The 262678-nt window shown below is 49.3% G+C and overlaps 5 protein-coding genes across 5 annotated transcripts; all 5 read left to right on the top strand.

Annotated features, from left to right (window-relative positions):
• The first annotated feature begins 59743 nt into the window (after positions 1-59743).
• GRIK4 (glutamate ionotropic receptor kainate type subunit 4) lies at positions 59744-155034 on the top strand. Its single transcript, XM_010215193.2, has 19 exons — positions 59744-59857; positions 100428-100592; positions 106184-106281; positions 108539-108704; positions 112504-112682; positions 115082-115135; positions 122526-122687; positions 125668-125820; positions 127039-127143; positions 133588-133695; positions 134709-134912; positions 140873-140986; positions 146538-146647; positions 147261-147434; positions 147704-147869; positions 149743-149968; positions 151377-151505; positions 153719-153837; positions 154360-155034. The coding sequence occupies exons 1-19, from the start codon at positions 59776-59778 to the stop codon at positions 154723-154725; spliced, it is 2880 nt and encodes a 959-aa protein (XP_010213495.2). The 5' UTR covers positions 59744-59775; the 3' UTR covers positions 154726-155034.
• Positions 155035-169307: 14273 nt separating this feature from the next.
• On the top strand, positions 169308-181312 carry TBCEL (tubulin folding cofactor E like). The gene is made up of 7 exons (XM_010215192.2): positions 169308-169455; positions 171661-171800; positions 173622-173803; positions 174747-175003; positions 176081-176207; positions 176598-176714; positions 180343-181312. The coding sequence occupies exons 1-7, from the start codon at positions 169323-169325 to the stop codon at positions 180659-180661; spliced, it is 1275 nt and encodes a 424-aa protein (XP_010213494.1). The 5' UTR covers positions 169308-169322; the 3' UTR covers positions 180662-181312.
• Positions 181313-185314: 4002 nt separating this feature from the next.
• On the top strand, positions 185315-206744 carry TECTA (tectorin alpha). Its single transcript, XM_088520592.1, has 24 exons — positions 185315-185846; positions 187344-187408; positions 188970-189103; positions 189885-190169; positions 191989-192126; positions 192326-192491; positions 194334-194746; positions 194956-195526; positions 196057-196649; positions 197233-197806; positions 198601-199211; positions 199554-200115; positions 200488-200687; positions 201489-201872; positions 202130-202416; positions 202520-202800; positions 202994-203104; positions 203472-203674; positions 203992-204155; positions 204265-204513; positions 205075-205237; positions 205618-205705; positions 206270-206386; positions 206544-206744. Exons 2-24 carry the CDS (start codon positions 187345-187347, stop codon positions 206642-206644), a joined length of 6459 nt encoding a protein of 2152 aa, XP_088376718.1. The 5' UTR covers positions 185315-185846; position 187344; the 3' UTR covers positions 206645-206744.
• Positions 206745-216939: 10195 nt separating this feature from the next.
• On the top strand, positions 216940-220041 carry SC5D (sterol-C5-desaturase). Its single transcript, XM_010215204.2, has 4 exons — positions 216940-217167; positions 218011-218143; positions 218704-218804; positions 219586-220041. The coding sequence occupies exons 1-4, from the start codon at positions 216958-216960 to the stop codon at positions 220024-220026; spliced, it is 885 nt and encodes a 294-aa protein (XP_010213506.2). The 5' UTR covers positions 216940-216957; the 3' UTR covers positions 220027-220041.
• A 7846-nt stretch (positions 220042-227887) lies between these two features.
• Positions 227888-262459, top strand: SORL1 (sortilin related receptor 1). Its single transcript, XM_088520591.1, has 48 exons — positions 227888-228079; positions 236339-236455; positions 236963-237088; positions 237217-237378; positions 237600-237667; positions 238419-238599; positions 240173-240274; positions 240764-240933; positions 241146-241338; positions 241423-241540; positions 241908-241981; positions 243379-243467; positions 243589-243767; positions 244167-244353; positions 245279-245407; positions 245628-245713; positions 246638-246810; positions 247261-247392; positions 247516-247607; positions 247918-248164; positions 248335-248473; positions 248745-248918; positions 249036-249149; positions 249675-249797; positions 249880-249999; positions 251079-251204; positions 251350-251457; positions 251767-251898; positions 252199-252330; positions 252698-252832; positions 252918-253073; positions 253474-253623; positions 254054-254182; positions 254442-254568; positions 255121-255290; positions 255578-255690; positions 256057-256161; positions 256706-256778; positions 257961-258043; positions 258302-258398; positions 258502-258686; positions 258900-259019; positions 259106-259270; positions 259406-259580; positions 260068-260174; positions 260823-261015; positions 261306-261518; positions 261797-262459. The coding sequence occupies exons 1-48, from the start codon at positions 227918-227920 to the stop codon at positions 261862-261864; spliced, it is 6519 nt and encodes a 2172-aa protein (XP_088376717.1). The 5' UTR covers positions 227888-227917; the 3' UTR covers positions 261865-262459.
• Positions 262460-262678: the final 219 nt, after the last annotated feature.

Raw genomic sequence — 262678 nt, 5'->3', positions numbered from 1 at the left:
TCACCTTCAGCCACATGGTTCCTTTGGTTGTAAATACCTAGACTTCAGGAAGCCCCAAAGCTAAAATGCTGCCTCATGCTGCTTTTGCCTGATCCTGCCAGAAAGAGAACTGGTTTGTAGCCAGACTTGGTGTTTAATCCCCCTTTTCTCTTACAGAAGAAGGCTGTTGTTCTTCCACCCCATAGCTCCCCTGGTCAGTTGGCATGATGCCTGTCTGGGACTACACACTCCAGAAACAGGAGCAGTTGTTTTGACCTTAGGTGTCCTAAAGCTTTCCAGCAGTTTCCATGGCTGACTGAGTTTTCAAGGGTGTGCTTAAAGACCAGCACAGACAGAAGCTGTGAAGGCCTGGTTGCTTAGTGCTCTTCCCTTGTGATTGAAGGCAAAGTCCCTGAATCTTTGGTTTTCTCTGCCTTGTGTAATTCCTTAGCGTCATGGTGAGCAGCATCCTGCACAAGAAGTGTGCAGCTGGTCTGGTGGGCCTTGTGGGAACAATCTGGGTACGCTGCTTCCAACACTGCTAGCTTTGTATAAGTATTTTGGAGCATCATCTGCCACTGTGTAGCCACAGTGAAATACCTGGGGAGGTTTTGTGTTTCCATGTCATCTGCCCTTTACATTTCTGCCTCGAGAGCTACTGAAGTGGAGGACTTTGCCTGCCATCTCCTAATGCTACTTTGGACGAAATGCAGTAGGAGGTGAGATGCAGTTCTGACCCTGTCACCTCTCAAGATGTGTAAGAGGAAACATTTTGATGGCGGAGAAACCTTCAGGGTGGATGAAATGTCTCCAGTGAAGGAGACTGCAGAAAGCTTTAGGGCATGTTGGAGAAGGAGACAGTTTTTTGGGGGAATACAAAATGGTACACCGTTCTGTGTCCTGTTTGGATTTTGTTTCATCTGGTCTTCTCATGCTACATTGATCATTCTCACAAATAGGGCATTAGTCTTCTCTAGAAAAATAGATGCTGGGCGCAGGGATTCTTTGTTTTCTGAGTGTGGTAACCTGAAATAACAGGGGATTCCTTTTTGCTTCCTTGCACATGTACTGCATGTACATGCCTTACTGTGTAGAAGGAGCTGGAACTCAAATGCACTTTTCAGGATTCTCACTTCTTGTTTCTCTTCAAACCATGAGATTACCCTACTTTAAATTCCAGTTTCCAGTGCAAGGGACTCAATTTGTTCCTGGCTGCTGATTGTACATTCCTTTATTCAAACTGGACAGCAGAATAGGACACTGATCTCTGGTTGGTTTGTTCCTGCTTCCTCCTCCCTCCCCCAGCCATTTATTTTTTCCAGTCTAAATGCCCAAGGGTTTTTATTTGGGGAGCAAGGATATATTATAGCAACCATACTTTTATATTCTTCTGAGAAGTGCTTGCTCCTCTGCTGTTATGTGGTCTCATGCATGGACCAGAAGGAGGAGGGCTGGGTATTTTTCTGGAAAGGGGCGTTTTCTTTTGCCTGTAGGAGGGGAGAAAAGCAAATAGCAAAACAGTGTTGGATCACTCTGATGGCTTGGTCATGCCTTGTCTGCAAAGAGCAGAGATTTCTTTAAGATCTTATAGACGAGATCAGAAGAAAGGTTGAAGAATGTAAACCTAAAGAGCCAAGAGGCTTGGATAGTTTTGGTAAGTTTTCAGATAGCACTATGCCTATTCACATTGTTTCCATAAAACTCAGATGTTCTGATTTGCAGATGCTGTCCTGGTTATTAGAAGAGGAGTCTGTTGCCTCTGCAGGTGACCCTTGATTATAATTTCAGTGCTTGATGGTATCTGATATTTTGTTCCTCTGTTCCCCAAAATTTCCCTCTCCTTCCCCCAAAGGTGCCAACTGACAAGCAGATGTACTGCAAAAGGGATACTGCAGCCAAAACACTGCTGTTTTATTTTGAATTAAGTCTTTTGGAGCTCTCTTCATACTAAAATATTTTTATTTTCTTTGTACAACATACAATCATGTACTCTTAACAGAGATTTACTTTAAAGAGAAGAAAAAAAATCTGGAAGTATTCTTTAAAAAATACACAAAAATCTTTATTAATAATCCTGTATTTTTACTGATCATGTTTGAATGTCTAAAAAGACTTTATTGTTCTAATTATCCAGATGTATGTTTGTAAAATAGCTCTTTTATGACTTAGCTGATAAGGTTGTATGTTTCTGGAATTAAATATTGGTCACTTAAAAAATCTGTTTCAGGATCTGGGAAATAGAAAATCTAAGCGTTTCAAATATCATTAAATAAGCTTAAAGGAAAAAAAGTTTTGTCTGCTGGGTTTTTTGAGGGGGGATGTTTTGTTTTAATTGCCTACAGCATTTGGCAGGACAAACTGTTCCAGAAGGAAAACTTGATGGGCAGAGATCTGCCCTATCTTTCCTTTGGTACTAACGGTACAAATGACTGTTCAGAATCTGCTGATGCTGTTGCAAATGTGGAAATGTTTTTCTCACAATTAATGCAGGTTTGTAACACAGTTCTTATTGATTAGTAGCTCTTCCTCGAAAAAATGGAGAGCGAGTGAGAGAGACTCCAGCCGGCGGCAGCGGAGATGCCTTGTTGTATGCTGAGCTCCGCGTGGCCTCAGCCTGTGCATCAGTGGGGCGAAATGTGTGACGTTGCCTCATGTTGCTGTAGTGAGAGACGATGCTTTCGTTGCCTCGTCGAGGTGAAACAGTTCAGGAGATTCAAACACCAAATCTTTCCCCTCCTGTTGTGCTGTCTCCTGCTAGTCTTGGGGAAGGAAGTGTTCAGGCTGAGTGAGTAACTTGTAGTTGGTGAGTTCGTTTATCTCAGCCTGTTCATATGCATTTGTTTGCACTGTGTTTGCGCAGGAGGATGTTTCTGGACTCAGCAGTCTCGCTGCTGAGGGAGCTTTTTCCATCAGTGTATCTCATTTTACAGGTCTTCTCCAAATGTGTGTGCCCAAGATCATCATCGGAGAAAAGGAAAACATCCACAGAAAAGAAGTCTACTGAATCTCAAAAAAATATAATCATATGTTTAAAAATTATGATATCTAAAGCGATGTGTCCAGACTTTCAGAGATGTTAAAGCTTGTTGGTTACGGTGCGTTAGTGAGTATCTAGTCTTTTTCTGAAGTCAAGGGTGCTTCCTTAAAGTGTTAAATAGCATTCCAGCTCAGTAAGTAATCAGTGTTTCTGTCCCTGTCATGTGCTCGACTTGTGCTCTGCTTCTGTGTGTCAGTGTTAGTCAGTTTTACAGCAGTCTTATTTGAGGGCTATAATCTAAGGGGAGTGTATTTGTTTATGTGGATAATATAGGAAGGAGTATCATGCTAAGCTAGGGCAAAAGACAATTCAAGAAATCTAAATGCTGTTCTCTACAGCACAACAGTGCTTGTCTGGGAAAAGAGCTGCCTTTTCATCTGTAGCATTTATTTCCTTCCCATATGTCATCTTTATTTTACTTGCAAGGAAGGACATGGAGGTGGAATTTTTCCATTTCTCGTTCTTCGTATGACTAATGAATTTAATGAGCACTTAAAAAACTCCAAGGTAGCTCTTAATGCTCTGGCCCCTCTGATCACACTGGACAATTCAATCAGTGAGTCTCACTTTGTTTCAAGTCACTTCTGTGTTCCTGTGCACCTGTGGTTTACTCGCTGGAAAGGTTGCCTTTTAGTTTATAATTTGGCAGTTGTAAACCCAACCAAAAACATCATGCAATGTAGTTAAATTAGTTCCTTTTATTAATTCTTAAGACTACACTTAAAAAAAAAATCCAACTGTTTCGACAGTATGAACTGTCAGATGTGGCCTTTCAGCATGATGTTATAGCTTTGGGTCTTGCAAATATTCATTAGTGAGTCTTGCTGGTTAATTTTGCTCATGAAGCATAACAGCAAGCTTTTGCTGTTCAACTAAAAGGTTGCAGCTTTATATCTTGCAAATTCCTTTGGGCTTAAATGATATCTTGCTTTTGTTCTATAAAGTGCATCTTCTTTCTTGTGCATGTCTTTTGGGTATAAGGCATTCGGTTTCTTCCAGCTAGTTCTTCTTGAGACAGACTTGTGTAGAGCATTCACAAAGACAGGGAATATGTGTGAAATGATGTGTATAGTAAAACAAGACAATCATTTTTTAGCTTTCTAGGCTTTACGCTGTTTTACCAACTTAGAGCTTCTACAAGTTGGAGCTTCCATCCAATGCTTGACAGCCCTTGTCTCCTTCTTATCAGATATGGGATAGCGTACTTAAGCAGCCAGTCACATAGCAGAGGTTTTATTTTACTGCTCTGTGTATCTATGCGTGGGAGCACTCAAAGCTTTTCATTTCCATCCATTTATGGTTCTTTTTCGCCTCTGCTATGATCAAATAGAAATTTGAAAGAGAAGCAAAATTGAAACTTGCTGTTGGGGGAACTTGCAAATTTTTTAATAGGGAACATCTGTGTGAAGAGTTTTATTCCAGGGTTTCTGTTTTGGTGTACTATCTGCAGAGGATGCTTGACACACATCCCTATCATTTAGTGATGCTCCTATCTTTACCTTTTGAGTGTTCTGGTAAGTGATATATTCATATTTCTGATAATTGAGTTGATAAAAGAGATATGAATAAGAAACAAGCATTGAAGCAGAAAATAAACAAACAGAAACTAATTCTGGTATTTTTTTCCAAATGTTTAGACTTCTTCCTCTCTCTCCCCTAGCCTCTCTCTCTCCCTCCCTCCACCCACACATACACACACTATCTTTTTTTTTCTTCTTCAGCATGTACAGGGCTCCTTGAGAGATTACTTTATTATAATTGGTAATCTGAGCTTTATTATGCTTCCCTAATGATGCTGTTCATGTTTTGCCCATTTAAATGTTATTTTATATCTTCTCTTTACTGCACTCCTGTAAATAAATGCTTCAAAATGAACAGCTCAGGTTTTGCTTTATCTTCTCCTGCCCCTTAATCCCACCAAGGGGTGGGAGAGAGCTGTATTGCATCTTTTAGGGCTCTTCTGAGTTCAAGATCTTGGAATTAATCTTTATTTGCAGCCTGTCTTAGCCAGGAAAGGACAACACAGGAGAGGATTCCAAGAGTCTTATTTCACATGAGCATATGTCATTTCTGGGTTATGTTATCAGAAGTCTTCTGATCAGGTGGCTCCCAGGAGCCCTGGAGGGCTTGGTAACATCTGTCTCTCAGTATATTTAATGTGGTAATGCCTCAAAGTTTCAGTCAGAGCCAGAGATTTCGCTGTGCTGCGTACTTTACAAGAGCAATTTCTAGGATAGAGAGCTTGGAGTCCAAATAAGCTTGCACTGATGTTGAGGTGCAGACAGTGCTGGGACTGCTTATAGATGACCCTCTCTTTATAACAATTAACAAAAATGAATGGATTGGAGATTTTAGTTGTTTTCTTCCTTTAAAATATTTAGGAAGGTTGGACTAAAGCAGAAGTTGGCTAGTCTGTGGCATGTGTTGTTTGCCAGTTGGTCTGATTATTGTGAGAGTGAATATATCACCAGAGGAACAGATCCAGCCAGGGTCCAGCTCACAGAAATGAAAAGCTTGGATGTGTCCACCTGAAGTGCGATCCAACATTTAGATGGTAAGTGCCTGAGTGTAAGGGTACAATATGGTACTGGCATCTAGTGTACATCTGTGGCAACATGTCAGCTTGATGAGCCTTAAACTTTATAGACTTCTGTGATTTGTAAAGGAGGGCTGTGGTTGCTTCTGAAACAGGTTCAGACAGGCAGAGCTTTTGAGGGGACTGCACGCTCTGCCCTGGAGAGCTCCGGGCAGCGCGGCCCGCGAAGTGAGCGACCTGACCGAGTAGGGAATGAGCAAACGGGCACCGCTACCGTGCGGGCGCCTCCCAGCCCTCCCGCGCAGGCCAAGGTGGGTTTCTAGCCTCACTGGCCGACTTGGCCACCTCTAAAGTGGCCCTGGTGGAAGGGTGTCTCGCACAGCCCCTACCCGAGCTGGCTCTGCAGCCCTTCCTCTGCACGGTGTGTTCCAAGGTGTGTGCTCCGTGTTCCTCTGCAAGGCCCCCAGTGCCCCGCTGAGGCCCACGAGCAGCTCTGCTCCCTTCCTCCTCACCAGATGGGAGTTTGCAGCTGCAACTCATCAGCTGGGCTTTTGGCAGAATCAAACACCCTACATCTCTCTGCTGCTTTCTTGAACTGGTTTGTTTGTTTCCAGATGTCTGTAGCGCTTACTCATCGTGAAGTATTTTCCCTGATCAGTATTTTAACCTTCCTGTTGGTATTTACTCAGTGCTGCTGAATAAACTGCATTAAGTGGAACTCCATGGATGGAAGAGTAAATCTGCATTTCTGTCTGCTCTCCAGAGGTTTTGCGATAATTTATATTATCTGAGGTTATTGTTATGCTGGGATATTAACGAGCATGTTTTCCTTCCTCCTGTCTCTTGAAGCCTCTATTCAGATCCCACGTCTGGTGCTAAAACAATATACTCGGTTCGGAATTAGCATGAAGAGGAGAAAGCCTTGTGCTCCCCTCTTGCCAGCCCTAGTTTGAAAGAAAACTTTCTCTTTAGTTGTGTAGAGATGTATTTGCCTCAGTCCTGCCTGTCTTTCCTTGGCCTTTGTGATGAGGAGATTGAACTTCACTCTGTGAGTCTTTGTTTCATTTTTAAATCTTTTTGGATGTGTCCCCTCCTCCTACTTCTCCCCTCCTCTTAGAAAACTCTGAAGTCTAATTAGACAGCTCTTAGCAGAAGAGAGATCCCCTCCCTTTTGTTCCAGCAGTTCTGGTGTTGCTTACTATTCAACACAGGAAGCTGATTTAAGAACTGCCTGTTCCCTGTTCTGTTTGCATGCCCTTTACCTAGAGTTTCACCTCCAAATATTGAATTTTTTTTTCTTTTTGCAACTTCCATCCTGGAAGAAGCAAGTTCACAATGTTTTGAAAGCTTCTCTGTCCCATTCATCATCATCATTTTCCAGGATGCATGTGGCAGAAGGCAAATGGCCTCAATTGTATCTAATATCGAAGTCATTTTTTTTCTCCCCACAATTTCTTTATTCAGCTATAATAAAAGTATCCCTGTCACTACTGAGCTATAGCTCATCTGTCTACTACATGGTGGGCTCTGCATCTGGTCTGGAGCTGACCAGCAAAAAGCTTATAGGAGGTAGAATAGTAGCAATCCACTTGAAAACAACAACAAAGAAAAGATTCGGTGTTTCTTTCGTGCTGCTGCCGTCTTTGCAAATAGCAGCTGAGGCCACCTGGCTTTGCAGTGACTGTGGGTGTCCTTAAGTCACACACTGGTGCACTCCACGGTGCAGACGAGGACCCTCGAAAGCAGATGCTCACAGCTCAACTGGGGAATGGGAGAGAAAAAGGGAGCTCAGTATTCCGGAATGCTGTTCCCTTGCAGGTTTCATAAATGGAAGGAAATTGGATATTCAAGGACCAAGGTAATGGGTCTCAGGGGAGGTGACAGTCCAGTGCTGCAGTTTTCTGCATCCACGGCAAAGAGGTGATGAAGGCAATGCTCCTCCCTTGTTTGGAAGGCAGATCCATCACTGTCAGAGTCCTGAATGCTTAAATCAGTGTCTCCTCTTCCTCGGGCCATGTCCTTAGTCCCTGGTTCACCCTGTTGATTAGATCTTTGAAGTCAGTTTACGTTCTTCATTAGTCCCTTTTCTTAATTATTTCTCACTTAAAAGGTTGATAAAACTTTGTCTTTCACCACGCTTCAAGGAAAGGTTGTATGGGCTTTGGGTTTTTTTTTTCTTTTGCCTTGCTTTAAGTGATTGCTTTTTCTTTGGTGACTCAGTGAAATGTGTGCAGAAGAAAACACCCTTTGATGGCAGTAATTACAAAGACGCGAACACCAAAAAGGAAGGGCTCTAAGATCCAAATTAAGATGAACATTTTGCTCATAATCAGTCCAATATTTATTATTGCCTGAAGAGGGTAGGTCTGGTTGGTAAAGTACAGGCCTGGTCCTGGGCTGAGCAGGTTCGGTGGTCCAGGCTGGACCCCGTTCGCCCAGCAAGGGCACACACAGCAAAAAGCCCTGGAGCCGACTGTGCCTCGGGGGGTTGTACAACACAGCGAGCGTGGAGCAGCCGCCTCCAACTGCACGGTGAGATTCCCCCCCTCCAACTTCCCCCCAGGGTCACAGATGCTCTTTCTGACTTTGGCTCTTTTAAGTTCACACACATTTTCTTTTGCGTAAAAGAGAAAGAAAACAAACTGTTCCACAAAATGTTCCTTATTTATCTAACTCCTACTAACTTACTTGAGCCATGTAAGAATATATATATATATATATATATATATATAATTAGATTTTTTTTTAATGTAAGAAGGTACTTAACTCTGCTAACAAGTTCCTCAAAGCTGTTCTTATCTAAAAAAATATCTAATTTGGATATGTTCTATCACCAAAAGAAAGTTGTTATGTACCCTGGAGAAAAAAATCTGGCATGTGTATAATAGATTTATTTCTTATATTTCAATCAAATGAGAAATCTTGCCTTTTGTAATGTCTTTTATCCCTAGAAATTTCTCAGTTCTTCATGCATTTGACTGACTCTTTTTACCGTAGTACTGTTATTTACTCGGCTGCTGAAATATAGCCACCTATGAAGATAAATGTAGCAGTTGTTTAAATGATTCACAACTCAACTGCATGTCAATTTAAGATTAGAGCCCCTCTTTGTGCAATGAAGAGAGAAAGGGTAATTTAATTGCTGAGATATATTATATGCGACGGGATTACTGATGGTGGCTTCCCCCCACGTTTGGATTCATAGGCGCTGGGTTGGTGCACGGAGCAAAGGCTGCCAAGCGCTTTTTGTGGGGCAGGCTGATGCACGTGCAGCACCGCGGGCCCCCGTGCACCCTGCGGGACGCAGCGAGGAGAGCGGCTGCGAGGGAGCAGGTTTGGGGTGCAGGGAGCCGGGCCCACAGGTGCCACTCCTGCTGCAAGGTCTCCTTTTGCACGGTGGAATTGGTGATGGATCTGTGGCTCTTTCGCGTCTTTCTGTGCCCACAGTTGTAAATGGATCTTTGGATTCGTATTTTCACAATAACAATAGTTCCTTCCCCAAACAGGATTTTCTAGGTCATGCAATACCCTTGCTTTTGCAAGGCGAGAGTGTCAGAAAACCTCATTTATAAAATGACCAAACTCTATTTTAAACGAGCTGGCTGGCTTTGCTCCCTGTCTCTCCACACACGCTCATGCTTTTTATCAGAAGGCAGCTTCAAAAACATCTCTTTTATGGTTAGAATCCTTTTTTATATCCAAACCAAACCAAATTTATTTGCAGGCAGCTTCTCGCCCATTAGTTCTCTCACAGAATTATCTCAAGCACAAAGATCCAAAAAGGTTTTAAATAAAATGCAACAGCCTCAGAAATGGGGGAGAGCAAAAGGAAACAGAAATAATTGGAATCCAGCTATCTTTGCTGGACGTGAGGAGTGAGACTAGCAGCAGAAGAGCCGGGGAGGAGGAGGAGAGAAGGGAAGGGGAGGAAGGCTCAGCCCCGCATGGGTGGCCGTCCTTGGGGCACTGCTCTCTGCCCACCAGCTCCCTGCCTGCTCTAAGCTCACAGAGGGTCCCTGACTTTCATGATGTGACGCTGATTTGTACTGTTGCAGAAGATGGCTCGGGGACAATTGTGAGGCAAAAGCCTCCCGCTAACTTTGCAGGTCTGAAGTTCCCCTTGAGGAGTAACACACCATGACTGCAGCTCCGATAACTGAAGGCCTTTGGCTGCGCGGAGGCACGTCTATGCCGTGCAGGAGGTGTGCGCGAGGCGAGCGGTGAGTGTTTCCAAGCAAACCCCTCCAAGGGCAGCAGTGGCAGGGGGCGAGCGAGGGGTGACGCGCGTTTGCCCGCGAGGAGCACGGGAAGGAGCCCCGCTGGCCGCGGCTGCCGGCAGCTCGTGGTCACAGGTTAGACTGTGCTCGCCCTGCACTGGCAGAGCTGAGCGGGGGCCCGGGCCGTGCCGAATCGAGGGCCCTGGCGAGATGTATGAGCATAAATGAAAAGCAAAGGCGGCACAGGCGGAGGGAGATGCGCCTCTATCCTGGGCATCACAGCTGCTTGGAGCAGCCTGTTGGGCAGGGTCGCTGCTGCAGAGGCACAGGGGTCTGTCACAGGGCAGCTGACTTGTCCTGAGGGAAATACGTGTAAGAGGAATGAGCTCAAAGCATCCCCTGCCTGTTACCTATGTATCTTATGAGTAATTTGTACCTGAGGCAGAGGTGTGGGTTTTCTTTTTTTTCTCCCTGTGAAGTTGATTCTTTTCTTCCTGCTTATTTCTTTTCAGCAGGAGGGAAGATGAATTTCTCACAAAGAGCAGTTCATTGCTTTTAATGCAAGAGTCCAGTTAATTGATGGTTTAAAAGCTTTGCTTTTCTTGCTATTAAAATCAAACATGCTGCAAAGCAAAACTGCAGCGTAACCTGCAGAAGGCTGGAACATTGCAGCCTCCCAGGACATAGCATTGGGCACCAGCCCCACCTGGGCTGCCTTTCTCTTCCTTGAGCCATAGGACAGGTCCTGTTTGCCCCGCTCCTGTCCCTTTGGCAGCAGCCCTAGGTGCTGTCTCTTGAGCATGGTGCTGGTGGGGGAGTGAGGAGGAGATGGACGTTTAATAAGCAGATTCTAGGAAAAAGGCAGCCCAGCCTGTGCAGGGCAGAGGGCGAGGAGGTGCAGGGAGAGGCAGGGCCCCCGCTCGCAGCAGGGGGTCCCCAGGCAGCTGATGAGGCCGGTGTTTGTCAGGGGGTCGCAGCCTCTGCGTCCCTCCCAGGAGCGCTCAGACTGGCCTCGGGGATGCCCGTGCCCTTGGGCAGCAGCCGCTGCTGCCCCCTGCCCTCCCTGCTCTCCATCCCGCCCTCCTCCGCTCCCTCCACGCCCTTCTCCATCCCCAGACCCTTTCCCTCTCCCTGCCTCCCTCCATCCCTCCTTCCTCCCGCTCCCGCGGTGCCCTGTCCTCCCTCCCTCCATCCCCGACTCCTGCCATCCCTGACCCGTCTCCAGCCCTTCCTCCACCCCTCCCTGGGCTCCCCTCCTCCCTCCTCCGTGCCTGGCAGCCGCGGGCCCCCCCGCCCCTCGCAGTTCCGCCGCTCGCCGCCGGGGACCGCAGCCGCCGCCGCCGCTGCCGGAGCGGGGCCGGGGCCGGAGCGGAGCGGAGCCGCCGCGGGCAGAGCCGCGCAGCGCAGGTAGGAGCCGCCGCGGGCACCGGGGCAGGGGCGGCCGCTGCACGGGCCGGCCTCGGGGATGGGGGCGCCCGCGCAGGCTGCGGCGCCCCGCGCCCGGCACCCGCAGGGCCCGGAGCGTCCCGGGACTGCGGAGCCGCCGGGGCCGGGGGCGGCTGCAGCCCCGCGAGGCCGGGATGGGCCCCAGCTCCCTCTCCGGGGAGCCCCGAGCTCGCAGAAGGACTTTGATGCCCGCCGCGGTGGCGGCTCCGCTATGGCCGCGCCGCTGGTTCAGGGGAGGCAGAGTTGAGGAATGGGCGAAGTTCAAAATGTGTCTGCACGGGGGGTTCAGTCTGGGCACAACTCCCGCGGATTGCCTGGAAGCAATTCCCGGCGCGTGAAAGCGTGCAGTAGGCATCCATGCAGCAATGAGGAGCGGAGCTGCTTGGAATGGATGCTCCCTATCCGCTGGCGCGTTGCTATATGCAGAGCCTGGTGACGGCAGCTGGCAGTGAGGGAAAGGCTTGTTTATAGCTATTTTCTCAGTGTTCAGAGGGGAAAGAAAAGGTTAGTTGTTGGGAAGCTGTTTCAGTGGAGTTCTGCTTGCGCGGGGTTGGTTCTGCAATGCAAGCAGCCCTTGGTGTACGTGCAGGAGCACGGCTTTGGTTCTAGCACAGACTCCTCTTCAATGAACAAGCAACATGAACTGGGGGGAGAGGGGACAGACTGTGTGTACAAACCTCTTCCTAGGCCCCAACTTTAGTCTTGGTCATTTGTGCATGGACTCCAGTGTGCCCTCTGGTTCCGCTTGTTCCATGCAAGGGCTGTTCACCTGCTGCCACTTAGTGCATTCCTCCCTTTCCCAGGTGGGGGCAAGGAGGTGGCAGTGTGCGAGCTTGGAAGTTAACCCAGGACACCTGTGGCACTCCAGCCAGGTTGCTGCCATTCCCCCAATTAGTCTCTGTGTGGAGGGGCCGCTTTGTCCCTGGAGGAGACAGAGCTGTGCCCTGCCCGTGACACCACAGCAGGCAGCTCTGCTCGCTGCCGCATCCAGAGGGATGCTCCTCCTGGAGCCCGCGCGCCGGCAGGGAGCACTGCCTGCGTCCTGCCAAAGCGAGGCAGTCCTGCCTCCCAGCAGGCATCCAGCAGCCGCGTCCTGGCCGCGTGCAACCGCTGCGGCTACGCGAAAGCAGCGCCTGGCCGAGGAGGCAGCGCCTGCTGCCGCTGGGATCGAGCGTCCCCGCGGGGTCCCTCGCGCTCCTCCGGAGCTGCTGGTAGCACCTGCCGGCGGGAGCAGCTCCTGGCCGCCGGGACCTGCGCGCGCTCGCAGGTAGGAGGGGGATGTTAACTCTGCTCCATGTTTTGCTGTCAGGGCTTGGTTTATTCCTCCTTTCACGTACCGGCAGAAGCGTGTGCTTTGAAAGCAGCCTGCAGCAAGGCTGTCATGGTGCCAAGGCATTTTTAAAGTGTATCTATGCAATTCTGCATAAGTGTTAGTGCATATTAGGCTGTGTATTTGAAAGGAGCCATCTGCGTAGAGCAGTAGATGCGGAGAGGCTGAGCCTCTCCTCTAGGGTTTCTGTGTCGGAGCAGGGCCTGCCCAGCAAAGCTGGCATGGGGAAAGTTGCTGTGTGTGGCTGTTGTCAGCGTGCGGTTGTTTCTCCCCCCACAGCTGGCAGCAATAACACCCTGGTGAGGACCTGCACCTGGGAGGGACAGGAGGGCTTTGCACTGCCAGCACGGTGTGCTCCCTTCTCGAAACAGCCATTTCTCTTAATCCTTTGCAGGTGGGCTCCTCGGGGGCACCCGGCTGCTGGGGGGGAGCAGGGTGGGAGAAGGGGAGCGCGGAGCCGGGGGCAGCAGGTGCTGAGGCTGCATGAAGGGCCTCTGCCCGGCGACGAGACAGCTGGGAAAGATGAGCTCTGAACGAGCCCTTGGAGCTGTGTGCAGCTCTGGGCAGCACCAGGGCTGCTGCCTGCATGTCTCCTGCTGGAGGTTCCCTCTGCCAGCGTCCGTGTGAGGAAAAGGAGCCAGGGAGTCATGTGGGCTGGCAAGGGCCTGAACACCGAGGTGCTGGAGAGCACGGAGCAGTGGCTGGGCGAGTGGCAAGGGATGCAGGGGAGGAGCAGCATGGCAGGTATGTGCAGAGCGATCTCGAGACCGCCGTGTAATCCCGAAGCCGAGCGTCAGGAAACCCCATCTCCACCTTGGATGTAGACCCTGTGCTGGAAATCGGTTCGCTGTAGGAGTTGTTATGGGAAAGGCTTTGCCTGCTACACAGGAGTTCTGTTTTAGATTCCCCTTTCCCTAGGAGAAACACTGTTTGGGAGCGTTGGATAAGGCCAGAGGAGACCAGGAGAGGGCTCAGGCCCCTTGCTGCAAGCGAAGCTGTGTATGTTCACGGGATGCACGTGCAGGATGGGTGGTGAGGAGTGCAAGGTGGCAGAAGTGATCCAGGTCCAGAAAATGCAGGCGGAGGAGAGCTCGCTAGTGCAAGCAGCTTCCCTTTCCTTGAGGTGCTCTGAGCGTAGGTGTGTGTTCAGCCCGGACTAAGGCTGTGCTGGCGTGAGCGTCGTGGCCTTTTCGAGGCTTGCTGACGTGGCTGCGAGGCGTCTATTGATCCTCATCGACTGAGGGAGCTGTTCTTCATGTGCAGCGCTTGTTGGGGTCAGGTTTCATTTACTGCTGAGTTTTCAGGCAGGCAGAAGGCGAGACGAAAGTCTCTGCCAGTCTTCTCGGGAATCTTGTTCTGCTCTGGGCAAGAGATCTCCAAGGCGCACAGGGCAAGGCAGGGGTGTCTGTTATGTACAGAGCCCGTTGCTGTGCTGGAAGAGGAGCAGTGCACTGAAATTGTGGTGTAGCAAGGTGGGAGTAATTGGAAGGCTGTCTCCTGGGCTTGATGGGAAGGGCACTAAGTGGGCTGTTAGTGACCCTATGAAGAAGGGCTTCCATGTAAACTGAAAACTTGGTGCTCATCACGGAGGAAAAGATTCTTTTGTACAGAGAGATGACTAGGGGTCCTATCATCGGGTCACTTCAGTGCTGGGGAGACGACTTTTCTGGTTCATCTGACTGTGCTGTTGTGGGTCCTCCAACAAGGAAAGTGGGGGACTTGGAGAGAGAAAATAAAATGCAAAACATATGAGAAGGTAGGGAGCTGTTCTGCGGACCTCCGTAATATTTAAAAGTTGTGTTTGGAGTCACTTCTGTGACTGCCTAGCCAGAGGCCCTTAGTTCTCACTCAAATATTCCTCCAGGTCTCACCTGGGAGACAAAAAGGCCTGTATGGAAGGGATGGGTGTGCAGCAGGGAAACCTGCTCGTGATGCTGCTGCTTGGAAGGTTAATAAAATGGGAGCCAAAACTGTACTGGTGGACCTAATTTATTTGGGCTTTTCATAAAGCCTTTCATTAGATCCCTCCACGAGATACTGTTGCAGGAAGTAAATAACGGTGCACAGGCAATATACAGCTGCAGGGTGAGGGGCAGAGCCTGAGGCGGGCTCACCTAGTTAAGTGGTAGTAAATAGACCCGTGATGCCAAGCTGACGGGAGCGCGGATACGCAATGATGCGAGGGCTTCTCACGTCAAGGCCAGCGTTATTTATTATCTCTGATGGTCTGGAGGTGGAAACGGATCAGGCTGCCTAACAGCCGCCGGAGCATCGCTCCTGCTCATGGGAACACGAATGGGAAGAAACCCAAGCAAATCTTTTTTCTTTTTTTTTCTTTTTTCCCAAGGATTCGGTTAGGCAGTGCATCTATGGGATGCCCCTAGGAGAAGATAGAGGGGTGTAAAGGGATGCGGACGGGTAGCTTTGCCTCCCATGTGGGCACGCTGTGGGTAAAGGGGAGCCCCGGGGGATGCTCTGCTCCCACGAGAAGGACCCTCATGGAGCTGAGCTCCGTGTGAGCGTGTCCTGACCGTGTGGCATCCAGCTGGATTTCCCGCTTCCAGCGTGGGCTGCGAGGGACCCGGCTGAGCCAGCCCCTTGGCTGAGCTCCCCCTCTGCCATTTGCTGGGGCCTTCCCGAGGATTTTCCCAGGAGTTAAATATGACATTAATTAATTATCAGGGAAGGAGATGTAAAGATATAAGCTGTCTGCGTACGTGGGTGATTTCCTATCCAGATCTGCATCACTTCTTACTCAGAGACTTGGGAAGTGTTTACAGTGCGGGGAGGAGAGTGAGTTATTAAGTGCTGAAGTGCATCTGGTGAAGAGGCTGCGGTCTCACTGTGCTGGGAAAGGCTGTTGGGATCCGTGTTTCTGCTTGATTGCAAATCCCAGAACCAGGTCTCCGCCAGGTGACAGGGCAAGAATATTTATTCTGACCATCCTTTGCATGGCAGCAGCTGCATGAAGCAATATCCAGGCAGCGTCTCCGCTGAGCACCCGGTGAGCTATCCAGCACAAGGGGATTTTCATCTCTGCCGAGATCTGCTGGCTTCAAAGTCTGCAGAATTTATTTGCATCCTTCATGAGGGAGCGAGCCTGGTGTATATCTTCCTCCTCACTCTCTCGGATCCTACCCCCCTTCCCCAACTGCTTTTGGGTTTGTTTATATGGTTAGCTCAGCATCAGCACAACGATTTGGAAATAAAGCAGCGGAGCTTCATCTTGCACTCATTGCATATGCATAGATTGGTGAGAGAGCTCACACTGGTGATGCTAAGCTGGGTGGGAGTTAATGGAAATGCATCGGTGACCTTATAAAACCTGCATCGGGAGGGTTAATAATGAGTCTGCAAAAGCCTGCCCCAGGCGCACCCAAGTCATTTGAGGTCGTAGATCCTCTGAGCACAAAGTGATGATAGTACTAATTTCCCAGCCATTTGGGCTCTTGCTCAGCTCCATAAGGCTTTTTTTTTTTTTTTTTTCAAGACATTTTTTCCCCTCTGGTACCACCGTGTGGGGTGTACGGGAGGAGGCGGATGGTGGCAGGCAGCGTGCAGCACCGGCTGCCCTGCGTCTCCTCCCTGGGGAGAGTCGCCGTGGGTCCCCGCCGCGGCTCCAGCGAAGCGCTTGGCGTCACAATGTTGCAGATGGAGCCGTGATCGCACCTCAGCTGTTCGGGCAGAGAGCCGGCGCCTTCCGCGCCATCACGGGTCTGCACCCTGGTCTCCCCTTCCTACACGGACATCTGAGTCTGCTATCAAAGACAGTCTGGGCCCGATCGTGCGGGGAGGCATCGCTAAAAATGCATGCAACGTTTTCTTTTCAGCCTTAATGCTTTTTTTTTTTTTTTTTTAACTTTTTGCTGAAAGCCAGAGAGTTTTTGATTCAATGACAGAAGTTGACATTTTTCTGAGGAACGCCTTGCGTTTTGGTGCTGAGGGTTTTTTATAGCTCGCTGGCCCGCTCGAAGGCAGAGGGATTGCAAGGCTACTTGTCACTGATGTTTAAATCCGTAGTGGGATTCGCGCTGCGCATTGGCCTTGTGCTTTTCCTTTGCAGGCAATGATGAAGCAGCAGCAAATTGCTGTGTCTGATAGACTTGAACCTAATGCAGCCTGTCTAGGGTGAAGTGGCCCAGCTGGGAAACGCAGGGAGCCGCTGGCAGAGCGTGGCTGAGTGCTGGTTCAGTCTAGTGCTGCTAGTGTGCAGCTGGGTGAAACCTTGCTGATTTGCACACATGCCAGATTGACATTTTTTCACCCAAAGTAGGTTGATCAAGATATATTTTCCTCCATCTTTACTCCTTATTTACCCACATCCTTTTCTTGTTTTGTCTCTGCTTGTGTTGTTCCTCCTCATGTGTGATATGGCAACTCCTGGTGTTAGAAACGTAGTATGTGCACATGGACAGCTTTGAAAGCAGGCTATCACATCTCTTTTAGACTGAAAAATGTTTGGGGCAGAGACTGTGTTAATGTTCATGGAGCATCTGGTCCTCTCCAGGTCCAATTCATCACTGTCTTGCAGTTTGCATTATTGCTCACACCAAGGGAAAGTGGGTGTGAAGCTGGAATAATAATGTTTCACACTTGCTTTACAGTGGTTTTGATATCCAACAGCATGCTAACCTATCAGAAAAGACATAAAGACATCAAGTAGTTGGAAGCTGAACACATACTCGGTTTAGAATTAACACGCAAATCTTTCTCAGTAAGGGTAATTAAGGACTATGCTTGATTCTCTATCAATGGCAAATATAGAATGGAGACTGGATTTTTTTTTCCCTAGCTTAGAGGTTCAAATCATTATACAGAAATTAATGGGTGAGAATCTCTGTTAGGCAGCAGCAAAGATGGCTGCAATGGTTCCCCCAGCTTTAATCCTCTCTGATGCTGCAAAAATCTTCAGAGCGTAGCTCTGGCATCACTGGGCAGCAGCGACATGTCCGTGAGTTTGCAGAGACCTGCGTAATCTCTGTAGTGTAATATGCCCTGCTCGTATATGCAGACGTGATGGAGATGCCATTCACAGGACTACAGATGTCAACCATGTGGCTTCTTTTCATGAACCCTAATAGCATAACTGTAGGGAGAACATAATGCTGCTGGGTGTATGTGAGGCTGGAGTCTGGGTTTCATGTTTGGGATTGGGCTTTCTGGTATTAAGGTTGCAGAACTTCACCGAGGTCTTTAAGGGGCCTGGCTTGCAGTGAGTCGGGCTGGGGTGCCATTTGTTCTGTTCCTGACGAGTGTTAAACAAGATTTATGTCTCCTCAGTCACTATTTAGTTATTGAAGAACATCACAGCCAACACAAATGCAAACAAAACTGTCTGGATTTTTGTTTATGCAACAGATCATTAGAAAGTCTGTAGGAAAAAATGCTTTGGTCTGTTAGATAATTAATCTGCATTTTAAGAATTGTCTAAAGACATATTTTCAAGATAGTCCATTGAGCTGCTGCTTATTCAGTCAATAATGCCTATATTTAATAGTCCCTAAGAATGTATTTCCATAATGTACTGCAAACAGTTGAGAAATCTGCATCTTTTTCTATCTTAAGATGTCAGTGCTTGCCCATTTTCTATGACAAATTTTTCCTGATGCTTGGTGAAAAATCCAGGCTTGTTAGCTTCCAACTGGTAGGGCTAAGAATAGGGAGAGAGGAGCCTTCTTAGAGCAACCCCCCGGTCCGCATCCCCTCAGACGCTGAAGGAGTTGGCAGTTTTCATCCAGTGTCGCTTGCTGGGGTGCACAAGATTGGCAGCAGTGCCCAAAAGGCACCCAAAATGTGTGGAGAGGGTGGGCTCAGCTGGTTCACAGAGAGCTCGGCCCATGGTCCCGCCAGCATCGGAGAGGCAGGAGCATGTCTCGGGAAGGAGGATCAAAGGTACGACTCGAGTCGCGTCTCAGCCAGCACTGTGCTATAGGCGTGACGGTCGGAAGCGGTGTGAAGAGCTGTAATCCCTGTGTAGCGTGTTTATTCTGGCAGGAGCCTCAAGCGCGGATGTACTGACACCGCTTGGCTTTGACGGATGGAGCTGGCGCTGCCGTGGTAGCTCTGCGCGTGCCCTGCGGCCGCGCGGGAGAGCCCTGCTCGTACGCGCCCTCCTGGCAGCTGGGGACTTCAGCTCGTGGCTCCGGCTCTGTTCTCGGCGTTGCCGCAGCGTCACGGGTTACCTCAGCTCAGCTGAGCGGGGTAACAGCCACCCCTGCTCCGGGTGGGAATGGGGGTTGAGTTGGGTCGAGCAAGCTTGTGTTTACAGTGGGAAAAGGGCAAAAGTACAAGACAGCTCTTGTCGCGGGGCTGGCATGTGATGACTTACTAATCCACCTGAGCCAGAGCAGGGAGTGAAACCCAGAGCTGGAGAAAGGAGCCCCTGGGAGGCACCGCGTCAAGGTGAGGAGCTGGAGTTTAATATCATTACCTTATCAATAACTGTCCGGTCTTGGGCTGTGTTGTGAATTCTCAGGAGTGTTAATGCTATCTTTGGCTGTCTAAGTGAAGAAATAATGAATATGAGCAGGAAGAGCGTTGTGTGCAGTTGTGCTATCTATGCCTTAAAAATGATCTTAGTAGACTGGCAAGAGATAAGGGAAGAGCTACAAGGATGATTTGAGGTCTGTAAAGCCTGCTGGAGAAGGGAGTGGCTGAAGCTCCATCTGTTTCTTGTAGCAAAGAGGAATTTGAAGGGTGACTTGGTTATTATCTGTGAGTATTTAGCAAGGGGTGAAGACTTCTGCTAGCTAGCTAGAGGTACAGAGGCAAAATACGGTTCTTTGGCTGGAAGCTCGAGCTAAATAAATTCAGATGAAGAAGAAAGGCCTGTGTTTTGTTGTTGTACGGGTTTATATTTAAGCACAGGAGCAAATTACACAGGGCATGACCTAAAGCAGCTCTTCAAGATATACCATTTCAAGTGCAAACTGTGGAGGCTTAGTAAAGGAGAACCCAGCATGAGTCAACAGCAAGTAAAACAAGGATATCAAAATGGTCATTGATTGTTGTCCTTCAAATCTATCAATTTCATTTTAATCTCTTTTTTTTGAGAGACTGCAAAATCTACCACAGTGTTGGGCTGCTATAGAGAGAAGATAGGGTTGTTATCAGCTGAGCCCATCTCTACGTCTGAACAGTCGTTCTTGCTGAGACTTTGTTTTCTGAGGATTTATCCTGTGTCTAAACAACAATGAAAAAAATCCCACGTTCTCAGTGTGATTAGGACAGAAACAGGTAGAATGAACTTGTCCAAAACCAGACCTATTTTTAGCAGGATGTTACAGCTGGGATATGAAGGGCTTTGGCTATAATCACTACCTATGGGTGTTGAAAATAAATAGTGATGAAGATTTGTCACTGTAGGGCACTTGGGACAAATAACCTTCCTGTGTAAAGGAGAAATGAATTTCAGCAGGGACCTTTCACCCTTACATCACCTATCTTAACTCCCTTTTCTCCCATCAGAGATGCTCTATGTTCTTCTCTGTAAGTTTTGTCATTTAAATCCCTACTGTGCTGGGTTAGAAACTCTGCAGTTGATGTCCCATTCAAATGTCAGTTGATGTCAGTAAATATCAGTGGCCCAGAGGGTGCTGTTAAATGGAGATGACTGGCTGCAGACGTTTTAGTTATGAATGCTATTGCTATGCTTCGTGACCACAAGATGTGCCTCAAAGAGGAGGCTAAAGACAGGGCATCTCATGATAATGTTTATAGGTGTTCTCTAAACTGTTGGTCTAGGACTCTATTGTAGCACGTTACTACTTCTCCGTCCTGTGTAGGAAAACTTGCAAGATGGCCAATGTGCTTCATTTTCTCATTCTTTTTCAACTCTTTGACTTGGTTTGTTGCAGAATCAAAAGGAATTTCTTTTCAGATGATGGCATTTAATTTTTTTTCTTTTCTCTCCATGTTTGGTGTTGGTGGACTGAAGAAAATTAAATTAGGACTGTATCAGCATGAGGGAAAGAATACCATTTGCAAAAACACATTTTGCTTAAGTTAGTAATATTGTAACTGTTAATTGAGTGTTCATTGATTGCCTGTCACTACCTTGATGTAATCTATTATTCTCATTTCAAGTGGATGGCCTACCACTGATTAAATAGTATAGCGGCTCTTGCAACACTTCACTGTCTTGACTATTCATTTTTTCTTCCCCAATGACTCCATTTTACTAGCTGTGCCATTAGCATCATCTCCTGCTCTTTGAAGTGATCTCCGCCTGTGCCATGCTCGTTCTCTCCCAAATACCTTTAATGCATCTAATACTTCAGGGTTTTTAAGTGGCCTGAGACAAGAACTTAACCAGCAGATGCATTTGAACTCAGTCCAAGAGCTGTTGTCTAGGTGGATTTAGGGTGCGAGTTTCCTCAGGAATTGCTTTATTTGTTAGAGGTTCTTTGTTGCAGAGGGTTCAATTATGGAACTGAATAGTGTTTTATGGGAATGAGGGAAAAGGAAAAACAAAAGCTAGTGTCATCCCAACAGCTCTTTTATGGAGTCTTTCACCTAAATGACTGAGCAGGCAGGTAATTGTGGGCGAGTCGCACAGGCTAACGGGTCGGTAGCAATGAGAATGTATGTGAGCTCGTGTAATGCTTTTTGCTGGAGGCTTGTCAGTACCTTTTCTAACACTTCATGAAAGCTCTTCAGGCTCCCCGAGGGCAACATGTGCATTCCTGTATGGAAAGATGGATGCCCAGAGTGAGCGCAGAGGCGAGCGGCAGCAAACCCGGGGCAGCGGCTGGGCCAGGCTCTTGCATGCGAGGGAGCTGGGGTGTCTGGATGCACAGGGCCCAGTGCCACATGTCCTACCATGGCTTCTGACCGTGAGAAGAGCAGCTTCCAGTAAGTCCCTTCACTACCCCTTTTCTTCACTCTTCTGGATCCATTGCATGGTCTGCTGTGCCCCAAATAATTACCTTTTCCTCAAAGAACACGACTTGTGGCACAACGTCCAGATGCCTGAAGTTTTGTGAATCCAATTATTTCTTCTGTCCTAAATTTTGCAGGAAATCTTAGATTTGCAGGGGGCTTTCCTGAAGCAATTGGCTAGTCTTCAAAATCTTTTTGCTGTGTTTAGTGGACTCAGGCATTTTTGAAAGATTGATTAACCTTTTGTGAGAGATTATGGTTTAACATTCATATAAGAAGGAAGGGGAATTAATATCCTTCCTACCATGCTGAGTATGTTTAAACTCCTGCTTTCAGCTTGTCTGACTTGGAATAGCTTCTAACTAGTACAAATGATAGAACAATTTATTTTGGGTGATGAGTTATGAGAATATTGCTCGTACGCCCAGAACACGACGTTTTCAATCACATCATCATTGCATTGGTAAGAAAAGAAAAAAAAGGTTTTAGTTTCTTGGCATGTTTATCCTTTGGAGGCTGAGTCAATTATATTGTATAAGAATTTACTCCATAGCTCTTAAGTCTCTGGATTATTGTTGTCAAGAGGAATATCCTATCAGGCTTACTCCTGCTGTTGCAAAGTTCAGGGGAGAGGAGAGGACAGCACAAGCTAAGAGCGTATTTGTAGGTGGCGTTCAGGAAGGTGACTTAAGGGTGTTGGTAAAAGGTACAAGCAAAGAGTAAAAAGAAAATCTGAGCCTTATTTGCAGACACAGATGTTAAAACAGTGGAGCTGATATGCTCTGTTTTCTTGCCTAAATGCAGCTTTTAGAGCTGTCACATATGCCACATAGAGCTACTACCCCTCCCTTGTTCTTTCTTGGTATGGGAACATTTGGAAGGGATTCCCAAGGTAATGGAGAGTTTGTGTCTATGCAGGTGTGTGTTTGCCAGGCCAGGAAATCCACTATTTCTAGGGCAGGATGTATTACAGGCCTTGGGATGACATATTCACAATTTACTTATACAGATGGAGTTGCTGAGCTATACATGCTGGGGTGCCTTTGTCACTGGATGTTCTGCTTGTTCCCAGCACGCCTGGTGACCTATACTGGGTCATTTAATGCAAACACCATTGGAGTTTTGGGTTCAGCAATTGCCTCGGTCACAAGCACAGGCTCTGAACAGCTTGGAAAGGTCATAACTTAACACTTGTGTTGGGGACATTTTTGGTTTTGCTGCTGAGTTGGTGCCGTGATTTTCACCTTTCTCTGCCTCTTTCTTGCAAAGCTTTGTCTTCCTCCCTGAAAAGCTCAGCAGATGACCTGGGGTCTGTTATGCCGTCTGTTTGGGCCGAGTGCCCGTGTCCCAGCTCGCTGAGCTGATGCTTTCTTGGCATCAGGTGTTTTCAGAAATCAGTCAAGCTTGGGAATGCTCCTGGGGAGGGAGGACCATTTCTCTTACTTCCAAGAGTGATGTTTCATTCCATATTCAAAGAACAGTATTTATGCATTTGTAAAGGATTTTCTTCTGTGCAAGATTTTTGGTCTTTATGGTCTTATGTCATCCCTCCCTAACACTGAAAAATCTGGGATGTGGAATCGGATATCTTCAGATGGGCCCTTGTTCTTTTGAGATAATTATTAATAGAAATTTCAAATCAAACTCCTATTTTTAAAAGAAGGTGCTAGTAAACTGAGCGAAGTGACTTTTTTCTGGTAGATGAAGGAAGCCATGAACCTGGATGTTGCCACTAAGATAACTAGCTTTTGATTTTTAATGCACTGCACATTTTTGTTCACTTCTTTTGCTGGATTCCCCTACTGAACTTTGCCTTGTGGGTGGAACAGAAGTTAGCCTTGTTAGAGCAGCTGAAACCTCTAATTACTGGAGAGACAGATGCGAGTGGATGAGAAGCATTTTTAGCCAGCTGCTAGGTGTGTGCTGCCTTCCTTTCCCTCCTTGCAGAAGTGTGTGCTTTAAACAGCAAGGAGGGTGTAAGCGTGGCTTGATTAGTGTTTGTGTATTATTGGTCTAGTCTAGCACGATGAGATGTGCTTGTGCACGGGTATTGGCATGTCACACGCTTGCTCCTATCCAAGGGCCTTCAGAGCTGTTTTGCATTTGCTGCATTGTTGTTTTGCATCTGAAATGAAGTAACAAGGAATATTTTAAGATGCACAGAGTAACATGGAGCCGCCGGGAGCAGTTAGTCAATGAGTGTGAGAAGACACCAGCCCTAATGATGACAGAGGAAAGTTGTTTATGGGATATGGGAGCAAAAGGCAGGGAACAAATGGATACAGCCTGCAGAGGCACAGGACGGAATTCATCAGGGGAGCAGGGCTAGCAAATAATTGCATATGCAGTTGTTAATGTCTTAGGTGATTAGTTAGGGCTTGCTGTCCCATCCTTCTTGGACAAAAGTGCCTGTGTGGGAAGGAAAAAGAAGGTTGCATGAACTAAAGGGAGATAAAGAAGCAGCACAAAGGGCGAAACAGCATTATAGAGTCGTCTGCAAGGATGAAAAAGAGGAGAGTAGTATTGTAATGGAGGCATCTATCTGGATTCCAGCTATCTGCAGTCAGGCGGTTACTGGCTAGGTGTTCAGTGTGTGTGAGAGGAAAAACAAGCCTCCTGCACACAAAATGGGGAGGAAGTTTGGCTGTCTTTTTTTCCTCTCAGTATATACAGATGCTGAGCTTTGAGGGATCCCTTGGCCCTTACAGTGCTGGGCAGAGGGCTGCACTCTTCAATCCACTGAGGTTCAATGGGAGGCAGCAGGACTGATTGATGTGAGAAGAGCTTTGAGATGCTGTCTGGAAGGCCTGCTGCCTCGTGTGTGCCCCAGCAAGCCGCTGGGAGCTTCCCCGTCCTTAAAGTGTGCAAATACCAGCGATGGTTGTTGGGAGGCTATTGCAAATGAGTGCGGTAGTGAGTTGTTCAGAAGCAGAAAGGCTCTCCAGCAATTCTGCTTCAGCAGCAGGTGTGATGGTGCCTGTCTTACTGGCGTTATTCGAGGAGCTTTTTTGCTCCTCATTTGCTTGCTGCCCAGCACTGCCAATCCCTGCCGTCTATTGCGCTGTTTAAAGCGAGCTCGCGTTGCCTGACCCTGGCTGGTGGTTGCTAGGTCCCGGATAGCTGGCGCTGCACCACTTCCCTCTCGTTCTGGTTTCCCAAGGCCGCAAGCCAGTGTTCCGGAGCTGGGAGATAAAGGTTGCACTCCCTACACCCACGTTTTCAGCACAGAGGCAGCGCTTTTGACTGGTATTCCTCTGGAAGTCACTAATTACATCATCTGAAATGGAAGCTGCTTGAATATGGAGGCATAACTTCTGTGTGGCCAATGTGTATGGAAAAATCAGGCCAGTGCCTTTAGACAGTGGCTGTTTCCAGCTGTTCCAGTTTTGGTTGCCAGTTTGAGGGTTTAATACACAGAGATCCTATTCGTGCTGTTGCATTAGCTGTGCTGTATGCATAGGCTAGGATGGCAATACAGGGGCAGCAAATTTCAGAGCTGGACTTGCAAAGGGTGGTTTGAATAAGGCGGCCTATCAATCCTATTCGGTATTGTTTGATTTATTAAAGCATGGGAACCTGCCGCCATCTCAGTGCTCAGCACGTGCCCACAGAAATCAAAGTGAAGCAATCTCGCAGACAGGGAATGAACTCTCCTCAAGAGCATGAATTGCAGCAAGAAAAATTGAGGCTGGACATCAGGAAACATTTTTGAACAGTAAAAAGAGTGAAGCACTAAAATAGATCGCTAAGGGAGTTTGCAGAGTATCTGTCACTGGAGATTATAAAGCAAAGATTAGACAAATGGCTAGGAAGCATTGATCTTTTTGGTTAGGCAGGTGGACTAACAGACCTCTTCATTTACTCCTGTTTTCAATGATTCTTTCATCAGCATCAGTGTAGCCATAATTGCCCCCTTGTTGGCGCCAGGCAGCAGGTGTATTTTTCCCCTTTGCGAGGGTTTTTGCGAGGCTGGACAAGCTGTTGGCACACTGTTTCTGTGGTATGTAGCTCCCTGAACTGCATCAGAGGGTCTAATCAGCACGCTGAAGTGTAAGTCAGAGCAGCATTCCCACCAGCAGGTCACCTGGAAGATGTTTCCTGGCACTCCTGTAGGGTAAGGAAAAGCACATGAACAGATACTAAAGTTACACTCAGCATTCTGCTCTGTCAGAGATTTTCTAGTAACCTTGGGCAAGTCATATTAATCTCCTGAGCCATAGCCAAACACAAAGCAACAGAGACATCCAAGTTGGGAACCCAGAATGAGTTATGTTGCTGTACAGTCAGTGGATGAGCAAGATGAGTAAAGGGAAAGAGGTCTGGGTTGTATCCTGTGATTCCTGAGGACAAAAGCAGGACCAAGCTCACAGTAATAAACCATTTTTACTACACCTGAACACCTCTGTACTTGGCCTGGCACACTGGAAGCAGTTCTGCTCCCTGTGGCGTGCAGTCTTTTCTTTCAGGCAGGTTTTATGTAAATTGGGAAGGGCATTGTATGAAAAGTTATACCTCAAGACATTGGGGGTCTCAAGAAGGAGAGAAAAAGTACATTTGGAAAATTAAATAATTCCGTCAAGAGTGTGATAAATCTTTTGCTGTTTAGGAAAGTGAGAAATTAAAATTGCAAAGCAGGCAGCGAGGGAGCAAGACAGCATGCATGGCAGGGTTGGCTGGGTCTCCTGGCTTCGCAGCGAGGCTGTGCGAGGAAATCAGCAGAGAGACAGAGCTTGTTCATATTCAAAGACGTCAAGAAGCCATGGTATGGCAACGCTGTGGTCTTGGTTTGCATGTATAGGATAACTGCAGGCTCTTCCTATGCAATGCTAAGCCTGCTTGTGTCTGTAGTTATTTGATTTATTTATGAGTGTTTTTCCCTAGTGTTTGTAGTGCTATGATACAAGAGTGCTGAGAAGACTGGGGGGCATAGACATGTGTGCGTTACTGTCTGTTTTAATCTAGATCTCTGCAAAGCTAAGCTGCAGAGCGAGGTGCGGAGTCGACTGACGATGGAAATCCAATTTACAAATACATGAGCGCAGGGAGAGGCAAAGAAGAGGAACGGATGGGCTGTGCAGATTTGCCAAGCACTGGAAGGGACCGTAGTGTTCAAGGAATGGATGGGTGTGGGATAACTTGTCCTGCCTCTGAAAGGAAAATCACGGGGTGTTTTATTTGGTCCAGAGGGATGGCGCACTGCGTCGTAGAGGGCTGTGCCAGCGTTCCCAATGCATGAAGTGTGGGTGACGTTCTCCCTGTGCAAGGAAACTGCCTGTCGAGCGGGTCCCCAGGGCGGGCGCTGGTGCATGTTGTTTCGTGGACTGAGCGTCACCCTCCCCTGCAGCCCAATCCTGGCAGCTCCAGGGCCTCCGTTACTCCGGCAACTCCGGGCGCGCAGACAGCCCCGGCAGCTGGAGTCAGCTCCTTGTTCCCGGGAAAAATGCTCCCATTGAGGAGCTGAGCCCGGCTCCCGCTGCACCGCGCTGGCGGCCCTGCGTGCGCTTCCCGGGGACGCGACGCTCCGCTCGGCTCTGCCCTCCTTCCGCCGGGACGAAGCAGGCGCTGCCTCTCCCGTCTGCAAGCTCAAAGGGGTGACGAAGGCGCTGGGGATGTGCCGCTGCTGCGGGAGGGCAGGAGCTGCTCGGAATGATAATTGGGTCTTTTTTTGTTGTTGTTTTTTAAGAAGCTAACAGGCTACTGCACAAAGTAATTAACTGGACAGATGGATGCAGCAGAATTTGTAAATGTTGACAACAACAACAACAAAGCATTTTTTTCTTTTATTTTTTGATTAAAGGGCTTGTGTCAGCAGAAGGGCTCCAAGTTGGGACTGGCTTTCAGGGAAGCAGCTGGAATAAAGGAGAAATTAAAATATAAAAATAATCTTAATAGCTGCCTGTGATGCAGGTTTCTTGTGCTGGCTACAAGTTTTGCCAAAGAGGTGGAAGGGAGAGGGAACAAGCCACCACTTCAGTATGCTTCATTGCTTGCATATATGTTTACCTTGTCTGTGCAGAACATCCCCTTGCTTGTGCCTTGAAGGGGTGGTTTCCCACATGTGATCTAAACCAAAATGTGGAGAGCATGGCCATAGGTAAGAAGCTCCTTAGGCATAGGTAGGCAGCTCTGCCAGACTTGCTTGCACTTGCTTGCTTGCACTCGGGACCATGCTGCGCTGTGCAATGAGTCTGTCCTAAAATGAGAGGAGAACAACAGTGCTACTCATAGCAGCTTACGGCTCAGCGCTGCTCTTGGTTGGTCCAGCAAGGCTCGGGGGATGTAGAGCAGCTCTCCTAGACAGAACCTCTAGGTTAAATATTGTAAATGCACTGAAAGAAGCTTGCTGAAAATGTGTCCCTGCGCATACAGATGGCAAGCAGTGTTTCAGCTTTACTGACAGCTCCCGCGCATGTTTGTGCCTTCCAGCACTTGTTGCCCTGACCCTGGTCCTAACCCTTCTGGGTCTCTGCAGATGGAGAAGGCATGTCTGGATGCCCCAGGGAAACTCCGTCCCCGAGCTCCGACGGCATGTCACCGGGATGCCCGTTCCCTTCGTTTTCAGCAGCACGGATGGGTGCCCTCATTAGGGCTGGAGTAGCGTGGGTTGGAGCACGGGGTTGTGGCACTGCTGGAATAAGCACAAAGCTGCTGCAGAGATACTGGTGCCGTGCAAAAACATCTCCCTTATTAGCGACCGAATTTCGCTCTCTCTTTAATTAGCAGGCGGGAATCAGGATGAACTGTAACAACTGCGGGAGCGAGGGGATGCGAGGAGAGGAACTGATAAAAGGCGCCTTTGTATTAGTGTGGCAAATTTTATTAGAGCAAGAGGGTGAGTGAAACATGACAGGCGAGTGGTGCGTGGTGCCTCCTGCATTTGTAATGACCCCTTCTCCAGCTGGAGCATCCATCCTCTGGCTGCCAAGGGAACGCCGGTGTTGAGCGGGTCAAATACGGTCAGGAGGGCAGGGAGCCCCAGTGGGGAGGACCTCCCCTGTACCGGGCCTGGCTAATCAAGTTAGAGCTGATTTATAGGGCTGTGATTAGAGCTTTTAATAGCTTGATTATAGCAGCACCTTTCCTACTGTCTGTGCTTCTGGTTTCCGTTTTCTCTCCCTCGTAGAGATACCCTGCTGTTCCCAGGAGCTAATAATTTGCTGCTGAAGGTGGATTGGTTTAATTAATTGCTCTGAGAATGGTTGGTTCAAAAAAAGAAGATGCATTGGAAAAGTCTTTCAGTGTTTTTTTTTGTTTGTTTGTTTCAGAAAAAGGTTCTGTGCCTTCCCCTCTCAGAAAGAAGAAGCAAGAAATTGTTTAAGTTTTGGATCTAGCAGTCTGAATTAATGCTGAAGGTTTGTTCTGTTATTTTTTGGTTTTGTTTGATTATGTTTCCTTCCCTGCTCTAGGTGGGACTGTAGGACATTATTCTGACCTTATTTCTTGGTTTCTTCTTCCTTTTGCTTCACCTGTTGTTCGCGATGAGGATGTGTTGGCCTGATGCCACGGCGATGGCACCTCACGCACAGAAGGGCAGTGCAAGTGGATGTAGCATCCCCTTGCTCTCCTGTGTCAGGGATTTGGCCTGGATTTGGTGGACAGGTGGGGCTGGGGACAGGCAGCTGGAGCGTGGTCCTCCCCTCGTCTGCCTGGAGTCCCGGTGAGCAGTGACTTGGCCTTTTTCCACTTAGCACAACACCAGCCTGAGGACCTGGATGCTACCCCATATCCTTGAATCCAAAGTCACCAGATCAGGCACCAAAGAGGCGGTGGGAGAAGCAAAGCTGAGAAGAGCAAGGATTGTGTCATGGGGGTGACTTGAAAAAGGTGAAAATCCTGCTGATGCATAGCAGCAGCAAGGTATAATTCTCCTTCAGATCAGGTTAATCTGTTTTTAGCCCACTCATGGGCTGCCAGGCTTCACAACAGGCAAAGGAAGCAAAATCTTGAAGTCCTTTCCAGCCATTGTAGCTGTAAAACTGACTTTACAACAAACTACTTGTTGTGGATGAATTGTCTCCAATTAGACTAACTGCTTGTGCTCCTTTTATAGGAAAAGCCTCCAGTCATTTCTGAGTGGCTTTATTGTCAAAGTGGGATGATGTAAACAGGTAGGGCCTGTGTGTCTGAAGGGGCTTTCGCAGGCAGGGGGATCACTGGGCGTGCAGCCCTTGTGCTGCATCCCGTGGAGTTGTGGGGTCTGTGCCAACATGTTTGGGTCGCTGATTAGTAAGATTAAAACGAGAGGAAAAAAAAAAAAGTTTGACTTGAATGTAACAGCTCTGCTACAAGCTGGTTTAGTTCATTATGGCTGGGTAATTAGCAGGCAGGCTCTTATATCAGCTGGAGCTCAGAGGCGCGAGGCGGAGCGGGGCCAGGGAGCCAGCCTTGGTGCGCAGCGGGGCCGGAGCGCGCGCGAAGCTCCCGCGTTGGTGCGCGGGGAGACGCGGTGACGGGTGCAGCCCGCGCCTGGGGCACGGCCTCGCTCCTGGTGATGCTGGCATGAACTGGGGCCGGGCCTGGAGGAGAAGGAAGCATCTGCCCAGGCTCAGTTCCAGAGCGCCTGGATCCAGGGACTCCAGGTTACCTGGCAGGGAGAGTGCTGGGCCTGGAGGAGGAAAGCGGTGCTAAGTGTACGGAAATGCAAGTGTTTATAGCTCCCTAGAATTGTTTTGCATTGCACTGGGCTCTCTTCTTGCATTTCTGCAGCCTTTGTCACTAAGCAATAGATATCAAGGAGTGGAAATACCCTGAGGGGGATGTGGGAAATAAGTGACAGAATCAGGGATGAACTGAGCCTGCCCATTGAATCCTTTCCTGGCTGAAAATGCAGAATGTTAGGTAGCCTGGTAGCAAGACAGGTCAGCCAGGGCATCAGCTTTGAGGCAGAGCAGGGGGGTTCTGAGCAGTGTTATTGCAGGAATATTCCTCAGGCCATTAAGTGGAAGGAAAAGCAATAAAATTTTATTTGTAAAATATATGGATAGTATAATCAGTGGGAGCATTAGCTCTTATTAACTAGCTAGTCTACTGATAGACTAGCTGTCCCAGACTGGAGGCATTTCTAGGGCACAGCAACAATGGCACGGGCGGGAAAGGCTGCTCTGGGCACTGCTGCTTGATTTGGCTTTTAGCCCCTATTTACCTGACAAATATATATATGGCTGTGATGCTGCAATCCCATCGGTGTGGATAGGATCCCCTTGGGCCTCTCCCCAGTGTTGACCTGGCTCTAGGGCACATGTGACACCAAGGAACCAGGATTGTCCCATCTCCTCCCTCCTTTCTGTGGGCTTGAGTAAACATGTGAGAGTTGGAGGAGGATTGCAGAATGGCAAAAATATGTGCATGGGAAAACGGCTGCTGTTTTGGAGGCGAAAAACAAAAGCCGTGTTCTTCCTTCTCACTGCCTCTTTTCCCTTCTGCTCTTTTTTTCTTGTGTGTTTTTTTTTTCTTTAGTAAGAGCTCTTTTCTGTAAGTAAGCTGTAATAAAGGAGAGCAAAAGCTGTGAAGGTTACTTAAGGAGTTTGTGGGGGAAACTGCAAACTTCCTGGCGGGGGGAGGATTGCAAATACAAAAAAAAAAAAATATTTTTTTTGGAAGAGGGCCATTCTTTTGACAAAACCTGTTTGAGGAGTGCTCTCCAGTCGAGGCTGCAATGCGTTTGGCCTGGGTCCTGTGCAGTCGCAGCTCGTTATTCCTGAGGCGCGGGTCCCTCCTCATCCGAACGGCCGCGCGCAGGGCTGGCTCCCAGCGTGTCGTGTCTCTGTCCCGCGGCAGCGGGGAGGCTGCTCTCCTCTCCCGGCCCCGGCACATCCCATGTGGGAGCCATGGGCAGGAGGAACCGCTGTGCAGTTTTCCCCGTGGGGATGCAGGGATGCTGCCGAAAGGCCGCTGTCCTGCTGCACCGTGGGGCACCTGTCCTCTCCTGCGGGACGTGGTTCATCCCCCAAACCAGGTGATGGGCTGATTGGTCTGCAGCACCTGCTGTTTATTCTCCCTGCAGTGGACGGGAGCGTTTTGCCCATGTTTGTGGGCGCGGGTAACCGCAGTGCAGTGCCGGGACGGCTCTGTTGGCTTGCTGGCTTTGGCTCTGCTCCTCCCCGAGCACCTGCCTTTCCCCCAAATTTATCTTCACACCTCCTCCTGCCGCTGCTGTCCCTGCCAGATCATCTCCACATTCAGAGTGGGCGTCCCTTGACTTCTTTGGAGCTATTGCCTTGAAGACTCCTGTCCCACCTGATTTGGGGTGGGGACAAGGCTGCTGCCGCTCTGTGAGCCTGGTAGAGCTGGACTCCAGATGTCCCTTTGCCATCCCTTCTCTCTGTGACCTTGGGAAAACAGGTCCAATGCCAGTCAAGGCAGTGCTTGGGCATGTGGTTAACTGCCAATTTGTGCTTAAGTCCTATCGATTTCAAGATAAGGCCTTTCTTTATCTCAACCTGCTGTGTGTTATCACCACACCATCCAGGGAAGCTAATGGCACTTTTTGTTTTCTGCCTTTGAGGCCTTAATGCCTTCAATGGCTCTCTTGGAAGCTCTGGTCGTGAATATGAGGGGAGTAGTTAGACTGGTTTTCTAACTGAGGCAAAGCCATTTGCATTTCACCCAGGGATCATGATGATTGCGTTAGAGATGGGCATCTCTCCGTGAGAACTGTGACCATGTGATAGGGGTAGCAGGGTACTTCATCCATCGGTGCCTGCACTTTCCACCCCGGTGTTGTGCTTGCTCCCTTCCTCGCCCCTTCAGCCCAGGGGGGACAGTGTGGCAGCTGCTGGAGTCGTTGTCCTCTGCTCTGGCTTCTGCAGCAGTGCTAATGAAGCCAACATTGAAGGACGAGTTGGCTGCACTTCTGCATCCCCCGGAAGCAGAGCCAGGTTCTCCTGAGCCCAATGGGCTTGCACGGAACTCTCAGGATCTTTATGACTAACAGCAGGTAAAAAAGAAGACCCACAACGCCCCAGCTCCAGTGAGAGCTTACAGGGCTGGCAGTTAAGGTAGACACAGAGAGAGTGATGTGCTTTTAACAGAGGAAGCCGGGCTCATTTGATCACAGTAAGCTGCCAACAGGAATGCTTTCTGAACCATCCTATTTTTCTGACTACTACTACCTTTTAAGCAAAGCTGGCAGGGAGAGTCTGAATAGCGAGGTCTGGAAAGTTTGTATCCTGATTCACCAAGTCAGGGTGGCTGCGTCTGCAGCCCTACACTCATCAAGTCAATGCAGGATGTAGTTTGAGATGATTATGAGGGATCTTCATGAAAAACACAGGCCTAGGTTATCCTAACAGGGAGGTAGAAAAGATGGCACTTGCACAGCAAGGCTGCCGGCAGCAACTTTGCATCTCCAGACTGCCCTTTCCAACTGGGGAGGAGGGAAAATTACCATCTTGTCTGCTAGGATGAAAAGAAAACAAAGTATGAATGGTCATAATTTAGTGGGCTCCCGGGTAAATTTGTATTTCATTCTGATTATTGACTCCATTTCCTAATTGTGGCAATAAAAAGGAAGAGTCCATCTTGTAAATGCAAACGGTATTGCTGATTGTTATTTAATTAGTTGATTCCAGTGGTCGAGGGGTGAGCGTGGAATTACAATTGCAGCTCGTATTATTTCACTGAGATTGCAGAATTAATTAGGAAGACAATGGGATTCTTGATTGTTGATGTCTTAAGAACTCATGACAATAACTTTCAGACTGAAGCAGCAACCGAGGGCCACGATGGCTTTTCCTCCTGACACCCGGAGCAGCGCAGTGAGACGCGAGGGGACAATGTCCCTCTATGGTGGCTCTTTGCTCCTGCTCCATGCTCCTCGGGAGGGGAAGCTCTGGAGAGGCTGTTGGCGGGGAAGTTTCCGACAGGAGAGCAGAGCAGCTCTGCAGCCATCTGTGCAGGTGTGCTTGGAATAGCAATGTCCCCCTGGGCTCGGCATCAGGCGCCGCAGCAGAGCCTGTCGGCGGAGTGACACGAGAGAAGAAGTCCTCGGAGGAGGCGGCGTCCGCCTCTTGCTCACCAGCGTGCAGTGCTTGTCCTCCCTTCGTGAGATCTCCCCTCTCCCCCGTGGCCATGCCGGATCCTGGGATCCTGGGCAGGGAAACCAGCGCAGGAGGTGGCTGCTGCCATGGACAGTGCTGATGCAGGAGGTGACCTGGCTGCTTGCTACTCGTCATGGGGTGGCCTCCTCTGAGCCAGCTGGCTCCTCCATGCTCAGCCAGGCTCGCAGGTTGTGTGCTATGGGACACTTTTGTGCACTGGCAAAGTGGTTGCACGGCTTGCCCGAGGGCTAGCATCCGCAGAGTCTTGCTTATGGCATCTGGAGACCAAGCTTCACCTGACAAGCTGAGTCCAGACAGGAAGAAATCCCTTCCCTGCTTTTGATGTGCAAGCTTTCCTCTATGATGAGCAGGAAAATGGTGTGGATGCATCATTGAAGCGAAGCCATCAGGAAGGACAAGGTAATTTAAAACCAAGCTTCAGTTACTGATGTAGGTTAATTCCTAAGTATCATGAAAAAATAGCCCCTGGTATTCATTGTCGCACACTATAATTGGAGCTGAGAGTAGATATTTATGTGGCTTATCAGACTTTCTACAGAGTTTTAAGTGTAAAAGCATAAATGAATAGAAAGTTATAAATTCTTGTGCTTCAGGATATGACCTAACTTCTGCTTAATGAGAGTCTAGAAGAAACTTATCCTCAGGACAAGCTGACTCTCCTGTCTTGACACTTTCTTCTGAAGAATTGAGAGCTGGCTGCAGTCGAGACCAAAGGGACACCAGTGTGACCCGAGGGGGCTGCGTCTGTGCTGAGCAGTCGTGTGTTTTGCTAATGACCTATGTTCCCTCTGCCCCAGGAGCCGCTGCGTGCCGCAGCATCCCGCCGTGATGGCTCTGTGCAGCTCTTGACCTGAGCAGCATTAGCCTGCCCCGCTCTCGCTGCTGTTGGTTCAGGATGGCTTGCATGCCTGTGAGAATAGAGCCGACAGAGCAAGGTCTTGCCCTGTGTCCCTGTCATCACGACATGCTGGCTGAGGACACCGGCTGGAGGGAAAGTCCATTTGCCCAAGTGACCCTGCAAAAATATCTCCCAGGGTGAAGAACAGAAGGCTTTAAAAACTTGGCAATTTGCAAATGTGACCGTGAAAGTGATGGGCAGAAGGCATTGAGGTTTCTCTCTGAAAATGTTTGCTTTATTGTTTTTTCTTCTCTCTTTTTTGTGATTTTATTGAAAATGTGTTTCATATAATGGCCTTTCAGCTGGTTTATTGTGATGTGGCTTTTATTCTAGCTGACTGAGTATTTGTGGGGATATTACTGCTTTGCAATAGAGGAAACCACAAAACAGGTTTGCTTGAAATACGTAGAGGCGGGGAGTTGTTATATTAAAGCAATCATCTTTCCTGACCAAACTTGGCTTCCTCTTTCATGGGTACTCTGCAGAGAGTTGTTCCTTTTTTCATGTATGCCTTTTTATTGTCAGGATTAATTTTTCAGAGAGGTCTTCGTAAGGTGAGTGTTATCTAACCTTCCATTTTAGAGGCATGAAGCTAGATTTTCTCGCCTTCCCCCAACCAGCAGCAGGAGAGGGGGGGAGACTCTTGGGGGTGCACAAGCAGAGCCACGGGGAGCTTGGTGCAAGGTTGTAGCAAAGAAAGGAAGAGAAAAATAATGTGATTTCCTTCCCCCTCTTCCTTTTTTCCCTCTGTTTTTTGATGTTGGGATGCTTGAAGTGCTGTTTGCTTGGATCAGTAGAAAAGGCTTGTGGCATCAGTTTCTTCTCTCTACCCAAAGTCATTCTGGAGTGCAGAGCTGCTTGAAAAATCCTCTTTTTGTAGTCTAGTGTTGTCTTTTCCTCTGTCCCTTTTTCATTTCTCATCCTGTTTTCTCCCTGTAGCTTCTCCTCGTCCCTGACAAACATCTCCCCTTTCTCCCTGAAAGCACCTTCTCTCTTGCCATTGACTGATTTTCGTCTTCAGGCCCCAGAACATCTTTAACCTCTATTCCCCCAGGGACAAGGAAAATGTATTTTTTCTTTTTGCTAGCAGCAGTTGCGCTTGGTGGGGATGGCAGGGGGTTGAAGGACAGTTTTGCTCTGGATATGGCTACCAGGGGATCTTCGGGATATCATGGTCTGTCTTGGTACATTTCCCTTTTTCTCCTCTTTCCTCCGGGGCTTTGTCCACTGCAGAAGACAGCGCAGCCACACTCTGTTCCCGGAGTGCAGGAGGCCAGGAGAAGGAGACATTGATATGACAGGGGCACGGGTGAGATCAGACTTGGTGCACGTTGGTGGTCATGAGTCTACCAGCCAGGAGGTGTGAGATCAAGAAGCCTCAAGGGAGAATGAGATAAATTGGAGAGATGAAGAAAAGAGCAGCAAGGAGGATGAAAAACACAGGGAAGGGGAAATGACACCCAGTGATCTGGCAAGGAGCCAGAGAGCAGTGTTCCGCACAAGGGGAAACTGGCAGGTAATTTACAGCCTTCAGAAGAGGAAAGGGAAATGAAAAGGGGGGAAAAATCTTCTTTGTTTGTTGTTGAAAAGAAATTTATTTGCAATGAATTAGTTGAATTGCGTCTCACCAGTCCCCTGATGACATGAATCTCCAAAAGCCAGTGATAAGGAAGAGAATCTTGCTTGATGTGGGACTGTGTGGCACCTTCCCGGCTCTGGGAGTCTTGGTCCAGGAGCTCTTACCCAGCACCTGGGAATATGCTAGGCTGGACAAGGGTGATGGAGGAAATACAAGAGCTGAAGCTGAGTCCTGGCCAAAGGGCTGCTTGGGGTTAGCTCTTCCAAGCAGACCTTAGGATGCGCTGGTGATTCAGCTTGCTTTAGGCTAGAATTGGCCTTGCGTGAGCTTTGGGAATCTGGGAATAACATAAAGGACGTGTCCGGATAGTTTGTTCACTGCCTGATCAGTCGCTGTCTGCTTTGACAGGAATATAGATGCAATGGTTCTTTTTCACTCTGTCTGAAATTGCTCTGTAATAACAATAGGACCAGCAGAGGCATTTTTATTGATTAAGCAATTGAGGCTATTTGTCTTTACAAAATCAAAAATAGAGAGGTGTCTTTTGCTTCCTATGTATACATGGTACACATTTATTATGGGCAGCAGTCTCTGTAATCAAGCTGATGCTTATGATGGACTGGTTTATAATAGTGGATTGAGATGGCATAATCGGAACACTGTAGATGTGCTGGCTAGCAAGGGTTGCAGTGGAGGCAGCCTGTGAGGACAGGGTGAGAGCCCTGGAGCTGCCTTTTGATCCAAGGGCAGAGCTACTTCTGGGACGCCTGAGCCTGTTCTTTCTCCCTGCCATGTGCCTGTGCTTTCTAAGATGTTCGATCGAAGACCATTTCAGCTATTGGAAATCTTGTAGAGGCATCTGTTGCTTGACCCTTACAGCTCTCCAAGGTTTGGATGTCTGTGTAGAGCAAGATCGTCCCCAATACGCTCTTTCTTTGGCACATGAAATGTTCTTGTTCTGTGATTCTCTATGCCCTCCTCCTTGTTTTGGCTGAATTGGTTTCTAGGTGATATTCCTGTTGTGCCAGGCTCAGGGCAGCCACATATTGCCCTGCCTATTTGCACTACTTCTACTGTAATGAGGGGCTTGGAAGTTATCTCTGAATGCATTTGTTCTTACAGATTTTCTTTTGTTTTATTTTAAGGTGAAACATGAGTCTTTGTTTTTGGAAAGCAAAAATGTAGAGAGGAGCATTTCTCTGCAAGCAGAAACATGTTTGTGAGGGAGCTTGAATGCCTGGGGCACATACAGACTTTCTGAGGACAGTCGCCGAGTGTGGGTTTTGTAACCTTTTCCAGCTGTCACATATGAGAACTCTCTTACACTGTTGTGTCTGACTGAAGCCCTAGCTTTGGGTGGTGAAAGGGGCTTATTTTGACAGGTCTATGTTGTTTTGGCAATAGCCAGGCTCCCTCAGGGGTCTGCATTTCCCTTGGGTTTCCTAGGCAGGAAAAACAACCCAAGGAGGGACCTTACATTACCAAGAGTGGGTGGTCTGTTTAAGCGAGGCAGCTTGAGTTTGACTGAATTATTAAGAGATCACTTAAATACCAACACTTGGTGCTGAGCTGCTTTTTTCTACTACTTCAGGGCTTGGTATAAAACCTCTTTGGTTATTTGGCCGACTGAGACTGATGTGCTGTATCCATGGTATTGTGTTTGTCCAGAACTGGAAGCTTTGGCACAGAGATTGGAGAGGAACTAGTTCAGCACGAAATGCCTTTGTAGGGGTGTTTGTTTATACTGTACCTTAAGTGCACAGTATGTCTGCGTATGCTGCGGGTACCTTCCTCTCCAAGAAGTGGCGTGTTTGGCTGAAGACACTGTGTGCTACATAGATATGCATTGCTCTGTTCTCTTGGGTGATGAGTTGAAGGAATATTGGATGTTAGCCCAGAAAAGGACCTGAAGAGAAGCACGGTCCCCTGTAATTACAGATACCTTTCTTGAATGCTCCCTTTGGTAAAACTTAGCAAGCTGTATCTTAAATGTACTCCTGCTTCTTCCCTTGGTAGTTCTTGTGAAGGATGGTCCTTGCTGCTCTAATGGGTGGGAACATCTTCAGGATATCAGCCTAAATTAATTTAGAACTTGCTTAGCCCCATTAGTTTTTGTGCCAATATTATCCCTGGGCAGAAATAGTCGTGAAGAGGAGCTGTCCACTGAGCAGATCTTGGTTTGTAATGGTGCAGAAATGTCTGTGATTGCAGCAAGTGCTTGTGAGCTGACCTCACTGGGTTTTGCTTGAGATGCCCTTTCAGGAGGATGAGGTGAAGCCCATAATGCCTGTACCTTGCCACTGTCCAGAGCGCTTCTTCAGAATAACTTGGCAAACTTGGCCAAGTTAAAATGATAGTGAGGATAAGCAAACAGAACCAATATTGTTCATCAGAAATAAGACGTTCTTTTGTGGCAAGTGTCTTTCTGACGTGGCAAGCTCCTCGGCGTGGGTGAGCAGAGGCAGAATTGGCCTAGTGTGCTTCATGCATCCGGCTGCTGCCGTTGACCGCGACTGCTCACACCCCTTCCGTGCTTGCTGCCTTCCTGCAGCAACGCTCTAGGCTTTGCGAGGTCGCCTTTGCTTCATTTCAGAGTCTCCTTTCCTCCTGGCCTTGCTACGTCTGCCTTAATTGTGTGCTGCAACAGATATACATGGTAAAATAAATGAACTTTTTACAGCAAAAGAGGAAAAAAGAATTAAGACAGATGATCCCTCAGCAACAGCTGTTTGGAGAAAGAATCCTGCAGAAACTGTTCCCTTCACTAATTAGAAATCTGCTTTCCTTTTAGCAAGGAAAACGTCTGCGTTCTTGACTCCTGTTCTTGCTTCTAATTACTTCTTGATGAAATGAACAAAGACACCGTTTTTCATAGGCTTTACTTAGAGTTTCTGAGGCAGAGAATGGTCGATGGAAATGTCTTCTGGAGATGGCAAGCAAGAAAAGAGAATGAAATAAAGATGTGTTGGATGCAGCTACTGGCATTTGCATTTGAGTAAAAAGGGGTACATTTATTCCAGTGGGTGCTGCGTGAGCATTGGGTTAGAAGCAGTAATGGAGCTGACTTGTGGGACCTTCTGGTTCTTGAGGAAGAGGATGATGTCCTTTAGTGAAGACAAATGTGGGATGCAGCATCCCAGGTGGTGACACACACATTGACAGATCAGAGAGAGCGGAATAGATCCATCTAGTACTGCAAAACCAAGAGGCAATCAATCCTCTCCCTCCCCCAGATTAAAGCATTGTAGGTCAGCAGTTTCTCGGTGTGATTTTAGAAGTCTAAAACTGCTTTGGTTGTCAGAATAGCTGTATCCTGTGGGGGAAGATGAGTGAACCTGGGCGGAGGAGCAGCGGTATTGGAGAGCAGGGCATGGAGGAGGTCTGTGGATGCCGTCGGGCTTGCAGGGGGTTTACCTAAGGTGGGAAGTGTGCAAGGAGAGTTAGAGCGGTTGCGGAGAGGAGCCCGTTGCCGATGGTGGGTGGCAGCGAAGCGAAGGTGCGGCGCTTCTGCAAAACAAGAGCTGTGGGAGCGCGAGGCAGGTGAGTCATCCCGCGGGCACACGGAGCCGGAGCGCCGTGCCGTCCCGGAGGCTGCCGTGTCTTGGGATGTTCCCCTGCAGCCTCCTACCTGCAGAAGGGAGCAAGGGGAGGTGAGTCCTGGTGCCCTGATGTCCTCCTCTGCTGGTCCTCGCTTCCAGTGAGAAACGATTGCCTGGAGCATCCCCGGGGCTGGGCGCGCAGCGGCTGAAGCGCGCGGGCTGCTTGCACGCGTTGAGCCGGACTTAGCAAGTTCATCTCTCAGCAAGCTTAGGAAAACAGAGAGGTAGGGCTAAAATCCTAGGAAGGAGTAAATGTGCTGTTGGAGCCTCTTGTAAATAGCGTCCTTTGAAGGTTTGCACCTAAGTAGGGGTCTTGAAGTTACATTTTGCCGTTTAATTACAGGGGCTGTAACAGGGTCAGCTGGAGGGATGCCTCGTCCCCCTCTCTGGTGAGCAAGGAGCACCGCGTGGGATGGACCCACAGTGCTGCCCGTTTGGGTAAAGCCTCTTGGTCTCGTCTTTCTTGCCTCTTCAGCAGCAGTTAGTTTGTAATGCGGTAAAGAAGCAATTCAATTAGTCTGGGCAGTGAATTTCAAGGTAAGTGTTGGAAGCACCCTTGCTTGAAGTACCAATGTTTTTCTTTTTCTGCCCACTCTTTGCAGCAGCTGCATGAGCGGTGCAAGTAATGAAGCCTGGTTTTCTATGCGTTTTCTTCCTCATGGTTGGATTCATTGATATCTAAATAAGTGCAAACTTTGACTGAATGCCCCAACCGTGGAAGAAGCTTTGGAAAAAATTGTGTGGTGATCAAGGATGCCGCGAGGCTGCCTGTTGTCTGTCAGCAGCCTATTTTTATGCGACTTGAAGCATTTGGGAGCGCTGGCTCTGTCAGATTTGGCTGCGGTTGGCTAGCAGGTTTGAACACGGTGGTGGGAGGCTGACAGGCAGCTGGTCAGCGGAGCCGCTTTGCGTAGGAAAGCGGACTGGAAGCGTAGGTGGTAAAGAAGGAATTGAAGATAAATGCATAAAAGCTTTAAGCTAAGGGGAATTTCCGGACTAGACGTACCTTTAATATGACCCTGCTGGAAATGGGGAAGCCATTTGTTCTCTTGCATTTCTGAATTCTGAGAGGAGAAAGGAGGTTTGGGGAGAGTTTGGGATATTTTATTTTTTTATATCACTTGGGAATTGGTTAGTTCTAGAACAGCGTGAATAAACACATCCGTTAACGTGGTGACAAACAGGACATGGCACACAGGATGGGCGAGCGTGCTACTTAAATTAGAACTGCTCATTAACCATGGCCAGTGCATGCGATTTAAATGTGTCAGTTCTTGTTTTCGCTGAGTACCATAGTGCAGTTACCAGCATGTTATTTAAATGGCATATTTAAATGGCACACAGGATATTAAAAAATGATCCGTTTTTCCACTGTAGATAAAATCTCCCCAAAATCACATTACCTTCTCGGTGTTAGTCATTTTCAGGAGTGTGCTTAAGCAAAAGCAGTAATGAAAAGTGTGTGTGTGTGTGTATTTTCATGCTAAGAAGTGTGAGTGAAATATGTATTTCCTCTCACATGCAGAAGGATGCTGAAGCGCTGCAGCATGCTGGACCTGCCGCTCGCCCAGCCAGCCCTACAGCTGATGAAATGGTGCTGATCTTCTCCACCTTTGATGTTTACCATCAAAATGGAGAACAAAACCAGCATATGTGAATGAAGTAACAAATAACAAGTGGCAAGTTGATAACTGTTAACTCAGATATCCAATTAATACAAGTGGTTAAATGCAGCGATGGTGGTGGTCTCCTTTGTGTAGAGGTTTGCCTCAAGCCTTCAGTGAAGTCTTGAAGAGAATAGCTGTGGAGAAGGGACGTTTTCAGAAATTAACAGTGACTTTCAAGCAGAACAGGTGATTAATGAGAACTTACTGCTCTTGATAGATAAATAAGGCATCTCTGCTGTTCCTGTGAGGGATGCTATACTTTCTTTTCTGCTAAATGATTCAGCTGCTCAAACTTGTCTGTGAACAAGTGGAGGTAAAGAGGAGAGAGAAAAGGGAAGAAGCGGCCCCTCTCAGCATGATTTATTGTCTGACTCCTTTATAAGAAAGTTTTCCATGTTGGAAAATGTTAAAAGCATCCTTATATTCAATATCACATTTTGATACATTTCATGCCTCATTTGCTACTGGAGTCAAGGGCAGCTTCACGTTTTTCGTGGCACAAGGCCCAGATTGGTCTATTTATTTATTTTTAATCACTATTTCTTTACCTATATCAATTTGGATTAAATCTTGGCAACCATAGCAACCTATTCCACTGGGTGGTTTCAGCTCTTGAGACTGTGGGAACATTTTGGCTTGGCTCATTCCCCATGGGATGCTATGCTGTAACCATCTATAAAGGATTGTGGTTAGTAGATGGACAAGAAACAGTTTTGTGCTGAGCATTAGACTGAGACAGGCAGCCCTGTCCATCATTGGCAGTGTCACTTTTAAACAAGAGGCTATTTTGTTTAACAGCTCGCATGATATAATGAGGGGGATTAAGTGGAATTTGCTGCCACAGTTAAGGGGAAGATGCACATAACTCCAGTTAATTAGAAAGGGATCAGTATTTGTCTTTGCCTTGATCTGTGTGGGAGGTTTTGGCTATTGCTGCCCACGCTGGGGCGCAGCAGCCGAACCCGGTTGCTTTCTGTATCCAGTCGCCAGCGCTGGCAGTGGCTCCGCTTCTGAGTGCAGGGAGGGAAGGCAGCTTGGGAGATGCTAATGGCAGCGGCGCGTCTCGGTAACCACAACTTGAGCTTGATTGAATTTCCGCTGCCTGCCCTTGGGTGCATCGTCCTCAGTTCCTGCGTTAAGCCTTGGAGCTTCTCTGGGATTTCTTTAACAATTGGCCCCTGGGTTGAGTGTTGGAGCATCTGTGTTGACTTTTCAGCAGAGCTCAGCTCTCAGATACGAACTTGCCCTGGATCTATTCCACTTGCTTTCACTAAGGCATCTAGTCTCCTCAAGTCAATGTAGAGGAATTGATATAGAGGAATCGATATCAAGAGCCTGCGTTCCCTCTGGAGGTGCTATCTCGACTGTGAGTCATCCTGATGGGGTCAGAATGTCTGACTGCCTCTTGACATTTTTTTTCTTTTTTTTTGTGCTTATGATCAAGGTGACTTCACATCACTCAATCTCACAAACACAGAGCCATCTGCAAAAGAAAAGAAAAAAAAGAAAAAAATTGAGCTCAAGATGCTCTGCCTAGAAGACACACGTTTTTGAACAGTGAGATTAATTAGAAACTATAATATGTCCCGTAAGGCTTGTGGTCAATTGTCCATGAATGGCAACTTTGCAGGGTGATTGCACGCTTTTTCTGAAAGGCGTGCTTTAGCGGAAACTGGAATGGTTTCAAGAAGGCCCCCGGCCTGCTTTTTTTGGGAAGGTGGCCTGGACGATTGCCAGAATCCATGCTGATCTTTAAGTGGGAGCTGGTTTAGCAAGAGTTCAGCATGAGTATGTTTTTCCATAAGCTCTTTTGAGCTGCTCCAGCTCTGCTGCCAAAGCTGAGTTCTTGCAAAGACGAAGAGGAGATCTTGAGGAGTTTGATGCAATGAGAAATTTTGCACCTAACCTACTGCTGTCATTACCCTCTTAGGTATGAGGGGAACACAGGGGTGGTCAGCACCTAGACATGAAATCCTCTCAAGTTTCAGTGATAATATCTAATGGACCTAATGGACGGACACTTAGTTGCCTTTAGAGAGACACAGGCACCAAGGGATGGCACCCTACATGAGCAAATTTGCACCTTCAGTCCATTGGCAAAAGTGTGTGAAAGATGAGGGCTCAGCTGACGGGAATGGATATGCTGTCAGGCTTGCGTTCCCTCCGCAGAAGAGCTTGCATCTGCTGGAGAGCTGCTAAAACTTGGGATCAGAAAAACATCAAAGCCCTTGTTTTTAAATCAAAGCATCAATAGGAATCAGAGACCTTATTAGTTCAAGAGCTCTTAGAAATCCCACCAAGTGCTTATTTGCCTTTTTAAATGTTAGTTACCCTTAGAAAATCTGGCCCAACATACTTGAATAATGCCTGAAAATGGAACTTGCACTTCTACATTGCCAGGTTGCCTGAAAACATTACTCAGGCCTCGGGTTTTTCTGATAGCCATATCAATTAAAAGCCTTTCTGCATCCTGGAGTCAGCAGATCCTTATGTGCGGCAGGAGTGCAGGATTTTACCCAGGCTGGCTTTTATGATTCCCATGCTCTACGAATGAAACTAAATTTAGTGAGGGAACCTGCCTTTCTTCCTCTCCTTCCCATACAGCAAACTAATTGAAAACAACATGAATGTTAATGATGCATTTCGCATTTGGAAGTTAGATGGGTGATTAATACATTGTACATAGTATATTAACGTGTTCTCAGGGGCATAATGAAGACAAAATATGCTCTCTGCGATGAGGTTGTTTGTTTCGCGGTGTGTTTCCTGGGTTGCGTGGTCCCTTTTTGTGTCAAAACGCAAGCTTTCCAGTCCGTGGGGCTTTGTTTCAAAGCATAATTTTAAATCAATCAATAATCTTTTATGTCTTACTCCCCTTTTCCCTTCCCCTTTGGGTTGTAACGTAATGCACAAAATGAATGGAGAGGTGAGGAAGGTAGAGGGAAGAAAAAGCGAAGGTGATGTGACAGGTTCCTGCGCTTGCAGCTGCCTCCTTTAATGTTAGTTGGAAATGATCAGTTATTGGGCAGAAGGCTAATAAAAGGCAACCTGTTAGAGCCGAGGGAATGCTTTTTGTCCTGCTCTGCTCCTTGACCGATGGCTGTCTGCAATATCCCCGTAACGCTTTTTTAATTACGGTGATAAATTGCTCTTGTGAAGTCTCTGGCGTGGCTGGGGGCTGAGGCTATTGATTAATCTGCGCAGCGGTCGGATGCATCGTGTGCATCCATGTGACAAGCAGAGATGGGTCCTCTCCGCCGCCCGTAGATGCCACGCGGCAGCCGAGTGGCAGCTGGTGCCTCGGCACGTGCCACCCTTGCGAGCCCCTGTCTTTGAGGGCACCTTTCCTTCCAGCATGAGCTGCAACTCAGGTGCTGCTGCGAGCAAGGGAGTTTGGCCCTTGGCATCATACTCTGATGGTCCTGGCTCTTTGCCCATGCAACCTCCAAACCCCTTGGCTTCCAGGAGGGCTATAATGAGGGCAGGGCTCTCTTGGCAGCCCTGGTCATGGGCCAGTGAGGCTGCCTTGGGGACAGCAGGGACCGGTGGCACTGAGGCTGGTGCCTAGTGCCTGACTGCCACCCGGCTGCTTGCAGCCTTGGTGAAGATCCTGGCCAGGCTGGGGGCTAGCAGCGATATCCAGCTCATGCTGCAGTATGGAAGTTGCACCTTTCCATGGTTTTGTTGCAGCTCTTTGAGTTGGCATGTAATGTTTTACCAGGAAAGTTTGGTTCTTGGAGGCCTGCTCTTTTAACGCAAGATCTGCTTTCCTTTTTCAGATTGGAGCAAGTCTACAATGTGTGTTTGTGGAAAAAACTTGCATGTAACTTAGGTGCAATGGTCAGAAAGCAGAAGGGAAACTGTGATTTTTAGCGTGACTGTTCAGCAACATTAGTTTACGCATTTCAGCTCCGGTCCTCTGTGATGGGAAGGCAAATGATTTCTTTTGTAATAAGGTACGTGTCTTATTCAGTGCCTAGGTGCACTGGCAAGGAAGCGTAGCATCTGTTGAACTTGTTGTAAATCTGCAGAGTCAGTAAACTTGCTATATCCTGAGAGTCTCTTAAGCCCACTGGGCTCAGAAGGCAGGACATGTTTGTGTGCTAAGGCTTAAGTATCAGTCATCACTAGAGAAGCCCGTGGCTCCACAACCTCCTGCTGGATCAAAATCTTAGTGTCAGCTGAGAGCCGAAGCTGTCCCCGAAATCTCTTGCTGTCTTGCAGCAGGCCCTTGGAGCACAGCCCCGCCACCTGCGCAGCTTCCTGCAGCTGCAGCTTAAGAGCAGACATAGACGGTGTCAAGCACTACCTTTGGCCTCGCTGCCGCCCAAGGACCACTCATGGTGATGAGCAACCGCGTGTCGGTGTCGCTCCGACTACTGGCGCTAATGAGCTCTGGGAAACGATGGTTTAGCGAGATCCGGTGCTTCAGTTAGAGCACTGTTGTCGTAGGTGGAAGCGTGTGGTTGTGAGTGATTATGCAACTCGCCCCAGGAAGGAGAATCACCGAAGGTATAACACATCTATAATTAAGCACGACGAATGGCTAATAAAAACCACACTTTTAAGTGCCATTCTTAGCCACATCTGAATTATTTTTCTTTTTTTTCATGATTATTTTTTGATGAATGAAAATTAAAATCCAAGAGTGGGTAAAATGTTCCAATGACAATGGCTGAGTTTCTCCAGGCCACAGGCAGCCTTTATTAATAGCATTTGGCACTGCTATTTGCAGTGGTTTGGCTCTAAAGAACCCCAATTCTATGCCGTTTTTAAAGAGGTGAGGGGGAGGAATCAACCCATAGTAATTATCACTTGGAAAGTTCAGTATTTATCGACTTTATGAAGGATGATGAATGAAAAAGTGCTTTATTAATTAAAACATGTAAAATGCCTTTATATATATTTATCAGAACTAGAAAAATTTATCCTGTCCTGGCAACTCCCAGCTCACATTTTCTCCCTCTAGGCCATGCATTTGGGTGCAATCAGCTTCATCTTTCTCTGTTTTCTCTGGGATGGTAATAGACTCAAACGAAGTCCCTTGTGCATCTTGATGGCTTCCTCTACCTGGTTTGCTTGTCTCTATCTCCCCACTTCAGCAGCATTATCCTGTGGCTGCATATATGATTTTAACCTCGTGTGGCTTGGTTGTTTCCCAAAATGACTTGATGCTTTGGATCTAATTACTCTTTCCATACTAATGCAGCCAAAGAGATACCACTATGGATTGTAATAGCCCCATATGGGAAGCTCTCTGTTCTATGGTTCTGAGGAAAACCATAACATCTTTCAGGATTGTATAATAAAATAATTTTATCCTTCTCCTGTAATTACCAAAGCTAGCTGTGGTAGGAGGCAGGATTTACTGCCCCTCTTCTCTAGCAAGCAGGGCTGTTCCACTGACCTTCTGCTTCAGCAAACTTGTGAACCTGGACATAAATCTGTAGCTGCTGCTTCTCCCTTTGCGAACTTAGTGATCTCACTGCTGCCTTGTGTGCTCTCGTCTCTGTTGCATGTCTGCCTGTCTCTGGTAGGGAATGTTTCCCATTTTATTCAGGAATAAGCAGTGGAAATGGAGGCAGTGAGTTACCGTGAGGGGAGGGAACAGGATGGTTGCAGAGCTAAAAATGAATTTCTGGAATCCCAATTCAATAGAGCAAGTGATCGCACAGTGTGTGTTATCTTTCGCAGCCTCACTACCAGGCGCAAACATGCACCCACCCACACAGTCGTAATCTCAGTTACTGTGTCAGACATTGCTGATGGGTGAACCCTGAAAAACTCGGTAAGGCAATTTTAGAGGAATTGCCAAAATTTCCCTGTTAGTGTAAGAACGCCTGCCCCTTGGTCTAGGTAGCTAAGATGGGAATCCTTGGAGAGGCATCTATTACTTCTAGATGCTGATTTCCATGGAAATTAATTCCTCTTAGATTATTTAGCTAGGGTTTCATCACTTCCTGTCTGGTACAAAGCTTAAAAAGGGAATGAAACCATTAAATTTATTTTTCCCATAGGCATACAGAAACCTGAGCCCTGTTTTGATGAGACATCTAGTGCAGGAAAGGTGAGATTAGATGTCATCTGTTTCTGGCACAAAGTGAGCCATCATTAGCTGCAGGAGCATCAGGTACTGCTGCGCCCAGTCATGCCTCAGTGCATGGAAAACACCTCAGCTCTTCCTGGGCTTCTAAAGGGACGGAATACAGAGATCTGAACTGAAAACTTGTTTGTCAGCTGTTTTTCATAACGTTGTCCATGCTTTTTCGGGTAGGAGGCATGTTTCAGGCCTTGTGGTATTAGCCAGTGATCTCAGTTCAATGTTTGTCGACCGCAGGCTCCATGTGTGATTCTGGTTAAATCACTTCATCTCTCTGAGTCTTGGCTTCCCTTCTGCGACGTGAAGATCACAGTACTGAGGGGCTATGAGGGGGGTGAGCGTGCAAATTGGGGCTGCAAAAGGGCCTTGAGTTTGTTGCCTTTCTGCTCTTGCTGGTGGGAAGTATCTGGTTTATTTGGACTTGGCTGTTTGGACATATCTGCGGAAACTCCCCTGGAAACACCAGCAAACCTGCTGTGTGATAGCAAGGACCGTGGAGTAGCAAGGACCATGCACACCCATGCCCATAGTGGGCTCTGCCAAGCGTTGCACTCTAGTCACACGCGACAGAAATGAATTGTAGGTGCAGGGGATGACTAAACAGCTTAGTTATCACATCGTTAATTACCTCCATCCCGGCACCGTTCTGGACACTGTGTGGAGGCAGAACAGTGACCTGAGGCTACCAGGCTGTGTCGTGCATCCCGAGCCATCATCAGGAGAATTATTGGAGTCCCTTGGACTGGTAAATCACTTGGGGTTTGCTGCTGTTTGGTGTGAGGCAGAGCGCAGCGGCAGGAGAAGTTTGCCTCGCACCACCCAGTCGGTATTTGCAGTGAACTATTGGCACTTCCAGCTGAGGAATGGTTTGCATGTGTCCTGCCCTGCTGTGGAGGGGAATAGGAATGGCTGATCTGACCTGACTGCAGGATAAAAAGTTCTGTGAAAGCCAAGGGAGATGAGAATGTTGTTAAAACTTAGTATCTTGTCATTTTACTAAATGTCAGTCTTTTCTGTAAGTGCTGCCTAGAAGCTTAAGGCACCAAATGTTAAAGGCAGTGTCTTCCAGTTACAGCAGTGCTTAGGGAGGCCTGGGCTCTATTTCTGGTTCTCCTTCTAACCTCACTTGGCTCTAAGGACCAGGGCTTCTTGGTTTAGGTGACAGTAACTTGGCATATGGGGATAAGGATTTCATCTGAAACCTCAGAGTACTGTTTTATTTAAAATAAATGACAAAGTCCAACTAGGCAGAAGATGGGGGTGTAGGTTGAATGCAGTGAGGTTTGAAGAGGGATGGATATTCCAATGCAACTAGAAAAACACTCTTCCAGCCTTGCAGTTCTGGGCTATTCCTGGCCAAAGTTAATGATGATGCATGAGTCTTCCAGAAATCTCTTCCTCCTGAGACCTCCAAGCACATCACTGAAGAGATCTGTAACAGTACTCTCACTAAGAGCAGGTGGTAAAATTAGGGCATTAAGAGAAAAAGTAGCTTAGGCATGCAGCAGAACTGGGGATAAAACTTGGGTGTCCTTGAACTTAGTCTCATGCTTTACCTTGTGGAATACATTGCCCTTTTCAGCTCTCAGAGTTTGCTGGTGTTTTGATCTTCAAGTGGAGCTCAGCAAGTTCATGCTCCTTGTTCTGGCATGCTGACTTCCTTGCCTGCCAGTTTTGGTAAGACCCTATAAAGAGTTTCTAACCCCATCTCCAGCATCTGCTGTGTGCTTACAGTGATAAAATCAAACACGAGTTGATGTTCAGCTTCTCCCTTCTGCTGAGCAGCTGCTGCAAATACCACATGGCAGTGCTTTAACTCTCATAAATCGCTCGCCAAGCTTGGGCAGAGCTTCACCAACGAGGCTACAGCATCAGAGACCCAAATTTGTGTCCCCGCTGCAAGCGTGCTGCCAACCGCACTAGTGCACGTCACCGCCTCGGCAGACTCATCTCCAGTAGCAGTGCATCCTCATCTGCTGTTGTCCTCATCTTCCTCCTGATTCCCGGGTGCAGTTTAGAGGTGCTGGCTTTGCTCCTGCAGCTCCTTCCTTGTCCAGGAAGCGTTGCACCTCTGGTCTGTGCTGCAGTGCGTGGTCAGAGTGGGCTCCCTCTTTGCACCATGGTGCTTGACAGCAGAGCGCGCACCGTCCGGAGGTGCTAGCATGCAGCACACAGATGGCCTGAACAGTCTGGGGAGCAGACACTTCTCATTTGTGTAAAGGCAAATAGGCTTTGGAACGACTAAACTGCTACAGCAATAAGGACGTGGGTTTTTTTTTTTTTTCCCCCTGGTTTGTTCTTAGTCTTGGCTTTGTCACTTGCAGCTAGATACTGTGGTGCACACAAGGATGCCCTGTGTGGTTGCACTGGCCTCTTAACTAGTCAAAATACAAAACTGTGGCTGCTTGGCTAGAAACCCCCACAGGCTGGACTGTTTTAGGGTACTTTGGCCTGGCTTAGAAGGGAGTCACGGGTTGGGAAGGATCCAGTGTTTGGGTTTCTTGGGAATTCTGAGGCTTCCCTGCCCAATCACGGGCTCTGAGCGAGCTTCCCATGTGATGCGGGGAAGTTGTGGTGCTGGCAATCACTGCTGCAGCAGCGAGCAGCCGAGACGATGCTGCAGTGTCCAGGATTCCAGGCAGGCTAAAATCAAATTAAAGTTTCCCAGCATGATAATTTTAGGAGGGAAGGAAAAAGAGATGAGGGAAGAGCAGGGGGCAAAAACCCTCCACAACAACAACAAAAAAGCGCCCCCACAGAGTTCATCTCGTGGATGGAGTTACATTAAGCAAATGGAAATTAAACGCTTTTCATAGAGCGATCTTCAGTATAATTTGATGGAAGACTTTAATTATTTCAAAGTGCCTGTGAAAAGAAGCTTTAGAAGATTTTTTGAAGGGAGAGGCTCTCATAAAAATACATATCTTTGTCTTTACAAGCCTTTGGAGCTGCTGTTGGCCTGGAAGGCTGCTGTCAGGAGGAGGAAGGAGGCTGAATGCGCTGGGTGGGGAGGAGGAAGGTGATGAAGAAAGCGCTGAGACTTCAGTGCTGCCTTGATCAGCCTTGGCAAGGCATGTGGGACGGGGAAGGCTCCTGGACAGCTTGCTAGGATGATGTGGATGTCTCAGAGTTTCAGGCAATAGAGTTGGAAAGAGCATCCTCTCCTTTGCGCCCTGGGGAGATGGTCCAGTGCAGCTGTAATGCTGAAGTTGTCACCCGTCCAATTTCCGCCTGGACAGCACAGGAATTAATGGGTCTTCGTCGAGTCTCCAGGTGGACATAAATTCAAATATCTGGAGACAGGCGCTCTTTGCTGTGGACTTTGATGCTCTCCCTTTGCCTCCATCCTGCTCTCTTTGAAGGAAGGGGGTCTCTGTGCGCGCTGTGCTCTCCGCGCCTTCCCTCTCCCAGCCTCGCCGTGCTGAGGCTGTGGGAAGCCCTGCATGCTGCAGGGTGCTGTGCTGAGCTTGCACCGCTCATGGGCTGAACGTTGTGAGCACATCAGGATAAATGTCCGCACTAGCCAGCTACAGAAATTAACTCTGTTGGGTTTTTCTGAGGAGGCTCAAATGATTGCAGACTGTGTAGTGTCCTTGAGAGGCAAAAGCAAGATTCATCTGAAGGGGCCTGGTGTCTGCTCAGCCCCTAACGAGCAGCTCTGGAGATGCTGTCAGGCCAGGTCCTGCAGGATGGTTTATCTGTGGCCATGCAGAGGCCACAGCTAATCCAGCACCTCATTAATAGCCAATTATGCACTGTTTACTCAGGGAATAGGTATATATTTTTTTCATGGGTATGTCCAACACTTTCTGCGCTGGTTGTTCCTGGCTGTATTTCCTCCTAAGTGCTTAGTGAAGGACAAGGAGATGGCTGAAAGGTGGGTGTAAAATAGCCCTCCTGGCTCAAGAGCCCATGTGGCAGAGTGGCTTGGGTGGCATCATTGAACGAGTGCAGGTGGCTTCCAAAGTGACGTCTTGGTGGCAGGAGCTGTTTGTACAATGAGAAGCGCCCGAGGGCATAGCAGTTGTTTCTACCTTTTAATTTAAGGGTCTATTTGCACGTGCCAGGCTACCCTCATTTTGATTATAACGGCATTTGTGCTTGGGGGTCATCATTCCGCTCCGGTCCCGTGAGCGAAGGGCGTGAGATCAGTAAACTGTAACAGGAGCTTTTTCACGTCTTGGGGGCATAGCTGCAATTGCTGCACGAAGGGGCAGTAATGCCAGAGCAGCCCCTACTCTTCCTTCCCTCTGCGACTTGGGTGTTTCATCTTAGTAACACTATAGCCCTGTGCCTCTAATTGGGTGCGCTTTAGTGTTTAACTTTAATCAAACATATAAGTTTCTTGAAATCTTTTTTTTTGTGCTGCTTAGGCTACAAGCAAGATTAAAAGCTTCTGTCATGCAAATTAATTCCTTTTAAATACAACATCAGTTACCAGTTTGGACTTTGGTTCTGCTCCCTTCTGCAAGTCTATGTATTTCCTACTCGCGTATTTCAGCAACTTGCTCATTTTTTTCTGGTTGCCATGTTCAGTGTTCTTGTTGCATGTGCATCCATCTGCTAGCTCCAGAGTTTTCCTTGTGTAGCCTTTAGTCTTGCAGCTTTCCTTGCTCTCCGGTGCTGAGTTCTCTCCTACGCTCCTGCTCCGTGTGCTCTCAAGCCCATTGCACCTGTGCTTTACTGTGCTTGTTCTTAACTTACCATATTTCCTGTCTGCCAGCTCCTTTCCAGTGCACGTGCTTACTGTCTGCCCAATGTGTGCCTGCAAAATCCTGCTCCGTTGAAATACACGCACCGAGCAGGCCTTGCAGGCGTGACCCCTTGACTACCTTGAAGTACAGGCGATTAGAGCTTGTCTCTGTTAAAAATGTCCTTTGGACAGTGGCTGGCAGATTAATCTATTTCATTTAGAGTTTCGGCAGCTGTGAAAAGAAACACAACTAGCTTTTTGGCCATAAACCATGTATTGCAGGTTGATTTGGTAGAAGCTTCTTTGTTTTCATCCTCCCACCTTGCTCCCTCTGAACCTGCCAGAGCTTTAAGTGAAATAAATAGATTAATCTTCTCTCCATAGCCCAGAGATCAGTTTGACACATTTAAGAATGTGTTTTTTTTTTTTTCTCCCCTCCTCTAGACTCCTGGTTTGCTCACAGATCCAATTCATATTTTAAGACTTTCTTCGTGTGTAAAGAAACTCAGGGGGTAGCAGCAATTCTTTGCTAACAGCAAACACGGGTTAGTGGTTGTTGGATTCTTTTCTTTTGAGAGAGCTGAAAATTTCCCATCAAAGCATTTTTGATAAAAATGAAAAATTTTGGAAAAATATCTTCTGTGAAAAAGTACGAACATCTCCTTCAAAGAAAAAGGTGGTATTTTGCAAGACAGCCTGTCTTCAAGGAGGTTCATTTTCAATTGCTGCAAGCCAAGCAGCTGAAAGTAGGTTTCCGAAAGTGTGTATGTGCTTACAAAAACAGAGCTCTTTGGCAGAACAGGAAAAATAACCAGTTTTAAGGAGGAGGGAAAATGTTTTCTTGCGCAGCTCTACTTTTCTGCTGTTAAAGGATATATACTGAGCACAAGAAGATCTTGCGGAAAGGCCTTCTTGAAGCAGTTCATTCTGAACACAGCCGTTGGCACATTAAAGCTGAGGTCATGCTATTTTTTTATATTTATTATTGATATTTTATTTTTGATATGCACTTGCAGCACCGCTTGGTGGTAGATAGCCAAGTGAGCTTGAAGATACGCAGGTTGGGTGTCATCCAGGTGCTTGAGTCGTGCAGGAGATGGCACCAGGGCTGCTCTTGCACTTGCTCTAACCCTTCAGCCATGGCTTACTCTTGGCTCTTCTTGTTCCTGTGTGCATAAACCCAAGAGAAAGCGGAATTTGGGCTGAATTTTGTGCTCTGTTGCCTACTTTCTAGGAATGGCTTATGTGTTTCTTGGACTCGGGGCTGTATTTACCCTGCAGCGACAGGATCTTCTTTGCCTCGCGTTGCTCATGTTTGCCGAGGGATAGCAGGGTGCAGAAGGATGTTTTCTGCAGAACAGCTGATGCCTGCGGTTTCCAATCCTCGCTTGTCCCTGGTTAAACACGTTTGTGTATCTGTTCTGTCAGGTTTGTTCTGTACAGGGACAAAGCTGAGATTTCAAAGCATTTGTGTTTATTTACTTTTTAATGTGAAACAGAGCTGTTGGTTTCAAGGCTTTCTCCTTTTTCTGGTACAGCTCCTTATGAAACTATGAAACCAAGGCTTTGATTGGTCTTATTTATTCAGGATCCCACAAGCCTCTCTGCTAGAAGAGAGCTGTGGAGCAATCAAGATCCCGCTCATTTGGGCATTTCCCCTAAAGAGAGCAGATCGTGCTGCCTCTTTCTAAGCACTCGTGTGCACTTGGCTGCCCTCTCCCCTCTGTGGGTGGGTGAGTGCAAGGGTAAATGCAAGTTTTGCCTTGTGGAGTGGCTAGGGTTGGTCTGCCAAGCAAGTGCGGGGTTATGTTGGATAGGGAAGCCCTGCTGCCTCATGCTGGATGAGCAGCTTTTGTGTCATTTTTCTTGAGTTGACCGAGAAAAGGATGGAGTCAAACCTGGTCAGAAACTTTATCCATGATAGACAGCTGTCAGCTTTGTAATTACAGTTATGAGCATGCTTAAAATGGTTAGAAATTTGAGGTGACCTCAAAACTTGCAGTGCTTTAAATCCAAGGACTGTGCTGGGGTTGGGCACTGCAGGTGCCAATGGTGCTATATTCCTAGGCGTTCCCTCTCAGCAGCCCTGTGGCTTTGTCCAGCCTCCCCATCTATTGCTGCAGTGTTTGGATGCTTCCTCGATCCCTACCATGTTTGGATGGGTGCGTATTGCTTTTATCCCTAAGCAAAGATAGGAAAAGTTGATCAGGCTTTGCTAATGCTAGGAAGGATCGAGAAGGGCAAGATGAGAAGCAGAACGTGGTATTGTGGGGGAAAGAATGTGAAAGAAAATAATCCAGGGGATTGGGAAATGTCAGGAATACATTTGTCCTTCTGCCTCGCTGCCTCCAGAACTCTTCTTCTCCTTGAAGTTTCTTGCTGCTTTTTCTGGAAGTCACGAAAGGAGGAGAATAAAAAAAAAAAAAAACCCTAAAGAAGAGAGATAACACAGCAAGGAGAAGGAAAAAAAACCCATTTTATGTATCGGCTGAGCAGGTATTTATCTCTAATATCACCTTCCCTTGAATATCACCTACTTCAGCAGCAGCTGAATGACACTTGCCGGAGCGGTGTCTCCGCGGTGGTGTGATGGAAAGGCAGAGGTCCTTTCATCCCCTGGCACCTGGGGAAGCAAGATACCATTGGCCTGTCTCTCACCTTGAATGAATTGGTTCCTGGGAAGCCAGAGTGCAAATACTGCGAGGACAAAGCGAGGAGAGGGAAGGCTTGGTGCCTGAAAGCTAAGCAGCTCTTCAGCGCCGAAGAAATCTGAAAGGAGACATAGTTTTAAAGGAACATAGAAATTGCTAGACTGGAACAGAACTGTGCTTCATATTGTTAAATATCCTTTTTTTAGTGCTAGCTGCTTCAAGAAACAGTGTAAGGAGGTTTGCCCCAAGGGATGATTCCGCCAGCCCTCAAATGCTGGGAGTTAGCCAGTGCCCTGCAGCGTGAAGGGTTTACATGTCATCTGAAGTCTTTTCTTTTCTTTTCTTTTCTTTTCTTTTTCTTTTCCCCTTTTCAGGCTTATTATTGTAATTCTAGCTATTCATTCCCTTTATAAATGCCTGAGCCTTCTCTCAATCTTACTGAGGTTTTGACTGCAACAATACCTTGTGGTAATGATTTACCCATGCTAATTATGCATTTTGCAGAGGAAAACATATTGTTGGTAGCTTTAAATGGAGTGATTTTTCAGTTTAATTGAACTTGCATCTCTGTATGCCTGGGGCAGGCTTGCAGTGCGGTTCCTCCCCCTGAAACACTCAGGCATTTTCTCAAACCCAGCAACAGTCACCTGTTGAAATGTTTTTCGGGTTCTTTCCCTCTTGTCAGCTCCATTTAGCTTTGGGTTTCTGTGCAGATGAAGTTTTGTAAAGGGAAATCGCTCTCTTTGCCTGTCTGAAGAATGAAGAAGGCTCTGTTAAGTTGTTTGTTGATATTCCCTGACAGTTTTTCTGAATTCCTCGCTGTTCTGCAGCTGTTAAATTTGTTGCCTCAGCTGTGAGGATTACTCTAGCTTTGCTTGAGCTGCATTTTCTCACCATTCATCAGGCTTCTGGTGATGCACGGAAAGATCCATCAACACCAAAGCCTCCTCCAAACTGGCATTTGGTAAAAGGCTGCCTCTCCTGATTGCTTGGGTAAAACTCAAGTTACCGACAGTTTTAAAGAGCATTTCTGCAGGGAACAGGTGGTAAACTGAGCCCTCGCAAGGTAGGTTTATCTTTGGACCTGTGAACAGAAACAGTCATGCACGTGGTTTCCCTGGGTGTCCTTGGCAGCCTGGGGAGAAGGGAGAGGAGAGAGATGGCTGGTGTGCAGGGATATCTGCACTGTTGATGTGGCAGAAGTGGCTTATTCTCTGGTTTAATATTTTGTTCTCCCTTTTGGCTTTTGCTGTGATGAGAAGGAATTTTCCTCTAAAGACCTCAGAATATCAGGAAGATGTGGCAATAGCAGAGAAGGGTACTATCTCACACAGTCATTAAAAATGCATAAGTCATTTCAGAAGCAAGTTGCTTCCTCTGAGAAGCAAGTACTCGGTACTTCTGACTAGTATTTAGACACTTTTATCTTCAGAGAAACTCAAAACTATTCCATATAGTCCAGATTTATTTTATTCTCCTAGATTTTCAGAACTAAACAAGAAAAAAGGGTGTAATAGATGGAAAAATGCATCCTTCTCCTGTGCAGAGAGAAGCCAGTGTCCAGCCTGTCATACCCCAGCTGGTACTTGCATCGCTCCGTGCACCACCCTGAGACACCCGTGAAATGTTTTTGCCAGCTTCTCACACTTTTTGGGTGGCAGCAGATACACACTGCTTTAAAAACAGCTGTCTGCCTGACAGGATTGCTTGCTGCCTTAGCAAGTCTCCAATGTAATAAAAAGAAATCATTAATGCAAGAGGTATAAACCTGCCAGCTGACAAGAGTCCTCATGCTTTGGGTGGAAACTTGAGTCAAGGAAGTTTGTTTGATTTATTTCCAGCAAGCCATGGTGAGGGTGAATAAAGACAAGTCTTCTTCACAGGAACACGGATTAGATTAGTGCAGCAAGTTGCTAAATATCCTTTCTCTTTAATGCCTTTTTTTTTTCTTGACTTCCAAGGCTTTTGTCTTTGTGCTGCTTAAAAGAAGAATGCTGTCTTCCTTTCCTCCACTTGCTGCATTTGTCTGCGTTGGGGTAGTGCCCCAGTAATACCTGGAATTGATTAGTGAAGCTTGGTAGAAAATATTTTAGAAACGGGCAATCCCAAGGTGCATTTCTGTTGCTGACAGCTGTTCCTTGGGTTCATGCTCAAGACTTGACGCGCTGCGAAGCGGTCCCTAGCTGTGGGTAATGTGTTAGGTGAGCGTAGCATCCCTCTGTGCTTCATGTTCTAGGTAATTACAGCCCTGCCGCTCGCATAGCAGAGCCCAGCAGGTGCCCTGTATTTATTATTTAGCTTTGCTATTAACTCTAGGCTGCTGATGCAAAGACAGCCACTTCCCTGGGAGTCTTGTGCTTCGTCTCCATGCCAAACCAGGCTGCAAACAGAGAAGGTCTATCCCGCAGAGCTGGACACGGCGTGGCTCTTTTCCCGTTCTTGGTTCAGGTGGATGGCTGGAGTGTGTGCAGGCAGCTGGGCCCTCCTGTGCTGCTGATCTTCTCGAGGTATAAAACAAGCCACTCCTGGAGGGGGTGGTGATTCCTGGGTGTTTCCTCAGAGAGGGCAGGGATGTTAACTTCAGTATCCCTTCAAGGGCCAGAGAGACATTTTCCTCTGCTGCATTGGTTGCATCCCCCCTTCTTTCACTGTTTCCTCCATGTGTTTCCTTCTCTCCTTCACTCTCGTTTTGCTTTAGAAATGCTGACAAGCCTGATTTTTTTTTTTTTTTTTTACCTTGGGACTGAGTCATAGCCCAGCGTGCTGCTGTTCCCTAGGTCCTGCTGTGCCAGGGGACGGAGCAGCGGGGAGCACCGGGCGAGGGATGGGGCTGCGCGTTGCAGAGGGCAGCGTGGGAGCATCCAAGGTCTTCGACACTTTCCGGTGCGGATCCCTTTGGATGAGCTGCTCTGTTTGCAGGCAGGCAGCTGGAGCGGCAGAGCTGGCAGCCTGCAGCAGTGAGAACAGCAGGGATGAGCAGAGGCCAGTTCTGTGCTGCGGCTCAGCAAACGAGCTTGGAGCCTCCTCTCTCCCAGGCTGCCTTGCTCAGACAGGAGAGGGCAGTGGAGGAAGATTTCAGATGCTTTGCTGGTACTGGCAAGGATTAGCAACCACATCTGCAAGCTGGGGAGCCCTTTTCTCCACCCCCCTCCTTTTTTTTTTGCATTGCAAATGTTGCAACTGAGGGAGCAATGCTAGGTGTGGCACTTAAGGGAGGACAGTAAAAGGGAGTCCTAGGAGAGGCTCAGCCCCTCTGGAGTCTGTAGGAGATTCTCCTTTCTGCCCTGGCTCTGTTGGGAAGTGCTTTGGGAGGGTGCATGTGTGTGAGAGTGATTTTGGTGTTGAGAGTGGCAGTTTCACTGCTCTGGCTGTAATACCAGTATGAGTCAATTTGACTTCATCCTGCTGTTTTGTCAATAACTTGGAAAGTTTTGAAATAACTGCTTCAAAGTGCTCAAATGATATGTTGCTCCACAGCCTAATGTTGCTGCCAACACTTCTGAGTAACCAATTTGCCATATGGATAACCTTTTAGGGCTCTTCCTCCATTGCTTCCTTCCTACATTGCTCAGTAACACCCCTCATCGAAAGAAAGAAAATTGTAATCGTATTTCTTGGAGGTAGCTAATGGTTTCTGGGTGGTTTTTGGCAGGTTTTGCCTTGTGAAATGCCCAAGGACTCAACTCGTGGAATCAGGACACTGTGCCGGCTTCTGACTGATGTTCAAACCTGGGGTCCCTTGACTTTCCTTTTCCAAAACTGAGGAAACTGGGACTTGGAAATCAAAGCTGATGAGGTCAGTTTCCAGGTAACACTGTGAGCTAGACAGGAATCAGTCGGCAGAGTGGAGCTATGGGGAGGGTAGCTGGACCCATAGGCGATGTCATGTGCCGAGCCTGTGTTTCAGTTGTATCTATGGCCAGGTCACTGCATCTCTGTTCCATTCTGTGTCTGCAAAAAGAGGATAACTCCTCTAGGGAGCGCGGAGGTGAGATTGTGGAAGTCTGTGTGTGTTCTAAAAATATCTGAATTGAAAAATTGCAGGTTAAAAAAAAATGCCTTTCTCAGAAAAAAACTCCTCTTAATTTCAAAGGCAGATTAAAGATATACCTGTGTCAGGACTTCAATATTTGGCCCATGAATTAGACAAATAGAATAGTGTGAGAACATTTGCCAGTAAAGAAGGGATAGATAAGGTAATAGATGAAATACTCCAAGTCAGCATTTAAGGACATTACTGCCTGTGGAGATAATTTTATCAATGTGAGGGACAACCATTTCTCCTATAATGTAATATCTCCTCTCTCTGTAGCTGTTTACATGGTATTTGTTAAAAACTTGTTTTACTGCTTTGAAGAATCTGTTGTGAGATCACCAATGCCAATTTCTGTAATAAGGATAGGTTTGTGGATCCTTCTCCCACCGCCCCCCATTTTAATGGAGTTAAAAGATAGAGCAGTGAGTATGGGATTTAGGTTGCCTGTCAGGGGAGAAAGAAATGGACCTACTCTTGGTTTTATCCTGCATTGTCTTGTATGTGAAAGAGAAGAAAGAGGGTCACTGTCATTGGGGCTGGAGCAATACAAAGTTGCTCTCTAGTTTGGTGGCCCAAGTCACTCCCTTTCTCTGACTTCCATTCCTTAAATTATGGCTGATTTTGACCTATCCTAGAACTAGTACTCAGCATCATATTTCAAGATGCAGGATGCTTTAAATGAAAAAGAAAAGAGAGAAATTAAATAGATATGACTCAATATTGATTTCCACTTTTTTTTTTTTTTTTTTTTTTTTTTTTTTTTTGTGGAAGAGCTAAAAATGCCAAGATGAAATATTTGGACTTTTCCTTGGGTTTCTTCCCATTTTTTGTTAGAAGCTCTTTGCCCAGTTTGACTCCAATTCCTGAATAATTCATAGTCTGTAAATAGCTTCCTCCTCCTCCTTTGGTAAATAGACGCTTTGTCCCAAGCGCTTGGCAAGCTCCAAGCCGTGTCATTCTGCTGAGTCGCTGGTTGGAGAGCCGGGGTGCTCACGCTGCTGTGTCTTCCTCTCCGCAGAGTTATGTCATGCCCAGACCACCGAAGGGCTCCATGAGGATTTATAGAAGATGCCCCGTGTCTTGGCGCCTCTGGTGCTCCTTCTGCTGTGGCTAATGAAGAGTGCTGCCAGCCCCCATTCCCTGAGGATCGGTGAGTACCTGACCGCTATGGTGTGGACGTGTTAGGACAAGGACAGTGAAGCCCTGGGGTTGTTGGACACCTTGGGCTGATGGCATGTCCCTGCTCGGGTGCTGTTGATTCACTCGCTGAGTTATGTTTTGTCCCACCGGTGTTTGTTGAAACGTTCTCACCTTCATCTTGAGGCAAAAGTCAAGGGTTTGGTGACTGCCTCAGATTTAGCTCTTCTCTAAGGACGTGATCGTATTCCAGGGATGTAAATGAAATGCGGTTTATGGTGACTGTATATATTTGCATTGATTTTATGGTGATAATGTTACCTGATGGGAAGCTTTTTCTGTATAAATTTGAAGTGATAGCTACTGCTGGAGGAGGCACCGGGGAATGAAACTAAGCCCCCCTATGCCCCATCCCCCTTGATGCTCCCGTAAGCTCCACACAATAGGAAATGATTTTTCTGCCACAAATTTGTTTGTCCTCATGCTGATGAGCAAGGAGTATTTGAGCCCCAGCTGAACATAGTTTAGGAGTGCCACAGAAACATTAGTAACTTCAAAATGCTCCATTTGTAAGAAATTTCTGTGCCTTCAGCCTCCTCTGGGCTTTATTAAAAAGAGTTTAAGAAGAGACACCGTCATCCTTGCTTGCTGCCTGTGTGGATTAGGGACAAGAAATGCATCCAGATGCCTCATAATGAAACCTGCTTCATAGTAGTGACACCTTGCTCTGCTGTTTAGAAAGGAAACTGCTTTTCATGCCTGCTCTCTCTGGAGCTACTAGCTGTTTTTAACTGTTTGTTGCAGATAAGCTAATCTTCTCCTGCCCCCATCTGCAACTTTCATAGGTGATATTCAAAGTGAAATTACTTCTCCCCTTGGCTAGTGCAGATTGGTGCAGCTCGGAAATATAGCAAGAGAGGGTCAATGCTGGCAGCAGTATGGGGAGGGTGGCCGGGTATTTTATATCCCGACATCTCTGATTGATGGGCAGCACTTGTGCTGCATACTCCTCAGCAACGCAGGCTGCATTTCACGTTGATGGACAGGTCCTCCACTGGAGCTGACCGAAGGGAATGGAGGGATGTTTTCTACCTGCTATCTGCTACTCGGTACAAGGAGGTCTTGACGCCTCACGGGGGTCTTAGGGTCTATCCGTAATAGAAGTGAAGTGGGTCAATAAATAGACATAGCTGAAGGAAATGCCTCTAGGGATTCAGGACCTGACAAATGCCGCCCAGAACTCATCCTAAAGCAAGAATTTCCTGAGGAAGGGAAAGCTCAGGTGGATATGTTTGTACATAAGGACTGCTGCTGCTGTACTTATGGTGAGGGAGCGAACTGCCATGCAAATGGAGTTTGAGGCAGATAGGCAAAGAGCTGAGGAGGGATTTGGGGGTTGATTTTGTTTCTTGAAGACACAGTTTTATTTTAACAATATATTCAGCAAAAAAGTTCATAAAAATAAAGTGCAAAATAAAAGAAGAAAAAAATATTACCAGCATCCCTGAAATCATTCCCAAATGCATACTTATGGCAAGGCAAGGAGATACAGTATCTAGCAACATAAATCAATGTACTGTGTAGGGAAGGAAAACAAGGCCGCATGAACACGTGAACATTCAAAGAAAATGCTAGCTAACATTTAAAATAACTCTGAAAGCCATCCAGTAATGGACCACTCAAATGCACGGTTTTATGATTAATAATGTGGGGTGAATAGAGGTAAGGCCGTGCCCTTGCTCCTCGTCACTAGCCAGGAGAGAGAACTTGGTGTCGCGAGGGGCTTCGCGGCTGGAAGGAGACGGTGGCGCTGAGTCAGCGGGACGTGGCTTGGCTGTTAAACCAAGCATGGAGCGGCCCCGCTGCTGCTCTCTGGGGTTTGCAGTGGATCTTGGCCCCAGAACCTTTCAGTGGAGCTCTAGGCAGCAGACTGCTTCATCTCTGAGCGTGCAGTGACAGAAAGAGCAGTGTTGTTTCGCTAGCCTGAAGGGGACCCGCTGCACATTGCATTGCTGTGAGCTTTAGCAACATTGTGCAAACTGTGGTCAGAATATAGGCTATGGGGCGGCCTTCGCTGCTCCTCTGGCATGAACACGAGCACTTTGTAGGCCAGCATATGCTCGGGCATGTTACTGTACTATTCCTCTGCAGGGTACTCAGGAAAGACCGCTGTCCAATGTTTTTTCTCATCTTTGAAGTCTATATATTCCTCTCTAATCCTATCCTGGAGAAAATCTTCTAGTTCTCATTGTTCTACAGATCTTTGTGGGGTGGAAATATTGGAGGTCACTCACTGACATTTGCTATGTTTTATTCCAGATCACTTCTCTCTTTTTTTTTTTTTTTTTTTTTCTGTCACCTCAGTGAGATACTTTCTCCTTAGATGCTTAAAAATTGATTGTGGTGGGGGAATGAAGAAACGGGCAGGACTGGACATGTTCTTAGGTGTTTCCGGGAGATGCATAAAGAAATGCTTAGAGATATCCTGTAGCCGTTGAAAAAGCCAATGCAAAATCATCCTGGAAACAAAACCCAATAGCTGGTGCTTGCCCAAGATGGGTAAGTGTCTGCCCCCACATTCTGGTCTTGTGGAGCTTAAACTGCCTGTAAAGTAATTCCAGGTTTGTTTTTTTGTTTGTTCACTCATGCTCAATAAATTGTCAGGAAATTCACTCGAGTTATTTACAGAGTTATTTACTCGGTCTTATAGAGCCAGCCTGTCAGAGCCCTAAATTGGTATTCTCTTGCTAGATTCATTGGGTGTGCTAACAGCTCGTTTAAAATTCATATAGAAGTCAGAGTTGTAGTTTATTCATGACGTTATCCAAAGTAGCAGTAGGCTCAGTATTGCTGACATACGACCTACCGACAAACTCCTCTTGCAAGGCCCCCTTCAGCCAGTGCTGCTGTGATGCCCTGATGAGCTCCAAGCAGGAAAATACTCTCCTGAGTCTCACGTGGTGATGCTGTTGCCGGAAAACCTTTCTGCTTGTAAATATGGCTAAAGTGTAACAGAAGCAAAGCTGCAGGCAGGGGCTTAGTTGCCTGCTCTTGTCTGGCCGGTTGTCCTGGGTATTGCAGGCTTTAGGTCCTGCTGGTTTGGGAGAGGGCAGAGCAAATTCCTCTTAGTCCCAAGGGGAGCAGACCGGCAAGGGAGAGCCGAGCTGGAAACGAAGCAGGTCACTGTCACACATGCGTTTAGCTGGCTTCTCCTTGTGTGCACCTAAATGTTTTTAAGGCGTTAAACATAGTTCTTCTGCGTTGGCTGCAGCTACGTGCAACGCGCACAGTGCCCTCCGTGCGCGCTTGGCAGGGCAGCAGCAGCGCTAGTCAGATGTGCCCTATGAAACCCTGTCATGTTTGCGCTGCTGTATTTCTAATACCACTAAACGGGATTGCAAGTGGCTGCTGTGGCTGAGGAGGGGATTGTTGCAGAATTTGTTGCACTTCAATGTGGATAAATGCCTTGCACGTGTATTTTGGGGTCTCAGTCCTGAGGCGCCCAAGGTAGATGCTTGCCCACATGGGCGCTGTGGCTCCCTTCAGGGTGTCTGTCTCTTGCAGTATGAGAATATGGGAATATTCCACAGGAATGTGACTCACCAGCAGTCTTGGTCCTTGGAGATGGGAAGTGCTACTAAACGACCACATTACCATTTCTTCATCTGCTTGATTCATACCTTGCTGGGCTCCTTTGACTACTTGCATGTAGAGTTTGACCTTTATTGATTTTGTATATATTTTTCTGAGAGGGTTCATATTTCATTCAGGGCTTTCCTAGAATCTGAAGAAAGAGAGAATTGTGTGGGATGATGATGAGGAGATGTATCAATGTATCTGTTGATACTTGCCTTAATAAATATGCCTGATTAAAATGTTATAAATGTTTCATTTCCCCCAGTATTAAAAAGGCCCAGTTAAATTCATTAAGGTATAGTAGATTCATGGTTATTTGTCATTTGCTACTGAAGACTGGTGAGAGGTAGAGAAAAAATACAATATTCACATATTAACTATTTGTCCTTTTAATTTTGTTTTCATTATTCTTCTAGGAGAGTGATATTTTATCTATGTTTCTTTCATTATGTGCATAAATCCTCATTTAAAGAAAAAAGCACCCGTAAAGATGTCATTCCCTTTCAGCAGTCCATTTTCTATCATTTTTTTCCTTCAGAAATCAGATGAAGGATAGCTTTCTGGAACACTTTCAGTGGTGGTGTCTATTTAAGCATTTATAGAGTGGTTTTAGGCGAGCACCCGGTCCTACTGGATGTCAGCATTCCCTAAGGGGTCTCCTTAGGTATTGCTGTCCTTCCTTCACGTCCTAGAAGTATCCCTGTTTCTGTGCCTTGTCCTGCTTTTGCTTTGGACATCTAGTTTTAGACATCCAGTTTGATATGTTGGTTGAAGACAGTGCCAAGGAGTGAGGGATGGGTGGTTTCCTTCAGTATGGAGATGACCGTGTTGAGTTGCGCATGGCCAGAGCTCAGAAATGCCTGAGACGCTTGTGTCTCCACTTGTGTGCATGGATCTCATAGAAGAAGGATGGGCTTGGGGTGAAGGAGGGTGACCTGGCACGAGTGATGCTGGCATCCTGGGGTTATCTCTAGACTGTGATTTTTTGCCAAGCAAAATGTAATGAATGCCTCATCTGCAGCTAAAAAATCTAGCACTGTGATAATATGAATAATAAATAATAAGGAGATTTATATCCCAGATCAACGCTACAGAGCATGAAAACGAAAAAAGGTTTAGCTTCAGTGAGACAGACAATCTTTGTGTGTCTTGCACCTCTGTGGCATGTTTCCTCTTCCCTTCTTCTCCAGCAGACTGTTATCTATTGATCTGTTCATGTTCAGCAATATCTGAGACTTTATACCTGAGGCAGGCTAATGCCATCGTACATACCCAAAGGCCTCCAGCTTTGTTTTGATTCATCGTGTGTGTATATATATGTATGTATATCCATGTGTGTGTATGTGTACATACACACGCAGACGCACAAACATATGTATATTAGCTGTCTATTTGTGTGTGTAGAGCATCTGGATTGGAAAGCCAGCTGGTAGTTATGGGAAACAGCCGAGTGGCACGTGTTGCAAATCAGCACAGACCTCTGTTTTTTCTTTTTTTTTTTTTCTTTCATTGGCATGTTTAATGAAACTATTTGTTAAGCAGAACTGGTGAAAGTCCAGTGCAAGTCCTACTGCAGCCTATAATGCCCCGTGCCATGGTGCATTTGGCTCTCGTGCAGGTTGGGAATCTGCCTCTGTCTTGCTGTAGATGCTAATTCATCAGGAAGTGGAGGTTGAAGGAGAGGAGCCAGGGAAGGAGGAGCACATCACTGAAAATGTCCTAGGATCTCTCAGAGTCGCAGTTCAGTGCAATCGGGGCAGCAGCTGAGGCTGGGCACAAGTACGGGCAAACAGAGGTTTGCTTCTGCAGTCTGATTTCTGCTCCTGGATGTTAAGGGTTTCTAAGCCAAGGATCAAGATCTGAGAGTCATGAAATCCCAGCTGATTGTTTTATATCTGTATATCATTGTTACCCCTGGAGAGTGCTTCACATATTTACTAGCTCAGACATTTTTAATGCGTCCTTTTTCCTTTCTTAGAGTGAAAACTAGTCTTAGCAAGAGCTATTCTGTCACTTTTTTCATTTTTTTTCACATATATATATGTATGTGTGTCTGTATGGAAAGATCAATTACATGAATGAAAGATGTCTACTTTTCTGCCTAAACAGCTGCCAAAATTAATTCCAACTTCCAGCCAAGCTCAGTGAAGCTGGAATTTCTGCTGAAAGCTCCAGTGCGGCGTGAGATAGACTTGTGCATTAGTCTGTATTACAGATTACTGCTGCCCAGCCCCTTGCCCTTGGCTCTCCCTGTGGCCAGCTGAGGAAGCATGGATTTCACACGCTTGGTGGGGAGCTTCACTTCCCTGCAGGATAAGCCCGAATTAAATATCCTCAAGCGACCCTTGTGGGAGTGAGAACCATCACCCTGCAAAGCAGTGCTCACTTGGTGGAAAGCATCTGTCTTGGCAGCCCAGAGCACCTATAATCTTGGTGCCAGCATCAGCAATGTTTTGAGCTTTATATTTGTTCTTCCCTGTGGACCAATTAACTGGGTTTTAGAGCAGGACCTGAACTGAGCAGGAGATTTCTTGGATGTGGGCAGGAGTTTGGCTGAGTTATAATATTGGAATGAGCATGCGAGGGAGGCAAGCTTTTGGTCCAAACAGCCAGCTCTAGCATGGGAGCACAGAGGGTAGTTATAAGGTTGACAACAGAGCACAGGGCACCTCTGGAAACTTCACTGAAGGGCATGATTACTTGCTTTTAGGGAGCTGCATATCTGTAATGGCTGTGATGTGGCTTTTAAGGCTGTTTTCAGAAAGTGAGATGGAGGTTAAGGCAGCAGCCCGAGTTCCTGAAGGTGAGCTGAGATAAAGCTGAAGTCGCTACCTATGAGCTACAGCAGCCCTTCCGAGAAGGGAAGCTGCAGGGTGGCAGATGAGAGGAGGAGGAGCAAAGTGAAGCAGCTCCAACCTCAAATGATCTGCTGGAGCAGAGCTTAGTACCCCTGCTGTGTGCGTAAGGTGGGGTGTCTTTCTGCTTGCAGCTTTATGCCTCGTGCACTGAGGTTTATTTCCGCGTCTCCTGCTCCGGAGCTCTTGGCACACTCGCTCCTCCATGCACCTGGAGATGCAGCCTGCAAGCATGAGGACCAGTGCTGCAGGATGCACCAGCTGTGGGAGTGCTCCGGAGAGCATAGGGCACTGTGGGCCACTTGGGCAACCTTCCTGGAAAAGATGCTTAGGACCTGGGAGGAATTTTATCCCTCTGCAGCTAATTGCTGGTGTCTTGGTTTAAAACACACAGCCCCTTATAGGGCTAAAAGCCCAGACTGGCCTGGCTTGGATTCAGCAGCTCTAGCTCTTGTTCCTCATGTGGATTGAACCTACAGCAAGTGAAAAAGCCCCCATGCTGGCGAGGGTGAAGGAGAGGCTTTCTGGGGGAGGCATGGTGGGTTTTGCTAGGGATGCTGCTCACAAATCCCTCCAGCTGCTGAAGTGCTTGGAGAGACTAAAGGGTCTTGACGCCAACGATGGCTGTGTCGATTCTTGTCGAAGCCAATTTGGGAGCTGGAAAGTGCTAAAAGAATTGATTGCTAAATGGAAATAAGTCTACTTGGTTGAGATGGAATAGGGTTTAAGTGAGTGAAATTATCTGCAGATTACCCTTGTTGAGCACTGCCTTATTTAATAAACTGAGTTTTAATCTGCTGCAGGGATTTGTGGAGGAAGACCTTGGCCCATGGGGTGGATGTGCACATGACGTAGGGAAGGGACCACAAGGCTGGGCACAGAGCAGTGGGCAGTGAGCAGGTTGTCCATGACATGTGATGGCTGGAAGAAGGTGATACGAGAGAAGAAACCTCACAGTGTGTAGAAGGAGGGCATGCAAGCGCAAGAAGTCTTGGGGGCTGCCGTTGTGTTACGGTGAAATGATCTAGCAATTGCTAATGGGTACTGAGCAGACCCATTGCATAAGAGCAAGCAGGTTCTCTCAGCTAACTTTAGTTGGCCACCTGACTAAATGCAGATGTTACCTGTCACCTTGCATGTGTTTCTGACCCATCTCTCTTTAGTGATAATCATGAAAGCACAACTGCTCCAGATGCTTCTGAAATTGTCCGCAGAAGGAAGGACCAAATATTCCTGTTGGGCAGTCTGCCCGCAGTGCGATCTGTATCTGAGCCAGACAGCTTGCAGCAAGCAGGTTGGGCAAATGGTTTACAAGGCAGCATCTGACCCTGCAAGATACAAAAGGCTAAAGCACAAGGAAAGATGGGCTTTGTTCCTCTCATTTGTGTAACCGGTTTTGAGGTTTCAGAATCCCTCCTGCTCTGTATTTGGGGAAATTCAAGAGCCGACAAACTGTTTTTGCACAACTTAAAGTGAAGGAGGCTGATGTTATTTGTCTAGCATTTCCCAGAGGGTTGCTATCCAGTCACTTTAGTAGTTCATGGGTAACCTGATGTCTATAAATGCTGAAAGGATATTATGATTAACAGTGCTGCTGAGCTACCTTTAGAATAGGGAAATAGGCCCATCTACAATCTCATGCATTTGTTTCTGCAAAACTTGTGTTCAGGGAGTATAAGTTAGATTTGGGATAGCAGGAAAGAGGCAGAGAAGGGTCCTTGTTTGCTCATATATTTGCAAGTGCATCTTCCCGGGGTGTGGGGGAATTGCTGCTCATTAACCTACTTGTAACTTTGTGCAGAAATCACTGGAATTGATCTCTATGTGCTGTGTTCTCTGGAATTAATCCTGGTTTCATATCATAAAGGTGGAGGGGGGCAGACCAGAGTGAAGACCTGAGATTTTCCCTAAAACTGCAGCCCATGTGAGCCTAGGACTCCCATCATCATCTTGCCAAGCCCAAGGGGTAATGAAGCCTGAAAAATAGTAATGTGGTGTCTGCTTGGGTTTGGCTGTGGATCTCCACAGTACATCTGAATGCACCCACCTTGTACCAAATCTGATGCAGAGACATCTAATGTTATCATGGCAGAAGGCACTAATTGTATTTAACTCCTGCCTTCACCCCGCAGGGCTGTTTTGCCAGTCGTGTTCAGCTGCCCCACACCTCTTCCCTTGTACTGGCGGCAGAAGTCAATTTTGTCATTTGGCTTCTGCACTTCAGAACATTTTGTTCCGTATTCCTTGCACAGGAGATAGCTTGGCAGTGGCAGATCTCTAGCATTTATTATCTGCTGTGTTTGTATCCGTTTCAGTGGCATGTAGAATTTTTTGGCATGCTTTTTTTCGCTGGAGGGCCCTGGTACAGTGGAAAGAAGTACTTGAGCTTCCAGGCATGCTCAGAAATACCACAATCTTAGTGATCACACAGAACAAAGCAAAGAGGAATTTTAAAAATCTGTGGCATCGAAAAGTCTTGCAAAACTTGTGCAAATGCCTATGCAATAGCCTGTGCAAGTGCCACGCAATAGCCGCCCCAGGTGCCTCCGCAAGCACTTGTGCAGTTTCGTTGCAGATGCTGGTGTTGAGCCTCCTGGGGATATGTGAGTGGATGCGGTGTCCGCTTGGCAGCCCCCAGCAGGGCTTGTCTCAAAGTCCCCGATGTGATGAGCCCTGTGTGGGTGACGCTGGGGAACAGCTGCCTCCAGGGTGTCGCTGGCAGCAGTGTGCTTGTCAAGCTTGCCATGACTGCCTGAGGATCCCGAGCAGTTCGGCTGGAAGGCAGAGTCATTAAATCGTGGATAAACAGGATAAACAGGCAGCCCAATGTGTTGTGGTCTGTGCCCCCGCAGGGCTGGCCTTGGGTAGCTGGCAGCAGACAGGTGCTCATGGTACCCTTCTCCCATCAGCAACTGAGGACAGGGGGCTGAGTGCTTGGGTTTTGGAGCAGAAAGCTTGTTTTATCTAATGGCTGTGACCGAAAAACCTGCCTTTAAATCCCATGGAGCATCTCATTAGCAAAGAATGATGCCTCGGGCAAGTGGAGCCATAGAAAAGTAATCTTTACTAAGCACCCTCAGTGGTCAGAGTTGCTTGATGAGCTCCAGAGTTTTATTTGCAAGCAGCTTGGGTTGTTTTAGCAGGAAAGCACTTTGAACTCCTTCCCTTCCCGGTCTCTAGGTTACAGTTTTCTATTTCTGTGTGGGTTTTTTTTTTTTTTTTGCCTTTTTTTTTTTGTTGTTTGTTTTTTTCAGTGCCCACAGCTCTGCAAATAATCCTGGTGAAACAGTTGACACTGGGAACAAAATGAGTGGAAGAGCTGTGGTGTGCATGGGTCAGGAACATGCACGCAGGCTTAGAAAAAGGGATATAATATACCCCGAGTGCATCACAAGGCGTCCTGAATGGGATAGAGGCAGGAGCGTTTCCATGGGGAATGGTGCACGCAATCCACAAATCACTATGGGAACATCTGTGGTGGAAAGTTATGTCTCTGAATGCTTCAGTGACGCTTATTTGGGATGGGAAGAGCAGCAGTTCCTCTTGGGGCCCTCCTTTCCAGGCTGGCATCTGCAGCAGCAACGTGGCAGGGTCTCTCTGAACATTACAAGCTCTCCACAGTTGACAGGAAATGAACCATAAGCTGTAAGCACAAAGGCTAGTGAAAAAAAAAAAAAGAAATCTAAAGCAGCATCTTGCCAGTTGCTTTACTTTTAGCTGGGTAGCATGATGGGGAAAGTGAAAACGGCTCAGAAAAATGAAGTGAGACATTGGGTGTGAGCACAAGGTGCTGAATGCTTCAGCTGCCTCGCTAACCCCGATAGTTGTTTGAAGCTCTGCTGCTGCACTGTGGTTTGTGTGATATTTATAGACTGACGTTGAGCCAACCCCAGCCTCACCCTTTGGCTTGAGTGATATAAGGACATCTCAAGTTAAATCCAGGAAGAGGAAGGGAGAGTGGACAATTCATCTGCGGTCACTGCACTTTGCTTTATGAAAAGGAAATGAGATGAAGGCAGGAGACTCAAAGTTTGTGTACGTCTTTCTTGTCAAGCGTGCGAAGCTGACACAGCGATGGAGTCATTATGGGCTTGTGTAAATACAGACTCTTTGCTATTTTTTTTTCCTGTAACATGACTCATTTACTTGATAGCCTGTAATAGCTCTGGAGGAGCAGTCACTGTTTATCAAGTAATAGTTTCTCGGTCATCTCGGCCAACTCCAGCATTCATGGTGCATAGCAGCATTTTTCAGGTCAGAGTAGATGCCTCTGCAAAGCGTATAGCAGCAAGGAGGAGTCAGTAAGCCTCTAACGCAATGGTCAGCTGAAAGATGCTTTAATTTCCCCACACTTGGGACTTTTAGGCAGAAGGTGTTCTCCATGGTGGTCTAGGCAGACATGCATTCCCAGGGGCAGCTTAGAGCTGGTTGTGCTCCTTCCTACTGCCTTTGCTCCTTCTCATCTGCTTTTAATGGCAAACAGCCATCAAACAGTGCATATCTCCTGCCGGGGGTTCATTGTCCTAGAACTATCTGTTTTACTGCAAGGAAATGGAAAACAGTTTTCAGGAGTGCTTAACAGTATAGAGGGTCTTAAAGCAGAAGTTGGTGGTGCTAAGCACACCTTGGAAACGCATATCCTGACGCTTAGGGAATCAGCTAACCTCAAAGAGATTTTGTAGTTTGGTTTAGAAAAGCACTGGGTTTGAGAGTTTTCTCTCCTGTGACTGAAATACAACCGCCTTTAGTATGAAGCACGGTTGATTTTTCAACATGAAAAGGTAGAGCAGGAACAAAAATAGTAATAGTAATAAAACCTTGTGCTTTGAACTCCAGAAAAAATGCAAGAAAGAGCATGTGAGTGACTAACGCTGCAAGCCCTTTGAAATGCAGTCATTCAGTGAATACAGCCACACGCTTTTGTTAAATGTCCTGTCTCTCCTCTTCCCTCGCCCCCATCTCCTGCATGGAAGCAGTCCAGCACCATTCATGCTTGCAGGGCCCGATGCGGCTCGCTGTGCCGAGCTGCCGGAGCCACCTCCAGCACCTGCCAGGAGCAGTGCACCAGGTTAACGTCTGCTTGCATTTTTGTCCAGCCTTCTCAAGGGCCAGCAGAGAAATCGGTGCCCAGATGTGCATGCAGGGGGTGATGTACCTGTTCGCCCTCCGCTTTGGCAGGTTACTGCAGCCTTGCAGGGCTAAAGCTTGCTGCTGGGCTGGGAGAGCAGGAGCTGCTGGCAAACATGCTAGTTCTCAGTATTTCACTTTGGAAATTCAGAATATCATTGCTGCTCAGTTGGTTTTATAAATCTCTCTACTTGAACCGAATTAAGCCTGGGAGAAGTGCCACTGACTTCCTGAGCAGAAGTTTGTAATCCCCAGAAATGTCCTTCTCAGTTTTGAAGTGAACTTGAAACAAATTTTGTTCTAGGTGCAGAAATGGAAAACCTGGAGAAACTGAAGTTCAGGCATGGGTTTTTTTCTTTTCCTCCCTTCCATTTCTGGTTCTGGCAGTAGATTTCGGCCAAGTGCATACTTGGACTTTGAGGCGTTTAGGCTGTCAGTAAAATATAATTATTTTTAGAAAAAATATCAAACTTGAGCTTTCCATCTTAAGAAAATATCCCCCTAAGCAATATATGTGAATGTTTCAAGCTGAGAATCTGGTGGTGTGAGAAATAACTTTTTTCTGCTTCTGGTCAGGAAATTGAATGGGAAGATCAAGGGAACTTCTTGCTGAACAGAAGAATCTGTGTCTTGGAAAGCAGCAGGGTCTGACACCTGAGAAAATGACACTGGAACAGTGTACAGGGTTCCGCTGCTGCCCTGATGTTGTGTTTTGCACATAGAGGCATGTCACATTCTCTAGGTTTCAGCTTCCCCAACTAACATATTCGCTGACCTAGAGCGGGACGTAGCTGGTAATTATTTCTTTGTGCTGTCCGACTGAGAAGGAGCTTCCTTAGCCGAGCCAGAAAGGGCGATTAGTGGAGGAAGCTGCTTTTGTCTCCCCTGTCAGATTGTCTGTGTTTTGGCAGGAACGGGTGGGTGGGACTGGATATATATGTATTATTCTCTGAACCCCTTTGTTGCTTTAAATCTATAATAGGGAGAAGGAACAATAGCAAAATCCCTCAGTCTATAGCACTCGGGTCTTGCAAGGAAACCCAAAGGCGATGTCTGTAGCGCTCGGATCTTGTAGGGAACCCGAAAGCTGATGTATATGTTCTGTTTTGGCAGCTTAGGGGGCTGGGAGCTGATTGTGCTTAGCTAAGGCAGATGAGTAAACCAGTCTTCACTCAGCAAAGCGTTAATGCTTTGAATGATTTGACCAGGACTGAAGCACACAGTTTGCTGAATTCCACTCCTTTTCCCTCAAACTGCTCCTCACAGTTAGTCTCATCCTGTTCTGCACTGTACTTTTGCAAGAGCTGGAGGGTCCTGAGCATCCTGCAGGAGGCCAAAACAGGGATCTTTAATCTAAGCTTGTGATTGTGGTGATTAAATCCTTCTGCAATGGTGCCCCTCTCTCAGGAGCTCTTCCCTTGGGGAATTTCAAGTCCCCAGTCACATTTCCTCCTAATGCTAAAGTGTTGTATATTAAATTAAGACTCTCTTAAGGGTTGGAGGTCTGTAAATCCCTTGATATTGATAGCACTGGAGTCTCCAGGTAATATGCAGTAGCTCTGCTTTACTGCCTGGTGCCTTTTTGATCCTCTTAGGGCTTGGGTAGGAATGGAGCCTGAGTGGCTGGAAGCAATGGAGTAGGGTGAAAGCATTTTATCTTGTTTGAGAGGAGATGGCTCTTAAAGCCTGTATGCATGGCTTGTATCCAAAGCTGGCATGGCAGAGAGTGAGCTGGATTGACCCGCCGGCTGTGGGCACCTTGGCAGTCTTGTCAGCGGCGGCTTGGAATGTCTCGTGTTTTCAGATGGGCTTTTGCTTTAGCTGAAGAGGGCAGGAACCTGCTGCTCGCTGTTGCTCCAGAGGTGTGCAGTGAGGCACTGAAAGCAGCACTGCTCTCCAAGCTCTAATCCCTCCCCTCTGCTGCCGCCAGGTACTTGGCGGCAAATAAATATTTTGCTCACAACTCATTGGAGGTGGCACCTAACCAGATGTGCTCTCACTTGGAATGGCAGGAGATTTATTTGGTTGTCCATTTATAGCTTATTATTTTTTTCCATCTCCCCCCCCACCTTAATAATAGTTTACTATCCACCAGAGTACACATTTTCTTCTGATTAAGTGCCATTTAGCCGTTGGCTGCTTGCTCATTTTACTTTTATAGACACATTTGCAGCAGCGCAGACAGAGGCAGTAGCGCCTAGGAGCAAGGGTAAGGAGAATGAAGAGTAGCAACAGCTTGATTGGATTGGATTTTAATAAAGTTTCCAACTAAGCTGCGTCACAACTGCTGCTTGCAGGGGAGCTGATAGGGGTGCTGCGCGTGCACGCAACATCCGACCTTGCTGTGAGATGGGCAGCAGAGGCTGCTTGGAGCATCCAGCTGGAGTCTAGAGATGAGATCCTTGACCATGAGGGGCATTTGAATTCTGCATAGCTGGGAGCTAGTCTTCTCTGGGGTGAAGAGCGATTTCCCAGCTTTCAGCAGCTGCTAATTAGTTGCAGATGATGAGATAATTTATAAAAATTAAGAGCGATTTTCTTCATTGTGCTAATATCGCTTGGCAATAAAACTGCTCTTTTAAAAGGGTGACTTTTCTCTAATGTAGGGATCAAGGCTAAAAATATATGTGTGTATATCTAGAGAGAGAGAGGGGGAGAGAAAGCGCTTCTTAACCACACATGAAGAGGTATTTCAGAAGTTCATCTGAACCATAAGACTGAATTCAAATTGAAATGCAAATTTCTGTGTTGCTTAGAGCACTGTTTGGAAAAAATGTTTGATCATGTCACCTTGGTGGCAGGGCAATAGAAAAATATTCTCCAGCCTGCTGTGGAAGGAGGCTTTAGCAAGGAGCAGACAGCTTGCATTACGTGGGGATTTTGGCAGTGAATCAGCAAAGCAAAGGTCGCTTTTCTCCCCCTTCCCCAGGAGTGACAGTGACTCATTGCCAATTCCTAGCATCATGCAGGAACAGTGTCTCACAGAGAGCAGAGCGGAGAGTTGTAAGAGAAATGTTTTGTCTCCTGTGTAGAGTGCCTGGGGGAAACAGCAAATACATGAGAGAAGGTAAGATGCAGAAGCAGAGCAGTAGGAAAAGGCTCCGGCGCTGTGGGCTCGTTACCCCAGGACTTCCCAGCACTTGAGCATGTCCAACTCATCTTCCACTCTTGGAGAGAGCAGAGGCCAAGCAGATGCATGAAGGTGTTATGGTGCAGCGGTGGGATTCCTTCCTATGCCCTGTCACTGCTGCTGCAATCTCAGCTCTTCCTCAGCTTCAGGTGTTTTTGGCCCCTTTGGCTGAGCTGAGCCCGAGCATGTGAGCATGTTTCTGGTGGGTCTAGTGCGATCTGACCAGCAGATAGGGCTGGTGGTGGTTGTGTAGCTGCTTGGAAAAAGGTATTCATTAGTCTGATGAATGAATTTTCTGCAAACTCGGAAGGCCTCCAGTGCTCTAGGTTTCTAATGATTTTGTCACGATGTTAATCCCTCAGGCGAGCGGCAGCATTTTGATATCAGCAAACAAATTACGTTTCCGCATAGATAAGCCAATATGGAGTCAAGCATGAGAGCAGAAAACAATTCATCAGCTTCTAATGGGGCCTGGAGATTCCGGGCAGGGCTGAATTCAATCACCCTCCGGAAGGAGGCATGTGCCCGGAATGTGAGCCCGGTGCGGGGGAACGCGTGGCCACGCAGCACTGCTGTGTAACTGCGCTCAGGGAAGCCTTCCTGCGCTCATGGTGATGCCCAGCTGATGCGGAGCACCCCAATGCCGGCTGCTGCGTGTCTAGCAGGAGGTTATACCAAAGAGCTGGCAGGAGGAGAGCTCAAGAGCAGCACAGGGAAGGTGCAGAGGATCAGTTGCTCTTTCTCCTGGTAGGAGAACTGGAGGACACTCAGGGAGACTATAAGAGCTAAGCTCAGAATGAACAGAAGTCAGCCGTTTTCATGCAGTAGGTGGTTGACGTGTTGAGTTCTTTGCCAAAGGATGTTGTGGGTACAAAACTTTCATAGGTTTCAGGGGAGACTGGACAATCACCAGGAAGAGAAACACACATTATTAAATATATAAACAACATCACTTTTGGCAGCTTCCTAACCTGAGCATAGCTGAAGGCTGGGAGGCTATTAGCAGGAATTATTAGATGGACTTTCGGTTTGACAGTAACATTTGTTCTTACAATCTAGGTATGAAGCAGAGGCACAGAGAAAATAAAAAGTATTGCCTTTAGCAAGCTCTCAAATTAGTACCCGCATCTCCCCAGTCCCAGCCTAGTGTGTTCTCCATCAGGACTGAAAGGTGCTGAAATGCAACCCAGTTGCCAGCAGCACGGCGAGGGAAATGCTGGTGGCTGTGAAGGCAGGAGTGAGGGGTTCCTTGAACCAATGCCTTGTGTTCTGGGCAGCTGCATTACCTGTTGTTTGTGATTTTGTGTTTTTTTGCTTTTGTTTCACTCCCATGTTAAACACTCAGGAGACAAGACTTTGTGATTGGGCAACACAGGAATTTTCTTAGCTAGTGGTGGGTTGCTATACCTCTGGTTTCTTCCTTGTAGTGTTCACCCAGGTGATTGTTGCCGCTATGAAGTCTTGCTGCCTGTAGTCCAAAGGAAGGATTTGAATAATAATAATTACTAACTGAAACATCTGTGACAAAGCCTTGGCATGTCAGCCACGATGTCCTGGGCTTGCCAGCTAAAGGATCCTCTTGTAATTTTCAATTGCTTCATCAACTTCTGTCCCTGAGACTGTAGCTCTGCTTTGAAGCACAGAGATGATAGAAGCTGGCACGGCTCCTTTCTTAGCATTCAAGTCTGAAAATTGACCTGGGAATGCAGAAGGCTTCTCATTGCTTTTGTAAAAATACAGGGTTGCATCTGTTTCTGGCTTCTCTGAATGGAGGTGGATCTGTGGATCTGGTCTAGTGAGCGCAGGGTAGGAGACTTTGCGTGGCAAGGCCAGAGCATCAGCCCCTCGGACCAGAGTGTGTGCAACCAGCATCATGATGGTGTTTAGAAACCGTCAGGCTGTCTTGGTGGGTCTCAACTGTGGCTGCACAAAGCAGAGAAGGGAGGAGTTGTTGAGCAAACCACACCATCTCTCATTAGCTAGTGATATTTGTTTTTTTTTAAACAGAATCAACAAAACATCTCAGTCTCCTTGCCCCGCAAGTCAATAAAATGAGCACTTGCTAATGCCTGAATCGGAGACTCAACAAGTTTATTACAGGTGTAAAATCGATGCCATTATCCAGCTCTCCTCTATTGATCCATGCTGCAGCATGTCAACATGCTCTGGCAGATGGCTACGAGCAGACCGTGGTCCACTTAGTGTGTCTGCATGCAGTTCTGCTAAGGCCCATTAGAAGCCGTGCTGAACAGATTGGCCTCTTCCTGATGGGCTAGACCTTCCGAGGGTCTTCCATATGGGCTCCCCGCAGGGGACTCCCAACGTCAGCACACTTGTGAAGGGCTGGCCAGGAGGCGTGCTGGAGCAGTGAGGCCACGAGCGAAGCAGAAGGGTCAGCTCGCGATGCAAAGGACCGTGCTGTCTTGTGAGAAGGGCTACTGCGGCGTATTTGTAGCTTCCGGACTGCTGCTGGGAGCCTTGGATGTAAATGACAATGTAGCTAATAAGGTCTAATTGGCTATTAAAGGAGAAAGCGGCCCCGGAGATGCCGAGGGCCAATTAACCCTGGGAGCGGGGAGCGTGACACTGTATCTCTGTGCAGTGATGTGTGCAAGAGCCTTTCATAAATGGATATAGAAAAGAGCAGCGGAGGTCTTTACCAAAATCCTTCTGAAATCAGTCGGGATATGTAAGGCATGCAGCAAGTTAAGCATTTGCTTGCTTTTGTACCTTCCTGGAGCCTGGGTTAGCGGCTGGCTAGTGTGGGCACAGTCAGCACAGATCTTCCTGAAACCCCTGTGAGCATCAAAGGTGCCCTAGTGAGCTGAAACATCTCGGACAAGGTTTTTTTTGATGTCCTTAGCTCTGAGGACATGAAAGCTGTAGAAGGTGGGAGAGATCTGCAGGGAAGGGGAAGCCATAGGTGTCAGCCGAGTGTGTGCAGCGGGTGTGATGGGGGCTAGTGCGCAGGTAGACCAGGTGTGCGATGAGAAGCGGTGCTTCGGGCTCAAGGTGCTCAGCTGTCGGGGCTGCCTTGTGTCCGAGCGAGCTGGTCTCACAGCTGGGCATCCGCGGGGAAGCAGGTCCGCTCTGCACGGGAGACGGGCCTTGAGTAGCAGCAATCACAGCAGCCCCGTCCAAAGGCTGCTGGAGCCAACAGGGGACCGTGGGCTCCATCAGTCATTCTGACTCAAAACACCGTCTGAGACCCGGGCCGTGGGGAGCCGGTGTTTTGACACAGCCTTGTCATTAATTTGAATAAACAAATTGTGTCTAATGGCTTTGCCCTCTGTTGCCAGTGTATCTTATTAGAGGAAAATGGAAATATTCAATATTGCAAAGCCAGCTACCTATTTTCATAATCTATTTTTCTGCTAGGATCATGCAGACAAAAAATGGGATCAGGTGAATGTGACTGGGACTTTGGACTTAGCAATCTCTGTGTTATATGATTTTGCATTGTGGTCTGTGTAGCATGTCATTAGGCTGGATTTGTGGGCTTTTTTTTTTTTTTTCGCAATAATACTGTGCATTCTTTAACCCATCTTTCCTGCCATGCACTGCTGCCCCCCCCCCCCCCAAAAAAAAAATATTATTTTTGATTTCTGCATTTTTACTGCTCTGAAGTCAACTGTGTTATACTGCACTGAGTTCAGCCTGAGCTGGGGATGAGCAGGACAGCAACGCTCAGCTCCCAAACTTGGGAGGAGTGGCAAGGACCACTTTTCTTGTCCTCTACATCACTTTTTGCACAGTAGAGAGAAGGGGACCATGATTATTGGGTCTGCCCTACAGTAAAAACTCATCATTTGACTCATCTCAATGGAAGAAAAATGCGACTGATGTACTGCTAACAGCACAGTCATCACTGTAGTCTTCCATGAGAGACAGAAGTGAGCAGAAGAGTTGCTGTCCTGATTTCCCTATGATCTCTCAGTGCAATTCAGAAAGTGTGCTGAATTCCTTTGATCACGTACAAGCAGCAGATGGAAAGAAGATACTGTACTGACCTAAGTAGTAGAGACAAAGCTTTGCTCCTTTAAACATTATAACTCTTTCGGTTTGGGTTGTGAAACTTCTCTCAAAGATCACTAGTGAATGCAGCTGCAGATTTGGAGCTAGTTTGAATTAATATTGCAGCCTGCTTCCAGCAGCGAGTAATCCCCACTCCCATCCCAAGGGGAACGGGAGCAGTGAGAGCTGCCAAATTCCATTTTGTTGTCACGCTGAGCTTTGAGAGCAAACTTACTGGTCTTCAGCAGTCCCCAACAGAGCGTGCAGGAGGTAGCACCTCCCTGTGAGTCTTTTTCTTTTGACTGAGAGCTGGATTTATTTTAGTAACTTGTGTTTGCAGGCAATATTGGAGAGGTTTTGGGGCATGGAGCAGATAATGTTCTCAGAAGGAAGCGTGTGCCAGGGAGCAGTTCACTGAGGGCGATGGAGAGGCGGCAGTGACGGAGGTGGAAAGCAGCGGGAGCAAAACAGCCCCCAGGGCTAGTGCCTGGGCAACCAGTGCAGCAGCCTGAGGCCGTGCTGGTTTCTATTGGTGAGCAGCAGGTATTGCCACCCTGCAGAGGTGAGGCCGTGTGCTTGCCTCAGCCTCCAGCGTGTGGCTCTGCAGCTGTCACGATGTATTGAATATTGCATAAAGAGTGAGCAGTCTGTGTGCGTCTGGATGCAGCACGTGCTGAACAAATCCTGGCTGTGCACTGGGTTCAGCTTGCAGTTTTGCAGGTGTAAGGAATACTTCCATCCCTGGGGCTGACACTTGGGCACCTCGTCGCCATCAGTAAACACTTTTTTAAAATAGACCTTGTTAGAGTTTTGCTTGCAGAGAAAGGTTGGCCAGTTTTTCCTAGGACATGGCAAGGCTGCTGGTTTTCCTTCAGGATGGATGTTCCTCCACAACTCATTGTTAGAGGGACAAAACAGGACCACGATGCATTGAAGCAGGGTTACTTGCCCACCCAAGTTGTTTTCTGTGTCCACTTAGAGCTGCTGCCAGTGTGTGTCCTGTCAGTACAGACACCTCCTAGTAAAAATGTCAGCCATGGGGAAAAAGCACAGAAGTTCAAAGGGATCTGACTGAGATTTTCACCTAGGCAGCAAATAAATTGCCTGCTGCAGCTATTCTCTTCCCTAAATTGGCAGTGCTTGGAATAAGGCCAACTTCCCCTTTCTTTCTCTGGGAGGCACCTACTGATTCTCTAGGGAGTTCTCTGAGGGATCCAGGGGACAAGATTGGCTTGTGGTCGTTGGAAGCAGCGGGATGTTGCAAAGGTTAATTGCATCTAGCTGATGTGCTACTGGAAACCAGCATTTTAGAATGAAAATGACCTTAAAATTGAATCCCTGGTGTTGCAAAAGCCTCTGCCCTAGATGCACACACATGCCTACCTCTCTCTCTGTAGGGGTAAGCAGGCACATCTTTAAGTCAGTCTGTGCAGTGATTCGCAACAACATCCTCACACACATTCCCACCCAAACTCTCAAATGTGTAGGCACTCACATACCGAGGATCTAGCAATGTTATAGTTGTGCCTGTCATAGCCAAGTACACACCACAAAATTTTGCTTAAATGAAATCTGATGTATTCAAAAGCTGTAAAATCTCTTAAAGAAAATGAGATCTTAGCAGGAAGTGAAAGCCCGAACAGAAGACTCTTTATTGACCCTAGGATACAGTTTTCAAAAGGATTCTGCAGGTGTCTGTTTCTGTGTAGTAAAACATGGGTCTGTATCTGTGTTTTTTTTCAGATGGTTAAAAAACCCATAAAGTTAAATTGGTAGAACTGTCTAATGTGATTACAGCAAGATGGGGATAAATGTGGTTTCATTAGATCTTGTTTTGAAGTAGGAGACTGTCATTTTCTGATGGAAAGCTGAGATGACAGGGAGTTGTGGTATTTGAAGTGCCTTTTTTAAGAATGACCTGTTCCATCTTTTTGACACCAAACATATGCATGCAAAAAGAGAGCACTAGTTTATTTTTTCTTGGTCTAGCAGAAAATGGGAAGCTCCATTTTTAGTGTAAGTTTTCTCTTAAAGAATTCCATAAGGGAAAGGGCAAATCCTTGAATAAAACGTGTCTGTTTTGCTTTTAGCAGGGCCCATGGGCTGCAACCCAGCTTGCAGCGAGGCTGGGGTTAGGTGCCGATGTATCTCACATAGCTGGTGCTATGACCCAGGTACAGCCTGCAAAGTCTGGCACCAAAAGGATGCATAGTATAGTGCTATACTGTTCCCAAAGAGGAAGGTGAAGGTGAGCCAGCTAGATGAAGATAACTTGGGGCTTTCCTTCTGTAAGGAGAACATGTTTTTGCATTAAGAGGCTCCCAAGCTCCATGCTATCAATAGTGAATTTTAATTTTGGTGGAAGCTCCTGAGCTGGCAGCTGCAGGACAAGCCACATGGTTAGATCTGATGAAAGATTGATCATTTGTGGTAGACAGGAAGACAGAGAAATGCAATGTCTGATGTTGCCTGACCAGAAGATGAATTCTGGGAGGCCACAGATTAAAAAAAAAAAAAAAAAAAGGGGGGAGGGGGGAGGTGGGGACAAGGAGGACTGGAGGGAAAAGGGTCCCAGATCCTGTAAGAGCAAAGATGATATGTCATCAAATGACTAATGCTGATGGAAAATGTAGCAAATGGCTAATGTTGCAGGGCCTGATGTTGCAGCCAGAGTAATTGTTTGTGGGACTGGCATTTCTGGTATGAAAAGATTTAGAATGAGCTTTCAGTAAATAAAAGAGGAATTGGCACTGATCTTCAGGGCCAAGATTCAGCAGCTCAGAGTGAAAAAAGAGGGAGATTGCTTTATGTATTTTTAAAGAAAGGAAATAATTCTTCCAAGTGCATTCTGATTAACAAAACATGCAAGGGCTTAAACCAAAAGGGCTGGGCCAAAATTTTTTATTTTTTAGGACAAATACAACAAGCTTCACCTGACCTAGGCTGTGCATGGCAACAAACACTGGCCATTAAGTCTGTGCCCTGCAGAGCTAAAGGGGACCTTCAATAGCCCTGCGGAGGTAATTCCATATAATTATAATTTTGGTGGGCTATTTTTTTTGCTGTTAAAAGTATTAACTGACTCACTCCTTCCACAACCTCTAGTTAAAGTGCCAATGCACAACTGCTTATGCATGGGTTTCTGGAGTTGGCTGTGTACGTGGTGACAGCAAGGGTGGCTTTTGCACTGTGGATCCTTTGCCAGGAACTGGGATTAGTTCATTATTTCAAAGTGCAATGTTCTGGTTACCTGGATTAGCTAGCATCCCTCTAGATATTTGAAAATTAAGAAAGTTGGATGCCATCAAATAAGCTTTCACTCTTTGTTCTCTAAGGCTTCTACCCAGAGCGCAACCCGCTACGTGTGTGAGTGTGTGCAGGAGAAGGGGCTCGTGGCTGGGAGCAGAGCAAAGGCAAAGCATGTTCTAATAAACTGACACTTAGGGCTTTTGTAATGAGGCTCCCTGGAGCTATTTGTGGCTTTTAGAGGTGTAGGGGTCAGCTATTTCCCTTTGCTTCTTCAGAGTCCTCTGGTCAGAGCATTAAGGGGATGGTTTCATGGTGGGGACACAGGAGTGGATGTGAGGACTTGGATTCAGTTTCCGTCCATGTCCCAGACTTCCTTCCCAGCTTTTCCAGGTGTGGGTGGGTCTGTCTTTTTCCAGCTGTGTACAAATCAAGTCTGTTAGGCGAAACAGAGGTCAGGGTGTGCCCAGATGGACAGAAGTGGGCAGGACACAGAGAGGGAAACCAGCTGATGTTTTCGTTGGAGAGAAGAAGCTGTATTTGCACCCATTCTCGGCAGCCTTTCTGTCCGCAACGGGAAGGAGAGCATTTCCAGTCTGGAGAAGCTGGCAGGGTGCCGTCCCCCTCTGCCTTGGCAGCCCACAGGTTAGGAAGGTGTCCCGGGGAGCGTGGAGCTCTGACACGCTTATTAATGCTGCAGCAGAGCTCGTTATGCTGGAGCGGAACCTTTACTCCAGAGACATTAAATATTAATAGCAGCAATAGAGACACAGATAAACAAGAGCAAGTTATAAACTGTTCATTTTGAGGACATCAGTGTTAACTCTGGCACTCTGAGATTACAGCCAGATCAGAGTGAGTGGCTTAGAGAGTTCCCGACTGATAGACCAGCTCTGTACCTCTGTCTAGTCCAGAGCTTGTTCTGCAAGTTTCTTGATGCATTTTTCAGTTAGCTGAAAATTTATTTTCAAAAGTGAGTTGGGCATCTTTGGCTTTGTACCTTGCCAGACCTTTATAACCGCAGCAAGCTGGATCCTTTTGGTGTGCTGCTGCTTGCTGAAGAAGGCAAGGCTGGAGAGACTGCTCTATCTCCTTCTGCAAAGTAAGATGGGGAAGGTCTAATTGTGCAAAAACACATGGGCAATGATGAGATAGTCACGCGAGGTGCCCTGGGAAACTACAGCAAAGCAGAACAGTGGAGCTGACCAGCTGCTTGGCATGCACAAATAATAATAATTAATATAAAAGAAAACAGAGCCCAACCAATGGCTTCAGAGGGAAAGGAGTAATAAAATGAGCACTGCTCTGTTATCTGAAGGCTGACCAGTGGGGTTTAAAATCCCGTCTTAATAATGTATTCAGAAGCAAGGAAGATCAGACTGGGAATCCAAATGTTTAGTATTAAAACCAAAACAAACAGGCAAAAAGACGAGGCAAATAATCATTTCTTACAAAATTTCCTCTCTTTGTATGAAAATTATATTAAGGCCTTTTTTTTTAATGTTGGTGAGACAAATATGTAATTTAATGTAATTTCAGTGGAATTCTACATGGCCAGCCCTGATATATTAAGGTTATATTTGTAGAGAGCTTTTCAAACATGAATAGATAGTGAAGAGAAAACACCTTACACTGCCTGACTGGGTGTCAGCACAATTTGCCCTGGCAAATTTTCTGCAGTCTTCTTGAGTGTAAAGTAGTGATACTAGCTACCTGCCTGAGTAGTGTATATAATAACTGGCTATAAGCATATTGCTAATCAAACTATGCCTGAAAGTAACTCGATGAACTCCATCATAATAGATTATCTGTCTTCTAAGCCTGTATCTGTCTTTTATTGACCTTAATATTTACAGTGAATATGAAGGATACCTTCTAGCCTTTTTGCATGTGGTTAATAATCCATATTGATGCCTCTTAGCCTAGGCATTTAGCATTTTTATAAAAGCTTGCAATAAAAGGGGGATAAAGGTTCAGTAATTCTTTCAGTAAAGCAGTGCTTCATCTTCTGTGTGATGGAGCTAGTAGCTGGTATGAGGTAGAACCACTCTGTTCACTCAGTCCTTGCTGAGGATGATATTGGCCATTGCAATGGCTATTAAATGCCTGTGCAGCCCAAATCTTTCTCCCATTGCTATTACCATGTGTAAACCCAAGAGATGTGACTCTTAGGACTCAGATATATGATCACATCGTAGCAACTCTGCTTCCATCCCATACATATGCTAACATGGCTAGATTTAAGATGTGCAATTAAGAGCTCAGGGTTCAGTCATGTGCCTTGCAGCTGGAGAAAGCGGTGTTGCATGAGGTCGTGGTAGTGCAAAGCTGGGAGTCAGCAAACTCCTCAGACTTGGGTACTGCTGTGGCCCTATTTACATAGAAACAGACCCAGTTCTCTGACATTTTAGCATGCTTCTTGCCTGGACTGTTATTGCCTCCTTCTTGGCCCTGGCTACTTCTGAGCTTTTCCCTGTGGTGAGGCCCCACTTTGCGGTTGATGGAGAGAGAAGAGCGTTTTAGAGAATTGGATGGCGTACTTAGAAAATGGCCCTCGTCACTTATATTTATGTTATTAATTCACTCTTCTGTGATAATTGACGATTGTACAAAGCCTTTGTCATCTTTTCTGGTTAGAACACTTGAATGTAGTTTGTTTTAAGGTGATTTATGGCAGGGGCACTTTAGAGGTAATTGAGTTTGCTGCAGTAGGTTCTTGAAACTCTAAAGGATATTTTGGGTGGTGGTGGGGAAATGAAGGATACAAAGAGATTGAGATTAAAAGATACGACTCACTTTTCCCCTGCTGCCTGAGATGCAGGCAGAAACATCTGGAGGTTGCCTGCTCATAACACCTGCCTCAACCCCAAAGAGACACATAACCCCTTCCCTGCACACAATATAAAACTTTCTGTCTTTTTTTTTTTCAAATGAGACAGCTTAAAAGGGAAGGAAAATAAGAAGTGTTTGGCTAATGCTTGCTTTCAGTGCACCAAGACTTGTTATCATTATTTCTTTGAGGATGGCTTTTGGTGGCATAGTTACGAGATGGATGGAGGGAGTGGGGCAGTGTGGAAACAGAGGGAGAGGGGCCTGAATTTCTTTGAAGTCTGTTTCAGCCAAGATCCTGCATAGGCAACAGATGTTGCTTTGGTTTAACTGTTGATTTTTAAAAATCTGTTTCACCCTTGTTTGAGGCTGTTGTTAAATTGCTCCTGTTACAGGCGCTGTGGTAACACCTGAATGGCCCTGTTTTAATTTTAGGTACTGTGCAAATCCAGTCAGGAAGAGAAATGGGAGACCATAGAGTCAGACTGTGAGGTACTGAAAAATGAGCTGGGCTAGAACATTCGTCTTAGCTTGTTACTTACACAGATAGAGCTCCTACTTATGGAACTGAGGAGATATTTGAAGCTGTATCTACTGAACCTTTTCTTTTTAGAACTCTGCTGTTGAGGGTCTCCCTGCATTACATCCATCCGCAGGAGTAGGGATGAGATTACCACTATCTTGTAGCTGTGTGTCAGGTTTCCCCTAATTCTGAGGAGTTTAGCTCAAGTCTGGGTGTCTCAGGGAGACAGCGTTGCAGTTGGAGGCACCAACACATCGGCCGCTTGTGATAGTTGATCTGACCCTCATTTTGCTCCCAGCATGAGCAGTCTGCCCTGCCAAAGGCTCCTGCGGTGGCAGGACTCACACTGGCCATACCCAAGGACTGGCTGCACTTCTCATGACACCCCTCTCCCTCCTCTTCCTCTGCAAGGCTGACGGTGGCCCGGCAGGTGATGCAATGGAGTAATCCAGGGAACACAAAAATTGTGCAGTTTTTTTTGTGGCCCTGAGGACTCAAAGGACAAAGAAATAGTCTGGAGTGAAAATTTCTAAGCTGAGGAAATGGATGAAGAAATTAGATTCAAAAGGCCAGAAACTCTGTCTGGGTATTTTGTGATCAATCCATATAAAGGAGGCAGCAGAAAAAAGGAGCAAGTGGAGGTAGAAAACCTCTGGTTTTTTTTCCTCTTTCTCTCTCAGGAATCAAAGTCAGGAAGACTCCACTGGCCAGTAAAGCAGGTTTTTAAAAATCATTGTGTGAATGTCTCACACTTGCAGTAAACACAAGAACCTTAACGATAGCCGTGCCCAGAGTCTGAATTACGGTACTGCTGTTTGTCTTGGTTATTGCAATGTATAACCTGGTGCGGAGGTTTGCTGAAGGCATTGTAAAGTTGGTGCAAAAAGAGCTAGAAAGGTTTTATATGTAAGGGGAGAAGAAAAAGAGAGGGAAAAAAAAAAAACTCCACCAAAAAAAGACTGAATCAGCCTGAGTTATGAAACAGGATGGGGAGGCAGGTGATTGGTGCTGTATTCCCTGCTCATTGGTAGCATTTAAGCCACTAATATTTCTACCAAACTATGGACAGGAGGAGATAATTGCTGTGCAGCAATGAAATGCAAATTGCAATGCATGAAGTAGCCCCAAAATGAAAATGTATGTCAGAGAGGTCTCCTCTCAGCTCTCAGAATTTATTTATAACTACTAAGACAACTTGTTCCTTTTTGGATATGTCCCAATCTGAAATTAGGCTATAGGTTTTGCAGTATTTTGCAGTGGGAAGCCCCAAATTACATGCATTTTTTAAGGATCTGTCTAGACAGAATAACTGATGGCAGAGATGGAAAAGATGTCATTTATTTTTTGCATTGTCTTAGGAAAAGCAGTGCTAAAGGATTTTAAGTGACGTTACTCGCATGTTAGCCTCAAATGGGTGTTTGCTACACAGTGGCGTTTGTGCCCAGGGAATACTGCCCAGTTTCCAGCACCTTCGGTTGTGAGAGCAGTTTCTCATACTTCTATTGTCATCATAGGACAAACAGATCCCCGGCTCAGGCCATGGAAATGTCACCAGGAAAGGAGCTGGGGAAGGCCCTGCCACCCGGCCGAGGGCTCCGCGTGGCTGATGGATTAACCGCGGCACTGAGCAAACCTCCCCGAATCCCTTCCAGCAGAGCAGCTGATGCTGCTGCAGGCCCATGTAGGCTGACGGGCTTTTAACAGAGGGAGATTCCTACAATCCGCCTCTTGTTGAGTCATTGTGCTCCAGCTGCCAGACAAGGGCCGGGGCATTAAGGAGGGAGGTGGAGCCCTGAGCAGACAGGAGGTCCTCCAAGCCCTCCGTGGGGATGAGGCGCGTTTTGCTGGCTTCGCTGGCAGCCAGGCCATTGGGGTGCTGTTAAATCTCTGCCAGAAAATGTGCAAATCTCTGTCTCCTGGAGCATTAGAAATTAAGAACGTCAGGTTAAATCAGCTCTTCTGAAGAGGAAAATCTGCAGAGTAGATGAGCTCAGAAACTTAAAGGCAGGGATTCAAGCTTCTCTTGCTGTTGATTAATCTAATGTGAAATACAAAGAGCAGGGATGGGAGGAAGTTCTGGAGTGGTTTCAGGAATGTCCCTAAATAAAGCCCACTGCAATCGCCTGAAGGTGACACTGAGACAAGCGAGCTGTGTGAGGTCTCAATAAGAAAGGAGAAGTGGCAGCTTTCTGGCCAGCTTCAGCAAAAGCACTGCAGGGAACTGATAATACATAAAAATCAAAGAGCAAGGAAAGACCTTGCAGTACCCAGAGGTTCCTGGCCATCTTAGGGGATAGGGACATGCACCGTTGGGGTGGTTGGTAGCAGTGACAAATTAGGGCACTGTGTTGGGAAATGCAGAGGAGCTTTATGTTTTTTCTTGAAGACAAGTTAACACAATAATATTTAAGAAAATAGAGAAATAGGACTGGAGGTGAGAAAAGGCATGTAGAAATTTTTCTAGTTACTCTATGCAAAGTTTTTTCAATTTGACTGTTTCCCCGGTGATGTGAAAAATGTGAATATGAATCTGGGCTTTCTCTGCTTCCTCCCTGTTGACCTCATCAGAAATACTGAATGCAGGAAAAAAAGGAACAATAAATTGCTTTATGTAATTCTAGACAGGAAAACCCTTCACTTACCCTCAGAGGCAGTCCTTTCCGTCTCTTACCTAGCTGTGCTGGCTCTGGGTTACCTCAATAAGAAATCTTAATTGAGGCAATGTCAGGTCAGGAGAGAATGATAAATCCATTTTCACGGGCTCGCTTTTGTAACCTGCTTCGGTCTTAATAGAACCGCATTGGGCGTCATGTATTCCAAGATTTTCCCCGTCTTCTTTCTAATAAAAAGGTTCTCTCATAATATTTCTCATTCCTGCACAGGCAGCTGTTTTTGTGTAGTTTGCTTTGTGTTTAATAGCTGTGCTGCCCTTGGTGCTGCGCACGGGAGTTTAATGTAGGGCTGCGCGGGGAGAGAGGATCTCCGCCTCAGCCGGGGACGCTGGATAAAGGGTGCGAGAGCAGGAGGATTATCCTCCTGCTTTGTCAGATAGGGAGATGACATGAGGAGACTAATGGGAGAGTTTAAACGGTATTTAGAGATTTAACTGGCTTTGAGCACTCCCCACCTGCTGTTATAACAGGTAGCAAGCTGGAGCGGCGTTCACAATTATGGCTGAGCGTTCTGCACACTTTATATCTGGGGTTGGATTGGGGTCACTTTTAGGCACCCTTGCAGAATAGGAGGCAGATAGTTTAGTTAGCTGAGAGGATGTGAAATGCCCTGCCTTTTGTAGACTGGAGAGCGTTCCTAGGCTGCGTCATCTTCCACTCGGTGAAAAGTCTTTTTCATGTCACTTTAGGCACTTTTCATTCTCCAGAAGAGTCAATATTAATAAATGGCAATTGAGTGAATGGGGGAGCTGTGTTTACCCCGTCGATGCCAGGCAGACAATGACCCTCATCATGCCCAGATGGCACAGCTCTACTCCAGGCTGATAAACATAGCCGGTTCCATTGAACCCGGCCCAAACACACACAGTTACAGTGATAGTGTGGTAATTACAGCGCCTCCAGTGACCATCTGGACACAAAAACCGGTTTTCTATTTGGATAATAAAACCTCTCCTATGTCTCCAATATTAGCCGTGTATAGGGACACTAATTGATTTAATTGAAACGCTGAATGTTGAGCTATGGGTGTTGCCAACCTTGTCAGTCTAGGTACGTGATAGTTTTTAATATCTGTTTGAGCCAAAGCAATTGGGATGTATATGCTCTGCTCTTGAGTTTGCTGAGAAAGGAAAGTTTGTTGGAGGTCCTTGGGGCTGGGACTCGTGCAGTCCTGCTCAGAGATGAGGTGCTGGAGAAGGAGCTGTCTCTTGGAAGCTGTCGCAAGCAATGTCAGCAGATGTTTTTTGCTGAGTATAAGCTAGTGAGGACTGGTGTGGGCAAAGTACTTTAATAAATTGTCCCCTGCCAGGATCTGTGGTCAGCAATCAATTGGGTCAAGTGCAGGACAGAATTTTGCTGCTCTTGGTAGGGCTGGAGTCTATTAGCTGTCTGGTTGATTAAAAAAAAGTTCTCCAGTTGGTAACAGGCTTCACTTGTTCTCCAGACAGGCAAAATGTCCTCCTCTGCTGCGGGCGAGTGTTGCAAAATGCATGATACATGCGCGGAGGCTCCCCAGGGAGGAGTCATTTGGATAGAGATGGAAAACTGCTGGGGTGTTTACCCAAACATCTTGAAGGTGGAGGCTCCTGTCAGCTGGCTCCCACAGGAGACCTCAGAAATAATCTTCCCTGATGTTGGTGCACATGTTAATTGAACTTGACACATGATAATAAAGAAGAGCCTGAAACCAAGAAAGGGTGGAAGGAATATCATTATTCCTGGGACAAGACAAAATTGGAGAAATACTTACGTCCAGCATTTATCCAAGATAACTTGAGATGTTAATCTTTGCTATTTCTGGTGCTAGGAATGGTAGATGCCGAGGAAGATTGATTCACTCTAAATGGGTGAAGATTGTTTTCTTCTTATCTTCAATTCATATTATGGTTTGGTCTTGCCACTAACCCATTTACAGAAATGAAATATTTAGTAAGGGGTCCTCTTCTATTGAAAACTTCCTAGCCAATGCACCTGCATGTGTTATACGGGCAGACTATTTGCCTGAAGGACTGAATTCCCAAATATCATTGGGAAATGGCTTCATGGATGCCAGAACCCTCCCATACGAAGCTTGCAAGCAGAAAGTTGCCCAGTTCCTTGGAGCTGTGTTTTTATGTCCGCGTACCTCATGGCTAATGTGCAATTAGCCTTAATTAGCTTAATTAGTCCAGCAAACTTTTTTTTGTCTTTGGTAGAAGGTCAGCATGTCCTCCCCTTGCTGGATCAGCGTTCTGGCCCGGTGCTCTTGGCAGCGTGAGCAGGACCCTGACGATGCCTGCGCACTCTGCTCTGGCTGGCGCTTGGAGTGGTATCACGTGCTGCCTTGTAGATGCAACCCCCCTCTGCAGCCAGCTCCTGCAAACAGCTGGGGCTTGCCCCCCTTTTTTTGCACTTGGTGCCCAAGGATGCGGTGGGGTGACATAATCTACCATGGTAAACATCCACGGAAGGACCCGCTCTGTAGAGGTGACAGTCACCCCAGGTTTAACGTAGAATAACCTCTTCAGGACAGTGTGGTGATCCTCACTGCAAGGCTTCAGGGAGGACTGAAATCCACCCACCGCAGCTCCTACTGATGTGTGTTTCCTAATTGTAGGCACTCATATTTTTCTTGTAATTACCAGTAAACTGCCTGAATAAGAGCTGAAGTGCTTCTCCCTGACTGGCAGGAGCACAACACCCACTGATGAGTCAGGGGAGGAAGAGCTCCCACTCTGCAGGAGAGGGGTATTTGGGGAAAGGGAGGGGAGAAAAGGAAGAATAGCAGGCAGAGTGTTGTAGAATAAATGACATTTGTTTAAAGACACATTAGAAGATTAATGATGGGAGTTAAAGTATGAAAGCAACAGGGCCTGAGTGTAATATTAATGGAACCATTTTCTTTGCCATCTCCTGCAGGAACTCTTTGGAAGCGTCGGTGGGGAGGAGAGGAAATCACTTTACAGTAATAACTGTTATTTATATAAGAGAACAGCATTGAATGCATCAAAATGTGAGGTTTCAAGGTAATAACTGGACCCTCACAATCATTGTTATCCTTTTAAAAGGCAATTTCTAGGATGGTGGATAGATGAAGGAAATAGTCCCAATCCTGAAACTGATAGTAAACAAGGTTTCTTTTATTATTATTGTCATTAGTCAATTCCCAATCTAGTAAGATTGTGCTAAAAAAAAGAGGAAAACTGGGAGAGATGAGAATGATAACCATCTTTTGTAGCATTTGCTGGGACCATTTGATAGGCTCCTTAATGACTTACAGCTTAGTCTTGGTTCCCTCTGGGGTCAATGTCAAAACTCCCACTGTAGTATCACTGCTTCAGCTGCCATAGAGAGCAGAAGGTAAAATGATGATGTGGGCTACTCTTGGTCACCTTCTCTTTTCTAATGATGCCTGTGTACCAAATCGTGTAACCAAAATCATATGCATTTCCAAGACAGGATTTGCAGGTGATGTTTTGCAGAAACAGCCATATACCACAGGTAGTCACGCAAGTTAGCCCTGTGAAGCCATATAAGACTGCACAGACTGTGCACCACAGGACTTGTCCTGGAAGGTCAGCTCAAGCCAAGAGGCTGTATTTGTCTCTGGGTATATCTAAAATGAACATTTTATGACTGTGCTTCATGAGTAGAAAAACTGTTTGCACAAACCACAAGCCCAGTCTTTTTGCAGGGATCAGGACACGTTCATGAATCATTCATGAGGAAGGGTTGGGGGTAGCAGGGAGGGATGATAATATTCTTCAAGCAGCCAAAACATAACAATAACTTGACCAGCTCTCATTTTTAATAACCTGTGGGTCTGTGAGCAGATCAGATAGATGAGTTTAAGCAAACCCTCGCCTCCCGAACTGGCTTTACAATTCAGAGCAACTAGGTCATTCATCAGTGCTGTATAAAACCTCTCAGATGCTGAGAGAAGTGAGAAGTTAAAAAAGAGGCAGAGGGAGGAGGGAAGGCACTGTCCTGTTTTCCATAATATTAGAATGAGAATTAAACACAAGCCTCAATTCATCCCAGTTCAGAGAGGCACTTAAATAGGAATCAAGCCTCATGGGGTGAATGTTTTTGCCCAGCCTTTTCTAAGGGGCCACAGTTTTCCCCTCTAACTCAAAGAGGGGGCAGTGGGGATGGGGGTCTGGAAGTTCTGGGGTGACATAGTAATTTGTCCTCGTGGAGGTTGGACGGGGCAGTACTCACTCTGGGAGAGGTGGGAAGGAGGATAAAGCGGCCTGTCTCTCCAGGCAAGTTCTGCTAGCTGGGATAATGAAAAAGAATTGAATCAGTGAGGGCAGTTGACACAGTTCCCTGTTGCAAAGAGGTTTGCAGTGTTGTGTTAAGGTGCCTTTTATAGATTTTGAGAATTAGGGAGAATGTGATGCCGGCTGCTGCTATCAACCCTAACTCTTTGTGTGACAGCATCCAAACCAAGCTCCTGATGGACAAGCCTCAACCATCTACCAAAAGAGCAAGCTGGGTGCAGGCCTTCTCAGGGGTAGGGTGCCACTGGCAGATACCCTTTCCTCTGGGAACCCCTCATTGTGTACTCAGGCTTGCAAATGTCAAAATGTTTGTGGCTGGCTTCTGGTCCTGTGTTTGTTAATTAGGATGGTCAAAAGTAGGAGGGCTTAATGATCTGAGCCATGGCTTTAATTAATCAAGATAAATGTTGCTTATTTATAACATAGAATAAAATCCATGGATAACTCTATTGTTTAATTAAGCTTATCACTGTGAACCTGATTCTGTTGTTGCTACACTGATGCAGCTAATTCGGTATCCTCCCTAAGAAGGCTTATAAGAAGCTAGGAGGGATGTAATTCACTCTCCTCGGCCTGTGCTTTAGAAGACAAATATGTCTGGTTCGGGTATTTCTGTCTCCTGACCCAGTGCTGGTGCCAGTTCTGCTCTGATCCCACCAGTCGGTCCTGCACTTTGGTGCTGCTACTTCCCCTGTGCCTGAGGGCTGAACTGCTCAGAACTGTTCAGTGTCTGCAGTACCAGGTCCTTTGCATTTCTTTCTTCTTGTTCACTACATGGTTTTGTGTGTGTGAGAGAGATTTACCCTGTGCAACTGAGTTGTTTTTTAATATTTTCTTGCTTTCTCTTCCCATACCTTTTCCTGTTAGTGTGCATTGTATTTAAAACTCAATTAGGAGTCTGCTAATAGGAGGGATGCAGAGGGAATGAACCCATGTCAGAGTTCAGGGAGAGGAGAATCCCTGTCTTGTTTTCCCATGCAGGAGCTGAAAAAAATGGGGGGAAAGGCAGAGAGGAAAAGGCAGGAAGACATTAAAGTAGCCTATTAAATTACTGAGGGCTGAGTGTCAAAAAATAAATAGAGACTGTGTGGATTGATGAAAATTGGATCTGAAGGGCTTCCACATCTGTGTGGCAGCTCTTTAGCATCTCATTTTGGTATGACTCAGCAGGAAAAGTTGTTTTCTTTCTGACAGTAAAGCAAAGAGAAGAAAACAATCCTGAGATGCGTCAGCAAAGGGCTTGGGTCGCATTGTTTTATAATTGGATCGAACTCCTTCATGTAGTTTAATTAATTCAACTGCATCTTACGTGATATGGGAGAGGTTTTTGTTGCCACCTTTTCCCACGCTGCTTCATCATCTTCCCTTCAGCCTCCCTGTGGTCACCTCCATTCCTTGGAGACCCGTGCAGTCTGGGCACTGCCATCTGGGCAGAGAGGTAATAGCTGTGTTAGCTGAAGGAGAAGCTAGTGCTAAGAAGTGATGTTTCCTGTGGAGTAGGTGCACAGAGAGAAGTTAGTCTAAAGGCCATTTCAGAGTACTTGCTAGGGACAGACGATTACTTAAATTAGATGCTCTAAATTGCCTTCTGTGGGGTTCCTATTCTTTCCATTGACTATCAAGTCTCCAAATTTGGTTTGAATCTCCCATGCATGCTGTGCTCAGCCGCCTAGCATTGACACTGATCTCTGTACAAATACACTTCTCCTGGAGAATTTTCCCTGCAGCTCAAACAGAGCTGCCTTTGAGCTGCCTGGCTCGCTGCTTCTCAGCCCACCATGCACCCAAGCGAGTGCTGCAAGAAGGGGCTGTGCGAGGGGCTGTGGGGCTCAGAGGTGAGCAGTGCTTGTACACAGATGCACCCTCTCTGGGTCTGCCAGCCACTGACTGGGTGGGTTTTATACCTTCCTCTCTTTGATGTAGCGACCCTTCCCTCAAGTGCTTTGTTAATTAACAGTGTTCACGTGGTTTTGCGTTGTACTTGGATGCTGTAGATTGAAGCAAAAAGGTCACGTTTCAGGGACCCTGAATAGAAAGGCTGAAGTGTGAGACAAGGGCTTCCACAGTCTTTTGGCTTGTTGAGTCTCTTAACTTGCCACGTGATCTTGTAAAACATTGGGCAGGCTACTTTAATTCTTTCTGCATCTTTTCCTCATCCATCATAACAGAATGAAAGTCATTCCACCTATCATTTGTCTGTCTCGTGTCTCTAAAGGAACTGTCATATCTGGTATCTACACCTAGCATGGTAGTTCCTTGTTTTGGATGGCTCTTTCAGGGATTTTTAATAGTAGCTATGGTTAATGACTAGTAACAAGAAGAGAACCAATGCAAAATATCTGTGAGCTCTCCACGTTGGTGAAAGCGGAATGCTATTTCCTTAGGCACTGAGACTTTTTTCCTCTTCTCACCTTGACATTGCAGATATATCCAAAGCTATTTGCAATCTTTGTATATGCAATTAATTAGCTGGCTGTGGCAAGCCTGGAGCTTAGGCTTGGCACTTCTGCGCTCCATTGTTTGGTGCGAGCTGTGCATCGTCCGCAATGCGCTGGTTCTTGCCAACCTGGGAAAAAATCAGCAAAGATGCTGTGTAGTGATGCCAAAACCCTAACATCCTTGAAATGAGGAAGCTGCTGAAAGAAGACGAAATTCACCCTAATGGCCAGGCTCCCAGGAAGGGTTAAGAGGAAAACAGAAGTCCTATTCCAAACCTTACTTACGTAAATGGAAATCCATTGGCTTTACAAGTTGTCCTCAGTTCTTCTAATCTGGAAGCATGCTGGAGGTTTGAGAAATGGCTCCATCTGGAAGGGACAAAGTGTCAGATCTGGAAACGCTGCTGCTCTTGCATCACTGACAATCTGTAAATCCTAAAGAATTGTGCAGATTTGTGTATGTGCTGGAACAGCCCGGGCTGACACTGAAATGCAGCCGCTCCATGGGATGGAGCTCTTCTGGGCTGCTGTGATGAGCAGCCTGGACACACAACATGTTTGGGGTGTGTGTGTGACCAGGAAGGCAGAGGGCATCGTCTGGATATTTCTAATGGTTTCCTTTTTGTCTTCTCGATCCTCTGGCAGTCTCTTTTGCTCAGTTGTGGTGATTGCCTCTACTCAAATGCAGAATCCCACAGCTGCATTGAGCATTGGTGTCTCTCAAATCTATGATTATAACTATAAATCCTGACTGACTTATCCCACCCCTCCCTTTCCCCCCCCCCCTTTTTTTTTTCCTTAGAATTTTGCATATTATTTGACTGGACGGGCACTTGGGATTAGTGTGGTTATTTTTCTTATATTTATACTCTCTGCTGACTTAATTAAGTTCTTGCTTGTTCGTGGTCTCGCTGAGCTTGCTGACTCCACCGGGGCTTCCACTGCTCTTCTCCTAAAATCTGCATCTGCTGCTGGTCACCTGAGACCATGGAAATGGGCAGAAAAGCTTCGTCTTGAAACTCTGCTCAACTTCATGTTATTGAAACAACAGACAAGCAGGAAAACAATGTTCCCAAATTCAGTCTCTTGTTAGATGGGTTTAGGTGGAAAGTTCTTCTGGTTTTCTTTTCCAGTCCGTCTTGCTGGAGCCCTGATCATTTATTCCCTGCCTCAAGCTGACCTTACATTTCAGCAAGGTTAAGTCAATCATTTCTCTTTCTCTCTGCTTTTCACTCCTATTTTGGGGAACTCTCTCAACAGATTTTTCTGGGGGTTTTAATAGGACTTATCTAGTTCTAGATCACATTATTTGAATGAACAGATCAGGCATTATCCACAGCTGTTTTTGTACAAGAGAATGGTCCCAAATGGTGTTATCTGGCTTTGGAAATGGCACTTCCACTTCAGACTCCTTTCTTACTCTTTTGTGCTTTTTTGATTCTATATTGATGCTGAGATGGTTCACCAGCTATCTTGCAGCAAGACTGGTTTTCGGGCAGGCAGATGAGCTGTACCAGAAGAGCAGGTTTCATTAGAATCCTTTCTTTTTCCCATGTGCATCAGGCTAGGGAGTGAGAGAATGAGTTGAGACCTGTTGTACAGATAGCTGCTCTCAGGATGGCAGTAAAGAGTGTTTCCTTGCAGACTCGGGGAGGACAGAGAGCACAACTGTCCATCTTCCTGGAAATTCTCCATCTGAGGGAATGTTGTTTTGATTTTGTGTACACAAAGCAATTATTAAAGAAGAGGAAAGAGAAAATGCATTTCAAGCAGCATAAAATAAACAGCCCTGAGCTGTTTTCCATCATCGCTCCTCTTCTCTTTCTCTCCTGAATTGGCTCTCTCTGGATAGCAGAAATGAGAAGGAAGCTCCATTTAAATGCAGATTTTAGGTGTTGGCCAAGAGGGATAAATAGCCCTCTGCTACTCTGATCAAACAAGCATTATCAAGCCTCTTTGTGAAGGGGAGAGTTTATATTATTAAGGATTTTTTTTCCTCTCCATGAGATCCTTTTTCCTCTCCGAGTAATACTGCATTGATGACTTTTTGTTTTATTTTTAAGCAGCACTTCAGAGATTATAATGGAAACACAATCCCACCTGTTTCTCCACTGGAGCTGTACTTGACAGATAATGAGGAAGCTGGCAAATTTCTTAGAATTTACTGTATTGACAGCCTGTAGGGTTGATACCAAATCCAGCCAAGGGAGATTTGCAGAATAAGGCAACTTTGCAGCCCTTTCTGGTCAGCTGCTCCTCACAGATGAACCTGGTTACTGAGGTTCCTGAGCTGGTTGGGGTGAGTGAAGCCAGGATGTGTTTCAGGTGGGACCTGGACCTGATGGCAGTGTAGCCCATAGGAGAGTGGAGTACAAATGCCCAGGAGCAGGAGAGGGCTTGGAGATGAGCCCTGTCACCCTAGGACATCTTCTGCAGCTGGTGTGTCCTAGCCAGACATCTCTATGTGGAGGAATGGTATGTTCTGGGGTGTTTCTTTGGTACAAGAGGTTCTTGGCTTGGAGAAGAAGAGGTCCATTCAGGTGCTGGTATTAGCTCTGCTATGTGCATTCCTAAATCTGGTGGAACTTATATTGCAATTTTTAATTTGAGAGTCTGTTTGCTGTGGGAACATAAAGGATTTGGAGGAATGTGTTTGTAATATAAATTAGAAGAGGTTGTAGGTGTGACCTTACCTCAGATTCATAACTTTTTTACCTTGGAAGAGAGGTTAGGGAAAGTGAAATATCTTCTGTTTGCCCAGTCAATTTGCCCTGTTAAATCTACATGTTCAAGCCACCAGACTGGAGATGGCTGTTGCGTTGTTCAGTATGGCTTTACATTTCAATGTTATGAAAAGTATATGAGGAAAAGTGGGTGTTAATAGTGTTAATAAACTTAATGGGGAAAAGTCAGCTGAACACTGTTTGTTATATACTACATAAAACTCCCAGTAGCATCTGTTCCACGTTATTGTATTAAAAAAGCAACTTTGTTAGATCCTGGTAGCCCCATGGAGGAAGCAGTGCCAGGCAGTGAGGCATGCCATGGTGCCAGGCTCGTTGCGTGCGTGCGTACTGACCCTGGCTGCTCTTTTAGCACTAGTTGAAACCCAGCTGAGGATGGAAAAAATGATGGAATCTCATTGTCCTCCGGTGCATTGAATAGGATGAGTTGCTCTGCCTCAGCTCAGCTCCAGGAAGACAGCTGTCGACACCTCTAAAACCACACAGATGACAGTGTTGCTGTCCCTGGTCAGCAATTCCAGGAACATGGAGGAGGGATGAATTGCTCGGGGAGGAATAACTTTCTTCCTTCTGCGCAGAGGAAGAGGGGAAAAGGCAAAAGACTTTGAAGTATTTACCTTTCACATTGCCATAGCTGTGCTCCGTTTAAGTGGAATTAAAATAAAGCAATCAGCCCTAAAGAGTGAATGGCCACGTTCCTGCCTTGCCTTCCCCATCATGCTTGCCATAGGACATTTCTTAAAAGGAAAAGATGGAGCGAGTTTGCTTCAGAGGGGTGACCGCTGTCATGTCATTTAGTGTTTCTTTGGCTCCCTGTAGTCTGGTGTTTTGCAGGTGGTTTTTTGTTGTTCTTGCTGTCTAATCATTAACTTGGAGTGCTTAATTAGAAATTTGTGCTTTATGGAAATTTGCAATTGAAAAGTCAATTGTTGCTTAAGTTTTGAACAGCTGTAACTTAGCTGTTTTAGAGCAATATCTAAATTGATACAATTGTTTGGTTTATAGCCCCTTGGGTTTGTGCTTTCTCCACTGGTTGTTATGAAAATTTGGGCATATTGAGTTAAAACATAGATTTTTATAAAAGGGACGTTTATCTGTGATGATCAGAATGTCCCATGGGAAAAGATGTTTCCAACCAGCTCTTTAGAAACGCTCGGCATGTGCTAGCCCATGTTGGCTTCACTTGAAGCAGTTTGAGTTGTAGTCCCTGTGAAGTCCTAGTGGTGCTCAATCAGGCATCAGAGAGCCAGTTGTTCCTGACTCCCTCTGAAGGATTTTGCTCATAATTTGTGGAGAAGGTACCCTAAATTGGAGACATTTATTATGATGGGGAGGAGAGAAGTGATTTCTGAGGCTAGTGAAGTTCAAAGATTTGACTGTAAGTTTTCAGGATTAAAGATTTGCTTGATGCATCTTCACATATTTAATAGACAGGAATGGATGAAAGGGAATTTAAATAAAGATTTTAGTTCATACTTAATGATGCTGCTATTAGATGAGCTTTGGCACTGCATCCCAAGACATGAAGTTTTAAAATGAACCTTTTTTTAAAACATTAAATGACCTTTTTCATCCACTAGCTGTAATAAATAAAGATTAGTTCAGCCTCATTACCCAGTCTATTCTGTGGACCGGTTTAATATTTGGCAAAACTAACTAGTCTCCCAAAATGCAAGCAGACCAATTTTGAGTGGGTTCTGCAGGGGCATGGGAAGCTACAATGTAGCTTGATTAGTAGCTGGTTTATGTGAGTGCCACCTCCACCTTGGGACACAAGCCTGTGTCTCCTGTGTCATAGAGTGGGAAAGGGAGAGGGGAAAAAGGCAAGAAAAGAAGGCACCTGAGCGGACCAGCATGTGTAGCCCAGGGTGCATCCGTTTGGCAGGAGCAAGGCAGCTGCACATCTGTGCAGATGTGTGCACACGCTCTCCTCTGCTTCCCGTGCCCAGCCAGTTGTCTGGCACTGATAGTGCCTCCTTATGTGGTGGATAGGTAGATGCTCTGGTCTGATGGTTGCGCGAAGTCCGCTTGAAGAGATTCAAGCTTCCTTTGAGGTCAAATGGTTGGGCAGTTTTGGAAGTGCAGCAGAGAAATGCACACTTCCAGGAGATAGCCAACACGCTTGATTTTTAGCTGCCAGTCGATTTACTTGTTTTATTGTTTTACTCTGTTTCTCCCTGTCTTTAAAAAAATAATAATAATTAAAAACAAGCCTTTCAAAACCATATCTAAAAAGGCACCCAACTGCTGTAATTTTTTCCATATTCCCTCACACACCATCCGACCGAGCCGTGCTAATCCCCATATCACCAACCTATGCGGTGCAGGGTCTGATTCGGAGCCGAGCCAGGACTTGGTTACCCCTGAGCTGTTCCTGTGAGTGGCATCACTCCTGTCAGAATGGTTTTGGGAAAACAAGGTGAGCACTGGTGCCTTTATAATACACAGAACAAAAAAGGATGCTCTTCCTGCTCAGATAAGATTGAATAGCTGCGTGCTGGAATGAGATCTCGTATTAGCAGGGATAAGCCTGCCGGGGTGCAGAAAGTTCTGCCAGCTCATAAGGAAACACCATGATTAATGCCTGACTCCAATTTCTTTCTTGCCTTCTATCAGGAAAACAAAAATAATACCACACGTTCTCTCCCTGCGCCTGGCGCGGATTCGAGTGGGCAGGCCCAGGAGCTGAGTTCAGGAGTCAAGTGCTTTCTGTTTGAAAAATATTTGTCCCTTCCCACCCACCGCAGCCCACCCGCTTCCTGAAATACTCCCACTCCGAAGGCTGCTCCGCTGTGCCGGCGGCGTGCCAGCACCGCAGGGAGCGGGATGGCGGAGGGGTTTTGGGATGCTGTTTGCACACCCCGCTGCCAGCCCATGGCCCAGCTTGGGGCTGCTGCCTAGAGCTCTGCCCCTGTGAGCAGGCAACGCAGCAGTGTACGAGCCTGGTGGTGGGGAAGCAGATGGGGAGGCCACGTGTGGGAGAGATGCAGGGTGCACTAATAAAAATGCCATCGGGAGCAGGCGTACTGACACCGCTGGAAGGGTGCTGGGGATTACGGGGCTCTGCCCCAAGCTGACGGCTCTTGTTTGTGCCCTGCTCCCCGCAGCCGCCGTGCTGGATGACCCGATGGAGTGCAGCAGGGGCGAGAGGCTGTCCATCACCCTGGCGAAGAACCGCATCAACCGCGCGCCCGAGAGAGCGGGCAAGGCCAAGGTGGAGGTGGACATCTTCGAACTGCTGCGGGACAGCGAGTATGAGACGGCTGAAACCAGTAAGTCCTTCTGTGTGCACGCGGCCTCCGCGAGCTCCTCGGGGCCTCCAGTCCATGCATGCTCTTTTTTGTACACCTGGGAATACGTAGGCTAAAACCACCACTTTTGGTCCAAGCTAGCAGTGTAGCATCCTGCAGTGAGCCAGGGCTGCGGGCATATCCTGATCCCACAGGAGACTTTGTCACTCTTTGATCCAGTGACTTGGCTTGAGCACCTTCTTCCAAGGTGCATGTCCATAAAACGAGGTCAGGCTGGAGGAGATGTTGATGATGCCCTGGGCAGAGCTTCACGGGCTGCAGGTGAGAGACGCCGTGGGCGAGTTCAGGGTGGTTATATTACTTTATGCACTAACTGGAATTTTCAAGTCGTGTTCAAAATGGTATGCGTTAAAATGAGCTATTTTTGAAAGAGCCATATACATTCTGTGTCGCTTGAGATGCCTTCGGTACAAACAGATTTCTAGTATAGGTGTTCCTTCAGATGCCCAATATGTCAATCCATGTGCTTATGAATAAGAAAACTTGATTACCAGTGTCTCACAGACCTCTCAGGAGCCATAGTTTCTATGTGTAAGTGGGAAAAATCCTTTGCAATAGGATAATTTTCCTTCAGAATAACATTTAAGACAACCTTTAGAGTTCCAGAGAGGGCTATTAGTTTTTCTTTTTTTTTCTTTTCTTTTTTTTTTTTTTAAAAAAAAAAAAAAGGTAGGCTTGAAAAGTTTTCAGAAATCATTTCAAATAACAGCAGTTTTAGATTAGTTTCTCCGTGGCTTTTGGTTCCAAGCCTGTGTAACCTGCAGAGTGCCATAAATTTGAGGTGGTGCTTATAAACGGGGCTGGGTTTTTTCCTTTTTACATGGCTTTTGCCCCAGTTCTGCACAGTGCTGAGTGCCTGCATGCCCGGCAGGTCGGATGGGCACCCTGGCACTCAGCACCGCTCCGGAGCGGGGCTCAGGTCGCTGCTGCCTTTCCCAAATTAGTGCATGTGCCAGTTATAGCAGCGTTCGATTAACAGCGCACACTCCAGCAAGTACCTGCGTGTCTATTTATAGAGACGTCGCCCGTGAGGTGGTTAAATGAAAATTATCCTGTGCAGCTTCGCAGGGAGCGTTGAAAGCGGCAGCTCTCCCTCCCCCTTTTAGGATCCCTTGCGTCTCCCACTTTTTTTTGCTCTATGTATTAGCCCAGGATTGAGCCCAGGCTGCTTCCTCTTCGGCTGGCACAGCAAGAGGGTAAATCCAGTCCCAGTGGCCTGGTCGCCTGTCCAGAAGGCACAGAGGGAGCCTGTGTGGGTGCCTCCAGGTCCACTCCCACTTTTCCCCTCAATATTATCCCAGATGTCCCGGTAAACCTCCTACGGAGTGAGCAAATTGCCACTTTTGTTTGCTTTACCCTTTTGTTTCTAGCTTTGAAATAAATGGTAGCAGCATTTTTAGTTCTGTTGTTCTTTCCTTTCTCACCAATCTTCTTTATGTTCTTTCTGTTATTTTACCTCCTCTCAGGAAACTGGCCAGATTGCAAAGTGACCCCAGGGTTGTGGTAAAGATCTTGAGATGGATTTCTTTGTTATTGTGCCCAAGTAATGTTGCTCAGAATTATTGCTTTGTGGAAATACAATACTAATTTGTTGAGAAGGAAGTATTTTGCAAGGATGTGTTGATTTCAACAAATGTGGTGTCTTGGGAGAAAATAGAAATGAGTTAAATGAGAAAATAATCTTCCATTTTGAATTTTCACTTGGTGATTTACTTTGTTTTGTCTACTTTGACTTACTGAATATAAAAAGTTAGAATCTGGAGCAAAATGTTTTGATTTTGCTGAAGTGAGATTTCACAGAAGGTTTGGCAATATGCTATTTACCTTTTCTCCAGAGCGAAAGATGTCTTGTAGTATTTCTCATGAGAAGAAAAATCTGGATTTTGTGTGGCTCAGCTATTAATGTCACTGAAGTTATATTTCATTTCTGTTGATAGCAGAGGAGAACCAGATCCTTAACTTAAATTTCAAGCCTATCATAGTTTTCAAATAGCTACCTTGTTGGCTTTAACTCAGCACTGATTCTTGTTATCACACATAATATTAATAAAAGTAGTTTAGATGTTTTAACTTGTGACTGCAAAGCTGTTGTCTGTTTAATGGTGTTCTCAAATTTCACACTGTTTGAATCATTCTTAAGTATCAGAGCTAGTTGAATGATGCAAGGAATGTTGTTCTTGTGTCCCATCGGTGATTTTTCATATACAGTTAATGCTTTCACAGAAGTACTCTTTGTGAGTTAGTTTTTATTTTACTGTTGAGCTATTTTCCTTTTTTTTTTCTTTCTTCTGACTGACTCAGACATGTAACTGTTATGGGTGCATAAAACTCACAATTTCTACAGGCGGTAAAAAATGAGTTGATCTTAATCACAGTCATGCATGATTTGCTATTTCAGCTTTATGTATGCAGGTAGACAAACACTGACTGTTCCTGTAAGCAACATCTGTAAATTACTGTGTTTTGAAATAAGTTTCTGGTGAAAGGATGTGGATAGAGGTGTTTTGCCTTTGTAAGCAAAGTCTGTTTTCTCTGTGTATTTGATGTTTCAACTCCTTTTAGTGAGATCCAAAATGGCTTGTTTAATCATGTCTCTATCTAAAACACCTCGTTCCCTTTGAGATCCAGAAAGGGGGTGGATTTTCCCACTTATCCCCCCCATCTCTGACTTCCTTATGCTTTTGAGTCTAGGAAGATGCTTTCTGTTGCTAATTCAAACATCTCAGGGCAGGTCAGAAGTCAGAGGAGGTTTAATTTTCACTGATTCGTGCCAACATTTCAAAGAGCCTGATCTGTGCATTCAGAGACCGCTGGCTCAAATGGAGTGGGGAACTGTCTCTCCCCAGCACCTTCTGTTCATGCATTGGTCAGTTTTAGTATGAGAGCCCTGACCATTTCCTGTCCTTCAAGATCATCTGATATGTTTTGCAGTCATGGAAATGTTCAGGTAATTGCATACCTTCTCTGCTCATTTATTTTCAATTAGAGACAGGAATGGTTTTTGCATGCTGCTTTAAACCCTTGTGCCAGGTAGCTGCATGCAGCGAGGGAGATGCTGTGGTTCGCGCTGGTTGGGGATGCTCTCCCTGGAGCACCCTCAGCCCTGCTTTGTACAGGTGAAGTTCAGCTGAATGATTGCAGAGCTGAGCAGGGAGCAAGATCCTCGCCTGCACAGTGTACTGCTGGTATGGCTTCCATATGTTGAAATAGGAACAGGGTTACATGGCATGGGGACCGCCAGTACATGTGGCTTTTGGATTAGTTCATGTCGTCTGCAGGATGATGCCACTGAAGTGGCCATACACATTATTGGGGATGATTTTTTGGTTCTGGACTGACATTCCTGCAAGTGCTTGTGAAGGGTGAAACCTCTTCTCCTTGCTGAGGCCAACAGCGTTAGGTAATGTTCTGCAGTAGGAAATGTGTTTGCATTGCAAGAGAAGCTCTGCTACCACGGTCTAAACCTCTGTCTCAGGCATCTCTGCTTCGTTTCCATTCATTCTCCTCATTTCCGCTGGAGGTTTCACCCTTGGAGTGATGAGCGGGTTCTCTTTTCTCTGACAGTTGTTACAACTCTGTTGCTATGACTACTTAACCCACGTTTTGTTCTCAGCTAGCAGAGACAAGAGGAAAGGTGTCTGCCAAACTTCCTCCTGTGTGCACAGCAAATTTTCCCCCAGGACTTTTGCCTCCGTGTCCTGCGGATAAACAAGACCCTGAGCTGCACCTTCCTCCTTGATGCTCAATGCAGGAAACCCAAGGGTTGGCTGCAGCCTGGAGGGACTGAGAAGGGCTGTTGAATTAGAGCGCAGAGTTTTCAAATTGCTGGGCCTCTTGTTTAAAAAGAACTGCTGAAGAGGTGGAAGTGCCTGTAAATTTTTTTAAGCACAGAGGAAAAGCAAGTGCTCGATTCCTTTCAAGAGGCTGCAGAGAAATATTGCTCGAGTGCTGTGGCAGGCTGAGTTGGTGCAGGGTGAGAATGTGGAAGGGAGAAAAACCCCAGAGAAGATGTTTGGATATATCACTGGCACTTTCTGTGAAAAGTGAGGGATGTTAGTATGCCTAGGGATCTGCTGATGCAGAGATCTAGTAGTTAGTGTTTTTTTCAGCCTGATTGTCTGGTAGTTTCACGCAGAGACCGATGGTAGGTATACAGTGTGTTCTTAGCTCTTGCTTATCAAAAAGCCTGCATCACCTTTCCAAGCAGAAAGGTGAAGTCCACAAGTCCAGGCCTTGGGTAGAGATCACTGAGTCTTCCTGACCTCCAAGAGCACCAGTTCTAGGTTTGTAGTGAGGAAAATGGCAGGAGAGCAGCAGTTGTGGAATTGGCCTTGGGTCAGAGGATTTCTGGATTAATTTTGTATGCCTTGCTTGTGCTAAATATACACTTCAAAAACTCCTACCCATGGAGTTATTGAACAAGGCAGTCTGCGTGTGAGAGCAACTGAAATTTCACCATTAATTGTGCTAGCATCCTTCTTATTTCTGTCCTCTTTCTTAGGTAGAGAAGTAAAACCAATTCCCCAGATCCACAAACGAAGTCTTCAGCTTTTGGCTTCACATTTTAGCCACTAGACTACAGAGACTTACTGAGTCCAGGGCCAGAAGTGCTCATCTGATTGGGTTTTTTAGCTTGTCTGCTAATTAAGCCAAAGACCTAAAGTACGGATTGTGGCTGTGTGTATGTGTGGTAACTGTGGCTTCTGTTGTGCAGTTAGGAAGGACCCACGTGTGCGGCCTGGGCAGCTGGTCTGCTGTGCCCAAATAAGCAATGGTCCAAGTGACCCTTGCTGCATCTTGGGATTCGAAGGCTCTCACCTCTGTCTGTGCAGCTTTTCTCAGGCAATCGTCTCTAGAGGAGCGTTTCTGAGCCATTTGGCTGATTGGAGTTGTATCAGGGAGGTGGCACCAGCTGGGGTAGTCCTTGGAGTGCCATTTGGCTAAATTTGTGCTGTGAATTAAAGGAACAAAAAAGATTGCAATTTCAGCCACAAAGCTTGAGGGGAGAGATTTAACTTCTTCATTTTGTCAGGGTCTTTTTATTGTTCTGCTAACCTTGGTGGCATGGAGCCAGAAGATTAAGTACTGCCAGAGAAAAAAAAAGAAGGGAAAGAAAAACAATAATGCAATCCTCATATTACCACTAATCTTGGCAGAGGGTGAGGGGAAAAAAAATCATTTGAGTTTGTTTTCCGTGATATGATGCTTTAAAGCTAGGTCACTGCTGTGTTCAGTATCTTCCATAAACTGTACTTAATGTTGTCCTTGCAGCAAAGCAGATTGGGCTAAGGAGGAATGTTTTACAATTGTGAGAGACTATAGTTCAGAGTCAAAGATAGGGCATTACTGGAGCTCAGGGTTGAGCTCAGGTGGGATTTGGAGGGGAAAGGTAGAGAGGTGACGTATGTAGGCCGAGTGACAAGTTGTGTGACGGAGGAGATGGCACCGAGTGTCCTTTGTGTAAGGCAGGTGCTGTAGACAGCGTTGCCAACTGGAAATTGAGGGTGAAGTTGTCTCATCTAACACGTATCTCCTCTCTCTGGTGCCCACAGTGTGCCAGATCCTTCCCAAAGGGGTGGTAGGCGTCTTAGGACCTTCCTCGAGTCCAGCTTCGAGCTCTATCATCAGCAATATCTGCGGGGAGAAAGAGGTAAGTGGAGACGTCCCGCATTAGGGTAATTCTCTGTTGTCATCTCCGCTCATGGTGGACACCAAAGTCTTCAAACCGTCTTTGGTATTTCCTGGCTGTGACATGACCTTGTGTGCAGCCCCTGTGGAAAGCGGCACCCCCTTTCCTGCCTGCTGCGGCTCCATCTCTGCAAACCCTTTTTATCTGTGTCCGACTGTGTGCCTGATTTAATATTTTATAAGCCTTGAACCATCTTGCACTGATCTAGCTCTGCTCTGGGAAAAAGAAATTGAGTTCTTTTCTCATACTTCATCCTTTTAAATCCAGATAACATCTCTTAGCCATTTAGTGGGCTCTCTGAAGCCTCCGAGCAGGGGGAGTGTCTGGAAGTGAGTGCTGTAAATAGCTTGCATTCACAAATGAGTGCTGTTCTTTGCTCCCTGAGAATCACAAGTGTTAAAGAGATGGAAGAGATCTTTTAGACCTAGTGCTCTCGGCTATAGCAGGATGGGTCTCTTGAGTGTATTTTGTAGTGCTTTCTGCAGTTAAATGTCCCAGACAGGCATTCCATCCCAGGCAAAGACAACTCTGCGGTAACAGATTGCAAGTATGTTTCCCCTGAAATTCATATGCAGTCTGATCTCATCTGTCTCTTCATTTTTTGTTTTCAGAAATGAAAGGTAAATTCTAGTGCACTTCTTAGGTATTTGTTTCTCCAGCTTGATCCCATCTGCCCTCCTAGTGGCGTAAACCTACAGTAACTCCCTGTGATTTATGTCACAGGAGCATCAATTGGTGCCATTGAGTTAAATGTTATACAGCAACACAGGCAGAGACAATGTACTTGCAGACATCCATCACTTAAACAGTATCCACATTTTTTCGACTGAAGCATGGGAGGATGAAGTGGCTGGCCTGAGGTTCACAAGGAGCTGGTGATAAAACTTGGAAATGAACCTGTATCTCCTGAGCTGCTCCAAGGATTGTCCATCCTTTGTTAGCAGTGGCTGTTGCAACTCTCCATCTGCATAATCCGTAGGCTTGTACTGTAGCTCTCCTGTCTGCTTTAGTCGAAGGAATTTGCCTGTTGCTTATAGTCAACTCCCCGCAGCTAACAGAGCTCCGGGTGAGGACTGCTGAGTGAAATCAAGGCAGATAGCAGCTTATTACTCCTTAACTTTCCTGTTACTAACCCAGCAGCTTATGCTGTCAATAAAGCAGCCATCACCACTTGCTAACAGCCTTTCGCAAAGGGGGAGAGACGAGAGGCATGGGGTGACAGCTTCCACAAGGACTGATGGTGGAAGAGGAGAGGACTCGACACTCCTCTAATGAAGCAGAAGCAGGTGTTTCCCTTTCACTATCTGCTCTTTCCTCCAAATAATTCATTCAGCAAAAGGAAAACAATGTTAGTTTTCCTTGTTTGGCCAGATCCCTGTATTTTTGCTGGATCTCCTTGCCTGCCAGCTCCTGGGTGCCCGGGTGTGCAGCAGAGCTGTCCTGAAGGAAGCTCTATTCCCTAGGAAACAGCATTCCGCTCCTGCCGCCCGCTCTGATTTATTAATGGCAAGCACCGTATTATTAGGACTTGCGTTTATGGTCCCGTTGGAGCTTGCCTGCCTTATGGCCACCTGTTACCTCACTGCTGCTGAAAAAAAAACAAAAAAAACAAAAAAAAAAAACCAAACTTCTGGCTGCCACATCTGTTTCTCCGTCTCCTGAGCCTTACCAGCATGGGGTCATCTTGTTCTTCCCTTCATCTCTTCTAATCATCTGACGACGCGTTGGTACCCCTGGCACAGGCAGATTGGGAACACGTCATCTGTCTAGCTGGGATCCCAAGAGCAGCCGTCCGGGGGTCTCCAAAACAGGCTGTGTAACTGCCTGCCTGCAAGGCATCCTCCGCATTGACTGAGGCAGCAAGCCCAAAATCAAGCGTGGAGCTGGTTACAGTTAGTACCCGAGCTAATTACATTGAACTCATCCGAAATGGTTTCCTGTGCTGTAATCACATCCCCCGTTGCCTTGCTCTGAGTGGCTCAGCAAGACTCTTCCTGATCCACTTCTTAGGGCTTCTTGTTGCTGTGATAATTTTCCTCTGCCATTGCACAAATCCCACCCTCCTTTCCTCACTCTGGTGATTCTTCTGTAGTTTTATTGGGATATTTCACTTTCTGCCTGCTGAGCATTTCACACCAAAGGTCCTTTATGGTAGACTTACTTGTTTTTATTTCTTTTTCCTCTTTAATTATGTTTTCTTTCCCTCCTCCCCGCTCAGGTTCCTCATTTCAAAGTGGCGCCAGAGGAGTTCCTCAAGCTGCAGCTCCAGCGCTTCACCACGTTGAACCTCCACCCCAGCAACACGGACATCAGCGTGGCCGTGGCAGGAATCCTCAACTTCTTCAACTGCACCACTGCCTGCCTCATCTGTGCCAAAGCTGAATGTAAGTCATTCCCAGGCGGGGCTCAGCATTTCCCTGCTCTGCCTACCTTGGGTTTTATTGCCCTCTGCGTATCTGGTGCTTCCTGCCATGGAGAATCCACTGCCAGTCCCACTGTTTGTTTTCCTGCCTATGGAGGCAGAACAACCCGGAACAGAGAGACCTGCCGGGCAGGTTTTCCACCCTGTTGCCGCATGGAGGTGTCCCTGGCGCATGCGAGAGGTGGAAAGGGGATGTGGAGAGACCGTGTGACCATTTGAGGAGCGTTTTTGTTTGCCCAGATGGGTTTTTGAAATGGGGACGAAAAAAAGGCTAAAGCGTGTTTCACGAGGTTCTTTCAGGCAAGTATTCCTTTTTTGATATGTGTCTTTCCCAAAACCACATGGAATTTGTGGCCTAATTGCAGGACTTGATTAATAGTCGATGCACTGCCCACCCTCTTGAGCTCTGCAGCTGTACATATGCTGGCAGCTGTGCATCAGGATGCTGGAGCCTTCACCTCAGCAAGACCATGTTCATCTGCATAACTCTGAAAACGGCAGGAGCAGGCTCTGCATCGTAGTGCTCGGGAAGAGGAAAGCTTTTTGTTGTTATTTCTGTTTTGAAGTCTTGTTTGCTTTGTTGTGGTTTAATATTTTAGGGTTTTTTTTTTTTTTTAAGGTCACCATGTAAATAGGTGTAGGACATAGGCTATAGTCGAATTCATTTGTACTAGAGTGAACGAATAAGCCCAAATGAAAAACTGTTCGGATCCTGCATGAGCAATGGGGGGCATTGGCAATAGCTTAGCAGCAGATGCTATTCCAGCCTTTGGCTGTAGGTCCAGACATGTAGGAAAGGCAGCATCCTTTCTACGTGCATTTCCAGATGTGCTAGTAACACAGAGCAGCGTGGGTGACCCCTGCACAGAGACTGGAGTAAGAGAGTCCTCGACTTTTCATTTGGCTTTTTGTACCCTGGGGAGGCTGCATCCTCAGCTGATAAAAATCGGGAAATGGACTTCAATAGGTAGCCTCAGAGGTACCCTAACAGAGGACCTGGTCCAAAATGTTGCAATTAAAATCATGCCAATGTTTCTACATTACTTTCAATGCTGGTATTTTTCATTGTGTAACCCTAACCTTAAAGAAGGAGAAAAAAAAAAAAAAAAAAAACAAGATAGATGGGAGGAAGGTAGATAATTGGGTTTTCTCACCTGCAGTGCAGCACGCTCGCAGTCTGCCCTCGCGCTGCTGCCGGGCACGGAGCATCAGCCCAGCATCTCATCTCTGTGGATCCCTGCCCTCCTCCACAGCTGCATGCAGAAACATGCAGGTGTTTTCCATTGAATGCAGCATGCTATTAATTTGATTCTTCATTTAACTGGATCAAAAACCTTGGGAACCAAATTGCTTGCATTAAACTAACATCCTTTTAATTGAATCAATCCAGTTTTTTTACTGTGGTATTCCTGGGTAGCTCAATGTTTAGGATACACTGTAACCTGAGTCTTTCCCAGGGAAAAGAAAGGCAAAGGTACCTGGATCTTAGTGCAGCTCTAATGATGCATTCTGGCATCAGTTATTGGGACAGGTCTTCTCATGTCACTGACTTGTCATTCAGGTTCAGGTTTGCTAGCGGGTGCTTGGGGAGCTGCATCTAACATTGCTCCTGCTTCTTAAGAAGTATAGTGCAAAATGCCATGAAATTGAGACTAGTGTCAGAAAGCTGGGTAAATTCCTGTCTTTATTTTTCTTTCTCTCTTTCTTTTTTTTTCTTTTTTTTTTTTTTTTGGTCCAAGATTTTGATGGAATGAAGTGTTCTTAAAGTCTTCTGCAGTTTTGCAGCAGCACAGCTTGTCAGGTTGAGCCCGAACAAAGCTTGTTATTCACAGCAACCATTCTGATCCCATGTAGGTTGTAGAAGAAGATGAAAATAAATCCTACAGAAATCAAGTGGAGGGCTTAGACAAAACTTAGAGTTGAGTTAAGCTAGCACCCCAAAAAAAGTGTTTAGGTAGGGTCTGCGTTGCGTGTCCTCTGTGCAGAGCAAATTCCCCCACCTGTGGGAAAGGTGAAGTCTGTGAGATCCAGAGAAGTCCTGGTTAAGGCTGTTTTAGCAGTTCCTACCTGTAAAAAGGGGGCAAGGTAAGAGGCAATGCGTTGTAAAGAGTTCTGTGCAAATTTGGCTTGCTGGAAAACTCTTCACTGTGAATAAGAGGTTCCTTGTCTAGGATGCAGCCCTTTTAATATGTTGCTTTGTTACTCTTGTGAAGTGCTAGGAGTCCTTGAAAGCAGTGCTTTAATCTGCTGCATTGTGTCTTTTCTGAATCCCTGGACCTTCTGGGTGAATGAACTGTTTAACACAGTCAAAGCTATGTTTAGGTTAAGAGAAGAGCTCTGGCTGGAAATTAAGGTTTTCTTTTCTTGTCTCTTCTCCAGTTGGGCCTTGATTCTTCTCAGTTCTGTTCTTTTACTGTTCACTATTTCATTTCGTTTAGTTCAACTTTTCCCTTCTTTTTTTAAACTGCCTTCCTATAGGAACAAGATGTGCATGACCATGTAGCTGTCTGTGTCTCGCTAATGATTAAATCTGGCGGCCTGTTTGGTCAATCAAATTTGACAGAGGGGGTTATTTCCTACATGAAAATAAGCAGCTGGATAGAAGAGATTCTATCAAATATGTTTTCTTCACTAAGCAAAGCTGCAGCAGGAGCTTTGATCTCTTATTAGACATCAAAGAAGCCATGCTGGAAGGAGCCCTTGCAATTACCTAACTGCAGGAGGAAACTTCAGTCAGAAATGCCAAAGGCAATAAGACACGAGTCCAGGAAAGTCAGGTCTCATTCATGTGCATGCTCACTAATTATTGATTTTTTTTTTTTCTTTAGCTCCCTTCTTGGCCACATGTAGCTCCCAGTTCTGCAGGTCACTCAGAGAGTCTTGAGCTAACCCAAGCGATGGCCCCTTTCTGTGACTGTCTGGTCCCTGCTGCTCATGTCTTGCATGAGGGAATTTTCAGTGGATATATAGGGAATATGGAAAGATAAATGGCAGGAAAGAAAGAGGGAGGAGCGATGTGATATGGGGGTAGAAAGTGGATTTTCAGAGACCTTGCCCACTGACTGAGCCACTGGTCTGCAAACACCTTCTTACTTTGCTCCCTGAATTCTCTGTGAAGCACCAAACATACTACTACTATTTTTTCTTTTCTTTTCTTTTTTTTGTAGTTTTAGGGGTTTACTTTAGGAATCCCCAATCCATAATTAAGTCTGTCCTGTGCTAGGACTATACTCCATTGCTCTTTTTATGTAGACCAAATTTTGTATTCTTAAAATGATTTCTGCTTCATCTGACACACTGCAGAGCTTTTCATCCCCAGGGACACATGTCCTGGAAAATTAGCATCTCCCTGTCACAGGGCTCCAGGATCTCCCAAGGTGTCAGGTTGTGCCTGCTTATTTTAGGAGGTAGTAATGAAAAGGCTTACAAGGAAGAAATATCTTCCAACAGCCAATGATAACTGGAAAAACTCCCCCACATGCAATAAGATAACAGAGAACATACCTAAATTGTGCAGTCCTGAGGGAATTTGGATCTTATTTCTTCCCTCAGGGTCTTCAAAGCTACTTTTTCAGGAAGCTGTAGAACAGCTGGAGAAGCTCCATCTTTTCATATCACCTGTTGACCCTAGCTTTACAGCATGCAGGTGTGGAGCTAGTGCAGGACTGTTCCTGCTGGGGTGACCACAGGTCCTTGGACAGATGCTCTTTGAACCAAATACCCATTTTAAAAATCTGTTTTATTTTCCCTTTTATTTCCAGGCCTTTTAAACCTAGAGAAGTTGCTTCGCCAGTTCCTCATTTCCAAGGATACCCTTTCAGTCCGGATGCTAGATGACAGCCGAGACCCTACCCCGCTCCTAAAAGAAATCAGAGACGACAAGACAGCTACCATCATAGTACATGCCAATGCCTCCATGTCTCATACCATTTTGCAGAAGGTATGTGTCTGTTACGAGTGCGCACATGCAAATACTGTGGGATGTTCAAATGCCAAAATTCCTGCTGCAATGCTGCATGTGATGTCTCCTGGGAAAGGAGTAGCCTGGCCGCTGGTAGAGTTCCTGGCAAAATAATTTGCTATCTATAGAAGTCATGGTATAATTGCTCTGAGCTCGTATATTTGGGTTCTAGCTTAGCACTTTGAAATTAGTCAGTTGGTGCAGGAGGATCGTATTTTTTTTTTCCCCTTGAAGTATGTTTCTAACTTTTTGTTTCCCTTTTTGTTATCTTATTAATTGAGATTTTATTTTAGTCATGTTTATTTTTAATGGTCTCTTGCCGCAGCTTTTAGCATTTATTTAGTTAGTCCTTCAAAAGTGAGCAGCGTCTCCAGATGGAGCCTAAAGTTGTGCCTAGTTTCCCAGATTCTGGAAGGAACAGGGAGTTCTTTCCTGCGTAGAGGCAGGATGGAGGAGATGGAGTCAGCCCATGGTGCAGGGTGGCTGCTGTTGCGTGCGCTGCACACAGTGTCCTGGATGCATTCGTTAGCAAGGAGGCAGTCGTTCAAAGGCCCTGACATGTATCAAATTCAGCCCTGCCGACTGCCAGCAGAAACCATTAGACTGGTTTTATCCACTGAATATAATATTATACTTCTAAATGAGCAGTTATTTCAAGGTAGAATGCAAATTTTCTGTTTGGAAATGCCAAAATCAGTGAGGCATCTCATCACATTCCAAAGGTGTCCTAGCTGGGGCGATGGCAGGTTTTGGCCCTCCCCAACTAATTTTTTTTTAATTATTATTTTATTTTAATTTATTTTTCTAGTTTTCGAGCTAGTCGCAGGCTGCCTCGCTCCTGTGGGCCGTCCCCTCCATCTGTTGCCATAGTGACTTGCCACCCTGGTGCGGCAGCGGCTCTTTGGGCACACGCGGTCTCCCTTCCCCGCTGGCGAGCACGTTGTTGCTGCAACCGATAAGGATGTCAAAGATCGCCAAGATTTTTCGGCAGGTCTGGAGAATTTAAGCAAGCCTTCCTGCCTAAAGGATTGCAGAAAGGGGCAAAAAATAAGAAGCTTATTATCTAGGGACTTCTTGTACCTGGGGAGCCTGGAAAGTGGTTTCCTTTTAGAGAAATAAGCAGAGCAAGAGAGGGGAAATTCTCCAGTCCAAAGGTTGAGCAAGGAAAGGTAAGGAAAATGCACCATAGATGTGCATGTGCCTGTGGTCAGACCTCACCAGCAGACCTTTCCTGGCCTTGAGCAATGAGAGAAGTTGCAATTTCTCATCTCTCGCCCGCCACATATGGTGTCGAGCCACACGGTTGCTTCCCAGATTACCAGCCTGTCCGGGCTTCCCACCTGGCAGTGCATGCATGAGGCGGCCGGGAGCAAGGATGGAGCGAGCTGCGATTGATGCTCTGCCCTTGAAATCAAACGCACCCGCTTCAAGGTAGGTCAGAGGGAGAGCTGACGGGATCGCTGTCCCTGGAAGGGGGAAGGAAGGACCTGGTGCCAGGCGGCACTGGGTGCTGGTTTCCATGTGAGCACCTGGACAGCATGCTGGGGACACGGGCTGGCTGGGTGCCGTGGAGCAGAGATGCTCGTAGAGCCCCTCAAAAAGCAGCATGTGCATTCAGTACAGCACCCACCGCATTTATTTGTAGGGGAATAGGGAAAGCTAATGCACAGGAATAGGTCAAGGTGCAATCTGAGACCCCTCTTTTCTGAACCTTCTTCCTTCACTCGCTCTCTGCTGTGTCCATCCTCCAGCTAGTGGGGGCAATGGGAAGGAGGTGCTCCCCTTGGTCCTTCCATCCCTCCTTCAACGCCTCCAAATGGTCTAAGCTCATATGCAGGCCTCTCTGCCGAGGTCCAGAGCACGATTTGAGACCAGCTGTGCTTGGCAATGCAACAGAAGCTCCTGATTTCAGAAAGATTTGCAGATTAATCCCCCACTTTACTGAGCGTCTGTTCCCACAACCAACTGTTTGTGTCCTGAGAATCCAGGTTTTGGAGAAAAACTTTGATGGTCTGGTCTTTGGTCTCCAGAACAGGTCATCTCAAAGAAAAATCTGCTTAAACTGTCCTTTTCTTTCCGTCTCCATGTATTTCTGCTGTCTATTTCTCTGCCCATGAAAACTATGCCTAAATTCTGGAGTTCCATGTTCCTAGTTTCAGAGGCAGGTGCAGTCCTGCTGAAAAACTGGTCTCCAGGACTTTAATTTCCCAGGTGCAATGGTGCTGCTGTGTCCCACCCTTCCCTGCTTGCCAGGAGACAGCAGCGTTTGTGCGGCACGATAAGGGTGGAAATGCAAACGCGAGCCAGTCCCTTCCTTGCAGGAATCGAGACGGAGGGTTGTCAGTCTCTGCTCTAATCCCCTTCCCTCTCCTTCACAGGCAGCTGAGCTGGGGATGGCGTCTGCCTATTACACGTATATCTTCACTAATCTGGTAAGACGTTTCTCTCGGCTCTTCTCCCGTGCGCGGGTAGAGACCCGTTAATGGCAGCTGATCCCTGCGAGAGCGGCAGGCAGAGGCGGTATCCATAGGCACAATTGCGGATGGGATTTTCCAAGCCTGTGCAATGAGGTGTGTGCGTTCTCAGAAACCACCAACAGGGCCAGGCGGTTGCTGGCTCAGTGCTGTGCTCTCACTGCACCATCTTCCTGCTGCCTGTACAGAGCAGGCTATATCTTTTCAATGCGGCCCCTGGTGATTTGGTTTTATAGCTACTAATAACATTAATGGGGGGATCGTGCGCTTAAATCCCTGAGTACTGTGCTAAACAAGGAGTAATGGGCTTAGGCAGCAGCAGGGGGAAGCCCAGAATAAACATTAGGAAAACTTCTCTTGCTGCAGCAGCTACAAAGCTCTTGAACAAGCTGCCAAGTGGGATGAGGGAAATGCTACCCCTGGGGAGAGCAGATACCTGCCTATTAATGCTGCTGTATGGATGATGGAAACCTGAGCAGGGCAGGACAGGCTGGAAGATGAAGTGGAGATGCCTTCCAACCCCAAATGATACTCATATTCTCTAATTTCTATTAATATTTATGCCAGCGCGTGTGTGTGCCAGGAAAGCCGAGAGCTGAATCACGCTTTGTGTTTGGGTGGGAGACAGACGGGAGCGGATGGAGCCAAACGCGTAGGAAGGAGAGCGGAGAAGAGGAGGGAGGAGGAGAGAAATGGAGGGGCTGAAAGCCCGGAGAGCAATGGGGACATGGGATGGAAACAGGGAGAGTGGAAGGAGATGTCAGTGAGAGAAAAATGCTGCCCACAAGCTTTCCACCCGAACTAAGAGAGTTCGGGTTCCTGCTCGGCATTCAATCCATAGGTCCTAACCTTGCTTGATATCAATCTGGCGAGACATAGCTCCCTGGGCCTCTGTTTTCCCCCACAAGTTGCTGCATTGTCATTTCTCCCCTCCTGTCCCTGCTCCAAATGAGACCACGGCTGTGCTGCTTAGAGACCTGGTCAATGGCAGCAACTGTCCCTTCCCTTCCTGGTCAAAATGTTGAACTCTTTGGAACATATTGTGGTCCCCTATTCATAATTTGGTGTGTGAATGTTGCTGTAAGGCAAAGAGTAAGGATGTTCAACTGCATATCCCCTAGCACAATGAAGTCTATGTTCATGTATGGTGCCTGCACAACAGAAATAACTAAAAAATTACTTACCTCATTCTGGTTCTAGTTTTAGCGTGAGTTTGGTTAGCGTTTGTGTATGAATCAAGAGCTGAAATTTGTCTTCGAAACCTGGTACTGCATTAGTGAGGAGGTTAGAGAGAAATGAGCTTGCTGGATATTCACTCTCACAGGAGATAAATCTGTTTACCATGATTTATTTCACAGCTTTGTCCAAAAGACCAGCCCTCAGCAAAACTAACCAGACTTTTGACAGGGATCGTAAAAGAAGAAAGGTGACATCGGGCAAAACCTGGGCAGATGGAAGAGATGGTTAAGGAAATTAGTAATATTTAAATGGGGATGAGAGATGGGAGTGAGCAATTTAGGCTAATAAATCTAGAGGGATTATCAAGCTCCTAATGAACCCTCTGAGGTTTTGCAATCACTGCCTAATAGAAAAGATAAAATCATAGTGAACTGCTGTCAAGGGGAGCGAGCAAAAAGATGACTTTAAATGGAGGCAGAACCCATCAGAAGAGAAATAGACAGTCTGTATAGCATTAAACCACTTGGAGATGGTAAAATATGTCAGGCCAGAAAGAGGAGAAAAGAGGATAAAATGCTGCATTAAACACCTGCCCTCAGGCAGTAGATGGGAATTCTCTCTCTCTGTCCTAGCATTAATTTTATTTAATAAGCCTATCCCACCCGATAGCTAGTTATGTCTCGGCTCTGGTAGTAACAGAAGTTCAGATTTTCCAGGAGTCCGAAGGAAAACCACAGAGCGAAGCCGTTCTGTGGTATTTTTCTTCCCTGTGCCCATCACTGGTGTTTCGGGTCTCTGGAGAAGTTGGCAGCCTTTCGGCTCCCTCCTCCTTGGAGGAAGACTGAGCAATTTGTGTGGCTGAGAAATAGAGCTGGACACCATTCAAGAGAAGAGGGGATAAAACCTGAGGCTACAGTGACTAATTTGATTTATAATAATAATAATAAGGACAATGCATAAATAGAGAATTACAGGCTGGGTGTTGTGAATTGAAAACTACTGTTTCTCCTAGTCTAGAAATTCTTGAAATTAACAGCAATGCAGAGCAGGACTCATGTTGGATGCATCTAAAATCCTGTATTAGAATTAATTCTAGTGGCTTTGTTAATTCTGTGTAGCTGCTTGTCGTTTTTGTCTGCCTTTTTTTTTTTTTTTTTTTTTGCATATGGACTCTGGGCTGGTTTTAAATTTCAAAACATCTATCAAGGAGATTAGATGGAAATAATTGAAACAATTAAAATTATTACTGTAAGGAAGAAGGTGTAAAGGAGTTTTACTAGTGCCTTGAGTCAGGCAATCTATTCATTGGATTTAGTTTAGTTCTCCAACAATACTGCACGAAGGTGTTGTTGCTGATAAAACAGCTGCTGTATTCAATTTCCAGAGACCAGATAAATCAGTTTTGCTGTTGTTGTTTTGTTTTTCTTTGTTAGTGATTTATAAAGAGGTGGTGGTTCTTCTAGGATGAGGTTTTCAAGATGGCACTCTGAGCTTGGATACCACCCCTGGAACAGGATGGAAGCCCCGTGTCCAAATCACCCAAACAGCATCACAAATTTCGGTCATGTTTTGTCTCTGCAGTAAGATGTTATGAAAAGGGGAGATGATATAATTTAAAATGGAGATAAAGTGCTCTAAAGATTCTTAGCTGAGTGGAGTTAAAGTGCTCTAAAGATTCTTAGCTGAGTGGAGTAGCAGAGCTCAGGGTTTTAGGTCTCCTTGGTGCCATTTTGGGTATTTCAGTGCCACCTTGCTCCTGTTACCTGCATTTCTGTCTCTGTTCAGCACGAGCCGGGTTTGCCCCCTGCTATGTGTAGGTCTTGCCCATCTAAGCTTCCCCAGCGCCCTCGTGTTCTCTAGGGCTGCTCAAGAGCTCGAACTCTCTGTCATCCTATGACATATTTTACCTTGCAGACCTGCTTACCTTCCAGATTTCCAGTAGCTGATGCAAAACTTTTTGCAGAGCCCTAGCCATTCCCTGGATTTATGGTTCACGTTTTCTGTGGCACACGATAGCAGGGCAGATGAACGTCCAGATTTTGTGAGGGTGCCAAAGCAATTTCTCCTTATTTTAGTTAATGTGAAGAAAGGATTTTTTTGACAAAGCTGTGAATCTTACATCTCTGTTTCCCTGCCTGAGTTATCTCACCAATCTTGGGTACTCTTTATATATCATTTTCCTTGTCTGTCCTATATTTGATTGCTAGTTGTTGAGTAAATCATTCTCTTACATACAGCCCATTAACTCTACTGGGAGAGCAAATCTCTTCCTTTTCCCTTGCCCACATACAGCCTCATTCTGTTGGTTCTTCAGACCCTATCCTGTATTTTCCAAGATGGATACTTTGCAGGTACCAGTATTAGTATTTGATCCCTCTTTGGGGATTTGTCACTCTTCAAACCTCACACTCCCTGCAGAGAAGTTGGAGTAAATATTTTTTACCACAGATTTTCCCAAAGTATTTTGCTAAAGTGCAAATGTAATAGTGTTCCTTGCATGCCAGACTCAACCTTACTTGCATATGACATATTGTGATGGATTAGTGAGGCAATAATTTCCTAAGAGCCATCAGATTATATAAGGACAGTTCCTCTAAACTGCCACTAAGTTCATTGAGTTCACAGATCCTATTTAACTACATGAATAGCCAAGTAATATGGTATGTTGGATAGATCTTCCCCATCCACATACCCATTCAAAGGGACACAATTTGTTGCTCTGATGAGTTTTTTCTTCCAGAGAAATTGATTTTTACATATGGCCCATTATAAACTTATTGACTCTATCAATAAATAAACTGGGCCCTTCAAGAAAACCATAAAGCACTTAGCATAATATTGTCCACTTCAGGAAATAAATAAGTGTGTTTTTACAGCAGCTTAGGAATGATTAACAGACTCAGCCTCCAGACTCAGCCCAGCCCCTAAAGGCAGCAAGACCTATAGAGGCCAGGGTGGATATTTTCCCTGCTCCTGCCCACATGAGGTCAGCAGTGAGGTAGTGGCACAGGGTCTCTCATGGGTCTCTGTTTCGTGAAGGCAGGGTGGGAAGTCACCAACCTCTGGGAATGTCACTCACTTTAATCCCCAGGTTTTAACTGCTTGCTTTTTACTGTTCCGTGCCTCAGTTTACTCCTCTGTATTGTGGCTATAGTAACTCCCTGGCAGATAAAACCTCAGGGTTGTGCTAGTGATTTTATACATTCATAAAGCGCTTTGCAAAAGTCCGCTGACAGTGACAATGTGAAGAGCGGCATATTGATGTTGTTTTATTGAGAACCAGAGTGGAACTGGCAAGGTAGCAGCGGAATTTCAATCAGATTTTGCAGGATTCCCCCTGCCAGAGCTGGCTGCGGCTGGAGAGGGGCTGCGGGTGCCGAGTCCCAGTCAGGATCGGGGGCATCGCGGTCTGACCATGCGAGTCCAGCGACCTGCATGGAGCAATATGCTCTCGTCTTATGGGTTTATATTCGTAATGGGAGGGAGACTATAGCCTGTAAATCTGCAGATCGTAACTCATAGATAGCGTCGCTAGAAAATCCAAGCTCACAGCTTTAAAAATGTGAATTGCAGAGCTTGGTTGTGTATATTTTCTTAGGCAGGTTCTGTCAATGATCTAAATGTCGCTAAAAGGTCTGAGAGGTCACTCCAAAGGTTTTGCCTGATGCTGTAGAGGGAGAATGCGGGCTGAGTGCCGCATGAGGAACAGAAACCCAAGAGTGACTTCATCCTCTAATAACTCCTCCAGTGCCATCTCCCAGGGAACCCCTTTGTATTCAATTAGCTAATGTGTGCCTACCACTTGGAAAATATAGAGTGCCATAGAATTGCTAAGTGTTGTTATTTAACAGCACATATTTAGTGGCTGCAGCCCTGTAGGAGAAGTCAGAAAATCTACGCTGTAATTGCCTGGTGCTGCGGCAGACTTTGCTGTGATTTGAACAAAGCCTGGGGATTTTTTTTCCTTTGTAAAAGTTCATTAATTCTGGCTGCACACCCTAAGGGCCTGCATTTTCTGAGATTTCACAAACCACCATATTGACTTTTTCTGGGCGCTCTAAAAATCAAGTCCAGAGAAGGCTACGATTCAGGCAGCCAGAATGAGTGTACCTGAAATGAAGGATCCTTCATGATTGTCCTTGTGTCTTGAGTTGGCACAAGACTCTGCTAAGGAGCTGGGCTGAAATGGAGGGCAAAGCTCTGGTCACCTATTGTGATTACTGACCCTCTAACAAGGGAGAGGAATTTTTTGGCTCTAGAATAGGGTTTCTGATGGAGCACACGGTTCTGGTGCACATCTGACAGAAAAAGCATGTAAAGGAAGGAGGTTGGAGCCAGAGCAGAGCGAAGGAAAGGGAAACTGCACAGGGAATTGGGTCCACACAGCCTGTGCAAAACCCTGTGTTATGGAGTGGATGCTTTACGAGTCTGACAGCAGCCGAAATAGGGTTTTCTGTAGCTGGAGGTTTGCCTAGAAAAAGACAGATGCAGAGAGAGTCAGCTACAGAAGTTGACCAAAACTCGCACTGGAATTGTGAGCTGGGAAAAAAAGCTATTGTTAACATTTGAATTGGATTTTTGAGTCCATGGGCAGCATGCACAGCATCTATCCTTAGCTGTTTTGTCCAGCCGCAGACTCTGCAAGGAGCCTGGATGGGCACTGGGAATAACCCCTATTAAGGAGACCCAGTGACGTAGTGATCACAGCGCTGGGGCTGTACTCGGGAGCTCTGCACTCAGCATTGTGACCATTCTGTTGCTTGATCAGGGCAAGTTGTGCCTCAGTTTCCCCCTTGGTACAACGAGAAGAGTGGTGCTGACTCCTGTCTTAAAGGAATTCATAGCCAAAACTAAGGAGAAAGTGGACTAATAGGTCTGCTGCTGCTCTCTTTGCACCCAGACCCTCATTAGCCATCTGCCCTCATTCTGCAGGTTGACAGGGCGCAGGTGGAAATGGATAACCTGTCAAAAAGGCAGGAGGGATAATATCATTCAAATGAATCAATAGTTCACAGGCAATTTCATGTTACCTAACGTTAATGCGGTTGTGTCCAAAATGCACTTAATCCTGTGTCTGATCACATTCTCGGAGGAGTTTGCTGTACTGCAATAGTCTTGTAATTCCCCGTTTTGGAGATTTACAGACATTGTTCCTACGTGCCCTCGTGCACAGGAAGGAAAGATAAAAAATGACTAGGCTCGCTGAGATCTCGTAGTCCACCGAGCCAAAGACATTCATATTAGTGATGGAAGAGAATGGGTATCCAGCAGTTTCTGAAACTATTACTCCCACCTTCTCGCTCCATTTTAGCAATTAGCAAAAGAGAAATTAGTGAAGAAGGCACCATTATTTCCTGCTAATGGGACAAGGAGGGCTGGACTCTTCTCCAGGAAATTGGCATTTTGTCGAATAGTGTTTCCACTGACATGAGAAGTTCTCCCTTTTTGCTTGTGTTTTTTCCTTTCTTGCAGTCCTGTCATCTTACCGTAGGAGCAGGGCTCTGTAAAGCACCCTCTCTGCAGAGGTGTTAGGAGACCCTCTGGCCATGGGGTGGGAGCCATGTAGGCATGCCCTGTGCGGGGGACCTACTTTAATTATTAAAACCTGATATCAACAGTTTGCAAATGGTGGTGGAGCAGCACTTCACTTGAAATCATTTAGGCATTTTCTTAGATCTACTGTAGCCTTTCTGTTACAGGGAATCTCCTGCTGCCCTGACAGAGAGTTGGTCTACAAACCACAAGAAAGCACTATTTTCTATTTTAAGAGAGAAACTTCATGTGATGCAGCTCCTACTAAGTACAAAATTTCTCCTGCTAAGTATTCTCGTACACCTTAGGTCTGCTCAGCAAGAACTATGGTTCAGGAATGAGAAGTATCTGCAACTCTATGGGCTTTTTTGGCCTTCTTATGGAGCTTGTCAGGTAAAAGACTGAGAAAGGCCACCAGTTGAGTCCATCTCTGGCCTATGGACAGGCATGGTTAGCACATGGGTTCTACCTTATTGACGGGTGGGTGGATTTCAACCCTATCTTGGAGGATGTAGACTGAGTGCAAGTTATTGTAGCTTCTTGGTCCTATGTGCCCCAGTATTGTATGGTTTTGAGATTTTAGCGCCCATTTTCTTCACTAATTCTGTTGCTGTTTTGCTTTTCTGGTCTGCTTTAGGAATTTTCCCTCCAGCGACTGGACACTCTGCTGGATGACCGAGTCAATATCCTGGGATTTTCCATTTTCAACCAGTCTCATGCATTCTTCCAAGAGTTTGTCCAGAGCCTCAACCAGTCTTGGCAGGAGAACTGCGATCATGCTCCCTTTACTGGGCCAGCAGTAAGTAAAATCCTTCACATCACACACAACTTTCCTTGGTCAAAGCTGCAGTAGGTCTAACTGAAACGTGAGCCAAGGGAAACCAAGGGAAAACTTATCTTTTAGTCCCAAGCAGCAGATATCTCTTGGGATAGCTCATACGGGAGAGAGAAAGAAAAGCTCAACAGCTGGGAGTGACAGGAGGGAGGTTTCTTTTGAGCTGCAAAATCCCAGGGCTTTCTTGCTGGGGCTGAGAAGGCATCTCAGGAAGGAGGAGGGAGCTGCTCGCTCTAATGCCATTCTCATTAATCACATTGCAAAGAAAGGAAATCAGACAAAATCATTGAAATTACAGATGGCTAGATTAGGTAATTAGAATTTAGACTAAAACAGATGTTTGTAATTAAGTGTTTATTTCATTGAATAAAATCCAGATTGTAAAGTCTATTTCACAGGATTTTAATGGTTTAAATTCTGTGTGTTATGTTTGGGGGCAAAGATACAGATGACAATATTCTAGGAAGGAAGGAAAAAACAAAGCAGAACTACAAAACCCATACCACCCCAACCTGCCCACATTTCCCTGGAGAACAGTTTGCCTTTGAAGATGGCCTTTATGTGTGATATTTCTGTAAATAAAAGCTACAGTGGGATTTTTCCACTCAAGTGTGCTGAACCTACTGTTGATTTCTAGAAGGCCAGAGCTGGCATTTCGAGGAAGCTGTGCTGCATCCAGCAAGGAGGGCTGAGATGAGGTGCTGTCCCTGCCTGCTTGGGTAGTTGCCTAAAATGCACTGGGGAGAATGGTCCTGCCAGCTACATGTGCAAGGAATGGAGATGTCTTTCTTGCCCTGTTTGAATTAGTGAGTTGTTCTCCATGTGACGAGCCGGTCTGCTCCCTTCGCTGCAGCCTTGCTCTGATGAACATCCATCAAGTGGCAATTTTCATCAGCAACTTTCATCACCAAGAATTAGGCTCTAAGTTTTGAGGGAGGTCTCCTGAGACCCGCGAGGCTGCTAGGTACCAAGCTTACCAAGTCGTTGGCATGCAGACCGTCGCGGAGCTATTACACTGCAGGAAAAGTATAAAAACTACAGTGCTCTGCACAAATCAGGTGAGGCAGGCAAGGAAAAGGATCAATTTGTTAGCAAGCAAATTGGCTTTTTATGACAGAGTGACAAAGCTGTGGTTTAAAGCAAGAATGTAAGAGTAGCGAGAGGTTTTACAGGCAGTGTAGAGAAACCTGAGGCCATATACCTGAGAGCAGGGACAGATATTCCCTGCTGAGCTGGCTTGGAGCGAGTTAACAAGATGCTGCCTCCAGCTCTGTCTGTGCTGCTCTGCTAAAGGTCGTGGCTTAAGGCACAGGAGCCCACGTGGCTGCTCTCCATCCAGTGTGGAGCCAATCTTCATATCTGGTGTGAGCTGGGGAGACTTTGGCATCACAGGAGTTGCATTTGCTCTCAGAAACATTTTCATTTGACCAGTTGCTGTAAGTATGGGTACTACTAATCAGGAATCGGGAAAGCAGTTGTTAGTCATGTATGGTATCCTGTAATTTGAATGGAATTCAGTCCATGGTTAAAATTAAGTGAATACTGAAGAGCTTTGTTGAACAAAGGCCATGGTGAGGGATGTTATTTTAATACACTTTAATATATTTTATTATAGTGTATTTTAATATCTTAGTACTTGGCTGTAATTGTGCCTTTGAACTCACGCCGACTTGTACATTTTAATGCCCTAGGTTGCCTGTTAAGTGCCTAATGCCAGGCTGTTGAAGTTGACCAAGTTTTTACCACTGATCTGAGTAAGATCAATCAGGGTTAAATCTGTCTCTCTCTTGAAATTAGTCTTGTTGTTAGGAGCCAAAGGTTCATTGGAATGATTGAACTGGGTGAGATTGTCCCTGCCGGGCAGCTGGCAGAAGGATGTAAACCTAATCGGGCCTGGGGAGAAACAGGAGGTTTCAGATGTTGGTGACCTGTCATCAGCCCCAAACGGGGTAGGATGGGGGGAAGAAGCCTCAGGCTGGACACCAAATACATTTCTGGGATCTGGGATGGCAAGAGGCCGCCCTTGGAAGTAGCAGTGAGGAAAATGTCGCCTTCATAGTAATGAGCTGCAACGGCTTAATTCCAGTGGAGTCAGGAGGTGACAGTAATTAAAAGCGAAATCTTAGTCACAGCAATGAACATGAGAGAGCAAATGACCGATTAGGAACTAGATCAGAAACATCCAAAATGTTGCGGCTGGGTAAGAAACACGGTGCGTGAGGCCTGATGGGCAGAGGAATGTGATGAAGGGCAAGCAAAGCCCAGGCGAGGAGGAGCGGGGGCGAGCTCCGCGGGTTCTGGCCATTGCTTCAGCAGCGTCATTACGGTGCGGTTAACAGCCGGCAGGAAGCCGGGGGCTGTAGTGAGAGCTAAATGGTCTCTGTGGGGTCTGATAGCCAAGACCAAGTTGTCTGAGAGCAGCTAAGCTTCATTTCTCGCAAATTTACATCTCATAGAGGTGCCTGAATGAGGCTTATCTGATGCTTAATAAAGGCTGAAGCAGAGTAGTCGTGTTTTGTGTTGTGGATGCAGAAACAGGATCTTTGTTCTGCCCATTCTTGGTGCCATCAAAGGGCCAAGGAAGTATCTTTAGGGAACTGATAGAACAAGGGAAGGGAGGGGAACAAGCAAATAAAGAACAATAATAATTGAAGAAGCAGTGAGGAACAAGCAAGGAGAGCTTTAAAGGATAAGGAAGCAAGCAAGATGGAGAAATGTCTCAGGCTGGGACAGGGTTTGGGACTGGCAAAGGGATCACATGTGCCCCAGCGATCCCTTGTGCAGACTCGCACAAACCTGCAGGCCTTGCTCCTGCCCTTGGCCTCGCTCAGGTTGGTGCCGGTGTGGTGCCGTGTTGCCAGAGCAGAACGGTAAGCCGTATTTAATTTTCTATCCTTAAGTGACAGTCCTGAAGCATCTCATTTTTTTCTTCCTTTGCCCCCAGCTCTCTTCAGCCTTGCTTTTTGATGCCGTTTATGCTGTGGTGAGTGCTGTGCAGGAGCTGAACCGGAGCCAGGAGATTGGTGTGAAGCCCCTGTCCTGTGGATCTGCCCAAATCTGGCAGCACGGCACCAGCCTGATGAACTACCTGAGAATGGTGAGAAGGGACTGAAGTTTGCCACGGTGTCGCTAGCTAGTGCTTTTCCCTGCCAGCAGCAAAAAATGTGTACGTACACGTTGATGCCGGCAGGGTTTTCAAGTGCAGATATTGGTCTGTTTGAAGGTAGCACTGGGGATGAAAAGAGAAGAGATCCAGGAGGTGGTTTGTCATTGGCCTTGGAACGACATGAAACTGCAGGAAAAAAAAAAGAAAGAAATTCAATGAATTAAAAAAAATAGTAGTGAATGTTTCTAAGTGATTTGAGCCCTGTTTTGAGTGAACTTAAGTTGATATAAGGTCAAGCAGTACAACTGCTCAAAGATCAGTGCCAAGAGGTGAGTTTCCCTATGGAGGGGTTTGGTCTCCTTTGAACCTGAAAGCATCGGTTACTGAAATAGATCAAATGTCTTTCTGGCACAAGAGCAGACCCCCAAGTTTCAGCTCCGTGAAATGGTTGGAGTTTGTCGCTCTGATCCCTCAGAACAGAACGTAAGCTGTATTTTTAGACTGGAGGCATGTGGGAGGAGCATACTTTCTGAAGTGTGCTGTTTAGGATGCATCTGAAATGACACAAGAAGAAGAAATTTCAAGCGACATTTCGTTGAAGAGAGGATCAGCCAGACCTGAACCTTATGGTGCTTTGGCCCAGGCATGTGAACCTTGCTTTAAATTTCACCCTTAGCCAAAGGCAAGTAAATTTTCCAGCTTCCCTTGGCTCTTCCAAGAGGCTCCTTAGTCAGTCCAGTAATGGTTAGCGCACTGTGCTTGCTGAAAAGATGTTCCAGCAGCAAGCGAGCAACATTTAGTCTGCACAGCGAGGCTACACGATCACCTCAGCTCCCTTTGCAACATGCTTCTGTGTTGAACACGAACCCGATGCAGTGAAACAGCATGTAACAGTTTGTGGAGGAATCCCCAGCTGATAATGTAGGAAGATGCAGTTAAAAGCTGGAGCTTGCAGCAGAGCTGCATGTTGTTATCCCTGGGATGGGGACAGGCAGCAAGGGGCTGGGGAGGGGAAATGTCCAGGTGTGCTGCAGCTTTCCCAGGTGACTTCTCTGCTCCACTTGCCTCCATGCCACCCTAGCCAGGCTCTGAGAGCTGCATATAACCCAAATTTCTCTGCCGTCCTGTTTTTGGAGGGAGAGGCTGGGTGCTTGGGCGCCGCGGGTGAGCTGTCCCGATGGGCGCTGTAACTCACCGTCTCTTGGACAGGTAGAATTGGAAGGTCTCACCGGCCACATCGAATTCAACAGCAAAGGGCAGCGATCCAACTACGCCTTGAAAATCCTGCAGTACACGCGCAGCGGCTTCCGGCAGGTAGGACTGGCCCCGCTGGCCCGGCTCCTCGCGCCTTGCTTCGTAAGCCTGTGGGGGTGCCCCGGTTCAGGATGATTTCGGTTTGGTTCAGATGGGGATAAAGGTGAGCATTGCCCAAGAAATGTGGAAAATGGTTATATCAACCTTTCTGAGCTACTCTTCTGCTCCCGTGAGGGAAAATGAAGGGGGAAATTCCATGTCAGCTGCTGCACGCCATCTGTGCTTGGTATGTGGCATGCCGGAGTAGCTGCAAGATAATTTACCTCTAATTTATGTGCGTGAATCTCTGTAACTTGCTTGCTTATCTCAGACTCAGACTTGCTTCTTGTCACAGTGCTTGTAGGCTCCTCATGTGGTTAGCCCTTTTCCACCGCTCTGCTTTCTCTCTGAGAGATATTTTCTGGTCTGAGCTAAAGTAGGGACACTCATGGTACCACAGGTAGGGGGCTGATGAGACAGAAGGACACGTCTTGACAATTAGCATTTTATTGGAGATAAACCTCTTTCAAGAAACATTGGAGTCCTGGAAAGTGGATTTTCGTCTGTCTTATTTCCGTGCTGACAGCTTTAGACCTCCCCTTTTCTCAGGCGTTGCCACCTCTTTAGAACACCATAGAGAGCAAGCCATCTTATCCCACACCAGCATAGCACTTTAACATTAGGAAATCTCTTCTGCTGCCAGGGATGTTACTTGCCAGCTCTTGCATGTCAGGTGACAGTTCAGCTTTGATGTCGCCCATAGCTCGTTGTGAGTGAGCAGAGGATCAGGGTGGCCTTTTCCCCACAGTAAGGTCTCTTATAGCACCATTGCCCTTTTAATCATTTCCTTATCCCAGCATATTTTGAGTAAAAGTGACATGTCCAAAGTCGTCTGTGTTAATAAGACCATCCATTCGGCTGCAGCAGGGGAGCCAAAAGCTTTAATACCGGCTCTGCTTGCTATGTTTTTCATGTGCAGTGCCTGGTGGCACATCCCAAAGAAAATGGGGTCTATGGCCCATCTCCTCTGAGGCAAGAGTCTCTGCTCTTCCTCAGCAATCCCCAACTGCCAGCCCCTCCAGGCATTTCCAGCGGTTGGGCTGCTCCATGCAAACCTCTAAAACCCATCTCCTGGTCCTGGATCCGGCAGCTTTTCCCAGCTATCTCCCTGTGGAATCAGCCGGAGCCACAGGGCCGGGGCATAACATCTGGCATGGTCGCCCACACGGTCTTGCCCTGCTCTCCCTCCCCGTATCCTTTGGGAAACCAAAGGCCTTGGGGCTGGATGGCTCTGCCGTGCCACAGATGGTTATGTTCTTCTCTGCCATCCAGGCTTGTTGTAATGAAAATAACTGAATAAATCCTTAAAAATCATTTAATTAAACCCACCGTGAGGCGATGGGGTGAGGAACAAATATTCACATCCTGGAGACAATTGTGTTCCCGAGGGTCATATTAACTGATTTGCACAGGCTCTTGTTTGAAACACATTTATTCCCTCCTTTTTTTTAATCAAGCTCACGCTCTTTGCCCATTTCTCTCTCTCTCCCTCTCTCTCTTTCCATCTATCGAAGCCACAGGGACTTTCAGCTCATCAGCTTTGATAGAGAATTCACCAAGTCTTGAAGCTGATCCAGATCTCAGCCAGCAAACAAATCAGAGACACTTAGATTTTCAAACCTTGCCATTGCTTTTGGGCAGGGAGAGACAGGGATTTTTAGCATTTAATTTTTAATATATTTATGTAACGCACCAAATATGTTTTTCCTGATTTAGCTTAACTAGTGGAAATTTTTCCCCAGCTGTATGAGAGCTGCTGTCTGTTCGCAGGATGCCTGATAAAGCACAGACTCATTAATGTGTCGGTGATCCACAGGCCTGACAAGGGCTGGGTTTGTAAATGTCTTCTTTTTATTTTTTCCCTTTCTTTTCCCCTTTGAAAAAAACAACACTTTGCAGCAGGTTTCTGATGAATGCTTTGCAGTAAAACAAGGGCTAAGGTTTGGTGTTGTAACGAGGTAGGGGGGAGTGAAGGAGATATTCTTTGCAGGACCCCAGGAAAGCAGATGAGGGAGAAAGGAGCTCTCTGGGACAGCCCCCTGCAATGGCCTTGATGTTCCCTGCTCTGGCTGTTCCCTCTTGTTCCCTCCCTGTCCTAGACATGGCCAATGAGCTGCTATTTAGCTAGAGGGCTTTAAGGCTGCCCTGACCCAGAGCTGAGGCATGAAGGTTGCCTAACTGGTGTGGCAATGATGAGTTGCAGATGAGCTAGCAGCTAATAGCTTCGAGACCCTCCACGATCCCTGCCACGTCAAAACTTCTTAACTTATATGCAGCTAATCAGTCTCGATGGGACTTGATCCTCTAGCTATTACCTCGAGGGAGAAATCGGGGACAGATCCTGCAGAGAAGCGATGCTTTCTGCCTCCCAGGGCACAGTGAAATCAGCGCGTCCCTGAGTCGGGTCCTTTCTGGACTAAGCCAAGTGTTGATCCTGTCCTTCCAAGGAATCTCCGGGAATTACAGGGTTTCAGGGGATGGTAGGTGGTCTCAGAGATGAATTGCATGTGTATTGGTGGTCTTACAGGTTTGAGAAGGTAGCCCTGTCCCATGCTCCTTCTGGAAAGGCCTTGTTGGCGTCAGTGTCCTTCAGGAGTGTCAGGAACATGGCAGGCTTGCGTGGTGTCTTCTGAGGGGGTTTCTTTGCTAGTTTGCCTCTTTTCCACACAAAGATGCCAATGGCCTCCTCTTTTAGGCACCTACCTAAAAGTATCCGTCTTGTTGTGTATCTTACTGGAACAGTCCCTTTCCCATTGGCACTGACGAGGATTCCCAAATGCACACCAGGTGAAAACTGGTTGCATGTGCTCTCTTTCCTTTTCCTGGGGACATGGAGGAGCAAGGAGGTCACCAGTGCAATCTACAGGACTGAGGCTGTTGTTCAGAGCCCTGTCAATATCTGTCTTTCCACAGTGGGAGTCTCCTGCCTCTTTTAAGAGATCCATATTCAGGACGTGAATTTTGGTTGAGGAGTGGAGCTGGTAAGTGCCCCCAGTGCCTCTGAAGTTTATGGAGCATCCCCTCCAAGTCATCCCTCCCTGCCACCAGCTTCCCTGCAACCGGCTTGCCTGCAGGGCACCAAGCAGAAGACTTCATTAGCATCATTAGTGTGAGCAGTATTTTGTCACATCGTGCTACAAGGAGCTTGAAAGCCCCAGCGTCATTAGCGTTCACCATCTGATCTGGAGGAGCTGAACGCGTTGAAGGAGCAAGGCTGGAACACTGCACTTCGTCTCGCATCAGGCACTGGCAATTTCCTATGAGAAATCTTTAAGTGTCACCGTTTCCAAGAACGCCTGTTGTGGAGCAGCTAATTTGAGAAATCTTGCCTACCTGTGGAAATGGGGAAGTGTCACGAGCAATGTCACTTTCGTGCTTATTCCATGCTCGCGCACTTGCTCTTTTGGCTGGCTTCCGTGTTAGCTTCCTGCCTGGTGACAAGGACACGTAACAAGAAACACCTCTTGCCCTGAGGCGGTGGGCATCCCTTACACCAAGGATACACCAAGGGATGTGGGGGTCTGCAGCGAGCTGGACAGCAGGAGGAGACGGATGGAGATGTCCCCATCGGGGCTGTGTGCTGTCACATGCCACCAAGTTGCCTTAGCCCTGTCCTAAAGGTACAGAGCTCCAGCTTGCAATCAAGGGGCTATGTAGCTCGCTCTCTGCTCTGCTGGAAAAGGTACTCACTTCAGCGCCTCTGATCATTAGAAACCCTCCTTTAATTTTCAGCCTGTTTATTCCTGGCTGGTTTACATCTATTTATTTTTGTGCCAACACTATCGTTTTAGCTTCAAAAGCTGTTCTACCCTTTGCTATGGGCCTCCTCCACCTGCTGTATTTATATTAACCAATCACATCCTCTTTTGAAAACTCCTGAATCCTAAAAACTCCTGAGTGCTCGTCCAGAGCCTTAACAACAGGGCCATCTTACCCAAGCCTGAATAGAACATTAGATTGTTTTCTAAAGCGTTTTTCAGATTAACATGTTTGCTGTTTTTCAGAGGTCCTTTACACGTAAATAGTGATGATGAAAATCACCTTGGCCTCCGTCTTGCAGTGAGAGAGAGCTTGAGGATTCCAGATACATTCTGACACATTAAACTTCAGAAACACCAAACTGTGTGAGGACACAAATAGTGTTGTTATCGTGCTGCCAAGGGGGTCAGTGGTGAGCTGGAAAAAGCCCAGAATGAGGTGGAAGAACCCGCAGAAGTGTTTAGCCTTGGCGCCGTGTTGAAAGCAAGGTCAAATGCACTGCGCTGTCAGAGGAGGAGGCAGTCAATTAGTCTCAATATGCCAGCAGGGGAGGGACAAATTTGAGAACAGTGAGGGCTGTTGAAATTAAAGTTAATCTGTCACTAATCTCTGGTGGTGAAAACTGGAGGAAAGAAAAATTAGGCAGTGTTTATGACTGATCACTCACTCAGAGATGCAATTGCTGCAGAGGGTCTTTTGCCTGGCAATCGCAGCAAAAGCTTTGTGCAGAGCCAAGGAATGCAAAGCAGACAAAATCCATCCTGTTGCACCTGTACAATTTAAGCCGTGCTCCAAGTGCTTTGTGTCCATGAAGCGAACAGTAAATCTCCTGGTCTGGGACTGTCCTTCCTGGAGATTAGCTCAGAGCTGCAGTGTCACCGTGCTGCTACAAGCTCGTTGTAGTTAAGGCCCAATGAGCTGTCAAGAGAAACGGGCTCCTGCCTCTGCTCCCGGTGCTCTGACACATCCGTCACTGCCCTGATCTCCCTGTTTGTCAGACAAGGCTAATGAGCGCTCAGTGCCTCTCGTGCTCCTAGTGAGCCTTGAAGAGTTAATGCTTGCAAAACACTTGGAGGTCCTTGCTGTGATAAGTGCTTTTAGCAGAGTGATATTAATATTGTAGAGGGGGCTGGACTGACAACTGAGGAATAATCTTTGTTGTGTTATCTGCAGAGTAAACAAGACCTCCTATAGGGACTCGGCTGCCTCTACCTAAGCAGCTACATCAAGGTGCCTCTACCCCAGCCAGGAGTGGAGGGAAATGCATGCAACTGTTCTTGCTTTCCATGCCTTTCTGTAGAGACTTGGAGTGTAACCAGTCTGGTTCTTGCTCCCCCATTGCCCACTTGTTGCTTTGCCTAGAGACAAGGAGACTGGAATTAGGATTTGGAGGTTTTTGAGGCTCTTCAATTGCTTGAACCTACAGCCGAGAGGGGAGAAAAAAAAAAAAAAAAAGGACTTGGCCTTTTTCTCAGCTTCCAGAGCAATTCAAGTGTCCATCAGCAGTATGGCCTAGCTGCAGTTTCATGTATGTTCCACTCAGATGTACAAGCTGGGGAGTGAATCTGAGGTCTTCAAGCCATCAGTCATGCCAGAGGAAAAGCACTGAGTACATGGGGCAAATCCTGGGGCGGTGTAAATCAGCATGGTTTCCATCCATTTCCGTGATGATGCACTAGCCTGGACCTTAGCTCTGCGTTGCCTTCCACCCACGTCTTTGGATGTAATAGGATTACTCTTTGAAGGAAGAGAAATTGATTTGTTCCTACCAGCCTGACAACTGTGGCACAGAAAAAGGATAACCTGCCTGAGACCGACAGTGTCCCTGACTGCTTGTATCAGCGTGACAGAATTGTGGAGCAGATGTTGGAGGTGCTCATCTCCCTGTCCAGTCCTCTGAGGGAGCTTAGGCTCTGGAAGACTAAAATTAGGTTCTGTGAATATTCCTCCTCCTCAGCCACTGGTTAGGTTGCGTCACAGCTGAGTCACGACGTTCTCCTGAGTGCTGGGGGGGGACTGTCCCCTCACACTGATGGCGTGACTTGGGTTTCCTGCAGTGGCACGGATGCTTCATGAGGTGAATTAACCTGTCCATGGAGCTGTTGGGCATGATGAGCTTCAAATAAGTGGTTTAAGGTAGTTAATCATAGTAGTTGGCATCCATTATAGCAGGTAGAGAACAAATGAGTCACAGTGTAGCACTGCTGAGAACATGGCTTTATTTTATACCTGCTCTTAAGGTGAAGGTGCTTGATCAAGGTCAGAAGATGTTGTGCCCCAGATCAATGCCACTGGTCTTTGGTTCTTAGTAGCAGAGTCTGTGATGCTGCGATAGTCCTTTTGAAGTGTTTGTTTTCTACAAGAATTGATAGCACTCTCTACCAGCTTTTAATGGCACTTTGTGGAGGAGAATAAGAGATTGTGGTTGTGTTCAGGCAGGTGAAATCCTTTGCTGGAAGTCACAGAGACAGTGGAAAGTGATGCTGGCCATGGGGCTGCCGGCCCCATTGCTGTGGTGCGGACGCCTGGGACCCTAAATACCTCTTCCAGGGCTGGCTTGGTGGTTGCCAGTCACCAGAGCCATATGGTGGATGCGTACAGTAATTTGCCCTGTAAATTTGATTATCGTGCTCTTTGTCTTTACAGATTGGCCACTGGCACGTTTCCGAAGGGCTCAGCATGGACAACAGAATCTTCTCCTCCAACATATCAGACAGCTTGTTCAATACCACGCTCATTGTCACAACCATCCTGGTAAGTGAGGGGGTCACCTACAGTTCCCATTAGCTCTTTGCCAGCCCAGTGTTTAGGGGTGTCAATCAGCTAGAATATTATTTCCTCCTCTTCCCCCCTCGGCCCCCAGCATGCAGCATTGCACACTGATTTTATAAAGAACAGACCATCAAATCTCTAATTACAGCACTGAGGACAATTCATGACAGTGTAATTAAACTCAAGTTGATGTTTCATATGGAAATGATATTTGATGAGTTCAGAAGCAGCTGGGGAGAGGGCTGGGATGGGGATAAGTTGCCATTATACATTCATTTGTGAATGATGTTCTTGTTCTGTGTACAGCTGGTAAGTTGGAAGGGACAGTTGTCCCTTCTATCCATAAAAATTACTAAAATTGTCTTCCATGGGTGTAACCTGAGACTCTGCATCTACAGGCACTACTGTCCTCATATAATGACATTTCCCTTTCATTTGCTTCTTATCCAGCACTCTGCTAGCTATCCCGTGACTTTTTCTTCCAGTGCCTCTGTTCCTTCTTAAAGACGCTGTAAATCTTGAAGCACTCTAGGTGCTTTTGTTCCCACTAAGTTTGTCTGAAAGAGAGCCAAAATAGAAAAGCCTATCTTCCTTTTTTTTGCCCTATCCTTGCCCAAGGAAGTTGGGATCTGTTATCTCCTGCTGTAACTTAGAGCAGTCACTAGGCTGCTTTATCTACTAGTTGGAAAAAGTGACCAAAGTATGATCCCTAAGCTCTGGCTCATTCCCTAATGTGGCCTAAATTTGCTGCATATCCCTGGCATGGCCAAGGAATACCGCTGTAGAAACGGCTCTGTTAGCTTTACGCTCCCTTGGGTTCCCAGGGGCTGCTTGCAGCAGCATTCAGGCTCTCTTACAGCCCCATCAAATGGAGATACGTGGGCAGGAGATGGCTCTGGGTGCGCGTTGTCATCCTCGTGCCCCTGCGTCTTGGCGCTGTGCTGCGGGGACTCCTCGGCTAAGATGGGAATGACAGCTGCCCAGTTTCGATGCAGGAAAACCCTTACTTAATGCTGAAGTGGAACCATCAGGAGCTGGAGGGCAACGACCGCTACGAGGGCTTCTGCGTGGACATGCTGAAGGAGCTGGCGGAGATCCTGCGCTTCAACTACAAGATCCACCTCGTTGGTGATGGAGTGTACGGAGTCCCGGAGGCAAACGGCACGTGGACAGGGATGGTCGGGGAGCTGATAGCTCGGGTAAGTGAATTAGCTGCTCTCTTTAGCTGAGCTCGAGCGGGACTTGGCAGTGAAAAGCTCTGATGGTTTATTAAGTGCTCTGAGATGATAAGGTCAAATTTGGGTTTTAGCTCATTTGTGAGACTCTGACAGGAGGATCTCCATTTAATGGAGTCTCCTAATTGCAAATGCATTTGTGTCATTGTGACAGCGTTTGAAGTAGACCAGCTAGCACCCAGTCGGGGGGCTCTGTCAGGGGATGTTCACTTCTGCTGGCAGATTGGCCCGGAATTTGGCCTGGAATTTGAGATCCCTGAGTAAGAGCTGGTTGTAGAACTGTGGGAGGGTTTTTTTGTTGTTTTTTTTGTTTGTTTGTTTTTTCCCCTGAGCGGAAGAGAAATGAATGAAAACTCGAAGTAGGCCAGTATGCAGACTCCGGAGTTGGAAATTGTAGAAAACTTACAATAACAGGCTTTTTGGACAGGGAGTAAACACCACATTTGTACCCAGCAAAGTTTTGACGGATTTGTTTCAACACCTCAACTTTTGGTATCATTTTCGGAGAGGAATATTCTGGTTTGCTTGAAATCCGTAGATGCAGTTCTTTTCACAGCTCTCATCCGAGGTGTTGCAGCACAGCAGCTAGACTGAAAGCATGATGCTTTTTTTCTGGGTTTGACAACAATTCTGTGTTCGTGTGTGCTCGCTCAGGCTGTGCCCCTGTGTCTGCTCGTGTTTTGCTCAACACCTAAGGGTAGCACTTCCCCAGGGATCCCGAGGCTCAGACTTCCTGAAACACCTCAGCCAAAGGTCTGTAGTTGGGATCGGAATGAGGGACTTCAGGTCACGCAGGACAGGGAACGTACTGACTCCAAATCCCTTCTTGACCAACATCCTCTCTCCCGTAGCATCCTCTCCTCCACAGAGCAGTAGCATTTGGTGCCAGCTGAAATTCCACCTCCGTCTGGCTCTTCTAAAGAATTTTCTGTACGGTTGTTTGCAAATGCTCTGGGCTATTGGCATAGTTTTTATACATCTATATTTATATATACATATATGTATGTACATATACAAATACGTATAAAACTGTTCAGCGATGTTTCTTTTGGGAGGCAAGCAGGAAGGCACGCAAAGCAGCGGGTGATCTCTGCAGACCAAGGGAAGGAAGCGCCATCAGATTTTTGGCCGATAACCTTGGCAGTGCCTCTCTATTAAACGGGAACTTCTGGAGGATTTTTGTTTTTTGTTGTGGGTAGAGATAAGTGTTTTAACTTCATCTTCACATAGAAACAATTTATTTCCTCTTCAGCTCTAGCCTTATTTAGGAGGATTTTTTGCTTCAGCAGGACAGCTGGCAAATCCTGTGTGAAGCTGAATCAAAAATGAGAGAAGAGAAAACACTTTCTCTGCTTTGTTCTTGTTAAACCATTTAGAGTAATTCTATTAATTTCAGATAGTTTTTTATTGTTCCTGGGAACTGCAGTTTGACTTAGTTCAGCCAGGGCAGATCTGGCTGTGTTCATGCTGTTGTATTTATTTGGGATTGTTTGGGATTTTGCCTTTTGAAGTCATTTCACTGTCCTAAGAAGTCCCATTTGTTTGTGATAGCCCAGAAGAGAGTTTGTCCTTGTTCCAGCTTCTTATGTATTTGTGAAACTACATCAAGGACCACTCCTAATAGAAGAGCTAGGAGATGGTATGTTGGCTTTCTCAGTGAATTTGTTTCCTGCGTGAGAGCTCTGCACCAGATTCTTTGTTCCCTGCTGCATTAGCCCAAGAAAGTGATTCTTACCTTTCCTACCTGTCCCTGACTGGTTGGTCAGAAATATGAGGTTTGTGTGGCGTGCCATGACCAGAAGGTCAGTAAAAACCCCAGATGTGTGTGGTACCTTTCCACTACATGGGTTTTTGTGCGTGTGTCTAATCTGAGGACTGTCCTCAGAGCAACTGTAGGCTATATGGGAAAAGCATTTCATTTTATTGCTTCTAAATTAACCAGCCATTGATTTATTCTTATGTGCTGAAAATTCTATTACAGCTAATTGTGCACTATAATATGATTGAGAGGAAGCTATATAAACATAAATTCGTTGTTGACCCAAATTCACAAGTACATATCTTATCGACCTGCTCGCAAAAGTAATTAAGAGCTAAGGAACACGGGGAGCGGGACAGCCTGGGGGTTAGTGGACAGGCTGCACTACTGCCACATCTGGGTCAGCAATTGGACTCAAAGCCTGTCAGTTTTCTTATGAGCTGATGGAGGTTTGGCTTGGGAAAAATCACTTGCTAGGGCTTAGATCTCTTCCTGATTGAAAGATGTCCCAAACTGGGAAAGACCGGTCCTGCTGGGGATTGAAGGCAGGAAGACTGAGCTTCTTTCTGGGCTCCATCAGTGAGAAGGGGCGTGAAAGCCCTTCCTGGATGGCGTACAGTTCCCCTGTTAGCTTTGCCAGGTCCTGGGACAGAACACTTCAGTCTCAGGCAGTTAGGACGACACTTTACAGGTGTGCTATCTGTACCAAGAAAAGCAGAAGAAACAGTAAATCTTGTTGTCTGCTCTTGTTCAGTGTCATTGCCTCCAGGGACAATAGGGAAGGGCTGAAGGAATTATGTTTCAATTCTTGCCGTTGTTGTATAGTATCTCTCTTCGAGTCCCAAATGGTTGTCTCGTCTTCTCTTTCTTTGCTTTCCATTACATCCTTGAGCTGGAATGAATTCACTAGTCTGGTATGAGCCAGTGAATGAATTTTCAAGGCAACACAACAGCTTTCTCTCTGTTTTGCTACAACTGTATTTGCTGTCTCGGTTGTGGCTTGTACCTTGTGCCTGTATGTGCATCACCAATGAGCACTAGTGGTGAGCTGCCTTGCTGTCTTGGCCAGGGTGAGGTGGGCTTGTGCCGAGAGGTCCCTCAGCAGCAATTCCTGCAAATACTCAGAGCCGCTGGTGGAGAGCAGAGCTTGCCTGAGCTAATAGGGGGTGGTTTGGCTGGGTTTTGCCAGGAAGCTTTACTGGCAGGTGTCTGAAACTGCAGTGCTTCTGCAGAGCCTCCTAGGACATCTCAGCTCTGCTGCAGGCAGGGATCAGGCCCCGGGCTGCTGGCTGCCCCTGCCCGGAGCACCTGGCTCTGCTCCCGTGACTGGTGCACATGCAGAAGACCTTGCAGGTCTCGTGCCCCAAGAACTGGCTCTGACTTCGGAGCAGCGATGCTAGGAACTGAAAGGACCTTTTGGCTTCAGGGGCTGAGGTTGCATCTTCGTTGCTGGCGGCCAGGTGCACGCAAGGTGTTTTGCAGTCAGGTAGATTGGCCCTCACCTTGGTTCTCTCCAAAGCAGGAATGGCAGGAAGGGGATGGGAGCAGAAAGGAGGGAGACGTTATTTCCAACCTGGAAGAGTCCCGCTCCGCGCTGGGGAGTGGGTGTTGGTGCTCAGTGAGAAGAGCAGTGCGTGGGCGAGGGGAGCGGGCGGGCGGCATCGGCAGAGCTGACGTGCACGGCGGGAGGAGGCTGCGGAGGGGGCGAGCGGGAAGCGAGGCGGCTCGGGGCGTGCACAGGGTGCAGAAGTGCCGAGTAAAGCCCATTCCCCCCCAGATCCTTCGTGTCATCCATAAAATGCTACCGGGGAGAACTGGAAGTGCCAGGGCTTGCAGAGCTCCCTCTCTAGCTAAGATGCGCTGACCTCAGTGAGGTCTGAGAAGCTGCCTGAACGTCAGGAGGCAAAGTTGAAAGCATGAAATGGATGATGTTCAGGCAGAGAAAATGCTGCATGTGATTCCCAGATAGGAGTTTATTGCTGTCAGAAATCAGCTCTTAACTTGCAGGACTCCTGAGCCAGGAGGGAGGGTCAGTCTTGGACAGAGCACAGCCGAATGGGGCTGTGAGGACTGCAGGTCTCTGCTGCGGGACGCGTCTGGCAGAGAAGGCAGATTTGCATTGAGTTGTGCATAGGTCAGAGCAGCCTGGAAGCCTCTGTGAGTTCGGATGCTGCCAGAAGTCCTGAAAGGACTGACGTTGGCTACGCAGGGAGCGAGCGAAAGGGATTCAAAGCCCTGACAGCCTTCACGCCTCCGCCAGGGCTGCGGTGCATCCGAGCAGGGGGAAGGTGCATCCTGTGGGAGCTGCCGCGGGTGGGAGACCGGCGAGTCTGGAGGCTTCCTGGAGAAGGGACCAGGGACACGAAGCACGAGGTGCCCAGGAAAGGGCCCAAACTGGGAAAGACCGGTCCAGCCCTGCAAGCGAAGAGGCAGAGGGAGGATTTGAATTATATTTCATGTAGGAAAGAGCAGCTTTCAAGATGCTGCTGCCTGTGTGATCTGGAAAGGCCCAAAATGGGGGATACTGGAGTGCACAGAGTTCCCTGATGGCATCCCTGTCACCACGAAGTGGATGGTGGCCAGGCGAGGGGCGAAGCCCCGATGGGGGGTGGCTGTCACGCTGCCGAGCAGGGTAAAGATGGGACCATGACGCTCCTTTGCACCCAGCCTTTATGCTGGCCTACGTTGGGGAATGAAAATGGCCCTACAGCTTAGAGAATTGCCTTTGATGTGGTGTATTTGACATGTATTGAGCATGTGATTTTGCTGGTGGAATTGTATTTGGTTTGGAGAACTGGAAGAAGAAACCCGTTGTCAGAATAAGCTGTGTCTTCATGAGGGGCTTTGCTGGCAGCACTCTCTCTGGGACAATAGTACCTGCAAACCCTTTTAAGTCAGACAAGAGAGGTTTAGGAAGCTTTAGGCTTTCCCTGCAGATAAAATTCCCTATGTGCCATGTTTCATAGATGAATTGATCCCATCTTTGTAATCTGCTGGTGTTTACATAGGGCTTAAATGCTCACACTCCATGCTATGATTATTGGTGCCTTTTAAAAACTCCGTGGGTAAATGTCTGGCTGGGCAGAAATTCTCCCTAGCTCGTAATTCATTCTGGCCTCAACCTCCAGGAATATAATAGCTGCTTGCAAACAATTGCAAAACCTGGCACTGAGCTTGTCCAATAAACCAATGCTGCACGGCCTGTGAAAGACACCTTCCCCTTGACCCCTGCACCTTATTTATGGGGAGTTTTGCAGCTCTCCTAGCCTTTCTTTTTCCTCTTCCTTCTCTTGCAAACCCAAAAACACTTCACTCCTTTTACCTCTCAAAGCTCCTACCTTCTATTGGTCCTTTCTGTCTGCTTGGCTTTAAAGGGGCAGGTACATTGGGAGGAGAAGGAAGGAAACATCTGGAGAACCTCTGCCAGGAGGCGGTTGATGCTATTGTTTTTTGCAGAATGTGGTTGCAGCAGCAGCAGATTCAGAGAGTGTGCTAAGAGTGGCATACGCACAGATTTGCCTTTGCACGGTGCATTTACAACTAGAGCATGGATCCTGGGAGATAAGCTGTGCATTTTATTGAGTCTTCAGGCCTTGATGGTGCCTTGGCTTCTGCACAGACCTTATGAAATCCAGAGACAGAAAAGTGCAAACTGTGTTTCTCCTCCCTCTCTTGATCCACATGTATAATCACCCTCCTGCAAAACAGGCAAACAAATATATACGGGAAAGGTTACTTTGCTTTCTACAGAAAGCAATTACAAACAATAAAAGAGCTATGGTAATAAAAATAATATTTAAAATTCAAATCCCTTATCTATATTCCAAGGCTATTAACATTGGAAGAATTTTTTTTTTCTTTTTTCCGTAATGTCATTTCCTTTGCAAATCCATCTGGATTATTTTTTTGCCCTGCATTTTTTTGGCGGCTGCTCTTCAATTTTGGAAGTCTGGGATTGGCAGGCTTTTAAGTTTCAGAATTTAGAGCGCATTGGTAATGATTCTGTTTTGTTACGATTTCCTACCTATGGTGCCCTGTCCCAAATGGAGGGACGCCCATCCTTTGGGAGCAGGGTGTTCCCCAGGGCCTGGCTCTGGTGCTTTCCCTGCCCTGCGCCTTGGCCTGATCTGGTGATCCTGATTTTTCTCTGCTTTCCTTTCCTCAGAAAGCCGATCTGGCAGTGGCTGGGCTGACGATTACTGCTGAGCGGGAGAAGGTGATTGATTTCTCTAAACCATTCATGACTTTGGGAATTAGCATTCTCTACCGAGTTCATATGGTAAGAGACTTATTTTATAACCGTTTATGTGGTTCCATTATTTGCATGCAAACGTGCCTGGTTATGGAAGAATAATGAATGACTCATAAAAATATTTTGGTTTCTTATTTAAACGCAAATGTGCTGGACCTTTTATTTCCTCCTTCTCGCGCGCTCTCTCTCAATTTCTCTGCCTTGTCTCAGCCTCAGCTCCTATCATTCAAACCCTGTTAGCTCCCTGTTCTCTCCAGGCATGCAGAACTCTGGGGCATTACAAGGGGTTTGGTGAGCAGAGGGCTCTTAGGTCAGTGCCATCCTGTCCCACAAGTAACTTTTTGGCACTGCGCAACCTGGGACTGATGGCAGAGCCCCTGGGACCTTGTCCAAGCCATGCATGTGGCATTGCTTAGGCTGTGGTGGATTCCCATTTCTCCTCCTGCGCTCTTATTTATAAAGCTCAGAAGGGGACAGATTTTCCCTGGTGACACCCATGTGTCCCAGGTGTCACTGCGGGCAAGCTGTGGCTCTGAGGCCATTTGTAACAGCGTGTTGCCTTATTCCCACTCTGTGTTTTGAACACATGTTCCGTGTGATGCCAAATGTGATGGGAATTAGCGTCTTGGTTTTTCCAACTTGACTGCTCAACAGTAGCAGCCAGAAGGGTGGAGTAGTTTGAGCTGCCCCCTCACTCAAATCGTAAGGCTGGTGAAGATGTAGTGTGAGCGGAAACAGACTTGCACATGCATCTCTGTGCTGAGTTTCTCCTGCCAAGAACAAACAAGTAATTAAAATGTAGTTAAAATTCTGTTTCCTCTGGTACATGCGGAATTTAGGATCAATGAGTTAAGTGATCAGAAAGGTTCAGAGACTCTTTTGTTCCTCTAGCAATCAAGTATGTGTGAATCCCCCATCTTCTGTCCCTTGCTTTATTCTGTCCCAGCTGTCCCCATGTTGCAGACTGTTTCTTTGGATGTCCCTTGGTTGCACATCGAATAGGGTCTGTTTGTTTTCACCAGATTCTTCCATGTGCATTTCTGCAGTTTGGGATTGGGTAACGTGCATGTTCAGTCTCTGATTTTCCGCTATAATCTTGTGCCAGGACAGCGTGAGGCTGATGTAGCTCCACTCCGGAGAATAGGAGTACAGGGTTTGCATGTGACCCGCTCTGTAAGTGCAGGGCGCTTGCTGTAGCTGCTGCACAAGCTGGATAGAAATGCACCTGATGTATCTAGTTAGCGCAAGCTCTACAGGGCAGGGACCATCTGCTCCTCCTCTGTGTTCGTTTAACAGCAGTGCAACAGGCTACCTTCCAGCCTGGTCCTTGGGCCTTAGAGAGTCTAGGAAGTGTTGGCCAGTGGTCCCTTGCTGTCATTGAGGACTTGGTCTTCATTACCATCGTAAAGGAGCCAGGTGGGACCTTCTGTGGTTGGATTGTCTGGATGTCGGGTGTCCAGGTGATGGCAGCAGGAATGCAGGGTCTCTCTTAGTCGGTGGTGTCACCACACAAGAAACTGTGTCTCTCTGTGGGGTCTTGAAAGCCCTCTCCTCCCTCCTCCCTCTCCAGCATTTAGAGATTCTTTGGCCAGACTTCTCCTACCCAGTGTGAGCAGAAAGCCTGAGAGCCGTGTGGCAATTAGCTAATTAAACTGGTAAATATTTATTCTACAAGGAGAGGCAAGGTAGCTAATTGCTCTGTGTTTCCTTCAAGGATTTGGTTTGCAGAGGAGGTGAAGGCAGCCCCACAGCCAAATCTGGTTTTATCCTCTCCCTTCTCCTGCCTCCTCCCACCCCAACAAACATATTTGCAGTGTCAAAAATTACCACTGTCCTATGTTAATCACGGTGCAGATGAGACTTTGCTTAATAAACAAGCACAAATAAAACCCTGGCTGAGGAGTTGCCTCCGTGCCCTAGTTGCCTCCCAATGTGATGACATTTTATTTTAATTTCGACATAACTCTAGCTGCAAATGAGTTCTCCCTCCCTGTCTCCTCCCTCCTCCCCCAGCTCAGCCACCACGCTGCATGTCTCTCTTATCGCACATAACCAAATATGGCAGCTTTAAATGGGGCTGTCATTCCTCTCAATTTCATTTGTTGTGATATAATCAAGTATGGATTTCTGACACGGGCCTCTAATAGGCTTTCTGACTTACGGGCTGCTGAAAGAAAAGGCTTGTTCTCTTTTATTATTTTTGTGCTCTGGCCGACGCGTGGGATCCGCGGACAGGTGGCGAGCCCCGAGCCGTCCCTCTGCTCAGCAAAGGGCTGAGAGCTGGTGTCCGGTGTCATTTCTGCACAGAGATATGTTGAAAATTTTGTGGGAGCCCTAGAGAGTCCTTACTGTGCTCTTTCTTTAGGTGAGACGATGCAAATTTGGCGAGTATGTTCGGAAAATGACATTTAGACCAACTAACCTAGGGCTGGGTTATCTGCCTGAGTCTACAGGCCAGGCAGGAAGGTCCCTTACAGACCTGCCATGTGTGAGCACACCCTGAGCTCAGCATCTCCTCCTCCACTCCTGCGTGTTCCAGATATCTGCTCCCTCCAAAAAACTGTCTTCTCTGATTGAAAAAGACTTCCAGGAACTGCTGAATAGGATAAATGAATCTCCCATACCTCCATCTGAGGCTTTGCAGGAGGCCTTCATCAATTATTGGACATTTTGAACATTTCTATTCCAGGAAAAATATCTCTTCCAATTAACAAAGCTGTATTGGGACCTGCTAAAAATATCTGACAGACACCAGATATTGTCATTCCCATCTTCAAAACAGAGATAAGAGAGAGTTTGCACCCTCTATGGGAACAGAGTATCTTTATTCTTATCCACTACTGTGAATGAAAAGAATTTGTAGCAGCAGCCTGAAAATGACTGTAGCTAAAAAGAACCAGAACTACTACTTTAAAGTCACTGGAGAGAGTCATTGCCAAGCCTGGAATTTAAAGCTTCCAACTCAATTTCCGTAATGAGTATAATTTATTGACAAACTGCCCCAGAAACATAGAGAAGACATCAAGGCCCTAATTAGGGAAAGGAGCTTTGTTGCAAGAACATCTCACAGGGGAGCCTTCGCTGATACCCAGGGATACTTGAGAATTTCTCCTTGTCGACGGGATGTGTGAGGCCAGGGAGGTAAAAGTCCCTTGGATGAATCTTCTGCTTCAGAAGCTCCAGCTCATTTGGCCAAGGGTGGAAAGGACCCTTCACACCTTCCAAGAGCCCCTTGTCGCACGTCATTCTCAAGTGTGGAAAAGCTTGCAGAGAGGGAAGTGGGCCAGTCTTACTCCAGATGCATATAGGGAATGGAATAGCTTTTATAGCATCTACCTCTAAGCTTCCAATCAAGATATCCATAATTCTTGGGATGGTATGAGGAAAGACTGCAGACTGACTGTGGGAGCCCACGCAACCTCATGAGATGGTCTCATCCCTCTGAAGTAGTGAGAGGAGCTCCAGCAAGATGAGCCAAAAGACTTTATGGGAAATGTGAATCCCTCGCAGTCTCTGGGTGGGTAGTTTTGAACAATATTTTTGGCTCTGAGAGACCTTAATTCAGGCCCAGGTGTTGGCTGTGGTAATCATTTGTCTATCTCTGGGTTTCTGTGAAGAATAGAAGGCAAAGCAGAATATGGCAGCAGTTAACCAAAGAAAAAGATAAAAGAACAAAAGAAGAATGTAATCTCTTCCACGGTTTATCCGATTCACTCACATGCTTATGCCACACACAATATGATAACTCTATATAGGGAGGAAAGCTTGTCTTGAAGAGATAGATTCTGGATTATCCCCACAAGAATACAAATCTTTTCTTGGGCAATAGTTTTAACCCAAAAGTGGAAGCAGAGTGTTCTGAACCACTGATTTTTTAATTCGTCTATTTGTTAAAAGGCCATGTTCTCCCTCAAATAACAAAAAGGAAAAAAAGAAAAAGAATTTTTAAAAAGTATAGATCTCAACCTCAAATACTTCTTGCCCTTGAGGATATGGGGTAAGTGATAATGGCTTGGATTTTGGCTTCCTATTGGGCAGAGATTGCTTTAGAAAGCTTCTGAAATATTCTGGTCCCAGCTGGTAACTAGAGTTCTGAATATCACAGAAGATACTTTTATTGGAGGAAGTTTTCTTGCAAGTACTGCTTCCTTCTTCTAGCAACATCTTCATAAGACTTCATAAGAACTACCAAAACCTTGTGAAAATCATATTTTTTTGCATAAATGCAAGAATATTTCAATATTAAAACAGTACTTTTATGGGAACAGAATTTCAAGTGACCCTCTTGAGCTTTGGGGAGGAAAAAAGTTCCAGCTGTATTTCCTGAGGATTTTTTGTGAAAATATTAAATCATTCTCTGCCTTTGGTTTAAGCATAGTTCTTAAAAGTAAAAAAAAAAAATAAAAAATAAAAAAAACAGGGCAATGGTTGTGTGATAATACCGGGTTTGCTATGACAGTTGAGGTTAGATGTTACTTACTGGTAGCTGTTTCTAGTTTGCATGGTGTCAGAGATGGGTAGGATAAGGCAGTGGACTAGGGAACTGTCGCATCCTGGAGCTGGCTGTGTCCCAGAGGACACACATATGCACACCTGGGAGGTGTTCAACTTTGAAAAATTTCTCCTGGAAATTCATCCTCCCTTTGTACAAGTTTCATGAAACTTGACAAGGTTTCAGTGGCAGCAGTGGAAACTTTTAAGTTATCCTGGGAGAAAATCAACTCAGTATTTCTATCTGCGAGGGTCTTATTTTTCAAGTAAATGTGGTTTTGCAAGAAAAAAAAAAAAAGGGCAGGAAATTCTGACGCATCTTGAAGATAAAAATACCATGTTCCTTGAGATAAAAGTAATCATTTTATCAGGTTATATAAAGAAATAACAATTCAAGGCTGAAGAAAGAAAAATAGCAATATTGCAAACATTTCTTTTATTTTGTTCTGCATGGGAATATTTTCTCCCACTTGGCTTCTTGCAAAGGACAACCCCACTCACCTCTGAGGTCAGGCATGTCCCCCCAGGGGAGCTCCTCAGTGTGCGAAGACCACTGGGATGAAGCAGGGCTGCACATCTGAGCATCCTGTGCTGAGAGGTGAAAGAGAGCGCGGTGCGGGATGAAGTGAAGCTCCGAGGTCACATTGTCCAGGAGGTGACAGTAGCTTGTACCACTTCTCGCAAGGTCAGGAACCTTCGGGCTCCTAACTGTGTGCGTCTGAAAGGCTTTGGACCATTGTGTATAGCCTCTTTTGCATTGCCTTTTTTAAATTTTTTAATTTTTTTATTTTATTTTTTACTTTTTTCTGACAATTTACCTGTTTCTGTTTGCCTGGAGGAATGAAAGTGTTTGATGTGGGAAGAGGAGACATATCCAAGTTGGTGAGATGCAGAACTCGGTGATTTGTGTTTCTGTGCTGTCTCACCCGAGTCCTCTGCAAGACTTCTGCAAACCCCCTTTCCTTTATTTCCCGTCCATTGCTCACATCTGTTGTAAGCATTAGAGCAGGTGTGTTTCCTTGTGCCACTTTTAGAAGTGCCAATTAATGTAATGAAATAAACCGAGATGTCTTTGCTTCTCTTTCAGGGCCGCAAACCTGGCTACTTCTCCTTCCTGGACCCCTTTTCGCCTGGCGTGTGGCTCTTCATGTTGCTCGCCTACCTGGCCGTCAGCTGTGTCCTCTTCTTGGTGGCTCGGTAACGTGGCTCGCGTTGCTGTTCCTTTCCTCACGGTGCCATCTAGCGTCACGCGCCCTTCCCGTGCGGGGAGCGTGGCCAGACCCCCGGGCCACGTACCTGGAAGCCACAGTGCAAGGGACAGGGTGTCCCAGCTCCACTGGCCTCTGCCCCCAGGGTCTGTGGCTTTGCCATTTGCACCAATACGAGTGTTTTTCTTGATGCTGTTCTGTAGTCGTGTGTGACATGTTTGAGTTTGCCATTGATGTTCACTCTCTGGGAAGGAGTGCAATAGAAGACATTCGATTTCATATCATGTCTGTGCACCTATTGCATTATCATTGTTCTTGTCTGTGGTACAAAGCTGCAAACAGGGCTCCAGCTTCTCCACAACCAGATTTCCAGCACAGCCTCTGAAAACCTTGGTAAACCTTACAGCAAAGCCCCTAGCTCCTGTGTTTTGCAGCATGTAACTCTGTTCGGAGCCCTGGGCGTCAAATGACAGCAAAGAGTTTCCTCTTCAGAAAATTCAGCCTTCAGCAGAGTTGAGGCTTCACAGTTTCTCTTTTTGCTTTCTTTCTCCAAAGTGCTGCATTTTCTAGCGAACTGACTGGCTTGTTTACTGTCGCTTTAGATTGACCCCATACGAGTGGTACAGCCCCCACCCCTGCTCACAAGGAAGATGCAACCTTCTCGTGAATCAGTACTCTCTCGGCAACAGCTTGTGGTTCCCGGTCGGGGGATTCATGCAGCAGGGCTCTACCATCGCGCCCCAGGCGCTATCCACGCGCTGCGTCAGCGGAGTCTGGTGAGCAGAGCCAGCTTTCGTCCTAAGGAGTAAGCAGAGCGACTCTTTAGCCAGACCTAGGCAAAGTAGGCCTACTGTGAGCAAAACAGGGTGATGGGTGATGAAGCTTTGCTCTTTCAGGGAACTTCATACACGCGTGGCTTTTCTGTGGGCCTTTTGGGGGCAAAAACACATGGAAAAGCAGATAGTGGGGGTGGAGATCAGGTTCATGCCATGGAGAAATCCCAGGTGACAGGCTCTCTTGCTTTCTTTGCTTCCACTCTCCCTAGGTGGGCGTTCACCTTGATCATCATCTCCTCCTACACGGCCAATCTAGCAGCCTTCCTCACTGTGCAGCGCATGGACGTCCCCATTGAATCTGTGGATGACCTGGCTGACCAGACAGCGATCGAATATGGCACCATTCATGGAGGCTCCAGCATGACCTTCTTCCAAGTAAACTCTGTTCTCTAGCTAACTGGGAAAGAAGGTGCAAATGGTACTCTTTAATCCCACCTGGATTTTGTCCCTGCCAGTTATACCTGTGTTTGGTGTGTTGCCTTCAGCCTTCTGGCATGGAGGGGTTATTTGGAGAACCCCCTGGCTAGCTGGTTGCACAGGGCTGGGCTAGTTTCACAGTGGATGTTGGTGGCATAATTTAAACGGTTATGCATTTTTGATGCATCTTTTAACTTCATGTACATCTCTTATGTTAGATAAGCAAAGAAGCAGTCTAGCATAAGTAAAAGTGCATGTGCAAAACGTAATTTGTATGTATTTAAAAACATTGAAAACGCACAAGTCATGTATGTGCAAACTTATGCTTGGCATTTAGCCCAGTTATAATTGTATTTTCCCTCTTCTGTATAGAGGGAAATAAATTGATTTTTTTCTGTAGTGCTCTAAACACATAAAGAATTGCTGAGAGTTATTTATTTATTTATTACATGTTGAAACACCATCTTTCAAGCTTTTCTCACATTTTTTTTTCCTCCTAGTCTGAACTGTATGGGGAAGTGTGGGAAATCTCTCAAATGAGCCTGAGCTTTTCAGCCTGACTTTACACCCTTCAGGGGTTTGGCAAAAAGCTACTTTTAAGCAGAACGTTACATCTAAAATAAGCTGAACAGAGCCCAAGTGAATAAGGTAGTTGCATATGAGGCACTTACTTAGTTCTTTTCAGGAAGGCTTTCAAGTTAAAAAGCCTGTCTGCAGCTCTACGTTGCCTGGTGTGTGCTGGAGTCAGTAGGATCAGAAAAGAAATTAGCAAAACATGTTCTGTGCCATATGCAGCGGTTTGCGCTGTGGTGGGATCCATTTTCCATTGGTAGAGAGGAGGTGAGTCAAATGCAGTGACGGATTAAGCAGGCATAGCCAATGATGCCCTCATCTTGGTGGCTATTTGAAGCATTTGAGCTTTCCTAAATCACCTTGGCTATTAACCTCTGCTGGCAGCAGTTTCCACTGCTTCTAATACACAGGGTTTAAAAGTACAGTGATTCAGGAACAAGCACACAACCTGTTCATCTGTGTCTTGCACAAGTGATTGTACCCAGAGGATCGGGGACCCAGATGAGGACAGTAATTAGGTCAGCAGAGGATTGACTTAGACTCTCCAACGCTGCTCATAAGTCACAGGAAATTAGCTCTTAAAAGTGCAATGACCATCTGGTTGGCCAGGAGGCTGGTTGAGAGCATCACTTACCTGATGTGGTTGCCAGAACTGAAGGAAGGCTGATGCAAGGGATTCCATGTGCTGCAGGAAACAAGTGTGAGGGGTAAAAGCCAAATTTGGAAAGTCCTAGCACAGACCAACAGTGTGACTATTTACAGCCTTTGTGCAAGCGAAGAGGTTTCGCTCTTCACTCTGCACAAGCAACCACAATCAGCTTCTCCTTCATTCCAACCAAAATGGGTTCCACAGCTGTAAAGACTCAGGATTTGTGTCTGCTTGAGCTTTAGTTTATTGTAGTCAATGAAAAGACTCTAGTTCACTTACACAGGTACTTTACTTTGGTTCATGATTTGGCTTTCCAGGCAGAACTCAATGCCCTTCTTGGATTGGTAGGGTCTTGCTCTGGCACCGACTCTTAAGCACAAGTTCCCTTTGACAAACGCTGTGGTGTAAGCTGCATGATGAGCGCTGAGCAATTTGAGTAAATCGCATCAGAATAAATGACAGTTAAGCAGCTAAATCCCTTTGTGGCTTTGGCACAAAATCTTTTTGACTCCTTTCCACATTGTGGCGTTTTTAATAGCATCTAATTTGGAGGTTATGTTACAAAAAGATGTTCCTGCCTTAGCTGCACGTGCTTCCTTCCTTCTGCAGAATTCCCGCTATCAGACATACCAGCGGATGTGGAATTACATGTACTCCAAGCAGCCAAGTGTGTTTGTGAAGAGCACGGAGGAAGGGATTGCGCGGGTGCTGAACTCCAATTACGCCTTCCTGCTGGAGTCCACCATGAACGAGTATTATCGTCAGCGCAATTGCAACCTCACGCAGGTCGGGGGCCTTCTGGACACCAAGGGCTACGGGATTGGCATGCCCGTCGGTAGGCAGTGAAGAAAAATTCTAGTCCTTCTCAGCTGTCAGCAGAGGACCGGAGCATGTGAAAGGCTGAACCGGCTCTAAAACTGATGTCACGTTTCACGGCTCTGTCCAGGGTCATTTTTATTTTGGGAGGAAAATCAAAAACATTCCAGTTGTCCCAGGTGCACACTGAGCTGAGTGCCTGAGCTCTGGTCCAGAGCCGTGTAACACGTGACTGCCGCTCTTTAAAATAATTCGTGTGAAAGACATTTCTAAATTGCTCTTTGTTTTCTGTATATATGCGCTTTGCTGACTGTTTCCCCTTTGAATCAGTGTTTTTGAATTATTTTGTGTTTCTTGTTTTATCTCAGAAGTTCTTTAAAAGTTACACTATTGCAACTCTTGTAGTTTTTAGCACAAGTTTCTTAACAGCTGGTGTTTCTTAAAATCCCAGAACAGGCAATTTACTGATTATCTCAGCTAGTAATCAGGTTTTAACAAATGCTAGTCTATTTTCTTTAAAACATGAGAGCTAAAAAGAGAACATCATCTCCCAGGGTAGCAAAGAAAAAGGATGTAATAATTGTTATTCCAAATGATCAACTGATCCTTCGGGCCAGTCTCACAGTTTCAGGAAGCCTGATTCCTGACCTTTAAACACCTGCACTTAGCAATACAAAGTTAAGTCGGATTACATAAGAACAGTCACACAAATAGTCACTATAGTTTAGCTGACATGCGTAAGCTTGTAAAGTCACAGTAACCTGATCGTGAGTACAAATCCTTATTTTCAGGACAAAATTTGTTCTGACATTGTCTTGTTAAACAGTGAAATTGTAGCAGATAAAAAGAGTATAAAGCCTCTCCCTGTTACAATAGTGCAGAGTTACGAGGAGAACTGCAGTCTTTCCCACGGTCTGTCTTCTGCATCTCTGATAAGTAGAAATTATGAAGACTGGAGTAGTGTGTGGTGTTGAGTGTGGAACTGAGCCTCCTCTCCAGGAGGTTTGGGCTGGCGTGTGGATGGGATTCGCTGCCCTTGCAGTGCTCCTGTTGGAGGGAATGAGCCTTACAGCAAGGGGAAGGTTAGGGGCTGAATGGCAGGAGTTGGACCCAAATGGTCCGGAGGAGGAGTGTGATACTGAACAGCTCTTTTGAATCCTGCCTAGCAAGCCAGAGCTCTCCCTTGTAATGCAGTTTTAAGAAATGGTCTAAGTGGGTCCTGGCGGGCAGGTAAAATCACTGCCTGCAAAGGGCATTAATTTGTTGGCAAAAGGAGGCTGCAGATGTCCATGGCTCTCTGAACTCCCCTCCAGACCTTCCAGGGAAGAGCTTTGGTAGCCAGGCACTTTGGCAGGGTAATTGTGGGGATGAGTGGGCAGGAACGCTGGTTGAGGCAGTTCCTTATAATGTACCTCTTGGTGTTGCAGGTTCTGTCTTTCGGGACGAGTTTGACCTGGCCATTCTCCAGCTGCAAGAGAACAACCGCCTGGAAATCCTGAAGCGCAAGTGGTGGGAAGGAGGCAAGTGCCCCAAGGAGGAGGACCACAGAGCTAAAGGTAGGCAGCACTGTTCTACATTTGTTTGCTGAACGTATCCGGCACTAGGGACATCCTCACCAGCTGTGTAGGATGGGCTTCCAGCCACACGTGAGCCTGCACAGCTTTTCTGCTGGAGACTTGCTTTCTTCCCCCTTCTTTTGACCTGGGTTACTTCCTTCACAATTCAAGGAGAAAGCCAAACAGCTCTGCTGTGCCTCATGCTGTGTTCTTTTGCCTGGGGCAAAGATAGCAGGAACAACCAAATGACAAATATTGGAGGCATATGGAGGGTAAATTAGCTTCTAATGAATGTCTGCAGCATTGCATGGGAAAATGGATGGCTAGAGGGATCAGACCAAAATCCTGGATTCCTTTAAGAGGAGATGGGTCGCCGCCACAGGCCTGCTGGTTAATGGCTCTGAGTGAAAACTCCTTTTAAACAGACAAGGAAGGGACACAAGGACTTTATTAGTAAATCTGTAAAATTGAAGAGCAAATTCTTTTAGGTAATGCTATGCTAATTGCCATAAAAGCTACCGCATTAGGCTGATGTCCCAGTGCTGCTATGGTTGCCAGCTTAACGTAGTCGCTGCATTTTTTAGTTTTGGCAGCCATCCTTACCTCAGCAAGCGCTTTTCTGGGAGGCCAGACGGTTCCCCAGCTGAAAGAATAGTCTTTTGACCTTTCTGAGCGCAGAGATAGAGAGCCAAAAAGGGTCTATGATAGCTGTTTTGCTTTCTGACATTAGCATACCCCTCGCAGCGGATCTCGGGGGTGCATGCGTGGTTGGTGAGCTAGGCCGGGTGAGGCGCCATGGCGGCTTGGAGCTCGTGCTTCTTCTAGGCATCACGTATAGGACCAGAGCAAGGCATCAGGCCTGAGCGCAATGCCACGAGATATTAAAGGAGCTGCTTTTGAAGGAGAGCAGGCGTGTGGGAGTCCTTTCCTTCATATTCTGTGTGAAAAACAACTCCATTTTGAGATGAGTTTGGCAGGGAAAGAAGGGAGACAGGGCTCTGTTTCTTGCAATGTTTGACTTGCTCTGTGGCCTTGGACAAATTTTTCTTCCTTTCTCTGCCCTTCTATCATGCTTTGGTTTCCCATTTTGGGAAATTAGAAAGTCTGTACCCTGCTGATTGTGTGAGGAAAAGTGGAATGGAAATAAGAAAATGTTTGTTTATTTTCTTGTTTAAATACTGAGTTATGTTTTAGCTGAGAAGAAAGCTCCGGCGTTTGGAGAAAGGCTCATTTGGGCAGGAATTAGAGAGGGGCTGTGTTAGTGGAGGCATCTCTCCACAAAGGGCTGATTTACACAGCCTCTAGACTGCCGCAGGGGCAATGACAAAAGAATGACGGAGGATGGGGGAGAAATGTGACCTTGCAAGTTTTAAAACAAAGCAGGTCAGCAATTTACAAGGATTTTGGTGAGATTTTATGTCTAAAAGCCATGTAGAGATTAAGTCAATAAATCATTGCCTCTTGCACTTTGATTTAGTGTTACAGAGGGTAAAGGAAGATGTTTATAGATGTTCTAGTTGACTAATGGCCTCCTACAATCACCTCAGTGCAAAGCATGGCATACTTTTTAGTAATCAATTCAGTCAGGAGCCCAGTCCACTTGAGTCTCAAAAACACCACCACTATAAAGTCCTGTGTCTCCCTGTGTGCTGTCAAAGAGTGTGGGGCCCTGGTCTTGTCTGGGACCTCTCCTTGCTGCTGTAATACAAGCAGCTGTAATCATTTCTCACCATCACTTTCTACTGTGATCAAAAGAGCTTTTCTTGGTGCCAGCTTCCTTTAATACTCTTTCTTGTCGTCTTCATCTCTGCTACTTTAACAGCATTCCTCATCTCCCTTTGCAAAGTTCAAAGCAACTAGAGCTGGGTGAATAATTTGCAAGGATTAATGTGCCCAACTGATCTTCCATCCTTTTTTTTTTCCTGTTTTCAGTTTGTCCACAAATTGCTTTGTACTTCCCTCTAATGTACTTGCTGTTTATCTGCAAAATCATCATTTCTGAGAATGCACCTTCGATCGTGTAGTTATTGCAAGTCAATCTGTTTGCAACCTGAGCAGTTTGATTTAATGGACAGTGTTGTTGGAGTTTTTGGTCCCTGGTTGGATGTGTGTGATGACAACTAAACAGCAAAGAGTTGGGTTGCACACGTGATGAGTGTGCAATTTATTTTGGTCTGCCTTGCCACAGCACTGTGTCCTCTGCTTTATTTTAGGCCTGGGAATGGAGAATATTGGTGGAATCTTCGTGGTTCTCATCTGTGGCCTAATCGTAGCAATTTTTATGGCAATGCTGGAGTTTTTGTGGAGTCTTCGGCACTCTGAGCAGTCAGAGGTAGGACCTAAAAGTGTTCTGGAAGGAGTATGTGTTTACTGCTGTTTGTGGGGTCTCAATAATACATTGCTCTAGAGCGAATAATGGACCTAGGGTGAGATGAGCATCTTAACTATGAGGCCTAAAATGCATGACACTATGTTGCACTGGGAGGGTTTAAAATGCCAAGCATTCCATGTATTTCCAATAAGATGGAGGTGATACGGAAGTTCCAAGTGCTTCCGAAGGGATCAGAGATGCATGCAAAGTCCAGATACTTTTCACAGAGTTAGGAATATCTGAGGAATTTTGTGTATGATAGGTTTGCATCTCATGTTAATTTGGGGATCTGGAATATAGGATGGTCTTTTACTAGAGGGGGAATATGTGGGACTAAAGCAGATGTGAATGTCCAAGCATTGGCATCTTAAAGCCAGTGGCAAGATCCAGGTAGCAATTGGGCATCAAAATGCAGAGCAGATGCAACTCTGTGGGGTTTGCAGCTGGCGTGGGTGAGCAACGTCTCCTGGGCCTGTCTTGCAGGTGTCGGTGTGTCAAGAGATGGTGACCGAGCTGCGCAACATCATCCTCTGCAAGGACAGTTTCCACCCTCATAGGAGGCGAGGGGGGCTGATACGGACTCGCCCCGTTATCCCCGAGGAACGCCGAGCCCGCAGCACAACCACGCTCAGCAACGGGAAGCTGTGCAGCGGCGCAGAGCCGGACGCCTTGGCACAAAGACTGGCGCAGGAGGCTGCCCTCGTGGCCCGGGGCTGCACGCACATCCGCGTGTGCCCCGAGTGCCGCAGGTTCCAGGGCCTCCGGGCACGGCCCGCGCCGGGCTCGCCGGCGCGGAGCGAAGAGAGCCTGGAGTGGGAGAAGACCACCAACAGCAGCGAGCCTGAGTAAAGCTGGCGCGGGGGCGCTGGGGTGGGCCGAGAGGGTCCTGTTCCATTTTACAGAACATGGACTTGTATAATGTCAAACTCGTTTTTAAATCAAAAGCAGTTACCCAGCTTCTCCAGAGCAAGACGAACCTCGGGGCTGCCGAGCAGGCCTGGCCAGAGCTTTGGCTTTGCTGTTGGGGTGTGCGGACGCCCGTCCCGCTGAGCTGCGCCGCGCCGGGAGGAGGCTCCTCTGGCTGGCCCGTCTTCAGCAGGCGTCTCCCTACCGCCTTGCGGCTCCAAGGTGGGAAGGAGGGATAGAGTGGGTAATTCCCATACCAGATATTGCCCACCCCAGGCCAAGAGTTGTTCCTGGAACTTCTCTGTCCCAGGCCAGGAGAAAGGATGCTAGCGCTATCTTTTCCAATTACATAGACTTACAGGGGGATGTTGGCAACGGGCGGGGGGAGGGTGTTTTTATTTGAGAAGGAAAAGGGGATGGGAAGGGAGGAGTAATTATTTTATTTTATTTTGGGTACTTCAGGACCTAGTCTCCCATGCACCAAGTTTCAGGTGCTAAACTCTTCTTCCTTTATGGTGGGTTGGCACGTGGAATGAGGAAGGAAGCGGTGGGACATGCTTCCAGTGAGAAACAGCATATAATGAAAGTCCTTTTGAGGAGTTGTTAAAATACATATACATATATATATATATATATATAAACAGATATATATATATTAAGATGCCAAAAACCAACCAACAAACACAGTGAACTCAAAGAGGCCTTGAAACGCCTGGAATTTCAGGGGTTCTGTGTCTTCTTTTTTGCTTTGTTTTGGGGTTATTCTTTGCTTATTTCTTTACTGGTTTGGGGGTATGGGTGGGGGAGTCTTTTGTGAAAGGCAAAATGGGAGCAGGAGAGAGCAGCTGGTGCTGTGAATTTCCATAGACTCTCTGGGCACTGCTGCCCTTTCCCACGAGCGAGGGAGGTGGTCTTTACTGCCCACCGTCACTTCCAAAAGTTGTAGAAACCCGTGCCCCGCACGTGCCCCAACCACGCGACTGAGCTCGGCTCAGGAGCTCCCCGTGTCTGTGCCCCATGGAGCATCCTCAGCTCTGAGGGTGTCTCACTGCCCATGCCTAGCTGCAAAGATGTCACACAGCACTTGAGAAAACCAATCTGGGGATCTTGTGTGAGGAAAATATTTACTTCCCTAGCAACAGCAGCAGCTCGTCCTCTGCTTGGTACAGACATGGGTTTTGCATTGATGAGTTTAATTTTCTGATTGAAAAACAAATTCTATGCAATTTCTGATTGTGAAAGAAAAGAGATGAAAATGGAGAGGGGTAGGGGAGATGAACAGAAGCCTTGAGTGAAGGTACATCCTGTTCTTGAATTGTTTTCTTTTCTTTTTGTCTTGAATGTACTGAAATAAAAGATGTCCTTGTATAATTATGCTTTTTTCTCTCTCTTTCTTTCTCGTCCACACTGACAAAAGTTGCGAGGCAGTTCGAGTCCCGTCTGCTCAGGGAGAAACGCAGCAGGTCCCCAGCTGAAGGCAGACAGACAGTTCTCACTCAGGCTCTGCTGCCGCAGAGGAGGTGCTGTAGCCGGTGCAGGTCTCTGTGCTTGAGTATGTCCTCACCTACGTTGATGCTGCTGTCTGCAGCTGCATGGAAATGGGGAAGAGAGGCAAAAAAAGGCCCAGGATATAAACGGTGAGGAGGAGGTGGGAGGGGGTGGGCCAGGACATAACAAACCACATTGCAGCCTCTCCAGGAGGGCCAAGTCCTCAGCAAGAGGAGGACAGCATCAGCCACAGCCTCTTGCACGCCTCCTCCTTGGAACTGCACTGACTGTGGGCTGAGGTTAAGGTGCAGCAGGTTGAATGAGCGCTCCTGCGTGGTGCAGGAATCCACCTCCAGCAGATGTTTGTGAGGAGGACGTACAGGGACCTGCACAGTGGTGCCACAGGGACGCTAGCGGCAGCAGGAGGCGAGGAGGGTGTTTGAGGAGGGTGATGAGGTAAGATTTGCTGCAGCCTGGCAATCTGGTGCTGTAAGATCAGAGGGCAGCTGCTCTGCTGGTGTAAATCAGCGTGTCCTCCATCACTTTGGGAGGCTGGTACTCGGCAAGGAGCCGAGCTTTGGCTTTCAAAGGACTCTCGTCCCTTGGTGAGGTACGCTGACAAGAGCACCAGAGACATCTGAAGGTGCCTGTGTAGTGTTTAAAAGCTGACATGTTTTTATGAGCAGCAGAATATATTCATCAAAAAGGAGCTGCTTTTAAAATTTATTTACAGATTAGCAAAAGAAAAGGTTCCATGAATCATTTATCAGACCTGATTTCTTTTTTCACTCCTTCACTGTGATGAATAAAGAGGGAACTTGACAGAGCCTGGCATCTTCCCTTTGCTTCTCCAAAGACCTCACAGTCATCTGCTCAGACAGAAGCTGTCAAGAAAAAAATGATGAGAAGCCACCTGGTTTCTTTGTGTTATCACTGTTTATTTTGGGTTTTATTATTATTATTTGCTTCCTGTTAACCTTCTCTTCCCATACAGGCGGATCTGTATTTTAAGGAGTTTTTTTTCATGACCCTCTTTCCCTCTTTTCCCCAGGTATTATCAGATTATTTACACTCGAAGTAGAAATGGACTTCAGAATACTAGCAGACAGATAAAAGCTGCTTTATCTTGGGTGCCTTTTCTAGTGTGTCTGTAGGACCTACATTTTCTTATCGCCCATGAATACATACAGGTTTTACACATCCTGGAGGGTACCACAGCAGACACTATTATGTATATGCCCAGGTTTTGTGTTCCTATGTATTTGCATGCCCAGGAGGATGGCTTTACACATCACATGCTCTCCCTCCCCTCACTTTTGCTCTCGTCTTTGAAACTATTGTAGGGGCCTCTCTTGCTCAGCCAATCCCCATGCTAATGAAGTTCAATATCTGGAGCGCTTTGCTGTCCAAAATGCACTTTCCCAGAATAGCCATCTCTTGATAAAACTTGAGTAATTCTAGTAAGATATCCTTGCAGATTCCACTGGGAGCCAGAGATTAGATCAATTTCAATGTAATACTTTGCTTTATCCCTTTCAGCTTTGTGCTTGGCCTGTCTGCTGCCCCTTCCATTACGGGAGCCCCGCGTTGGAGGTTGGGGGTGTGTGAGTTGGGGATGACACTAACCTGCATTCCCAGGGCTGCTTGGCCTCACTTGTGACACCCTGTTCCCCCACCGCTCAGGCAGGAGTCCTAGCTGAAAGGCTCCTCCTAGGATAAAATCTGGGTTTGTGTTGTTGTTCCAGGCTTGGTGATAAAAAGCTACTTTTTCCCCTGAGGTCTCACAGGCAAAAGTATTAGCAAGACTTGGACACCTTTCTTCAGGGTGAAGCTGGGGGCATTTACTGAACTCAATGCCATAATTAAGATAGCAGGGATTGTTCTTGCTTGTTCTCTGGACTGAGAGCCCACAGGACTTTAGGGAAAAAAAAAGATAAAATAATAATGCTAAAAATGATCAGATGGAGACTGAAGCCTTTTGATGGTGTTGCTTCTGAGGCAGATATCATTTTGCCCATTTCAGAGACAGCCAACTTCTACCTTCCCAACTCCCTCCCACTCCTTGTACCCTAAGTGTTTCAATAGGTAAGTGGCCGGAAAGTGGTTTTTGGAGGAAGTGGCCACAAAATTCATTATTATGTTTTGTTTTGCTTTGCTTTGTTTTGCAGGGAGCCTGAGTGACAGAAAGGGTCTGGAAGGGGTGCGAGTCCCAGCAGTTGCATGTAAGCTTGTGAAGCGACCTACAGCATGGGTAACTGCAGTTCTGGGCACAGGGTAACTGGGAATAGATGTGAGGATGTGCGTTAACTGTAGAAGAAATTGGAAGCTACCATTAGAAATGGTAAAATGTAAATTTGGGCTTATGCTTGATACTTGAAAGTCTGCTGAGCCTTGTCCATTCTTGCTGAAATATGTTTCTGTCAATCAGGGAAATATCTAACCGCAAGAGGGACGACGCTTCTGAATGTGCTTGAACAGAGCTAGCAAAGCAAAGGCTAAGTGTGCCTACATGCCTGCTGAGTTAGAGTATAAAGCACCCACAGTTCCAGAAACCCCATTATAATTTGATGGCCGCTAACTGATTGAAAATACAGAGCTGAACTCTTCTGGGTACAAAGTGGCACTTATGAATTCAGTTTAAATAGGCTCCTCTGGAACTTGATATGCCAATGGGAAAATCAGTGTCTGCTGGATCAGACAATGATCAGGTTTATACGTCTTTCAGGGAGATTTTTTCCCTCTCCAAGACGCGGCGTGCTGCGCTCCAATTGAGTTAACAGCCTGCTTTGCAGGAGGATTGTGGTGTTTGGCCCCAGAACACGCTCCGGGCTGGGACGAGGAGCGCCCGCCTCGCTGCTGGGATGAGGCTGCCTCCCAGGGGAGCGCGGCACGGAGGGCCAGGCAGGGCCAGCTCTCCAAAGCACTTCCCAAAATCCCATCCGTACGGAAACGAAGGAAGCTAGCAAATATAACCAATGCCCACTCCTCTCCAGTGTTTGAGTTTGCAGTTTCCAGTGTAGCTGGCAGTTCTTAAAGACCAAAATGACATAGTTGGCTGTAAAAAGATTGGCAAGACTCTTGTCAGATTAGCAAGCATATATTTTCTGTCTAGGTTTTCTATTGCATACCTATTTTGAATCATCTCCACCTATAAAGGGCACTACTTGGCCATTTGATTTAAAAATGTCCTTTCCAAGGTGATAAATAATGGTTTATTACAATGGTGAGATGTGCAATTTACTTGTTTCTTGACTTATAGTACTTTATAATAGTAACTTTCCTAGTTTGATAGATTAGTATACATTAATCCCTTTTGGGTTTTATTGTGTTTGGTATGTTTTCTGTTTCTCATGGACTGAATTTAGTTTGCAGGGGAGAGAAAACGTCTGTTGGAGTGTAAAGACAGTACACAGGGTCATCGCAGGCAGGTCAAGGCTTTGCTCGCAGCCTGTTAGGCCTCTGCAACGATTCATCTCCTTTAAGCCAGCTGGAGGTATGTTGGTGAGCTAGTGCAAAATAGTTGCTAAAAACGCAAACACGTGTGTAATACGGAGATCAGAGAGGAGTTACTTTGCTTGGGACAAAACCTTCACAAAGGTAAGAGGGAAACTAACTGACGTTAGTGAGGAGAAGGCAACTGAGAACCACTATGGGAGAGAGACATCCCTTTTCAGCCCTGTTGTCTTTTTTTCTTTTTCTATCGCTTCTTTACAAGCACCTTTCTCTTTACTATTCATCCTCAAAATACTCCTCATTTTGCTCAGTCTCTGTTTAAAAAAAAAAAAAAAAAGAGAAATTGGCTTTTGCCTGAACTCCCAGGAAATGTTCATGAATTTAGTCTTCAGGATTTTCAGGCTTAGCTCTTGCTGAGCTGAGATTTGAAGTCATTTATTTCTTAGCCAAAAGTGAATGCAAATGAGGGGAATGATCTAGGGGATGAAAAGGAGAAAGACTTGTTATTCCCAGGTGAGCAGTGAGATGACTTATCTGTCTGCCTGAAACCGATTGTTCTTGCGGAGTCTACAGTAAATACCCTTGCGCGTTTAGGAGTGTAGCTGCAGAAGACGCTCTTGGTAACTGCTTGTTGAGCTAAACTGGGACAAGCAGGGGAACACGCAGTTTCTGGTTTTATTCCTGAGCTATTTATTGGCCAGAGCAGCTTTTAGTCTTCATGCAGCCAAAACTGGAGGTCGCAGAGTGGTAGGGAGACAAAAAGTGGCTTGAGACTACCAAGTGTTTGGGCTTGCAAGCCCTCTGATCATCCAGGTTGTCCTCATCCATGAGGAATGTCTGTTTGACCATTTCAAATGGCACTGGCACGCTGCCAGCCTTGTGACTGGGTCAAGGGGCTTCTTTCTGAAGCTAGGCTTTAAAGATAAAAGCAGAGTTTTGTAAAAGACTGTCTTTGTAGGGGGAAGTCTGCTCATTTAGCAGGCACAATAGTCACTCTGATCCAGCTATGTCATTGTAATTTCCCCAGGTGGACAGTGTATTTCAAGGGAAAATCATTATTCCGTAATTCTGTAACAAAGGCCTTTTTTTTTTTCTTTCTTTTCCTTTTTTTTAAACCAAAATAGTTTGTGTACAAGGCTGTGTTAAATAGCAACAGTAAGGATGGCCAAAGCAGATGGCAAAAATGCCACCAGTGCCTATCAGGCACAGCAGGCGATGCTGTCAGAGGGGACGTTACGGTCTGGCTGGTCTCTGTGTTGCTCGTGGTTATTTCTGTCTGCGGTGGCCATGGTGTCCTGGCAGTAAAGCCAGCAGCAGAGCTCTTGGCTAGCTGAACTCTGAGGGACTTTGTGCTAATCCCATGTCCCTTTTGTGCCCGGGTTCTAGCAGGGAGGCAGGGGTAAGGACCTGCAAAGCAGGGGAAGGATGGAATAGGGTTGAAGGCACTAGCTGTATTGTAGCAAACTAGGGTCTGTCATTCCACTGCTGTGACAGCAGCTCTCTCCGGGGCTTTGGGAATCTAGGTCTCAACTCTGCATCATAAAATGGGGATGATGTTAGTACTTCAGCACCTCCCATGGGTTACTAAATATGCTGAAGATTATGAGGCTTTTGGATACTACAGTAGTGAGAGAAGAGAGAATTTGTTGGATGGGTGTTTAGGGCTAGAGGGGTGCGGTGAGATTTAATCCATTCATGTTTGCAAAGGACTCTGAGAGTTTCATGTGCAAGCTGGTGGAGATTTGCCAAGTGTTTGCTAACATTAATGGTTAATTATTATGAAAGCTGGCAGCCTACATACTCAGCCAACATCTTTTTCCGAGTGAGATCCAGACCTGTTAGGGAGTTGTTAAACACAAGACATAAAGAGACAGATTCTCACTCTGCTTCTGTCCTATTCTCCCAGCCAAAGTCCCATTCCAAGAGCAGAGAGCAGCAGAACTTCTCAATCTTGTTGTGACAACTAGTGTTGAATCCAGAGCATTTGGCATGGGAAGGCTTCAGCCATTTTCATGTCTAGACTCGTCTCTGTCTGCTGCTTCCATTTTTGTCTGACTGAGCAGAATAGAAATAGGGATATGAAATGAGATATACCCAGCAGTGAAGAAGCAAGGCCATTTCCCTTCAGGAAAAAAGGTTGCTTTATCAAGGAGTTTTCATTGCAGGGGAGGTTTAGGAGTATGAGGAGCACCAGGTTACCAATAGGGCCCAACTGACACCCCTGATTAGCCCTGGGGAAGGAGGACAGCAGCTATTTGGGCGGTACATTCAGTTTCAGGGTGCACAGATTCAAACCCACTGGCTGTGCCGGGTAGTTCCCAGCACGCGAGGTGTCACGCCTGGTCAGAGGAGAGGTGTCCAGCACAGCAGCTCCCGTGTGTTTGGGAGTGCCTTGAGAGCAGCAGGTCACCTGAAGACCAGCTGCCCCCAGCACCGCGTGGCTGAGTTTGGGAGACGTCACCCTGCAGTGACAGGATGAGACAGCAGCCAGCGAAGTGAGTCTAGCACAGAGCGTGTGAGGTTGGACTTGCCAGGTACCATTTGATAGCCAGCACCATTTCAGGGTTACCCGAGAAGCCGTCTTTGTCTAATAGTAGTCATCCAGAAAATGAAATCAGGTGAACTAAGGGCTCGAGGATTGTCTGGTCCTGGTAATATGGCTAGCAAATGCCAAAAAACAAAAAGACAAGAGATCTTTAGACTGTATCAGTACTGATTCATTTTTTTATTTCAGTGTGGTAAGCTGCAGTATGAATTTCTGAAGTGAAAGGTGCATCAATTCTGTCTTTTATCTATTGATAATACCTCAGAATTATTAGTCTAGTGATGCTTGCTCTAAAAGGTAACTTTAAGGTGCATTAGTCTCAGATAATCAGCAAAGACCCCCAAAATTATTTGAGAAGCACTTATGCAGAACCAAATATCTTAGTGAATTGTTACCTTAAATTAATGGCGCAGTAAAAAACATCTTTGAGTTGATCAGCTGGCCGTAGCATTAAATGAGGTCAGATTTGGAAGTTGTTAGCAAAATATCTATGAGCCCATGGTGCTATAGATTTATATGCTACCGCGGTGTTTTATGGGGCCCACATCTGCAATGTGCTCTGAGTCTACAAGACCTCCCAGATCTCAGTGGGGGCAAAGAGCATTTAATATCTCTTGGTTTGTGCTCTTTAACATGCTAGATCTCAGGTTAGACCAGTGTAGCAAATGGGATTCATACCTTTAACTCCCTACTTAATCCCCAGATGGAATGAAAGGTCTTCCCTCAATACTTATTAAAGCTCCAATTTTATTTCTCATTATTAAATCATGAAATTGGCCAAAAATGTTTGAATTAAGTGAAAGGAAGAGAGATTTGTGAGAAAATTGAAGCCTCTTTGAGGAATTGAAGAATAATCTCCAAGGATGAAGAAAGTTGCACTTGTCAAACCCATAAGCAAAAGGATCAAAAAGATAGCCAAAAAAAAAAAAAGTTAAAAACTGTGTATGTTCAAAATCCTTTCCCTCCCCCACCCCCACCAAAAAAAAACTTTGGTGATGGAAATATAGGGAAAATTATTCTGACAACCAGCCAAGTTCATTGGATATTCGTTCTACTGCTTCTGCTGTTAACTCGTTGTATGACTAAGAAATTCTCTTCTCTGTGCGTCGGCTTCCCCACATTGAACATTGATCCTGCTTTCCTGAGGACAGCAAGAGTTGTACAGCATTATTAGTATGGGTTGGAATTAATTGCATTTAAGTGTTTCGCTCAGGTTAGAATGAGGGCCACATTTTCTTTATGGTTAACATTGTGAGTAATTAAGTGTTGGAATGATTTTTCACAGGCTGTGGTCAATTCTCCTTCTTAAGTAATTTTTCAAGAGCACATTTCTTCTGCTACAAATCAAATGTGAGGGAAATTAAGGGATATGTGCCTTGTATTCTGATTGTTAGCTGTGTCCCCCTTCTAGCCTTGGTATTTACGAACTCACGAACCATTCTCAGCCCCTGGTCAATTGTGGTCCTCCTCATTCCCCCCTCCACAGTGAGTGACATTTATCTGTGGTGCATTAGAAGTTATTGGAAAAGGATCTTGACTGGAATTTTTATTTTCAGATATTGAGGATGTTTCTGTCAGTGAGCTTCATTCGTTCTGTCTCTAAAAGTACCAGACTAATGAAATTGGACCTAATTTGCTTTTTCACCTAACATGAATGTGTCTCTGGCGAAGAATAGCCTTATAACTGGACCCTGTTCTGCATGAGTGAGGTAGCTCCCACGCTGATGAGTTACGTTGTAGGTGTCTCTGAGAGCATCGCGTCAACCTCCTCCCAAGCCAGGCTAAGGGGAAGCATCTCTACAGATGACTCTGGTTCCCATGGCCTGTTGAATCCCATGGGAGGTGGCTGTGGGAAAGAGGGGAGTTTGCCAGAGTGGGGTCACCCACGTCTGCCAAGGGTTGCAAAAGTTTTGGCAAGTGGATACTTGTCTTCTAAGGAGGAGTAGCTTGAGATCCGTCAAAGTTATTTCACTCGAACAACGACACAGCTGATGATAAGCGCATTCAATCCCTGCGAGCTGGGGCTGAATTCAACCTGGCACCTACAGGTGAAAGACTATATTGTGCAAACAATTTCCTGACTTGCACAGTCCCCATTAAAGCGGTCTTTAATTTAGGCCAGGGAATACACTGGCCATTTTCTCACACTTGCAGTGCTGACCCAGTGGAGGTTAATGCAGGCATCTCATATCAGCTCGATCTGTAACTATAGAAAGCAGCAGGCAAAGCGAGTTTCGCATCAAAATGTAGCCTGCTGGTGCCAGTTTCAGCTGAAATACACTCTTTCTCCCTCCTAGCAACTAAATCGCATAGGTAAGTTGTGCAAAAACACAAGAATTGTTAGCAAAAGAGCGCAGTGCCTGAATGCACTGGAGTTCTTTATCTCCCTGAAACAGATACGCGACCAAGGGGGGAAGGACAAGGAAAAGGAGACAAAGCGCTCCCTGGAATGTATAAAAAGAGCCAAATTCAGGGTGTGCGGGTAGATGTTTTTAATGGGGCATGAGCAAGGCACTGCTCAGCTACACTGGCCTGTGTAGAAACCAAATAAAAGCGGAGTTGTGCCAACAGGGTACTAAGAAAGCACACAGAACCCTTTTCCGCGTGTTAAAGGGAAACCAGTCTGCACAAGCTCTGGGTCCATTTCAGTGATGGCAGATGGACCTCTAAAGCTGGGAATTGCAGCCCCAACTGCTGAATTTTAGGGTTGGTGAGAGACAGTGTCCATCTCTCATCCCCCAGCGCCACCATGTAGTCTGAGTCCGGACCGGGCGGACAAGCAGGGATCGACAGCCAACTCTGCCTTGTTCCTCCCTGCTTTGCCCTCTTTGTGCAGGAGGTGATCAGCGTCCTTTAAACGGCGGAGAAAGGGGCATAATAGGGAGAAGTCACTGGCTTTTTTCTTTCTTTTATTATTCTTTTGAGTACATGGATGTTGGTCAGACATAATTGAGCACATGGTGGCCATGAGATGGCTAAAGCCACAGGTCACTTGTGCAGGAGACATTGTGCGTTCAGAACACACACATTTGCACCTTTTCCACCCATTTTTGCCCACTCTTGGCTTGCCCTTCCTCTTTTTGCTGCCCCCCTGGCACGGCACAAGCCCAGGGCATGAGAGTGGGCAGAGGGATGACGGCAGGGACGCGTCCCCGTGGCGTGACGTCACCCCGCGATGCACGGTGACGTCAGAGGGCGCGGGAGGGCCGGGGCCGCGCATCCCTGGCGTCTCCACGGCGACCGCTCACGTGACGGCGCCGCCCCCCACGTGACGGCGCGGCGGGCGCTCACGTGATGTTTGGTTGCCGCGGAGCTGTTTCCGGGTCAATGCGGGACGCGGCCGCGGGCCCGGGTGAGCGGGACGGGACGGGACGGGACGGGGCGCGGGGGGCGCCGGGACCCGGCGCTGGGCGAGGGGGGGGGTCCGGCCGGGGGCCGCGCTCCGCCCCCCCGCCCCGCCCCCGGGGCGGCCCCGCGGCGGGAGGTGGCGGCGGGAGGTGGCCCCGGGCCGTGGGGGCTCGCGCTGTCGCGGCGGGGCCTTGTCGCGAGGCCCCTGGGCGGTCCCCTTGGCGCCCACCAGGCCTCGGCCCTGGCCCTGCCTCGGGCGGGCTGGGCCCCGCGGGACAAGGTGGTGCCCAGCACGCGTCCCCTGCCCGTGCGCTGGTCACCTGTCCCCCCGAGGTGGCCCCCAGAGCGCTTCCCCGGGGCCTCCTTGTTTATTCTTGGGTTTGGGCTTTGCACCTATGGAAGATGGCAGCGTGCATTGGGTGTGCAGGGTCTGCCCTGCAGGCCTCCGTGCTGCTGTCACCCGGGAGAGCGCGGGCAGCGGTGTCCTTCCTCTGGTACCTCCTCTTTGTTTCCTGGCTCATGGCGCTGAATTATAAACATTTGTTATTTGTTTTTATTTGTGTTTTGATTGGCCTTTGCTCTCGTTGTGCTTTCCTTGTCGTTGGAAGCAGCCGGGTTGGCTTCCTGTGGATCAACTTCGCGGATGCTTGGAATGTTTGTGTGTCACTGGGGCCTCAGCCTCCCTGCTGGGTGTTTTAATGCAAACAAGCAATTTCTGTCAACACCTCCTGCAATCCGAGCACGCCTTTTGGAATCCTGCATGTTGTTTGCAAAACCCCAGAGCAATTGTAGGATGCGAGTGGCTCCTTGAACCGCCAGTGGCAAAGCATTGAGAAACGTGCGCCGTGCCAATTATCGCATCCTGCCCTTGCGCAGATGACGTTTATGTGAAATATCTTCTTTGAAACATCATTGGTCCTTGTTATTAAGTCACCTAGTCATTTAGAGAAGCTGCGTGCTTGAGTGATTATTATACTTAAAGGTGTTGAGAAGGGAAGTGAGAAAGGTATTTGGACCCCTCTAACACGGTTGTCATCTGGCCATGATGTTGTTTTGCTAAAGAAAACCTGGAAAAGATTGTGACTGAACCTTGCTTGAATATAAACGGTATTGGTTTTGTTTGCTTTGTTTTTCTGTTCTGCAATACTCTTCTTTTTAAGGATAATGGGGGAATATTTTGGTGATCTTTTTTCCTTCTAGTGTTATGGTGATGTGACTTCCCCCTTTGGAATTTCCCACTTGGTGTTAGCTCAGTGGATGAACAGGAGTAGAGGTGACTGAAAGTGGAGTGAAGGACAGAAAGCTCCATGGGTGGGTGAGTTCCAGAGCAGGATGTCTCAGTGTCCAGCTGGAAAGCAGAATCTCTCTCTCTTACAATGCTGAACTCTAAATCCACTTTTAGTTTGAGGGCCTTTCAGCCTGAAGCCTGTCTGTACAAATTATTCATCTTACATGCTGAATGCTTTATCATAAGGTTGAATGTCTTCTCTGTAACACAAACTTTGAGGACTTGCTTTTAGATTCTAACCACTTGCTAGGATGCTGATGTGAACTGGACAGTTAGTTGATGTAGTTGGTGTATGGTTAAAAGGTGGAGAATTCTTTTTCTCTTTGGTAAGACATATCATATTTGTAACATATAGCACATACACAGCATACAGTATTTAACAGGCCTCAGTCATTGTGTTCCTTATTATACCAAATTCCTTTGTGAGAGAGGATTTTTTTAGTCTATTTTTGAAGGAGCAAAGTGGAGCTTGTTAAACAGTTGATTCTCAGCAAAGGCAAACTTAACCTTACTTACTGATATTTTTTGTTTGGGAGTTTATACCTATGTCAGTTGTAAAGCTTATATCTATCCTTGCCTTTAATGAATCTAAATGGAAGTTCTTGGCAGCAGAGAGAATTTTTAATTCAGTATTGGCAGTAGCATCGCTTCAGAATAAGTGTGGTCCCCTCCCTAACTCCAAGTAGGTATTTCCTCCAGAAGTCCTGGAGTTGTTGATATGTTTGCAAAATGCATATGTGAGTTTTGCTGGTCTGTTTGAAATGTAATTATATGTTAATTTATGAAAATACTACTCTGTGACTAATAACATGCTCTAGGAAATCTGCATTTAATTCCTGCCTGTTTGTGCCTTGTGGAGTTAGAGCTGACAGATGTGTTTTTCTCCTCTGAGCCCCAGATGCGTTGCAGGCCTTGCTGGTAAATGCAAGGGCTCTCTCTATTCAACTTGCAAATAATATGGTTCTCTTGGTTGCGTGTCAAACGTGATCCCCTTTTATCTGGAATAACACAAAATTTCAAGTTTGGAGTGTGTGAAGGAAAGTGGGACAGGTAAATTTGCTTTCACCTTGGGTACACAGCAGAATACTGACCACTGTGGTATCTTTGTGCCAAGTAGCTTCTAGCTGATGTTTGATATCTTGCTGGAAAGGTCAGCAGCCTGCCACCCACCAAGGCCTTTTTCCTGTGCTGTTCCGTTCTGCGACGTGCAGATATGAAGGGCATGTTTATCTTCAAGATACATTGAACAGCTGCAAAATTGAAACGGCAGAACTTTCTTGTTAGACTGGCCAAATGACGTGCTCAGATGTGCTCGAGACTGTTTCACAACACGGCAGGTATTCCAATTAGGAGCCCACATTTGCAAGCAGGATGGAAGAACTGTACTTCTTTGCACATAGCAGAGGAGAAGTGATGATACTGCTTTTTTGGCTAAAACTTGCTTTGAATGAGGCACTGCTGTCAGTGCAGATGAGAGCCCTGAGATACCTTAGTGAGCTTAATAACAAACTCGAGTACTTCCACGACACCCTGTGGGGCAGCTGATGGAAGCCTTGTCAGCAGAAGCTGTAGAGCTCCACGTGATTTACAGTGTTGGGGTAATTTACAACTAAAACAGAAACAAAGTAAGTTTGTTTTGTATAGTGTTTCTTCATAAACAAGGTTTTTGGGGGGGGAAACACAAAAGTTATGGCTATCACCATCACCTTTATTTTGTCTACTTAGCTGAAATGCAGGCGTCTCTCGTGGGAAGCATGTTTCCATCACAAATGTGCAGTTGGAGTGCATCATAATCTGTCAAAGCAAGTGACAGCGGATAAATATTATTGTCCCCAGCCAACAGAAGAGTCGTTTTGCGTTGGAGTTTAAAGACCTAGCTGTAACTTCGGCACACTGAGCACAGCAATTAGAATCCCCAAAGCCACTCTTGACTGAAAGTCCTGAGCTAGAGAAAAGGGAAGTGACACGATGCGAACACCCTTTCAAGAAATTTCCTTTTCTTAAACAGCTCTTCCTTCTCTGCCTGCCTTGCAACCCTGCAAATGAGAATATGCATGCAAATCTCAGTCCACTTGTAAGGGCAAATAAGTTCTCTTGCACCTGGGGAGCTCTGGGAGCTGGGTAATTCTGGAGCAGTGTGTGGGGTCAGGAGGTGTTGTACTTGACCTGTCATGGTAGGATTGAATGTACTTGTGTATATTAAGCCTTGTTTTTTTTCAAATAACGTGTTACTTGAAGTTTAAATTTGCAATATAACCTGGTAGACTAATGTACAGTTCAGAAGAAATGAAGCCCATGACACAGTGGGTCACCTTTTGTCCTGTGTTTCTAGAGTCTGCTACTGGAGGTGATTATTAGTAACTGACTGTTTATGTCCTTTGGTGTTTGCTGCATGAATTAGAAGTCTAAAAAGGGAGTATGGACCAGCCCAGTGGAAGAAGTTTCATGCAAGTTCTTTGTGAGAAATACAGCCCGGAGAACTTCCCGTATCGTCGTGGTCCTGGTATGGGAGTGCATGTTCCAGCAACGCCCCAGGGTTCGCCTATGAAAGGTAGGGTTTCTGTCATTCTGAACCTGTGTGGGGTTTTGTGCAGGACAGGTCCTCTGTTGTCCTTGCTCATATTGAAGGATGAATCCCCCTAATTGCCTTGAAGAGAACTGGAATACTTGTATTACCATGTCTTTCTTACTGTTCAGTCTGTCTTGGTCAAATCAGTGTGCTCTAATCGTTGCCAGGCTCCGTGTAGTTGGACATCTCCTGACCTTCCTTCTTAACTATGGGAAGCCTACTTTGCATTTATTTTCTGCTCTCACTTGCACATGACTGCCTTTTTCACGTATTAAGGGTTTATTTAACTTTGCTTGCAAATAAAATGAGACACTAACTGTTTTACTAGTACCCATAACAAGATGTGTTTTTGCAGAGGTGGCTTAAAACATAAATTCAGTTCAAAGCTTATGCAGCTCCATATGGTAATGGTATTACGTAGCCCCATCAACTTACATGAGTGCCCACAGGTTTAGAGGGAGTCAGGTGTACACTGGCCTGGGCCATTTATCAAGCTAAACAATGAGTCATTTGATCTCCAAATAGGTTTCTTTTGAGTCAAGTGGGCCAGGTTAGTTTGTGGTTCACTTTAGCTCACTTCTCAAAGCACTCTGAGCAAGCTTATACTGGCATTATGGAGAAATGCTTCTTTCTCCCCTGCTTCTGCCCGTGTTGCCTTGAGGGAGTTTGAGAGATGTGTGTCTGAAGCGCTCTGCTGTTCACGTGTGTCCTTCAGCCTCTTTTAATGCAAAATCCATGTCACTATTTCCAGCTTTTTAAACTGGATCAATCTGGCACCCCTTAGTCTTCCCTCAAACTCTGGTGTGAGCATTTGATTCTCTGTTTATTCAGATGATTCTGAGATTCACATTTATCCCACCGGAACCGCTGCTTCTTTGTGTAACCTTTTGACTATCTTGAGTTGTAGCTATAGTTTAAAATTCCGTCAGGTCAATTTGTATCATAACCAGCCCCAAAGGGGGAAAATAGCCATGGAAGTTAGCTGGGTGGATTTACAATAACTGGGTTTGACAGAGGAGAAAGAAGTGCTTGAGTTCAGTTGAGGATAAAATGTACTGCCTGTCTCCCAACATTAACAAGAACAGAAAACCACCTTAATGGAATACGCAGTCAGCCCCCTTTCTCCTTCCTATGTGGGAGATACACTTACCTGAGAAGAGGGACCTTGCCTATAATTCTTATAATGTGACTTAAACATGACTTGTAAGTACCTCATGAATAATTTCCAAAGCACTGTACTGTTCTTTAAAGAAGCCCAGTGCTAAAGAATTTGAAACCCAAATTGCTCTGATGATTGTCTGCTGTTACAATACCTTTCTAGTCATGCAGTCGTCAAGTACCAGAGAGAGAGGAAAGGGACTACGTTTTAGGAAGAAGCCTGCTGTTAAATTTTAGTGGGTTTTGGTACTCAGCAGAGGTGAGAGCTGCATTCTGAAGGACTGTAGGATCGATGGCATGCTTTGAACGTGAACTTGTGGTGTTGAAATGGTTTTCTGTTGCAAATCCATAGCTATTTTCATTGTCATGGTTATGCATCAGCAAATCGGGCCGTGACTGTGATCCAAGTCCTTGCTTGTGAAGTAGCTGCAAGAATGTTTACCTGTGGGAGAAGGGGCTGGAGCAAAATTTAGCAGAAGTATAAAAGGCAGAGCAAGCAACTAGGTTTCACAGGTCATAAGAGCATCAATATGTTATTTTATTGAAAAGGAAAAGCTTAGGAGAGAAATGTTCAAATAATTTCCATGCAGTTCCTACCCAACAGTGAGCTAAGTACAAGAGAAGGGATTGTGACTCGGTACAGCTAATGGTCCACGTAGACCCGTGTCCTATCTGCAGTAGCAGATGCCTGAGGAAGAGCCTAAGTTCTGGCAGGCACTGATAGGACACGGACTATGAAGGACAAGTGTGCGGCCTGTCCTTGCTGCGGTGCATGGAGTAAATGAGCGTGGATGCAGAATGACACTCCTCATTTAGAGGCAAGAAGGCTTCCTGATTTATGTCACACCCTTGTTGTAAAATACATTTATGTCCGGGGATCCCTTGAATATGTATAAATTGTGGTAATTACTGTTGGATCCCTTTCTCTTGCCGAATTTCATTTTCTTTGTGCTTGTTGAGACCGAGGGGTAGTGTCCCGTGTCTAAGGAATGCAGTGCTGACTGGAGGGCATCTTTTTTCCCGTTTCAGATCGCCTCAACCTTCCGAGTGTGCTGGTGTTGAACAGCTGCGGCATAACCTGTGCAGGGGATGAGAACGAAATCGCTGCCTTCTGCGCGCACGTGTCAGAGCTGGATCTTTCTGACAATAAGCTGGAAGATTGGCATGAGGTAAAAAAGGCTTTCTGAATAGCTTGGGTGGCTGCTGCTATGACTGTGAATGCGTTGCGGGTTATAAGAGTATTGTGCTCGTTTAAGGAGATATGCGTTTCCACGTTTTTTGTGGGTTCTTTTTCATCTTTGAAGTTGATGTTTATTTCCTTTGACAACTACAGAGCGGTAAACTTGATGGATGTAATCCATATGAGCATTTGCTTCCTTTTTCCTATTGACTTATGGTCTTGGCCTATAGGTGACAAATGTATTTTCTATCATGCAAAGCACTGGAACTGTCATTTCAAACATCAGGAGGTTAATGAGCAGTGCAGTTTGTTAACGGAGTAAGAATCAGCAGGTCAGAGGACTGGGATTTGATTTCGGTTCTGCTACTGACTCTGTGACACGAGGCAAGGTACTTTTTCTTTCTCTGCTTTAGTTTCTGCACCTGCAGAACAGGTTTAATAACATCTGCCTTCTAGGACATTTTGAGGCTTTGTTAATTAGTGCTAAATGCTGTTATAGAATGCTTTGAAGAGCTCAGTTGAAATATGCTAGGTAAATGCAGTGTAATACCACTAAAAAAATCACAGCACGTTCGAGTGTCGTCGTTCCTCACTGGCGTATGCCCTGCTTTTATGACAGGGTTGATTGTTAGAAATATGTGAAAAAGAACAAGACGTACGACCTAAAAATTATCATCAGTTCTAGCCTCGAGAATGCAGATTTGCATACATGTTCCAACTCTGGCCCAGATGTTGCCAAGTCAGGGGCTGGATGGGTCTCTCCCTGTCCTGCCGACGCCTGTGTTAGCCGAAAAGGTGTCATCTCTGTGGGAGGGGATGACAGCTGTAACCCCCGGTTTGCCTGCGAGACTGGTGTGTGTCATGTCAGAAGCTGTTGTTCCATTATATCTGCTGCTTCTCACTGATTCAGTTATCCAGTCGAGGAGGAAAACCAGGATGATGAGATGTGTTCTTTACAAATTGACATTGGCTGGTTGTTCTTCTCGCTTAATCTTCTTTTAGGTGCCTACAAATTGATCGTTTATTAACCTGTTCCAGTATTTTTCTACGTATAGGTGAGATTCAGATCAGTACCTACCAATCACACGATCCACTGTGTATCCACACTCCAGAGGTGCACACTGTCTGTATCTGGCTTTCCTTCCTATTTTTTGATCTTCTTCTGTACTATCTGCTGATTTGCCCTCAGGTACACATTTGGTACACACAAAAGAGAAAGTAGCCCCAAGCACAGTTGGCTGAACATTTGAACTGGTTGTTAAGAAAGCTGCTGTTATCAGAATAATGCAATCCAGTCAGGAATTCACTCTAGGTGTGCAGTGGGCTTCTGTCTTTTACAGTGGGCAAAACAGGGTGGTCTCTGGCTAGTGCGAGCAGTAGAATGCTGAGCAAGTGCTCTGGGTGACAGCCGTAACCTCAAGGGACATACCAGTTGCCTCCCTGCAAGAGGACTAGAGCAGTTTTCTAAGATCCTACCGTGCTGCTTCTCAAGCTTGGTGTTCGGGTGGATTTTGTGACCTCTCCCAAGGGACCTGCTTTCTCTTATCAAGCTGCTCCAAGACTGTAATGAAATGAACTGTTGGGGTGAATGAGCAATTAACCAATCAATCTAGATCAGTGAATTCCTGGAGTATGAATTACAGATAGTTATCAAGAAGTCTTCCCCATCCCCCATGTAATTTCCTTGTCTCACGGTCATTCTGAAGGGCCCCCTTTTAGGAGATGGGATATGATTGCATGAGGTCCGATTACTGCTTGATAAACACTTCTTTTTTGTGTGTTTCTTTTCTTGCTTTCTCTCCCCGCCTAGGTCAGTAAAATCGTGTCCAACGTTCCCCACTTGGAGTTTCTAAACCTGAGTTCCAATCCTCTCAGTTTGTCCGTTTTAGAGAGAAGGTGCGCTGGGTCTTTCGCCGGGGTTCGCAAGCTCGTGCTCAACAACAGCAAAACCTCCTGGGAAACGGTCCACACAATCCTGCAGGAATTACCGGAGTAAGCGCGGGGAGTTTGGCACGGGGAGGGTGCTCGCTGCGTGCAGGTCAAGTCTCCCTTATCAAATCCCCTGGTGGGGAGGAGTGAGAGGGGTAAGAAAATGGACTTGACCGAGAGAGGGAAAAGGGATTTGTTCTTTGGGAGCTTGGAAACTGGCCAGCTGAATGTTTCATGTTGTCTTTAAAGCTGAAGTTGTTTGGCTCTACAAAGCCGAAGGCCCTTCTTTCACATCTGAGCAGTAGTGCTGAGAGATGGTAGTGATCCCGACAGTTCAGGAGGTGGCCTGCGCTCCTCTGAGTCACTGCCAAGTGAATGGCACGCTGCACACCCGCAGTAGTGACTCCTGAAAGGCATGTAAATCTGAGGGTCTGGCCACTTGACAAGTAATATTTCATCGTGCTTTTTTGTGAGAATTTGTTGATTCTGTGGCTTGGCTGTGGTCCACCTTGGCAGTGGCCTTCTGCTTCCCTACGTATCCTCAGTGGCTCCAGTTTGATACCAGATATCTCTTTGTACCACCAATAATGTGGACAGAAAGGGTTGTCTGTGTTGTATACTTCTAAATTAAGTGATGAACATTGACTGTTACAGCAGATGAAATAACTGTGGGGGTTCGACTAGTGGCTTGCTGGGCATGAATGTAGAATGTAGAATGTTTTTCTGAGCAATCTCTTATATGATTATTACCAGCAGAAGTATTTTGAGGGTTAGGGGAATGTTTAGAGGTATTTTTCATCTGTGGCAGAGACTTGTGGATGGGAGTGAAGTTGAAACCCTCCGTTTTGACTGTTCAAAGGCCTTCACCACATTGAGGTTTCAAATCCCACCAGATCCTTTAGAGAAAGCTGTCTTAAACTTGCATGTGCAGATCCCTCTACGAAAGGTGGTAAGCATTTCAGAAGGAATATTGAAATGATAATATGATCTTTCTTCTCTTCTGCAGTTTGGAGGAGCTCTTCCTGTGCCTTAATGACTATGAAACAGTGTCTTGTTCTCCGGTTTGCTGTCAGTCTCTCAAATTACTCCACATAACTGACAACAATCTTCAAGACTGGACTGAAATTCGAAAATTAGGGATTATGTTCCCATCACTGGACACACTTATTCTGGCTAACAACAACCTAACAACCATTGAAGAGTCGGAAGATTCTCTAGCAAGGCTGTTCCCAAACTTGCGATCCATCAATTTGCACAAATCAGGTGAGAGCCCGGAAGCTGCATGCTCTTAGTTCTCAGTGTAGGGGAAAGCTATTGACCAAAATCTTTCCCCTGCAGTAGGTGAAAAATGCTCGCTCTGATGTACTTTGGAATTATGTCCTGGTGTCGTGGCTTGCTAGTTCTCTGTTACTAGTAGGTTGCCTGCAGTCAGCATTGCTTCCTGCAGAGTGTGAGAGAAGGTGCAACACAAGGCTTAGGCTTGAACTTATAGTCTCCTGACAGGCACAGCTTAAACAAGAATTCTAATCATCTGTAAAGTTGTAATTGTTCTTTATTGTTCTTTTTTTTTTCTCCATGTTTTCTGTACTGCAGAGGTGGAGCTGCTGATTGGTTTTCTGACAGAATGGTTTTCTAACTTGCTTTCTTAGCTTAAGCATCTGGAACATCGAGCCGAAAAGGATTACATTAAACTTTTCTGCATTCACAGCAAAAGGAAGCAAAGAAACTGATGTTGGTATCACTATGTAATCACTAGGCTTGATCCTCCACATTTATTTAATATTTTACCCCCTCTACTTGCCTTATTATCCCACATGCCAGATTTTTATGGGCTAAAAATGAGTTAAGACCTTTTTATTAAATGGCGGGATGGCTTAGGGGACTGTTTCACCTTTGGATTGGGAGTTCAGACTGGTTCCAGGTTGTTTACATGTGCAAGTTAAAGCCATTTGATGGCTGTTTATTGACCTCTAAAGCGGCATGCACCCTGGTAACTTCAATGCTACTTAAGGCAGCATCCCCCTATAGAAGCAGCTATCCGTGCAGGTGCTAATTGGTATTCAGCAATGAAGCCAAGGACTGAATGGCACGTAAAAAGTAAGCTCCCTGTTGGGATCATCCTTCTAGGGTTAAAACAACAGCATGAGAGAACTTAAGCTACTGCCTTTTATAAATAAATGAAAGAGATTTGTTGTGGCATTTCAGCAGGAATAAGTGGACTTCTCCAAGCAGCTTCAGTTGATGCAGCCCTGTCATATATGTTCTTTGGCCACATCTGACATTCCTTGAAATATTATGTATTATCTGTGAGTGTTTAAGCAAGTCATTTCTTTGGAACAGGTCTGCATTGCTGGGAAGACATTGACAAGCTCAATGCTTTTCCCAAGCTCGAGGAAGTCAAATTGCTAGGAATCCCCTTGCTGCAGTCCTACACCACTGAGGAGCGCAGGAAGCTGCTAATAGCCAGGTCTGTTGTTCGTCTGTGCTGCTCATGGCTGTGTTAAACAGCAGTGAGCGCCTGGGAGCGGGTAATCAGAGCTGTTATGAGGCTCTGGCGTTTTCCCTTGGGGGACAGAAAGGAAGAAGTGGCAATGTTCCGTCTAAATTCTGTATTATTTTTCAGAGAATTTCTTGTGCCTCGTATGTGTGTGCATGCAATCCATGAGTGTGTTCAAATGATAATGCTTTTTTAAAACTCTCTTGGAGAAACTGCATGGAACTTGCCCTCTTCAGAGAGGGAACAGAGGCTTTAGCTACCTGGCATGCTGCAGAATGTAGCTTTTGTCCCTGGCTGCTTGCGCGTGCACCCCGGCTGCATTTCTGCTCTGCTGACTGTGTTTCTCGTGTCTGCAAGCAGGTTGCCATCCATCGTGAAGCTCAACGGCAGCATCGTGGCCGATGGGGAGCGAGAGGACTCCGAACGATTCTTCATCCGGTATTACATGGAGTTCCCAGAGGAGGAAGTCCCCTTCAGGTATGAATTCGTTGCTCTGAAATGCAGAGCAGGCCTGAAAGGGAAGCAAGGCACAATAAAAGGTGACTTGATGGATGATATATGGAATTGGGGCTAGCTGCTCCTTAGAACGTTCTTTGCCTTCCTTCTGTCTTGTCCTCCTCATTCCGTTTTAGGTCATGTCATTCATATTGAGATTGTTGTCCAGTGACTTGCTGAATCACTTGTGAGTCACATTCAGGCTTAAAGTGTCCACGTCTAGTGCCATTTCACAACATGACTGTTTGGTTAAGGATCTTCATTGCTCCCTGGCCTCCCCGGTGGCTAGTTCATAATTCACCTGTGTTTGGGCGTCCCCCAAAGCCAGGACAGATCTTCCTGTCTGGTGCTGAGCCGAGACATCTAATTCTCCTGACCAGCTGGCCTGTGGAATGTCCTGGCGTTAGGAAGCTGTCCCCTCGCTTATAAGCCTGCAGATCAGAAATCTGATGGTTTTTCTTTGCCAGAAATGTATGCCCAATGATCTGTTAATCTTAGTAAACTAATGAACTTAGACAGATGCTGTTCAGTCAGTATCTTCTCTAAGCCATCTACTTACTCCTTAATGGGGTGAGGAAGGAGCATCGAGCTACAGCATTTACATGTATTTTGCACTAGAACAGTGCACTTTCCCTCATGTACTTTTCAAACAGTGAACTTAATCTTTTCTTTACAGAAGAGAGTAAGAGAAGTGTGGGTGTTCAGGGATAAACCGTGGTAGAGAAGGTTCAAGGTATGGCCTGGTAGGGATCACAGAGATCTGGTCAGTGTTTTGTTGGCCTGTCAGTGTTGCCTTTAGTTTAACTCGGAGGTTTTTTTTTGAAAGAGTTGTGTGTTTGACCTGGCAATACAGTAAGTGCTTCAGAAGGCTGGAATAGGGAGCAGTGTGGATACCAACAGCTCCAGTGTTTATAGTATTTGTTAAAGGTTCACTAAGCATCAGTTTGGAGGTGAATGCTACTAATACAGTTAGGAGAGCAAGACAACTGGTAATCCCTCTGTGTCTTTTCCTAAGGACAAGTCTTGGCTTGTAATTTTAGAAGCCGTTCAGGCAGAAAAAGACGAAACAAGCATTGGAAGGGACAGCAACACAGCCCGGAATGCAGGGCAGCACCACGCACAACTGAGCGGTGTTTCCAGGTACTCAGGGATACCCAAGCAACTCAGGGTACCCCCATCATAAAGCTGGGCTGTGAAAGGAAATATGTTGGTGAACCTGCTGTCTCTCTGTGCTGTTCCAGTACAAGAGATTTGCCTCCTCTGCTGATCCCATAACCTTTAAACAGTGCTACTGTCCTCCTTGTAATCAATGGGCTCTTTGTCTGAATCCCTTCATCCGTGCAGCGTTTCCAGGAGACTCGAGCGGCTCCTAAAGGGGGTTATTCTGTTCTGGAGGGGTTATGTGCCACTTCAGGATATTTTCCAGTGAGGCTGCAGAGGGCTGAGAGGTGTTCTTAGTGCCAAGGGCCAGATTGCATAAGATTCTCATAAGCACCGAAACTTGACGTCCTTTGCGGAGTGAATTTTTGTTTGTTTGTTGTTAAAACTTCCTCCACTTTGCTCCCAGGTCCAGTGCAGTCTCTCCGAGGGTGGTTTGCAATTAGAATCTGATCAGGACAGATGCACGTTGTTGCTGGGGTACAGCATCTGCATTGCAGTGCTGCCTCAAGCGGAGGAATAAGACACGTTTGCGCATGGAAGACTTACAAGTGCAAGCTCCCTCCCCCTGCCTGTAGATGCGTAGTGTGTGATAACCATGCAGCAAGCTGGCCGGGGTTAAACCGCCCCGCTTGTGTTGTAGCTCTTCGTGGACTGCAGCTCGAAGGGGTGGGAAGAGGAGCGCAGGGGGCAGCGTGATGGCTGTCCTGGAGAGCAGCGCTGTGTCTACAGCCCAGCACTGGGGGCCTTCTCGAGCGACCTCGCTGCTTCCGAGGGGTTTTACCGAGCCCCTGCTGGGGTGCAGTGCACGAGAGGCACCTCCAGCCACGCTCGGCTCTCCAGCATCGTCGTCAGTGGCGGCCGGCAGGCTGTGGGGGGTGATTGCTGGTGTCTGGTGCCTGGCAGCAGGCCGTGGCAGAGCAGAGTGCCTTCGTCCCTGCTGAGATGAGGGTGTCTGCTGGAGTGGACTTCTAGCTTTGCCTGTGGCTTGTGGTTGGTGTGCAAGGGGTGGACTGCAAAGTTTCTTCTGCCTTTCCTTGACTAGAGAAAGATGATGTTGCCTGGCCCTGTACGTGTGTACAGCTTGCACATGGGTGAGCATAGCACATTCCCAGGACTTCTCACCTGCCTTTGGACACCGCACCTCGAAGCAGACTTACTAGGGAAATCCTAGTGTGCCGCGGCCCTCAGCCCATTCCCAGAGCTCCTGCTGTCCTGCAGGAACGTTGCCGCCTTCAGCAGCGGTCCCGGGGGCCGGCCGCGTTGCCAGATGCGCCGGTGGCAGCGGCGGCGTTCAGCGCGGCGTCGCGTCGGGGACAGAAGGAGCTTTCTGTGCGGCGCGCAGGGGAGCCCTCCGAAACGCCGCTCCTCTGTGCAGCCCTCCAGCTGCCTTGTTTCGGTTGCGTCGCGCTCTGCACTGACTTTTTGCCTCTTTCCCAGCCGGGCAGTGAGATGCTGCTGTTGCTGGTGGCCACGGAGCCAGTAAATTCCCATGTCCCTTCAGGATAGAGGCCTTGCTCCGTGGGGGAGCAGCCCACTTGTTTGTTCGGGGGCAGGCTGTTTGCACAGAGAGCAGCAGTGACCCTACCAGGGCAGTGCGGTTTGCGCTATGGTGCTGCTTTCCAAAGCACGTGGCTGCTCACCTTGACACGGGTGACCCCGGGGTGCTGTGCTCCCGGGAAGCGTGGTGCCGGGAAAGCGCCCTGGCTTGGTGCGTGCGCTGCGGTGCAGCCTGGGCACGGTGTGAGACGAGCTGACTGGCGTGGGTGGGCTTTCCGCTTCTATTTTTTCCTTTTCCATGTCACGCTTGGGAAGCGTGGTGTGATCTGTGTTGTGTCATGCTAGAAAACAGAAAAATGGGACTTGTACCATTCCAGATTTCTTCCTCGTGGATGTCTGCTTAGGTCGTTTAACTTGAATTAGGGATGAGAATTGTCTTACGTGAGTAAAATAGACTAAGAGTGCTCCCAGCAGTGTTTTGAGATTCCTTGGCAAATGGGTTGTTTCTTTGGTCGTGCCTGTGCGGGATACCTGCATGGCAAGAGGAGGGCACTGCAGGCTGGGAGCTCTAGCACAGCAATATTCTGTACTTGTGGGAGCTTCATCCTTCCTGCTCACCTTGAGGTAATTGTCACTTAAGCCAGCAGATGTTTCCAGTAGGGCCATATGTGAATCTTTCGCTGAAACACAGGACAGGGATCGCTCAGCACTCTCTGGGTTCTGCTCTTGGTTCTCATGAAATAGTTCTGGGCACTTGAACTCTGCACTTCCCTCTTGTAAACTGGTCCCTGTATTCTCCATCGAGATACTAACTTTTCCAATCTAGTAACACCGTTGGATGATTGCTCCTACAGAGTGGTAGTGTTTAAAAAAAGCAATAAAGTGTCTTGTGAAGAATGCAATGGCTGTATAAGGAACTGTGACATAACTCCGGACCTGTTCTGTTTTTCAGGTATCACGAGCTGGTAACAAAGTATGGGAAACTGGAACCTTTGGCAGTAGTGGATCTTCGGCCACAGAGCAGCGCGAAAGTGGAAGTTCACTTCCAGGATAAGGTAGAAGAGATGTCGATCCGCCTTGATCAGACTGTGGCAGAATTAAAGAAGCAATTGAAAACTGTAGTGCAGCTGTCGACAAGCAACATGTTGCTCTTCTACCTGGACCACGAAGCTCCCTTTGGGCCCGAGGAGATGAAGTACAACTCCCGAGCGCTGCATTCTTACGGCATTCGGGATGGAGATAAACTTTATGTAGAGTCCAGAATGAAATAGCCTCTTTTGACCTTTGTGCACACACGTGTGTGCACACCCCACACACCCCCACACACATGCATTAAGGAGTTTTTGCAGGGTTTTTGTTTCAGCCGGTTGGCTGAGGTTTGGTTGTGTTTATAGCAGGTACTTTCTTAGCCCGGAGAGCATGCCCTGATGTGAGAACCATGCCCACCATCCAGTGCAGGTGACCTCGAGGTGGCAGTTGACTTCAGCGCATGTGTTTCAGTGTGCCCAATACCTTGATGTTTTCATCGATGCTCCGGTATACTCGTGATTTGGCATGAATGGTCAGTTGTTCAAGCTAAAGAGTGCTAGGGCCCATAAGTTAGGGAGCTGTTTTTTGTGGGTTTCTTTTTTTTGATACAACAGAGCACCCTTTTTGCCTAGCTATCTGACTGTAGCTTTAGCTGGCTGAAGGATTTTTTCTAGCTGGGTGCTCTCTCTCAACTTTTTGTTGTGCTTGAGTTCACTGGAAGGATGTTCAACAGTGTTCAGCTTGAATCCGAGCTCAGGTATTTGGTGCATCCTGCATCCTTAATTCCCCTGGTTGGCGAGACTGAACCAGGTGGGAATACGGAAGAGACCCTCTCAGAGGGAAGATTTCTTTTTGGAATTTGTGGTCTGTATCTGTGCTGTCCCACTCTGAGTGCTGACGAAAAGGCTCGATTCCTGTGCCCGTCCTGTAGCACTGAAAACCTGGAGGCCCTGGTAGCTTGCCCGTGCAAGTTACAGAGGAGATTTTGGAAGGCAGAAGGTGGGCTCAAGGTAAGAGGACAGGACTGAGCTGAAGCTCCGTTCCCCACCTCGGCACGGGAACGTCGCCGCAGTGCTGGGAAGAGCCAGTGGAAGCACTCAGCGTCGTGGCAGTGTGCACTGGAGGTGGAACGGCTGAGGTGGCTCTCCTGGGAGAGAGTGAGCCTAAAGCTGATGTTTTTATGTGTGTTTCTGTTGCACCAGAGCAGAAATTTAGCACTTTCCCCAGCCTGTGACTGCGAGGTCCCTGCCTAAGTTCTGAACTAGGGAAGTTCTGACTCAGATCAGTTTATGGAAGGTCAGTAAATGAGCAACTCTTCTCACGTTTATTGTAAAGCAGCTTTTCCCCCCCTAGATCAGCTTTCCCCTCACGCACCTTGTAGGCATTGTGTGCTGCTGCTTGAATTAGCCCCTCTTTTCTGCCTCCGAGCAGATTCCCTTTCCCTGTGCTGCGAGACCCTCGTTCCTTTCTATCTCTTGTAAATCAGACAGCCGTTTCACTTGACTGTGTCCCACCTGCCCTGCTGTCACCCTGACAAGCTGAAGACTTTTCAAATTCCTTGGTTATTAGCAACTGCATAAAAAGTTTGTCGAGCTGGGCAGCAAGGGCTCTAGTTACACGTGAACTTCTGACCTTAATTTTGAAGCGTTCTCAATCCCACGTGCACTTTCTTTCCCGTGATGCTTTTGTCCCCATCACTGAGCTCCTTTATATCCTTGGAGTTGTGTGTTTCTCTTCTTCATATTTTACCTAGATTGCGGGGTGGGGTAGGACGGGGAGGGCGTGAAGTGTTATCTCGTAATCTTCAGGGTCAGGATGTAGGATCCGTTCGGAGGAGACTGGTTCGGCATCCAGGGTAGTGATGAAATGGGAGGATTTAAGTTAATTATTTGTGCCTCATCCCCCTGCCAAGAGATGTACATCTGGTGGTGTTGCTGAGATGAGCAATACGAAACAGAGCAAGAGTCGGCAGCGCGGGTCTGTGGGACCCTGGTACCCATCACGCAGAATGGGGAGATGGCAGCCGTGTAACATAAGATGATGCTTTTATAAGCTAGAGCTTTACTGAAGATGTATTTTCCATTTGGGTAGTGAAAGGCGTTTGCTGCCTTATAGTGGAACTCTAAAGCCAACACTTATATATGATATATACATACGTACGCATAGGAGAAGTTGTGTTTAATAAGATATTTTGTTATAAAGCAAAGTTTTATGAAGATATGGTTGTTTAATATTAGAAGCCTATTTCTCCCATTGACCTCCTGTTTAAGTACATTATCCATCAGTTGCTGGATGTTTACAGGTAAGCGACTGATGCAGGTACTAGGAAATACCTGATCTAATTCTATAGAGCAGTAATTACCTATGTGGGTATATTTATGGCACTGTAACTGGTATTAATGAGATGCTGTAATTATTGACCAACTTTTTCAGCGCAATTAAATGTCTCAGTTCCCGAGAAGGAAATAAACAAGGTCAATTAAAGAATCGAATGGGATTTTAAAGAAGGACCAAATATGTGCTTGTAAGTTTGTTTGCCTGCAGCAAGTTACGCTTGTCTGCATGGAGAATGATGGTGTCACCACGCTGGCCCTGAGCTCTCCGTAAGTAATGGTTTGCTTTGCAGCAGGCCTGGTGGAGAGTGGAAAATGGAAAAGGCAAACGCTTCCAGGCATTCCAGGCTGGCACGTGCTGCAGAGCCGCTGGAGATGAGGTGTGAGCACCTAGACCGTATCCCCTGCTCTGCCCAGGGCTGCTAAATCACGGTACAAATGTCGTGGTCTTGCCTCTTCGTGAGGGGAAGGGCATTTGTGGGCAGCGTTGTAGAGCCGTCCACCTTCTCTGCGGCCAGCAGAGCGTGCGTCGGGCGAAACCCAAAAGTGCCAGGTGGGTTTGAGAAGGAAAAGGCACGTCCCAAGGCCGCGTCCAGGCGCGTGGCCTTGGGCAGTGCCACAGCGTGTTCCTGGTCGGCTCCCTTTTCATATCTCAGAGCTTTTGGAAAGGGTCAGGCCTTCGTGCGATGTTACCCCTTCGTAAGGGACCGAGTCCTGGGGAGAGGGCTCTGGATAAGGTGGCTGCGTTGGCACAACGTGGGTGGTGGGAGCCCGGGAGCACTCTGAGATGGCAGGGGAAGTTCAGTTTAAATCTCTTCCGTGCCATAAAGGTCTGCATCCTCGGTTTGTCAGAAAGCCCCTAGTTCTGTCGTGTTCTTTGGAGAAGGCAGAATAGACTTGCGAGCTTCTCCTGCTTTTGTGTCCTTTTATCGGAGCGCGGCCTCCGTCAAGAACCGTGCTGTTGTTCGTGCTAGTTCATGCACAAAAGGCCGCCACAGGCAGTTTGCGCAGTGGAAAAAGCACCTGGTTCACAAGGAATTAGGTGACAGCTATATACCAAAGTACCACACGGCTCTGCACAGCAAGAGCAGCTGCTGCGCCGCTGTGTTTTCGGGTGCCCTCCTCCTGAATATCCACGTTTCCAGCAGCCGTAACAGCCGGATTGCTCCCCGGCACCGTTGCGAATACGTGCAGCGTGGCGGGTGCTCGTCCTCTGCTCCCTGGGGTGTTTGTAGGTGCTTTTAGGTGCTTTCCTGGGGGCTGCATGCATGCATCCTGGTGGTAGATGGTGCTGGGTCGGCGGTGGCTCGGGAGCCCTCGACGGAGCCGTGCGCCGTTGTGCCCCGTGCCCCGCGTTTCGCCCTCGCCTCCTCTGGTCTGCAGTCCTAAAAACGCAACGCGCCGGCTCTGCCTCTGTCGGTTGCCATTTTTTGCTTGTAATGGGATTCTCTCGGTTCCGTGCGTGTACAGGTTTGAAATGCAGGCGATGTGCAGAAAGCAGGAGGCTCCCGACGCAGCGGGGCAGGGGCTTTCACCGTCTTGGGCCTCTGTCTCTGTGACTGCTTTTCTGTGGTTACTGGAAACTTCAAATATAATTTAAACATGAAGTTCTTTCTATTCTTGCACTCTATTAATTATGCATCCGTATGTAATTTTAAAGAAAAAGGAAAAACTGTAAGTCCATCTCTTTTTTATTCCTGTTTCTCTCATGGGGAATATGCTTCCCACAATTTGCCTTTGGTTTGCTTGCAGACGTAGCAGTGGAATTCAGGCCAATTAGGTAATCGGTTTGGATCGGTTCAATAAACTTATTTAAATTTTTGCACAAAAAATAAAGGTTTCCAGAGTTTTGTGGGCGCTTTCTTGCTTATTGCAAGGAAGCTTTTCCCTCTTCCTCACCCCCACATTTACGCGCACCTCTCAGAGAGCTAAAACACCCTGTCTCGTCTCTTGTCACTTCTTTTTCCCCAGTGTGACATGGAAGGAAACGTGGTGCTCGAGAAACCACATCGATTTGCCCGGCTCCAGCTCCGTGGGGTGGGAGCATCCCCTGCCAAAAGAAAGCGGCCTCGAAGGCAGCGTCTTCCCAAGAGGGCAGCGAAGCCTCATCGGCCTCAGCCCGGAGGGCCGCGTGCCGCGGGGCTACCCATGAGTCGCGTGCCCGTGGCGCTGCGCGCAGCAGCGTTGCTGTTGGCACGGGCCGTGCGTCCTCGCTGCAGTGCGCCCCGGGCCTGCGGTTTGTCCCTGTGGACCCGACGGTGTCCCGGGCCCTGCCGCCGCCGCGCGGGGACGGACGCGGCGTTCTCCCCGCGGGAAGCTGCAGGCTGCACGTGCGAGCGCAGGCTCTCGTGTTCGAGGTAGTCACCGCTTGGAATTCCCTGCAAACTGGGTGAAAATGCACGGCAGTCCTCCCAGGGGGTGGGAACTGGAGCAGGAGTGAAACCCTCTCAGAAGGTTTGGGAGAAGGTGCTTTATTGGAAAAGTTTTCTTCTTGTGCTAGTAAAAAGCAGAAGGTAAGTTGATTTTCAGCAACTAAAACAAGATTTTGGAGGAAACTTAAGTTCGTTGAAATTTCGTGGCACTGGCTTTGTACTGTGCTTTAAGCCTAGCACTGTTTAATGCTAATTCTGTAACACTATATTGATGCCTTTTTTTTTTTCTTGCTGACACAAAGGAGTAAGGGGCTCAATTCTTCTGAGTTTTTTTTTCCCTTCAGTGAAAAGTGATTCTGAGCAGAACAGCCGCAAACCCAGCTCCGACTAGCTGACATTTCCATCCAAATCTACCTGAAGGGCGAGCGTTTGGGGAAGAAAGAAGCTTCTCTATCTCTTCAGGCCAGAATCCGATCTTTAGATCGACCTGCTGGTTATCAGTAGAGGCAAGAGTTGTGATTGCAACTCAACACTGCTGCAGCCCCAAGACAAGCCTGAAGAAAACGGACTTTTCAATTGCAAGAGCAAGGGGACTGAGACATCGCTTTGGTCATCAGCAGTAATTGGCAAAAGAGCATGGACATGCATTCTCCATTGACATAATTTTCACCAAGCTTGGTTTAAAATTTCAGACTTAATTTCTCCTCTAATCTACAAAGCAGGTTGGTAATTTTTTTCCCTCCATACTGACAAAAATGCGTTTTCGAGTGTGATATCTTAGTGATGCGTTTGCTGTTTTCTGTCGTGTTTCCTGAGCACTCTCTTCCTTGCTCTCGTTCTCCGACCGCCCTATTCTCTTCTGGCCATGCTGTGCCTGCTCTCCGCTAAAGAAGCTGCAGGGACTGCGATTTATGACCTATATGAAAATCTGTTGTCATGTTTTCGTCTTTTCGAGATAAGGGATGTAGCGGAGTTCTTGCAGGGTGAAATGAGTTTTTCTCAGCCCAGAACAAATTAGCTGAAAGCAGATTTTTGCCAGCGTAGTTGTGACTGGAGCACGGCAAAGCACTGGCCAGTGTGGAAGTTGCCCGTCACCCTGTTCTGTGCTTTCCAAGCTCCCATTACCCGGACTTAAGCGTCAGTGCTGGGGCACAGAGGACGTAACGTTCCTCACTTACTTATGTTACTTGTATATTTAGAGTAGTTGGACCTGTCACTGTTCCCAGATTATAGAAGGAGATCCAGAGAGAGAGCGTAAAGAGATGCAGTGTTTTGTGGCAGTTGTGTCCCCACAATTGAAATGTGTGTGACATTTACAGGTTATTTGATACGGAGGCAGAAATGGAAACGCAGGCTATAGGTAATGTATAGATATAATTGGTGTCCAACACTGATCCTGCAATTTTTATTCATGTGCATGCACACGAGGAGGGCATGATTGCTTCCTATTAGCTCTGCATGAGCCGTGCCTCCGTGTAATGAACAGGAGTGAGGAAATCATAGCAGGTACTTTAGCAATATTTCCTATTTGATTAATAATGAGTAACAAATTGTGTCAGACGTGAAAGGAATTCAAACGGGTGCAGGTTTTCTCCTTCACGTATCCAGCCTCATTTTTGTTTCTCTCTATATCATTGACTTCTGTACAGCGGGGAAATTGCCCAGCTGCACAAATGTTTGTGCTCCTTTTACACTAGTCACAAACGTTAATTGCTGGTTGTATTACCAGCCTGCACAAAGGATTCCTTAAAGCAGCATTTGAAGTCCGTAGTGATGTAAGTAACTTATAACCAGCTTCGTTTTTGGAGCAAGGCAAAGCCGTTTGTCTTGAGGTCGGGCAGAGGCACCCCTGTGCTAAGCAGATCACGCAAGAATCTGTTGTGAACTGTTAGGAGAACGGGAGACTGTTAGGAGAATTAGGAGACTACTGAGAGATGGGGCTATTTGCAAAACTCTCGGCGTGAAATTAACCCCTCTCCTGTTATGGCAGGGGCTTGCTTTGACAGTACCTGTGGGGCAGTGTGCTTTTATCACCAGGGAGCTCTCTCTACGCCACATAATGAAGTCAGCACTTCAGGCGAGGGATCTCCATCTGCGAAATGCCCACGTGAACTTTAGGCAGCTTTAGGACGTGGTTGCTCTAGGTGCCACCCGGGCTTTGCTGGAGGATGTGCTGTCCTGCCAACGTGATGCGTGTCTGGCTTGTGTCTTCCCTCTAGGATGAACGACCGAATGTTGCTTCGGACCTGGGTGGCCCTCTCCGTGCTCACTGCCTGGCATGAAGGTTAGTACCTCCGACCGCGGGCACCGCTCGTCCCCCGTGACGGGGAAGCGCTTGCTCCGGAGCAGTGCCGTGCCCAGGGACCGCACGGGGAAATCCACTCGTCCCCTGCGTGGGAGCGAGCGCGACGCCAGGTCGAGGTCAGGTTTTCCTTTGGGGTTGGAAGGTCTGCTGGTTTTAAGGGCGAATGCAACGCGTGGGAATTGGTGAGCGGCTGTGGGTAAGCACAGGTGCCAGCGTGGAAGAGTGATGGAGCGCGTCGCGGGAGACGGATCGGCAGCCTGCACAAATGGGCCTCGCTTCACTGGGAGCCGTGAGGCAGCGATGCCTTACATTAAATGAGGACCTGGCAGGCTGCTTGGTGAAGCTGAAAAAACTGGCAGGACGCAGGGGCTGCATAAGTGGTTGAGCTCTGTGAGCATTTACATCTGTGAGCGTGTGTGTGGGCACACGAGGCACATGCAAGACGTTGTGGTTGCCTTGCCAGTTGCTGCTGTAAAATAGGACTCAGGGACCTCTAGCAGGGAGCCGAGAGCTACTGGGGACAGCTCTTTTAGAAACCGTGGCTGTTTCTTTTCTTTGTAAAATGAGGCCGGCAGTTCCCCCGCGAGAAATGCCACCGGTGGTTAAAACTCCGTGTGGGCAGGGGCTGGCGAGCTGCTCGGGCAGGAGGGATGCATGCAGAGCTGCAGCAGCATCCTGCTAGTAACGCTTAAGAAGCTAACGCTCAGCAAGTGCTTGAGATGCACATCTGGAAAAGGAATTAGACCTACGGCTCGTCTAAGCCCCAGTTAGACCTAAGTCTAAGCCCCAACTTGTAGCCGGGGACAGCTCAAATGGCTCCAGAGCAGGGAGCTGCAAGACACTCCTTTGCCTCTTTTAAAGCTGTGCTTGGAGCAAGTTCCCTTCAGCAAGAGGCCTCTGGAAGCCGCAGGTTAGGACCTAGAAAATAAAAGCAAGTCCTGAATTGAGCTAAACAGAGGGCGGATTGTTCCGAGCGCCGTCGCTCACGTCACCCTCAGTTGTGTATCGCGGGGACAATGCGTTTCTGCTCTACATCAAAGAGGAGAGGAGGGGGGAGAGCGCAGCCGAGGCCCCGCGTCCCCGGCGAGGGAGTCGCTCCGGTAAGGAGCTGGCAAGACGGGACAGCAGGTGACAGAGACCAGGCAGGGCCGCCTGGCAGGGGCGTCTGCCCTTGGAACGCGCGCGCTTGGGAGCGGCGCCGAGGGGAGGACACTTTTCAGTCCTGTAGAAAGCCACAGGCTTGTGCTGAGACGCATATTCTTAGGAGGATTATGTTTGCTGGCAGTACCTTTCAGCAGAAATTTTTCGGGAAATGTTGGAGTGGTCACGTCGCCGTAAGCTTTAACCCAGGAAGGGGTGTCCGGGGCGGTGAGCGGGGCAGGCTCGTGCGCAGGGCACAGCAGGGCCGTGCTCCCTGCTCTGCAGAGGCAAGGCTGGAGGTCAGAGCTTTGGTTCTGGCCATTCCAGGGGCCGGGCTGGGCTGTGTCCGCAGTCAGGAGCAGGCCCCACATTGCCATAAGGACCGTGCCTCTCCTTTCAGCTCACGCCACGACGAGTCTGTATCCGTTCTGGCAGAATGACACAAAAACGCCCAAAGTTGATGATGGAAGCTCTCCTGAGATTAAGCTCTCTGTCCCGTTCATCTTCTTTGGATCATCGTACAGAACCATTTATGTAAGTGGTGAAGCAACTTTGCTGCAGATTTCCTTTTATTCTTTTCCTTGCCATTAGCAGCTGCATTTTAAACACGCTTTCCCTGTCATCAAGAGTTGTAAGATTTATTAGTACCTACCTGACAAGTTCTTAGATTTCATGAACTGATAGGTTTTATGATTAAGAAAGTCAAAGGTATATTTAATGGACTAATGTTCATGGGGAAGGAATATAAAAGGCAATAAATTGTCTTTGTAGGTGATTAAATGGTGCAGCAAAGCTAGGGCCTTGACACAAGGAACATTATTCCTGTTACATGACAAGAAACAAGAACCTGCAGAGACCCTCAAGAAAAAAAAAAAAAAAAAAAAGCAGTGATTTGGACCTTCATTTGGGCGCCCAAGAAAATTATGGACCAGGGCTGTTTTTAAAGGATATCACAGCACAAGCCGGGCGAGGGGAGAACCGTCCCTGCCAGGCAGTACTAAGGGCGGATTAACGTGAGTACATAAAAACTGAGCCTTAGGCGTTAGCCCAAGTCAGCACAACCAAGCCGCGCTCCCGAGCGAGTCCGTGTTTGTGGGCGCTAACTCCGTGTGCACAAGCAGTCCAAAGCAGCCCGTCAACCCAGCTGAGGGAAGAGGCCGAGGTGCATTAGCTGAATCCCGGCCGCAGACGCTCGGGCCTGCTCGCAGACTCGTTGTTAGAGCCAGCCCCTGTCGGGAGCTGCGTGTCCTGCCGGCCTGGCAGCCGTGTGGCCGCTGCCCAGCCTCGCTCACACGGACCTGCCTTCTCCCCGCAGGTCAACAACAACGGCGTCATCTCCTTCAACGTGCTGGTGAGCCAGTTCACCCCAGAAGCCTTCCCCCTCTCGGACGGCCGGGCCTTCCTCGCTCCCTTCTGGGCGGATGTGCACAACGGCATCCGAGGAGAGATCTACTACAGGGAGAGCACAGACCCCGAGCTGCTCAGGAGAGCCTCCAAAGACGTCCGCAAGTACTTCAAAGACACGTCCTTCTCTGCCACCTGGGTCTTCATTGCCACCTGGGAGGAAGTCACCTTCTACGGAGGGAGCAGCACGACTCCGGTAAGGGCGGAGGGTTGTGCTTCTTGACTGACGCTGTTGGATGTTGCAGTCTGTGTCTGTGAGTGCGTTTGGTGAAAGAAGAACCCACGAATGACCAGGAGGTTAATGAGTCAGGAACCAGAAACACAGATTGTGCTCCCTGCCTCTGACATGGGCTGCGTTGAGACCTGAGCGAGTCATTTCTTCTGCCCGCTCCTCGGTTGCCGTTGTGGCAGGTGAGCGTGGCAGTCCTCTCCCACGGCAGCCCCTAAGGGCCTTGCTCTACGCTGCAGGATCCTGAGGATAAGCATCCTCTCTTTGGTTTTACTGTGCTGCATGCCACAAGCAGGCTCTGATGCTGGGTAGGAGTTTTGGCTCGATCGTATTGGATAATTTCTGCCTTGCTACGTGACCTTTGCTTTGTCTCTGTTTCTGCATTGGTAAAACAGAGCTATTTTTGCACAGGGCTACAGGGACCTTGGAAGTGCCAAATTTTATTAATGGAACATTAGCTCGGGGGCTTCTCCGTAGCTGGGAAAGGGGAGATTGATGCCCTTTGCTGTGGCGTGAATCACTCAAAGTTCACACCACTAATCTCCAGTCGCTTTCTCGAGCGTGATTCAGTTTAAAGGCGACTTATTGTGGCAGTAATGCAGCCTGGCCGTCGGGCGAGTGTTGCTCAAGGCTGACTAGGATGTGATGCAGGTCCGACTTTTGCACCCTTAGCTCAACTTCCAAGGCTACAGCAGCCTCAAAACAAAGCTTAGCAGTTGCTTTCTCCTTGCAACGTTGGGGAATGGGTTTTTCAGGATCAGTGTGCAAATTGTGAGTGCCGAGAGCTGGCGGCTTCTGTCTTGAGGAGTTGACTCTGATAAACAGTGCTGCTCTTTTCCATTTGTTAGAGAGGCTTGAGATTTAATGCATATTTTTTTCCAGTTCTGGCAGTGCTCACTGAAAAAAATATATATATATATTTGCAGACAGCGAGCAATACAGAGATTCGCATATTGCCTGAAGAATTACATTTGCAACACAATGCAATTTATTTTGTTATAGAGCAGCCTTCCCGTTCGATAGCCACCAAGGTGCCTGCTTGGCACGCGGAATAGCACGATGCAACTTAAGGAGGAAATTGTTCGCAATGCAGAAAAGCTGCAGAAAATTCTTCAGCTCTATTTTGAACAGCAATTTTGCGAATTAAGGGGATAAAGTTTTTCACCTCTCTGTACAACAGTAGAAGTGAAGAGTTTAATTTTACGTTGCCTTCTGGCAAAGCACCTCTTTTTTGCCTGAGACCCGGGTTCACAGTTGAGTGAATGTCTGTGTAATATTTGTGTCTGGAAATGCAGAGTCATTTCAAGTGAAAGGAAGAAGGTGATGAGCAGATTTGGCAGGTAGCTGTGGGCTCCGCTAGCTAAGCACAGCAGCATTTCCTTGGGTGTAAGACACGGCAGACTTTGATGCATGCTGCCCTTAGCAGTGCTGTGGAATATGAGCACGGAGGGGAACCCAGGGAGATAACTTGGTGATGAGAAAAGCCAGGATTGGGTAACGGGAAGATAACAGGTTGTAACAGTCCAAATCCTGTATTCCGTGAGCTTAATCTCATGCTGCCATCTATCGGTGTTAAATTGGACCGGGAATGTCATTGTCCCTTCCCGGATGGAGGGGATGAGAGCAGCTGGAGTCACATCAGGAGGGAGAGCGTATTTCAGGATCTGCTGCTTTTCCCTGCAAGGCTCCCGCCTCCTGCCTGGGCAAACGAGGGATGTGAAAGAAGGGCAGACAAACTGTCTGCAAGAGCAGTCTCATCTTGTGAATCTCTTTGTGTTCTCAACAGGTGAACACTTTCCAAGCTGTCCTCATCACAGACGGCGTGTCTTCCTTTGCCATATTTAACTACCATGAAATCAGCTGGACTACAGGGACAGCCAGCGGAGGGGATCCTCTCACAGGACTTGGTGGTGTGATGGCCCAGGTGAGGCTTTTGCAGAGTCACGGATCTCTGGTGACCACCTAGTCCATCTTGCTTAATCAGGATCAAAAAGAAGTTCCTGAAGATGCTCTTTTACCCTGTTCAGTATTAATTTGGGGCCAGGTGGGAGGGAAGAACAGAAGTGCAATGTTGTGCTTCTCTAGCAAGGCTGACTGATAAATTTTGATCCCTGTCTCTTTAGGCTGGATTCAATGGAGGAAATATCAGCAATTTTTTCAGCCTCCCAGGCTCCAGAACCCCAGACATAGTTAATATTGAAGACACAACCAACGTTAACGTCCCTGGACGCTGGGCTTTCAAAATAGATGGCAAAGAAATAGACCCGGCTCGTGGCTGCAGTCTGAGAGGTAACAGAGAAATGTCTTTGGCTTCATAAAAAAATTGTAGCGCAGAGGAGTAAAGCATAACGGGACTGTGAAGCTTAACAGTGATGTGCGTGCCTGCTCTGGGCCGCTGCTCCATTTGTATTTCCTTGTATGCCAAGGAAATCCAGGGTTACAAGCTCCCTTTTAGGTGCAGTCAGGGGGACTGAATTGTGTGACCAGGATTTGGGTCCTGTCTGTGTCTCTGGTTTGCTGCATGCCCCAAGCGAAGTCACCCCTGGCTTCCAGGAGCCACCAGTGCCAGCTGCATTTCCCTCTCCAAAGCGGCAGGAATTGCAGGTTCTCTGAGTGCATGCAGCGAAATTCAATGGCCCTGCAGCGATTACGGTGACTGTGCATGTGTCACTGACGGTGCAGAGCTATAAGGAGACTAAATGCATGCAGTGGTGCCGAAGGGACTTTGCTGCAGGGAGATTATTGCATTACCATTTGACAGATGCAGCTGTCTGGAGGGTCTGCTTTGCTTTGGGAGCGTTCCCAACGAGAGTGCCTTGTCGCTTGCTGCTGGAAGCCGAGGTGCCACCGCTCTGAGGCGTGTGGCTTCTTCACAGTCGGGTTTAGGCTTGTGCCGAAATGGCCCGCTCTACCCAAAGGCTCGTACGGATCCAGACGGATCTAGCAACATCTAGTGGCTCCCGTGAGCTAGCAGTGCCCGGCTTGGCGCAGTGCTGCAGCCTGTGCCTCGTCCTCGAGCCGAGGAGGGCTCTGCACGCACCCGGCCCGGATTGCCTGCGTTGGTAACGCCCGGGGGACAGCTCGTCCCACCGCGAGAGGAGCCGCCGTGCGAGGCGAGGACCCCACTTCACTGCCCGAATCGCACGCACTGCGACAGCTGGGACAGGTCTCCCTAGGAGGAGACAGGGCACAAAGCAGCTCCCTGTGCGGGGGGCCGGGAAGTGCAGGCGAGGTAGAGCAGGCAGCGTGCAAAGTGAACCCCGGGCCAGGGAGGGCTGTGTAAGACAACCATCTGCAGGGCAGGCTGGCGCTCACGGCGCTCGCCACACTTCGTGCTCCGGGCCTCGCTCTGTCCCTCCTGTCTCGCGCTAGAAAAACCTGAGATTCCCGTTACGGTTCCTGCCGTCCTCCCAGTTAGCTCCTTCTCTCTCTGTTTGTTTTATTGTCCTCTCTGGTGTGTGGCATGGGGGTTGGTTACGAACAACTCTTTAGTTTCCAAATAAATAGAAACATTTTTTTAAATGGAAACAAATTGACTTTGGTCTGTTTATGGCAGGATGATCTGTGACCTGCGAAGTTATGTGATGAGTCATTCCAGTTGCAGAAACAAAGTTATAGAACGGTGCAATTACAATGGCAGAGGTGGAAATGGCCTCCGAAGTGCGTATGCTTGCAGTCCAGTTCCCCTTTGAGAAAAAAGCATGAAGAGCTCTTGTTTGCTGCAGAAATGACCAGGCATCAGGGTAGCATGAGCCAAAAATGAAAGGAGTAGCCTAGCAGTTTCCTGACCTGCACGGTGCTGCACAAGCTCTGATTCACAAAAGCCCTCAAACCGTCTGCTGAACTTCAGACACAGGGAGGATGCAATTTGACTCGAATTGCACTGAGCCTATGCTTAAAACTAAGCTTGTGATTGTAGCATTTTGCTAAATGGCTCCTGCTGGGAGTCTCTGTTTGTCACAGTGAACTTGTGATAAGCACTGAAGGAAGATGCTTAGTTGGTGGCCTTGACTGTGAGGCTGGCTAACCTCTCCGGGGGATGACATGGCTCAGTTTGAGTGTCCTCTAAGCTCAATGACAGGTCCTCTGATCAGAAAAGTAATGCAATGTTTTTTTTCTTTCTCTTTTCAGGGCAGTTTCTTCGTCAAGGAGAGATCTTCTGGGAGAACTCAAACTGCACCACCAAGTGCCGCTGCCTGGACTTCAATAATGAGATCTTCTGCCAGGAGATGGCTTGCGGCCCCTTTGAAGCGTGTGAGCCGAAGATCAAGTTCTTCCAGTGCGTGCCCGTGGAGAGCAGCACCTGCGTGGTGTTTGGAGATCCCCACTACCACACGTTCGACGGCTTCCTCTTTCACTTCCAGGGTTCCTGCTCCTATCTCCTCGCCAGGCAGTGCTGGCCAGGGTCCAAGCTGCCCTACTTCAACGTGGAGGCCAAGAATGAGAACCGAGGCGGCTCCTCCGTCTCCTGGCTGAAGGATATCTTTGTGGAGGCTTATTCACACAAGATTGTCCTCCCCAAGGGCAGCTTTGGGAAAGTAAAGGTAAGAGTCCTGCCAAAAGAGAAAATGCCTCAGGTCTGCTCCTCTGGGGCACGAGCTGGCTTAGCTGTGGCCAAGCCACAGGTGAGGGCCATGCTGCCTCCAGAGCACAGCCCTGAGGCCATCTTCTGCGTGCAGCTGCTGTCCGTGTCGTAGCGCGAGGTCTCTGCTGTTTTGCACAGTGGTTCAGTCTTCCTGCTTTGTTCCCACAGGTCGATGGCTTGGTGACCTCCTTGCCCGTCTCCCTGAAGCTGGGTGCAATCAAAGTCTACCAGAGCGGCTTCTCTACGGCCCTGGAGACTGATTTTGGCCTTGTGGTGACCTACGACGGACAGCACTATGCTTCCATCTCTGTCCCGGGCACGTACATGAATGCGACGTGTGGTCTCTGCGGAAATTACAACAAGGACCCCGAGGACGATACCCTTCGCTCCGACGGGCGCTTGGCGGCGTCCGTGCTGGACCTGGGGGAGAGCTGGCGCGTGTCCCACCCTGAGCGGAGGTGCTCCCCGGGCTGCCTGGATAACTGCAGCCTCTGCGACGCGGCCCTCGAGGCGCTCTACTTCAGCCCCGACTACTGCGGCTTCATCAACAGCAGCAGCGGGCCCCTGTGGGAGTGCGGCGCCGTGGTGGAGCCCACGGCCTTCGTGCACAGCTGCGTCTACGACCTCTGCGGCTCCCACAGCAACGGCACCGGCCTGTGCCAGGCCATCCAGGCGTACGCCCTCGTGTGCCAGGCCCTGGGCATCCCGGTGGGAGACTGGCGCACCCCGACGGGATGCGGTAAGGCGGTGTGTGCCGGGCTGGAAGCCTTCCCTTCGGGAGCGGGAAAACGGGCTGGGGGCTGCTGGAAGCTCCTGGCGGAGCAGGAGCAGGGTGTGAGATGAGGAGCAGAAGGAGGAGGGCAGGGCGCCAGTGGGTGCCTCCTGTCTGCAGTGCCAGGGAAGGGCAGTGACTCAGACATGGAGAAGGGAGCTGTACCTGGCTCCAGGGGCGCGTGGCCGCCACAGTGAGAGCCCGAGGCTGCAGAGAGCGGGGCTGGCTAATGCACCACTTCCAGCTGTTGCTTTGAAGCGGTTTCAGCCACAGGTTGTCCTTGCTCACGGTGGTAAATAATCACTGCGGTGGGTCAGTGCTGTGGGGTGCTCTGGAGGAGCCTTCGCAGCTGGGGAGATGCCCGAGGGAAAGCAGGAGAGCGCAGACCCTTAGGAAGGCGGGTGTGCGGGATCGCGTTGCGGTGCTGACGATGCAGGCCCTGAGCTGCGCAGTCACTTTGTGCCCGTGTCCTTTCTGTCCCCGCCGGGCCCCTGCAGCGGCAGCCGTGCAGTGCCCGGAGTTCAGCCACTACTCGGTGTGCACCAGCAGCTGCCCGGCCACGTGCTCGGACCTCACGGCGCCGCTGGCCTGCGGCTCGCCCTGCACCGAGGGCTGCGAGTGCGACGAGGGCCGCGTGCTGAGCGCGGAGCGCTGCGTGCCCGTGCGCGAGTGCGGCTGCGACGTCGCCGGCCGCTACTACGCCATGGGCGAGTCCTTCTGGGCTGCGGCGGACTGCTCGGTGCAGTGCCGGTGCGAGGACGGCGGGGAGGCCGCCTGCTTCAACACCACCTGCCAGGAAGGAGAGGTCTGCGCCGTTGAGCACGGCTACCAGGGCTGCTATCCCCAGCGGGAGACCGTGTGTCTCGTGGGGCAGAACCAGGTGCTGCAGACGTTTGACGGCGTGACGTTCCCCTACCCGCTGGAGCACTCCTACACGCTGCTGAAAACATGCCCGGAGAGACCGGACTTCATCGAGGTGGACATCAGCCAGAAGAAGCCGGGATCTGCTCCTAACGGGCTGCGCGCCCTGCGGATCCAGGCCGTCAGCCAGGAGGTCAAGATCGGAGGCACTAGCCCTTCGGAGGTGAAGGTACGAGGCGGGTGTGAGTTTGTGCCGTGTCATGGTGTCCTTTCTGGGAAAGCCTCTTCCCCCTCGGAGCTTCCTGCTGCCAGGACACTGTATGTCGGGCTCCCAGCTCCCAGCTCAGCCTGCCCTTGGTCTCCGAAGGCCCCGTCTGCTCAATGCCGCGTCAGTGCGGACAGCGGGTGGGGGACTCGGCTGCAGAGCAGCAAATCCTGGTGTCCCTGTGTGCCAAAGAGCTGGATTTTAACAAGTATTTGTTCAGGCATGGGGATGGTGAGGCTGGCAACTGTCTGCCTGCAGACCCTGTCTGCTCTGAGCAGCTGCCAGGGCTGGGGGCACGCAGAAAGTAAATCTACAGGGTTTATACTGCAAACCCTGGGTTTTTAATTAAAAGTGCAGTTGCCTGCAGAGCCAGTGGTTTTGCTGCTGTTGCAGTCAGCAAAATGCCAGTGGAAAGAAGGAATATCCCTAACGGAATAGTTTGTGCCCTTTGATTGCTGCCCCTATTAGCTTGCTCAAAGCTTCAGCAGCGCGATACAGCTCAATACACTTGTGTTGTCAGCTAGATGGGCTTCTCATTTTTTTGCAGGTGAACGGCTACGACGTGGAGCTGCCGTATTCCCACCCTTCGGGCCGCCTGGAAATTTACCGTAGCAGGAACGGCACCGTGGTGGAGTCGGAGGGACTCCTGAGCATCCAGTACTACGACTCGGGCCTCCTGGAGATGCGCCTCTCCACCGCCTACTTCAACTGCACCGGAGGCCTCTGCGGCTTCTTCAACGGCGACAGCAGCGACGAGTTCTGCCTCCCCAAAGGCAAGTGCACGGACAACCTGGAGCTCTTCCTGGAGAGCTGGACCACGTTCGACGAGATCTGCAACGGCGAGTGCGGGGACCTCCTCAAGGCCTGCGGCAACGACTCAGAGCTGCTCAAGTACTACAGGAGCCGCTCCAAGTGCGGCATCATCAACGACCCCACCAACAGCTCCTTCCTGGAGTGCCACGGCGTGGTCAACGTCTCGGCCTACTACAGGACGTGCCTCTTCCGCCTGTGCCAGAGCGGAGGCAACGAGTCGGAGCTCTGCGACTCCGTGGCTCGCTACGCCAGCGCCTGCAAGAACGCCGAGGTGGACATCGGCCAGTGGAGGAGCCACAGCTTTTGCCGTGAGTGCAGAGCATCTTTAAGTGCCTTTCTGGGGGGCTGGAGGGCACGCTGAGGACCCGGGGTCTTTTCCTCAGGGGCTTTCCGGCGTACAGACAAAGGGATGTCAGAAGCTCGCTAGAAATCCAGCATTTATGGCAGTGCTAGGTGTCCAAAATCACCGATCTGAGGAGGAAGAGAGGTTCCCAAAGACTAGAGATCTGGAGCAATTTGCTTACTCTCATTTTATGATGATGGAAGCTCAGGCATGGAGAAATCTAGTGGACTCTAGTGTGACTTGCACTTTGAGTGCAATGTTTTGAGCCGGAAGGCAAGAAGGCATCGCTCTCTGTACAAGAGGTGTTATCTAAGCGATGCCTTTGCCTGTAGAGACAGATTTCCCAATTAAGTAGTTTGATGGTGGCGTTTCACGAGATATCAGGAGTTTTATGGTGCTGTGTAGGAGCGTTACAGAGCCGCAGATGGTTTCTAACAATACTGCAAGCCATCAGCAGAGGCTAATTTGAGGAAGGCATCGTTGTAGCGCCGTAAACTTGCCGCTGATGTGAAAACATTCATAACTCAGAAGCAAATGTGATAAAGACACAGTGCAGAAGCAGGCAGTAGGTGGTGGAGGGGTCTCTGTGTCAGTCACGGAGATTTCCGAGGCGCCGGTCAGGGGCTCTGAGGCCAGGCCTCCCCCTGCTCTCCTTCCCAAGCCAGTCGGTCGATCCTTGCCTCGTCCCGCGTTCTGCGCCCGCTCCCTCAAGGCCGCGAGCGCGGCTGATGCCAGGCGCTGTGTTTGCTCGCCCTGCAGCTCTGGCGTGCCCGGAGAACAGCCATTTCGAGGAGTGCCTGACGTGCACGGAGACCTGCGAGACGCTGGCCGCGGGCCCCGTGTGCGCGGACGGCTGTGCCGAGGGCTGCCAGTGCGACGACGGCTTCGCCCTCCAGGGCGCCCGCTGCGTCCCCCGCAGCGAGTGCGGCTGCAGCTTCGAGGGCCGCCAGCTGGCCACCAACCAGAGCTTCTGGATGGACATCTCGTGCCACTTCCTGTGCTACTGCAACGGCTCCGACAACAGCGTGTACTGTGAGAGCGTGCCCTGCAAGGAGGACGAGTACTGCCTGGAGGAGCACGGCCTCTACTACTGCCGCGTCCGCACGGACGCCTCCTGCATCGTGTCTGGCTACGGGCACTACCTCACCTTCGACGGCTTCTCCTTCGACTTCCAGAGCAGCTGCACCTTGGTCCTTTGCACCACCATCTCCCGGCCGAGGTCGGAGAGATCGGACACCTTCCCCGCGTTCACCGTCACCGCCAAGAACGAGGACCGGGAGCCGTCCCTGGCCCTGTGGGTGAAACAAGTGGAAGTGGAGGTGTTCAGTTACAACATAGTCATCCACCGAGCCTACAAATACACAGTGCTGGTGAGTGCTGGGGGAGAGGCGCTCACCCCTCGCTCGGGAAGACAGCCCGGCCACAGTTTGGGAGCAGAGGGGTATTTCCATCTGAGAGATTGTTTTCACCCCCATCAGCCACAGCTCCCCTAAGTCTTTAGCATTTCTGTTCCCCAATTCTTTATGGATTATGAACTTTCCGCAGGGGAAGGGGAGTGGGGACCATACTAGGCTGTTACATGGGACTCGGCTTTTGGAGGGGGACCGGACTGGGGACTTTGTTTTGGCTGCTGCCCTTCGGGGCTGGCGGGGTGCCCGTGCGGCAGCGCCCATGGCCTCGGCTTACCGGGCACCTCGTTTTCCTTCCCGCAGGTTAACAACGAGCGTCTCTACCTGCCTCTGAAGCTGGGCCAGGGCAAGGTGAACATCTTTGCGTTCGGCTTTCACATTGTGGTCGAGACGGACTTCGGGCTGAAGGTGGTGTACGACTGGAAGACCTTCCTCTCCGTTACGGTCCCGCGCAGCTTCCAGAACCTGACCTACGGTCTCTGCGGCCGCTACAACGGCAACCCCGAGGACGACCTGGTGGCCTCCAGCGGGCTGGCCGCTGCCGGCGTCACCGACTTCGGCCAGAGCTGGGTCAGGCGGGACACGTTCTGCCAGGTGGGCTGCGGTGACCGCTGCCCTGCGTGCGGCAAGGTGGAAGGCTTCTGGAAACCCCAGCAGCTGTGCAGCCTCATCCCCAGCCAAAGCGGGGTCTTCGCCAAGTGCCACAGCAAGATCAGCCCCGGCTTCTTCTACAAGAACTGCCTCTTCGACACGTGCATCGACGGGGGAGCCATGCAAACGGCCTGCAGCTGGCTGCAGAATTATGCCAGCACGTGCCAGACCCAGGGAATTGCCATCACCGGCTGGAGGAACTTCACCTCGTGCTGTAAGTGCTGCCATCTAGCCTCTCTTCCCTAGACGCGTCCCTGGGGCTGTCTGTTTCGGAGCTAAACCCTGAGGCAGAGCCAGGTCTGCGGCCTGCAGCACTGCCAGGCGATCGGGTCCGGACACTGAGGTGTCGGAGCTGGAAAGGATGCGGGAGGTGCCAAGGGGCTCTGGGTACATGCACACATGTGCACCTGCGGGGCTGGAACCACCCCCTGAGCATTTCTGGTATCTTGGCAAAGATTAGAAGCCAAAATGATACCTGGCTGCCCAAAATGAACAGTGCTACTGGTTGCCAAGCCACCTGGAGAGGTTGTTTTTGTGTGTCGAGCTAATTCGTGTCTCCCTGCTTTCCCCCCTCGTTGCCTCGCAGCCGTCAGCTGTCCCCCCAACAGCCACTACGAGAGCTGCGTGTCCCTGTGCCAGCCCCGATGCGCCGCCATCCGTCTGAAAAGCGACTGCAGCCATTACTGCGTGGAGGGCTGCCAGTGCGACCCGGGCTACGTCCTGAACGGCAAGAGCTGCATCCTTCCCCACAACTGCGGCTGCTACTCGGACGGCAAGTACTACGAGGTGCGTCCGCCGCGCGCCCTCAGAGCTGGCACTGAATGGCAGACCTGGGGGCGGCTCGCGCGTTGCCCACGTGAAAGCTGCACCCGTGGCAGCAGGGGTTTTGAGTCCCCAGACAGGCTGACGTAAGGCCAAACGCGGGTCTAGACACGCCTGGGCTCCGTCACGGGTAGCCTAGTTTGGCCTGCGAGTGTCTCACGAGGGCTGCCAGGGAGATACAGCCTGCGCAGGATGCTGCTGAGAAGGGTGGCTACCACGTGCTGTGGGTGTTATTTTCCTGTTGATGATGTTATGCGCACTGTTTTGTCAGCGAGCCAAAGAAACCAGTTAAATTATTATTATTCTGTGTAATTACCCCAGTTTTCTAATATGGGGACCTAAGTTGATCTGGGTTTGGCCATCAGGGCACAGAGAGGTTGTCCAGGAGCTATCCAAAATACTGTTTATTGTGTGCATGCAAGAACTGAAGGTGGTTCCTGTGGGAATGGAAATTTGCCGTTTCTTTGCTGTGGCAGAGCAGCAAGGATTTAGGGCAAATTCACTTGCCGTGGCCTTGTCCTTGGCTCGCGTCTCTGCTCGCCCGGTGCCCGCTCTGCCTTTTGATGTGGCCGAGGAGAGGCAAAGAGCATAGGAGAGGCTGTGCAGGACAGACCGGGACCCCTGGCGCACGCCCTACAGTGGGTGCGACGCAGCGAGGTCGCCTCTGGCTGGCGTCCGCGCGGGGTCCTCCGAGAGGCATCCCCCGCTGTCTGAGACCATCACATGGGGTCCTGACTGCGCCGTGTCCCCCCCGCTGCCTTCCAGCCCAAGCAGCTGTTCTGGAACGGCGACTGCACGCGCCGGTGCCGCTGCTTCCGGCGCAACCTCATCCAGTGCGACCCGCGGCACTGCAAGTCGGACGAGGAGTGCGCCCTCCGCAACGGCGTCCGCGGCTGCTTCAGCACCAGGAGCTCCTTCTGCCTGGCCGCGGGCGGCGGCGTCTTCCGCACCTTCGACGGGGCCTTCCTCCGCTTCCCGGCCAACTGCGCCTTCGTGCTCTCCACCATCTGCCAGAAGCTGCCCGACTTCTCCTTCCAGCTCATCATCAACTTCGACAAGTGGTCCTCGCCCAACCTCACCATCATCTCCCCCGTGTATTTCTACATCAACGAGGAGCAGATCCTTATCAGCGACAGGAACACCGTCAAGGTAAGGTCTTGTCCCGAGCGTCGGCCCTTCCAGAGCAGGGCTGAGCCCTCAGGGAGACCAGCTCCCTGAGCAGGAGGGAATGAGACTGGCTTTTGGCTCAGCCCCGACTTGGCAAAGGGGCTGCCCAAAGAGGTGTGGTTTTCTCCCATCCGGGGCACTGGGAACTGTTAGCACTGATGTTTTCAAGCGACTTCTGCTTGCTTTGGGGGGCAGAGGCTGGAGCAGAGATGTCATCTTTGCACCCTTTCCCAAACCAGGTGAATGGCAGCCAGGTGAGCGTCCCCTTCGTCACTGGGCTTTCCACCAAAATCTACAGCTTGGAGGGCTTCCTGGTCATCGACTCGAGCCCTGACATCGAGATCCGCTACAACGGCTTCAATGTCATCAAAATCACCATCGGGGAGCGGCTGCAGAACAAGGTGTGCGGCCTTTGCGGCAACTTCAACGGCGACCGGACTGACGACTACGTCACCCTGCGGGGAAAGCCTGTTGTCAGCAGCGTGGTGCTGGCCCAGAGCTGGAAAACCAACGGCATGCAGAAGAGGTGAGCTCTAGGGAGGCTCTGTGCTCGGGTGCTCAGCACGGGCAGGAGCAGAGGGCTTCATCTGGGCTCATCCGAACTCCCGTGTTGCGTGTCTCACCCGCAGCTGTAACGAGCTGCAGTACTCCCAGTACGCCGCGTCCTGCGACAACGTCCAGATCCAGATGCTGCAGAGCGACAGCTACTGCCTGAAGCTGACGGACATGAAAGGCTTCTTCCAGCCCTGCTACGGCCTGCTGGACCCGCTGCCTTTCTACGAGTCCTGCTTTCTGGACGGCTGCTACAATCACAAGAAGATCCAGCTCTGTGGCTCCCTCGCCGCCTACGGAGAGGCCTGCCGCACCTTCGGCATCCTGGGCACCGAGTGGATCGAGAAGGAGAATTGCTGTAAGTGGCTGGGGGGTCTCCAGCGGTGCAGTTTGCTTTCAGGGAGGTTTTTTCTAAGACTCATGCCAGGCTGACCCGGGGTGGAGAGGGACAGTCACCATGGCCTCGGGCGGGCTGCTGATGGCGCGCAGAAGCGTCCACACTCCGGTCAGAGAATGAAGGTGCCGTTTCTCGTGCCTCTTTTCCTCTTTAGCAGGAGTGGTGGAAGACCCCTGCGTGGGCGCCGACTGTCCCAACCGAAGCTGCGAGCTGGACAACGGAGGGGAGCTGTGTGGCTGCATCGAGCCTCCGCCCTACGGAAACAGTGAGTCGTCCCGGTACCGGGCCGAGTAGCGTGGCCCTTTTGGAGGCAGTCGGACAGCAGCGGCTGGAGCAGTGGGGGTGCTGGGTGTCGGGATAGCAGCTGGGCTGTGCTGCAGGGCCACATCTCTGTCCTGCGTCTGAGCGTGTGCGCTAAGTCTTCCCTGGAACAAGTGGTCAGTGGCACGAGCACCACCTCTGTTTGGACACTCAGGGGTGTTGTTATTGCACAGTGCTGATTTAGGAGATGGGACCCCCTTGCCCTCCTGCAGGAGCAGCTGATTCCGGCAGCTCTAAGGAGGGCGGGCGAGCAGGCCACGCTGGTAGCACTTTTTGCGGAGCTTCTCATGTCTCGTTTTACCCTTCTCTAGACACACACGACATCATTGATGCTGAGGTGACCTGCAAAGCTGCGCAGATGGAAGTGTCCATCTCGAAGTGCAAGCTCTTTCAGCTGGGCTTCGAGCGAGAGGGCGTGCGGGTCAACGACCGCCACTGCCCCGGCATCGAGGGGGAGGATTTCATTTCCTTCCAGATCAACAACACCAAGGGGAACTGCGGCAATGTCGTGCAGGTGCAGCGGCGCTGGGAGCGGCGGGCGGGCTGCTCACCGCCGGGCACGGCTCTATGTGGGACGGGGCCAGCAGGGCTGGAGACAGCGTGCCAGGGGGGCTAGTTCAGTGACCCGTGGGCTGGGCCAGCGTAGGAGGGGGCAGCCGTGCGGGAAGTGACCCTCTTGCTGCTGTTGTTTCACAACCCTCTGGCAAGGGCCCGCAGTGTCCTGGGGTGGCCGAGCCCACTGCTGCGAGGCTGATGTCAGGGCTGAGGGGCACGTTATGAGTCGGAGAGGGAGCCGGGAGAGTGACGCGGCTCCGTTGGCCTCCTCCGCAGTCTAACGGCACGCACATCGTGTACAAGAACACGGTGTGGATCGAGAGCGCCAACAACACAGGCAACATCATCACTCGGGACCGCACTATCAACGTCGAGTTTTCCTGCGCCTACGAGCTGGATATAAAAATCTCTCTGGATTCTGTCGTGAGGCCAATGCTGAGGTAAGCGTGGTGGTGAATTGCCCATCCCAGCCTTTCTCCAAGGGGTAGGGGAGCAGCACGGGCTGGTGAGTTTTAACCTTACTCTGAGCTTGTTTTCTTTTCATGGCAGTGTAATTAACCTGACAGTCCCGACCCAGGAAGGCAGCTTCACAACCAAGATGGCCCTGTATAAGAACTCGTCCTATAAGCACCCGTACCGCCAGGGCGAGGTCGTGCTGACCACCCGGGACGTGCTCTACGTGGGGGTCTTCGTCGTCGGAGCGGACTCGACCCACTTGATCCTGACGCTGAACAAGTGCTACGCGACGCCCTCGCGGGACAGCAACGACAAGCTGCGCTACTTCATCATCGAGGGAGGGTGAGCTCCCGCAGAGACGCTCTGTGGCTTCCGTTCATTCCTTTTCTTGCCAGCTATGAGCATGTGCAAGGGAACTTGTAAAAGCTGGGGGAGAAATGGCAAAAGGAGGGTGTCAGGCCATCATCACGACATGAGGTGGGCAAGGGACAGAGTCGAGGGCTGGCTGTTTAGGAAAGCGACAGGTACAGGGGTCATTGCTGGTGGGGGAAAGCCAAGCATTTCTGGACTAAGGGAGGGAAAGGAGCTCGCCAAGTCCCCGCAGCCCCAGAAGTGACCTGGAGAAAGCTTCCTATATTGCCAAAGCCACAGGGAAATGAGCTGTTGCTACTGAGTGTGAGCACAAACTCAATGCCACAGCAGTGTCACAGGGATGCAGAGACACATAGGCAGGTGGCACTGCCACCACCCTTTTGCGATTTGCTGAAATGAAGTGCTGCCACGCTCGTGTGGATGAGGGCACTTTATTGGCATTGCTTGTGGGAGCGGGAGAGGGGCGTTAGAGGGACGGGTGACAACACAGGTGCTGGAGAGGAGATGGGAGAGCATGAGCCATTTGTGCAGGTGCCAAAACATGAAGGACAACACCATCGGCATTGAGGAGAACGGGGTGTCCCTGACTTGTCGCTTCCATGTCACCGTGTTCAAGTTCATCGGGGATTACGATGAAGTTCACCTCCACTGCGCTGTCTCGCTCTGCGACTCAGAGAAATACTCCTGCAAGATAGTAAGTTTGCCAAATGGTGAACATCTATTGAGCCTTTCTGCACTGGGGAGAGATGTCCCTTGAGGAAATAGTCCTCTATAATAGCCAGCTTGCCAAACACCCCTTGGCGCACAGGGGAGCGGGTGTGCGAGCCCCAGGGGAAAGCGCCAGAGCTTGGTTCTGATGTGCAGGAGACGTAGCCTCGCGCGGAGGCACAGAGACTCCCCTTTTCTCCTGGTGACAGGAGCGGGCATTGGCTATGTACGGTCATGTACGTGGCCCGAGCCCAGGCACAGAAGTCGTGGAGCTAGGGGGACAGGCACGGGGATGGGCTGGAGGGGCGCAGGGCGAGGGTGGGCAGGGGCCGCTGGTGACTAAATGTGGCTTTTGTTCCCATCTAGAACTGCCCTCAGAATGGCCGCATGGCCAGGGATTTCACCAAAGAGCCCCAGGAGCAGATCCTGTCGGTGGGGCCGATTCGCCGCAAGCGTAAGTGTGCGTGGCATGGCAGCCAGAGCTGGGTTAGTCCCGTCCAGCGCGTCGCTGCCGCAGCGCTCCGCACAGGCCGGAGCTGGGGCCCCGTCTCTTGGCGCAGCTGGCCCCTGCAGCCGGAGCCGCTGCTGCGCACCCATGCCTGGCGGGAGGCAGGGCAGGGCAGGGCAGCTCGGAGCGGGCTCCGGAGCAGCCCTGGCGCAGGGCTGCGTGCGGGTGCGGGAGCTGCCTCGCCCAGCCACGTGGTTAGGACTAGCCGAGTGAGAGGCGGCAGTCCCAGGACACCAACCGCTCCTCGCTCTGAGGAGAGCCCCACTAGTGCCCGGGGACTCGAGGGGCTGCTGCGCAGCCCGGTGTGGGAGTCCTCGCACACCCATGTGCCATCCCTGTCCTGTTTACCAGAGAGGGAACTCTGCCCAGGGGACAGGAGGGCTTCAGAGGGTCTTGCAGCACAGCCAAGGGAGCGGGTGTCAGCAGGCGCCCCAGGGCTGCCCAGCGTCTCCAGGAAGGACACAGAGTCAAGGTGTGTTCGCCAAGGACATGGCAGGGTTGTTTGTGCAGGGTCGGACTGGTGCGAAGACAACGGAGGCTGTGAACAGATCTGCACGAGCAGGGCGGACGGGCCCCTGTGCAGCTGCGTCACGGGGACGCTGCAAGGGGACGGCAAGAGCTGCAGAGGCAAGTCCTGCGGAAGGGACGCGTGGGGCGGGCCCAGGTGGCACCCGCTGTTCTCAGGCTGGCGAGCTGTGCACGGCAGGAGGGCTTTCGAGGCCGCTGGCGGGGGTAGTGCGCAAGAGCGGCGAAGCTCACGCGGTTGCTGTCGCTCTCTCTGCAGCTTCCAGCTCTTCAGGGGAACCCCGAGCCTGGCTCCCTGTGCTCGCGGCCACCCAGCTGCTGCTGTGGCTCTGTGCGTGTCACTGGGACTTGACCTCATAAGGGATGTGCGGCTCTGCTGCCCGGTCCGGTACTGTTGTTTCGTACGTCTGAGTATCTGTAGGATAGGAGCAAGGGCCCCCAAGCAGTAAACCAACCTCTGACTCGCACCGCTGCCGGCCAGGAAGAAGGAAGGAGTCAACAGGAACGGCAGCAGGATGCAGGCTGGGAAGGGCACAGAAAGTGTCTCAAAGAGGTGATGGCACGTGATGATTTCTGGAGGAATGCTGGACCCTGCTGATTTTCTTGTGTAGTTTTTCCCCAGGTTGTCTCTCGTGATGGCCTGCATATCTGATGGTGTTTGTGTGGGGTGGTAGGGCTCTCTGCCTGGGATGTCAGGGACATCCAAGTTCCAGCTGGCATCAGGGTCCAGGTGTTCTCTATGCCCGCGCTGTGGTGAGTCAGGTAGTGGCAGTGCCCTTTGAGCGAGTGGAGTCATCCTGAGGTGCGTGTCCCAAGGCAAGGTCTCCATGCTTGCGCACGGGATTCAGTCATATGTTTGGTGACACTTGGGAACTGCAGTTGGGAGCAGTGAGCTGCAGCAGAGGGTCCCTAATGTACCTGACCACAGGCCATGTCCCCTCCCGCTGACCTGGGAGGCCACGTGTCTAAACTTTTGAAGGAAGGAGCCCTTCCTTCCAAAACTGTGCCTTGTCCCAGGAGTAGATGCCTGTGCCTCCACAAGAAGAGGTGCGGAGCGGAGGGAAGCCCTGCTGTCCTTGAGGGATAGGAGCTGCCACGGTGTCCTCAGGGATGTCGGCCCCTGGCAGAGTGAGAGCGGGTCCAGTTTTGGTGATGCCGGCGGGAGAGTCGGGAGTTGGCTTGGTGCGCCCATAGGCTTGGGGGCCGGTTCTTTTGCTGACATGTTTTGTGTTTGTATTATGTGAATTGGCTGAGTGAGAATAAAACGTGTTGTAATCCTTCCTAACAGTGTGTCGTGTGTGATGCTGTCAATGGTGGCTCAGGCAGTCGGCAGGAGGAGGGCAGTGCCGGGGGACACGAGGAGCGGGGTGCCAGGCGGGCGGTGCCGACGCCTCTGAGGGAGGGACCGGGACCGGGACCGGGACCTTGGGTTTTGGTTGTGGGCTGGGAGAGGGGGAGGAGGGAGGCAGGTGTCCTCTCCCTTTGGGTTGCTGTGCGCACATATAGGGGGTTGGGGACCTCAGGGTCTTGCCTGTGTGCAGCCTGTTAATGCTCTCTGTTTCCTTCCTTCTGCCTGCTCTTGGCAACCCCTGCGGTGGAGAATCGGAGGAGGTCATCGCATCCCAGGAGATGAACTGGATCTGCGAAGGATTCACCGGTCCGTACGAGGAGTTGTGGCATCACACGGTCAGAATGAGGCAACGCAGCGTTCGGCTCCCTGCAGGGACGACAGTGTGGGATGTGCAGGTCAGTGACGGTCCTGTTCTTTGCTATTTTGGAGTGTGAAAAAGCTGGGAAGTACTGAATGGCTTTTTATGTTTGTGTCCTCACTTTGGTGGCTGTCAAGGCTCAGGGCTTATCTTCGTAGGGGTGAGAGTTGCTGTGACGGAGCCTCACTCAGTGCAGCGGGTAGGCTGAGGGCTTCATGCTGCAGAGAGGCTCTGCGGGCGGCAAGCACAGCGAGGTGGCACCGGCCGTGTGGAGCAGATGTCCCTGCCGGTAGCTGTGTGGAAGGGGAGCGTGACAACAAGGGTTGTGTGGCCGCCAGGGAGTAACTGAACTTTGGCATTTTGGTGAAGTGTGGACAGGAGCTCTGGGGAAGGGCCCAGCACCCAGATTACCAGGCTTGGAGCAGCGGCTGGCCTTGGTTGTGGGACTGCGACCTGTGCTCCCACTATTTGTGCAGGCACCCCAAGAGCAGAGTGTGCAGGAGTGTCATGTGCTTAGAGGCGCTGGATGGTGCCCCCTGTCCTGGGAAGGGGGCACGTTTTGGGGTCAGTGCAGGGGGTGAGTTGGTGTGCTGTGTTGTGCTGCCTAGTATTTGGTAGGGCAGGAACTTGGTAATGGAGCAGCGCAAAGAGCAGGTCTCTGCGGCAAGAGAGCAGCCGAGTGGCCCTGCTCGGAGTGGGAGTGCTCTGCGTGTGCGGCCTAGGCCAGGGCAGCCAGCTATGTATGTGTGGGAGTGGAGCACGCGTGGGACTTCTGCTTGGAGCGTGAGGCTGCCCCTCCTTGTCCCCAGGGAGATGCTGGTGGCTGGAGGTGCCCATGTCTGGCGCATGCACGGGGCCTGGGCGAAGGAGCCGAAGCTGTGGGAGGGTGGCTGTTGGCCAGGCTGTGCGTGCACGGGTGGGAGGGTGCACGTGCACATGCCCATGCCCATGCCCATGCCCGAGGCTGTCACCTGTGTCTGAGGAGCAGGGTTAGTCGTTGTGGAGATGTGTCTAGGGAGCAGGTCTGGCTCCAAGTGGGCTAGTGCTAAGTCCATGAAATGTTGCAGGTTTAGTTTGAAACTCCTGTTAGTTTGAAAGGTTGTTGTTTGTTAGTTTGAAATGTTGGGGGTTTTGTTTGAAACACTGCTGTTAGTTTGAAAACTTATTTGTTTTGTTAGAAGTGTTGCTGTTTTTGTTAGTTTGGAAGGTTGCTGGTTTAGTTTGAAATATAATTTGCTGGTTTGAATTATTGCTGTTTGTTGGTTTGGGAAGTTGCTGGTTTAGTTTGAAATATTTGTTGCTTTTGAAGCTTGCTGTTTGTTGGGTAGAAACATTGCTGTTAGTTTGGAAGGTTGCTGGTGTTTGTTGGTTTAGTTTGACGGTTGTTAGTTTGAAATAGTGTGTATTAGTTTTAAATACTGTTGTTTGTTGGTATGAAATGTTGCTGTTAGTTTAGAAGGTAGCTTGTTTAGTTTGAAATGTTGCTATTTCTTAGTTTGGAAGGTTGCTGGTGTTTGTTGGCTTAGTTTGAAATAATGTTTGTTAGTTTGAAGGTTGTTTGTTAGTTTGAAATAGTGTTTGTTAGTTTGAAATAGTGTTTGTTAGTTTGAAATAATGTTGTTTGTTGGTATGAAATGTTGCTGTTAGTTTAGAAGGTAGCTTGTTTAGTTTGAAATGTTGCTATTTCTTAGTTTGGAAGGTTGCTGGTGTTTGTTGGCTTAGTTTGAAATAATGTTTGTTAGTTTGAAATAGTGTTGTTTGTTGGTTTGGAAGGTTGCTCGTTTAGTTTGAAATGTTGTTTGTTAGCTTAAAAGGGTGTTGTTTTGGTTCGGTTCGACATAGTGTTGCTGTTTGTTTGTTTGTTTGTTTGTTTGTTTGTTTGTTATGAAACATTGTGGTTTGTTAGTTAGGAAGGTTGTTGGTTTACTTAGCAATATTCCTGTTTGTCTGAAATGTTGTTTTTTTTTCTCCCAAACAGGTTGTGAAGAGGGAAGGATTTGTCCATGTGCCTCATGCAGAAACTACACGCTTTTTAGTGGGACTGAAGGATGGCTGTGTCCAGTGAAAGGAAGTAGTCAGGAAGAAGGCATCCCCGGAGAGATGACATCGATCTTGCGGTCCAGTGGGATTTATCAATCAATCATGTTTGGCGCGGTGGTGAAGGGTGTGGGTTTTAGTCTTGTCTATATCTGTATCGCTGAAGAAAAAGACCTGTCAATAAAGGATGGCTTTCTGCTGCAAAGGTATGATTATTGTGCATGTGTTTGTTTTTGAGTGCATAGGTGTGGTGCTGGGTGTCTAGCCCAGCCCAGCCCAGCCCAGCCCAGCCCAGCCCAGCCCAGCAGCATTGTACTGTGCAGTGCATCTGGGTGAATGTGTGCAGGACAGAGGAGTCATAGGAAGACTCACAGGGGCTGTGTCCAGGGAACAGATGAAAGGACTCACTCAGGTTAGATAGTTGGATGAGCTAGATAGATAGTTAGTTAATTAGATAGATATTTTATTAGTACTTAGGTGGGTGTGCAGGTACCTATTGACATAGGTAATTGAAAAGGTGAAGAGGAAGATAATGGCTAGATTGTTGGATGGATTCAGATTTATATTGTGCTTGGTGTACCAGACATAGTGGGGAACTTCTTAGTTTCTTAGTTACTCAGTATGGCAGTGGACTTACTTACTTAGAATGGATAGCTGGGTGGTGCTTGGTGTACCAGACATAGTGGGGAATGTCTTAGTTAGTTAGTAAGGCAGTGGCCTTAGAATAGATAGCTGGGTGGTGTACCAGACATAGTGGAGGACATCTTAGTTAGTAAGGCAGTGGACTGACTGACTTAGAATGGATAGCTGGGCACCAGACATAGTGGGAGATGTCTTAGTAAGGCAGTGGACTTTTAGAATGGATAGCTGGGTGGTGCTAGGTGTACCAGACATAGTGGGGGACATCTTAGTTACTCAGTAAGGCAGTGGACTTTGGGTGGTGCCTGGGAGTACCAGGTGCTTTGAGTGTAACAGCAGACTTGATTATTTAATTGCTCTCATTCCCACAACAGGCTTTAGGTGCTTCAAGGGCACCAGCCAGCCAATGGGCCCCCGGGCCGGCCCCCCGGCTTTCCCATAAAGCCGAGGGCCGGCAAGCGACCACAGGAGCGTAGCGACCACAGGGGTGTATGCGACAGGGCACTTAGCAAGGCACTTCGCAAGGACTGAGCAGGACCAGGGCCCAAGACTCTGCCCGACCTCCAGGAGGGGTTCCTGGGCAGCCTTCACCACCCTCGGGCCCCGGAGGGACTTCCAGAGGAGCTCCCAGGGTAAGTAAGTCGGCCGCGGGCTCCCCAGGGGGGGCTCCCGGGCAGGCTGGGCCGCCCTCGGCCCCGGAAGAGCTCCAGGGCCGAGCCAGCCGAGGCTAAGTCGGCTGCGGAGGACTTAGCTCCAGAGGAGCCCCGGGGGAAGCCGGCCTCGGCTTCCCCGACGTCCAGGGGGGGGTCCTGGGCTCGCCTCGCTAGCCCCAGAGGGAGGACTTCCAAGGGCTCCTTCCAAGGGAGAAGCAGCTCTGGAAGTCCTCTGGGGCTGAGGGCAGCGAGGCGAGCCCAGGACCCCCCCCTGGACGTCGGGGAAGCCGAGGCCGGCTTCCCCCGGGGCTCCTCTGGAGCTAAGTCCTCCGCAGCCGACTTAGCCTCGGCTGGCTCGGCCCTGGAGCTCTTCCGGGGCCGAGGGCGGCCCAGCCTGCCCGGGAGCCCCCCCTGGGGAGCCCGCGGCCGACTTACTTACCCTGGGAGCTCCTCTGGAAGTCCCTCCGGGGCCCGAGGGTGGTGAAGGCTGCCCAGGAACCCCTCCTGGAGGTCGGGCAGAGTCTTGGGCCCTGGTCCTGCTCAGTCCTTGCGAAGTGCCTTGCTAAGTGCCCTGTCGCATACACCCCTGTGGTCGCTACGCTCCTGTGGTCGCTTGCCGGCCCTCGGCTTTATGGGAAAGCCGGGGGGCCGGCCCGGGGGCCCATTGGCCCAGGGGCTGCAGAACCTCCCCCTTGAGAGATCCTCAGCTGTAGCTTGACATTGCTGAAGAGCCGACCTGTAATTGAAGCCCCAACCCAATTCACCTGCCCATGCAGCACTTAGTCTCTGGGAAGTCGGGAAGGCTGCCTGGCAGGCAGTCATCCACCACCTGTCTGAGTTGTCCTCCAGTCCAGATCTGATACCTGCAAAAACTAAGACACCCTCAATCACCAAAAAGCACACAGTCCATAGACAAATGCACCCACAGAAAGCCAATGATCTCAGGTGCAGAGCTGAAAGACTCACTTGCTGTCCACTGAATACAGACGCTCATTCTTCTGTGCCCATTAAAATGTACTCACCGCCCAGCTTTCGTTCACCTGATGAACACATGTCCAGAGTGCTGCCCAACATGGTCTAAAACAGACACTGTATTCCTGGTTCAATGGCTGCCTCCAAATCCACATGTCCAAGAGCTGTCCGCACAGTGGGGACGGGTCGCTGTCTCGGTGCCGTTCCTGTCCAAATTCACTCCCTTACCTCTCGTTGTCCTTTGTCCAATGCAGCCGTCCTCTTGCACGCTGTCCAGACTTCCTCAAGAGGCTTCCCACCTGGAAAACACAGACCGCACACTTTATTTAAATAAAACAATTTATTTATTACATAAATAAAGTATTTAAATAACATAGAAAAATCTATTTTACTTACTTTCTTACATATAACACACTTACTTAAATGCGTGCAAAACTGCAGATTTATATACTGAAACTGCTGGCTGGCTGGCTGGCTGGCTGACTGACTGACCTTCTTAAATGCGGAGATTGCTCACTTACTTATTTAAATTCAATCACTTATTATTAAAACGCAGAGATCACTCACTTCACGTACTTCTTTTTTTTGTTATTCAAATGCAGAAACCGCACTCTTTTATCTGAATACAAGGATCAATCACTTATTTAAATGTATAGATGGTTCTCCTACATGAACACAGGAATCACTCCCTTATTAGTAAACTGCAGAGATCCATCAATTCCAAAAGCACAGAAATTACTCACTCATTTAAAAGCAGGATTCCATCACTCACTTCTTATTTAAATCAAGAGATACAGCACTTACTTGCTTATTAAAATGCAGAGATCTTTTGCTTCCCAATTTAAACACAGACATAAATCACTCATTTAAATGTACAGATTGTTTACTTACATAAATACAGGAATCATCCCTTATTATGAAGCTGCAGGGCTCCATCGCTCGCTTGCTCGCTCGTTATTAGATGCAGGTACAGCTCTATCACTTCATTAGATGCAGGTACAGCTCTACCACTTCTTACTGTTTATACGCAGGAATCCATTACTTCTTATTTAAACCTGGAGATCACGCGCTCATTTAAATGCTTATATCAATGACTTTCTAATTTAAACACAGACTTATTAAAATACAGGGATCGGTCACTTTCAGTATTTAAATGCAGAGATCGCTCAATGACTTAAAACAGAAATCGCACTCTCATCTGTCACTTAATGTAAACTTGGAGAGCGCTCACTCATTTAAATGCATCGACAGTTCTAAAACATAGGAATGGCTACCTTGTTACTAAAATACAGAGCTTTCTCAATTATGTAAGTGCAGAAATCGCCCGCTTACTACTAAAATGCAGGAAGACGTGAATCAATGCATCCCTCATTTATTAAATGCCGGGATCTTAAACATGGGGATCCCATTTTAAAGTGGAGATCGCTCACCTTTAAAAGCAAATATCAGTCACTTCCTAATTTAAATACAGAGATCAATCACTTTTATCTCAACATGTAGATTACTCACTTACTTATCTAAATGCATAGATAGTTCTCCTCTTATAAACACAGGGATCATCCCTTATTATTAAAATGCAGAGATGCCCGATTTAACGCAGAAATCGCTTGCTCGCTCATTTAAATGCAGGAATCCATCACTAGCTCACTCATTAAAACACAGGGACAGCTCATGTAGTTACCTAAACAAACACGGGTATCGCTCCTTCCTATGTTAAGCATGAGGTTAAGTCACTCTTGTAAATGCAGGGATTGTTCCCGCAGGGATCGCTCCCTTATTATTATTAAATACAGCGATCCCTCCAGCACATAACCACAGAAACCGCTCGCTCCTTTATTTAAATGCAGGGATCCACCACTCGCTAGTTATCAAAGTGCAGGTACCGCTCCCTTGCTTATTTGAACACAAATACCAATTGCTTAATAATTCAAACACAGAGGTAATTACTTCACTCAATTCTTTAAACGTGGGGTTCCATTGCGCATTTGTACACAGGGATCGATCACTTCTTTAGACTCTTCCTAATCTAAACACAGAGGTAACTCCCTCACTCACTACAATGCAGAGATCCCTCAAATATTTAAACATAGAAATCACTCATTGCCTTACTTAAACACTGGGATCCATCACTTACTTATTAGTAAAATACAGGAGTCACTTCTTACTAAAATGCAGACAGCTCAATTATTTAAACACAGATATGGATCACTTACTCAAACACAGAGATCACTCAGTGCTTTAAACCCTGGGATCCATCGTTTAGAGGCTTCTAGCAATCACGAATTACACCACCTCTATCGATACCTTGCTAACTTGCACACAGAGGTCACTCACTCACTCACTCACTCAGACGCGGACACCGCGCACTATTCCAGTTCCGGGAGCACGCACTGACATCGGGGCCCGGGTATTGGTCCCTTCCTCATGTAAACGCGGAGGCCGCTCACTCGTTCAGGTGCACACATGGCTCTCCCGTGTGCACACACGAATCCCTCCCTCACTGCTCATACGCAGATTCCTCAGCTATCTAACTGCAGGGAACGCTCCCTCTCTGACTGGAACACAGCGACGCTCCCAATACGGAACCAGGGGACGCATCACTCCTCATTAAACAGCAGGGATCGTTCCCTCGTTTAAACACAGGGATGGATCACTTGTTGAAACACTTCTATCTGTCGCTTCCTAATTTCAACACGAAGATCACTCCCTCGTTACAAAATGCCAGGGATCGCTCGCTCATTTAAACGCAGGGATTCATCACTCATTAAAATGCAGGGACCGCACTCTGGTATATTTAAACACCGTTACCAATCACTTCCTAATTTAAATGCACAGATCAGTCACTCAATGCTTTAAACACTGAGATCCATCTTTTAAACACTTATTTCAATCCCTAATTTACATACCTCTATCAATAACTTGCTTATTTACATGAGGAGAAAACTTATCTAAAAGTGGAGATCATGCACTGTTATGATTCTGAGATCACTCCTGACTTATTTAAACACAGCTGTCACTCACCCCCTAATTTGAACACAGAGATCACTCACTCAATGCTTTAAACCCTGGGATCCATCCTTTAAACACTTATTTCAATCCCTTATTTAAACACCTCGATCAATAACTTGCTAATTTACATGCAGAGATCACTCATTTAAAAGCGGACATCACGCACTGCTACGATTCCACACGGATGCCTGTCACTTCCTAATTTAAACGCAGAGATCGCTCACTCAATGCTTTAAACACTGGGATCCATCCTTTAATCACTTATGCCAGTATCACTTATTGCAACGCTTTTATCTACAACTTCCAGATTTAAACGCAGAGATCATTTATTTAGAATTGGACATCACGCGCTATTACGACGCCGGGAGCGCGCACTGCCATTTAAGCACAGATACGGATGCTGTGTAAACACGGAGATCACTCCATGTCTCGCTCAGGCACCCAGCCGCCTCTCCTGCGGGAACGCAGGGCTCGCTCCCGCACTGCTGCCCGCAGAGAGGCCCCGCGTGTTTAACGGCAGCCTTCGCTCCCGGAGAGGCCCCGCGTGTTTAACGGCAGCCTTCGCTCCCGGAGAGGCCCCGTGTGTTTAACGGCAGCCTTCGCTCCCGGGCGCGGTTCCGCGCCAGCACCGAGCCCACCCCCGGCTCGGACACCGAGCCCAACGGCCGCCCAACGGCCGCCCGGCCACGCCCCCCGCGCCACCGGCGTCACCCGCGCGCGGTGGCGCGAGCCCGCCCGCCGCTGACGTCACGTGGCGATACCGGGCGGCGCGCGCGGCCCCGCCCACCAGCCGAGCTCGGGCCGCCGCGGAAGGTACGGGGCGCGCGGGGGTCACCCGGGCAACGCCGGGGCTGGGGGTAACGAGGGGTGCGTCACCCCGGCAACGCTTGGAGTGGGGAGCAAGGGGGGTGCGTCACCCCGGCAACGCTTGGGTGGGGGGCGAGGGGGCTGCGTCACCCCGGCAACGCTTGGAGTGGGGGTAACGAGGGGCTGCGTCGTCCCAGCAACGCTCAGGGGTTTGGGGGGACCTGCGTGACACCGCACGCCCCAGAGCATCAATGACAGCAGCCACCACAGGCACGGGGGTAGCACCCTTCCTGGGGTGACACCGGGACCCCTGTCACCCTCCAACCTAGAGGTGTCCCTAGCCTCTACACCTTGCACGCGCATGCTGCTCTCCACAACAACATGACAGTGCAGGTGTCAGCTACTGCCACGATGCAGGGCATGCCAAGGGGACCAAGGCCAACGGGGGGGACATTCCCCTGGACCGCAAGGACCCATTCCCTCCGCATTTCCACCTGTAAAGTCCAAGGACAGCATGCATACCCCGGGAGAACCGGATGGGAACACCCCACCGTACGCGCGGATGCCTAGCATGTCACAGTGGAGGTGTCCACCTCCGGGGCCACCTCCTCAGCCAGCCTCCTGCCTCCTCCTGGATCGAAAGCCATCACCCTAAGCACGCTCAGGCCCTCCACGACAGCTGACACATTCACTGAGCATGCTCGGGTGACGGGGACACCCTCCACGCGCCCTCCCGGCCGTCCCAGCTCCGCGACAGTGCTGCAGAGCCCCGGCAAGGCGCCCCAGGGGACAGCTTTTCCTTCCTGCACCCATCTCCTGACCTCTCCTCTCTCCTGCAGGAGCCACCATGGATCTTGTGCTGAACGTCGCTGACTACCACCTCCTCACACCCTACGTGTACCCCAGCGCGTGGCCGGAGGACGAACCCTTCCGGCAGCTCCTCAGCCTCTTCGTCATCACCAACCTCGGGGCGCTCGCCCTCTATTTGCTCTTCGGCACGCTGAGCTACTACTTCGTTTTTGACCATGAGCTCAAGAAACACCCGCATTTCCTCGAGGTGAGCGTGCGCTCCGACGCCTGCCGCACCTGGACCGCACGGGCTGGGTGGCAGTGGGGGTCCTGTACTGTACACCCGGCGCAGGCCTGGGGCTGGGGACTCCTGGGTCCGCCTGCCTCCAGGGGAGGGACACTCCGCTCCCTTGTCACGTCCCCCTGCCATGAACGCGGGCAGGACGAGGCCGGCGCTTTGCTCGTGCAGAAGCTCACCGAGGCCACGGCCACGCTGCGCCCCGCGAGGCTCGTCAAGGTCCACACCAGCGCAGCGTTCAGAGCGCGCCGCGGGTTACTCACAGGCCCCTTCCTTTCGTTCTTGTTTTGCTTTTCCCTCTCTAAACAGTCAATACATTGCGCCATGCCCTCATTCCCCACGAGCCTGCCCAGACGGCTTCCTGTACACACTCTGCTCATCCCCGCGCCCACGCTGGCCCAGGATCCGAAAGAGGAGCGCCAGGGCTGCCGCGCGGCTGGCAGATCTGCACGCGCCGCTGGCACCTGGCGCACGGCCTCGTCTCTGCTCTGCAGAGCAGCCTGCCGCGTGCTCCTGCCCCAGCACGTGCCCTGTTGCCCCGTCCGCGTTTCCCAAGAGGCTGCCGCGAGCGGCACGCACCTGACCCCCTCCAACACCCACGAGAGGCTGACGCCAGGACTGTCCCGCATTCCCCTGCGCCCGGTCCATGCCAAGCTCCGCGCTAGCCGCCGTGGCACACAGCAGGGCCGAACCGCCCTCGCGCCTGGCCTGACAACATGTGGAGGGGTCGGGGCTGCGTCCCTCGCGCCTGCACGCGCGGTCCCTGTCGCGCTCCCTGCCTTCGTATCCATCCTTGCTCGCTTCCTGCCTCAGAACCAGGTGCAGCGCGAGATCGCCTACGCCGTGCGGTCCCTGCCGTGGATCAGCGTGCCCACCGTGGCCCTTTTCTTCGCGGAGGTCAGGGGGTACAGCAAGCTCTACGACAACATCGAGGACTCCCCGTATGGTAAGGAGCTCCCCACGACCCCGCCTACGTCACTAGCTTTGTGCCCTTCGTCCGCACACGCCAGCTTTGTGCCCTTCCTATTTTCTCCCTGTAAGCTAATGCCATCTCCCTCAGCTCCCCACAGAGCGGGTGTTCAGCTGCCAAGGACCAGCTCACACTTCATACAGGCCCCGAGGAGTCCACCTGCCCGTCCCCTGACTGTGGCAGTCCTCAGAAAGGAGCATGTTCCAACTAAGGGCTGACACGACAAGCGTGATGACACCGCTGTCTCAGGCACAGTGACAGGCTGGCTCGCTCAGATGCAGCCCTCCCTTGTCCTACCCTGGCTCCCGCAACACCCATCATATTTCCTTGCCATTCCTGCCCTGCCTGTACGCATACCTCCCAAGAAAACCAAGAGCCATGCTAAGGAGAAATGCTCTGCCTTTTTTTGCGAGCATCATCTTTTCCCAGGACCTCTCCTTTACAGGCCTATGAGCTCCCCTACCCTCGGTTTGTCCTTGCCAGTCTTAGCTCTATGTCTCTTAAGTGAAGCTCCACTAATGCGCGTTTCCCCGCAGGGTGGTCAGGAGTTATTCTCAGCATGCTGTCTTTCCTCCTCTTCACCGACATGGGCATTTACTGGATACATCGATTCCTCCACCACAGATTGTTCTACAAGGTAGGAGACGTTCCTGCGCGCTCCGCCTCAGAGCCGTCCCTGCTACCTGAGCTCAGGAGACGTTGCTCATCTGCAGGAGCGACCGTGGCAGCGCACGGTCGGCCGAGCCGAACAGTTACCGGGTTTTGGCCTTGGGCCTCATCGCACGGGGAGACGTAGTCGGCCCCCAAGGCAGAACGAGGGCTTTTCAGCCCTTGTCCCAAGCTGCCCAGCTGCTTCCCCCTCGTTACGCACAACACCGCACATGCAGCCTCTGCACATACCCTGTCCCCTGGCCGCCGCGAGCAGCCACCCTCGCCCTCGGGTCCTCGGGATGCAGCGTGTCGCTGAAGCTGCTGTCCCTAAAGCCATGGAGCAGGTTCCTGCCCGGCACTGCGCTGCGGTCAGCCGCGGCAGGCCGAGCTCTTCCTAGCCGCAAGGACATGCCACTAATGTTATTTTCCATGCCAGGCCTGTGCTTTAGCTTTCGCTTCTTGTGCTGCCAACTGCACCGTCATCTTTAGCGTGACCCTGACCATTGCCTCAGGGGCCATTTACATGCGGCCCCTCCTTCCAGCACCACAGTTATGACACCAGAGTAGAAAGAGCATTCCCAAAAGCCTGTCTATTTTTGTTAGGCCTGTTGGGGCTCGGAACAACCTGCGGCCTGTCCCTGCAGCGAGAGGGATCTCCCTGTAGATCCTGGCGCAGGGAGAACGGGGCAGAAACGGGGCTGGGCTGGACAGCCGGGCCGGGACAGCTAATTGGACTCGGGCAACCGACTCTGCTTCTTTTTGCACAGCGTTTCCACAAGCCCCATCACCTCTGGAAGATTGCAACGCCCTTTGCCAGTCACGCTTTCCACCCCGTCGATGGCTTCATGCAGAGCCTCCCCTACCACGTCTACCCCTTCCTCTTCCCTCTGCACAAAGTGACCTACTTGGGTCTCTACATCTTTGTCAACGTGTGGACCATCTCCATTCACGACGGTAATTACCGCGTCCCCAAGATCTTGAGGCACGTCATCAACGGCTGTGCCCACCACACCGATCACCACCTGTACTTCGACTACAACTACGGTCAGTATTTCACGCTCTGGGATAAAATCGGCGGCTCCTACAAAAGCCCGAGCTCCTTCGAGGGCAAGGGCCCGCACGACTATGTGCGCAAGCTGCGAGAGAAGGAGTCCAACGGCTGCGAGCCTCGGACAGTGCCTAATGGCATCAGCGAAAAAACCAAATAGTTCTCCACGGAGTCATCCCTATTGCAGAGTGCCAGATCCTGTCCTGTTCCTTTCTTTTGCCAATTCCCTGGACAAAAAGCTGTCTCACTATCGCTCTGGGAACGCAACAATTCTGGGTGCCTGAATATGCCCAACAGGCCGGGGCCAATGTGCGTAGAGACCAAGAGATGCTCTCAACCTGGCCGTTGGTTGGGATTGAGAGAGAGAACCCCGTATAACCTCAATGCGATTGCTGACAACTGCCGCACGCTGCCCGCGGAGGCGCCTTCCCCGGCACGGACCAAACCCGGTCCTGACCGTCTCTGCCCGAGCCAGCTCCCACGAAGTGCCACGGCGGGTCCCGCGTGCCCCTCGCCCCGGGCTCGGCCCCACGTGGCGCACCAGCACCGCGCGCTGCGCGGGACGCCCGGCCCTGGCAGAGCACGCGCTGGTTCGGCTCCTCGCGTCTGTGCGCGAAGGCCGGTGCCTCCTGCATGCTGAGACTGCCTCCCACGCGTCCCGCTTCTAAAGAAGCTTCCTGCCCTGCTGCAGGCCCCCCCAGCAGAATCAGCACAACGGCGACGGGAATTGCGGCGCGTTCGGAAGGCGCTCAAAGCCCTGTCGGCTCCCTTCGGATTACTACCCTCATCCGTTTCTCAAAATCCAGGCACCTGTCTGACTTCTTCCCGATTACATCAGCACGGGATTCCCTTGTGACTCAAACAAACTGCAGAACTGAAGAGATTCCCTGCTGCCTCACTGGATCTTGTAGGATGTCTATGAGAGTTTTCTAAGAGCACAGCGCTGCCTGCCTGTACTGCACCATAGCATCGTGTCGAGGACAGCCTCAGAAACTGCTCGGTTTGCGTGACCCTACAGAACAGTGTGTGCTCTGGATACGTGTTGTCCTCAAGTGTGACATGATTTCGCGAAACACACGCTGAACTCCTACCTTTTGGCGACCGCGCGCCCTCTCCCGACGTCCTCAGTAGAGCGATGGCTTCGCCTTTCAACTTTGTGCCGCTTCCCAACGCTGACAGAAGGCTCCTAGTCGCGAGGTGGTGCAGACTGTGTCCCCAGGAGTCTCCCGAGTGCTTCCGATGGTGGTGGGATTCCTCAGGAAGGAGGAGACCTGTTGGGGAAATGCAGGTTTTGAGTCGTGGCGGTAGTTTTCCAGGAAAGGACATATTGTTGCCCAGAGTCCGCTATGAGGGTGGTGAGACAGGTATCAGGAGGTTAAAGATTGCTGTACGGTTTGTGGCTGGTTTTTCCCCTTAACATCCAACCTGCGCATTTCTGATTGATTTTGAAACCTGATTACGTTGCATTTTCCTCGTGCTCATATTCAATAAATTTGACAACTTTGATGAGAACCCGTGCCCCCACTGTAATTCCCGAGAAAGTACAATGACCACGGGCTTTTCCTCTTTCTGTCCCCCAGAAGCCCCTCTCCTCCTTGGCTCTTTGCTGTCCCTGCTGCACGCACGGCTCGCGCGCCGCCCGCCCGCTGGGAGCCTGGCTGCTCCACGTGTGGGCAGCGAGACCTCCGTCTCTCACCGGGACGGGGAGATCTTGGGGCACTGGTGCTCACCCTAGGCCTTGCTTGCTAATATTTCGCTTGCACACCTGCTAAGAGATACACAGAGACCCTGCTGGCTGCATACGCATGTTCACAAACATATATGTACGTGGGGAGTTTGCTTAGAGAGACAGTGCTGCACCAAGAGCTCGTCCCCTCGCGTATGGAGGGCGTTTCAGGCCCACTTGTCCCTTCTCCCTCCAAAGACGGCTCTGTGAGGCCGTTAAAAGACAGCCAGGGACCGCAGAAAGGGCCGTCTCTGCACACCCCATCGAGTTCCCTTCGGCTGCCGGGGTGCTGCTCGAGCCCAAGGATGCAGATGGCTCCCAGCTCCGGGCCCGCCAGCAAAGGAAAAGCTGGGGAGAGGATGCTCTGGCGAGCGGGAGCGCCGCGTCTGCTTCCCATTACCCTCCGACAATCCGATTACATCCCCGCTTGGCAGGCCCCGCTCGGCTTCGCGCCGCGGCTCCCCGCGGCCTCGCCGACACCGCGCTCGCGGCGTGCCGCCCGCTTCCAGGGAACACACGCGGCTTCCTGGCGAGCATCTCCCTCCGCCCTGCACCCGGAGAGCCGCGGGAGCCCCGGGCTCCCCCCGCGAGGCGGCCGCAGGGACGGAGCGGGCGCGCACGCTCCCGCGCGCAGCCACCTCCTTCCTCTTTCACAACTGCACCGGCTCCCCCGGAGCGCGGGATTTTGCTGAGCCGGGGCTTAGGGAGCAGGGCTCCGGGAGTTACGTGTCGCGGATTCGTGCCGTGCCGTTATACCCGGATCACGGGCGTTAGCTCCCTGCCTCGCCTCTACCGAGAGGAACTCTCCTGCTTGCACACGCAGCACCGGCACGTTCCCGGTTCCCTGCCAGGGCGAGGAGTGCCACAGCAAAACATTTTGGGGGAAATGCTCCATTTCCTGCCACACATTATGCACATCAGCTATTACACATCACTTAAATGTCCCATATGTACCCGCACGCAAACAAACACACCCCAGGTATGCCAGCTTCCCACCCTGCACCCATTAGCATCCTACCAAGCGGCTGCTCACTGTCCCCTTGTCACTTGTCCCTGAGCTACCGCATCCCCACAACAGCCTATCTTCCTCCAGAGGCAACAACTGCTAATTACAGTCATTACTGCCCCGGCAGCTTCACAAGCCGATGCTGTTACACGTGAGAGCACTTGCTTTTGGCTGGCCCCAATGAGAGGCTGCTGCCTGCAGTGCTACAGCCCAGATACACATGTTGCATGCAGCAAATAATCCCGACCGAGAACAGCTACAGATCTGCTTCCAGAAAGGAAAGCAGGGGGATCTTGCAGATGGTCCTCTCTGAGATCAAACAACGAAAATCCTCTCGGAGATGAAATGATGCAAATGGGGTCACCTGAGCAGCCGCTCACACCAGCACTTGCACCCTCCTCCCTTACACTGTCCCAGGGGGTGTCCCCCCAAGTCGAGGGTGTCACATTGGGCACCCCAGGAGATGCAGCCCACGGCCAGGTCTGCGAGGACCCGGCTGCTGCTGCAGCCACAAGATGGAGGTGTTGCTTAAACAGGCACTGCCACCAGGGCCACCGAGCCAGGCCACCGCAAGGGGACCTGCTCTTGTGGCTCCGCGTTGCCGTATGTGCTCCGAGCTCTGGGGACGCGTCCCCATTCGGGCTGCTCACGCAGCCCTTCGGCACACCGTGAGGATTTAATAACATATCCCAGGCCCTTCCTTCAGATGGCAATTTTACAGCCAATTAGCACATAACGTGCGCTGATGCCCTTGGGTATTTGTCAAGCGAGAGCGCAGACAAACGTGTGGGGGGAAGCAGGGGAGCCGAGGGAGCTGATTGCGCCTGCAAGAGCGCTCTGCACGCAGGCACGTGCCACTGCCTCCACAAAGGGCACCGGGACGCTGCAGGCGGGCGCCCCAAAGGGCCCTTCGGCTGCATTATATCCCGAGCGCCACCGTGTCCCGAAAGGAAGACTCCCCCGTATGCACAAACACTACCCCGCAAGCCTTTTGGTCTCCAAAAACCCACCATATACACACACGCATGCACCCATATACATGTACACACACACATAAAAAGCCACAAGCGGCATGCTGCTGGCTCCACTTGAGGAAGACGCTCTTCAATGGGAATAGCTTTGTACAAGGACAGCGCGACGGGGCCCCAGCGCGATGGGTAACGCATCCTGCTCTTAGGAAACCAATGCTACTCACAACTGCACACGTGAAACGGAGATTCGGACCGGGGAAACGCTCTGTTAGACACACGGCTGTGTGGAAGGAGATGTCCCTGATGCATTACACATGGCCAGACCCCAAGGCAAGACCGAGCTGCGGCCCCCCACCTCGCACCACGGGCATTCGCTTTCCCTGCATCTCACGTGCCACTTACAAACCACTTTGCAGGTCGGAGTGGGGACGCTCCTGCTGCACACGCAGCATCTCGCCGCTAAACCTGCTCCTGGGCACCTCTTTGAAGGCTGGCAGCGAAATGCCGCCTACCTGGTGTTTATGCACCTAAGTAAATACGCGCTGTCCCCCGAGAACGCCCGTCTGCTCGGCTTGGCTCGCGTGGCACCTTGCAGGCCTGCGGGAGTGCGCGGCCGAGCCTGCCAGCAGCGCCGGCGGCGCGCGGTGCCATTTCGGAGCACGCGTTTACTCCAGCGACCGCGGAAAGGGGATTCTGCCCGGGAAGCGGCTCCCGTTCGCATTTCCCTACGTCCGCCTTGCACATATTGCTTTTACCTGGGGCCACGCGCTGCTTAATTAAAACATCCGCTCGCTGGCTGAGCACTGCTGCAAAGCTGAGCGGTCCCTTCTCGTGGCGCAGGAGCCCGCGGGCTGCACGCAGGGCCCCCAGCAGTATTTGGCACCAAGAAACCCCAAACCGTTGGGATTGGAGGACACCCGGAGCAGAGGGAAGCTGCGCCGCGCACCCATGACAACTCTGCTCTATGGCAAGATCATCTCCACACAAACAACAGGCTCTCCCCTTCATCTGAGCATCCTGCCTCCCTCTCCACAGCAACACATGCACACAGAGAACACTGAATGCAGGACCGGAGCCTCCACAAGAGCCCGGATCTCTCCGCAGAGGCCTAACGAGAGGTTTGGGAAGACCATGAGGTTCAAGGGTGTCCACATGCTCCAGACCCTTACAAGACTGTTCCATGAACACAAGCAAAGACCACGAGAGCTCGCTGCAACACGTGGCAGCTCTGAAACCCCCAGCCAGCTCCTTCTGGACATTTGCTTTGTAAATTAAAGGCTCGTACGCCAAAGAGCCGCAGCGCCGGCTCCAAAAACCACATGCACGAGCCCCATGGCTCCCACGATGCCAATAAAAGCGGAGGCAACGCGAGGTGGGCAGCCGCAGCGGGACCGCTTGCTCGGTGGCGGTTTCGGTGCAGCGAGGCGGGCAGACTCCTCCGGCGCGGCGCGGAGCCGGCCCGGATGCTCTGCGGCGGGAGAAGCTGGGACGATGCTCTGAGGATGCTGCAAGCGGGCACGGGACACCGCGCGCAGAGAGGGCCAAACTGCCAGCAGCGCCTTTGGGGGACGCAGGACTTGTAAGACAGGGCGCCAAGGAGAGGGTGACAGCACAGCCAAGTGAGATCCCTGCGCTATGACGGGTCTGTAACACGGTCTGGTCCAGGAGCAGAACACCAAATCCCCCCGTCCTTCCTCCAAGCCCGCTCGTGGCTTAAATGCATGTGGCAGAAACTTATTTATTTGGGATCTGCTGCAGGGTCCAAAGAGCAAATAAACTGCAGCAAGATGCGAAACCACCTGGAGCTGCCGAAGGGCACCCAGGAACAAAGCGACGGTACCAACAACCCAGCGAGTGTGGAAGAGACCACGCTCCCTTCCAGACATAAGCGGTCGCTTCGCCCAAGTACTACGAACAGCAAGACCTGTAAGAAACAATTACCAGCCTGGATTTTGAGCCAGGGATTCTTGGCACAAGAGAGGAAGGGGAAAGAAGGGATTAGTGACCTGCGGAGCTCCACTTATGCCCCATGGAGAGATTTGGCTCCCCAGGCGACAAGGCTGCTAATTGCTCCTATAAAAGCGAGGCGACCCATGAACTAAACGCGAACGTGACTCAGATCTGCACCTCGCGGCCTTTCCCAAGGGGCACGGCGATGCCAGCTGGACGGCACGCGCGGCACTCCCGGCACCCCGACCTCACCGTACGGAGCATTCCTGGGCCTCCAAGAGCTGCAGCCCTCGGGGCCCGCGACCCCGCGCGGCAGCGTCCCCGGAGACATGCACTGCACAAGCACCGATCCCGGCCCCGCGCGCTCTCCGCTCGCTCCCGGCCCCGCGCTGCTGCACGTGCCCCTGGGACCGGTGTGGGGAGCCGGAAAGGGAGGAGGGGAAGGGGGCTGCTCACCTCCTTCCCCGGGTTCACCGCGCGCACTGCTGATGAAATCCAGATGGACCTTAAAATAAACTCGGCCGTGCTCCCCTCCCCTCTACAGCAGGAGACGGATTCCTTTCCCTCCCGCCCTCCCTTTTTTTTAAAAAGAAAAAAGAAAAAAGAAAAAAAAACTACCCTGGCAGACAAAAAATATATTTCCCTCCGTAAAGAAAGAGCCATTCATCTGTTAGCAGTTACAGCTCTAGGTTCACTCGCGAGGTCCCGGCTACCGCTCTCGCCCTCGCGCCAAGCCAAACAGCCCCGCGGGGCCGTGCCAGCCCCGCGCACCGAGCCCCGAACGGAGACCCGAGGCACCCTGTGCCCAGCAGCCCTCCCCGGCCTCCTTCCCCTGCCGAGAAAACCGGCCCCAGGAAGGATCAGCTCCCGGCATTCTCACTGGGCACAAATCTCCTATCGACTCTGTCCCCAGAGGGACATTACAGCTGGCGAGACAGCTCCAAGCTTTATTAGGAGGGCCCGTAATCGCATCGACCCTGCGGCCGAAATGCACTAACTAGGTTTCTAGGCGAAAGGGACCCCGGGGAAAGATCCAGACATCATCTCTGCTATGAAAGGGGGAGCGAGCTCGCCCCAGGGCTGCCGGCAGGATTTCTGCACAGCCATTCCCTCGCTGCCATTCGCATCCATTTTCTCTGGAGACCTCCCGACAGTACCAGGGACACCAAGGCAGCACTGTTATCCTACATGGAAAACAGCACTGCTTTGACCCCCAAAAAAGGCTGGAGGGTGACAAAGGCATCACTTGCACCTTGTGCAAAACAGCCCAGCACAGAAATGGTGCTCGAGACAAACTGGACAAGCAGTGCAAATGTCGGTGAGCAAGATAATCTCCTCAATAACGACACGCTGCATGGACTTCATAAATCATCCCCTACAGGAAACAGAAGTCTTTAACAGCTGCTCTTCCTTCCCACGAAATGCTGGAAATCACAAGGAGCCTCAAACCAAAACCCCAAAACATGTCACCACCTCGGTCAATCTATGCACGAGTCTGGTAGAGATTTAGAAACGCTGTGGGCTTGTCAGCTGCAGTTTTGGGAGAGTAACAGGCAGGAATACAGAAGATCAGCATAGAGATGAGCCCAGGGAAAGGAGAGGGTCCTGATACATTGACACACATGGTGGTAGCATGACCTCAAGGAAGAGCAGAGAGCTCCTGGGAGGTTGGAAAAGGTTCAAAGCCATAGGCCAGAAAGCTCTCCCATCACAGACTACACTCCCCATAGTCAAAGGTGGCCTTGAGGCACGCCAAACTGCAGCACGGCCAGGCTGTCACCGCTCCTGTCCAGCCCTGCTCACACAGGCGCAGCGAGACGCACGGCAAGAGCTTCCCGAGGTACGTGACACTTGATCAACCACTAAAACGGGGCCCCGGAAAGCATCAGAGCAGGCCCAGGGCACACACCTTGGGGCCACCTCGTGCCCCGCAGCAGGCCCCGAGCACCGCAGGGGTGACGACCACGGGACACACCGCCCCGGCTTGCCCTCCGACCGAAACACCTGGCAGCGAAGGCAGCACACCCGCAGCACCGCTGCAGCTGCTGCACCCCGCGGGCTGCCTCTGCCTGTTGCACGGCGGGGACACAGTGGCCACGGCCACCTCGCGCACACGGGGACATCGGCCAGCACCGGCGCTCGCGCCGCTGGGGCGCACGGGGCCGCACGTCGGGGCGCAGCGGGGATCGCCCGGAGCAGCGGGGATCGCCCGGAGCTGCTCGGGGCGGCGGGGGCCGGGCCCCCCCGGGCAGGGGCGGCGGGGGCGGGGAGCGGCGCCGCTGCCCGTTGCACATTCTGTCCGGGCGGCGGCGCGCCGAGCCGCTCCGCTCCGCGCCGCGCCGCTCCGTGTCGTTCCGCTCCGCCCGGCCCGGCTCGGCCCGGCCCCGGCGGCACGAACATGGCGACGCCGAGCAGCGGCGGGGCGCGCCGGGCCGCGCCGCCCCGGCACCGCCGCCGGCTGCTGCTGCTGCCGCCGCCGCTGCTGCTGCTGCTGGCGGCGAGCGGCGGCTCCGCGCTGCAGCCCCGCGCCGCGCCGGAGCCCATCCAGGTGTACGGGCAGGTGAGCTCCGCGCGCCCCCGCGGCACCCCCGCGCTCCGCAGCCCCAGCGCTGCCCCCCGGCCATCACCCCCGCCGCAGAGCCCCGGGGGCACGAGCAGGAGGGCAGCGGCGCGAGGAGGCAGGTCTGGCACGGGGGGCAGCACTGCGGGCGCCCGCGCGCTTGTCCCCTCGCGGGAGGGCAGGCGTTTGGGGGTGAATTCGCTGCTCGCTGCCACCCCCAAGCCTCGCTGCTCCCCCGCCTCGCGCGAGCCCTGCTCCCGCTCTGCATCTTTTATTGGCGTGCGGGTGCCCGGCGAGGCGAGCGGGGCTGCTCGGCAGCCGGAGCGCACGCTCGCGCGCCAGGCCGGCTCTCTGCCTGCGCTACCTGGCCAAGCGGGGCCCGGGGCTGGGGACGGGCACGTTGGGGGCATTATATCTGTGCGGCTGGAGGTGCTTGTGGTAACGTTTCACCGCTCCGAGCAAGCGGAGGGAGGTGGCTTCTCGCAGCAGGAGAAATGGCTCGTGGCCCGGCACCGTCCCCTGCTCTGTGTGAGGGGCTCTGAGCTGCCATTCTGATCAGTGTGCCATTGCTCCTTGAAAAGAGGAGTTGCTTGTCGCAAAGACTTGTGCGTTAGGTCCTAAATGTACCCCTGCCCAGGCTTCAAGGGGCAGCGGGTTTGGCCCCCGCTCCCTCACATTCTATTTTCTCCCATAACCACCACTCTTGAGGTGGCAGCAGAATAGGGTTCCCACAGCCTGTGTCACCCAGCCCTCTTGCGCTGGACTGTGCTCACGTGCACCCTTTGACCTCTCTCTATGCTGCCATGTGCCACCGCGTGCCACCAAGGCTGCTCAGGGGGAGCGGGACCAGCCCCCAAAGGGGGTGACACGCCGAGGGGGGCTGCATCCTCAGAGCCATCTGCGCTCGCTCTCCCCAGGCCCCGCAAATTCTGCTTTTCACCCTTTCTACCAGACAGGACAAGCTCTAGAGCAGCTAGAGCTGCTAGAGTGTTACTTGTACTGCTCCAAACCCTTCTATTCCCGCTCCCTCATTTTACAGGCCAAGGACTTCCTACCCACTTTGAAAACCTATTTCATCTCGCCATTCCCCAGCATTTAACTGGTTTTTAGAGAGCTCAGCTATGCTATTTCAGGAAGAACAGGACGCTCGTCTCATCTTTGAATAGATGTTTATAGCATTTTCCCTCTTTTGTCTCATCTTTGAGATGTTTATAGCATTTTCCCTTCAGCTCCCTGTGGCTTTCACATAACCCACCTGAACAGGTCAGGTGGAAAGCTGCTTTGGCAGCAGCAGCCTCCATAGCCTTGACATGTAGCAGCAAATCTAAGAGGCTGCCGTAATCCCAGCGCTATCCAGAACAGGACAAATAGGAAGCAGTGGGAGTTAAACATCAAAGTTTGCCTCTGTTTGGTCTTTTCTTGTTGCCTTAAGCTTTCAAAAGGGATTTGCCTGGGGAACTGAATCACTTTTGCAAACAGTGAGACATACAGTTTGAGACCCGAATACAAAAACTTGCCCTTCCACAGCTTTGGGGCAGGAAGCAGGAGTTTTAAAGCCCAGGTACCAGACATCACCAGGAAGTTTATCAGTAGAACGCAACCTTTTTGAGTGTTTTCAGGCACAGCAGTGCTCCTACCCCACTCCCAAACCCCTATTTTCAGTCATGGTCTCAAAAACCAAGAAAATCGTGCAAGGAAGGAGGCAGCACACCCAGCCTCCATTACAAATCCAACAACACGGAACTGCAAACACAGAGGACGAGGCTGCACATCTTGTTGAAAGCACCAAGAAACCCCATCCCTCCCAAGTCCTCTAACACCGTCAGCAAATTGTGCTGCTGGAAAAGCAGCCCAAAAAACAGGGACACGGCAAAGGGGGAGCTTTCGGAGGGAGCATCCGCATGCCCGCAGGGACGCCGAGCCGTGCAGCCCTCATCGGGGCCACCGCGCCGCTCCGTGCTTGGCAGGTCACACAGCCATATGCCACCAGCTGGCTCCTGCCCTCCGCAGCCTCCGACTCGCGGTCCCGACACAGGCCAAGCAAAGACGAAGGGAACGGCAAGGAGAGGATCGTGCCGCCTGTCACCGCTGCGGGGGACAAGAACAAGAGGGACTCACCACAACAGCCAGGAATCGGGTGCAGAGGACCAAGTCAACACCAATCACAGCTCCTCAAGAGCCCAGCAGAGCTTGCTTAGCACTAACGGCCTCCCAGAGCCCTCACCCCATCGAGAGGGTCACAAGTGCGATTCGTTACGCAGATTGCCCAGGACCATCACAGCCCATCTGCTCCTTGCTCTGCCTGCACCTAGGGCCACAGCAAAGCTTAATGGGGCGCAGTGACCACCAAGGCCGGGGCAGCCCCCGCACACCTTTGCGCTCCCTCCCCTCCAGCTTTTCTTACTCCAGAGCCACAACAGAGAGGCCGAGCCCTCGGCTTCCAGACAGGTTGTTCCCTGCACACCTTCACCTCCGAGGGTCACTTGGCCCCTGCAGCTCATGGCTGGGCTGCCACTGTCCATGAGAAGAACCGCAGGGTGAGACAGCTGCTGGGGACACCCTGCGGGGCCAGCACTGCCACACACCCTCCCATGCAGCCAAGGCACAGCCTGTACAGAGCCTCTCCTGACAGCATGAACCTCCACAGCAGCGAGGCATCAAGTCACCCGCAGACCTCGCTTCACTGCTCCCTGCTTTGGCTAAGCAAGTCTGGATGCAAGCACCAGGCTCCAGGAGTATACACTTGAAATGTCCCAACTGTCCTGTTAAAATCCAGAAAACCAGCCACAAACCGTATAGCTTGCAAGGACTCGACTGCATGCAGAAGAACAAGTAGCAGAGAAATTGCTGCAGGAGCTGCCTACCTGTGTGCTGGGTCACAGTGTCCTCCGTCCGCTGAGGGTCAGTGTCCCACGAGCGTCACAGCCGGGGTGAGACCGAGGAGAAGGGCCAGCGCGGGAGGTTAGCGAGCATCTCCCTGTCCTGAAAGCAAGAGAAAAGCCGAGGGTTAGGGGAGAGCCCTTCGACTGCTATGCCGTAACACCGCAACGAGGAGCGCAGGCAGCCCTGCCCCGATTAGCACCCTCAGTGCAAGGCACCCTCTGAAACCTCCCCCAAAACTGCACAGCTTGCAGGAGACCTTTGATTAAAGCTCCCCAGGGGCCCAGGACAAGTTCTGTAGCCTCTGGCTGCTCCTGTGAGCCCTCGCTCTGCCGCACGTGCTGTGGGGCCTCGCGTCCTGCTGCCCGTGCAGCCCTCGTCCCCTGCCTCCCCATCCCTCCTTGCAGGCATCACTGCCCGGCTTAGCAGCAGCTCATCCCTTTCCCTCCCTCGGGCATATGCTTCATCCCTCTCCAACTGGCTGCTTCCTGGTGATAACTGATCCCGCCTTGGAGGAAAAGGACCAGGTTTTCATTATTTCAAGGCCATCTACCATTTCATTGCGTAAGGGCACAGCAACCCCTTGCCGCCCCGCCTGCCTTCCCTGTGACATTGCTGTGCCCAGCCACGCTCCGAGACCTGACATGACTCCCTCAGCTGCTAATACTTGGAGCACTAAGTACTGCTGCAGCCTGCATTAGATTTAAAGCACCATCACCCCTGTGAGGAGACTCAGTGAGCTCTAAGACACTCGTTTTCTTTTTAAACAGCAGGGAAAACTCAGCTTCTATTTGAATAACAACACAGACTTTAAGCAGGAGATACCATCATCTCCATCTCGGCTGCACAGCTCACTTGCAGATTGCAGGGGAAGCAAAACGCCCCCAGACAAGGCTCGTCCCTGGCTCGAGCAGCCCTGCAGCAGGGGCATTCTGCAGCATCCTGCTGCAGCTCAGGGCAGAGCTTCCCTTGGCGCTCCCCTTGGTCTTTTGAGGCCATTAGCACCTCTTGGACAGAAAACCCGTCCACACTGCTGCCCTCCCAAACTGACAAGCGGCAAAGAGCCCTCCTTGGGGAAGGGGGATACGGAAGCGCGCTTGCCGGGATGAAAGCGTCCAGCTACGTGCCTGGAGAAATCGATTACACTCCATTGGAAACGAACCATACTTAATGCTGACCTAGTTTGCCAGCCCGGCAGCGCGCTCCCCGCGGCGTGCGCGCTCGGTTGCCAAAGCACTTGCCAGCCACAGGGCTCAGTGCAGACCCCCCACAGGGAGACACCCTTCCCCATCACTGCGGCTTTTACCAGCGCTCACCTCAAGCTGCCTCTGGTCCCCCATAGTGTAAGCTAAGGAAAAGGCAGGCTCTCTGGGAACCGCACTTAGCAGGAATTGCCCATCCCTTGGAAAAACTGGGCTCCTAACTCTGCCCTCGTATCCCTTCTCTGATCCCTCTTCCGTCCTAGAAGCAGCTCTGTTGGTGGTAGCAGAGAGAAAACAACTCAGCTACCAGATGATTTCAATATTAACAAAATTAACCCAGGCCTGGCATTGTCTGGAATGAGTCACCCGTGTTCCATATCAGTGATTTGAGACCGCGCTCGGCGTTTCTCGGTGCGAGCCGGCGGCAGGCGCGGGCCGTGTTCCCAAGCAGCGTGGCGGGATGGGAGCAGCCGCTCGGGAGCGGAGCGGGAGGCAGCGGGGCTGCGGCGGGAGCGCACGCGGCCGGCAGCGCGCCCTGGATGCGGGACGCGCCCGGCACGGACGCTGCGGCGCACCCGCGCTGCTGGGCCCTTGTGTAACCCTCGCCGGGGAGGTGTTTGTGCCTCCAAGGACACCGAGGGGGGACTCGCGAGGGGACCTGCCCTTAGGAGACCGCCGCACAGCCTGGGAACACAGCACCCCTGAGCTTATTTCCGCTGGGAGCCACCATCTAAGCCAGAAGCGGCACTAAGAGTCTGGGCATTCAAAGCCACACAGCCCTGTTAGACTCCAGCACCCCCAGTGCGCAAGCCCTAGTAGCAGCCACTTCTTTAATCACTCAGGAACACCTAGGAACTACTTTTGTTTTGAGACATCCCACAAAACCTGAAGACAGCAGCGATCCCTAGCAATCTCTCCCTGCACAGCTCACATTTTGCCAAGCATCAAGCCGCAGCCACCAAGGCTTCTCATCCATCCCTTGGTATTAACAGACACACGTCCTACAGCCCCAGTCGCGTAGCTGAAGTGCTCATTCCCGACAGAGCCAACCCCGAGGCACACGCAGTTCACCCCTAAAGCCACTCAGGCCCAGAATAGCCCTAATGGTGTCCTAACACTTGTCATTGCTCTGGGTGGCAGGCGTTAGTACAAGTCAGCAAGAGGGCAAGGCTTTTATTTGCAGCTAATCGCAGCTGAAGGGACGATATCTGCCTGGGGAAACGCAGCATCCTGCACAGGAAGGCAGGGCTTTGGAGCTCCCTGGTGATGGAGAGGTCCTTGATGGGCAGGGGCTCACGCACGGGGCAGCAGAACACGTCTCCACATCTCCCATACCAACATCCCCATGCAGAGCATCCCCACCACAGAATCTCACAACACTTACCTTGTCTCAGGAGCCCTAAAAACATTATCCTCTCCCCCACCCGCTTCTTAAGAAGGTAATGCTCAGGCCCTCGCCATGTCCCCTAAACCCCCATGAGCAAGTACCTGCTTTGGAGCGCCTTCCAGCACCACGCCGGCTCCGGTCACCCCGTTCTTGTCCCGTTTTGGTGGCAAATCATTTTGAGGGAAGTCCCTGTTAAGAAAAGGAAAACCTTGAGCCACGGTAGCAGCATTCGCTACATTAATTACATACACAAGCAGTCTCTGCTGCACCTTGGCTCCAATTCTCCCCTCCTGGGCTTCGTTTGGCACCTCACGTATTAGGAGGACAAATTGGAACTTCATGCATTTTTCATATACACTTAATCACTTGGCAAGGACCACAAAAACATCCCCATTAAGGGGAGTTTGCACTAAATACTGTCTCCATTAAGCAACAGCCATTGCCTGCTCCTCGGTCAAACCGGTTTTCAGGGAAGGTGCCACAGCACAAGGGCTTTGCGACACACGTCCCTGCTGCTCGACCAGTGTCCCCACCAGCAGAGAAGGGTTTCTCGTGTTAGAGAGAGCAACGGCCTGAACTCAAAGTGTTCTTTAGAGCATGTTTCATAGCAAGCAGCCTGATAGACAAGACACCAGGAACCTTACCAGCAGAGATAGCTGGAAAGCAGAAACACAGCCCCTTGCTTGGTAGCCCAGCGGTAGCCATGTTACTGCACCACCCCAGGGGGACCTTAATGAGATCATTAGCAGCAGGTGGTGGTTCCTACCCACAGGGATGCCTAGGCCTGGCTCAGGGGAACACCTGGGCCTCCTAACCCAAAGACTTACAAGGCAAGGCATCCTTAAGGCAAAGCATCCTTCAGGCAACAACACTTTAAGTCTCAAAAAAGCAAAAAAAAAGCCCCATTCAGTGGCCTGGAGCTGCTCAAAAGCTCCTGCTAAGCACAAGCTTCCTCCTGCAGAGGAGCAAACCTTACCCCCTCTCCAGCCGGCCTCTAAATGGAGGTTGGGTGCCCACTCGGTTGCCCCGGGGTCATGTGGCTGTGGCCCTAACGAGGGCCAGCTGTGCCCTGCGGCTAATCAGGTTGTCCCTGGCTGCTGGCCTTGGTGCACAGCTGGGCTTGACGAGCTCCAGGCCCCTTCCTTTGACTGAATAGGCCATTTTTGGCCCCAGAAAAAGAGTTTTAGAGGCTTTTTGAGTTAAAATAAAGCCAGGGGAGGAATCCCATGGGTATTATGCCTTTGTTGCTGCCCCGGCATCACGTTTCTTGCAGAAAAAAAAGGCAAAACACTGCCGAAAATGCCGTAGGGTTGGCGCCACAGTGCTCTTGGCCTAGGGACTGGTTCGGAGAGCAACCAGCGCACCTCGCCTTTGCCTTTCCCTAGGGAAAACAGGAAAATCTTCCTCCTGAAGGTCTTCCTTCAGGAAAAGCAGCTCAGCGGGGCCGCTCGCTCCTTTCTCTTGCACAACAGCCCCCCCCACACCATTCCTTTGCCCTCCAGCATGAAAACGAGCGAATAAAAGCCAGCTTTTGGGGGAAAACAAGCACCCACGTCCCAGCAGGGCCACGATCGGGTGCTGCTGCTGCGCGTGCTTGGGGCAGCGGGCAGGCGAAGCACGGGGAGGCTCCGGGTTGGGAAGCAGCCCCAGCTCCTGCTTCTCCCGCTGCTGCTCGCGGGGTGCGTGGGCCCGCGCTGTGGCATGGACGGGGGTCACCAGCGGCGACATGGCTGGTGACAGCGGGGACAGTGCCGTGCCACCCGGCGCCGCTTTCTGCTTGGCATTTTCTGCTTCTGCTGTGCGTGAACCTGTTACATAAGCGGGATTTGCAGACTTCTGCCTCACTCCCCGCCTCCCCCTCCTTCCCCAGAATAAAACCCTTGTTTTTTTTCCCCCACATTTTACTTGCCCATTGCAGGAGCTCAAGCAGGCCCCTGGGGCAGTGATGCTCAGGGCTGCAGCATCCCTGCCAGGGCTTCCCCCTAGAAACCAGCCCTTCCTGGCCTGCCCTGCTCACATGCTGCTGCTTGATACACATGCACGGGGGAAATCACTGCTGCGGGGTCGGGGGGGGGCGGTTAGGAACATTTGGGAAAGCAGAGTGATGCTCTCGTGGTTTTGTCTGGGACAAAAGAGCTGTGGAAAAGGGGATCTTCTTTTTTCTTTGGCCTTTCTTATATTTGGGCTGGACTTGAGATCACTTCTTGTCCCTGGCTTTTAGCTTCTGTTTTTCACCCATTCCCTATTGCGTCGAGGAGGAACAGGAGGAAAACTCACCCCTGCAGGCACATTACTCTGGTGCCTTTACATGGTAGATGAGCAAGGTGATGCTCAAATAGAGAAGACATCGCTTAACCTCAGCCATTGCGCAGTTTAAATTAAATTAAATTAAATTGTACTCAAATGTATTAAATTAAATACTTGGTGAGACCCTACTGCCGGGGGCAGCAGTGGGTTTGGGGTGTGCAGCGATGCTCAGGGCAAGGGCAGCCGCTTTGTGCTGCTCTCGCTCCCCAGCACGAGGATGCTCGCAGCAGCATCCCGCGTACAGCACACCACACAGAAAGCAGAGGGGCTCATTTTTAACTCTGCTTTTAATGTATCCAAGCACCTGTCCATTGAGCTGTGCAGCCCTCCCGTGAGATGTGCTAAGTCCGGACTCCCCATGTCCATGCGCTTTTGCTCCTCCATCACTGCAGTGCTTCTGCATCCTCTCTGCCAGCTCTCCTCCTGGTTCTGCCCTTCCCAGTGTGGCGCTCACGGCTCCGTGTCCCTCTCCCTGTGCTGCAGGTCAGCCTGAACGACTCCCACAACCAGATGGTCGTTCACTGGGCGGGCGAGAAGAGCAACGTCATCGTGGCCTTGGCCAGAGACAGCCTATCCTTGCTGGGGCCCAAGAACAGCGACGTGAGTGTGTGACGCAGGCATGTCCGGAGGGGTGCTGGTGGCTGCGATGCTGGTGGCTCCTCGGCCCCACAGGGAGGGTGGCATCCCTGCAGCTTGAGTCCCCCAGGCACAGGATGGCCAGACATCCATCCCCCATGCCGGAGCCTTGGGGACAGCAGGATGGGATGGAGCAGCCGCCTGGGTCTCTGCTGACCAGGCAGGAGCGGCAGCCAGGAGGCAGGAGCGGGCCAAAAATCGGGAGTCATTATAGTGGCTGTGCTCCTACACCTCCCTTCCAGCTCTCCTGCAAACCCTGCTGCAGAGCTGCCGAAAAGCAGCTCCCTGGAGCGTAAGGAGCAGTGATGCTCACGAGAGGTGGCAGCGCTGGAGACGGCGGCCCTGCCTTCATCCTGCTGCTCTGTGGCCTCTTCCACCTGCCCCGCTGCAGTTTCCTGAAATATCTGTAAACAGGAGGAAGAGCCGGGTTGGGAAGCACATGTTCCTTGTGCTACAACTGCTCCTTTGCAGGTCTACGTGTCCTACGACTACGGGAAGAGCTTTAAGAAGATTTCGGAGCGATTCAGTTTCAGCAACGGGAACACAAGTGAGGTGGCCATAGCCCAGTTCTACCACAGCCCGGCCGACAACAGGAGGGTAAACTGAAATAACTCACTTGTCCACGCGTTTCAGTACAGACAACAGCGTTTACTGAGGTTTCAGCTACACACAGGTCACCGCTCGTCTGCCTTAGCTCTCACTCCCGCCATTCCCTCTCTTCCCAGTACATCTTCGTGGACGCCTTCGCCCCGTTCCTCTGGATCACCACTGACTTCTGCCGCAGCGTGCAGGGCTTCGCGATTCCCTTCCGGGCGGCGGAGCTGCTCCTGCACGGCCGCAGCCCCAGCCTCGTCCTGGGATTCGACCGCTCGCATCCCAACAAACAGGTGAGGCCCTCTCGCCGGCCTCGCGCCGTGGGGCTCTTCCCTCTCCATCCCAGCTCCTTCCTTAAGGCAGTGATGGCTTGCAGCCCTGGTCTGGTGCCTGGGGAAGGGGTCTGGGGCTTGCCCGTGTGCTTAACAGCAGTCTGCTTTGAAAGAAGCTGCAGCCGGCGGGGCCGCAGGATGCGCGGGTATCCCACGGGTATCTCTCATCTTTGTAATTGCAGCTCTGGAAATCAGATGATTTTGGCCGGACGTGGATAATGATTCAGGAGCACGTGAAGTCTTTCTCGTGGTACGTGCCTCACGCTGGCGTTCCTGCGTCTCCCCTTGCAGCATCCAGCCCTCAGCTCCCTCGCTGCCTTGCAGGGAGCGAGCAGCAGGAACTGAGCATCCCCTCGCTGGGTGCCAAAACAGAGGGCAGGGGGCTTCTCCTGGCAGAGTATTTTCCTTGTACCCATAGTAAAAGACACAGTACAAGTGTAGGCCCAGGCAGCCTGCACTGCGGTCCCTGCACTGGTCTCCCTGCACTGGGGTGCAGGGTCTCCCCTGTGTGGGAAGTTGCAGGGACTCGTCCCTTGGCCTTCCTAGGAAAACCGCTCATCCCAGGCTCACCATCTTTCTGGGGAAATTGCCTTCTAGCAAATCAGCTGTCTCTACCACGCAGGGACAGGGCTCGGCTCCCTCTGTTCCTTATCCCCACCATCTATGTAGTTGAACCACAAGCCTTGCAGCATTCAAACTGGCTGTTTCATCTAGATTTCCAGCTCCTCCCTTCAAGGTCACATAAGAAGGGACAGAACTAAACAATCAGAGATTGAAAGATCTCCAAACCAGCTACTCCTGACTTTAGCTAACATGAGAAACACAGAGACCCAGATAAAACAGCGAGGCATCTCCACACATATATGGATTGCATTCCATAAATCAGATGCAGTCCCTCTTTCCTGGGGTTTTCCCAAATTTCTGGCAGGCGATCAGCTGACATAGTGTGCAGGTAATAAAACACCTTTTTTTTGTTGCTGTTGGTTGTTTTTTCTCCCCAGGGGTGTGGAGCCTTTCGATAAGCCAAACACAGTGTACATAGAGCGGCACGAACCTTCTGGGGCCTCCACTGTCATTCGCAGCACTGATTTCTTCCAAACCCGAGAAAATAAAGAGATAATCCTGGAAGAGGTGGAGGACTTCCAGCTCAGGGACAAGTATCTGTTTGCCACAAAGTCTGTGGTGAGTAAATCCCTGCGGAGCGGGGAAGGCGAGCGGCACTTGAGCAACCATCCCCAGCCGCTTGCTGTGCCCCTTGCTGGACTGGCCCTTTTTCATAAACCCTGCTCTGAACTGAGGCCCGCGTCCAAAACCTGGGGGTGAAGCTCCTGCCTCCTGCACCCCGTTGCTCACTCTCCCGCTGGGCCCTGCGCCACAGCGGGGCGGGCAGCGCCTACGGCCGCGCTCAGAGACCTCCCCGCGCTTGATGCCGCGAGCGAGGCAGAAGTAGGTCAGGCTGCAGAGTGCGGAAAGCCGGGAAGGAGCGGGAGCGGCCTGCGCGGAAGGGCAAGGCGCAGGGTGGCAGTGTGCGGGGTGGCAGCTCCCTGCTTACGAGATCACTTGCTAAGGGTGGTTGCTGTCAAAAGTGGAGCGGGTCCAAGCAGGCTGGGTCTGCCCCCAGAGCTGGGAGGTGCATGCACTGCTTTTCCCCACACTGCTGCCAGCGGGTGTTTTATATAAGCCCCTTGCCATTAAAGCACTCAGCCAGCTCCGACCCCGCTGTGCCTGAAGGAGGACGTGCTTGAGGAGCACTTGCAGTTTATCAGAGATGCCTCGTGCAGGCAGCCTGCAACTTGTAGGGCTTGGCAATCTGCCTGATCAGCAGCCCGCTGTGGTTCGGAGAAGATTTTATCTAGGTTTCCTGTTGGTGTGGGGTAGAAACGTGGAGGATGGTATGTGTGGGTAGAGGAACCACACCGTGCATGGGTCAGACTCAGGATGGAGAGCCCTAGAAACGTGCGGGAGGATGGGAAAATCATCACCTTTTAGAGCTGGGCGGAGGACCTGTGGCTCGTGGCTTCTCCTCCTTTCTGTGGGAGTCCCAGTTGCTTAGCAATACAGACCCTGGGAAAATCAGGCCACTTATTTTTGGAGCCTAAATCTGGGTTTAGATTCTTACCTTAGACACCCCGTGTGAAAAGCATCGCCCCCACTTTTATTCCTCTTCCCCTTAGCGCTCGTGGCGTTTAATTGCCTCCGAGCACTAGAAGTGTGAAGGAAAGCGCGGAAACAGCCATGCAGCAAGCAGAGGTATTAAAGGCAGCCTTCTTACCTCCTCCTGACCTGGGGTGGGGGGAGGACGGTGGGAGGAAAGCTCCTGGTTAGCAATGCTAATCAGCAGGAGCCAGTATTTCCAGCTTCCAGGATGCCAATAAGGACAATCAGCCACTTAAAGACACAGCTCCAACGAGCTGGTGTCTCGGGATGAGCTCCGAGGCTCGGGATGAGCTCCGAGTTCCCGTGCAGGACTGTGTGACACAGGGCTTTCCCAGGGCCCCTTCCCCGGGGCTGCGCTCTCGGCAATAGCAGCGAGCGCGGCCGCTTCCCCACGCAGCGCGCGCAGGGAGCACCTCAGTGCTGGCCGAGCTCCGGCCCGTTGTTTGGCACCGGGCAGGTTTGCGTGTCATCTGTGCTTACTTGCAGCCCAGCCGTGTGGTTTATGGACTCCTCCCTGGCTGCTTTTTGGCTGGCAGGGGAAACTAGTGCGGTTTTGGGGCTGAACATGCCCCTCACGCGGCCCTCTGCTCTCCTGCAGCGCCCGCCAGGCAGCTCGCAGCCGGCCTCCGTGCAGCTCTGGGTGTCCTTCAACCGCAGGCCCATGCGGCTGGCCCAGTTCATCACCAAGCATCCCATTAAGGTGAGCGGGGTTTGCCCAGGGGACCTCGTCCTTTCCCAAGGATGCCCTTGCACAGAGGGGGCACTTCTGCGTTGCACCGGATGCCACGAGGAAGGGCGTACAAGGAGCCCCGTTTTACGCACCGCGGGGTACAGGGCTTGGCCCCTTCGCAACAGGGTGAAAGCTGATGCAAACACAACCTTGCAGTTTAACAAAGGTGACTTTATTCAAGTGAATCACAAACTCGTTTAAGCAAAGGTAACTTTATTCAAGTGATGGGACGCTAGGTCCCTGAGCGTGCGCTGGATGCACGGGTCTCCGAAGCTCCTCCGTCGGGGATGGAGGAAAGCTGCAGCGATGTGCTTGGTGTTTGGCAGGGAGGCAGGGGACGGAAAGGGCAGAAAGAGGAATTTTAGTTACCTACAAGGAATGCTAAATCAACCCATAAGCAAGCCCTGCTTGCAGACTGATGCATATAAAGCCTGCCCATCTGTCATTTGTGTCCCAAAGGAGTATTACATCGCGGACGCCTCCGAGGACCAGGTGTTCGTGTGCGTCAGCCACGACAACAACCGCACCAACCTGTACATCTCGGAGGCGGAAGGCCTCAAGTTCTCTCTGTCTTTGGAGAACATCCTCTACTACAGCCCTGGAGGCGCGGGCAGCGACACCTTGGTCAGGTAACTTTGGATGCCCCGACGAGCGCTAGGGCTGTGTGGCTCGATGGCAGAAGTCACGTTGTCCCCTCTACAGTATAACTGGTGGGGGGGACGAAGAATATTGGGCAAGGTCTGCTGTGTGCAGCTTTCTGCTCCGTCTATCCAAGCATTCCCTCAGTCCAGCGCCCGTTGAGGGCTGGGGCCGATGGCATCGCCTGCGCGTGTCCCTGCAGGTATTTCGCCACCGAGCCCTTTGCCGACTTCCACCGCGTGGAGGGCGTGCGTGGCGTGTACATCGCGACGCTGCTCAACGGCTCGCTGAGCGAGGAGAACATGCGCTCCGTCATCACCTTCGACAAGGGCGGCACCTGGGAGCTGCTGCGCCCGCCGGCGCGCACGCGCTACGGCGACGACGTCGGCTGCGAGGTAGCGCCGAGCGGCGCCGGCGGCCGCGGAGCGCGCGGCGAGCGCGTGCGGAACCGCCGTGACCCGCGCGCTTGGCTCCCGCAGGCGGCGCAGGGCTGCTCGCTCCACCTGGCGCAGCGGCTGAGCCAGCTGCTCAACTTCCAGCTGCGCAGGATGCCCATCCTCTCCAAGGAGTCGGCGCCCGGGCTCATCATCGCCACCGGTACGCGGCAGCCTGCCCGGCTCCGCTCTGGCCCTCTTTCCTGCTCCTCTCCGGGCGAGGGGGTTTCCTGCAAACACAGAAATTAATGCGTGTCTTGGCTTCTGAGTGTGGAAAACAATTTATGGGCCATTTGCAAAACGGACAGCATGTCTTGTTTTATCAGGTTTATAGCCACATGTTTCTCCCCAGCTGCTTTTAAAACCTGTAGTGGTCTTTAAAATAAACAGGAATGGGTTTATACTATGAAAAATCAGCTGCTCAATCACTGTCATTTTACTCACCGGGAAAAATAGCTTAGAGGTAGCTGGCTCCGTTTAAGCAATCGCTTTGTATACCTCACGGGCAGTGGTTTTGCTCATTCCCTTAGGCTCCATCGGCAAGAACATGGCCAGGAAGACCAACGTGTACGTCTCGAGCAGCGCGGGAGCGCGATGGAGAGAGGTGAGCCGCTTACCTGCACTTCTGGCTGGGATTTCCCTCCTGCAAGGCAGCCCGGGGGTGCCGGAGAGGCTCCGGTGTCTTCCAGAGCAGTGAGATGTTGTGCTGGGTTTGAGGGAGCTGAATGCTGCTTACCGAGTGGGTGTTCTGGGCTGTGGCGGTATCTGTGGGCTGCCTGTGCACTTGGAGGCAAGAGTAATATGGTATTAGGACATCTGTAAGCTATTTAATCCTAAGAATTTGGTGGCTGCCTTTTCCTCCCTGTAAATGCTACGCGGTCCGGGTTGACATCTGGGTGGCCGGAGTGGCCGTGGGGATGCGCTGCGGGTCCGGGCGACGGCGCCGAGGCAGAACGTGCTCAGCAGGAAGGACATCCACAAAGCTCGTGCAGATTTCTGTGAAAGTGCAATTAAAATGCGTGGAGGAAGAGTGGCCCTATGAGGGCAGCTCTGTGCTCCGGAGTTACTCAGCCTCTTTGTGCGCAGAGCGGAGGCGCGGAACGACCCGGTGTTGTCATTTTTTCAGCTGTGAAGCAGTAAAACAGCTTTCTCCTCGTCGTTTTTGGCAAGCAGCTGCTGAACGCAGCCTGGGAAGCTTGCTGGCCTCCGGATCGCTTGCACGGTCTCTAAAGGCAAAAGGGAAGAAACCCAATACGCAGTGCCCTTTGCAGGAACGTCCCCAGGCGCCTCGGTGTGTACTACTAGCACAGGCGAGCACGTCTGTGGTTTCTGGTTCCAGCCCGAGCTGCTGAGCCCTGGGAGGAAAGGGAAGGTGACGGTGGGTTGGTGGTCACTGCTAGAGCAGGAGGCCCCTGTGAAATACCGGGTTTGCGCAGTGCGTGCGGAGGTGCAGGCTGGCCCCAGGGAGTGCTTTCTGCTCGCCTCAGCCCCATTTATCTCTCAGTCTCTGAAAAAGCAAACTGAAAAGCCAAACAGAGCCGAAGCCTTAGGAAGGCAGCGGTCCCGGAAGCTCGTGCGGGAAGTGGTGTAGGCAAGGCCTAGGGGAGCAGACCGAGCCCAGTTTCATGCTGTGACAGTTTTTCATGCAGCTCTTCTGCCAGCATGCACCACGTGAGGAGCAGAGTCCAAAGTGCAGCGCTGCTCTTAAACACAGCTATATATTTAGTGAAATGGGGCCGCCTGCTCTTGACGACAGATGGTGGCCCATAAACACCCGAATCTCTAGTGCGTCCGGATGCTTGGCTCGGCCTGAGCGAGCTGCACTGGTAGCAGGGTCAGGGAGCCGTTCCTGCGCTCGGCATCGCTGCGCGGGTGCGCGCCGAGCTCCGAGCCCCGGCGCGCTGGAGCACACGGGCTCCCTGCAGCCCGGCGTCGGGGCGTGCGGTGCTCCGGCATCCCTGACACCCCTGCTCTTCCCCGTGCCACCGTTTCTCCTCTCAGGCGCTCTCCGGCCCCCACTACTACACGTGGGGCGATCACGGCGGCATCCTGGTGGCGATCGCGCAGGGCACCGAGACCGACCAGCTCAAGTAAGTGACCCGGCGCGGCAGGACCCGGCGTGTCGGCACCCGGCCGGGCTTTGCTCATGCCCCGCGTCCCTGGCGTGCTCGAGGACTTGCCTTTGCAGCCGTCTCCATCTTCCTGCTCCAGGTACAGCACGAATGAAGGGGAGACGTGGAAGACATTCACCTTCTCGGAGAAGCCGGTGTTCGTGTACGGCCTGCTCACCGAGCCGGGGGAGAAAAGCACCGTATTCACCATCTTCGGCTCGTACAAGGAGAACGGGCACAGCTGGTTGATCCTGCAGATCAACACCACCGACGTGCTGGGTAAGGGGCCGGGTGGCGGAGCCCTCGGCGACACGGGGCCGTTCTCCAGCCCCGGCTTTGCACGCTGGACGTGCAGAGAGCATTGGCTGAAAAGCAGCCCGGCCCCAGGCATCACCCCAGACACTGCTGAGACCTCCTCGTGTCCCCTCCGGAGGCCTCAGGTCCCTTTTGTAGCCACCAAGCCCCAAGGAGGGGGCTGCTGAAGGCATTGCACCCTCTGCCCTCTTGTCACCCTGGGATTTGGTAAAAAGGAAATGGAATAACAACAAAAATCCCTTCTGAATGCATGTGCCCATGAATGTTTTGTAGCAGACGTGAGCTCTGATTGCAAAGCAGCGTTTTAACCAAAGAGCAGCTAGAGGCAGCCTTTCGCTCCCCCACCTTTGCCACTTCTCCTAGGGGTGCCTTGCACGGAAAACGACTACAAGCTCTGGTCCCCCTCCGACGAGCGGGGCAATGAGTGCTTGCTGGGGCATAAAACAGTCTTCAAGAGGAGGACTCCTCACGCGACGTGTTTCAATGGGGAAGATTTCGACAGGCCTGTCATGGTCTCCAACTGCTCCTGTACAAGGGAAGACTTTGAATGGTAAATACCAATTCATTTCTTTGCGTCCGGACTGTAACGCTGAGATAAATATCTGTGACCAACCGCACAAAGCGAACAAACATCCAGTTTACTTGGCTCTTTTTACCACTGCTTGATTTTATAGCGAAGAGGAAACCAAACAGACTGAAAACATCCTTTCATTAATAACAGGGCATGAGACTTAATTAGCATCTTCAGAGCCGTATGGGAGCCTCTGAAAGGTTCTATAGAGGAGCAAAGTATTATGAATCCATCACCTTCTTCCAAGCGATGCAGGATGATTTCCCATCGCACAGAGACCTCCCGCTGCCTCCTGCGAGGCAGCTGCTCCTGCTACAGCATTTTGCTAAAATTCACCCCTTAGCGAGGGCCGTGCAGCCCTCAGGCGAGGCAGCCCTGCCTCGGCAGCCGAATGCAGAGCTTCGGCGTTACCTCGGGAACTGCTTTTCAGGGACCGAGCTCAAGGCCAGAGCGCCGGTGGGAGCTAATTTCTACTGGAGAGGCAAAGCCCTGGAGTGGCTGCAGAGTCAGCCTGACGTGACCTTTTCCAGAGCCTTTTCCAGAGAAGAAAAGTGCTGTAACACCCCTTTTAAAGCCGGGCAAAACGGAGGCACACCCCAGTGAAACCAGATGGCGAGCGGGAGAGCCGGGGCTCGAAGCCAGCCCTGCGGCGGGCGCTGGCTCCGTATGTGCTGCCTCATTTACCCTATTCTGCCCGGTCGCCAGGAAACTCGTTTGCAAAGTGCTTTTGTATCATCTTGGTGGAAGAAGCTGCTTGACTGTAGGATTCCATACTGATAAGGACCTTCTGAGATGCTTTGTGGACTTAAAATTTGATTGCAAAAATAGAGGGGAGCGGATAGTCTTGCTTGGTGCATCTGTCCCTTCTTTCCCATCCCTCCTTACATCATTCTTCTCTTGGCAGTGACTTTGGCTTTAAACTGAGCGAGGACTTAGCACTAGAAGTTTGCGTCCCCGACCCCGAGTTTGCTGGAAAACCGTATGAGCCGCCAGTACCCTGCCCCGTTGGCTCCACTTACAAGAAGACACGAGGGTACGTGTTATCCCTGGGAAGGGAACCTGACCTCCAGAATCCTGAGGTTTATGCTCCTGGTGTTAAAAAACACATCAAGCGGCAGCTAATGGGGATGCATGTGCAGCCATACCGCATTGCAATGCTTAATTCTAATTAAGAACCAGCGGGTGATCTAGCTGCCCGTGATGTTATATTAGCAGTTTCCCTTGGATTAAGCCGCCCGCTGTGTGTGTTGCAGCTACCGGAAGATCTCTGGGGACACGTGCGCAGGGGGAGACATCGAAGCGCGTCTGGAAGGGGAGCTGGTGCCCTGCCCGCTCGCTGGTGAGTGCCCGCAGGACACGCTCGGCCACGACGCCTCCATTCCTCGCGTCCTGGATGCAAATTCCCAGGGGTTCCCCGGGGAGAAGCTGCAGAGTGACAGCTAAAAATGCCTCCATCGATTAGCAAAAAAAAAAAAAGAAAAGGAAAAGCGCATTATCCCCTGCCCTCCCTAGGGAAACCCATGTGCACGTAGTCCGCAGAGAGGTGGCACTATATGCAGCAGAATGACAGGCACTGGGGACTGGACTAGCCGTCTGTGCTGGCACACACATGCCCTGCAAGGCACAGGAGGACGCCAGCACCTCCTTCCCCTTCCTCCTCCTCCTCCTCCCTGCACGTCCCAGGCACCCAAGTGGTTTCGTGCCCCCAGCGCTATTTGCATTCCGCTCGCGAAGCTGTAATGCGACGTGCCGTCGCGAGCGGCGTGATTAGCATGCCGCTGCGCCGAAGCGGGAGGCTGCCGCGAGCCGCGGCCTCGGGAAAGCAGCCTCAGAGCCTGCAAAGGGCTCTGCTGCCCGTAAATAACCCTACGGCCACCACCCGGCAGCGGTTCCTGCAGGAAAGGTGCCCTTGCAAAGCTTCCAGCACACACCTCCCGCATGGGAGCTGCAGGAGCAGATCGGCATTTTGTTGTTCCCTGCCAGAACGCGAGTGGAACGAGGCAAAGCAGTTCTTGCTGTTCCTGCCTCCTCTCCCAGCGTCTGCAGCAAACAACAGCAGCAGTGTTTTCCTGGCGCATGGGAGAACAAGGGACCCTAGGAGGCTATTAGCGTTTCCTAATTAACCTAATCCTGTCGAGACAAAGCCCCTTTGCCTCCCTAGCACCGAGGGGCTCACACGCAGAGGTGCTAAAACCCACAGCGGGGATGGCGGGGGGAAATCCCAGCTCTTTGCTAAGGCACAACGTGCGCGCGGTGCCCGCAGAGGAGAACGAGTTCATCCTGTACGCGACACGCTACTCCATCCACCGCTACGACCTGGCCTCGGGCGTCAGCGAGGAGCTGCCCCTGGCCGGGCTGCGCGGCGCCGTCGCCCTCGACTTCGACTACGAGCGCAACTGCTTGTACTGGGCCGACGTCACCCTGGACATCATACAGGTGAGCGGGGCGCTGCACGCTCACACCGTGGCACACCATGTCCCACCATGCCCCATAGCATAAGGGCCATTGCCACATGACTGAGCTTCACACACACAACCCGTCTTAGAAACCTATCTCAACCAGGTTTGTCCCCAGGTTCTTTCCTAACGTGCATGCTCCTCAAGCCAGTGAGTTTCCCATCAACTTTCAGTGCCATTGTTAGCCCAAAATTCCTCCTATTCCTCCCTGCTCCAGCCGCCTGTCACCTGCGTCACTGCCACCTTGCACTGTGGATGCAGGTGCAGGGCAGTGGGGCTGTAAGCACAGAAGGGCTTTGAAATTTGAGCTCTTGTTTTAGGTATTTTTGCCTTTGCGAGCTTCCTGTTAAGGCTTCCTGGCATACCTGACTGCTAACCTCGAGGCTCTGAGAGTTTCCTGTTTATTTTTCTTCCTTTTTTTTTTTTTTAGCGTCTTTGTCTCAATGGCAGCTCCGGGCAAGAAATAATTGTAAGCACTGGCCTGGAAAAAGTGGAGGCTTTAGCCTTTGAACCTCTCAGTCAGCTGCTTTATTGGGTTAATGCCGGGATTCCAAAAATTGAGGTATGTCTACAACCACCAGTGCTAAACCAGATGCCTTCGCCTCTGTGCATCTATCTGGGTGTCACTACGGGGTCTCAATGCTGGTGTGTCATTACTGACCCTCCTTCTTTGTCACTACTGCAGGTTGCCAATCCAGATGGAGACTTGCGATTTACTGTCCTCAACTCCTCAATCCTGGAGCGCCCCAGAGCCCTGGCTCTGGTTCCCCGGGAAGGGTAAGCAATAGATCTCCATGACTAGCAAGGAGGGAGTCCAAGACTGGCAGCCGCTTTCTGCTTCAATCCATCTGCTCTTCTCATACCTGTACATTTCCACTGGTGATAATTTTTCCTGCTGGTAAAACTGGTCTGGTCGGTGGGATGTGAAGAGTTGTGCTGTGCTCAAATCCGAGAACCAAAGGAGGGGTTTACCTTTTTTTTTTTTTGGCTTTTTAGACTTCTGAAGTGTTCACATCCCTGCTTTACAACCTGTCTCCTTGTGCTGAGCAGTTTCACCACCATTTTCACGTTATCCGGCTCTCACCAGGCTGATGTTCTGGACCGACTGGGGAGACTCCCGGCCCGGCATTTACAGAAGCGACATGGACGGCTCGTCGGCCGGCTGCATCGTTGCCGAGGGCGTGCGGTGGCCCAACGGCATCTCCGTGGACGACCACTGGATCTACTGGACGGAGGCCTATATGGACAGGATCGAGAGGGTCAACTTCAACGGCCTCCAGCGATCCGTGATCCTCGACAGCCTCCCTCACCCCTACGCCATCGCTGTGTTTAAGGTACTTATGCAGGGCCTCTTCTTAAGTGGATAGAGATGCACACAGTGTCTGCGGTCTTAGGCAGGGGATTGGGCTTGAGGAGCGTTTAGAGCGCTGGATCCGGCTCCCGGGAGCAAGCGGGTGATGCCCTGAGGACCCCCTTGCTCTAAGGAGCGGAGCTTGTGTTCCAGAACGAAATCTACTGGAACGACTGGTCGCAGCTGAGCATTTTTAGAGCATCCAAAAACAGTGGCTCTGGAATGGAGATTTTAGTCGGGCGATTAAACGGCATCATGGACATGAAGATATTCTACAGAGGAAAGACGACAGGTACCTTGAATGCACGTGCAAGTGATCTTTCCTCAGGATACGGTGTCCGGCTGAAGGCTCGGGTGCAGGGATCCCCGTGTGATGCATCACTCGCTTTTGGGTTGGGTTTAAAAATCAGCGCTATGAGAGACTGGGAAGTCCATTAAGGCCCTCAGGCTCTTTGGCAGCAAAAAGCTCTTTGCATTTGTGACTGCGTGGAGCAATGCACTAGGTAAATCCGGGTGTCCCGCTGCATCCCCGTGTCCTCACGGAGTCCCCTCACCCTGGCCAGGGGAGAACGCCTGCATCGCCAAGCCCTGCAGCCTGCTCTGCCTGCCCAAGTCCAACAACGGCCGGAGCTGCAGGTGTCCCGAGGGCGTTCCCAGCACCACGCTGCCTTCCGGGGAGGTCCGCTGCGACTGTCCTCGCGGCTACGTCATGAGGAACAGCACCTGCGTCAAGGAAGGTACCTCCGTGCTGCCTTCTCCGTGCTGGGAGGCAGCGTGAGCTCCCCTGCTGCCTCTGCTCCGAGGGGGCAGCCCTGTGACTAACACCCAACCCTTTTCTTCCTCCTCTGCACCAGAAAACACCTGCCTGCCGAACCAGTACAGATGCTCCAATGGGAACTGCATAAACAGCATTTGGCAGTGTGACAACGATAACGACTGTGGGGACATGAGTGACGAGAAGAACTGCCGTAAGTGTCCCGGAATGGTGTCCCCCCATCTCCGCTTAGACACCTGCTGTGTCAGCATTGCACCGAGCTGCTCGTCCACACTCCCGCTATAGCTGCAGGGAGGGCACGAGTCCTCTCGTCCGAAGGGACACGTCCCAAATGCGTTGCATGGATTGCACCTGCAGGAGCCTGGCTTTCATCCTTGCCCAGCTTAGCCATACAGGTGTCAAGCTAGCAAGGAGTGATGCAGCTTTAGTGCATCCTGGAAAGAGGGCCAGGTTTCAAATCTGGAATCAGGAGAGAAGCAGACACTGGGGAGATGCTCTGTGTCCCATTTTGTACTTATCAAGAGGTCATTTTCCTGCTACCCTGAGAGAGCAGCCAAATGCAGCCTCTCCCGCTGGGCCGACCTCGTTATAGCAAGGAAGCAGCCGGAGCATCCCTGCCCTGCTGCGCGCGGGGTAGCCGTAGCGCAAATCAAGCAATAGCAGTTGAGGCTGCGGACTCCGCGCCCGCGGTCCTGACCGCCTCTCGCCGCGTTGGCAGCCACGACGGTGTGCGACGCCGAGAGCCAGTTCCGCTGCCAGGGCTCGGGCACCTGCATCCCGCTCTCCTACAAGTGCGACCTGGAGGACGACTGCGGCGATAACAGCGACGAGCGCCGCTGCGGTGAGGCGGAGGGGACGCGGAGCGGGGCGGCTGCGGCGGGGCGCGCGGGCCAGGCCGCTGAGCCGCGCCGCCCTGCCCGCAGACGCGCACCAGTGCAGAGGTGACGAGTTCAGCTGCAGCTCTGGCATGTGCATCCGCCTCTCCTGGATGTGCGACGGCGACAACGACTGCAGGGACTGGTCCGACGAAGCCAACTGCACCGGTGAGCTCTTCGGCACGGTCGCCGAGCTGCTGTTTGCTAGGGAGAGCGCCCACTGCATCCCGGGGATGGAAGTTAGCTCAGCAAGTGGCTCCTTACCTAATCACATTGTCCGAGTGGTTTGGGGAGCTAAGCTGGTGTTGTCCTGGGTTTACACCTCTCGTGCATCAAGTCTTACATCCCTGAGTCTGATTTTCTATTTGCCATAACTCTCAACCCTCCTTTGCAACGCAGTGCAAAACTGTGTCCCCGAGCTGCCTCCCAAGCTCCAACAGAGACCGTTTCCCCTGAGAGAAGCCAAAAGGAAAACACATACCAATCTCTTCAATTAAAAATTCCCCCAAGTACTTTCTGGCTGTTGGTGCCGACTGCCGGAGCGGGGCACGAGGCTGAGGAGCATCCTTTGGGATCTCTGCACACTGCAGCCTCCGCCGAGTCTGCTTGTGGCAACAGAGGTTTTAAGCATTTCGCTGGGGATCCCGGTCGTTAGTATTCAGCGAGCGCAGCTATGTAAGGAGGTTTAATTTATATTGGTATCACTTATCTGTCATATGAGTTTCTCCAGAGAGAATTACTACAGGAACCTACTTCAAAAAGCATATCGGGTTTGTTAAGCTGAAAGTTGAAATTATCTAAGAGGATCACAATTATTTGAGAAACATTTCATCTGACTCCACCAGCTGCATTTATTGCTCTTATCTAAAATAATTACATTTCACACTGAATACCTAATAGAATATTACTGCCACAAGATTGTAGCATTTTGAAATATCTGCAAGCGCATGTCACCAGCGAACCTTAAATTCAGTGGCGTGCAATTTAATTATGCTGAACACTACTTTTCCTCTAGAGAATGATGAGTGCTCTCCTGATTGGAGAAGGGTGTTCATTTTTAAAGGGATGCTACACGTTAGGCTTTGACCCATTTAAGCCCTCAGCAGTAACTTTCCCAACAGGAGCCTAAGGCAGGCCAGGGTCCTAATCCGAGAGTTGTATTTAATTGGGATACGGCGGGGCATGGGCGCGCGGTGCGGGTGCGCTGCGGTGAGCCCGGCTCAGCGCCCGTGCGGCTCCGCTTGCAGCAGTGTCCCACACCTGCGAGGCCTCCAGCTTCCAGTGCCAGAACGGGCACTGCATCCCGCAGCGCTGGGCCTGCGACGGCGACGCCGACTGCCAGGACGGCTCCGACGAGGACCCTGCGACCTGCGGTAACGCGCGCGGGGACCGGCTGGGGCAAAGCCAGCGGCACAAACTCGAGGAGGCAATTCCCGTCCCGCCGGGATGGATGCGGGCCGGGAATTTTGTTTAAGAGCAGCCCTATAAAACACAACTTCACTCAAATCTGAATTTCAGAGAAAAAGTGCAATGGCTTCCAGTGCCCCAATGGTACTTGCATCCCAACCAGCAAACACTGCGATGGCATCAACGACTGCTCCGACGCCTCGGACGAGCAGCACTGTGGTGAGTACCACGGCCGCGGGACCCGGCGGGAGCCCAGGAGCAAAAGGAGCGCGGGGAAGCCTGAGCTCACGCTCATGTGCTCCTCCGTGCTTGCTAGTGCAAGGCCAAGCAGATGGGATAGTGCAGGGACAGGAGGGCAGGCTATAGCGGGGACATGCCCAAATCATGCCCAACCGCTGGTACCGGGATGCAGTACCGGGTGAGGCAGCACGCATGCACAGAAAGCTCGGACTGTTTGCCAGGGAAGCGTTCTGCACCATTACGAAAGGCACTGCCCTTCCTTGCCTTTCTGCACCCCCATCTCCGCAGAGCCCCTGTGCACCCGCTACATGGATTTCGTGTGCAAGAACCGGCAGCAGTGCCTGTTCCACTCCGTGGTGTGCGACGGCATCGTCCAGTGCCGGGACGGGTCGGATGAGGACGCCAGCTATGCGGGATGCTGTAAGTGTGGCGGCACGCTCCTGCCTTGGACTAAGGCAGTCTGTGCAAAACGGGTCTGTGAAAAAATGTGCAAAATGTGGAGAAGGAAAGCAATGTTCAGAGGGGACTGCCTCACGCAGGTGCCCCAAAGCCAACAGGTCTCCTGAAAGGTAGCCCTGGGCTACCACGCTTGGCGTTTAAGTCCGTCGCTGCCTTCTGGTGTGCTCTGTCCTCTCTCTAGCATGATGTGCCCCTAGCCCCTGTACTAGAGCAGCTGGCTGTGGGGTGGACAGCTCGGGACAGCTCTCATGTCCCCTGCAGCCCAGGACGCAGAGTTCCACCGCACCTGCGACCAGTTCAGCTTCCAGTGCCAGAACGGCGTGTGCATCAGCCTGGTGTGGAAGTGCGACGGCATGGACGACTGCGGCGACTACTCCGACGAAGCGAACTGTGGTGAGCCCCCTTCACGTTTACATACACCCCCAGGTATATACGTGTACGCCTACGGGCACATGTATAATGTTGCACTTGCACCCTGCACAATGCTTTACCTAGAGAGCAGCATTGCTGTCCTCATAATACAGGAAGATCAAAGCACACAGAAAATCTGACACAGACAGCACAGACTGCAGCTAAGTCACACAGGAACCTATTTACCCCACAGATTCACAGCCCCAGGCAGCTTAGCCAAGCTCAGTATCGAGCAACGCTCCCTAGGCAGCATCGGGAGCTGCACACAGGCACCCCAGGCAGCGTGTGCCCCTTTCTGCACAGCTGCCTCGGTCTCTCGGGGCTCACGGCGCTCTGCTCTCCTTGGCAGAAAACCCCACGGAAGCCCCCAACTGCTCCCGGTACTACCAGTTCCAGTGCGGCAACGGGCACTGCATCCCCAAAAGGTGGAAGTGCGACGGCGAGAACGACTGCGGCGACTGGTCGGACGAGAGGGAGTGCGCGGGTAGGGCGGCGCGGGGCTCCCTCCCCGCTCGCGGGGCCGTCGGGCCGCTAGCAACAGGCCCGGCTCTCGCCGTTGTGGTTTTTAGGTTCTCCGGTTCTCCCCGTTTCCACACCGGTCCCTACCACGTGTCTGCCCAATCACTTCCGCTGCAACAGCGGGGCCTGCATCACCAACACCTGGGTCTGCGACGGCTACAAGGACTGCGCCGACGGCTCCGACGAGGACGCCTGCCCTACTCTGCGTGAGCCCTTATTGTCCTTCACCCCTTTCCCTTCTGCATCTGCAAGCGCTGCCACCTTCCCGTCTCCAGTGCTGTGGGTGATGCGTTCACAGGGCAACTTTTTGGCTCCCACCTCCGCTGCAGGTGCCAGCCAGGCCTGCTGTGCTCAGAGCTGGTGCAGGCCACCCCATTCCAGCACTACCAGTGCCCGCATCCCCCTTTCCCGGCTTTTCCAGCCCGCTGCACTCAGGAGAGAGTAGGACTCGGAGACTTAGCGAACAAAATCCGAAGGCGCCGCATACCTGTTAGATGGGAAGATATTGCCATCTAGTGGAGCTGGGACCTGGGGACAGATGTGCTGGCAGCAGGGTGGCCTGACGGTGCGCAATGCCCTTCCTCAGTGCACTCCTTCCTCCGCCAGGACCCAACGTGACGGCCACCTCCCCGGCGCTCGCAGGCCGCTGCGGCAGGTTCGAGTTCGAGTGCCCACAGCCACGCAAGTGCATCCCCAACTGGAAGCGGTGCGACGGCTCGCGGGACTGCCAGGACGGCGCCGACGAGAGGAGCTGCCGTAAGTGCCATGGGAAGAGCTCGGCCGAGCTCTTTGCAAGGGCGCGTGCTCTGAACGGTCCCACTTCTGGGGAATTCCTGCAATCAAGGCAGTGTCACAGTTTAAAATAGCCCCCAAAGAGCGCCCATCCCGTTAGACAAGGCTGCTGTTCAAAACTCGGCTGCAGCACAGAAATGTCACACGCCTCGAGTGTCGTGCCCCCGGGATGGTCTTGTGGGAAGTGCAGGACAGCGATTGCCTGGATTTTCGCCAGGAAAGAGGAGGGATAGGCTCCAGGTTCTTTCTACAGTGGATGTGAGCATCCCGGGGGATGTAGCAAGACAGAAATCCAAAAGAGCCCCATTAATGACACCCTGTGTGAAACGCGGCCACCCTGGTACCAGCACAGCGCGCCCAGCCACGACTCACACAACCTCTGCGCCTCCCGCAGCCACCCGCAGCCCGCTGCCGTGCCCCAACGGCTACAAGTGCGAGGACGGCGAGGCCTGCCTCGTGCTGACGGAGCGCTGCGATGGCTACCTGGACTGCTCGGACGGCAGCGATGAGAGGAACTGCACCGGTAAGCAGCGGGAAGAGACCCTGCGGGAGCAGCTAGGACATCAGGGTTATGTGCCTGCCCTGAACAGCCTGCTCGTCTCCATCAGTAACACCCGCCTGAACTCTGTATTATCACACTGGGTGCTGCAAATACTCCCTTGAGCGCATATTGCTGTTTCTACCCTCTCATGCTGCCATGCGACACACTTAACTCTTGCTCCTGTTCTGTGTAAAGGGCTTCCTTTCCTCCAGTAAAACTGCTTTCCCCGCTGTCTGCCTAGATGACACAATCGTGTACAAAGTCCAGAACCTCCAGTGGACAGCTGATTTCTCCGGTGATGTCACATTGACCTGGGCTCGGCCAAAAAAGATGTCCTCGACCTCCTGTGTCTACAACGTGTATTACAGGTACACTGTGCGTTACAGACCCATTGCTATTTGCGTCGGAGAAAGGACGGGGGGAGCATGAGCATCAGTAACAGCATTCGCCTGTTTACAACCAAGTATCAAAATGGATCTGGTCTTGAAAGACTGTGAAATTTGCCATCCATTTCTACTTGAACATTTTTCTAATACTTTGTTACAAAGGAGACCCAAAATAGCTCTTTGTAAGGGATATTTGTGAAAAGCTCTCTGTTTTCTAGAGTGTTTACTTTGACAGTAGTATGGGCATATTCATTTTTTGTTTTCTGCTCGGGTCTTCTCTTTGTGGGATTGCTAACAATGAGAACAAAGTCGAGAAATTAGAGCGCAGCAGTGGTGGAAACCTCGGGGGACGGTGGCTCTAAGGCACTAAGCTATATTTAGTTTGTGCTTTGAAACACTTCCTTTTCAAGTTGGTGGTGTGAAAAGGAAAGGAAGACGCAAGTTCTGAAAACAGATAGTTCATCCTTTAGGAGCCGCTGAGCCCCCTCTGTCACTAAACCTCCTCCCGAGTGAAGTGCTTTGACTCTCGTGCAGGACAGTTGGCGAGAGCATTTGGAAGGTTTTGGAAACGCACAGCAACAAAACGAACAGCGTTTTGAAAGTTCTCAAGCCAGACTGCACCTACCAGGTGAAAGTCCAAGTGCAGTGCCTCAGCCGCGTGTACAACACCAACGACTTCATCACGCTGCGCGCACCCGAAGGACGTAAGCAGACCCGCGGGGACCTTCCCCTTGCCTCGTCCCTGCTAGAAAGTGGTGCAGAGGTAGCCCCTGGGCAAACAGAGAGGGTTCTTCCCCGATTCACACTCCACCACTCAATTCTGCTTGCAAGAAACGAGATAATCTAGCTGCACGTTGAGGGTCAGGGTAAAGAAAAGATGAGGAAAAAGACAGAAGACCTCTGAGAGACCCTGTCCTGCTTTCCCCCTCGTGGTCTGGACACGCTGACGTGGTGGTAGCTGTGCTGCTAATGCCTCTGTTTCTTTTCCCAGTACCGGATGCTCCCTTTAACCTCCAGCTGTCCTTAAGAAAAGAAGCCGAGGGGGTGGTGACGTGCCGCTGGAGTCCTCCTGTGAACGCCCACGGGCTCATACGGGAATTCATCGTGAGTCCTGTCGCGCCGGGGCCGCGCCAACACCAGACGTGGGGCACGAGCCCCGCTCGCTCCTCAGAGCCGAGCGGGTCCTTAGGGCTCCTTTCCAAACATCTCTGCAGAGAGTGAGGGGTCCTCAAATAAGGGGGGTCATCAAATAGGACCTTTGCAGAGGGTATCTGCTACAAGGGTTAATCAAGAGAAGAAAAGTTCTGCAGGACTCAAGGTGGTAGCACCGTCCTCAAATCCATGATGTCATTTCTGGCTCGCTTTCCAAGCTTTTAGAATTCAATATAGTGACATTCTGACACAAAGGGACCTGCGACCTTGTGGGGCTGGAGACAGGAGAGCCCTCATTGCTTGTTTCTGCGCTCCCAGGTGGAATACAGCAGAGGTGGATCCAAGGAGTGGTCATCCCTGAGAACTACCAGGAACTCTACTGAGATCAAGAACCTACAGGTCAACACGTTATACATTGTTAGAGTGAGTATTTTCAAAGCTTTAATTGTTGTACTGGGAATGCTCTCATTATTTTCTGTTAGATGGTCTGGGAACTGAATGTTAACTTTCAACTAACTGATAGAAAGTTTGTTGTTAAAATTCTGCCCTTTACTGTCAACCCACAATGGGAACTTGGCATTTGCACTGGTAATATATATAGTTTCAAGGCCTAAATTCTGCCCCTTGATTTGCTCCTTCATCCAAGAGGCCAGGCTATGTTAAGAAATCTGCGCTATTAATTGCCCATTTCAAAGTCATTGTCATTGCACAAGATCTGGGCCAGAGATAAATTTGCTCCTAACTGTATCACTGGGAAAATAAAAGCTATACATGTGGAGAATGCATACATTTGGGAGACATGGGGTAATTGCAGACTGAACTGATAAGAGTAGGAAATCAAAGTCTGCAAAGTGAACCCTGTTAAATGTACACTCTGCTATTGCTCCTCTAACTCGTTCTCTGCCTGCATTACAAAATGTTTGCAGTGTGCACTGGTTCAGATTAACTAACCCTCTAATTTGGAAAGGTTGCTGCAGTAACTAGTCGAGGAGTGGGAAACTGGAGTGATACCAAATCCATAACCACCATAAAAGACAAAGGTAAGCATTGCTGTTGTTTTACTTCAGATCAAATTGGATAACATATCAAATCCTCTAAGTATTAGCCTGAAATGTTAGCATCAACAGGCCCACCACCATCTTCTTTCTTTATCCTTCTCTCCTGGGCGTCTTACAACCTTTAGCAACTTTGCTCACTTACCTTTACCTGCCTGCAAGCTCAGTGGTGAGTCTGAGCGGCTCGTTGGCTCTTCCTCCGTGCCCTGTGGTGCAAAGGATGGGAATTCTGCCCCTGGAAGTGCATGAGAAACCTGCCCAGAGGACAGGGCCCCAGGTAGATTCCCAGGGACTTTAGTAGGCTAGATGCTACCTTCAGATAGCCAAGGTGCATTACCATTAACTCCTTCAGTGCTTCTGCCTGACAGGACACCTATTCTTTCCTTTCCCTTTTAGCTTATGATGGTTTCTGTATTTCATAGAGGCTGGATCTTTAAAAGAGCATGAAGGTTCCCAGGAGCTATCACAGCACCACAGTCATTCACTCACAGACAGCAGATAAATGGAAACAAAATAAAAAACCATTTCCCACTGAAATGTTTTTGAAAAGCCTTTTAGGCATCATTTGTATTCATGGCAACTTCTTTATTTTGAAAACTATATTCTGATGTCAGCACTGCCTGCCAGCTAATTTGTCAGATAAAAGTGCATCCTCACAATGTTGACAAAGAGAGGAGAGAAAACAACACGCTAAAATGCATGATTCCTCGTAAGATGAAGTGCATGAATACCTGATTATTAGAGGCAGCTACAGAAGTAGAAAGATCTGTAACACCTATCAGCTCGATTTACATTGGAGCTTTGCAGCTGTCTGTACTGACAGTTCCTGACCTCCCACCGCTGATCATGTGGACCCTAATACACAGCTGTCCCAGTGAGCTCAGCAGTAAAATACCTACATCTGATCCTCTCTGTGTTCACCCTGTGCCTAGCAAAGCACAGACGTGTCAGGCAGCTTTTAGGTGACTGATCTGAGAAAATAACAACGACGTTACTTTTATATGTCACTGCCTTTTCTGTGAGACTTGTGTCTTACAGACGTGCAAGCTTGGCCCACTAGGACTAAGGAAACTCTTTGTCTGATATTTCCTCACCCTTGTGAAAGTCTGTATTCTTCTTATCCTCTCTAAGTGTTAAAATAACAGCGGTTTCTTCCCTGCCTTCCAGTCATTCCTCCACCTGTCATACATATCGAGAGCTACAGTGAAGACTCCATAAGTTTCACCCTAAAAATGAATACTAACATCAAGGTAAATTTTTGAATTTTTCTACTAAAACAGCACTTAAGGAAAGGCTGGAGCTGGTAAAACTGTAAACATTGGATGGGATAGATAAGATCACCCACTTAAGTATTGTAGCTACGTTTAAACACTAATTATTTCATATTGATTTATTACTTAATACCCATCAATGGTCCCAGATACAGTGCTCAGACTTAAAATGGCAAAACTTTCCCTGCATGCAAAAAACAGCTGAAGAGATAGTTTATATTTGTTGCTGCTCGGCAGGTCAGCGGTTATGTAGTGAACATCTACTGGACCTTTGATACACACAGGCAAGAAAAAAGGACTCTGATCATAGAAGGAGAAAAATCGCTCCAAAAAGGTAAACTCTTTACATGTAAAATTTCTATGTTTGAGTCAAATTAGAGGGGAAGTTTTTGGTGAAGGCTGTAGGCTTAGTCTCACCAATCTCTCTCCTTCCTCAGTGGCTAACCTGACAGCGCACACTCCCTACGAAATCTCTGTGTGGGCTAGGACAGAGCTGGGCGACAGCCCCCTGTCCTTTGCACGCGTTGTGACCAGCGGGACGAGACCTGTGTCCCCAAGTCTCAAAGCCAAGGCCATCAACCAGACCGCGGTGGAGTGCAACTGGACCGGACCGAGGAACGTTGTAAGCTGCCGATCCTCTTTTCTCAATCGTTCGGAAAGGATCTAAATCTGAAGCTCAAAACACGAGTAAATCTCCCTGCAGAAGTGGCCGGTGGGATTGAATTCCACAGCCCTGAAAATTTTAAACCTGGAAAAACTGCAGCAAGGAGCTGCTGCCCCATAAGCACAGGCAGAGAAAGCGCTTTTATTGCTTAGCTGTTCTCCTCCTCCACAGGTCTACGGCATCTTCTACGCCACGTCTTTCCTAGAGCTCTACAGGAGCCCGCACAACACCACCACCGCTTCTCACAACATCACCGTGATCGTGAACAGAGATGAGCAGTACTTGTTCCTGGTGGGCTCCTCCTCCCTGCAGCATGGGCTGCGTTTCGGTATGGCCAAGCAAAGGCGCAGCGTTAACCACCGCGTCCCCTCTTTAAGGTCCGCGTGATGTCTCCCTACCAAGGACCACCCTCCGACTACGTCGTGGTGAAGATGATCCCGGACAACCGGCTCCCGCCTCGGCACCTCCACTCTGTGCTCACCGCAAAGACATTTGCGGTCATTAAGTGGGAATCGCCCTACGACTCGCCCGACCAGGATATGGTAACGTCTCCGTATGGATTAGTATGAGTTTTGCCCCCTGGTCTGATGTTCTAGCACGATATGAGATTGCTAGCAAGGCTGCAGGAAAGTAAGATTTTCTGTCACTCACTGCGCGTACCCTTTCTCCCCCTCCAGTTATACGCTGTTGCAGTTAAAGATTTAGTAAGAAAAACAGATAAAATCTACAAAGTGAAAACCCGGAACAGCACAGTGGAATACACCATTAAAAAACTCGAACCAGGAGGCAAATATCACGTTATCGTTCAACTGGGAAACATGAGCAAAGAATCCAGTATGAAAATCAACACAGGTAAAGGAAAAAGTATTACTGCTTGGGTCCCGCAGCATGTCCAGGAGAGGGAATCCCATGCCATTCCTGGATCCCTCTGCTATATCCCGCTGCCTGTCGGAGCAAAGGGTTCACACAGTTCTAGCATCACTTATTGATCTCTCACTACCCAAATGTCCACGCAACTCCCAGTAAAAGCAGTTAGAAATGCAAGCAAGTAAACCAAAACCAGTATTTTGGCACGATGGCCAGGGAATTTTTCTCCTGCCTACATGGAGGTGGGAACGACAACTTTTTTTTGCTGTGTAGAGGGAATGAAATGTTGTTATGGCTCTGCCATAAAACAAAACACTGCCTGCTTACATGCTACAGTGTCCTGTCCTCCAGGACAGCATTTCGTATGCAGAGTATTGTCTCGGTCCCTAAAAAAGTACTGGCTTTCCAAGTGACCTCACTGCTTTGTTTGCGCTTTAAACCCAATCTGTTTTTCACTTTCTGTCATTTGCAGTTCCCCTGTCTGCACCAGATGCCTTAAAAATAATAACAGAAAATGACCATATTCTGCTGTTTTGGAAGAGTTTAGCACTTAAGGAAAGCAATTTTAATGAAAGCCGGGTAAGTTGCACCCCCATGTCCTCAGTCGTACAGGGGCTTGGACTCTTTCAGACTCTATAAATACATGAGCACGCTCCACACTCCTAAGTGTCCTTGCTAAGCCTCCTATATAGAGCACACTTCAATTCATGTGACAGCTAAGGTGTAAGATCCAGTCGGCTACTTTTGAAGCACATAATTATGCTCTTGAGCAAGGTCAGTTACCACACGTGGGAAGGACTGGAAACGGGCCGCAGCCGCCCAGGTCGGTGAGCGCGCCAGGAGCCTCTGAGAGCTCTTATCATTGAAATTTTGATAGGAAATCTGTGAAATGTTCTCTGTCAGGGACTGGGCGGGTGGAAATCTAAAAAAAAAAGAAAAGGTCTTTGTTGATGGACTCCATTTTTGGGTGGTCACAGGCAGATGCTAAGAACAGAGTGAACCAGAGAGACTGAATATTTCTCTTTAGGCTGGCCAAGGTCAATGCACACTGCCAGGAGGAAGCTTTGCTATTGCTCTCTCAGCCAATAGTCCAAATACATTTCATCAAAGCTAAATTCAGGAGCAAAACCAAATTTTGAAGACCTGTCAGAAGCAGCAAACCTGATCTCTGCAGCTCCGTCCAGTTGAGTAATTCGGGATTTGTGCCTTTACTTTCACAACTCTCAGGGTTATGAGATTCACATGTTTGACAGCTTGATGAACATCACGGCTTATCTTGGGAACACCACAGAGAACTTCTTCAAAGTGTCCAACCTGAAGATAGGTCACAACTACTCCTTCACAGTTCAGGCCAGATGTCTGTACAGCGGACAGATGTGCGGGGAGCCAGCCACGCTATTGTATGATGAGCTCGGGACAGGTAAGTCACTGGCTTTTTCTTTCCTCCCGTTTCCTTAATGCAGATTAATGAAAGCTTCAAAAGCTGTTCAGAGAGGAGTTAATAAAATATCATATAGTTGGTCAATGTGGCGTTTGCGTCCTAGCAAGGAGGCAGGCAAGAAGAAATCATCGTGCAGTTTCCTGAATGTGAATGTTGTGGCAATTTGGCCATATTCCAGTTGGGTTTGGTGCACGGGACGCTGACCCAGCAGCAGGTAGAGGAATGTGGTTTCAATTGCAAATGGCACTTCTGTCCCTCCTGGCCTGTAGGTGAAGATTCCTCTGCATCGAAAAGCGGCAGATCCACAGACGTCGCGGCCATCGTGGTACCGATACTGTTCCTGTTGCTCGTGACGCTGGGGATTGGGTTTGTGGTGCTGTACATGAGGCACAGGAGACTGCAGAACAGCTTCACGGCCTTCGCCAACAGCCACTACAGCTCCCGCCTGGGCTCGGCCATCTTCTCCTCGGGTGACGATTTAGGTATGTGACAGCCCATCCCATGCCGTGGATTTTCAGGACAGCCCTAGGGACCTGAAATTAGTGACAGAGCTAACTTCTCTCATCTAAAAGTCAAAATTTGAGAATTTTCATTCTCAAAGATGGGTCATCTTTGGCATGAAATCTCTTAGGATTTGGTCTTGGTCAAAAAATATAACCCTGGCCCAGGAAAAACATTTCTTCACCTAGAGAAGCTCCATTAGTGCAAATGTATTGAAACTAGGATATCCCTATAACAGAGCTTTGGGTTTGTTTTCCAGGAGATGAGGATGATGAAGCTCCAATGATAACTGGATTTTCAGATGATGTTCCGATGGTCATCGCATGAAGCGCGTTTCCGATTGTAAAAACCAAATGGTGTAAATATTTTATTTGATAAAAATAGTTGATTGTTTATTTTAAAAAGCACTTTGAGTTGCAATACGTTATTTTTATATGGGCCAAAAAATTTTAAAAAATACACTTTGTAGTAATTGACTGTGAATCGCAAACTAGGTTGATTTAGTAACAAATTGTTTTGAGTTAATATTAATTTAGTCTTACAAGGCTATGCTTGCTGGGCATGCTCTTAAGTCTGTGAGATACTTTCCGTTGACTAAATTGGCTATTCATTTTATTTTTCTAAGACAAGAATAAATTTATTTAAAAAGAATTCAGGAGATTATATATGTAGAGAGAGAGAAGTCATATAGTCCCTGAAGGTTTTGCTTTTACTGAAAAAAAATCCTTTGGACTTTGTTTTATATGAAAGTATTTTTGTTGTGTTAATTTATTGGGAAATCTGCTTGAGAACAGATTTCCAAAGTCGTCAGACATTGTACACATTATTGTGTAGAACATGTGCCACTTCATCGTGCAAGGCAGGAGTATTTTGGCATCCTCATCAGTGTTCTTGCCACGATAATAAAAATCCTTATTTTTACACATTTTTCCCCATTGTTAAAGGACCCACAATCTCTCAGGAAACTGAGACTCAGAGATACCAGGGCTCTAACTGGGAGCTCAAAACCCCCAGACAGCAGCAGGATTTAAGGGCGCACTTCAGTGCTTTGCTAATCTGGGGCCACAGGGCCTAAAACGAGGGGTTCAGGTCACTACAGGCAACTCGAAAGCTAAAAGCAGCCTGGACGGACGAAGGGCAG

Source organism: Tinamus guttatus, unplaced genomic scaffold, assembly GCF_059628265.1.
Source record: "Tinamus guttatus ecotype Peru unplaced genomic scaffold, ASM5962826v1 Tinamus_guttatus_pri_ptg000093l, whole genome shotgun sequence".
NCBI classification, from domain to species: domain Eukaryota; kingdom Metazoa; phylum Chordata; class Aves; order Tinamiformes; family Tinamidae; genus Tinamus; species Tinamus guttatus.
Note: the sequence above shows the minus strand (reverse complement) of the source record. Positions and strands in the feature narration are given on the sequence as shown.

Excerpts from the sequence above, each read along its gene's own strand:
- GRIK4 (XM_010215193.2), top strand. The coding sequence starts at position 59,776 with ATGCCCCGTGTCTTGGCGCCTCTGGTGCTCCTTCTGCTGTGGCTAATG. Across the intron at positions 100,593-106,183 it reads GTATGAGACGGCTGAAACCA|TGTGCCAGATCCTTCCCAAA; the intron begins GTAAGTCCTTCT and ends TGGTGCCCACAG. Across the intron at positions 153,838-154,359 it reads GGCACTCTGAGCAGTCAGAG|GTGTCGGTGTGTCAAGAGAT; the intron begins GTAGGACCTAAA and ends CCTGTCTTGCAG.
- TBCEL (XM_010215192.2), top strand. The coding sequence starts at position 169,323 with ATGGACCAGCCCAGTGGAAGAAGTTTCATGCAAGTTCTTTGTGAGAAA. Across the intron at positions 173,804-174,746 it reads ATCCTGCAGGAATTACCGGA|TTTGGAGGAGCTCTTCCTGT; the intron begins GTAAGCGCGGGG and ends TCTCTTCTGCAG. Across the intron at positions 175,004-176,080 it reads CATCAATTTGCACAAATCAG|GTCTGCATTGCTGGGAAGAC; the intron begins GTGAGAGCCCGG and ends TCTTTGGAACAG.
- TECTA (XM_088520592.1), top strand. The coding sequence starts at position 187,345 with ATGAACGACCGAATGTTGCTTCGGACCTGGGTGGCCCTCTCCGTGCTC. Across the intron at positions 202,417-202,519 it reads ACCAACGGCATGCAGAAGAG|CTGTAACGAGCTGCAGTACT; the intron begins GTGAGCTCTAGG and ends TCTCACCCGCAG. Across the intron at positions 202,801-202,993 it reads GATCGAGAAGGAGAATTGCT|CAGGAGTGGTGGAAGACCCC; the intron begins GTAAGTGGCTGG and ends TTTCCTCTTTAG.
- SC5D (XM_010215204.2), top strand. The coding sequence starts at position 216,958 with ATGGATCTTGTGCTGAACGTCGCTGACTACCACCTCCTCACACCCTAC. Across the intron at positions 217,168-218,010 it reads AACACCCGCATTTCCTCGAG|AACCAGGTGCAGCGCGAGAT; the intron begins GTGAGCGTGCGC and ends TTCCTGCCTCAG. Across the intron at positions 218,144-218,703 it reads CATCGAGGACTCCCCGTATG|GGTGGTCAGGAGTTATTCTC; the intron begins GTAAGGAGCTCC and ends GTTTCCCCGCAG.
- SORL1 (XM_088520591.1), top strand. The coding sequence starts at position 227,918 with ATGGCGACGCCGAGCAGCGGCGGGGCGCGCCGGGCCGCGCCGCCCCGG. Across the intron at positions 248,919-249,035 it reads CAGCACCTGCGTCAAGGAAG|AAAACACCTGCCTGCCGAAC; the intron begins GTACCTCCGTGC and ends CCTCTGCACCAG. Across the intron at positions 253,074-253,473 it reads GGACGCCTGCCCTACTCTGC|GACCCAACGTGACGGCCACC; the intron begins GTGAGCCCTTAT and ends TTCCTCCGCCAG.